The sequence below is a fragment of the Calonectris borealis genome, chromosome 4 (assembly GCF_964195595.1).
Source record: "Calonectris borealis chromosome 4, bCalBor7.hap1.2, whole genome shotgun sequence".
Lineage (NCBI taxonomy): Eukaryota > Metazoa > Chordata > Aves > Procellariiformes > Procellariidae > Calonectris > Calonectris borealis.
Genome location: NC_134315.1, coordinates 35795674 through 36043043, shown reverse-complemented (window position 1 = coordinate 36043043; position 247370 = coordinate 35795674). Strand labels below are relative to the sequence as shown.

The 247370-nt window shown below is 37.7% G+C and overlaps 1 protein-coding gene across 1 annotated transcript; it reads right to left on the bottom strand.

Annotated features, from left to right (window-relative positions):
• Nucleotides 1-40847: 40847 nt before the first annotated feature.
• On the bottom strand, nt 40848-152324 carry FAT1 (FAT atypical cadherin 1). Its single transcript, XM_075149213.1, has 28 exons — nt 152243-152324; nt 140681-143969; nt 114741-115055; nt 94382-94443; nt 89192-89521; nt 88449-88659; nt 84110-84249; nt 75096-75371; nt 74677-74887; nt 68594-72661; nt 67751-67947; nt 66141-66294; nt 64455-64688; nt 62782-63171; nt 61186-61400; nt 60635-60772; nt 60172-60315; nt 57799-57996; nt 52721-53522; nt 51641-51772; nt 51370-51533; nt 50320-50782; nt 49683-49836; nt 49327-49437; nt 48482-49113; nt 48087-48224; nt 43254-43289; nt 40848-42319 (listed from the first exon to the last, which is right to left on the bottom strand). The coding sequence occupies exons 2-28, from the start codon at nt 143946-143948 to the stop codon at nt 41694-41696; spliced, it is 13809 nt and encodes a 4602-aa protein (XP_075005314.1). The 5' UTR covers nt 143949-143969; nt 152243-152324; the 3' UTR covers nt 40848-41693.
• Nucleotides 152325-247370: the final 95046 nt, after the last annotated feature.

Below are 247370 nucleotides of genomic sequence, written 5' to 3'. Positions count from 1 at the left end.
TCTCCCCGTCCCACTGGGAGGGGAGGGGAGCGAGCAAGTGGCTCTGTGGTGTTTGGCTGCCTTCTGGATTAAACCATGGGAGTCACTCTGCTGCCCTGCCTTCTGGGCACCGTTCCAGAGACTGCCTGGTACATACCATTTACTTGCATTAACTGTAGAAGTTGAAATACTCCTGCAATTAAATTAAAGTTCTTCCAAAAGCCAGAACATACCTGCACATTCAGATTGTCAGCTGGTATACTTTTCTTGCAAGGCTGTTGCCTGTTTATGTATGCTGTTACAGTGCTTTGTTATTTAGCAAACTCTGAAGTTCATACTGCTTCCAGGCCACCCATTTCTCAAGTGTTCTCACTGTACTGACCAAATGCGGGCTGTCTACTTAATACTTAAATTTGTTTTTTTCTATACAGGAGTCATAATTCCTATGACAACGAGGGAAATAGCATATTCCTTTAACAGAGCATGCAAAATGATTTCAAATAGAAAGGAAATTCTCTTTCTGGTTGTATTTTTTTTATATTCGCCTTTGAATATTCTCTGTTGTGTGTTTATTTTTTTCCTTCTCGGCAGCAATTTTAACACCTTTCACTAGTCCCTTGTGTTCTCTTCTATGACTGTTTTCTCAGTCTGAGTGAATGTTTTCTTTGGCTTTCCTTTTGTTTAAATATGAGGAAGAGAGGAGACATGTTTTGAATTGAAATCACTGAACTGGAAAGGGACTACAAAAAGAATTGACTGCACTAAAGCTTCGTGTATTAAAATCCAGCCAAGTACAGTTCTTACCAAGTGTAGAAGAGCAGAAAAATACAAACAAGCTCAAAGAATGCGTAAAGAAAGTTAACATGGAAATGGTTGAAATGAATGGGAAAAATTGAGATTGATAGTCTTGGGCATGAAGCTAGATGAGAATGACCCAGGGGTGGGGTAGGGTGCTGAGTGTGGGGGAATGGAAAAGGTTAAAATGCTTACAATGGAAAAACATGTGATTGTTGTGTGTAGTTAATATTCTAGTTTTAGGCTGTTAATACTCTACTGAAATCAGTGGAATATAACTTGACTGAAACAGTGATGGCACAATTCCATGATGTAATGCTCTGGAGGACTTGGCAACGGGCCCTTTAAGAAATGTGGAAATATGTGCAATTAAAATTGATGGAAAAAACACTAAGACTTAATCTGATTTGAAATCATAAGAGACTGTACCAAGTATCGAGTGGTTTTGATAATACAGAACCTCACGAAAAAGGAATCAGTAATGTAGTTGCTTTTAAAGATTATTCAGCAAATATGGGCTGAGCCATTTTCTTCATTTAGAGTATTACCAGTAAAGCAAGGAAGAGATCTTTAAACAGTCTCCTCTGTCTGCAGTGTTTCCAAAAACCTTTTCAGTCCTGAGTCTACAAATAACAACTTCTTGATTTGGGTTTTTTTTGTTTGTTTGATTCTGTTTGCCCCTCCCGCCCCGCCCCCAATAAACTCAGAGTAGGCTCAGATATAGTTTGTAGATGAGAATAAGGCTCATGTAATTGATTTACCTTTCCCCCTTTCTCTATGAAAATGGCAAAACTTCCACTAAATCATCCAGGTGATACGCCACTGTGAGTAGTTTCTAAGGAAATAATGTATATGGAGAAATGGAGGCTAGAAAGACCAAATAAGTAATTTGTTTGAGCTGGCAATTGTGTACTGCTGAATGTTTGCTCAGCTTCTCTTTATATTAATTTTTTCTTACTGCCTTCAACAGCTTATTTCAGATTTTATCTAATTTATTTTTATTTCCTACTCTGTTTCACTAATAAACAAAAAATGGATTTAGTGACAATTTCTGCTGTAACCCGTTAATTCTCTCCTCAGTATGATGCACCAGACTTCATCCTTATTAATACTAGTAACTCCTCAGGTCGTTGAGAGTCATGTGTCAATATAAAACCTAGCCACAAAATAAACCACAATGTCAGCAAAGGTTTCTCAATCTTCTCAGGGATCTCAAAGTCAACAAATGTGGTGTTTTCCTCAAATGACTAAACAAGTAACACATCAGAGGACCTTTAGAAAGGATTCAACACATTTAGTATTGTTCAGTAATCAAAACCCACTTTTTTCAAGCGAATACAGTGCTCTTCAAAGAGACAAGTAACAGCTCTGAGAAATGTTTCCTATACGTGGAAAAGATGCAATACACCCAGGGGATAGAAATGCTGGCTCTATTACTATTGTACCTGAATGTATACTTCAGAGACAATGATGCGTCAGAGGGCAATTCTGCCTTCACAGCAAGAGCTTGACGTCTTTTCTGAAACTGCCAGTTAGGATACCCAGCTTGATGATGGCTATATTGAGGTAGTTAATATTATTCTGGACGTGTAAGAAGAGACTGTCGCATTTCCTGTGTGTGTTCAGAAAAAAGCTGGAGTGGTGATGGGAGGCCATAAGAACTTACTGAAGTCAGTGGTCAGCACTACATGGCTCTGTCACACTTGGCCCAGCCTGTTCCAGGTAACGTGAACTGCATCTTGTGATTCCTCACGCATCCTATTCAGAGTTGACTGTATTCATTGGGTCTGCTGGTTTGTGCATCCTCATGGCAAGATATGTGTGTGGGTGTGTGCTTATCTAACAGGTAACATCTTGCAGCTTTATTTAGTGTTTATGTTATCTCCCTCCACTCATCCCCATCCTCTGGATGAGCAATCCAGTTTGTTTGACCAACATTGCCCCAATCCTCGTGCTTACCCATAGAAGTTCTCTTCAGTTTTGAACCAGTCTCACCCTGCAATGTGATTTCTGCACATGCAGTTTTTCATTTCACTTCCATCCTTAAATCCTCAGCTCTGGGACAATAAAACAGAGGTGTTTATTAACTTGTGATCTCTACTTCTTCAGAGGATGCTGTTTCATGGTAATTACTCCCCTCTTCCCACAAACAACCTCTAAGGTCCGTACAGAAAAGATGAAGAAAAATGAGAAGACAGTAAAACAGAAAAAAATAAATCTGGTGATTAATCAGTCAATAAACAGCACTCGCAGTACACACAGTCACTAAGGGGATACCATTTAAATGTATTGGCTTAGAAATTTGACGTCATTAATCCATTATTAATCCATGAAAAAATATTTCTGGTTTCACTGAAATTGTTTTGCATTCTATAACAAAAAGAAAAAAGTGACAATATGCAAATCAAAACTGCCTGCAAAGACAACGTAGATGGTAATGAAAGACTGTCAAAAGTAATCTGAAAATCTTTCCCCCTTGAGAATTATGATAGTTACCATAAAGTTTACTTATTCTCACTAGTTTATAAAAAAACAAAAGTACCCAGTTAGTCTCTAATCATGAAAATGCTAGAGACCATTCACATGAGTATAATTACTTATATGCACAAGGCTTCCAGGCTAACTGTTATAAACTGTTTTATTTAATATAAGAATTTATAATATTTGTAACTCAACCTATGATACAATACTTAATAATTTGGTGTGGTGGAATGGTTCTTTTTACAGCTGTAAATTTGTTTCAGAGCTCTTGAAAATATGCATGAACCGTTCCTTCACCCTTTGTGGAAAACCTCAAGTCAAAGTTACAAAAAAACTTAAGGAATTACTTAAATTCAGGGGATACACATAAACAAACTGTTAACGGATATTTTCTTAATAATTTTTGGCTTTCAAAGCACATATTAAACCTTTTTTTTTGTTTCAGCAAGATATGAGTTTTTCTCAAATATAGCAGTTACACCCCACTCGTGCAGCTTCTTCTTTGTTGCATACTGTTATGACACAGAAGAAGAAACATCTAGATTAAAATCTCACAGAATCCTTGGGCAATTTACTTTACAACCCACTTCTTTTTTTGTCTCTGTCAAACGTTCAGGATATGTGAATAAAAAGTTTGGGCTTTGAACTAAGATTCTGAAGTTTGCACTACTGTACTCTTGTTACCGGACTCATTACACTTTGCCCTAACATACTTTAAATACAAACTGTTGGGATTTAATTAACTTTAAGGCAATCTTCATTTTCTTTGTAATGCCATTCCATTTTTGTAGGTTTTCCCCTTCATATTTTCTCACATTTGGAAAGATACCTTTTTCTTTCTAAATCTATAGCAAGAGAGAGAAGTTGCAAGTTATTATAACCAGAAAAGAGGAGACAGATCCAGCAAGACATTCTCCCTAATCGCTTATACAACTGGAGGCACTGTAAGAGAACGCTTACTGAACTGAGTGAAGCAGAAATCATTCTGTTTTCTTGAGGTATTTAGTGCCCAAAGGATCAAGTTTTGCACTGATCTGCATTCTATATTGCTAGTGGATTTTTCTAGATTTTTTTGTTTGTTTATTTAGATTAAATGATGTGTGAAACAGCAAATTTGGATTTTCTTCTAAATTCCAAAGTTCCAGTCCCAGGTTGATTGTGTTCCTGCAGAAGCCACTGCCTTCAGAAAAACAGGCCTTCAGAAAAATGGTTAATCTACTACATCCTACACAGTGTGCACATAGTGCCACAAATAGCGGAGAGCAAACGATCTTATCTGCATGTGTAGCATGAAACTTACAGGTCTTTATGCCTTGCATTAGCCAAGGAGATGAAAAGAGCAACAGTAGAAAGTTAAAGTCATTAAGAATGGCAATATGGAAATTCTAGGAATAATTAAACCCAAATTGAGCAATTAATGCCTATTTGTTCAAAACTTGATATTCTTCCTCAAACCTAATACTCTTTCATGACTCAGTATTTGATTAATTGTAGTTTGATTGATTTGTTTAACTTGTAGTAAGCCCATTTTCTGTGGCAGCACTTCTGCTTTTTTTAAATTAAGCTTTGCTAATTTTTGCTTATTTAGGATCCTATTATATGTAATATTCAATTAATGTTTTCAATTAAAATAGCCTTAGTTTCTTGGGGGAAGGAATCTGGGTTTGATGCCATTATGAGAAAGAATGACAACAGACAAGATGCAATATGGATAATGCACAACTGGCATGTGAATTATGCAGTATCACAGTAGATTCTGGCTATGCACTACGTCATTGAGGAAAATAAACAGGCTTCTTATGGGAAGGATTGAGAAATAAAATTAGTTCAAGGTACAGAAATACACTTAGAAACGTCTAAGTATAAGAAGAAAAGCCATGCTACAGTTAGAATTAAAAAAAAAAGTAATAACAGAAGCAAAAGGACAGGATAAATAGAGAACATTTTGCCCAGGCAGATGTGAGACACATGCATTAGATGGAAATTATTTTAGAAGTAGAGGACCACTTGACAGGTATATATAGGAAGTCCCTTGTCATTGCCTGTGAAGTCACAGATGCACCCTTGAGCAAAAACAATACAGTAACAATTCAGAGAAAACAACTCCATCAAAGTTGTGATTTTTTTTCAGCAACTAACCTGTGCATAAAGCACCTAATTTTTGACCAGAAAAGTTCATTTTTCATCATGGAGAAATTATCTGATGTATTCCATTATCCTGTGACAGAGTCAACCAAATTGATTCCCGACTTATTTTCTAACTTATTCTTCCATCCAGGGATGGATGCCTTGTAGTGTCCACAGGACATTGATTACAATGTTCAATCATCCCTTTAGCTGTAAAGATTTTCCTAAGATTTTCTTTGGTTTTGTTTGAATTTAAACACAGACACTATTCAGAGATAGTATTGAAAAATCAAACTATTACATGAGCAGTGAAACTAACTAAGCTTGGTTTTCCACAGATTTGTTTTACTTTCCTGTAAGCTGTTCCCATCTTCCTTCTGTGCCCCATGACACTCCAGGCGGGTAAGAAGCACTGGAGTTGTGGCTGATTGGAAGCTATACGTACAACTGCAGCAAAACCAGGTATATTACAGTGAGTTGTGTGCCTTTACCTTTGCTGATGTCTTTCTAGCTTCTGTGTTGCTTAAAACTCATAGAAAGTGCCATTTTAGTTGAAATTGGTAAATTAGGTAAGGGAGGTAATATCTGGGAGATGTAATGCATAATTGCATAAACCTTATTTCATAAGGAAATAAAGCTAAAAATTACCTGGAAGATCAGCTTTTTAATTACAGCATCATGTTGGGATACAAAAAACCCCTTAGCTCAGGTCTTGTTTTAGCCTAAGACACTCTCCATTGCCCAGGAGGAGTCATTTCGTCTCTGCATAGCTTAGTTCTGTAAAAAGGAGATAATGATACATTCTCTCTCACATTTCTAATCTTACCTATTTTAACTGTCAACTTCTTCGGATAGGCACAATCTCTCATTAAATGTTTGCATTATACTTAAACTGGAATTCTGACTGGATCCTCTAGGCAATACTTAAATATAATCAACTACGAATGTGTATTTGACTATGACACAAACAAGGTCAAATCAGGACAGTTAGATGAGTTTTTGGCCATTCCTTAATCTTATTTAAAAAAATCCAAACCCAAATCAACAACAAATACAATGCCCGCCCTGCCCCCCCCCCAAAAAAACCCCAGACCCCAAAACCACAATGAACCTCTGATTCAGTACAATTTTAGCCTCAGTAATGACTAGTATAAATTTCAGAATTTTACCTGCACTTGGTGAAAAGTAAGATAACTTTGCTGTTGCATCTATATCCCGTGAGGCACTTTTCCCCCTCACTGAGTCCTAACTTGACTTACTCCTTGTAGAGAAAGGCCATGCTTTCTCTGAGGACATGAAGCACAAATTAAAAAAAAAAAATCAAACAAATAAAAACTTAAACAAACCAAAATAAAGACAAAATACATCTACTGTTTAGATGATGATAGAAGTGGTTTTAGCTTACAACAAGAATAGTCATAAGTGGTCACAGCTGGCACTAATGGAAACTCAATTGCCTTGTGTATTTTCCTCTCTGATCTCTGGTCTCAAGAGTCTTTGCATAATTTCTTAACTTTTTTTTTTATACTACACTTAAATACTGTGCACCTGTCTAGCAGTAAAAGGTTACAAACTATTTTAATTTTGGATTACTGATGAAGACTGAGCAAAGGCAAAAGAAGAGAAAAAAGATGCATCTGGAAAATATTAAAGACAGGCTTTAGAATATTGTGCTGAGAATAGCTAATCAACAAATGAAGGTGTGTGTAGGCTTTGTGCAATTAGCATTGCTTATAGCAGTGTAAAGATGTACTAACACGGGCTAAAGCCTGTGCTGGCAGCCAAAACACAAGCTTTGAAGGACCTAAGTTGCTTAGCAGATGCTATAGGCCTTGTTTAGGGCAATTTAACAAAAGGCTGGGCAATAGCTTTCCACATTCACTCTTTTCTTTTGGTCTACACAAATCAGTCCTACCTATCCTACATTGTTGTATTGTTATAAAAAGCTGTTTCTCAAATGGGCTGAGTGACTGTGACTACTAACATTTTATTTTGACAAACTACTGATTCAGTATATCTTGAATTGCTGCTTGGTATGGGTTTGAATTTATCGATATCAAAGAGGCTGCAGGCAGAACAAGGACTATGATGTGACTAAAGATTATAGATTTGATTCTGTTCTCATAAAAGTGGCTAGCTAACCTGCAATTAACTGCTTGATTTATAGTCACATCTGAAATGGAAAAAGTACTGTGAGCCTCTGCAAACTGGACCAAGACAAAAGTGGGTAAAGTGTGGTCTATCTTTCCTCTGTTAGGAGTTGTGAAGCTGTGGCACTGACAGGCTGAGGTATCATATAATGTATTTAGTCAAAAGCTGAGGCAACTCTGCCTCATTCAGTGCCTCAGATAACTTCTTAGCTGTACAGAGAGTGCCCTGTGCCTAGGATGAGTGTCCCGTACATTAAGGGAGAGATATCATCATGCCCAGAAGCTTTTGACAGGACCACCTTCACAAGAAATGTATAGTTAACCTGCATTGCATATGCATCAATTGTGAAATTACGAAATCACAGCACACGTATTTTAGTCAAATGTTTAGCTGAGATGGATAACAAACTGCAAAAAGCTTTTTTTCCTTCTACTTGTAATCTCGTAACAGATGAAGGTACTGACTACCTTATATGTTCTGAGATTAAAAAAATTTTAAAACCCTAAGCATCCAACGGATGTTTGTTCTACTGAGTACTGAATTGTTTAGTAATAATCTTGAAAAACTAACAGCTGTTGCAACCTAGTTTGAATCTAGAATTATGTGGCTGTTTGAGGCTAACAGTAGATGAGCTTTGCATGCTTAAATTTTTTTCATTGGAATGAATGGTTTTAAGAAAACTGGGCTGCACATGGTCATTCTTCTAAATAATTCATTTGTATGTTTGTTAAATAATCAGTGGGCCAATCATAAGCAGCTTTGAAGGATCAAGTCCTTAAGGAGAATATGATTAGAATACTGATGATATCTATTGACATCAGAAGAATCAGATTATGGTATACTTTATGTCTAGTTCCTGATATATGAATTGTATTGGTTTTGAATATTATGAAACCACAGCAGCGTTAGGAAAGTCTGCTAAGCTACACAGTCTGAGAAGATTATCATGATCTCTGGGTTCTTTTATTTCTGAAAGGAATTTGTACTGCTGCCACTTTTTCTAGTGTTTTGATCCTTTTCAGTATTCTTAGAGGGGCAAGCAAAACCAATACATTCAAATTATTTAAGATGATGATGGCAGGAATGAAACCTGTGGTACAGTTATGATATAATCATGTAAAGGGAAAGTCCTGCACTTTGATCTTATGTAAGCAGACATTTGTCAGCAAATTTGTCTGGATTTCTCATACCCAGAAAATGAGTAGATCCCATAGAAGCCAAACTTCTAGAGCAAACTTCTGGTCAAGTCCACTTTGGCAGATGAGTCTTTAACACTCTCTGTTTTCTGCCCTAGAAGAATTTGCTACAGATGTAGAATCTTAGTCAACCCTTAGCAGCTCTAGTCGAAGTAGCAAAAAGGATCTGCAAATAAGTATCTCCTTCTCTAGTGGTCTTCACCTTCCTCAAAAATTTCAGTTTTGTTGGTGCTTTTGATTATACTTTTCTTCCACTGGCACATTTTCTAATGCTTGTTCTACTTCTGGTACCATATGTTGAAAGTGAGTGAATCTGACAAGAGATTTTCCTCACTAATTGATCAGGGTCACTAACATGATAATCCAGCAAGCACTTTGAACTGGTTGATGCCAGATCATCTTAAAGCTTCCCGTCTTCAAAAGCCTGTCATTCTTTCTACCCCATGATGTTAAGATGTTTAAAAACCAGCCTGTTAATTGAAGTTAAGGAGGCCCACCTGGTTTGCTCATTAGGGTAAACCAGTCACAGCTGAGTTTTGCATCTGTATGCAGGTTCCTAACACCAGGTGAAGGTGTCAGATGTATCCTTGTTTCTTGTGTAGTCATAGGGTTTGTTAGCAGTTGCATTAGATTATATTCAATTGTAATGTATCTCTTTTTAGCTGATGAAGCTAATCAAAGGCTTATTGTATTTAATATTTATCATCTTTTCAAGGAAGTTGATGTGACTTAGAGGCTCAAAATTGTTATGGCATTTTATATGGGGAATGTATACTGGATGAAGTGTTTGATCAGCTTTGTATTATCAATTTCATCATATCTAAATTTTTACCTTCTGGGACTTCAGCTATGAAAAATTCTGCAGCAATAACCTAAATAGGAAAACGCAGAGGTTGCGCTCAGAAGTCATCTGTGCTAGTTAAAGTTATATGTTAGCCAGCAGTTTTTAGCACCATTAATTTCAATTATGTTGATTATATCTACAGTTACTTTCTTGACATGACTGATTAATTTCAGCATGTAGCAATTTCAGTGATTTGCTACAAGGTCTGCTGAAGGTACGTTGTTCTCTAAAGTTGAAATTTTCTGTCATTGATAAGATCTCTACAACTTTCCATATAACTTTGATCTCCTTTTTGAAGGGATGTATTGCTTTTAGGCTTATTTTCATAATCTAAAGATAGTAAAACGTCATATAATGTTTAATGATATAGTTTTTATCTGGTTTGGGACATTGAATAAATGCTGTGGCTATGATAGTGTGAGCTACGGGCATGGACTTTATGAAATTTACCTGAAGTTGGTGGTGTGATCACTTTCAGAGGAGCTCTTTTGCTTTAGAATTTCATAGCAGATTTTAGCTGTATTTATATCATTGTGATTTCTTAGGTGCACACATCCTTTGAATTTATTTTTTGAACAAACTTGCAATTTTATTGGTGAAAATGAGTGACCAACATTTTGACTCTGATTCCTGTGATCTGATCCCCTTATTTATTAGAGAAGAGCTGCGTTGTAGCACTACATTCTGAGAGGTAAATATTAGTGATTGGAAATTGTATGTATTATTTGTGTAAGACATGAGGAAACTATGGAGCCATTAACAAGAAAGGAGATTTCTAAAGTTGCATTATGTATTTTTTAATAATATAGGGTCAAACAAAAGGGGTAAATACATGTAACACTTCAGTGGTATTAAACACTGAAGCTTATTCTAAACTCCAGTAGCTGTGACGTCATATAAACATATCATCCCCTGAAAGGACTTATTTTCCTTATGTTTATTCCAGCTAAGTTATTTGATAAGTGTTCACCATTCGGTGTTTCATATGAAATAAACTAGTGCTTTTCATCTAGTTAATGGATCAAAGCAATATTCAAAGAAAAAAAACGCTTTTATTAGCATTTTGTAGCAAATTCAGCTGACACAATAAGAAAGTAATGGAGGTGGAAAATGGCTTGCTCTTTCGTCTTTGAGTGTTTCTTGAGGTTACAGCTAGCATGTGTGTGAGTGGTAGAGTTATTACTATTTTTTAATTGACCTGTAGAGAGATTTTCTTCTATATATCTAGTGACCTAGCAATTTAGTTGTGGACTGAATCCACTTAAAATAATCTTTGGTGAACAACTATCTGACTAATAAAGAAGTCAGACATAATATTACTTAAAATGTTTTAATTGAGACAATTGAATTTGCAGCTATTTCATTATAATTAAAGAACTCTTGTGATTTCATGGGAGAAGAAGTCATCTGAAAGCAAAACCCAAAGTTTTCTACTCTTCAAATGATGTGGAATAATTTGAGTACATTACCTTTTTTTGGCAAAATTTACTTAGTATTGGCTAGTTTTGGTCAATTGGATTACGTTTTTTTATGATGTATTTTGAGATTACCCAAAATACAGAAGGTAAAAAGTTGGTTGCTGAATAAAGCAAAACTAAATAAAATAAATGTTACAAAACTTGCCAGTACAAGGTTTGAGATTTGTGTGTCTTTATTTTGGTGTGGTTTTTTTTCTGACAGTTGGGGAAGGCTATTTTGTTTGTATAACAATTTTAAAGTCTTTCATAATTTTTCCATACGTATTTGTATATAATCTCTATGAACTTCTTTCAGTGCTATTAACCAGCCCTTCTATTTTGTCTGACAGATTTCAGGTGCTGTGGGTTTTTTCTTATATGAGAAAATGGATTGACAGGTTGACCTACCATACAGAAATATACCCGTTGTTGTGCCTGACATACAAATTCATTACTTATGAAGAATCTGCTCTCCTAGCATACAGGATGAGTTATTTTTTTGTATCTCTTGCTTTGATTCTTTTCAGACTTGGTCATTCAGGCCCTGGTCTCAGTGGTATTACTTGGGATCAGCATGCGCTTTATGATGAGTTTTGTTTGGCTGTCACAAAGTATCCTAGATAAGAAAACGAACAAAAAAAAAGTAATCTGTTATAATTACCTGTAACTGTCATTATAGAGAAAAGTAACTGTCAGTAAAGAGAGAAGAACCATAGTAAAAGGATGCTCTTTTTTCTCTTATTGGTTGACCTGCTGAAATAAGTTACCAATTGAAGGTACCCATTTTTCCCTATATATGCTTGCTAAGATACAATAACATTCACTAAGTTAGGGGCTGAGATTTTTCTATTATTTATTAGTATACCTTAATTTGGTATAGCTCTGTGGCGTGCAAATAAAACAAGTGTCACATTTAGTTCACTGTGCATTTGTCTTATGCACTGTTAGTAATCTTTTTGTCAGTGCTACTAATGCCTCAGGAATCACTAAGAAAATTCACTATGTAGCACTGAGCTACCTTAATGTTGGGACTGGCAGATCTTGTGATATTTAGAAATTTTTGAGGAGGAAAACAAAGAAACAGTGGAAATAGAGTTGTAATTTGAATGAGCGACTCATAAAATCCTTGGCACAGTTACGGATATCCTTATTTAGTTGATGCGTGCCTTTTGCGTGATTACGGGTATATTGAGAGTAGCAGAAAATTAAGTGCAGTTGATGTTGCAATGTTTATTCTTATTTCAGTAGTTTTCATCATCTATAACGTGATTTGTTCAAATGAAAATTCCTTTCCAAATTTTGCTGCCACCCTTTCAGTGATTACTAGAATAATTTTCAGACGTGTGTCTCCCATTGTCATGCTTTTACTTACAGACACATAAAACTGTGGACAGTAGCAGAACAAAGGAGAACATTTTTCTTATTTAAATATTCTTGAATCTGGAAGCCTGGAGTAAGTATAATCTCTGTTTCCAATCTAGTGAAGTCTGCACACAAATTACCAATAAGCGTGATGGAATCGATCACTACATCACAGACTGGGGCTAAAACGTGGGTGGTTCTTTAGGGAGAGCGCGGAGACCTTTTTCTCCATCACTTTCTCCCTCATATGGATTTTGCAGCAGTGGCAATCGCCAAATGTAAGGTGCGCAAACAGAAAACTGTTGAGAGAACAGTTGGGGCAAAATTGCTACATCTTCCTCATAGACATACCCATTACTGATGAGTCCAGAGAGTATCTGTGCTTTAGTTTTCTCTGTGTATAGGAGAGGCAACCTAGATTTAGAGGACTGCCTAGGGATGTCATGAGCATATTTTTCCAGTATTGTTAGGCATGTTCTAATGCTTTGTTGATGAAATTCCACACTTGAAAAAAAATGAATTTTTCTCATTGAGTCACCAGCTCTTTAATGTCTCTTCTCTGTGTGACTTTGTTCAAATTAACCTGTATTTGCATGACGATGTCAGGTGTGTATGTGTCATTGCCTTTAATGAGCATGCATTGTGTGCTTTAGTTGCACAATTGGCTTATTTCAGAGACAAGTTGGAGGAAGCAGCCCAGAAAATATGTTGTCACTGAAGCGCAAGGTAAAGTTCAGTGTAGCAGAATCAAAACTTATAATGAAGATGATAATACGTATTTCCAGTCTGTTGAAAAAAAAGTAAGGAATACATAACATACTGCCTGCAATGGGTAATACAGAAGGCCAAGGGGAGGAAGGGATTTTTATTGCCTTGTGTATGTTTTCTCCAAATTCCGCTCTGAATTTAAGCAGAAAGAATACAGCATGCAACTGACGATGCATTGGACGTATATGTAGACTAGCAAGCAGAAGGGAACCCCAGGGTTATGCAGACCAGGGTGTGGAGCCTGGTGTTTGTTGGAGACCTGGGTAAGAGGAGTTATTGTGGGAAAGGAGGTGAGAAGAGGAGAGATTGTGCAGGCTGAGCTTCTTACTCTGTGCACTAGAAATGCATTAAACAATATGGAGACTAGTTTTTCAAAGCAAAGGGTGGCACCTACTGCTATTTTTCCTGTGCTGTCTTTCTTAGAGTACATTTCATCCCACTGCGCACAAGCTATCTTGTTTTCTGCCGCTGACTTCTGAACCTATTTTTCTGCTCTTCTTCCTACTATATGTGCTCTGTTTGATTTCTGGGTTTTTTCCTACTTTTGTTTTCTCCTGTCCTCATCTGCTTCTTGTCATTGATGTTCTTATGGTAATTTAATTTTTGATATATTTTCTCTTCCTTTTTTCTTAAATGTATCCCCTTATTTCAGGATTTACCCATTTCTCCTCTACAGGAGGAGAAACAGGTGAATTTACCCACCTTTTTATTTACTACTATATTGCTTTTTACTTCCAAAACTGGAAACTGTTCACCCTTCTTTGCTTCCCAGCTTCTTGAAAATATTGTTATGGAGACACTTTTCAAGGGCGACTCATGGTTGGTTTTTTTTTCTGTATAATCCTCAAAGGCAGTCATGGCTTCAGAACTGTCCTTTTGGAGATCCAGCAACACAAATGCGCAGTATCTTCTTTGAGTATGACATTGGAGGTAAGAAGTGAATACAGTATTGTCGCGAATGAGTGGTTTAGAGGCCGCTTAAAGAATCACCGTCAAAGAAACTAGCAGAAAGTGATTTTAATAGAGATTTATAAAGGTGCGACCTAATAGGATTCGATGGCAAGGTTCACTCTATTACTTATTACACGGGTGAAATATATATATAAAGGAAAATCATCTAAGGGTTTATATTTCAGGGACAGTCTAGGTTTCATTCACAATTTAGCAACACTTGAGCATTAACTAATCATTAACAAACTTTAGTAACGCCTAATCATTAACTATTCAATATTTGCAAAGTAGGTTAGTAAGTCTACTACAATCACAACTTAATTACAGATTACGCTTACTATTAGTACACACACACAGAGAAACATATATATATATATAAAAATATACAGAAGGTATACCTGTTAAAAATTCCCCTCGATTTCAGGGAAGAAATATTCCTGTCAAATGTCTAGGCATTCCCTCTCAACGGGCGAACGGTTGAGCTTCGAAAGGGACTCACCCAGGACCCAGTGGTCCTCCGAATATCGTAGGCCTGAAAGATCGTAAGCTCTGAGAGGCTCCCACTCAGAGGGAGATGCCGGGTGCAGCCACTGCGGTCCAGGAGAGCTCAAAGGGCCTCACTTAGGACCACCGTTTATAGGTTCACAAGATGGTTGGCTTTAGTCATCCGTAAATTTCCATCCTGGCCACAGTCCCAGGTGGTAATTACTAAAGAATTCTCAAGGTTTCGGTGTTGTTCTACTGGACACCTGGGCCAGGCAGTAGGAGGATGATCCCAGCCTCAGCTATGCTGAGTTTCTGATACAGTCAAGGAGTGCTCAACTGCCAGACTCAATACACCAAGGCGGAGGTTTCATGGAAATTTCTGAGATCAACAAGCGGCCCAGATCAACAAGTGGCCCAGGGAAGAAAAGGGGGGGTATGAATGCACCACCACAATCCACCCCGTGACTAAAGTCAATCCATCTTGATCACAGAGTGGCGGTGTGGTCGCCTCTTGCCTCTGTGCCTATAAACAGATCAATGTCATATTCCAATTGTAATTTGAGGGAAATTTTTGGTTGGTATACTTAATTATTATTAATATTATATACTTAATATACTTAACTATTAAGGTTTTATTAAGTACAATTAAGCAAGGTTATATATGCGAGGAGGTTTTGGTATTAGTGCCATTTGTTTAGTTATTTTCCACACTTTAACACATAGAATAATGTTCAACAATAAGCATAGCAGAATAGAAATTAATAAAATTGTCATGGGATGTAAAACCCAATTCAAAGTTCCTGTTGCTGTTGGTGACCATTTAAATAAAACATCCCACCAGTGATGTTCTCCATCTTTCTTCACCTTTTCTAGGACACGATGTATCTTCTCTGCGTCATGATGGACCGTAATCAGAGTTCTTTGTCCGTTGTTTCGAATCTGGTTTAGCAATTAACTCAGGTCATGTTGTAACCGTTTTCGTACTAATGTAAGATTCATTCCGATGGGGGTAGGTAGTAGATCTTGATAAGAGGTATAGCTTGATTGTAGCAACTGATGGGTTGTAACAGGAGCTGAATAGCTGAAGTCACATCCCATAACCTTAGTAAAATTACAAACACAGATATTTGAGTGGTTAGATGTTTCCACAATTATGTTATCTGTAAATATAGAATCACAAAGAGTTCTCATGCAAACACATCCATTTCCAACATATAAAAGTACAGTTTCAGGGGTTTCATCAGGATGTATTTCAAAATTACAAACATTTTGTTTAGTGTCAAGACAAATGTCTTGAGCTTTGATGGTATTGCTTTCACAAATAAATCCCTGTTGTTCTCGCACAACACATGCATCAACATCAATAGTTTGCCATTTATTCCCATTTTTTTGGGCCCATACTCTATGTTCTAACAGGTAGAGTACCGTTCCATTGTGATTTAATCCCAGTGCAATGATTGGGTATATGATATATACCGACGCATTGCGTATTGTCAAAAAAAAGGCTGTGACTTTGCTGTCAGTGGAGTTGTAAGTAAAATTGACCAGACGCCACCAAGATTGAAATTCTTTTTCAAATTTAGTTGCATTATCCCAAACTACCTTTCGGATTTCAGTGGGCAAGGTGCCCTCATCACCTTCTCTTATAATAGCTGCCACAGTAGACTGTATCCATAATTGGGCCTGGATGCAGCTAAGAGCTAGAGAAATATTATTTTGAATTGCGCCAAATGCGTTTGTGATTAGTTGGTCGTCCTTTTTATTAATTCTTTCCCATGTAGGCAATATATTAGGCTCGTTCCTAATGCTGTCAAAGAAGATTGTAATGGGTGTTCTAATTTATGTAAATCACTTGTTGCCAAATTTATTTCGTTTGCTAAAACTTCAGCATCCATGCTATTCAATATTCCTAGTCCCATTCCCAGGATGCCAGTTACATCTCTCCTCGATCGTTTTGGAGAGGTGAGGGTTCGTCCATGTAGCCACGCTAACCATCCTGTAAAAGATGTATTCAGGAATGGTGAGCAAGCAGGTTTAATTGTAGAGATATCAACTTGCATTGATAGCTCCGCTCGTTTTAGAGACCACGATGGATTAAATAGCACTTGCTGTTGTCCTATGTTCTTGATTATATAGGGACCAATGTTATAAATGTAAGGAGACAGTTTGATAGGAGGCTGAGTTGGTGAATGTGGTTGTGCAGTATCAATCCTGAATTGAAAACCTAAGCTGGAATGAGAGTTAGGGTTTGTCCAAAGACACATTACAAGTACTGAACGGGATATAGTAAAAGTATACCAACATTCTGGTTTAAAAGGACAAGTATGTATGTTCCTTCAATGTTGTTTACAACAATGTGTAAGGTTGTTATCATACATTTAGTATGATTTTCAATTCGGCATCCTATCGAAATGGTGTCTCCTTTGGTTCCCTTTAAGGATGGAATTTGTTGATTTTCATTTTTGTCTTTAATAATCCATTCCTGCCTATGAAAGGTGATGTTATTGTGTAGTGCTATTGCAGATAAATTTAGATTAGATGTAGGTATGTTAAAAGACACATATGCATCAATCCACGGCCACCCTGTCGTACACAAATTCCAAATTTTTCGTTCACTAATCATAAAATCAAACAATAGTTCTACACCACGATTACCCCAAAAGCAAAATGCGAGTACAGGTTGTGTAAAAGTGAAATTGTACCAACAATCTGGTTCTGGTGTCTTATAGCAAGACTTCTCATTGTTTTTAGGTTTAGAGAAATTGGTGTAGTATATTTTAATTTTAGTGGATTTTCTGTGAGTAGATCCATTGGTTACACGGCACCCTATTTTTATTTCTTCCCCTGGTGTGGCTTGAAGTGATAAAATTTGATGAATGTTATTATTATTGTGAGATATCTTAATTTCTTTCTGGTGTAGTGTCTCCCATCTCCATTCGTCTTTTGAATATGTCTCATTCCCATGTATAACTAAAATAGCAAGGTTCAAGTTTGTCTTCTCTGTTGGTAGGGTTCCCATACTTCCAGTGTAATTTAGTAGTGCATGGTCCCAGGGATGTTGTGTCTGAACTAAAAGGATTATACTTATCTCGACTAAAAGGAAAATAAAATTGGGTTGGGGAGATGCTGCTGCTGTTGTTGTTGCCATCGGCATAGGTTCATCTTCTCCTGTTTAAAAAAAAAAAGAAGAGGTTTCGGTGGGGAAGGCCGAACGGGTTACCCCTTTTAGAAAGAAGGAAAAATCCGTCTAATACTGATTCTATGTTTTGCACCACTGCTATCAGTAGCTTCCCAAGCCAGTGGGCCACGAGGTTTAGTTAAAGTCATAGGCACAGTTCCAATTTGTGGTAAATTTACCATAACGGGTTGTCCTGGCTGTAATGTTAGCGGACATTTTCTTTCATCAGTAGGGGGAATATTAGATTTAGTTTTTACAAAGAATGCTCGGCTCACAGGGCTTCCAGTGGGTCCGTATCGATTGTTTAATTGATGGAGTACTTCGGAAAGTCGTGTTTCCCACCGGACTTCGTGTGGCTTAAGGCTCTTTTTTAATAAGCCATTAGCTCGTTCTATTATTCCATTTGATTGGGGGTAGTAGGGGGTGTGAAATACCCATTGAATTTCTTTTTGTTTTGCCCATTCTTGCACTTCCCTATTTGTGAAATGTGTGCCATTATCACTTTGGATAGCATCAGGAGTAGGTAGACTAGAGAACCAAGAAGATAGTCCTCATACTGTGTTTTTCCCATTAGCTTTTCGGCATTTAGTTGCCATAAGCAAGCCGGAGACTACTTCTACCCCCGTGAGGATATATCGATATCCTGCAGAAGATTTTAGTGGCCCAATGTAATCAATTTGCCATGTAGACCACAGAGTCTTTCCCTGACTGATATGTAAGGGGGGTGCTTTAGCAGGGTGATTCGTTTGTAATTTTAATCTACACTGAGGGCATTCTGTAAGAATAATTTCACAGGTTTTCTTGTTTAGGGGCCAACCCCTACTTTGTGCAGCAAAATAAAGTGCTTCTTTATCTGTATGACCTAATTTTTGATGTAGCCATTCTCCCAATCGATACCACTCAGAATTTAAGGAATTTCCTACTTTTATTTTTCTAATTTTTGCCAATTCATCTACTTTTTGATTCCAGTTTGTGGCTGGTTCATTATTTTTGGCAAGAGCTTTCACCCATCCCATCTTGAATGGAGTGTTTCTGGCTATTTTAAGTAATAGTTGCCAATCTTGAGATCTCCAAACTGGAGATCTATTTACTTCCCAGTTCAGGACTTCCCACTGACAAAGCCACTGCGTGGCACCTGCCCATATGGCATAGGAGTCGACATAGATAACTTTTGCTCCGTTTTGTGCTGCTAGAACAACTGCCCTTAATTCTCCTACTTGTGCACTACCTTCACCTTCTTCTATGATTTGTTTGCCAGTGTTGATGTTTAATGCAGCAGCCTTGTATTGCCATCGGCCATTTATTCTTCTTGCTGAGGCATTGGTAAACCAAATATCTTCTGATGGTGTTCCTTCGGTAAAGGGAGGTGCATTTAAAATAGGTGAGGGTTTAAAAGGTTGTTGTAATGCTAATGGGTCTGCATTTATAGGCATCTGTAATTTAGAGAGTTTAGTGTGTCCTTCAATTAATCTCATTTCTTCTGCAATTCCTGTCAAATAAGCATACCATTTCCTAACTGTAGGTTTTTGTGCAATTCCTTCTGGGGGAGCAGTCCCCTTTAGAACTGCTTCTAATAAATTAAATGGACCTCTGGTTTGTACAGGTTGTTCCTGGTGTATTTTCTCAGCTTGTTTTACTGCTCGGACTAAGGACAAAAGTCCCTTTTCCCACTCAGAATATCTCTGTTCTGTCTCTTTAAATGCAGTCGAACTGAACATCAAAGGTCTTTTTGGTCCATCAGGGCCAGTTTGGAACAGGTTACAATAAGTACCGTGTTCAGCAAAACCCCATTCTGCTATAATAGGGTCGTGAGGGTGTACTGGTCCCAATGATTGATATGCTTTTAATTCCTGAATTAGAGTTTTGACTGCTTCTTCATGTTCTGAATTCCATTCCCATGATTTTCTTTTTCATAAAAGTGAATATAGTGGGCGAGCAATGATAGAAAATCCAGGTACATGTTTCCTCCAATATCCTAAAGTACCCATAAGCTGTAGTAATTCTTTCTTAGACTGGGGCATCCGCAATTGTTCTATTCTACTTAGGGTGTCTGGTGGAATTGTTGCACTACCTGCAATCCACCAAGTACCTAAAAATTTTACTTCTTTACTCGGTCCCTGACATTTCTCAGGGGGAATTTCAATTTCTGCGTTATGTAACACTTGCCATACTGCTGTTGCTGCTTCCCCTACCTCTTCAGGGGAATCTCCTCCAATTAGAATATCATCTACATATTGGTACAGTTTCACATTCCGGGGAAGTGAGACAGTTTGTAAAAGCTCAGCAAGTGCAGCATGAGCGATTGTGGGTGAATGTTTATACCCCTGTGGGAGTCTGTTAAAGGTGTATTGCATGCCATCCCAAGTAAAGGCAAATTTCTCTTTATCTTTTTCCTGTAAAGGGACCATAAAGAACATATCCTTTACATCTAGTGCTGCCATCCATGGGTGTGCGGCTGCTTGTAATGTGGCTGTTAAAGTTGCAATATTAGGTACGGCAGCTGTTAGCGGAGCTGTGTTGGCATTTAAGCGCTGATAATCAATTGTTAATCGCCACCTCCCATCTGGTTTTCGCACTGGCCAAACTGGTGAATTATATGGGGAGTGGGTTCTGGAAATAATATGCCGCTTTTCCAGATCTGCTATCACTTCAGAGATTCCAACTCGCGCCGCAGCAGAAATCGGATACCGTGGGACGTTAGTGATTTTTGAATCAGGGAGTGCAGGAGCTGCACGGAGTACGCGCACTATCATTCCCTGATTTTTATCAGGGTTAGGGTCAACATTCGAACCGAAGGACCACACGCTGCCGTCCAGCAGACGCCAGGTTCAACCGTTCAAAACATCGAAGCCTAAAATATTTTCATTGTGATCTTTAATTGCAAAGCGAGCGGATGATATACGCTCCTCACCCGGAAGCCATAAATTAACTTTTGCAGTTTGGCACATAACACTTGCTCCATTCACTCCAGTGATTTTAACTCTTTGCCGTCTAGGTCGTATACCCAGCTTCTCGGCATCTTACTGTGTTAATATTGAAATTTGTGCTCCTGTATCTATTAAAAATTTTACTAATTGTTGCCGAGGACCAACTGGAATTAAAATATATGGGCCATTGTCATTTATCCATTGATAGGATTTTACTTGCCGGACAGGCAGGCCCAATTGCTGTCCTGGCACTATTTGTTTTTTGATTCCGAATTTTGTAGAAAGGGGCTGTCCCTCTGTCTTGGAGCTGGCAATGGCGCCTGAGCATCTAAGATGTACTCTTTTCTTTTGTCCTCATCGTGTTTCAAAATCGCATGAATTAGATTCTGGATGTTGTATGCAGTTTGTCTCTGAACTATGGCTTTTGGAATGCCTAACGCTAATGCTTGATTGTATAGTTCTTTCCACCTCTGAACCGTGGGTTGCCGGACGATAGATTCCGATTTCTGGGGACTATCTTGTAGTTGTTTAATTTGTCTGATATTGCGACCTGACTTTTTGACTTCGCTAGATAGATCGCTCCATCCCATTTCTCGCCCATGATTTATAATATCATGCATCAGCATCGCCCAGGTAGGGATCGCTCTGGGTATCATAATTGGCTCTCCAACAAGTTGGGCATTGAATTCTGCATCTCTCCTAATTTGATCCCGCCTTGTAATGAGGTAAGGTTTGAGCATAGCGGGGGCTCCTTTAATTAGCGGCTTTAGCATTTCATGGTTTACTTCTGCTGATATGGGAATATCGCGAGGGCCACGATCATGCATGGCCTGAATACAGGCAGCTTTGGTGACAGCTGTGGAGATCTCGTTTAAGGATTTAATAGGTATTACTAGGGGCTCTCCTCTTTCTAGTACGTCTATTCCACCAGCCCAGTATGCCACCCTACTTGTTATGGAATGGGGGTTATTTGCGGGCTCAGGGCCAGAGTTTAAAAAGACACCAGGTCCCCAAAATCCATTAGCTTCCTCGCCGTTTAGTAAGATTCTATCTCCTCCGGTCAGACATACCCGCCATAGATACTCAGTTTCAGTTTCGCCTGGTTTACGGCCGTAGCGATCTTGCAAATTAGCCATCTGAAGGGGATCGAATGGGGTCGTTTTTCGGGTGCGATCTACCAAACCACCCCGAGGTCCAGTAGTTTCTTCTGGTTTTATAATGGGTCTAGCTGCATACTCAGGGGGATTTAAGGGAATTAAACAGTCGTTTTCCCCTGTTTCACGATCATTAGAATCGTCCCATATCTTTCCATCCCATTCCTCAGGTGATACAATCAATTTCCTAATCTGTACAATGTCGGGGGGGTTGGGAGCCTGCATTAATATCATCTCAAGCCTTCCTTCCAACCTTTTAATTTTCTCCCTTCTCTCCTGTAACTCTCTTTGCAGCTGTCCAACTTTCAAGAATAGTATCAATTCAGCTTTCTCCTTATCTTCCTGTAATTGTTTTTGCAGCTGCTCGTTTTTCGAGGACAGTTTTAATTCAGCTGCCTTTCTTTGTTCTATTTCTTCTTTTAGATCCTGCTCTCTCTTATTACTATCCTTTCTAAACTGATAAGCAGCTTCCAAACAGGTGCCTAACATTTTGCAAATAATTCCTTTTCCTTTTCCGTCTTTTACACAGCCCCTAGATACTTTTAGTTGTTTTTCCACAGCTTCCCAATCATGCCAATTATCACGAACCCATTCGTCCAAGAATTTAGGGCTTGGATTCACTCCATGTTTTAGTAAGTAATCAGTGATACTACTTGCCATCCTGCCGACTATGCCAATTTGTCGCGAATGAGTGGTTTAGAGGCTGCTTAAAGAATCACCGTCAAAGAAACTAGCAGAAAGTGATTTTAATAGAGATTTATAAAGGTGCGACCTAATAGGATTCGATGGCAAGGTTCACTCTATTACTTATTACACGGGTGAAATATATATATAAAGGAAAATCATCTAAGGGTTTATATTTCAGGGACAGTCTAGGTTTCATTCACAATTTAGCAACACTTGAGCATTAACTAATCATTAACAAACTTTAGTAACGCCTAATCATTAACTATTCAATATTTGCAAAGTAGGTTAGTAAGTCTACAACAATCACAACTTAATTACAGATTACGCTTACTATTAGTACACACACACAGAGAAACATATATATATATATAAAAATATACAGAAGGTATACCTGTTAAAAATTCCCCTCGATTTCAGGGAAGAAATATTCCTGTCAAATGTCTAGGCATTCCCTCTCAACGGGCGAACGGTTGAGCTTCGAAAGGGACTCACCCAGGACCCAGTGGTCCTCCGAATATCGTAGGCCTGAAAGATCGTAAGCTCTGAGAGGCTCCCACTCAGAGGGAGATGCCGGGTGCAGCCACTGCGGTCCAGGAGAGCTCAAAGGGCCTCACTTAGGACCACCGTTTATAGGTTCACAAGATGGTTGGCTTTAGTCATCCGTAAATTTCCATCCTGGCCACAGTCCCAGGTGGTAATTACTAAAGAATTCTCAAGGTTTCGGTGTTGTTCTACTGGACACCTGGGCCAGGCAGTAGGAGGATGATCCCAGCCTCAGCTATGCAGAGTTTCTGATACAGTCAAGGAGTGCTCAACTGCCAGACTCAATACACCAAGGCAGAGGTTTCATGGAAATTTCTGAGATCAACAAGCGGCCCAGATCAACAAGTGGCCCAGGGAAGAAAAGGGGGGGTATGAATGCACCACCACAAGTATACTGAGTGTAATATAGTGTATAGAGAATAGTAAATGAGATTTGAAAACGCATTTTGAATATGAGACTAAATCTCATTATGGGGAAAAAAGGGAACATTGCATATATATGGAGCCAAGAGTTTAATGCTCTCCTGATCAAAATCTTAACAATCTAGTCAAAATACAACAAGGATATTATTAATCCAGTAGTAATAGTGTTACCAGAATAATGGTGAACTCAGACTATGTTAAGTCAGAGAGGTCTCATTAATAAAAACTGTTAGGCTAGAAAACTTACTAATATCAGCCCATCTTCTCTGGTGGTGTGTTCATCCTTTTGATGATCCCCTGTGTCCCACAGTTGATGGTGCCAATAACACTGAAGTAGAGAGCTTGGGGGTGCCAAAGCAAATCATCTTTGTCTCAAGTTCATTGTTTCAAGGAAAAGTTTGACATGGGATGTGGGGAATTACTTCCTTCTGGGTCTTGGAGTCTGCTGGGGCTGTCGGGCCTTTACCGCACAGGGTATTCCTGGTTCTCAGGTCAAAATGGGTCAGGCAACAGCCACTGACCACTGCACAACTGTTAAACCAAGATACAACCAGCTGAGGCCAAGGCACAGACAGTCCTGAGACCCTGCACTGCCAGGTCAGTGTAAAGCCTGGTGCCTTCCCCTGGTAATGGGAAAAACTGTGTTTATGGGGCTGCACAGGGGAGTTGGGGGATGGCATGGGGGCTCTGTGAGACCCTAACTCCACAACCATGTCCTCGCTATGATGGGTGACTCAGAACCCACACTGAAGCAAAATTTAGTGTCCCCATTCTAGGTAAGGACATCTGAGTTCAGTGTCAAGATTTTGTGAGCAGTGCATGTTTTGCTCTTAAGAGACAAGCGAAATCTTGGGTGAAGGCAGAGAACCTGTATTTCCAGAAACTTTGCTTGTGCTTCTGGGGAAGGTCTGTTCCTGTGGAAAACCTAGCTGCCAGAGCCTGACAGTTTTGCTTGAGTCTTCTCATTTTGCTGTATGGAGTTGATGGACAGGAGAAGTAGCCCAAGCGAGGTAAGTTCTTTTTAAGATCCTTTCTGCTTATCTGGAGTCTGTCTGGAGTTGAAGGTTGAAAAACCTGGAAAAGCTTTCTTCTCACGTGTGCCCTGTCTCTTTATCAGGTGTCTTCTGTTTCCATTTGAAATGACTTTGACATACAGTAATTTTCTTTTGAGAGACAAATACTCTTTTCAAATGAGTGTGGAAAAGACAGTGCTCGATAACTTAACAAAAACTTCTTTGTCACTGGATGGACAAGATCCAGCTTTTTCTTCCTTTTTCTCCCTTCTGATGACTGCAGCATCTTCAGACTTGCCAACTGTGGTGTATGTTCCTGCTGTGTTTGAATGAGCTCTCCGTACTTGCATAAAGCTATGCTCAATAAAAGCAAGTACAAAAAACCCCAAAAGTAAGACGATTTAGGTGGCTGGACTTTAAGTTGACTTTTCTGTGGACACTACTGCTGGAAGGACCTACTCTAGAGGGAAAAGAGGCAGGTCTGCTCTCAGAAATGTGCAATTCCTGTCATGCTGCAAGGGGTAGGATCTGCTTGGGTGGAAGAGGTCTTGGAGACCCTGGCACAGCTCCATCAGGAGGTCAATTGTACTGATGTCAATATTGCAAGGGAAGTAGTGCAGTGCAGAAGAGGAGGGATGAGCCCTGGATAGGTGTCATGTCCTCTTTGATCTTTCTGCCTTTTCTGTCATATTATTCCTAACATCTATCCCATTGCTTTTGCTAGTAGCAAAGGAAGTAATGATACAGTTAATAGTTAATCTTCTGTGTAGAGATTCATGGCTTTAATAGCAATAAAACGTTCTTGTTACCAGCATGAAAGCCTTCCTCAGTAGGCCAGTTATGTCCTGGTTTTGACTACAATGAAGAATTTTTCAAATAGAATTTAGATGTACAGCATATGGACACATTGGGAACATGCATCTTGCAATCCTCTCCTCTAAAGCACCTTTTGCACCTTGGGAACTGAAAAACAAAGAGGTAGATAGCTGAGTTGGAAAAGAAAATCCTATGCTGTGTGAGAGACAGTTTAAATACCAGAGACATGTATGCCTCTAACTCTGGACAGCTATTGTATTTAGATATTTCTTAAGTCCTGGGGAAAAAAGAAAGAAAAAAAAAAAGAAAAATAAGTGGATGAATCAAGGAAAAAGACTTAGCTGCTTAAACTCAAGTAAACAGCAAAATCAGGGAGATGAACCTGTTATAAATATATAATTAATCAAAAAGACAGGCATTTACCACCTCTCATTACCCTGTATTTTCCCCCAGGGCTTTGGAGGAAATTTTAAAGTACACCAGATGAACCTTAAGGCTTAGATCAATATGCACAACAGAATGCTTAAGAAAAATCTTTAAACTAAGCCTTAACCTTATTGTGACAGGTACTAGAAGAAACACTGTTTCTATTAGAGAGGTTGTTTGTATGCTTCTCTTAAATTGCTTTTTGTGTAATATGCTGTTATTGGCTACCTGTTAACATGAATACTTTGAGGTCATAGGTGTATTATTAAACGGACTATACCAGTACGCTTTTATTTTCAGTCTGCTTGCAGAGCAAATGCAATCTTAACATTTATGAATGGCAGCTTGTAGTTATAAGAGTCCATAAAGACAAATAACTTGTATCACCTTATTTTTTCAGTCGTGTTATCAAGGAAATCAGGTTTTGTCCTCTGGTGAATACACTTGCCACATAATAATTAGCTCTCAGGAAAAAACATCGTAAATATTTATAAAACATTGTACCATTTAATTTAGCTTGTCAAACACAGAGTTCCTTCTGATACCTTCCAGAATTTGTAGCTCTCTGCAAAGCAGACATAAGCCAATGTGAATTCACAATGGGAGGTGTTAATGTACACACAGCAGAGTGGTAGTGAGACTTAGGGGGGAAAGGTATCCATGTCAGGTGCTTCTCTGTGAGGAGGGTCAAATGCAGCAAATACACACCTGAATCCTGTGGGGTTGACATCGTTATTGTAAGTACTGCCAGGTGGAGGATCTGCATGTCTAAAAAGATGGGCTAAGCAGGCAGCAACAGCAGCAGTAGTGGAAGGAGCTTGGTGAGGAAGGAGAAGGTGTGGATGGACATGCTTGTGTGCTGGAAGGAATGAAGTCTGTGGGAGGCATCCAGGATATTTGTCTAGAGTGCCCTTATGTCTTACTATAGCTAAGTTTCTGCATTAATGGAGTCTCATGTCACAGGACAGGCATCTATTAGCTTGCAGAGAGAGTGTGGGTAAAGTCAGATTTGACTATGGTGAAGCAACTGATGATTTGCATGTTATGTTCAATGAGGAAGCGTATATCTTCTTTGACAGTAGAAGAATGTGACAAAGACCTCTCATTAGTTACAAGTTAGAAGGAGGAAGGAGTGCTTTAAATGAGGTAGATGTGGGGTGGAGAAAAGAATGCACCTTTTCTGACCAGATACCTATGAAAGGTAGGAAAACACTTCCAAAATCTGTGTGAGTTACAAGATGATAGCAATGCCTCACTGGTTTAGAGTGCCACAAAGACAATGATCTTCTTCATAAGGAAAAGGGGAATTCACTTTTTGCTCTCTAAACACCCTTGTTCTTTTACCCTTTCTATGCCTCCACAGGTAAATAGCAAACTGGCTTGGGAAACTGAGTACTTGCTTTTTGTTGGTAAGTTCAGCTGCTGTCTCACATGAACTCCTTGATTTGATTTGTTGCAATGCTGAAGGCTGTACAAGCACAAGGTAGTGGAGAGGTGGGGAGTTGGATTTAGCAGTGGGAGGCGCGGGGAAGGGCAGCAGAGCCAGTTTGTGCTGGCTGGGACTGACTGTGGTACTCTAGCATAGTGCACTGAGTACGTTTGGTGGCAGGAGATCCCACGTGTTCTTGATTGCAGCTTCTGGCAACATCCATAGCTCTATTTGTCTTTTTCTTTTTTTTTTGTCAGTTATGGGATTTTCTTAGTGGCTTTGAGATGTCCTTGAAAATGTAGCATCCATGTATCTTGTGAGACAGTCTCAAGATGCTCTCCTAGCATAGCTCTTTATCCTTTCTTATAGATGAAGGCTGTTGGGCACAATTTAACTGTAAAGAAGTTACATAATAGCAAAAAGTTTAAGAAAGGGATGTTTTTCCCTACTTGATGTAGTTGTCCCTTGCAACTACATGTTATCAAGAGTTGGTCCTCTAGAAACATTGCCCCATTTTTCTGTATTTCTCTATTGATTTAACTTTCTTCTTAGTGGACTGTCTGTTATTACTGTAGCCTTTTCTCCATCTCCATCTTTGTATTTGCTTTTCAAGGTAATTTTTCTCTCTCTAAATATGTATTCTCTCACTCCTTAAGGGTGCCATTACAACACAGTAAACAGATATCCTTTATGATGGTACAGAGTATTAGCAATTACAGCAAAGAGCCAATGAAACCCCAAGATGCCTTTTGTCTCTCACTGAGCAATGCAGCACGTTTAAAAAATGAAATGGACAAAGAAGCTATTACAGACCAAAAAGATGTCATCATACACAAAAATATATACTTATGGGGAGGAAAAAAAACCTGAGAAATATTTCATGTAATATTTCGTCTTCTAAATGAAGCAACCACTTCAGAGCATGTTCTATACAAATATTATGTTGTTTACAACCATTAGATTGCTATTTCAGGAAAACTGTTCTGCATTCGGTGTCATGTGGAACTGTACGACATATCTGGTGTGAAAGAAAATGTGTTGTTAAAACCAATGAACTGTATGTTTTAGAAGCTGAACCAGTCACAAGAGAGTTGATGTTAAGATTTCTGAGGCTTATTTGCAGGCTGACAGAACTGGAAAATGGTGAACTTTCAACCTGATTCTAAAAGTCAGTGTATATGATGAGTAAACAAGGATAAGGGTGAACAATTTAAGAAAAGGAACTCTAAACAAACAAATATGTACATTGAAAAATGTTGTTATTGTTGACCTAAATTCATACGAAGTAAATATAGGAAGAGAATTTCTTTAACAAGCTAGATGAGCTAACAAGGGGATTTACCAGGGGAAAAAGGATGAATCTTCAAGGATAATGTGGTGCTGCTTATTGTTCTGTGAAGACTGCAAATACACAGTGGCAGGAAGGAGGTGTTCAACCCGGAGATTAGCCAGGGTGGGAATTTGAACAGTGGGGTCATGGTTGAAGGAAACACATAGAGGTTTTAGGCAAACTGCAACACATGTGTTCGGAAGGGAATTAATCTGTCCCATTCTGACATCAACTTCTGTCTGTTTAGATGACTAATAAAGCAGAGGACTACACTTTCAGCTTACAGGTGCTGCTTGTGCACAGTCCTAATGGTAAAAGGCCTGTTACTTCTTCCCTTTTAAACCTTTGTAATTGAAGCCACAAAACCCTGAAATCCTGTTTGCTTTCTCCCTGCCCGCCCCCATCCACATTGTCATGTGGACTTTCTTTAGATCCCTGCTGAAAACTTACTTCTATGAAGCTTTGCATTAAACACTGCATGTTGGTATGAAGGGGTTAATAAGAGTGGGTGTCCTCAGTGCCCTGGGCTGCACCTGAGGGTTGGGTAGGATTAAGGCTATGAGACACAGGTGTAGGAGAGATTGGCAGCCTTCATTTGGAAACAGGCAGAGGGGAGAAGGTTTGCTGGGGGTAACTCCTCCAGCAGAGGTGAGCTGCAAAAGGGCTGCTTGTCTTCCTGGAGTTGTGAGGGAAGTGGGAATCCTGCAAAGACCTGAGCTGCTTTGGGGGCTGACTTGAAGAAGGGAGGTGAGCCAGCTGCTACACGGCAGCACGAGAGGCCAGACTGACCAAATCTCTGTATTTTCTAATTCAGTTTTCTTAAAAGGAGGTGGAGATGGAGATGTGTGTAAGCATGATGAAGGAATGGATATCAGTCCAGGTCTCACTGTGACTTGCTTCTGTTGGTCTTATTACTGTCCTGAAGAAGATATGTCATAATGTTTTTTGATATTGTTTAATGAAGCAGAATCTGGACTGGCTACTGTTCCTTCTAATGCCCACCTCCAATCAGTTTGTGCAGCTCTATGTAGTAATTTTATGATAAGCCTTTGCTGATTTGCTTTCCTGTTTAAATCCTTGTTACCTCAGAGGAATAGGGTAGTCACTGCTTCATCCTTAATGATGCCTGATCCTCTAAAATGGGAGGAGGGACCCCTCTCTGCAGCTGCACCAGCATTTTGTTGGTGCACTAAAGTTCAACGAGAACGATGTTCTGTAATTCTAGCTCTTATGAGTAGTGTGTTGGGTATTTCTCCTACCCAAGCAACACTGAGCACAACCAGACATGTAGATCAAAATGCTGAGTGCAGCTCCTTCAGCCTGGGAGGCTGACAACTCAGCTGGGCCAGTTCCTAAGTTGTTAGTAACAACAGAATAGTAGAGACATCTTTGAACTGATACTTTAAGCACAAGGAACCAGTCTGGTATTGTGATCACAAGTTGAAGGAGAAATTGCAGTCGTTTTGAAATCCATTTATATATTAATTCTAGCTAGGAATAAATACTTTTTAGATGCTTCAGAGAATATTTACGAATCGGCTTCAGACTGCAGTTCCCTTACTGTCATGCTGCTTTGGTAATATAAATAATCGTAAAGGTAGTATTGCTCTAGGTGTGTCAGACCAGATATATGCAGTGCTGGGTGATGAGCTCTCAGCTGTGCAGTCTGGTGTCATCCTAAGATCTGAAACACAGTGGTCCCTTGGGTGTCTTTCATCTGTCCAGTGTCATTCAGTGTCAGATCCTGTGTTTTGGCTATGACCGCAGCTCTCACGCACATTACTTTTGTTTTAAGTCTTTATGTGTTTGTTTTCCCCAGGGAAGAGTTTTCTTTGCTAATTTGTATACCAGGCAATCATGACAGTCTTGCTGTATAATATCCAGTTTCACTAATTCAGGCTGACATGCCATCTGCGCTACAAAGGTCAGTTCAAGTGTTACTTGTAATTCTATGGCTTCTTAATAAGTAGCAAAATAGTGGTACACTAATTCTTGTTCCCTGATAACAGTAGCAGTAATCCAAATCCTATACAAAAAAAAAGCATCTCTATCTGTAAGAAACCTATGTCTTATATGCTACAGCATTTCTGAGCACTCAATTTCATTACTCTGATGTCATGAATTTTGCTTGATGTTGATGCATGCAGTGCTTTCCAAACCCTCTTGTCTTCATTGTAACGGTTAACAGCGGCCCCTTGTGATCGCAAGAGCTTTTGGCATCCAGGGTTTCCATATAAGCAGCACTGGTCAAACAGGCTCCCGAGCTGCGGCGGAATGGAAGTATGAATTCTGGGGGATGGCTCTGCTTGCTGCCTGCAGGGTCTACAGCTGCCTCAGGGGCAGCAGCATTAGTCAGAGTGAACAGCAGAAGGAAGGAAAGAAATAACGATAGAGGGAATCTCAGAAATCTGCCTGGCTGCAATGCCAGACCACCGGCTCCTCCCCTGCACACTGAGCTCCTGCTGGGATGTGCTCCGGAAAATAGCCTGCAGGTAGAGTTAGGGAAGTGAAGTACCTAAACGAGAGACAGAACTGGACTTTTAGAGGGGAGAAATGTGAGCAGAGGTATTACCTAGTCTCATAAAGAGAAATGGTTGGGAAGGAAGTGACTGGCCAGCAGCGAGCGCTACGTGGGGGCACTGGCCCCTCCAGGAGCGTGCATGGTATGTGTTGCAGTGAGAACTGAACCCTTAAAATCTCCAAGATTCCTGTTGGGTTTTTTATTGTTGGTTTTACTGGTCCAGTAGTGTACTTTGAAGGAGGGGCACTTTGTAGTGGTGAGGTCTAACTTATCAAAGGAAGATGATGTTGGAGAAATGTTCCATCTTGCCAAAAGTAATTAATATTTCTCCAAACACTGTGAGTGTACCTGTGTGTTTTGAGCTGTATGAGATGCTTCTGAAATGCTCAGGAGGAAGCACAAGCAATAGAGAATGAAAGAACTGGAATCTGAAAAAGTAGGAAGATCTTTAGGCTCGAGTGCCAGCGTTATGGTTGCCAGTGTTTTTCAAACCTGTCAGTTTGTTGCATTGCCCTGTGTTGGTGTTGGCTACTGATCTGGATTTGTCACACCTTTCCTTTGAATGTGGAGCTGAAATATAAAAATATTGGTGGATAAAATCTTGTCAAGTCATAAGTGTATCTAACATAATAGTTATTTATTATTAGTTGACTAGAACGTATGTTTGGCTTCGTAAATCCTAATGAAAAGACACTTTGAGTCTGGATTAATTTCTACTGTATAGTAATCCAAGTGCATAGAAGGAGTATTAGGAAGAAGCAAGCTCCTCCTTTCACCTATGATGTTCCCTGAAAGGGAAAACAACCATAATTCAGTTTTATTTTATGTATTCTTACAGTCTGTATGCTTTGAGATGCTGCATTACTAACTTCAGTCTGTAGAGTTTGATATAATCTTTACTTGTTTTATTGGCCTTTGTAGTGATTTATATTTAAAGTTACCTGAAGGAGGGATAGAAAAAGGGATGACTAGAGCTAATACCTGAAGTAGTAAGAGGTTTTAAATTACAACTAATACTTTGCTGCTCAAGGCCTTTGGTCAGGCCTTGGAACAGGCTGCCCAGGGAAGTGGTTGAGTCACCATCCCTGGAAGTATTTAAAAGATGTGTAGATGAGGCGCTTAGGGACATGGTGTAGTGGGCATGGTGGTGTTGGGTTGATGGTTGGACTCGATGGTCTTAGAGGTCTTTTCCAACCTTTATGATTCTATCACTTTTAAGATTTGAAACTGCAAATTAACGTAATAACAAAACTATGTAAAGAGTGTTCTTGGAGCTGTGATTTCTGCAAAGCTTTGTTTCTAGTGGAGGAAATAACATTTTTTCAGTATTGTGTTGCCTTAGAAAAGTGTAGAAGGAACTTCATTGTAGGACATAGCCAACAGTATTGCCGTATAATAATGGAGATGAAAAGCAATTTCAGAAACAGGGCAGTAAAAATAACTTCTCCCTGGTTCAGACAGCAAACTGAAAACTCATTTAGTACAGCTGCATGGAAGCGCCTGTATCTTGCTGAAATGAACACAAAAAAAATAAAACAACCCACCCCAAACCACCCTTGGGTCAAGTGAACTTTTCTTTCATCTTAAAAGCAAAGCACCTTGTTAACAAAACAGTGAAGGAACAGAACTGAAATAATTCACAAAAACCAGGAGAAGGCACTAGTACAAGTCTCTTCTACACCTTTATTCAGAGCTCCAAACTGCTAGAACAGTTGTCTTTTTGTGGGGAACCTTGGTAAAAACTCTACTTTACATAAAGGACTCTGGTTTTTTTTTCTGTTTTTCCACTTTCAAAGTCAGAGCTGGCTGCTGTATAAATCTTTTTTTTCAGGGAATACTCCTCTGGTTATCTTTGGGTAGTAATTATAATCTAATATTTTTACCTGAACCTGAATTTCTGTCCCTGTACCACGACTATCTGAACAAAAGCAGAAATGTGCAGGTTTTGTCCCCTGATGTTGACTGCACTCCTACCATCACAGTGCCTGTGTGAGATCTGCTTTTACGTTAGATAAGACCCAGCTGTTTGGATGAACGTTTTTGGTAATGGTCATGTTGATGGGTGCTCTTTTGTCTCTTATATGTAAGAACAAAGAAAACATGAAAGGATTGTGCAGAGAATCTGCAAATGCCCAGACTGGTGCTATGTGATTTGATTCAGTTCTCATTTTACAAGCAGTGGACCAGATTGTCCAGTTTGACAATCTCAGTTTACCTGTTTGCTGCTGCTTCTGCAGCATTTGCATTCTTTCTTAAATGCTGCATCCATGGGAACTGGTACTTGGTTCATCTTGCTCGGTGTCCTGTCTGTGTCAGTGGCCAGTCTTGTGGTCCTGAGGCAGTTTTAGTTGGCTGTGCCCCAGATAACATGGGCCTCTGATATTTAGGTGCTTTAAAAGTGTTGAGTCAGTGCCACATTGTCTTGATACTTCTTATTCTCATTATTAATATCCTTCTATTATGTGATCCTTCATGTTAAGACATTGGAAAGCAGTGAAATCTCTCAACCGAAACCACAGTAGACATAGATGCAGTGGGGAAAATATCTGTTAATCTTGAATTCTCCGCGGTTCCTGTTACACCTTGATCTCCCACTGGTTTTATATTTATAGATTCTCCAGCAGAACTTTCTGCTTTTCACGTTTAATTTTTGACGTCTGCAAATTGTTCCTCAAACATTTCCAGATAGTCTTACTCTGCACTGCATTTGCCAGAGTTCGTTTCTTCTTATTTTCCTCACTTTTGTACAACTTCAACCTCCCAGAGTATTTCTTCTAAGTTGTTCATAGCCTTCCTTGCTTTACTGTTGTACCATGCCAGTCTCCTTTTTGTCTTTCAAGTCTTGTTGAGATAAACGGTACAAGCTTGCCAATATGACAACTTTGTAAAATCTCTGCTAAGAATTGCCTTTTATCTGTGTCTGTTAGCCCTCTTTAAAAAGCTTGCTCACTTCTGTGTTGTTTGGATGTTTTTGATCATGGCAATAAGAAGTTTGGGCTTTTGATGCTCCTACAAAGTTTTAAAACTAAGCTTTCTTTTGTTAAAGACTGTCTTCAACAGTATTATTACTCATTGGGTACTGTGTACTGCAAAGGACAAGTTCAAGAGCTGCTTTTATTCCTAGGGGTTTGTGTTTTGTGCTGTGGAGGACTTGCTGACAGGGACAAGGTTGAAAGATGTTGCACATTGTGAGGGTGTTCAAATGGGAACCATGGATAGGATAGGTACCCTACCTACCTTGAGGTAAGGTACTATAGAGTTAACCTTGTGGTAAACGAATGATATGTTGGAAACATGGAGCAGTGAAGATATTAATTGTGAATTACTCTGAAATGCTCAGTTCACCAGAGGATTCCTTCTTGAAGTGGTTAGGGACAGATTTTGTCAAGATGATCTCTGTTCTTCTTCATGCTTCCTCAGTGCCAGAAACCCCACTCACCTCAGTCACCATGAGTCTCATTTTGCCTCTGTTTATACATAAATAGACTTAATTTGATTCAGTAAAGCAAAAGGCTTTTTCTTTCTGATTTAATGGGAAGCAAGACTAACAGAACTGCTCCAAAAGGAGTGAAGCACGATTGTTTTTGTGATCCAAACTGATAGAGGCAAAAATCATGTTAGTCTCCATTGTTTTTAATGGCAAGGGATTAAAACTTTCTCATCATCTTTGAGAATTTGTAGGTTTTTGGCTATTAATGGATGTTAGTGTGTTTAGCTATTCTTAACGGCAAAGCCTACTTAAGCCCAGTACAGAAATGAGGTGTTTTCAACCTTGTACACTAGTCCCTGGACATGGACTGAACTGTTCAATATATCCTCTATACTTATAGCATCCTCTTTTATCTATCTGTAGAGTTTGTAAAACTTGTTTGTTCCAAGCTTTCTTTAAGACTCTAAGCCTGTTGTGAGAGATCAGCCAAGCTGGACTTTTTCGTGTCTTTTTTTTTTTCACTGAAGACCATTCTTCTCTGTATAGGGTCCTAAAATAGATTGTTTTAAACAAGTTTCTGGCAGAGTGGTTAAATGGAATATGAAATCGGAGGAAGATATTTCTGCCTTTTCCCAAAGAAATTGACTAGTTACAGTTAAGGGGAGAAAACCCCCTAGAGATCAGGGCTGTTTAAAATAACATGTTTCACTCCAGATATAGGGAAATAATCTCTGGCATTTAAAGTACAGCATAACTGTACATTTTCCTTGTTTGAGGGGTGACACTGTAACGTCTGAATCCAGGTACAGTCTGAGCTGAATGTCAGCCCCTTAACGCAAGACCTTTTCTCCACTTGTGAATACCATTGCCTTCTGGGAATATAAATTCAGCCCGCCCTCCTGCGTGCTTGTGCTGTGGGGTTAAGAGGGGAGGGACTTTTGCTGATCTGCAAAGTGGCTGAGGACTGTTTAGCAGGGTTTTGGCAACAGGATTTACTAACCTCAAATGGAACTGAGGAAGCGGAGGGGAAATGAACTGCTGTCCCCCCAAGACCAAGGAGGCTTAATCTTGAGTCTGCCTCTCTTCCTCATGATGTTAAAATACTTATTGTGGGATTTTTAGGGTGACCGATAGGAAAGTCGTGGCAGCAATACAGTATGGATTCTAGTAGCTCTGTTAAGAGGAAATTATTTTCCTCCTTAAGGCTATCAAGAGCAAGCCTCTCTGGGCTGCCATCTCCAAAGTAAGATGGGACTTCAACTTGAGGAACACAGCTCTGCATCTAGCGCTCAGAAAAGCTTGCACACGGAGCAAGAATTAGCCCACACTAAATCAGAGGACACCTCTAGGCTACAAATTTAAGTGTCTAAAATACCTAAGACATGGCCTACTAAAGACTTTGAACCTGTTGTTAGAATATACTTTCTTGGACTTAAAGCAAAACCTCTCTCTGCCTCAGCTGCTTTCTACTTTCAGTAGCTGTTTTCCTCTGATTTTTCAAAATTCCTCACACTTTGCTTCTGTGCATATCTGGCTCTGAGCTGATAAGTTTGTTTTGTTGTTGATGTGGGGGGTGTGTGTGTGTGTGTGTGGGGTTGTTTTTTGTTCTGACACTGTTGTTTTGTTGGGACACAAGGTGCATCTTTTGTCTTTATCTTTTCCCATTGCCCAGGCTAGAAGCTTTCTGGCTTCCTCAGCAGGAGCTCTCAAGGCAGGTAATGACTGAAAGATGCGGGTTTAAACACTTTAAGTCTCTAATCTAACTCAGGCAAAGTAAGCTTTGGTCTCCTGCTTTCTAGGTGTTTCTGAACAGCTACACTGAATTTTTGGAGGTGAGTTCTGTGAAATTTCAGTGGGACAGAATAGTGTTTGTCTTTAAAACAAAAAAGTTCAATACACACAATCAAGCTCCAATTACTAGGCTAATTATATTTTTAGCCTTTTTCTCTGTGAGTTGAGGTCTTCCCCTCCCCCCCCCAGTGAAACTCAAAGCAGATGTTTCTATTATCTATATGGCTATCACAAGGTATTCATTGTTTAAATGGGAGGCATTTGAACTCTTATGCTGTAGATTACTGTCAGTGCTTCAAGTTCTCTAGAAAAAGATATGAAATTAGAAAACGGAAACTTTTTGATGCAACAGCACAATCTTTCCTTATGTATTTCTTCAAAGTTAAATGCAAGCTCTGAAAGCAATTAATCCTGCTTAGCATGTTTTCCAATTGGTACCGTGGGGATTATGTGAATGAGTCATACTATCACTAATTGGGCTTCTTAGTGCTTTTCCTCACACCAAAGGCTTCTACTCCAAACATAGAAGAAAATAAGAAACCGAGAAATGATCATCTGCAGCAAAAAGTTTAAAAGGCATATGGCTCAGTTTTGATAACTCTTTAAATGAAACTGCTCTTGTTATAATAGTTAATATACATGTTCGTACTGATAGCCTTGACTCCTGTGTGACTGCTGCAAATGCCTAACTTTTTTGTGTGTGAAGTTTTATTAAATAATTTGTGCTATGATTGGAATGCTTCCATGGATCAGATTTAGCAATGGATTTGGGGCATTGGTGATCAATAAACTTTTGGTTATCAGTAAGTTCAGAAATCTACCTTACATGAGGGGAAATTAATTCTAATAAGCTTTCTCAAACTTTTGTCTCTGAGATCAAAGCAAAGAACTCATTTACCTGCTTTGCAGCTGTACTGGATGTTGCACTGTGCTTCTCTGATTTTTTTTTTTAATTTTTTTTTTTTCCTCCTCCACTCCAGTTGTGGAAGAATGAGTAATGCTACCAAAATTTATGTCTGCTTCAGCGTGCTTGGTTTAATGGGGACTTCATCTTTTTAATATTTTTACGAAGGCTTGTGTGGGCTTGAAAGCCATTTAATGCTAAAAATTGGCAAGAGCTATGAAAAAGAAGCTGAGGCACCCACCTCTTGGCTGCCTGGCTTTTGTGTGTGGAGTGTGCGCAGAGCTTTGCTGTGAAGTGCCTAGGCTCCTTGGCGTGGCAGTTAGCTGTGTTCAGTGTGCAGAGCTGTCATCTGGACAGAGCTTGTGAACACAAAGCCCGGAGTCACCCTAGGCGCTGTGGTGAACTGCATCTGGCCAGCGCTGGTCTCTGTCTGCAGACAGGGGTCAGGCGTCACCCCTGACAGAGCATGGGCTACTCCCTGCGACTGTCTTCAAGGGCTTTAAAGATTCAGGGTAGAGGTGATGCATCTCTTCTTCACTCAATACACCCCCCCACCCCCCAATAAAAGGGTGGGGTATGTGTTCTGCAGTTAGGGACTGATTTAATACCTTCTTTGCCTTGACTGGATTCAAATTTGTATCCCTTGGGCAGTGCAGGAACTCTCCTTAGACTTGGTTGCTTGGGCCAGTACTTGCTTGACAGAGGCAATGGGCAGAGAAGGGAATGGAGGACAATCAATCTAAGGTGTATTTCATGCCAAAATACAACCTGAGGAAATATTCTTGGCGGAGGGGCCAAAGCCTGGTACTCTCTGGCTGTGTTCCTTCTAGTAAGTGTATGCCTCTATCCTGGAGTTCTCAGACTACGTGTGTGTTAAATATTGAGTGAAAGAAGTTTATAGGATTGTCTGTTGTTTCTCCCTCCAACACTATTAATCAGGCAGAATTGCCATTTGTCCTCTGCTCCAAGGCATAATGATGACATTTCATACACTCCAAATAAAATGTAGATTGGACAGAACAGCAATGAGTTTGACTCAAATCTGCTCAATAAAACTTTAAATTCTACTAGCTCATAAGTAATAGAAAAAATAACTTACACATTCTCCTGTACAAGAAAGACAGGGTGTTAACTAGAGTGAGTCCAGCAAGGGGCTGGTATGATGATTAAGGGACTGGAGCCTCTTTTATATGAGGAGAGGGTGAGAGAGCTGGGACTGTTCAGTCTGGGAAAAGAGAAGGCTCAGTGAGGAATTTATTAATGTTTATAAAAATCTGATGTGAAGATGTAAAGAAGACAGAACCAGGCTCTTCTCAGTGGTGCCCTATGGCAGGACAAGGGGCAAGGGGCACAAACTGAAACACAGGAAACTGCATCTGAACATAAAACTCTTGTTGTGAGGGAGGATGAACACTGGAATAGGTTGCCCAGAGAGGTTTTGGTCTCCATCCTTGGAGATAGTTGAGAGATGCCTTCCAAACTCAACTGTTCTGTGATTCAAGCTATTCCTTTAAGACCTTTTAATAAATTGCATATGCCAACTACTCAAAAGCTGAGAGATGAAGTTTGTATTTATTTTTAGCCACTTAAAAATCTGTATAAGGAGTTAGATAAAACACATTAACAGTAACTATGAGGACTTGAATGTATGACCTCACTGAAGTCGCCTATTTTAAAATGTTTGGCTCATAAAATAAATCATCTGGCCAATGCTTTTGAATGTGTTGGACTACTATTGAGTCAAACAGCCATGCTCTGCTGTGTCAGTGTTTTAATTGGGTTAAAAATGTCACCAGCTTGGTCTTGTAGATTGCTGTAGTGCTGTGTGGGAAAACAGGTTTAATCATGCTTACTGGACGTGAATTAGGTGATAATAGCTCCTGGTACTTCTACAAAGGGAGCATTTGTTTAACGTGGTCTTGCTTTACTCACCAACTGCAAAGCTGTTGTGGAGTTGAAACTGCCTGTTACTTCCGTAAGTGACTGCTATGATGTCCTCTTGTCTTCTGCAGTGAAGTATAACCTGGGTGTTGCATGTTGCCTCGCAGCACAGTTCTTGTGAAGGGCGGGGGGGTGGAAGGATATTCTGATCCTTTCAACATAAGGTTTTCTTAAGCTGACTTGGAGTCTCCTTGCAGAGTAATGAGACATTGCTCGTTTTCAGCACGGTGTTCTACATTAGCCTTCAGTTCACCGTACTATGAATAAAAGTATACTTGTGTTGATATTCCTGTCCTTCACATTTCTCAATTTTAAAAATCCGTGTTCAGACCTTTCTGCTGTAAATGAGTAACTTAAGAAAATGTATTTGTAGGGCAGGCTTTCATCTGTACTGGGAGTCTTTTATCAACAGAGAAATGATGCAAGGCTGTGCAGTGTCTTCCTCTCCTACTGAACAGCATGTATTATGAAATCTTGAGCAGAACTGCCACTAAGCTGAACTTTCCTAGCTCAAGATGGACCTTAAGCAGTGATCCTAACTACTATAGAGTGAATGATACCCTTTACTCACAGTTCTCTAAGATTCTTTTAAAGCTATTAAATAAGAAAATGCTAACACTGGGCCCAAATGTATAAAAAAACTCTTCATTATCCAGGCGAACATTGCACCTTACAGCCAGAACATGGTTTTAAACCCATTAATTTTTAGCTTTTTTACATAAATCATGAGATTCTTACCTGCATATGAGCAAGTTAACACTGAGAAATGTCCGTGCCTGGCTCTTGGCTCTGTCCTGTAATCCATCCATTTCCATTATACAGCTGCCAGGCTGGGCATTGTTCCATTTTGTGTGTAAATAGCACTCCAAATACAAATCCAGTACTCTGTTCCCCCAGATAGTAGAAGGCCTAGGCTTAGCTCTTCTGCCTGAGAGAGTCTGATATTGTACCTTTCCAGGCTACAGAATTTTATGAGACAGTAGGAAAAAAACAGAGGCTTCCAGGCTATATTAAAAATTCACTAATGTGCTAGGAAATCTGAACTTAGTGTCCCTCATGCAAGAGGCAGAAGACAGTCATCTTATGCCTTTAGCTTACCCTCAGGGCAAATTTATGCTAGAGAACTTTGTTACAGGCTTTGTTTTTTTTTTTTTAGTCAGAAAAGCAGCTGGATAATATATAGGCCAAACTGTATCTTCTCTTGACTTCTTCAAGGTAAACTTCTACTGTGAACTTAATGCAAGAAACTGCAACTGAAATATAATTGCATAAAAACCCCAATGTATTTATCACAAACTCAGATTTCAGCATGCAAATGCACAATCAAGGGACAAGTATTCATGAAAATAACTAATCAGGTGATTAAGAAAGAAAGAAACTGCTTTAAAGAGCTTGGGGTTTTTTCTGTATATATTTTTGGGACTTCAGAAAAAATACTCAGTAATTTACATAGCTGATATTGTATGTTTAAAGAAAAATGCAAACTACCGAGAAGGCTACTGAAGTTTGACACCCATCAATCTTTATTCATACTGGCCCGATTACTTTTTAAAACACCATTAAGTAGACACACACTGCCATCTAGTGAGCATCTCTAACATAGCTGCAGTTTGAGCTCTCAGGAGAGGAAAATGTGTTGCTTGGAGCAAGTAACTTAATACAGTACAAAACATTTACAGACTTAAAAATGCTGCACTGAATGCTTTGTCAATTATATATAATAGAGATACACAGAGCAAAGCTAAAGTATTTTATTAATAATTTATTGTCAGTAAGAAAGACTGGCTAATGGTAATTTTCAGTAAAAACCTTTACAAGACCATTGGATCACAAATATACAGACACTATAAAAACTGTGTCATGGTGGTTTTGGTTCTAAACTGGTATGTAGAGGGTCCCCAACACACTTTCCAAGAAGGGAAAAAAAAATGTTTGAAGTTCTAAAATACAGCAACCCATTTAAGACATTTCCATGTAGCTGACCCAGAAAAATATCGGACCTAACCTATGTACAACTGGAACTGTGTGAATATGTTGAATTTTTTTATAATGAAATGTCAAACCTTAGTTTTTGGGGGAATACATACAGTGACGCCCTGATTATAATAAGTCAGGGTGCTAGCTTTTAACGGCACACTAACACCACTAGTTTCAGTGGAAAACAAATTCACAAAATATCTACAAAATCTAGTTAAAACTATTAAAATCAAAACTGTACATAAAATTTACAAAAGTAGGAGAAAATTAATTGCATTAGAACTATATAAATATATGCATCATGCTAACATGGAGAAGTGGTATGTGATTTTTTTTTTAACATAGACAATGCAAGTACAAAAAGGATGCTCAGAAATGGCACAGCCAATGGAAATCTTGGAACTGTCCAATTACAGTAGGTCAGGAAATGGAAATAGGCTGATTTAGTGAAATGAACCGCATGATCCAATACTGCCATGCCAGTTTAGCTCACTGAAACAAAAGCATACACTGTGACTGGGAAAAAGAAAAAAAATAAAAAAGCTCTTGAAAGTTGTTCTAGAATTGATAAAGTTTGTTAGAGTCCAGGCACTTTTGTTGAGTGTGTCAGACTTCTGTATGTTGCTGGGAGTCAAGTGGAGGAATTTTCACATCTTCAAAATGACCATCGTCTCCACTCTCATAGTCGCTCATCATGACTTCAGACTCCATTTCACAGCATGCTGACACATCAGAGCATGAAGCTGTGGAAGCATACACAGACATGGACATGTTGTCTACAGCGGGTGCTTCAAAGTCTCTATTGTACCCTAATGTGTAAGGAGCATAAGGTTCTCTGTAACTGCCGTTGACACCACTGGTTGTGGTCTGAGGTTCTGACATGTCTGCAGGATAGTGATGGGGAAGGTACTGATTAAGGTTAAATCTCTGCCTGCTTCTTGTAGAAGAACCCAAGCTACCTATGGCTGGTATGTCTCTGGGTGGCTGTATTGACTCCAACTGGTCGCTGTATTCTGGTGGCAATGGTGGAAGCTCATCAGGTGCAGGGAAGTCATCAGGTGGAGGTGGAAAATCACTTTCTATGTCATAACCGCCAGGGTAATAGTCTGTATCGATGGCATTTGGATCAGTGTAGAGGGGAGCTGACTCCTCAACCACTTCGTAATTTGGATACTCTTGGATACCTGGCAACTGAACACTTGGCATCCAGTCTGATGTATCCCAGTGATAACCTGAAAAGTTAATTTAAAAAAAAAAAAAAGTATTAGTATCTTGTCTTCAAATTAGTCTGAACTGAGAAGTCAACACATGTATTAAGACAATGCAGTCGCTGTGATTAGGACACTACTTGTTAATTAGAGAGCAGTTTGCCCCGGTTCCACAAAGACATTCAACACAACTTTACATTATGCCATGCATTAGATATTGCGTCATTCACACTTTAACTTTTACATTTTCTCAGACATCTCACCTAACATGGGAGGAGCTGTAGGTCACCTATGGAATGTGCTGTCACAATACATAATGGTATGGAATTGTTCACTGGATAGCAAAGAACCAACAGACTCCCTGGTGCAGCTAAATTCTTAATCTATTGTTGTTGAGTAATTACAGTTAGGGTGCTTACAGCTGCCTGTTTTTCTTAAGAATATATTTAGCATATATAAACCATGCTTTTCATATGTAAAAGAAGTAATTTCTAATTGGTAAAGTATCTAGACCATTTAAAACGACTTTACCCCTTAATTGAATTGTTAATTTCACAAAATGCCGATAGCTCCTCAATAACTGCCACACCTCCGATAAAAATCTTTGACTATTAGTAAAGACATTCCACATTCAAATACAAGAACAAAACAGGAAAATCAAGCTTAATCATGCATAAATGACCGAACTTGATCCTCTCTTGCAAACTCCCCTTGAGTAAGTTTGTATTCGTCTGCTGGAAACTAGATGTAAGTCTAATCTCATTAAAAAATAATTGTTTTTCTCATCTGAACACCAAAAAAGGAAAATAATATAGAATTGTAATAAGGTGCAAATCTAGTAAAGAGTAATCACTGCACAGACAAATGCACAGCAAGCAACTGATAGTAAGTCTGTGTTAAAACCAAGGATTAACAGAAATATTTTGGTGAACATCAATGAACTGCATGCAGAAGTCACCTCTTGAATTGCTGAGGTCAGGAACAGCAAAAGATTCTTTAGGTGGCAGAATGAGAAGAAAAAGGAGAAAACATCTGTAGTTAGGAATCAAATAGTAGAACCGATGTGAAGACAAACAATGACTGTCACTATGATGTTCATGCTGCTTTTGTCCAGTTTACTTAGCAGTAGTAAAGTCGGCTTTTTTTTTTTCTCCTGGGCTCCTTCTTTGTTAGACTTGAACTGTAGAATAGCTACTGAGTTAATGTACAGAACACCTGGGACTCGGCTGTGTAGTGGCAAAATCTGCAGTCTGTAGTTTGCTGAAATCCTCATATCAGTAGATTTAGGACTTCTGCTAAAAAGGGTAACAAGTTTTCGTCTGATATTTTTCTTTCCTTGTATCCCCCCTTGTTTTTTGATACAGGCTGCATCTATTAGGACTTACACTTTCAAGTATCTCATGTAAACATGGGAACTCTCTCTCCCTTTAGTATCTAGCTTCCATACACTGTGCACTAGGAGACCTGCCTCCCTTTGTATAGCAATCCCAACAACTCATGCTCAGCGGAGAACTGTCCTGTGTTATCTGACAAATTTTAAACCTTTCTCTCTTCAGGAATCTATATTCCCTATTCAGGTCTGTAAAGATGGGCAACGCCTATCTTAATACCAGAATCTTCTCCTAAGAATTGATACTTTTATCTATTCTTGGAAGACTGGAGGGATGGGGGGCGGGGGGGGTTCCCCCTTTTTTTTTTTAAGCTTGCCTAGCCTAGACAAGAAAAATACTGTCCACACTGAAGGAGATATCAATCCGAGATCTGAGACTCTAAACATCTCTAGCCTCATCTCCAGGAGAAGGTTCTGACCAGTAGTCGTCTTAGAAGACAACATTCTTAATTTTTCTAGGGAAACTGGGTGCAAAACTAAAGCCAATAGGCAGACTGTGGCGTTACGATTTAGAGCACTTTTACCGAGGAATGTGGAGACCTCGGTCCTGTACTCTTCTGAGGCAAAGGCCCTTGTGCCCATCTTTCTAGGTGACAATCTGCTAGACTGGAGCTATATTTCCTCTGGCACTTAGCATTGTTGATTTGCACAGAGCTACAACCTTCCCTGAGGAGCAGTGCAGAGAATGCAGGCCTACAACTGTCCTAGGATGAGACTAGCTACAGTTCGTGCTTCCAGGATACCTGTTGGGCAGAACCACTTGGGGACACTAAAGGAAAAGACCATCTGTCCCAGAACTTGACCTTGCTGAAGGCTTGAGCAAGGATCTCTGCTGCTCGAATTGGCACCCTCCTGAGGGTGCTCAAAAGCGGAACTCTTTACCTAAGATGCTTTGAAAGAAGGAATGCTTATTAAGAGTAGAAACTTCCAAGTGTTAAGAAGTAGCTGAGCAGGACATCTTTAATCTCTCTATGAATATTCTGCAATGCATAAAATATTTGTATTTATCTTGCAGTGGTACTAAACCACCAAGCAATACTCTCAACTTTGACTTGAGAACTACATCCATAATTTTAGTTTCTACCAATTAAAATCTCAGAGGAAATCTGAGTAAGTTATTAAATATTTCCTCTGATAGATTTTTTGCCTCTTCTAGTCTTGTAATTTTCCCTTCCATAAGTACTGTGCATTACAGTTTTTTAGCAGAGGCCCTTAGACAAAAAAAGTCTACTTTTTTTGTGTGTCTGCATACATTAGACAGGATGTACTTCAAATAACAAACCAAAGAGAATCTTCAGCTACTGTAATTAATTTTGTGTTCTTAAAATGGCTTCAAGTAGGACTTAATAAAAAAGTAGGGTTTCCTAGTCCGTGTTAAGAAATAGGAAACATACACTGTGGATGTTCTTTCAGAAGCAACCTTTGCAGGCTCATGGTCATGGAGTGAATTACTTGCATATTACTGGAACTTTAAGGATTTTTAAGTCAATTAAAACAATAACTAGCATTTGTATAGACTCACTGGCACCTTTATTATTACTATTATTTTGTAAAGAGTTTGTGTTTTCCAGAGTGGTCAGTTCTTAAATGTTAGCAGAAAAGAAATAAAATTCCATTGAAAATGCCTACTTCGCCTCTTTCTAATTTCCAAATACATACTACACACACACACAAAAATATATGTGTGTGTACACATATATACACCCATACCTTTTGGACACTGATGTGAGGTTGGGTAGTAAGTAACTACTTAAACTGATAGGGATATGTATGCCTGTATACTTCAACTGCATACTAGAAATCCGTTTTTTCTGCTAACGAGACAGATTGATCTGAAGACCAGGGAAGTGAGTACTGGTATCAGACTACTCCCATTCTGCTCAGCTGGACAAGGTGCCAAGAGATATGGGTGGGAGAAGAAAAGGAAGCAGGGGCTGCTGCTTTTTCATCTACAGTAGTGTATGTAATTGCCTTTGATGCTGTCTCAATTCTGCTGGGAGCTTTAGTGTGAATATTTTCTGAAGAGAGTAAGCATCCAGATCTTTTTATGCCAATAATTTTTTCTTCCAAGAAATCACACTTTGAAACCTGTCCACAGGGTAACTACAGCATACACATGAAAATATGAACAGATATACAATATAAATATATTCTTTGCTAAAACTTATCAGAAAGTCCAAATAAATATTTTATAACTCCCATCTGCTAGGGCTACATTACTAGAAGACAAACGTGCATTATTCTGCCAAAGCAGTAAATAGATATGAAAACATGTATATACCTTCTTTTTCCACCGAGTCAACAACAGCATTGACAAGGTGTATTACAGTCACTATGGAAGCTTGTAAAAGGTATAAAAGGAGCAAATTAAAACAAACCTATAGTTAGTATCACTTTAAACAGCATACAAAAAAGCACTGGAAAATTGCAGTTCATTACTATTTTATAAAGCAAGATTATTGGTGTACATATACATTTACTCTCTATCTAGAAAGCAGTTGCATATAATACATAAAATACATCTCTAAACCTGAATTTTATTCTTGATAAACATGGAAAAGTACTTGTAACTACTCCTGAAGCAAATTCTGCAGGAGCACAAAGCTACTTTAGTTGTGTTAGAATTTCTGAAATGTTGCCTAAACATACCATTTGCATAATACTTCATCTAGAAAGCAATAAACTAGGCTTTTCTAAAGGCTTGTGGTTAGGTGAATTAAGGAGCATTGCATTAGGCTTCCCCCTTTTAGACTGCAAACTACATTCCTCCCCCCTCCCCCCGCAATGGAAGACCAGGGGAAGAAATTTTCACTGAAATGAACTAAAATGCTAGAATATGAAAAATACCTACTGAAAACTTCTGTGGCTGACCTACTTAAGTTGTGTGTGAACAGTGGTATCACAGTAGGAATACCAAATTCAGGTTGAGACATTCTTATTTAAAAACAACCAAAATGAATGTATTTTTTATGTCTTCCCTTTCCCAAGATGTTTTTGGAATGGAGAAGGATTTACTCATATAGGGTAGGATGAGGTAAGCACATGCAATTTGTTTGCATGGCTCAGGGATTAAATTTCAACGCAATAAATCCAGAATCTACCAAAAAGGAAGGAAGGAACAATATCTCTAATGCTACAGCTATTTCTCTTAAAAAGATGTATTAATGAGTAATCGATACAGGACAAGAAATGTGAGTAAGAATATATGAAATATGTGGGATGGAGAGGAGGGGAGAACAACATGTACTGCACAACACTTAATACCACAGGAAAAAAGTTGAAAGTTGGTATCAGGTCTACTGATAAAATGATGAGTACTGTAAGCATACCATTTTACTTTCACCAATCATTAACACAGATGTTTCTTTTCATGCTGTTAAGAACAAATCACTCTACTTCATTGAGAAGCAGAACGTTCTTTATTCCTAAGCTAAAGGAATTTCAAATTCTTTTTACCATACACAGACAAAAGCAGAAATTGGAATAAAGAGTCAAAACACCTTAGCTTAGTGAATTAAGTTATAAGACAACTGTGGCTTTATCCAATCAGTCTGAAATGTTTCTGAATACATAGATGCATTCATATCAACTGTAAAAGCATCTGTCATCACAATGGAAAAGTAAAAGACTTCCAATTAATAATAATAAAACCCACAAATATGTATGCTGATTATATTTTGATGGACTGGAGTTGTGATCAAAATATTTGTATTTTTATTTTTATATTGGCTTTTTTCAATTTATGAATTTTTTTTATGAATTCATTTTAATCATGGTGAAAGCCAAATATACTGTTCTACTATAACAAAATTCCTTTTTGTGCAGCTTCCTTCATTACTAAAGTAATCAAACTTACAAGCAGTCCCTTAAACTCTGCTCTCACTCAGAACTGATCTGATCCATATGGGAGCTGAGGTCGCAGCAAGAAAAAGAGAAGGAAACAAATGAAACTGTAACACCAGAAAGCTTTTTACTGAGAGCTGAATGTCAAAGCGAAAGTTGTATTTGTGCAGAGGCCATTTTTGAAATTCACTGTATTGTTGTATAAGGCGATAACTAATGATTACCTAGAAGAGTTTCTCAAATTTGAACACACTTTTAACACCTTTTAAACACAAGGCTCTGAACACCTTGTGCTGCATTTTTCACTGTTAATATTCTAACAGCAGAATAATTTATATATACTTTTAAGGTAAAGTAATTAACACGAGGTGTAAGGCAAAATACTTTAAAAATTAACATATCTGGGTATTAACTTAAGTAAATACAGATATATATTAAATAAGCTATTATTTAATATATATTCGATATATGTAAGTCCTACTGATACTAAGAGATATAGATGCAAAGACAGAACAAATGAATATAAGCAGCAGTACAGAATGGTTGTATTTTACGTACCGTTGTCATCACATGATTCAGATTGGAAGGAGCTGAGGGACTGGACCTCAGACATGCTTTCTCTAGCACTATAAGGATGGGAGTTCTTTTCATCCAGAGGCTTTTTTGAAAGGCAGGGGTCAAGATCTACTACTTTAGCTGAAAGAAAAAGTTTCAAGTGAGATAAATTCTAGATTAAAGAGTCAATAAAATTTAAGGCCGAGATCTACACATTTTTACAAAACTTAATAGAGCACGAAGCCCTGTCAGACTCAAAACCAAATAAAGTCATAGTGCCTTTTGTAGCCTAACAGGCATAGACAGAGACTTTGCGCTCATATTAAAATTGTACCAGCACTTAACTTAAGTACTTTCTGTACTTAACAGAAAAGTAATAAAATAAGAACATTTCTTACTGTCATAGTCAAAATCCCAGCTGGGTTTCTGTATTGAATCACTGTCTGAAGGAGAGTTGGAGGGAGGTGGAGGTGGCAAATTTGGTGCTACACTGCAAACAGCTACAGCTTTCCGGTGACCATGTACAGAATCTGGGTTAAAAGTGCTAAACTCTGGGTGCTCAGGGATAGCAGATCCCTCAAAAGAATTCCTATCAAGATTGTTTCTGGAGTCGCTTGGAATGCTTGGAGTGTACGAAATGGGACGAACAGGAACCTGTGGTGGGATGTCAGAATAGATGTTCTTATTCAATTTTGCATCAAAATAAGGTCTTTGCAAGAAAGCTGTTGTAGCCCCCAGTTGCTTGTCTTCAGGTTCTGGCTGGTGCTTCTTCTTTCTACTAATCACTTTGCGGCAAACAACAAAAATCACAACTAACAAGAATATTCCTGCGATGAAAACAATAATCCCAATCACTTCAGCTAAGCTAATGTTCCAAGATGTTGAAACATATTTGTTAAGAACAATGTCTGTGCAATGTTTTCCTCCAAATCCACGGCTGCAGTTGCAGTGATATGAACCATAAGTATTCTCACAAAGGGCACCATTCAGACACGGGTTTTCTACGCATTCATCAACATCAGTCAGGCACCTACCAGAAGCAGAGCAGAGAAATGATGGTTAGTTCACATCAGTAGTCTTTGTTGTAGTCTCCTTGTTCTCAACTCTAGATCTATTTAATATACAGTACTGTACACTACCAGGCAATTTGCTATTTTATCAACATTCCAGATTTCAACCACTTTGAACTGTTAACTTTTATGTAATACTGTTAGAAATTCAATATATGTGGAACACTACCTACCTTTCTCCACGAAAGCCTGCTTCACACTCACAAACAGGTCCATCCAAACTGTCGATGCACTTGCCACTGTTTTTACAAGGATTGTCTTTGCAATATGGACCCAGCTGGCACCTGCAAAGGCAAAAAAAATAAGGGGGGGGGGGAAGCATGAATGAACCATTACCTTATTGCAAGTGAGTATATAGTGTGGGATTCAGAGCTGTAACATAGGGGCTGGCATTAATTTCAACTAACTCCAGTGGGTTTCAAAGTCTGAGCCTTAAGTATGAAACAGATAAAAAGAAAACAGAAAAACTGTTACATTTATAGCCTATTCTGTAAGGGGTTCATTGGTACAATAAACCATACAAACATACCTTTGGCCTGTGTATTGTCCTCGGCACTGGCAGATAAAATCATCACTGACCGGGATGCAAGTACCACCATAAAGGCAGGGGTTGGAAGCACACGGGTTGACACTTACATCACAGTGAGTTCCCATAAACAAAGGTGCACACTTGCAGTAGTAACCTGAAATCAAATACGGTCTTTTTGAAAGACATACATGGCTTTACTGGATTTAAGATAAAATCCTCCCTGCCCACCTACCTGTTCAAAGAAATATTTTTATCGAAAGATGAAGGAAAGGCTAACAGTAAGGCTTTTCTTGAATATGATTGAAGGGTAACTTCCTTTTCTCTCACAAAACTCAAGCTTGTCACAATGATTTCAGAATTTTAAAGGAAGACTCTAAAGTAGGCAGTTAAGAGGACAGACCTCAGATGTTGACACTGAAGATTAAATGCCCACTTTGTCCAATGGACTTTGTTTACTTCATACCCCAAGGAGCTGAGTTGAGAACACAGGCAGACACAGCCTTCCTACCTGCTCAACAACCAGCCTTCTACAACTCTCTGGGAAAGCAAGAATTATTCACAAAGTTCTTTTTTCCAGGGCAGGGAAGTGGAAAAGCAGTTTTGAAAACTAATAGCAGAAGAATATAGCACAGCTTACCTCCATTTGACAGTGCATTGCAGATGCCTCCATTCTGACATGGGCTGCTTGAACAACCTTCTGTGGTAGTCAGTAGGCATCCAGGAGTCACATCTACAGATTCTTCCATGTGTGCATAATTTCGTGGCTTACTGTTCAGGGGCAGCTCTTGTCCATTAAGTACAACAGAATCCATACAGCCTCTGAAACCATTGCTAACCTGAGGACTTCTACCATGTCTTGTACCTTGCTGCCGAATATGACCACCAAAAAACACGTGATTATCTAGGTTTAGTGTTCTAAGTGTACCAGGAGCAGTACCAGACGCAGTATGCACCCTATCCAGAACAAGTCGTGCGTAATTTCCGTCCACTTCAAGAGATACTGAATGCCACTGGCCATCGTTAATCTGAATGCTCTGAACGGAGACAATCCCAGGTCCACTGCCACAATCAAATTTATATTGCAGCCTTCCATGGTGAATCTACAGAGGAAAGCCATAACATCAACAAATGGTCTGCACACTTACACAGTATAAAATATTGATGCCTGTAAGAGTTTATGTTTGCTGGAGAGACAGGATGATGGTGGTGTTCATAGAATTTAATAGTTTAATTAAAAGTTTAGTAACATTAATAGCATTTAATAATTATATTCCAAACAGTCGCAGTGACTGTGAGTCATTCTATATGGTTCTTTTAATTAAAATGTATACTTTGTACATTTTTTCCTCTAGTCACCTTGTGCTTTAAGTGACTTTTTCTGTATGGACTTAATGAGTATTATAAGCAAATAAATTTAAAGTTGTTATTTAAAATAGATAATTCAGGTGGTTTTTTGTTTTGTTTTATTTTTAAAACATTAAAGAAAACAAATTCCTTTTACACATTAAAAAAATTCTGTACAAGTTTATCACCTGGATGTGTAACACACTCTACGTTGAAGGCAATTCTCAATTATAACAATTCTACAGAGATGTTATGATTTAATCTTTTAATTTGGCACAAAAAATAGTAAGAAGATGGTAAGAAGAAAAGAGCAGGAGGTATGTGCTAGGAGATTTTAATATACCTCTAAGATACTGTAGTCTGTTCCTCGAGCATACATAACAACTGCATGAGCAGAGTAAGTTCTAAGTCTCATTGTCAGCTTCATTTCCTCTTTGTTCTCATTCTCCATGAGACGGTATTTCACATAGCTGCTCCCAGTAAATGTCACAGCAGAGCCAGCTGACGCTTAGGAATACAGAAAAGCATAAATGTGTTAACACAGGACTAGAATCGAATTTATATTTGGAAGGTAATGTGGTTTTATGCAGAGATTTTTAGAGTTAATTTCTTACCAGGACACTGTCCAGCTTTGCTGTCTTGGCAAACACAGGTGTATTTTCCTTCCTTTGGATCTCCTAAACATTCGGTACCTTCAGGGCATGGGTTTCCTTCACACACACTATTCACCAGGGGGCACTTCCCTTCTGTAAAACAAAACACATTATTTCTCTTCTCTTGGTGGTAATGGTATTTTGTGAAAAGGGACACTTAAGTACAGTAGCTGAAAGCAATCCAAATGATATTCCTAACTATCAGACAAGGAAGTGAAGTAACAGTTTTGGGACATGACTGGCACAAACACAGACTACACAAATAGCATATATAGTGGCTGATGTTCATACTTATCTTGATTACTCAAACAATTCAAGTGGTAAAATTTGGAAACTGGTGTTGTGGTTTAAGGTTTACCATTACTCTCATACACCATAAAAACCATCATGTAGATATTAAACATGGACAGAGTGGGTTGGGAGAGCAGGAGAAGAGTGTGTCTGGATTTGAGACAGAAAAGGAACGGGCTTTAAATATTTACTTAAGATGCGCAATTTCACCCAGCAACGTTAAGTCATGATTTTAAAAAGCAATGTTGTTTTCCTCAGAGCTAAAGACAAATTAATATTCTGTTATAAATCTGTATACTTATATGTATCTTAATGAATATTCATTTCCCAGTTCACCCTGTCATTTGCAGCCAAGTTTGGAAGCTGTGTGGGCTATTCCTCTAAGCAGAAACCAGGAAGTATTCAGGTACTTTGCAGGAACTTACCTTCGTGCATAACGAGACTGAAAATGGCTGGCAATTTAGAACAGGCAACAAAAAAAGGAACTTCTTTCATAAAATGGAAAATAAAGGTGTAACTATAAAAAAAAAATCCCCTCTCATAAGCTTATATTATGTAAACTCTTAAAATGAGGTAATGAGGCAAGAAAGAATTACTCCTTACTCTGAATAAAATTAAGCAAATGTTGCAGTGAGGGTTACAGGACATTCTTAATCTTGTCCTGTAATGTAAATTTTCCCCTGTGGATTATGCTGTTCAAAACCAGAACAATCTTTTCAAGGATATTGTTTTCCTTACTGCTTTTCTTACCTTTACAAAGACAAACTGCTGTTCTGTGATGACGGGGAGTGACAAAACTCAACCTGGCTGTGCTGTGGGTTGACATGATGTTTTCATCCACTGTTACTTTTTCTTCACAAAATTTCAAAGGACAATCTAGGCCTGCGCAAAGCTTATGGAAAACATCAATTATCCGGACACCTAAAATCTCCTCTAGGTCAGGCACAGAAGAGTTTATCTTGTGGAGCAAAATTCTCATTGGGTGCTGAGAGCTACCAGACTTTTCAATATTCAGGAGGACATCAAGATTTGAAGGAGGATCAGAAGGCTGCAAACTAACAATCTGGATGTCATTTCTCCTCACGCCCAAGATGTTTCTTAAAGCTCTCTGGAAATTGCGCCAGTAATCACCGATGAATTCTTCAGGGGCAAGGTTTGCAAAGCGTATTGCAATGCTGTGATTTAATAAATCTTGTGTGATTTGTCTGATGTGTACAGTAATATCAGCTGCAGTTGTAAATTTTCCATCTGTAACAGTGACATTTAGGAGGTACTGTCCTATGTCTAACCTTTTATGTGCTATTAGTTTGCCACCAGTACTGGAAACAGAGAACAAGGATTCCATTTTGGGGTCCAGACTGTATGTCAGAGTATCATAAACATCTTGATCGGTTGCGTGAATTTTTCCAATGACACCACCTGAATATTCTTCCCCAAAGGCTGTGATAAAGATTTCTAGAGGCAGAATTGCTGGAGAATAAATGCTTTCCTCAATAACTCTAATATCAATGTAAGTCAAAGATGACAATGGTGGTTTTCCATTATCTGCCACCTAAAGGAAGATGAGGATAGAGTTAGATTTTTGCTTTATCTCAAATTCTACTGTAGATACTTGTACTGTATACTGTAGAGTTGTATTTTTCTACAAAAAAAAAGTTCCTACAGGAAAATGCTTTATGAAAATTTCATAACACAGGGCCTGACATAAAATTTAATACTGAAAATTTTAAAAGCTTCTATAAGCAGGCACATACAAACATGTTTTCACTTCTTCCAAGATTAAAAGGCTACAGCACTCTTAATACCTGGAAATGCTAGGAAGCTACTAACACTTCTAGAAAATACAGAGGAAATGCACAGTAGCTGATTTCAGACAGCAGATGGTGCTTGAAGCTTTTTTATTTCAAGCATGGAAACACATTACCAACTTGAAATGGTCATGCTCTAGAAATTTACAACATGCTTCACCACAGTTATTGGGAGGTGGTCTTAAAGACAATCTAAATGCAGTATGCCAAACAGTATTTCAAAAGGAAAACAATACGTGTAGAAAGTTACAATTAATTATGTTGTCTTTCATGATTTGTGATCGAGAGGGAAAAAAAAAAAAATCACCTGTAGTGCTATTTGCTTCAGACAATTAAAGTAATTATCTTTAACAGAATCAGCCTAATTCAATTTTAAAGCCTTTTTAAACATCACATCCCGTGTCCTCCACCCTTTTTTGACAAAAGCATATGCTGTCGTTGTATAAAGAGGGGACAAAAAGAAAGTAGAAAAGTGAGAACAGTGCATTCCCTTGGGTTCACTTTCTTTCTTTTTATTTCTCAGTTCTTGTCTCCTGTCTACCTTTTTCCCAGAGCTCTTTCCCGCTTATTGAAAGTGAGACTAAAGAAATGGGCAAAGAAGGTTTGGAGAGATGTGAAGGGAGAGAGAAGATACACAGGGCTCAGAAGGTAGAAGATATCTTGCACTGTTCAGAAGATTTTACAATAATTACTAATAATTTACTACTACAGGTAGTTGGTACACTTTAAAGATCTATGCAGAGAAGCTGCTTTTGATTTTTCATGCAAATTTAAGCAAAAGAGGAAAAACTCCAGGCACAAGATTACCTGTGGATGTGCACATAATCATAGCATTTTTAAAAGGTAATGCATGTCTCATAGAACTACATGTCTTCATCCGTTAACTCCAAAAGACAGGCATGGCTAGAAACTGCCCTCTAGTTACCCAGACATAAATAACGAGAGAGAGAAACAGAGCTCAAGTTGGCAAAGTTTTGCTTTGCCTAGATTTCTGCCTGGAAACAAGACAAGGCAGGCAGTTTAGCTGCAGGAGAAATGCCCAAGGGAAACAAGAAAGGGTTTAAAACAAACAGGCAAGCAAAATTATAACAAATGGACAGCAAGTAGGAAAGAAGAGCCCCAGGAGAAATGATTTTTCAATAGTGTAGATATTTAAAAATCTGCTGTGGTTTTAAACTAAAGACTTCAGAGTGTGGCACAAAGGACTGTATGACTCATAGCTGAAGATTTCACACACTAATGCTGTGAGACATTTGTTAATGGATAATCTATCTCCTTTGGAGAGAGGGAAAGCAAATGTGAGTGGCATGCACATGTAGGTGGCTGTTGGGAAAAAAATCCTTATTTCTATTAAACCCACAAAAGTAAAGTAAAAGAAAGGCTCATGTCAAGTAAAGTTTTTTGGTGGTAGTGGGTGTGTGGGGTGTGTATTGGAGGGATTGTTTGTGGGTTTTTGGTATTTTTGTTTGGTGTTTTTTTTGTCCCCCCCCCCCCCCCCTCCCCCCCCCATTAAAGTATGCCTGTAACATAAGAAGACCTCTGCCTCAGCAATCCATCCATAAGGTGAAAGCTGTCAATACTGAAAAGCATACCTGTGAAGGTCAGTTAAAAACCGAAAACGAGTATCAAGAGATCATACACAGGCATTAACTTGTGAGCCGCAAGATGAAAGTGCAGAAATTAAAGATAGTGTAAACTTGAGAAGATGCCTTCCTACAGCCTTTGAAAAATCTTTCTTTTAAATGAACAGGGGAAGAATATTTTTCCACAAGAGTCATGTATCTATTTTTGTGTGTATCATTGGAACTGAAGTCTTGTGATATGGAAATGCTAGTTTTAGTCTTAGATGCCTTCATACTCATGTATAGTGACTCACTAAGGAGAAGATAATAGCAAATTATAGCACTGTTCTATTTAAAAAAAGTATAAGATGATAAATGGGAATTAAAAGACAGTGACATATTTCCAGGATCCAGGCAGGGAACTTGTAAATCAAGAGATTAGACACGTCCAAAATACCGAGATTGGGTAATACAGCACACAAAAAATGCACATTAGCTTTAATGATTTACAATCTCCAAGAAGCCTTTGTTCTAAATGAGTACATTTGTTTTAAGACACTTCTTTAGCTTCTGGATGCTATTAAAATAGCCCTTATTCATTCCCTAGAAAAAAGGCACTTTTCAAGCCCTGTGCGAAAGAGAAGACAGTTGAAGTACTGACAGGCTGTTTACAAGCATCCTACAGCCTAGGAAGTGGCTTGGAAATGAAAGAATTGCATGATTCCACCCAGAAGAAGGTGTTAGATAGGCGCCTGGTACTTAAGAAAAGGCAGGCATATTAGGAAGGGCCAAAGGTGCAGATAAATCATGAAATGTGACAAAGACAACGTAACAGTCTACACAAAACAGACGCAATTGCCTGTGCATGCATTCATAGGAATATGTTTTAGAAGCAAAATAAATAGAAATTAGTTATTGCTTAGAGAAAATATAAAACAAAACATATGAATCCTGTTTTACACTGATTGCACATACAGAAAAAACATTTCTGGTTCTCCTTCCCTAAACAAAAAGGTGACTTTGGGGAATTGGTATAGAACTTGGACAAGTGTGACAAAGCCCAGCTCTACTGCTGTTTTGGACTCATGCAGCCTAGGAAGGCCAACAGAGCCATCGCTTGGGTACCCTGAAAGCTAATCTGTTCCACCACTAATTAGCAGATCACCATTGAGAAAAAAATGGCTAACAGAGGAATGATATACCACCCTGCACCCTTTTTAATCTCAATTCTTAAACCCTAAATTACATTTAAATGGAACCTCCAGCATGGCTGGTTCTTACACTGATGGCTCCTGATAACGTTTTAGTGACTCAGCCAGCAAACGACAGTACCTGTGGGAATTTTTTTTCCTTCCCCAAAGAAAAGAGATAGACTTTGCATAAACACGGCACAATTATTATCCCAATGTGGACAGAATTCAGTATACACTGACGCAGACACAGTACTGCTCAAACTCTGCAAGTGTATGTTTACTCAGAAATTGTCTGCGATGTTACATATGAGAATAATTTGGAGATTGAAATAAATTCCTCATGTAAAAATAAAGGTAAGAATTTTTCTTAAAACACAAATCCGGAAGTGAAGTTTAAGAATTAAGGCCAGCTATTTTTAGCCTACCAATTTTAAGTCCCCTGTTCACAGCTGCTTAATTTATAACTGAATTAAAAAGGACTGGATAAGATTAAAAAAAAAGGCTTGAACTTTTCTTACATTAGGTTACAAAAAAGTATTTGAGAGAACTTAGCTAAGTTAATGTAACCTGGATTTTTGGACATGGTCTGGTCTTTTTGCACAACAATGGCAAATGTAGGCATACCAAAAGGGTCCTTTTTGAGTTTTATGCCGTGTTTTCCACTGCAAGATTCTCAAATCGCCGAGTACTGCGCTGCAAGTTTCAATGCTACGACAAAGGTCCACTGACCTGGTTTTCCAAACTTAAAAAAAGATATTTTCAATTGCCATTGGAAAAAGAATGTGGCACTATAGAAAAATATTTCAGTACTGCCATGATGTGCAACTTTCAATGTCCCCGTTTCCATCGTATCAGTGTAGTCCAGTTCACAGCTTCAAGGGTCAAAGCGATAGTGGCAAGAGGAAGTCTGCAGGCAAAAGCAGGCGGCTCAAGGGACCCGTCCCCTGCTGGCTTTTCCAGCATCCCACATGAAAGGCAAAGGGCTTATCAAGACCACTCACCCAGTTAACATTTCACTTACACCTTATCCTTACCATGAGTTTAATTCAGCTTACTGTTACACCTGTGTAGGTTTCCATTTAAATCAACAGACATTGTCTCTGAAGACGTTACCACAAGAGACATGCCTCAAATGACTGCTTGGCATGTTAGGATCTTGTAACAGAAAGACAAGGGGTAGGCAGGAGAAAGTGGTGATTGGGCATGAGTGGGAAAAGTTAACTAAATACTTATAACGCAGAACAGCTAGAGGTAGCACATCCTACCTTAACATGAAGTAAATAGTGATCCCTCACTTTGCGATTCAGTGCCGCAGTTGTTGTCAGTACTCCCTGCTGGTTAATCTGAAAAGCATTCTCCTCATTTCCACTCAGGATGGTGAAGAGAAAAGGAGGGCCATTGTGAGAAGAATCCTTGTCGGTCACCACTAGCTGTAGCACACTAAATCCAATAGGCTTATTTTCCTATAAATGCATAATACGATCACATTGGTTTTGTTATAATTGAGCATATAGCCTAACGTTGATTTCTTTTTCACAACAGGAAAAAAAAAATCAAATTACTGTCAAACCAGTTAATTAGTATAACAGAAATCTGAATGACAATATTGTTTAAGGAAAAATACTACCCTCTGAGAATAACGATGAAAACAGTAAAAGGAGAAAGGCAGGAAAAAGGAAAAAACTTTGTTTTTTAAAACTTTGTCTTATATTTTTAAAAGTAGCTCAGCCTTGAAACTTTACGTTTTCCACTTTTGGTCTGCATTAAGATTACTGTAGATTAATTACCAAGTCCTCAAAGACTTCAAATTTAGCTAAAACACCTATTAAGAACAATCCAATGCCTTTGCTGGGAGGACTAGAAAAAACACACTCCTCCATCTGACTCCTTGTGTCCCTAATTAGTGTTCTGACTACAATTGTTGCTGCTACAGCCGCAGTCTGGTTAAAATATTAAATCCAGGTTTTAAAATTCGCATCATAAAATCCCTTCAAGTTTGCATCATGTGGATGCCTGAGTTTCACAGACACTTCACACACTTTGGTTTATCATGTATCTGACACACCCATCCACCCACCCTTATCTAACACTTGTAACACCTCTCCCAGAATATTTGTGCTATACTGTATTGACCAGATTTTTTTTATATATATATATATACACACACATATTTTAAATGCAAAAAAAAGTAGAAGTGTTACTGTGAAGTACAAGAACAAAATGCTATCCTTTCACTGTTGCAAAAACTCCTAATAACAAGCATACTCTTTATTCTTGAGAGAATAAGTCAAGTTAATTATCAGATATTGCAGCCGAAGCTTTTTTCCCCCTTCAGCAAAGCAGACAAGGACCATCATTTTAAAATACAAATATTTACATTTGGACATCTAAAGTAACTTGATTTTCATAATAGCTAAGCACATTTCCAACTGTGTCCAAATATGTCCATCTCCAATATATCAGGAAATGCACACCAGCATTCTTGGGCAACTCCGCCAGCTTTTTCTCTGCTACTCTGATACTGGGACAGGCTGATATGAATGAACTATAAAAGACAAGGTCTTTCTTTTTAATTTAGTACGGGAAACATTACGGATATTGCCTATATAGTCTACAGTTTTAGGGGATACATTAATTAACATTTTTACCTCTGACAGAACAAAAACATACAACTCTGTTGCTTTAGAAAAAAAAAGTAAGATCCAGGACATCTTACTTGCATACTCTGTATATGTTGGGTAGTGATGAATCACTTTGTTCTCTTTCGGAAAGCTACCTTTACAAATCATGTACACGGTCTCAAACAGAAGTGGTATGTTAGGATGGCACATGCACCAGATAACATTGCCTGATCCCCACTTATCTATTGTACAAGGCCAGGCACCAGCAACAGCAGAAGGACCCAAGGGATTGAGCTCACTTACGTTACTAGTATAAAGGTCTTAATGCAATTGCTTTGTTCCCTTCCATTTATTCTCTATTGGATTCAGGAAGACAAGAAGTACAGACGCTCCCTTTGCTATCTTTGCTTTAGCAGAGAGTCTACTGAATCAGGCACGTACACGTCAGCCATTTGAGAATCTGGCGCACTACTACCATCTTAAGGTACAAAATTAGTCAAAGGACTGGTATGTAGCAATATGAAATACTACTCCTGTTCTAACTGCTTCTGATCCCAGAGGCGGCCAATAGGAATTAAGTCTTGAACTACGCGCCGCAGTGCACAACACTTGCTTCACGGTAATAGGTACCTGAAGTATCTTTTTCTAAGCAGTAACTCTAAGATTAAAAAGAAATAGCAAAATTATTATGTATTTTAACCTCTCTGCATGATGCTAAGAATGTTATGAACATAAATGCAATGTATGATATATATATACACATGTACACACACGAAGTACATGAAAAAAGAACACGCTCAACTTGCAACGTAAGTTTCTAAATAGACTGCACAATATGAATTTTGTAACTCTTAACACTTATTCAGGTAAGCAGTCTCACTGACAACCTTATATAATTAAAAATACAGAAAAATAAAATTGAAGCATTAGTTTTATCATATCTTGCGGAATTTTTCAAGTCACAAATTAACATTCCAATAATATTACTGATTTGGCTACTTCACTATCTGTATTTACCTGGATGATAACACTATAGTTTCCTTTTGAGAATACTGGAGGATTGTCATTTACATCAGAAACATCAATATTAACTGTGGTTGTGTTAAGTCTAGGCGGGTTTCCATTATCTGAAGCTTGAACTGTCAAGGTATATCCTGAAATCTAAGAAATAATAAAAAAATTTTCAAACATTCACTAAGGAGCAGAGAGTAACAAACTCAGCTTTCCTTTTAAGGAAGAAATATTTTAGTGCCACCCCCCAGTAAAACTTGCCTTCATATATCTAATCCTTTCTCTTCCCCCCGCATATGCCCCCCACCTCAAAAAGCACGGACATAAACAGATGCTTTCACTTTGTTACAGCTGTATTAACTTTGGAACACCTGAAATGGTAATCTACAAATATAATCCAAGAAATGGTGGTCATCGATTATGTATAGCTAAATTAATCCCAACCGCTCAAAAAGCATCAAAAACCTACCTTTTCTCTGTCTAGAAGTTTAGTCACTTTTATTTCACCCCTGGTAAGGTCAATTGTAAAAGGATTTCCCTGATTACCATCTATAATTGCGTAGTGAATGCGGTTGTTTGAAGGTCCATCAGCATCATCTGCCATAACCTAAGGGACATTACAGTCTCATTTAAAACAGGTCAAAACAGACTCTATCGTCTTTCAGATAAACTCATCCTGAAGATGAGCACAGCTGTTTTGGTCTAACACATTTCACAGTTCTCAGGAGAAATGTCATCCGAATAGAACATACCAACATCACTTAATTTCCTGAATTTCTTCTGAAAATTAAGTCATGTTCTCATGAGGAGAACACAAATATATCACAAAATATCATCTACTTTCCCATAGCATCTCAAGTCCCTTGTTCTGAAACTTTTTCAAAATAAATTTTCAATTCACTCAGTGGCAAACTTATCTATTCAGTTATGTCCATCTTCAAATCAATATTTATTCCTTCAAGACTAAAAGCATGATCATCATGACAGAGTATTTCAAAGGAAAAAAACAACAATACGTACTGTAATGACTGATTGTTCAAGCATAGCATCTTCACTGATTACTGCAGTGTAAGTGTCTTGGCTAAACACTGGAGTATTGTCATTGATATCTGTTACGTTAATATTCACAGTTACAACATCACTTAAGGAAGGTGTGCCTCCATCTGTGGCTTCCACTGTCAAGAAGTACTCATGAGAACTTTCATAATCCAAGCTGTCAATGATAAAAATGGCTCCTAGGGAAGGAAAAAAAAGAAGAAAACCCTCACGCAAACTCTGCTATTGCTGTAGTATTATATATTGCAACTTTTGATTTTAGTCTGACAAATACTCAGCTACTTCAGGGCTTGATTTGTCACTGTAAAGCTGCAGCTACACAGTGAAATGATCAGGCTTTACACCTAAAAGTATAAAGTTGAGAAGTTCCTGCCATTACCACTTTAAAACCACCTGGCTCTCATTCTGTAATGAAAAAAAAATGAAGAAAAATAAAAAATGTGTTTAGAAAATGTCCTATTCTTAATTTTCAATTAAAATTAACCAAAAATGGTTAATGAAATGACCTTTAACTTGACTTTCCTTGCAACCAGCATTAAGGTCAGGCATGGAGTATGCAGAGGTAATAACAGAAGTGTCTGACCATGAATTTTGATTGATAGAAATATCTGAGTTAAAGTGTGAGTTTTTAACCAACTAGTTAAGATAGCGCAGTCTCTAACATACACACTGATTTGCTACTGGGAAGTATTTTCCTGGAACCTTTTTCCCCCTTTCAAATATGTGAAGAAGTTAAACTGGCAAAGAACTTCTATACCATAGTACCAGTGTGCACACTGGAAAAAGCAGCTGGAAGAATTATAATTTCAATTACACTGGTATAATTAAATACTATTAACTTCTGGGTTATTTAAGTTTTATTTAAAAAAAACAAACTTTACCAGAAATTAACTCTAGAAAAAGAACTATATAAGAAAACAAAACTAGAATTGAGGTGTATATTGATTTTTAACAAAAAATTATCATTAATAGCGAAAAATTCTCCACAGAACCTAAATGCTTCCTGAGACTAAATCTGACTAACGTGCAAGCCTAAAATCTCTGCTGTCATGCTGGATATATGATTGAAAAAAATATTCAAACCTCTCTTCAATGCCATATTAAACGCCTCTAGAATTACTGTCTTTGTGGACCAATGACTATTTTTCCCAATCAATTTAATTTCCGATCTTTCTTTTACCAAGTCTGGCCACTCATTCTGATTATATAGCTTTTGTGAAAAGACTATGACGCTTCTATCATTACAGAACTGTGTCTTTCCACCCCTTCTGCCCACAGGGCGGGGAATATTCCAGCTAGGAAACCCTTACTCTTGCCAGCTAAATGAATCTAACCCAAATAACAATAAGTAGCAGCAACAAATAAAGTTCCTATTCTACATTCTACTGCACTCTTCTAGTAAGCACGGTGGCAAAATGGGTGAACAGACAATAGCACTGGCTTTACAGCCAGGATGATGCACATAGATTATACATAACCTATTTGGTTGAATTACTATAGAACACAGCATGGCACAGTGTTTAGTTAGCCTAAAGTATATTCATAGTTGTAATCTGTTACCTGTTGTTGAATCGATGCTGAACTTTCCATGTTCATTCCCACTGACTATTGAGTATGTGATTTCAGCATTGGCTTCAATGTCCCTGCTTGCAGCATAGATCTGGAGAACTTCAGTTCCAACCAAAATGTCCTCTGATACACTCGCACTGTACTCCCTATGCTCAAATACTGGTGGATTATCATTTATATCCAAAACAGAAACTATAAGACTACTTGTTGAAGACAGTCTTCTAGGTAAACCTTCATCTGTAGCCTTCAAAGTTAAGGTGTACACAGCTTGTAATTCCCGATCCAAAGGCTTCTCCAACCGAATGATACCAGAGAATTCATCTATAGAGAACTGGCCCTCTGCAGAGTTCACTAGTGAATAGTGGATTTTATGGTTCGTCCCTGCATTTTGGAAACAATTGCAGAGTATGAAGCAGCTGTTAAAATACACCAACATAATAACAGATCTGATAGCTACAGAAATAAAACATGCATGCTAAATATTATCATTCATGTTAAAGTAAATTTCAGCAAGAGTTAAAGGCTGCCCTGTGAAGGGCAGAATGGTTTCCAAAAAGATGTAATTTGATTCAAAAAATTAAGCTAACACTTCATTGCACCGATTTTCTGCCACAAAAGAAACACAAAGCATGGTTCTGCTTCAGTCACAGTACTGCTAATATGAAACGATTAGTAATATAAATCTAATTATAACTTTAGTACAACAGCATCTGCTTAGCAGGCTTATAAATAACACGGGAGGATATGGGAGAGTTAGGCTGCACCAAATAACTAGACTCAATTCCAGTAAGTTTATTTAAGAACCAAGTCCCAGAATTAACAGGAACATAATTTCTAGCAATATTTCTGTATAAAACAAACAAACAAAAACCCCATAAGTTTTTGGGCCAAGCATTTTGCTCCTCCTGAGCCTCAAACACTAGTGAAGTGTGAAAACATCTGTCTGTTACCTTCCAATTCAGCAACCTAGCTTTATCATAGCCTAAAGCAGGTTGGTTGCTTGATGAGACTGAGGCAACTATTAATTAGTATTATTTGATTAATAAACTGATGGTATATGGAAATCGTATACTTTTAAAAAGACCTTAGGCTGTTGTATTCCTGACAACAAAGCCTAAGAACAAACTCTTTCTAATGTAATTTTATGTTCACTTAAATACTTGTAATTAAACAGTGAAGATAAAGAGGCAGCAAAAATCTTAATAGGGCAGCATATACATAAAGCTACAATTGACCAGGGTTCTCTTTATAGTATGATCGTCAATGGCTAGCCTGAGAAGCACACATTCAAAATCTATGAATGCACATTTACACGAACAGACATGGCTTGATATTCCTTTTACTTACACCAGGAGTAAAAGGATGGATCTAACCCATCATAACATTAACAGCCTATCACACTAAAAATATCCTATATTTCACCTCTTTCCCCTCTTTTCTTTTTTGCAGAGACACAAAAGGGATCTTTTCCAAGCTGCTCACACATGAAAGTCAGGTGTTACACGATTTAGTAGCCCTAAATATATCTTTCAGGAATCTAATCCTGAGAGGTATTGAACATCTGTCAGTTCCACTGAAAGACTTAACATCTCTCAGGATAAGACTATATAAACATTACTGTAACTCTGAGACCATGACAGAAGTATTGGTCAAAGAATGCATACCTGCATCTGCATCTGTTGCCTGCACTCTTGTCAAAAGGGTTTTAGGCTCTGTGTTTTCAAATACTGTAATGGAGTAAGGATCAGCTGTAAACTCTGGGGCATTATCATTCACATCTTCCAGAGTCAGAATAATATTAGCTTGGCAGAATCTTCCTCCTCCATCTGTGGCTTTCACTAGAAGATAATAAACTGCTTGCTGTTCACGATCAAGTGGCATTAATGTTTTCAGTTCACCTATAAAAAGAATAACATACGTAAGTTGATGTGAGTTGTAAGACTTAAATATCCCGAACATGTTTTCCTCTAAAATCTTTGTACTCAGAAAAACTAAACAACAATTTTCTTTTTGATGATATTTCATCAGTGGCTAAGTCAACAGCTATACTGCCCTAATGAGCTCCACTTTGGGCAAAGGATGTCAGTGGCCTGCCTTTTCAGCTTTAAAATATTAAATACTAAAATCCTCTGCCTTTTTTTCAAATGCCCCTGAAACAGAAATCAGCTAAAGTGAGACTACCTGACGATGCAGAAAAAGAGAGAATGCGTATAAATACATGAATCCACACGTTTTTGTGTAAAGAAAATGAAAATATTAGAACTCTGGCTTTAACAAAATGCAGGGTAAAATCCACGTATGGTTTTCCTGGGCTAGTTAGTTGTGTTCCTTCCACAGCTATTGAGCTGACTCTCCTCCTCTAACATTCAATGAATAAACAGAGCTATTCACACTATCAAATATAACTTGCTGCTACAGACAAACCTCTAGAAGTCTAACACATACTTCCTTCCAACGTGACAGAAAACACTATGACAGGCACAATGTGTAGCCACTGTGTCCTTTTAACCAATTCAAAAAAGTATTCTGAAATATTGTTTATGAGTATTCTAGCCCCACCAATTCTGAATTTATGTAACAACACGCTAGTACAGCACACAGGTGACATTCAAAGTCAAAAAAACCTCATGAAGTAAGATCCTTCTCATTTATTTTGCCACTGAAGTATTCTAATCTCCTTCTCCATATTTCCACTATATCTTTGTATTTATCTGATTTAAAATTTTCTATATTGTTTATTACTCCCTTCCTACTGCTTGTCTACTGCAGCCTGCAGAGCACAAGACTTTGGCATTAGCTTTGACCTATATTATAATCCAGAAGACATGAATGCCATGAAAACCAGTCAGGCAAGTTAAAAGTTAATCTCGTTTATATAATGCTGCCAATAAAACTGGAGGCACTTTTGGTGCTTACTATGGAAAGGAAATTTGTTGCTCCATCTAACCTCATCCCATTTAACATGCCAAACCAAATGATGGCAAAGAGAATCTGAATGAAGATATTTTCAGTTTATAAACCATTATTGCTATTACTACAACAAACAAAAAAAGTACAAAATACTTTTATTCCAGTCACTTCAGCATGAAAGTTTCTCGCTTCGGGGCAATTACCCTATTTGCTCTTTAGTTCCTCATATATTAAAATACTTGCCTTTTCCCTGACTTCTATTCAATATATTATTAGTATTTGTGTAGTAGAAACTCACATTTTCGACAGTTATATAATAAACTAACCCTTAATGGAAAGCTTAAAGTACTGACATTTATGTAAGTCTTAATGTAATAGTAAAACATTTCATAAAATGAGGTGGTGACTGGAATTTTGTATAGTGTCTAAAGCATTATTACCTGTGTCTGGAGTGAGTCTGAATTTTTCTGCTCCTGTGCCATGCAGTGTGTAAGTAATTTCTGCATTGGAGCGAATATCTGCGTCTGTAGCAGATACCTGCATTATCAGTTTGCCAGGAAGGGCATCCTCAGGAACAGAATCAGTGTATAAAGCCTGCAAGATGAAAAGTTACATTAAAAGACTAAACATATGAAATAAGTAGAGCTTGGAAAGGGGAGGGGAAGAAGGAATGACAGATGAGATAATATCCTGTTTGAATGTTTGGTAACATATGAAGTGAACCAGAGGATGAAATACCTGAAAACGAAAAGAACTTAGGATTTTCTAATCAATTACCTCACATTTATTAGATTATTTGGAAAGGTAATTAATACTGCAACCATAGGGACTCTTGAGTATCACTGCATAGCTAAGAACTCTAAACACTTGTAACTGATTAACTGATAATTAAATGCATTCCCAAAATAGGAGTTATAAATTTTTGGTAATTTAATTTTTTCCTCTTTTGGTAAATCATCTTTTCTAGGTCTGACTCAATCTAGAAGAAATTGATACCTGCCTTTTTTGAAATGGCATGAAATAAAAGCTTCCAGTTTAAATAAAAACTAAGAAAGAAACACCCAAAATTTAAAGGCACTAAGCACTCTTACAGGTCATCTGTGTCAGGGATGTGCATTAAATTAGAAGGACTGAGCCTTTTAACACCAATATTAACAAAGGAAAAAAGCTAAAAACATTGACTTACCTTACATTGACAGTCTGTATATAACTGCAATCATTTATACAGAAGTAACCAACATAACCATCAACTAAGAAAAAGAATCAAACGCTCACTGTAAACTTGATCCTTCCCAGAACAAGAAAAGATTTTGCCTTTCCACCCAGTAACGTCAAATCTGTGTTCAACAAGACGGCTATGAAAAGTCCAAATGTGCTAAAGTACAAAAAAAAAGCTGACTATGAAAACCCAGGGCTTTCTCATAAGGCAATTATACATCTCGCAGGGCCCACCTTTCTGGTTTTTTTTCCATTCTTTATTTTTCATGGCTATTTTTGCAGACTATCATGTCTATTTTTGCATGTCTATTTTTGCAGACTATCAAATCTGGCTTTGTAACAAGAAAACATTTATGGATTACAGATTTTTGGTGCTGTTGAGTGCAACTGCAGGATAATATTCCAGTCTTTTCAACTCTTTTATCACAGGAAATGCACAAATACATCAACTAAGTGATGGTATGCAGCCTTCTTTGAGACTTTGCTTCCTTCAGAAAATAGAGCATATAAACTATCACGGCTGCTGCTTAAAACAATTCCTTTTGGAGAAGTATGCATTAACACAGGAGAAATGTACTCCAGTTCTCCTCATACTCTTCAAATACCCATCGAGTGTTAAAATTACACCAATGAATTATTTCTGGATTTTTATTTAAGAAACCTGTCCATGAAATAACTTTTCTTTGACAGCATTCTATCTTAATAGTTCAAATTTCTGTTACCAGCATAAAATGAACACCTATTTGTCAGTCTCCTGAGAAGCAATTTCAAAGAAAGTTTACATTTTACATATGGAAGCAGCTAGACACAGAAGATAAAAAATTGTGCCTACCTTTTCACAAACAGGGCTATTATCATTAGCATCAAGGACTTTAACCTCCACCACAGCTTTAGTTGCAAAGGTCCCATCAGTAGCTGTAATATTTAGAAGGTAATTATCCTTTTCTTCCCTGTCCAGAGGCTTTTTGACATAGACCTTCCATTCATTCTGTATACTTTCAACAGCAAACTGTCCCAAGGGATCACCTCCTGAAATACGAAAAAAAACCATTTAATTAAAGACAAGAAAGAGATTGCTACTATTACTCTATCAACATTAAGTTATAACTAAAGAGAAAAAATGTAAATGCAAATAACCAGCCATTCTCTATGCCTTTATAGGGAAATAGCTTCATTTTCCAGGTAGAAATAGTCAGCAGATGCTCATACAACAAATTTAACTGCAGCCAATAGAATCTATAAAAATCAATGTAGAAATTCATGTAGCATTATAGATAACATCATATCAAGACATATGCTAAATAACAAAAACAATAAAATATTCCACTGGAAATTAAGTCTATTATTTTGTGAAATTTCTTTCGTTTGTTCTTTAACTACATCACTAACTTCAGTGTAAGTGTATTTTTTAAATAAAAATTGATATATAAGTAAACAACAAATGTAGGAAAGCATTTTAAGCAAGGCAAACGTGAAACGGAAAGCCAAAGATCTGTTTTCGAAAACTCATTTGTTTTGCCCTGAAGTTTTTAATATTCGTATTAAGACACACACATTCTTTCTTTGCAACTCTATGGTTTCTAATACTTTTCAATAATTTGGAAGATTAAGTTATATCTCACATCATTCCAGGACCACTTAAATGATTACTCTGACATTACTCAAAAAGATTTACCTGTGATGTAATAACAGACTTGTCTATTGGTTTCTTCTGTATCAGCATCAGTTGTACTCAAGATGGCAATTACCCCACCAGGAAGGTCATCCTCACTGACTGTTCCTTTATATATCTCTGCAGTAAAGCGTGGAGGATTGTCATTCACATCAGTAACAGTAACTTCAACCACAGCCATAGAAGACAGCTGAATTTTTTCACCCCGATCAGATGCAACCACTGTGATTCTGTATTTGTCTCGTTTCTCATGATCGAGTTCTTTGAGAGTGGTAATCCAGCCAGTTTCCATGTTTATGGCAAAAGATTCTATTATGTCTAGTTCTTGAGAAGGATCCAAGCTGTAAGTAACCTGCCCATTGAGTCCCGAATCTAAGTCAGTTCCTTTAACCTGGATGACTCTTGTGCCAGCTGGCATGTTTTCTACGATAAATGCTTCATATGGATTGGACTCCAAAACTGGTTTGTTATCATTTGCATCTTTTACTTGAATGCTTACCTCTACTGAGGAAACAACATTATAATCTTCATTTGCATACTGTGCTTGAACTGAGAACTGGTACCATTTAGTTGTTTCATGATCAAGATTCTTCTCAAGTTTCAACTCTCCAGTCTGTCGGTCAATCACAAAAAAATCATCTCTATTGCTTTCAGGAGTGTTCCCTTTAATCAGACTATATACTAAAGTCTGATTATGCTCTGCTTTGATAACATCTATCTCAGTCCCAATTGGAATGTCCTCAGAAACCGTATAAGAAAAAAACGGCTCTGAAAATTTGGGAAGAGGCACTTCTGGTGGGAGTATTCTAGCATAGACAGGAACAACTGACTCTTTTTGGGGGGATCCACCATCGACTGCTCTAACAAAGAAGGTCAGAAACTCATTTTCTAAACCAATTAAGCTTTCTTTTGTAGTAATTATACCAGACAATGAATCAATTTCTAAATTCTCTTTAACATTTTCAGACTCTGCTTCAATAGTATATGTGATGTCTGCATTTGTACCCTCATCAGCATCAGATGCCCAGACTTTAATGACAGAAGTACCCCGTGGAACATCAGATCCAATATTTACTTCATACTCTGTTGCTCGGAATTGAGGAGCGTTATCATTGTCATCTGTAAGTATTACATTAACAGTACAGAAAGCAACTTTTCCTCCTGAATCTTTGGCCATTAAACTAATGGCAATTACTTTTTCTGCTTGTGTTTCACGGTCAAGCTTTTCGGAGGTAAATATCTGCCCTCTCTCATTTGTATAAAATCTGTCTTTGGCAAAGTCATTCACAATGTGGTAAGTGATGTGGCCGTAAGTACCAGAATCTTCATCTGTTGCTTTAACTTCAGTCACCAAAGTATGCAATGGAGCATTTTCAGCTAGTTCCACCTCATATTCATTCTGGCTGAAAACAGGACTGTGCATATTGGCACTGGTTACAGTTACATGGACTTGGGCTGAGCTTCTGAAGACACCATCAGAAACAGACACGTTAAGATAATAATGTGACTTCAGTGTCTGTCTGCGTAGGTTTGAGATGGTGATAATGCCAGTTTTACTATTAATTACAAAATTCTTTTGGTCATTGCCTGTCAGAATGGAGTACTCCAGCTTGTCAACATCCGAACTATCTGCATCTGAGGCTTGCACACATGTCACAAAATGCCCTCGGGGAGCCAGTTCACTGATTTTAGCTTCATAAAGCAATTGGTTAAAAAGAGGGGGGTTATCATTGAGATCAGTTACATCAACAGTTACAACGGTATCACTGCTCAAGGGCAGCATGCCACCATCTATGGCCCTTATTAGTAACTTGTGTTGTTTAATTTGTTCATAGTCCAAAGTTCTTGCTGTAAGAATGAGTCCAGTGCTGCTATCAATGTGGAAGTAGTCATGACTTTCACTGTTACCCTCGATCAAGTGATAGGAAATCCCCCTGTTTGTCCCGGAATCAGCGTCTGTGGCGCTCACTTGTACAACAGATGTTCCAATGACGGATGCCTCAGAAAGGGTTGCAGTGTAAGACTGCTCTGTAAACACAGGAGGATTATCATTGATGTCTTCCACTATTATGTCTACAAACACGTCAGCATGCGCCCCAGTTAGGGAGTCTGTTGCTCGAATACTCAGTTTGTAGGCTGGATGAGACTCAAAGTCAAGAGGGGCAACAACATTTATAACTCCAGTGTTGAAGTTGATAGTGAACTGGTTGAAAGGATCTCCATCTGTGATGCTGTAAAACACCTTAAGTCCTTCTGGACTATTTGCTTGTACATGTACCACAGGACTATGGAGCTGAATGTTTTCTGGTATCTCTGCACTGTAGAAAGGCTTTTCGAAAACTGGCATAGCTTTACTCATAACTGTAATTGGGACTATAACTTCAGCAGAAAAAGCAGGGTCTCCTCCATCTTTTGCCACTACTGTGACCAGATACTCCTTATTTAGTGTGTCTGGTTCAAACTTCTTCTTCAGTGAGATTTCACCAGTGGGATCAATTTGGAAATGTTCATGATGTTCTTTGAGATAGTAATGCACCTCTCCATTTCTGCCTGTATCTTTATCTACTGCAGTGACACGTCGAATAACATGGCCGACTTCAGAGTCTACTTTAACAACAGCATAATATGGAAGATTGACAAAAAACGGAGGATTATCATTTACATCTTCCACTGTGACTTTAACTACAATGTGTGCAACAACTGATGGTTTATATTCCTCTGTCACTTCTATGACCACATCAAAAGATTCTTGCTGTTCACGATCAAATGGTATTCCTGTTGTTGAAAGGACTCCTGAAGTTGGGCTTATTTTAAATCTGCTGTCTGGATTTAGAATATGGTAAAACAAAGGCTCATTTATTTGATTCCCTATAGCAGTAACAACAGCTATTGTTTTTGCCTCTGTGGAATTCTCCTGCACTGTTGCAGAGTAAGAACTCTGTGTGAACTTCAGCTGGCTTGCTTTGCTTTCTTTCACATTAATTTTTACAGATGCAGTGCTTGCAAATCTGCCATCAGATGCTCTCACTGTTAATTCATATCTGCTTCTTAACTGAGTTGTATTTTGTACTGTTATATCTCCAGACTTAGGGTTTATTGAAAATTTTTCTCCAATGTTGCCTTCAATAATGGAATAAATTAATTGTGAAAAAATGCCTGAATCAGCATCAGTGGCATTTACACTGATGACTTTCACGCCTTTATAGGTTGGAACCAAAATGGATGTCTCATACAACTCTCTTGAAAACACAGGAGGGCAATCATTGATGTCAATTACATAAATAGTAACATTAGCTGCATATTCTGCATATAAACGTGGTATCCCCATATCATGTACTTGCACTGAAAAGTGGAAAATATTTGTCTCCTCGTAGTCCAGACTCATTACTGTCCGAATGGCACCAGTGCTAGAATCAATGGCAAAATACTTGCGGACAGATGGTTCAACAATTTGATAAACAAGCAAAGCATTAGATTCTTTATCAGCATCTGTAGCTCGAATTACTAATGGGATATTCTTGTCAGTCAGAACCACACTGTTAATTGAAGCTGATTCACTGATGAGTCCTGTATATTCAGCCTGCATAAAAATTGGTGTATTGTCATTCTCATCCCGAAGATGTACCAAAACTGTTGCATTAGTGGATAAGCCAGCCATGTTTGTTCCTTGCACAGTTAGAGTGTAAATAGGCAAAGTTTCAAAATCAAGTATCTTCTGAGAAACAATGACACCCGAGTTCGGGTTGATAGCAAAGGCGTCACCTACATTACCATCTTTTATTTCATAAACTACGGAAGACTGACTGTATGCTGCAACCATTCCAACAAAACTGCCAATGGTGGCGCTTTCACTGATTTCTGTAGAATATTCTTTGGCTGTGAATTTTGGTGAGGCATTATCAGAAACCGTAACAAATATATGCACAGAGGTCACTTCACTCATTGGAGGATCTCCTTTGTCTGTAGCTTTTACCATCAGGTTGTATTCTTCCTGGTTACTACGATCTAATTCCTTTGCAATTTTAATCATACCCAAAATGGGATCTATAAAGAAGGCATTTCCAATATTCCCTGTGAAGAAAAAGAAAGGTAATTAAGAAAGAGGTATACAGAACTTAAAGGATGATTGCCTATTTAGCTATATACTAGAAGAGATCATGTAGAGAGAGCACAGAGAATATTAAAGTTTCTTAGTTTTGTTTAACAAATATTTGTTAGCCGCTCCGGAATGTTTTCTCTAATCAAGAGTTAGCACTAATTCTAAGTTTACTTGTTGAAACATTGCATAAAACATAGTTAGCAAAGCCATCCAAGCCTTGAAAATAAATGCAAAAAATTTGTTTCATTTTCCATTAAAAAACCTTAAAAAGATAACAACTATTTTGCAAGTTTCAACATTATAAGTTACATATTTTCTTCAAACTATCTTTATCATTGAGTTCATGTTTAAACCAACTTAAATATCTACTGAAGCTGAAGGAAAATCATATTCATAAGTTAACATTAGTGGAATACAAGTTACATTTTATGTTCTAAAATAATTAGACTGCTTTGAAAAAAAAGAAGTGTTTTAATGAATTCACACTTGTGAATCTTAATTGCTTATGCAAGTATAGTTCAAATCACTGCTTCAAAATTATTCTTTCTGAATTGGACCAATAGTTCTCTCTCCCCTAACTTCCCATTAATACATAGGCAAGTTATTCCCTGTGATAGTATTAGAAAAAAAAATACTACCTGCTGAGGATTACCAGCTACCATTTGATAAACACTTGTTTTCTTTATATTTTCAAATGTATAGCTGAACTACACTGCATACAATATTCAGCTCATGTACTAAACATGGTAAGATTTAACATTTTACTTCCTTAAAAAATGACATTACTAAAGCCATGTTCTCAGCATGGAAAAAATTCATTAAGAACTTCTGAATTATGCACACAAGTAGGCAAGAGGGTTTATTTGTGTTTTTTTTTTTTTTTGTTTTTTGTTTTTTTTTAGTGGAGGCTCTAAACACAGTGGCATTCTTAGAATATCCCATTACAAATCTAAGCAGCCATTACAAACATTTAAGGAATGTTCCTTCCAAATGCTTAAAACATCAATTATAATGCTTTAACCCCCCAGTAGATCACAGTCCTGTAAAACAAACCTAAGTAAGTCTTACATTTACTCCTACAAAACGCTAGAAGAAAGGAAGAGAACAGGGTGTAACTTCATTCTAGACAGCATGCACACACATTTTTTTCTTGCCATGCTTTGGCATTCCTAAAACAAGCATTACTGAAATGGGAAAGGCAAGAGAAAAGTTTCATGGACATTAGTGTCCTGCTTAGTAAAAAGGTCGTATTTCTACAAAGAACAGAAAACAAACATATATTTTAAGCAACTTATGAGACACTTAAATACATTCTTCCTTTTTAGAATATCATAATCACAGCTTCTTTTCAATACAGTGTTGAAGTACCTTTTCATATCAAAACAACACTTTGGGGGAAGAAAAGGAAAATATTTACAGTATCTAAAATCAGCCAGAGGGAACCATGTAAAGCAACCCCTTCCTTGCTACATCTATCAGAAAGCTTAACTTAAAAACTGGGACTGTTTAGTGGTTAAGTATATGGATATTTTTAAGTTATTTTTGAGCTCCTTTCTTTCACATTGTGCTAAACACGAAAGCACTTGTCTCAGGCTCTCACTATTTTAATCAAATCCTTGCTTTGCCTATGCCACAAAATATCACTTACATTATCAAAAAATAATGCTTTTTTTTTAGATCTGAATTTAATGCTTTTGTAATTTCTAAAGAACATATCCCTCTTAAGGGTTTAAAGGTAGCTTTTTCTTCTACTACTACTAAAATATTCTAAATGTATCTGAAGGATAATATAAATAGCTAAGGGAGGGAGATGAATATTTGTCATTGTAGTTTTCTTTTAAATGCTCTGAAGCTGTATCTTAAATACATCTCTCAGAATACAACCCATACACCTGTACTCCCCTCTTTTTTATAGCTTTTTTTTTACATGTCTACAGTTGAAAGCATTATTTCAAAATAAACTGAAGATGTAAGAAAGTCAATATACCTGATTCAATAGAGTACACAATTTCTGCATTTTTTCCTTTGTCCTTATCTAATGCTGTAACCTGGAGCACTGCCGATCCAACAGCTGCTGACTCATACACCCGTCCTTTATAGGAAGAGCTGGTGAACCATGGAGCATGATCATTTGTGTCACTAACATTAATGATGATTCTAGCATAGTTGCGCTTTACAGGAACATCTTGATCTCGAACCTGAAACAGTACATTACTAGTAATTAGCACTGTTATTTCAGTAGTTCATCAAATATTAGTAATAATTCAAGGTTCAATCTGTACTAGTCACAAAGACTGCATATAAATTAAACATACAAACAAATGTTTGAATTAAGGGGACAAATTAAAAAGACATTAAAAAGATCTGTTTGTTATTGACTACAGAAGAAATTTTGTGTTTATTTACCATTACTGTGAGAATATGCTGGTTCATGGTCTCATGATCCAGTTTTTCTGAAGTATAAAGAGAGCCAGTTCCAGGGTCCAGACGAAATTTTTTAAGACTGATGGGATCAGTGCTGCCCTGCATAGTATAGATCAGTTTATTCTTCTCATCTCTGTCTGTGGCACTGACTTGCAGAATTTCTGTCTCTGGTATGGTGTCTTCAGGTATAACAACTTCATATTTTGAAGCAGAAAACTGAGGCCTGTGATTATTTGTGTCTATAACTTTGATGTACACCTGAAATGATACAATGGGAAAGAGAAAGCATTGATGATATTTGGGAAACAGAGATGAAAAGAGGACATTTCATTAAAAATCAGACCATAATACTGAAATAATTCCACTGCAAGACACATTTTTTTTTTAGGGAAGGGGAGAGATCTAAGAGGTGTAGGGAAGAAGAATTTCACTAAACTCAAATCTGCCTTGCTTGCCCTGAAATCAAACCAGAAATCTATATGATCAAAAATGCCTTACATAAGATATCTTCAAGGGAATGATTTTTGTCTAAAGCAAGATGAAAAAGAATTCCTTAGTAATTTTGGAATTAAAAAAAAACAAAACATTTTCAATATGGATAAAAATCCTTTTAATTTGTACAAATTTGGAATTATAAGCAACGTTTTCCAAGGCAGCAGATGCACTGTACTCCTCCTTGCCCTCACATGGAAAAAATCCTCTTTCAGCTCCTTACGTTTCCAAGCCTACGCAAGAATGGAAAAAGTGGTGGAATTCCCACAAAAGTATATTATTTCAAAGAACCACAGGTCTTATTTGCTCTTCTTCAACAATGTAGCAGAATCTCAGCAAAGGTCACCAACACAATTTCTCTGAAGTTACAGTTACATTAACTTCGATGCTTCAAACTGCATTTTCCCACCGAAGTTCAGCTGGGTTCACCTATGTGCTATGCAGGCAATGCTCTCTTTGTCTGAATAATAATGTTCACTGGAATCACACAAGATCTCTGCACACCCACTTGCCTTTCACAGCATCGAACTCTTGTATAAAAAGGGTAAGACATTCAGCCACCACCCTGTTCCTTCACCAGTGGTAACATCAGATGAGTAACAGTAATGCAGAGGACTTGGCAGGTGGACAGCAAAGCTCCAAGAACACATGGCTAAATTAAAGTTCTTTATGGGCTGCACATACAGCCATGCTTTTAGCCACCGAAAGGTTAGCTGCTTTGCATAAATTAGTTAAGTGCCATCAACAGGTGTTTAAAATAAGTACTTACGATATCGTAAGTGAGTTAAATTGCTCTTTGAAGATACTTACTTGCTTTCCATTGATACCTGGTGGAGTCTAGAGATAAAATTTAGAGAAGGTACTGAACTGCATGCAGTAGAAACTAGATGAGATGAATCCTGATGGTGGTAAATAATGAGGAAATGCCACACATCTTGCTACAGGAAGAGAAAACTTCCTCAACTTCAACCTTGCAAAACTAGCATCTTATGTTAAAACTCATACCAAGGAAAAACAGGTGTTAAGTGTATCAACAGGAGTCATACCAATTCCTAAAATATTTATTTCAGATGCAGGTATATTATCCCAGGTTGCAAGTTCTACCTAAGCTCCCATACAATGAGTTCTTCCCAATGGCAAATTTTAACACAGGCTGAAAACATTTAAATAACTTCCAGACAGACACAGGCAGTCCTTGGATATACTCTACAAATGCTACCAAGAATTTAGGAGACTGTCAGAAGGACTTTATTCTAAGTAGCAACAGAAAGACTTTTGCATCTACGTAATGAAGTCCTGCACCAACCCTGGAGGCACCACGGGGCAGACTGATTAATGGAAGTGAGAATCTGGGAACACAGAGACCTGGGTGTGGAACTCTTGAGATAACTTTGTATTATAACATAGGAAAGTCCTCCCAAAAACTGCGATATTGCCCACCCTGCTAGCTGAAATAACTGTCACCAGAAAGGCTATTTTCACTGAGAATTTCACTCGGATAATAAAGAAGAACAGAGAAGCATATAAAAGGGAATATAGGAACAGAGTTGATGGCAAATGTGGAATCTCAAGAGTCAGAAGCCAGATACAGAATAAAAACGGTTTTAAGTTTACTTGAAACGGCGAAAGAACCTGCGGGTAAGCAAGATCACCAGGTGCTGCAATAAGCTGCTAAACGGAAACAAATCACCAAGGTAAGATGTGAGCCACCCCCAGGTCCTGCTGAACTGCGGAGCGAGGGGGGAAGATGGCAATCCTCCTAGTGTAACGCATGCTGCCAATAACACTGAGCTCCACCTCCAGACCGCCAGCCAGGGTGGGGAGGGGGGCACGCCTGTCTATGTGTGCACACACCAGTGTCCGCCGCCACACAAGCCTCTAACTTTTTTAGTAGACGTCGTCCTAGGTGTTGCAGGTCAATGCGCCATAATCCAACATATAGTTCATTTAGGGCAATATTCATAAACACAGGTAGTTATTCAGTGTTTGAAACAGTCTGTTAGAAAAAACACAAACTATCACTGCTTTTTATAGGAAAACGCTGCTTCCCACAATTTATTAGATTTCTCAGAAAACAGAAGAAATAGAAAATAAACTAATCATTTGGCACAATGATAAAATCCCTTGCAAGATGTTGCTACGGAAACTAAGGAGTTTGGTTTTGTCATGGATTAGAAACTGATTAAAGGGAGGAAACAAAGAACTGGAATAAATACTGATTTTCAGTGGGAAGAAAAATTAATGGTAGGTGAACCAGGATACATATTAGATCAAGTTTTTGAATATAATTCACTAACAAATTCAACCGGAAAATGAACACCAAGAATGAAAAGAATACAACCTTAAATATGTGATTTTTTTTAGATTGTCATGATTAGAGAGGATGTACTAAAGCAACACATGCACAGTTGTTTGTTTTTTTTTTTAATTCTGTATAAATAAAAAACATTTTAATGCATCTTGGAAGAAGAAATACTGAAGGGTCCTATACAGTCACTTACATAGCATTTTAGTAAAAACACCTGCTCTCGCGAACACTGGTCCTCAGGAAAATGCAACCAAATGAAGATGGCCAACAAATTTTAAAAAATGCAGAAAAACTCAACCCTTAATACAAATCAAACTATATAAATATATTTTGTATCACTAAAAAATTAAAAGACCATATACAATTACAACACTTAATTCATGGATACTATGTTTTCAAAATGAACATTTTTTATTCAATTCCCACCCCCCAACAGATTAAGTTTAGACTCAGAAAAACAGTAAGTGAAAACATAAAGTGTCAAATTTGATGGATTTAAATAAAAACTGCTACTTAAGTTCATCTCTATTTCCCTCCAAATGAGGAAATACAGAAACTTAGGTCAAACCCTCAGGTGGGGGAGGGAATGCAACTCCAGAACAACTGCATTAGATGAATCTTTGGGCGGAAGACATGGCCACCTGTGCTGCTGGCACTACACAAAACGAATCCAGAAAAACAGCATTTCTAGAATGGAACACCGCAAAAAACTGTGCAAAGTATTTATGTTAAATGCCAGGAAGGTAGTGACTGTGAAACCAACATTGGTACCTGCAAGACTAACCACATAGCCAATTAACCCGCTTAACTGAGACGTGATCTGTTGATCATATCATCAGAAGGACTTAGCATCAACTTCCTCTGGTATGAGCTGCTGATGCAGTTCAAATGACCTTACCGCTAAACACATAAGGAGACTTCCTCCAAAAAGGTACTGTTTGGCTAAGCAGATAAGGAGATAGCTCATCAAAATGTACAGCACTATTAAATATGAATTATTAACAAAAATACTGCTAAGGAATAAACATAATGACTCAGTCACTATGAGTGGCTTGCTCAGGTATTCCATTACTTGTCAAATTACTTGCTCAGGCATGCAGTTCTTCTCCACACTGGTAAACACAACTACAAATACACAATTTGATCCATTAGTGCAATCCTTTTAAATTTACCTAAAATCCAAAGTTTATCTTAGACTGAAGTGAAAGGTGTTTTATCTACATTCTTTAGGATTCATTTCTCACTCACTGATCTTGTTACTTTATGCCTCTCCACAGATTCTGGTGGACAAGCATAACGTGAATCGATAGGCACCCTTTTGGTAACTTGGCTAACCGCATGCTGGGCTGCTTTAACAAGCGGAGCAGCAGGTAGGGGGAAAAGAATTATTTGGCACTCACTGGTGGGACTGTAGATCCACTACAGGTTTGGGCCCTGCAGTCCAAGAGAGATGTTTACAAACTGAAAAGAACCCAGTGAAGGGCCATTAAAATCAATGGGGATCTAGAAGCTCTCCATCCACTTTGTAAAGGGAGGGCTGCAGGAAAGAGAGCCAGACTCTTCTCAGAGATGCACCGTGAAAGGACAACAGGCAACACTCACAAGCTCCAATAAGGGAAAATACAATTGGACATAAGAAAAAATTACTTTCAAGGAGGGTTGTTAAACACTAACATAAAAAGGATGTCCAAGGAAGAGGTAGCACCCCTGTCATCCCAGGCACTTAGAACCTGACAAGTCCCTGAACAACTTGATCCAACTTTAGTTTGCTCTGCTTTGAGCAGGGGTTTTAACTAGATGAACCCCAGAGGCTCCTTCCAATCTAAAATATCGAATAAATACTAAGGAAATCCTACTTTCAAGACAGGGATTCTTACCGACGCCAAGTGACAGGTGCTAGATGTGCAATTTCCTTTTAAATGTAAGAGACCAAATTTTCATGTAAACTGTTAAGGCCTTCAAATTAAATGAAAAGCACCTGAAGTAATAATTGTGAGTGCAATTTTAAAGACCCACACAGAAAAATATGGGCTTGTGCACCCAAGAACAAAATATATGAAGAGCTTGTGTTATTCTAAAGTAACATGTATAATACAATAAAAACAGCTACATAAATTCTCAATGAAATTATAAGATTAAATTCTCATGAAATATACTAATATTAACTCTTAAGAAAGAAGCTGCCTATTAAAGAGGCGCACTACAGAAAAGTTTGACATTAATAGACCATAATGCGATCTCTGAAACGAAATGGTCTGGAATTAAAGAAACTTGACTGATTTTCAAGGCTATGCAAGGGCTGTGTTGCACAATTGCTCTCTACTCACAGATCTCAGTGAGAATGATGCAACCTGGTTATACAGAGAACAAAGCAGCCCAAGATTATTTAGGGGAAGGACTTGAAATCTATTATTTCACAGGTGAAACCTAAACTTGCATAGGAATGCATTACTAGTAAGTTATAGAGGAGGTATGTGCCATTGACAAAACATATTCAGTGTGTAATATTTAAACATGATGTTCCTCTGGCTTCTTTTAATCTATTTTTTCATTTGCTGATTCTATGTGGAGTTTAAAATCTCCTCCTCTCTCCATTCATAATTACATTATAGTTACATTGACGTGTTTATAATAATGTTCATAAAAAAAAAAGTTATATTATCCAGAGATAATATAACTGCATTCCAGTTCCAAAATGTCTCTGTGGAGCAGTGTGGCGATAGCAAGCAAAAATGCACATTAAATCAATGAAGAATATTATATCCTTCATTCCCAAAGCATAATATCCATATAAATTTTGCATAAAGCAAGATTAAATATTTTGCAATAGCACAGCAATAGGTAAAATGCTACAATTAGCTTTAAACCATCTTAAGCATTACTTCCAGTGAAAAAAATTGATAGACATAGCAATGACTGGAAGTGGCTATAGCTAGAAACAGGATTTTTTTTTCTTTCTTTTTGTCTTCCCCCAAAAAGCAACTCGATAGTTTATATACTGCTACTTACAGCCTGTGAATAACCTTTTCTACTTCAGGCCAAAACAACATAAAACAAAAACTTAAGTACATTGATTTGTTTTTTTAATTAAATTCCTTGATATATATCCTAGAGATGACACCAGTCATCTCTAACATCATCTGTCAAACACCACTACTGTAGGCCTGGAATTTGTTTGTCCTTGTTTTGCATCATGCATTTGGCATTTAGATGCATGCAAAATTCTAATAGCCTCCACGCCTACTGCTGCTGTATTTTTCAAAAAAGCTATTTAACTGAAGTCCTGAAAGAGTCAAATGCTCTACAGATGTTAATGGCCTGAGGCCAGCAAATGACTTCTAGTTTAAAGTCAGATTCAATACGCTGCTTTTACATAATGAGATTTTCATTTCTTGTCCCCCTCCCCAACGTCTTGAAAATGTCATTTCCTTTTTCAAATTAAACATAAAATTACTTAATCTGCTGTTAATCAAGGTCTGTTAAATTGTTTACTGTATTTCCAATGTTTACAGCAATTACTTTGTAAGCTAAAAGCTATGTATGGCATACTGTTGTTCTTAATGTATGCACTCAGTATTCAGAATTTCTTTTGCCTGTCACTCCATTTTAACTCTTTATCAGCCCTTAGAAGAACCCAACACCACATGAATGCTCAAACTTTAATCATCATTATTTCAGCAGTGAGTAATGGAATTTACACACTGGCAGCCGTAAATCACACCTTCAACTTTGGTTTCATGTCAATATTTTTAATTCCTCTGAAGTTAAGCCTCATCTGAAATGCATCTTCTTAACGATAGTCCTGAGGGCTATCTTAACAGATCAGTCCATTTGGGTGGGCCAGGAGTTATGGGGGAGGTAAGAGAATCAGTTAAAATCAGGGGTCTGTTCATGTACCAACAGTTGCAGAGTTTGAACTAATCCATGCTCCTCAATCTCTCTACCATGTGAGAGTAACATGAGACTCAAACAGCAACAGCATAACTTGTGCTTATCCCACAAGCAGGGGGAAAAAGGAAGACAATGCAAAAGAAGTCTTTGTGCTCTCGTAACAGAAACCACAACCTCTGCTCCTGCCAACTCTAGCTGAGAGAGGAAAGGAAAGACACAAAAGAAAATTATACAAAAAGCAATCACAGAAATGAGAGACGATAAATTTGAGACTGCTACTTCAATTCTTCTGCAGAATACTGCTATGGTAAATGTTTATAATGTTCACTCAGCTTTACAAAATGCTAAAATAACAAATTCATTTAAAGAAATTGGACAAAAGCTACACTGTGCACTTCCGAGAATAACTAAACAAATCGCATAACGCAGAGGAAGAGAAGGGGTAGAGGGTTAAAGCATTTTTGTGACCTTCCAATTCTTGGTTGTTCCAGAAGACAAAGCAGATTATGGTTCAACTGTGACAACTGAGGACGCCTGCATAAATTCAGCTATATTAGCAGCAGCACTGGATAGAATATCTGCAGTCATTGAGACCACATATTCAGCCTTTACTAATCCCCAGGCTACCCCAACACACTCTGCATGGTGGCATTTTTGACTGCTTTCTTGGGGGTGGGGGGAAGTGTGTGTGGAAAACCTCTTGCTGTCTTTCTGACTTTCCTGGCAAAAGGAATTCTCTTTTAGCTGGATTTGGGTTTTCTCCTGTTTTTTCAAACTAATTCATGCCTTCTATCCAGCATTCTGTAATGGGTAGAAATGAATCTGCTCAATATTTTTACTACAACAAGGCAATATATTTACAGCAGGATTCTCCAAACCTTTTATGGTGGTTATCAGCACCAGCAGCAATGGCACCATGGCTATGACAGCATCAAGTTCTGACTGGGGGACACGTTGTTGTGTTTGGAGATTCATGGACTAGAATATCACTATCAATTGTCACCATTAAAGGAAAAGGCAGCTCTCAAAGGAAACTGCTAACTTTGCAATCTTCTACTATCAAATTTAATCTATTTGACCTATCAAGCCTCCAAACATGCACTCAATTCAATAAAGATTCTGTTTTAAACATTGACAAGAAACATCTTTCCCTCCAGCCAAAAGGAGGAAGACAACATATAAGACATTAGAAAAGATGACAGAAAAACATACATACTGCACAGAAGTTGAACAACAAGAAACGGCATTCATAACAGATTTCCATGTACAGAAAAGACAGCAGCAACCCACTTATTGCTCTTTGAGCTCCTGAGTGGTAGGTCACTGACAGGGGTAGACAACACAGACACATCACTATGCCAATCCAACAGTCTAAATCAGTAAACAAATCCTTCCCTTTCTATTTGGAAGAAAAGCAGAGCTCCTCTATGCTCGTGGCTCCATTCACACCAACCTCAGCTAAACCTTACTTCCAAATATATTCAGGTTCTGGGCTGGGGGAAGAAACTAGATGGGAAAACCAGGAGGGATACACATCATAACCTACTTTACTATGAGTTCTTTCCAGTAGTGTCACAAACGGCTTCTGCCTTAAAGTGAACTTACTAGTCCAACTGCAAAGAATTGCCACCACCATGGAGCCTTAGTAGAGTGGTAACTTGAAAAAAATTTGGTCTAAGATTACTGCTTTTTGGAGAGTCTTTGGCAATCGCTACCTCCACTGAAGCTAAAAGAAAGTACTCAGGAAGATACACAGAGATGTTATCATCCAAACCTTGTTTCTATATGCATACCATGCAGAAGTAGCAGCTCAGTTTCATGAAATGGTAACTGGACATTGTACAATTTGACATCCACAGATCTTGGCGGGGTGGGAACCAAAGAACCTTACAATGGTCTTTTAAATTTCAAGCAAAGTAATCATATTATTTGGTGATTTTGGGGGAGCTGGATAAAGAGGGGTAATTCAGATAAGAAGTACTAATCCTTTTCTTGTGAGTAAATCATGCATGGAAGGGCTTAGTTTCTCTTTTCATTTACTCAGCTAATGTAGGAACATGATATAACTTAAAAGCTGCTGATTCAGACTATAGCATAGTAACGCACAATCTTCCACCTGGACCGCCGAACAACATGGCTCTATGAGTATCGGAATCCACTTCTATTTTAGACAGAGTCCCTAATTTATATAAACCATATTCATTGTCCAGGATGAAAAAAACAGTAAGGAGAAAATGCAACACTCTCCCCACTCCCCAGCTATAAATTCCTTCTTCTATAAGTGCTTCATTAGAAAGTCCATTACCTGAGTGCTGATAGATCTGGTTCCATCTGTTGCCTCTACCGTCAAGTTGTAATTTGATTTCTGTTCTGCATCAAGAGGTCTGGCGACAATGATAGTTCCAGTGCCCTTGTCCACATCAAATCGACTGTCATAGTTGCCACCTTGTTCAGGAAATTGGGAGAGGGAGAAGTTCATAAAACACAGCACTGTTGCATTATTTTCATGTATGATCATGTTCTGTCTTCAGATGCTTAAATGAAGGTGGAACTATATACACGTATACTTATAAATACACTTATTTTAAACCCTGTGGTTTTTTCTGGTTACGTGATATGCTGCTACTTACAGATATTTAAAACTGATTAGTTTTGGACAAAGCTGATTTGTCTGGCTCATGGAAAGTTAGCAGGTAGATTCTTAGCAAGATTCTCTACTTTTTTTTTAACCAGAATTCAACAATTCCAAATAGCAGGAAACTGAGAATTACTAGGTGAAATGTGATAGTTTATTCTGTGCAGTCAGGCTAATCAGTGAAAAAAGATACTTTTTATCAAAATAAATCAAAATCCCAAATCAGAAATATTGTCAAATTTGTGTCTTTTGGATCAGAGTACAAATTACTATACCCATATATGACTATAGATAAGGTTGGAAAAGCTACAGTACCTCCAAAGAATTCTCATCTCAATGCTGAGTATCTAAAGAACTCACTAACTCCTACTGAGATAAGCAGGACTCAGATGAGTGCTAAATGATTAAACGCTCGATGTTTAAATATGGCCAAGCTCCTTTTCTGAAGCACATTATCTTAACTTCCCTTGTGAAACTTTCAAATTACCCTTTGAAATATAGTTAAATAACCATGTAGATCAATAGCTACACTTAGTCATTTAAACATTTAATTGATCATCATCATGCCACCCCGAGCAGACTGTCATGAGAATACAATGTCCATTAAGTCGAAATATTGTTAGCAATGATAAACACCTCCATTTAACTACAATTGCTTTAGACCTCCCAATAGACTGCCTAAAATGGAGGAATCAATTTTTATTTTGGTCAAGCCAGTGCTGGATACGGCAAACCAATTTCTCCTAATTATGTGCATGTGTTTTTCTGATTATATTTTACAAGGATAGCATTCAGATATCATGAGTGTTTTTTTTTTTTAATGAGTTTTTACATGCTATGTTTTATAAATCACTGAATGTCTTTTATGAAAAGCCAAGGCTACAAGTGAGAGGGTGAAGTTCCAATGGTTGCAAATTTATCCTTAATCCAAGAAAGAACAGTAAATACTGAAATGGTCCCCCATTCACATGTAAAAAGGATTTCACCTTCAGAAGGTTCCATTGCATGACAGACATATCAGTTTAGGAAAGATGGGCTGGATTCTGCTTCACTGGATTTAAGATATTTGATAATGACAAAGATAATGTAATTCTTCTAGTTTCACTGAAAGCCAATTCCTCTTACTGGCCCAGCAGCAGTTTCTGAATCACATGAATGGATATAAACTGGACAGCATGAGAGGCAGCAGCCTTTTTTTTTTTTTTAAAAACAGGTGTACATGAAATTTTTTTAATGGGCTTTGTGCAAGATGTTAGCTTCAGAAAGTGAGTCTCTAACTTTTCTTTTATAGCTGGCATGCAATACCATTTTCTCAGAGGGCTAGGAGAGGAGAATTTATTGTCTCAATGAAGTCATCTCCATTTTAAGGGAAGAGTAGGGTGAATGGGTATGAATCTGTTCATTCAGTTTCCCCGATAAAAGGACAAGCTCTCTAACCAACTTTTTTTTCTTCCTTATCAAGGAAATCACAAAGGCCTTGCCTAATTTTTGTAGTAGTGGTGATATCTGGTAATCCGCTGAAGCAGAACTCAACCCAAACTCCTGCGTCTGGTACACTGAAAGTGTAACAGCAACAGTTTTGGCCAAAGCCAAAACTGGATGCTCTGAATTGATGCTGTATAAATGTAATGATGACAAAACAAAACAAAAACGAACCTGTCACAAATGCAACTGTGAGCACTTTGATTTCCGAAGGGTTAATAAAATAAATATTTTATAAATGTACGTTTTCATTTCAGATCTCATAATCTGGTAATAAATTATGTGATCTCAGCAGATACCTTCTGCTGTACAGTTCAGGTCACAAGCCATCTGAAAGATGTAAAATACTTCACTAGCAAGCTTGTCTCCTGGCTCAGCCAAAAAGAAAGAAAGCATGGAAAGCAAGCACAGAACACAAAGGAAAGCTGTCAATCAAATTAATTCATGCTATTAGAAACAGTAAAAGAGGGCAGTAAAGTGAGCACCTGTGAGAGTAGCTGATAACTTCACAACATGATCACATATTAAACTTTCCAAAACACTTTTACTAAGAAGACAGTCAAAATAAAATGGTTTTATTTTACACTGTATGGACAAGTTCTGCTCTTTCCCCTTGGAGTTTTCTGTATATGTCTTTCTAAAAATAGCAGGAAAAGATCATCTATTTTCTGCTTTAAACATACAATAAAAATTACGTAAATGGTCAAACTGTGCTGCATGCTTAGAAAGAGCAAATCAAAATACTACTATAATCAGAATTCTATTCAGACGTACACACTGTTCACAGTGCACAGCAGTTGAAGCAAACTAAAAAGAACAATAGAAAAGTGCATCCCCAATCTAATTAACAAATTTTGCCAATTAAAGACCCCAGGAAACGCCATTGCTGTCCTCTCTGGAAACTCTCAAGACCTCTGAAGCCTCTTCTATCTACTCTCTTTCATCTCCATGAACCACTCACCTTTTTCTGACAATATCCTTTTCTTAACCTTTCCTTTAAGGGACTCTTTTTGGTCTACAGATGTTTCTGTTTATTGTTGACTGGATAACCCTGTTTGAATTGGAGCACATGGAACCTTCTCCTCTCTCCTGCTCACTTAAGTTATTTTTGTATTTTCTGGTTTTCTACTCCCATGTCTATGTGTGTGTATGTTTGGGAGAACAGTAAAAGAGCAGCCTCAGTTCTTACGCGGAGAGCTTTGCCCCTATAAGAACACAAGGAGGCATCTTGAACTCTTGTCTCCCTCTACACAGTTGTACAGATCTCTAACCCCTTGGTATGTCTAAATGCAAACACTTGTTATTCAACTATGATCTATTTGGACAAGAACTCATTTTTTTCTCCAGAATACATTAGAAAGAACCATTTAAAAAAATCTATGTAAATATTAAATACATTAGAAATTATTATCAATATCATCACTGGTCGTTCACGCATGAAGCATGCATTTAGGGAAGAGTTGTGTCTGTTCTCATGTGCTTGAAAGTTTTCTGAGAATACTCTCAAGTATTTGGCATTTATGTATTCCTGCTACATGTTTCAGTTTTACAAACTGGTTTTTAACTGTTGCTGTTCTCAGCATCCCTTAGGAACAGACCTTAAAAATAATTAATTTTTTAAGAAATAATTTAAAAAATGCTCTCCCCAACAACTTAACACCACAATCATGGCTAAAATTTTCAGCAGTAACCAAGGTGAAAAGGATCCTTCTCTCTCTTGTGAACGTGGTGGAAAAATCCCAATCTGGTAGGGCTATCTTAAGACCAGAAACAGTTCACTACTAGATACCTCTCCTGAAACAAGGCTGTGCTATTCTCCTTGATTCTGAAGCACGTAACACAGAACAGAACTTGGTTTTAGTAGCAGCTATACAGTGAACACTCTCTGTATTCCTGGTGCTCATAGGTCTAGTGAGTAAGCCTAAAATTAAAAAGTACTATTCATTTTGTTACCACAGCATCAATGTATAGTCGTACTACTGATTAGAATTCCCCTTTCAATGGTAGAGGCTAAGGTATGGTATAGTAGTAAGAATATGTACAGAAAGAAGTTTCCTGGGGTTAGGAACATTGCAAGCTTTCCTTTTAGTACTGAATCAAGGGACAGCAAACTGAAAAGCAGCCCAGAGGACAAGAAACCAATGCGAACAGTATAATCTCTCTGGGCGTACTATCCCGATTTGCAGAAAACTGGCATTTTATTTCTTTCCCTATCCTACAATCCATGAAATTGATTTGATTAGTTTTAATTTCACTGACACAATATTCATAAGTCACTTCCAAACTGCAACACAGTAGGTATTTTGCAATGTTATTTTAACCTTTGATATATAATGGCATTGATAAAAAATTAAGTCATCTTGATTTATAATGAAATAAGGGGAAAAATATGCATCTACAGCTAACGAATGCCAAAACCTTGCATTATTTAGAAGAGCAATTAAGAAACCAAGCTGCAATGAGCCCTCCAGTATCTCAGACGCCATGCATTTGTTTCTAATAATAAAAGCCCTTAAGGCATCCTTACCCGTTATGTCAAACCAAAGTGGTGTTCCAAGAGGTTCAACAGCTATTACGCCAATCATATGAGCAACGGGGTCACTTTCCATCACCGTAAAAGAAAAAAACGCTTCCTCAAAATAAATGGGCTCTGTGGGTGGGACGGGCTTTGGAATCCATTCTATGTGAAGCCGTGTAGTTGATGATTTTTGTGGACGACCATTATCTACAGCTTTAATCTGTGAAACAGACACATCTTTTAGGCTACAAGATCACATAAATCATTATGTCACATAAATGGAAAAGTAGTAATAAGCTCCAAGCATGTTTGCTTGTGTGAGATATATCCAAAAAGGTTAAGTGTCTCTCAAAGTGCCACTTGCCCTTCATTATCTGGGCAGCAAATAGAGAAAAAGCATGCAGCACCTGATAGTTGCACAAACTGTTACCATAAATTCACTTTTATTTTGCTTTCTGCCTGAAAGAGAGTCAAACTGATTGTTTATGTTCCCTCATCATGTTCATTATCTGTCAAGTTCTGGAAAAGAACAGCAGCTTCTTGATTCACTTTCTCAATACAAACATCTGAAATCATCCTTTAAGAAAAACAACCCAAACAAACAAACCCGCAGAACAATACTTCTGGATTTGTTGAAGCTTTCTTCCTTCAGATACTGCAGTCACTCATCTGCCAGCTACTGAATAAGAAGTGATGAGAATACAGAAAAAAGAACACTTAATGTATTCATGATATACAATATTTTGACTCACTGAAAGAATATCATAGTCCCTTGCTGCAGAAAATTTCTTTGATGAAACCACTCCGGTTTTCGGTTCAATAAAGAATTTGCCATGTTCATCACCATCTTCAATGCTGTAAGAGATCTCTGCATTGGGGCCTTCATCTTTATCTGCAGCAATAACTCGATAGATCGGCTCTCTCTTAGCAGTTCTCTCTCGTTCTGGCTTACCACGCTCTGGAAGCCGGATTTTGTAGAACTTTTGCAAGAACTGAGGCTTATTGTCATTCTCATCTAAGACCTTCACAATCACCCGTGCAATTGTGGATTTTGCAGGAATACCGTTGTCTGTTACCGTTACCTGTTTTTATTAAAAAGGATATGGTTAGCGCTCAATTCAAACATGGTCTTTCCAACAACGCTCTTTTAGAATCAGATTTTCCTACAACTGCCTATGACAACTGTAAAGTAATTCCCTAACTTCAGTTACTTAAAGACCACTGTGTAAAGCTATTTGGTGAGTATTTACAAAAGGCATTACAAAAGTTCATTTGGTTACTATCTTAACATTTTGACGCTTGATGTATGGCATGTAGGAGTCGATAGATATATATTAAATCTATTTTACTATTTTGCAGCATTGTGACTGAAATATTGAGTACAGGAACAGCACACGTATAGTATCTCTGATAAAAGCTTCACTGTAGTAGTATCTTAATATACTTTCAGCCTAGTGTTTCCTTGCAACTTTTCAATTTAATAATTTGATTTTACACCTCAAAAGATGCAATTCATAAGAATGTAAGTTTCAGAATTTGACAGGCCTAGGCACTAAACCCCCCCTATAAAATCACTATCTTGTTTGAAAGAAGCTTAAAAAATTGCTTTTTAAAGAAGACATGCAACAATCTGTTCCCATGGACTAAATGAAATCAGAAATTAAACCAAGTCTGCTCTTCCAGCAGTAGTCAAAATTTCTACCAAAAAGCCAGAAAATGAGTACAAAATCTTCTACAATATTAATTCTAGGACTGATCTGATGTTATTGGCATGGGTAGTAAACAAAACTATAATAAAAGTAAGAGTTATGTTAATTTGAAGTCAGAAAACAAAGGAAAAAAAATCCTTATCTACTGGAAAAGGATCAAACTGATGGAAAAACTTAGTTCATTTATAGGAATCTTACCTTATTACCTTAACCCTTACCTATTTAATCCCTTATTGGTTAGTAAGGGGTTAAATATGAGCATATGTAAATTACTTTAGCAGCTATTTCAAAAAAGAAAAAGATAAGGGGTTTATATTCCTGCTTCCTGCAAGAGCTTGCTTAGTAGAAGAGTTACAGAATCAGGCCCATCATTTTCTGGCCGCACCCCGCCATCCACATAAAAGCTAATGGGCTCAGACAGACGCCAGGCATTTTCAAGGGAGAGTTTATCTGCTATTACATAAAGCATTTAAAACAAATACAAATTCTTCACTGATAACAGTATTACCTGACCTCTAGCACTTTGGCTAAATCTCAGTTTCTGAAGGGGATGTTTTCAAAAAAATTGGCATTAAAGGCACAAGAAATAATGATGGATAAAGAAATTTTTTTTCTTTGTCAATCGTTCACGTTCTTTTCCGTACTTTCTCTTTGCTGTTGGGTTGGTTTTGGTTTTAGCTGTACAATTTTAATCCTTGTCTCTCTCATTTCAAGAACAATTTTATGACCCAATGCAGCACTCTTCCTCAGCCTTTCTACTGTCTCCCCTTCACTTTCTTTTTCTCACTCCTTTTTTTTCCCCCTCCTTTAAATCATCTTTTTTGACTTAATTTGCCTTCCTTATTATTACATAGAAACAAACAGGGGATGTCTGAGGGTCACCTATGACAGCTCTGCTGTAATTAGAGGAAATTGATAAACTGAGATATGCTTATCTAATTCTACCAGATACTTGTCAAAGCTGTAGAGGAATGCCAAAAAACAAACCCCCAAATAACTAAACACCCAAGGTTTCTAACAAATTCTATGGGAAATGTATTACACACTGCAGTTTCATTTTGGTTTTGAGTTTGCGAGGAAGATGCAAGTCTTTGCTGAGAGGAAGCTCTGTACAGAAATCAGCCACTACAGTAGCACTGGGAAAACATTATAGGGAAGATATACGGTTGGACTCAATGATCTTACAGGTCTTTTCCAACCTAAATGATTCTCTGATTCTAAGATCAGTGCTGTGGAGGGCGTTAAACAAAAACACCCTCCCGCTTAACACAAATAAAAAATGCTACACACCACTGATAGAGGATATTCCAGTTCCAACAAACCCACCCCAATTTGGGGAGAACAAGTCTTTTTCTTCAAGAATGTGGGTGGTGAATTCCTTTACTGGTTCTTAGGATGCCCTGAGAAATTTGACTATGGAAAAACATAAGGATGCAAGGATAACATGGATATAAAATAATGAAATGAATACTAATGGAAGACTAGAATTGAATCCCTGATGAAAAACTGAATTTACATTGACATGAATGAGGACATGATCAGATATTCTTTTTTTTGCCCTTTCTCATCTATTTTAGGAAAAAAAAATGGAAATACAAATGAAACGTGGTATAACTTGCAAGCATGAAGGAAATGAAAAAATGTGAGTAAAGTGATTAAACACGACAAAACACATGAAATGCAACATGAAACGCAAATATTCGTGCTCATGTCTAACAGATGGTAGGATTTCCACATATATGAGTATCTGTTCCCTTTAGTACTTGTAATGGAACACCACCACGTATCTTTCAGTTCACAAGAAAACAAAACACATCCCAAAAGAGAAAATTCCAAGGGGTATGTTGTCTGTTAACATAAAATTAGCATTGCCCTGAGCCAAGCAGAAAAAAAATGGCAAATTTGAGGAAAATCTAGTTTGACTTGAATGCAACATCAGTTTTGAAGGCATTACTAACATAACAAATAGAATACTAAGATACGAGAGAATAATATGAAGCTAAACTAAAATAACTGCATAAAAAAAGTGCCAATTGGCACTCAGAAAACAGTTACAAATTGGGAATAAAAGAATGGGGCATATTAATTACTATTATGTAAGCAGGAGTGCAATCAAGGATCAAATTTAAAAGCAAACAAGGAATAAACCCACCAACCCATCTGGTCAATATTTCAATGCTCAATTAATTAGCCAGATGCTCAGCACTTGGCTCATAATATTGCCCACCATTCTGTGCATTTCTGGGTTTCTTTCCAACCTATTTTCAAAGGTGTCAACATAAAACTAACAAATGGGAAAACTGCTACTTTGGGCTGTGCTGTCTGTCATTCTTGCTCTGTAGTTAAGAGTTCTTCCGTTGGATACTTCGCAGACTTTTATTTAAAACGTAAACAACCAGCTGGGATTCAAAATGAAGGAAGAATGAAGAAGTATAAATGATACCAGCGGCAATAACCAATATTCCAAACTAAAGAGCAATCAGCTTAATCTACTATCTTTATAGAGAATGATGAAACCAGGAGGATTTATGTACCATTGTGTGATACTGTAACCTTAAAAAAAACTTTCTGAGTTCTGTACATGTTATCTTGTAAAAACTTAGGTTAAATTAGCAGGCATGACTGCTAGAAGACAACTGCCCATAACATCACACTGCTAGTGTCATCTCTCCCAGAACAAGTAGCACACTGCCACACATTGCCTAGCTGCACCCTGAGAATTCACACAATTCAGGCACCATTCTCAACGGGCAACTTGGACAGGCCACCCTGTTCCAGGGATAAGATATAAGCAGTCAAAGCCATACTGTGCCAGATGGCTTCAGGGTCAGAGAACGATCCATAGTTCATTTTATTTACTGTATAAACCTAATACAAAAGCCAGCACAATATGCATAGGAGTAAAAGTCATGAGATAGCAATTTTACAACCAATACACATAGCAGTGGTCAAGAAATAAGATATAACTGACATGAAGTGCTTTTGGAAACTGACACAAGGAGGTAATTTAAAAAGAGAATAATATAGTGACTTTACAATTTACAGGAATAACATGTCTAGTACTGAACCAGATTTGCCAATTAATTAACTTTGCTATTACCACTACTAGAAACATACTGCAGAGGAAATTTCACCCTATTGCTACTTATGTGCAAAGAGTTCTTTCCAAAGCTGACACAGAAATAAAAATAATGATAAAAATTTGGTTCGACAGCTGCATTAATCCAGCTTGCAATGCACCAAAGGGACAGAAAAGGGCTAGGAAGACTGTATGTAAACTGAAGTTCTGCAAAAGGATAGTTTGTGCTATCAAGGAATACCATTCACCTCCAAGTCTATGCAGTCCTTGCATTCCTATTAGAAAACCTTTCTACAGGTTTCACAAGTTTTGAGTAAGTCCAGACTTGCTTCTCTAGCTTTAATGTTAGTTTTGCCAACTCCCGTGCGTCCCTTAGCAATCATCCAGGAGGAGAGGCACAATAAAGGTTCCAGATAAATCTTAGTATTTAAGTATCACTGTGAATATTAAGTCTTCATTGCAGCTGAAGTACAATGCTGTCACACTGCATAACAACATTGTGAAACTGGAAGACTCCCAGTTGTCTACATGTTTTTCTTTCCTGTTGTTTGACAGAGAATGAGAATAGCTATTACATAAATTCCAGGCAATTGATTAAATGTAGCTAAATAAAAGAATTATGTCACTAATTTCATGCTCTTGGACTCTACATCTATAATGCATATTTTGCAAATTATCTACTTATGTGATTGATAAATGTATTATGCAGAAGAAAGGTCTACTCACAATCTGTTTGTATTCTCAATGTTAAAAAAAGATTCTGCATTTCTTTCTCAGAGGTCTATATTCAGCAAAAGGCAGGCTGAAATAGCAATTCCAATAATTACACAGGAAGAAAAAAAAAGAATCGCACTCCTCCTTTTAACAATCACGCCTTTGTACTGTTTGAAAGAAAATCTTGGTTTACAGATACAAAAACAGAAAATTGCCTTCTATCCATATCTTAACTATTTTTTAAAGAAAAAGTCCCAACACGCTGTTATTATAAGATAGGTAGTTTGCATTGCAATATTATGATCATAGAAGCAAATTACTTCTGAAATCCAGTTCTCTAAATTCTTAATATAGTAATCAAGTATGGCAAACTTAACTCTCTGTAAAAGAGCAATGAACTTACAGTCACTGTTTTTCAGAGAACTAAAGAAATTATTTACCTCCAGTATGTGCTCTCCCTGCTGCTCTCGATCTAGTTTTCTAGATGTGGTTGTAATTAGACCTGTAAACGTAAAAAAAAAAATTCATCAGATCCTTCAACAAAATAATCTGAATGAAGGTTAGGTTAAACCAATCTCAATTTCTTCTTAGGTGGCCTCTTCTATTTTTGCAGAAGTTACGCTTTCATTAAGGGAAGGGGTGAAGGGCCGTGAAAATATTCTTTGAAATCTGAAAGCTAAGCTGTTGTAACTCTTAAGACAGACACAGTTCAATTTTGCAACACATCTGTGCATGTCATGCTTCTGACAGGAATAATGTATGTAATTCTCTCACATGAAGTCTTGTATTCAGAGGGTGTTCATATGCCTTATCCAAAGGGTGCTTACACGTGTAATTTGAATAATTACCAATCTCTTCAGAAGAAACATCTGTTTGTATTTTTAGTGATAACAACAGAAAAAGGATGACCTGAAGAGATGTGTTAATGGTGGAAACCAGAGTAATTTGTGTGTGTTGGCTTGATTTAGCAATGACAAGGAGTCAAACAGTTGCTGTTTGCAATAACAGAGAATGAGGACAAGTTTTTGATGCGTGATGTTAGATTTTGTTGCAAGAGTTTGATACACCTCTGATGCGAGATTAGGAAGGCATGATGAGTTTTGCTCTAAATGAAAAAAGTCAAAGAGTAAGAGGTGACAAAAAGACAGTGAAATCTAAATACAAAAGGATCTTATTTGAATTAATTCTCCCTTACAGTAAGTTCAAAATTCTAACTCCTAAGTTTCATGAAAAGTAAGCTCAGTCAATTCTCAGTTACAGCTGAATGGCTTGCTATGGTGTGGGTTAACTGTGCCATGAATGCAGACACAAGAGAGAACTCAGTTTCTTTACTGCGCAGAAGCCATTAACCTGTTTGCAGGTAAAAGTTGGCCCCACAAACACCATCGCTGTGTTCATATGGCACTGAGCCTGTGCTAGTAAGTCTTGCTAGACCCAACTTGGCTTTTTACGGAGCAAACACCAAGATTTGGATCTGCCCAACTCAAGCTACTACTGGCCAAAGCATCCCATATTCTCTGTAGCAGGAATCCAGCATATGCTAGATACAGAAGACGCTGAAATGTCATGAGACCTTTTACCCAACTATCCCAGCTTTTTAGTGACAGGAAAGCATTGCCATCTTGATCTTTAATTGTCAAACTGAAAAACAGGGAAGCAATTACACAATTAAGGACAAAATAGAGATCAAAATACAGGCTGCATGCTTCATGTTCCTTTTTCTAACTACAGCATAAGCTTTTTATTAATAAGGCCTCTTATAAGCAAAATAAAAATCCATTTATAAAGTTTTCAAGGTTCATCTGCTACAATAAAAAAAGCCTTCAATTTTGTCTCACAGCTGATAAAAAATAGAGCTTGTAAGTAAGAAAAGCAATAAAGATTTCAATTTCACTTAAAAGAGAAAGGCCAATAGAAACAGAATTGCATAGCTACTCAATGCTCCTGTCAAAATAGGGTTGTAGTCTACAAATACCAACAAAATAGACAGCCTGTACTAAATAATAAGAACAAAACCTATATAAGGCAGTATTACAGCTGTCAAATGTTCAAACAACTATTCTTCAAAAAATAGGTAGTGCAAATAATGGCTGTTTCAATTATGGTCAAATCTGCCCTTGTTTTTCCAGCAATTTGGTTTGCCATTGTATCAAATCCATTATATACACCTAGTATTCTAGACAAAGATCTATCATCTTCTCCTATTTTATCTTTTTATGCTTTTATAACACATAGAAGATATATGTGTGTTATTGTTAGGATACATCTTAGTGGTATTATGAAGTAATTGCCCTTAATGACAAAGAAAGTGGGAATGAAAATTAAAAAAAAACCAAGAAAAAAGAATTGCATTAGTACTGTCAATTTTAGGGGAGGGCAGCGGGGAAGAGAGAAGGAAAGGATGTGACAACTCTGTATTAACTAACCTCCTTGAGTTAATATCTTCCCATAGAGATTGCAGAGCTGTGAACAATGAAAATATTTACTGTCACATATTCTAAACAAAGCTTTCTCCTAATTTCCTGGCTGAGGTTGGTCAAGCCACACCTTTTCTTTTCACAGGCGCTATGGGGAACAGCACAGAACTGTTAACTGGAAAGGAACAAACGGCAGACCAGATGCCTCATCTGCTTCCCCCAAGCAAAGGGACTTGTAGGTGACTTCAAGAAACACAAGCTTTCCTAAACACCTCTTTCTATCGAGTACCTCTGGAGAAAGCCAGCACAAGCCCTCCCATGAAGCATTAATCCCCTGAGACTCACCACACCTGCAAGGGGAAATTTCAGCAGAGCCACTAAAGGAGTTGGGTGTTGAATAGCTGGGTTGAGAATGGGGAGGATCTCAAAAAGTACAGGAAGAATAAAATAATTCCAGCAGAAATATCTCATTATGCTTACATTTCTCTGAATATTCAGTATTCAGTCTACACCCTCTGACAATATTAGATTCCATCTCTCACAGCAGCAGCAAGTAGAGAATTGCTAACACATCAGAGCCAGAAGATGGCACCTTTCAACAGTTTCCTATCCACTTTTCCCCCAGCAAGAGCCATTAAGACTGGAGCCACCGCTAATAAATGTGAACTAATACTTTCGGGGGAAAAAAAAACAAAATGCTTTTGCTACAGACAGAATTCTATCATGTACCACTACTCTACATACTACAGTTTGTTAAAGAAAGTCTAATTCCAGATATAATTTCTGTTAATGAAGCTGGTCAATACAACTCAAAGGGGTCAGCAGAAAAATATCCAGTAAGAACAAAATAGATATGCTTTCATCTGTTAAAACTTCCAGTCTTTTCAACAAAGCATGCCACACTTCTGTTAAAACACTTCAGACCAATAACAGAAGGGTTTAGTCTTCACCATATATATCCTGTATATTCAGCAGAAACTAATGCCAACAAAGGAAATGTAACACTTCTGGATTTAGAATCACATACACATGCATGACATTCTTTTTATTTAACTCTTTACTGTTAGCTACTTTCCTAAGTGAAAATGTCACTTCAGTGAAGTGTTTCACTGCAGCTTAAGACTGTAAAAGGTTTGATTATGGCCATCCCTAAGTTTTTCCATTTTTTCCAAGTTTTTGTACATTATAAAATGCTTAATGCTACAGTTGTTGAAGAGCTTTTCTGAATTAAGGCCACGATAATAAGGTCGAGTGTTCCTATGCAACGTGGCTTTTGTGACTGCCCATTAATATGTCAGCTCCCTGCAACAAGAGCCACCACTCTGCTTTTTCTACTGAAAACAAAAGTTCCCAAACTTTTCACATTAAGCTCCCTCTCTTTTCTGTAACAGTTTGGCGATCTCCTTGCTGTGCCCCTCCGTCTACACAAATAAATGAATAACCACACCTTTACACACACCAGATCCCCACAGAACTACAAGATGATTTCAATTAATCTCCAAAGAAGTCTGTAACACAGTTTTGAAATCCTAACTGTGAGGTGGGGAGAATCTGTTAACTGCTGAATGAGAGAAATGACAGCATGTGTGAGAAACAGATCACTGTGACAAAGCATCAAAGCATTCATTTTCGAAGTAAAACTGACTCACAGAGCATCATTTTGCAGTCATATTTTTCTGTTTTCCTTTTGTCTCCTCTTATCACGCCCTCCCCCCCCAAAAAAAAAAACCCAAAACAACACAACAGGAACAAATGACTATTATTCCACCTGGAAATCAATGCACACTATGGCAAGACGGGTCAGGCATCCTTGGGAAAACTCAAGTTTCTAACAAACATTTCTAAGATAATGATGAGCAAATGGTATCTCTTGCAAATTGGTGCAATTTTTCTATTCAGTAATGTTTTAAAACTCACCTCATCAGAAGCATTTTCATAACAGCAACTTAATTGTTTAGAGAGACTTTGGATAAACCACAGCTGTTCTGCTTCACTAGCTGGAGAGGTACTATAATAAACTGAAACTAACTGTAAACATCCATAACAAAAACAAAACAAAAAACCCACACCAGGTAACAAATACAACTGTATAGCACAAGGGAGCTGACATTAACAGGGATTTACTTTATCCCATACAAGCTTTCATCTCAGTGCCCAGTTACCTCACCTTACCTCTGTATCTGAAAAATAGCACATCAACAACAACTTCCATTCAAGGCTGAAATGGCAGTCTCTTCAAAAAAATGTAGAACATTAGGTGGACACCGTATTAAGAATGTTAATATTAATTCCATGCTATTAGCTACCTTTATGGCATGGATGATCTCAGTGATGAAAGAAGTAGCATCAGAAAACATGGTCTTTGCAAGGGGAGGAGGAAGGCTCAAAAATTTTTGTCTTGCTGTGTACACATGCATTCCCTACTGCAGGCATACCTACAAATGCATGCATTTGTGCTTTCACAAATATACATGGACTTTCTAACTGCACATTCAGCTTGAGATGATGATGGTTCTGGAGCTGGGTGGGAGTTTGGCTGTTAGCCAGGGCTAACACGATCCAAAAGAATAAAGCAGATGCCAGGTCTACTAAACTGCCTCCAATGAGTTTGAACTGGTAGGCTTGATTTGAATGTAGTAAAACACTATTTGCATTGTGGTGTATGAAAAGAAATACAGTTCCTCTGATCTTTGAATGCATTGGCACTGAAGGTTTAAGGAAATATGGAAAGCAGCTACAACATTTTTTATCACCAACTTCAACAGATACAAGACATTGGAATTAAATATAAGGAAGGTCACATTTTGTTGATGAGATTTTTGTCTTCTGTGTTGAATAGAAACCATAACCAGTCAGCAGAAATGGTTTCTCTGGACTGCATTAGTGCAACTCAATCAGTTTAAAGCTTTAGATCAGTTTACTTATAATGTATTATTATTTAAGCTCTCGTTCCCCCACTTCCCCCTCAAAAATGACAAATTACTAATGAATGTTAAAAACAACTATCTTCTTATTTTCTTTACAAGGTCTTAATATATAAATCAGTGTAAGAATTGAAGGAAGTATGGATTTTAAATTCATGTGTGGCTGTAATGATAATCTAGTTTGACTACTGCAGAACACAACCCTAAAGCACTGGGCAAATTACAGCATACATTCTGTAAGTCGAAGACCAATTATGTCTCTTCAAGTGATAAAGATGCTGTCGCACCTCAAGGCAGGATTTCCCACTAATCATCCTCATTTAAGAAATAGTGTATTATATCCAATTCCAGACAGCTTTCCCTTCTAGACAGAGGAATATATCCTTCTTTTGTCTAAAAGACTAAGTCATCCACTGGAATCAGCAGTTTCCTCCTCATGAAAGTACTCAGTGTGATCATGTCAAGTCTTAGACTTCTCTGACAATACAGTGAGCACCAAGTCTCAGTGTCAGGAATATCTCTCATGACATTGTTTTAAACTGCTTCCAACATCTCAACACTTTCTGAAGTACAGACAAAATGACTGATGAGTACAATAATCCATGATTGTTTCATCACTGCCACAGAAAGACGACTATTTTTTTCAGTCTTATTTCTTTCAACTGATTTCAAGTTAACTATGATTTACACCTAACTTTACAAACAGTGACCATCAGAAAAGGCACATATTTCCTTTCTAAAGACATTCAGATACACTTTTTGGCAAGACTGTCAAATCTTGTCTTTTATGTAAGCCAAGACAAGGCTTCACAACCAAAGTAAAAAAACAGGTTAATAAAAATAGGTCAATGAAAAGTAATAGCAGAGGGATTTAAGAACAAATTTCAGCTTTGCAGCTGACAAAATATAAATTCCATGTCTTACACCAGTCATGCATAGATGATGATTATAAGCTAGACAGTGTGCCATTGTAATATATCACCATGAAGGCACGCTGCTGAGTTAAAAAACAAACAAAATCATAGTCCTAACCAACTATCATACTGGAGAAATCATATCATAAAGGAACGGAGGAGCTTTGGTTTACACAGTCCTAAAGATAGTTCCTTAGCAATTTGACTTGCTTTTCATTCCTAAACTCTTCCTTGTACTAAGCAGCTTAATAGCTCTCAATAAAACCAGCAACAAAATTGTCACCGGTAATTCTCAAGTGCTGAAAATATGATTGTAAACATATAGTCCCAAAAGAAACTAGCAATATAATTTACAAACACATTAAATAGTTGCAAATGCCTCTTCTGCTCAAGTAAAACATTTAAAAGCAATCATTTCCATTCTTTTAATAAGACTGTAAAAATGATACCAGTTTTCAAGAGAAATCGACAGCCCAGATTCCTTTTTCCACTCTCTTAGCTGAGTACTCTATCCATTAGCTACAGAGTCATGTTGTTGCTTGCTTGTTCTCTCTGGCCTCTTGAATCTTACCATTTTTTTGCTATACAGTTGTTTTTGATAGAACAAAGATCACTTCTGCCTAGCACAGCTTACAGCCTGGTGGCTTAGCAGACTTTTCTAGTTTAAATCCACTTTTGGGGCTAAGGGAGTAGTTTTCTATTTCATGTATGAACTTTCTGATTAGGGTATTTTACAAAAATGAGTTGCATTACCCTATAAATAGATAGTTTTAGAAAAATTAAAAGGGAGACCTACTGCAGCACACTGTGCTGAAATCAGTCTTCCCTTTCTGTTAAGTATAGCATAACTGCACTCAACGAGCGCAGTCTTTCACAGCTTTGGTGCCTTTCCCCCTTCATTTTCCATCTGCAGCAGTTCAGGCAAAAGCCAGCAGGACATTCCCACAATATACAGGCACCTAGATAAACTTCAGACTGAAAGGCCTAAAATGCTTTACAGAACTACACACACTCTATTTGCTTCTCAGTTCACCTTTTTTCTTTTTTAGGCACTTCCTTATTCCTGTTTCAGATGCTGATGCATATGCTCTGGATTTCATCCACAAAAAACATTTTTGGCACATTTATCCCAGCTGAATAAATGTCTTGCCCTTCGAATGGTACTCCATGAAAAGTAAAGTAATAATTAAGATCTCAGTCCTACCCAAGTCAGGATTGCATCAAATAAGGGACAACTAGCCTAGTCCATAGGGGCATGCTTGTGTCAGCACATTAGGCATTTACTGAAGTAAGTAGTATCAGTGTTTATGAGTTTGTTACTTGTTGCCAAGACAGACTGTAAGCTTTGTACATAGGGTCAAAAAGTAAGTTACTTAATCCTATGGCTGATATTTCATACCACCAGTCACCATGTTAATCAGTAACCAGGCAATTTAACTACTCAATCCTACTACTACAAAGTATAAGTGCAAGGTGCACATCTGAAGTTAAGCGTCACTTCCCTGAACTATTTTAAGAGTATCCAGATACAAAGGCGTGGATTTTGCTGATCAGAGTACTCATTAATCATTTTAGTGATTCCAAGCAGGGAGCAAAGTCAAGCAACCCACCAAAGATTATTAATGTACGGTATAAGGAGGAAAAAACACTTTACATAGACAACTAAGTTATCCAATCCAATAAACATTGTAGAGCTTCAATTTCAACTAGATTTCAAATGAAGTATAAAATCTGTGTTTAGTGATCAAATAATTATAGAAAACTGCTCAAATGTATTCTACAAAAGTAAACCATATGGAGTACATTATTTTCAGTCTGGATTTACTAAGACAGTGGTATAACTGCTTCTGCAGTAGTTCTTTTGCTAGTAAAACTATTTGGGGAATAAGGAAAAGAAATATATAAATAATCACACACCTCCAAATAGCTATATTAGAAAAATAAACCTAAGTCTAAGATCCTGCATCCTGAATACTCAAAAGCATTTAGGATGTGTCCAGTTTCATTGTCAACCATGTTCTTTTGGTAGTTTGTCTCTGATACATAAGAAGATAAAAAACAGAACTGTAAGTCATAAGCAGTAGAAGATGAAATCACAAAAAAAGGGTACTTAATCAATAATAAAAAAATAGCTAAAATAATTTTGAATGGAAAATAAAACAACAAAACCCAAGTATCATTATTGAAAGGAAACTAGTAAGTGATGATAAATTTCCTGTAGAATGAACTTCGATCTTACTATCAACTGAACACTATACATTTTTGTTATCTCTTTGCTTACTTTGCAAAAATACTCTTGCCTTCAGCACCATCTGGTACACTAAAGCCACACCAATTCAAAGCTCAAATGCCTTCAGTAATTAACTCTTTAAGTAACCTGATCTGCATCACTTGCCTTCATTATCTCATTTTGAGACATACCATCTTTATTAATTAAGTACAGAATTATTGCCGTTAAAATCCCACATCATCTTGAAAGATCTTTTCAAACCTGACATAATCTTACTGCATTCATAGTGCTTGAACAAAGAAAGAAACCCCACACTCTTTTCCAAACTTGGCTTTTTTTTCCCCCTGAACAAAGAAAATGCATTTTTCAGCTTACTGTAACGAGCACTGAGTTGTTAATGTTTTAAAAAAATCATGATCAGTTGAGATAAGTATTTAAGACCAATTATTAAAGGATTGAGGTTAGTTTTGAGGTCACTTCCTCTGCCACAGAAGTTTTACAATTTCACGATTAATCTCCCATAAAACTGTTGCGACACACACATGGATTAGGGAAGACTGACAAATTCACAAAGAAAGAACGGACATAGTCTTTGGAATTTACTCTACTGTAAAAGCTATTTACAGTTGGTAAATATTGTCTCTGAAATGCAAGGATTTGTTCTCAAACTTTGCAAAAAAAAAAAATTCAAGTAGTATTAAACTTTCTACTTTGATTTAATTTAATTTTGAAATTTTTGAACTTTTTGCATTAACTGAAAGTATTCATCAACAAGCATAAACGGCAACAACCATAAAGTCGAAGTCTATGTGCATTGCAACTACACCTTGCTACACAAACAACCTAAACTTTAAAAGAGATTTAAAAAGTTATTACAGTGAGTTAAGAATACACATTTCAAAGAGAAATATCAGAGCAGGTTTCCATGTTGCCTATTGTCTTGATGTCAAAATTGCTCTTATGCAATTCAACTGTTTTTACTAACACTGTTTTTTAGTCACAGAACAGTGTTTTGGTTGCAATTACAGCTTGTAACTAATGACAGCATTGGTTGAGAATGACTGCAAGTAACATGAGAAATTACTGAACTCTTTTTTAGTATTTAATAAAATTCTACAAACAGGAAAATGTATTATGGGGGAAGAGTAGACTTGAATTTTTTTTTTTTTGCAAAGTATGAGAACAGCTATTTAAAACTTTTTCATACGTTACAGTGATATGTTCTAAGTGAAATAATAAATTAAAATGTCTAGTTAAAGTTTCCTAGTATTTAGCATATTATAATAAGGAAGTATCTTTTGGGAACACAGTTTCCAAATAACCCTATAGGATGCCAGAAAACCAAACAGAAGTACTAGTCTTAAATGTGGTCTCTCTTATTATAACAACCCTGGAAACAAAACCGTAAAGGGAGGGTTTTGATCTCGGTTGTCTTAGCACATCTAAGACTCCATCTACACAAAGACAAATGAGACCACCCACTGGACCTAAATGTGTACAGGTCATAAAAATACTGTCGGCACAAAACAGAAGGCTTTCATACTTAGATGTAGCTCATAATTCCATTACAACACCATACTAGTAATTGATGCCACGAAAAAACCCCAAACAAAACAGGGAACAAGTAGCCAAAACAGGGAACAAGTAGCAAAATACAGTTCAATATTAAAAATGTTCATTTTAATCTAGATAAAATTATTAATTCATGAAAGACAAACTCATCTGAGAAAGTCACAATGTTTTAGTTAACTAACATTACATTTTAAAATATTAAAATGTGAAAAATAATATTTAATTAACTAATAATTTAATTTGTAGAGAATGGATATGAAACTAGTAACTGACTGTTATGGACAAAATCCATTCCCTCTAAATTTTGAAGATATGGCTTCCCCCCCCATGGAAGGGGGAAATTCACCTTCCAAATGTTCATCATTGGATTTTTTTTGTGGGTCTATATGTTTTATTTATTTCATTATTTGTTTTTTATTAATTCAAACCATGAGGATTTCCTTAAGAAAGCTCATCAGTTGCAAGAGATGGTTGAGCTTGCTTTGTCAACTTCAGAACTGGCCACCCAATTTGAAAACAGTCTTCTAAAATTGAAAATGTAGACAAGTTCAAGAATGTGTCTCCTTAAAAAGTCAAAAAACAGAACTATATTTCTATTGTTGAAATACAGAAAGTTTTTGAGAGACTTGAAAAAGAAAAATTAAAAATGTGATTTGGCAGAGGCTTTTTCAACATTTATCACAGCACTGACACTGGATGTAAAAGTTTTTATCTTGAAGGAACTGATGCAGGAACTAAGAGTAGCATGCCAGAAAAAACATCATATGATCTAAAACTATGAATAAGAACAATTTTTTTTTTTCTTCTTCTTTAAGAAGAACTGCCTTATTCCAGTGTTCTCTGTATAGGCATAAATGAGATACAGGTTAGCACCTTGAGATGTTTCAAGGTTCTAGGCAGCCTTAAGCCTACAAATAACCTTCTTGAAATTTTTTTCGGCTACTCATTTAAATCTTTCATATGAAAGGAAAGTTGAGGCAACAGTATAACAACTCTGCTAGATATAATTGTCCTTACTATCTTCTCTCCTTTGATGTTAAGAAGGGTTTATGGATGACATATGTATTTACAAAAGTACAGAGCAAGTTGTTCAAATGACACTAAGAATATTAGGATATTTCCAACACCATTACAGGCTTTCAGGCTTTCTTTTGAGGCCCCCTAACTCCGCATACATCTAAACTCTAAAATATTAGTTTCTAAGTGAGAATTTGGAGATTTATACAATGCTGCTGCCTTTTTTTTTCTTTCTTCTTCTTTTTTTCTTTTTTTTTTTTTGTTTTAATTGCATGCTATTTCCTACATTTACGAGACAGAATACTACTAGAACAAGTCTGCAATGCACTGCAGTCTTTTATCTACTGATTTAAAGGGAACTGCTTTTGTAACTGAACCATATGTGAAGACCTCCATGCAACACTCATGACAGAGATGATCACATAAACTGCCACCAAAGGTCTTGTCTCAACTCTCAGAAAAGTTGAAAAACAATTTTATAGCTGACTCCTAGTTAGCCTTTGACTGTGACTCCACTGTGAATTTTTCAGATAGAAAAATCATATTACTTCATGTAGAACTATATTTCTGCTGGTATTGATCTTTTATTTTCATCACTCAAAAATCAAGCCAAGCTAGATGTGAATCAGAGCACTAATTCTGAGTAATCTCCTCTTAATAGGAAATTAATCAATACTAATGTTATAGTGTCATTATATACACAAACTCCATTAAGTTACACTACTCAGAGAGCCTATCAAGGAAAGACTGATATCTCTGAAAGCCATTATACTGTATGAAGGTAGTACTATGCAAGTGGCTCAAAACAGTATCTGATCACTCTCTGGCTAGAATTACAATTCTGCACGTTATATATTCCAGCTCAAAAGAACATACAATATAGAGGGAGTCTCTCTCCATCACCATTTCTGCATCAGAATATGGGAAAATCGAAAGAAAACCTCACTTTCTTTTAAACTCCTGCTTTACAACATAGATCGTGCAGAGTATGACCTGAAGTTTTTATGTAGTTCCAGGGACAGAAAAAGGAGAAGGGAAGGACTGCTGTGCTTCCCGTTAATTTTCCCAGCTCCTACCATTTCTCTTTTTCCGAAGAGATGTAAGAGAATAAATAAAATAAATAAATAAAGCCCCAATGTCACCACCTCAAATTTAAAAGAAGCGATCTCTACATAAATGCTTGCAAATAATTTTTAAAATAGCTGCCTATCGTATAGCAAATTTCCTATCTTTTCAAGTCCTAAATATTGTAGAGTGAGTGGATGTGAAAATGTTATTAGAAATTTCGCAGATATGAACTTGTTTTCCCAGTTCCAAAAAAGACCAGGTTGAAAACCACTAGTCTAATAGCACTTCATGTGCTTTAAACAGTATTTAAAAAGGAAAATAAAAGTAGCTTTTTGCAGAATTAAACTCTCTTTCTAAATATATGTCTATACAAACTTTTGTCTACTCATGTAATCATCTGTGGTTGCAGGAGTTTAACAAACATTTGGGTTAATTCTGGTCACATTTTCAGCAAAGGTAAAGAAAAAAAAATAATCTGTTCTACAGAGTGTAATCAAATACTTTATTTTCTCTGCATGTGACAGGTAAACAGTTGGGCTCATGGAGGCTGCTACATACGCTTCAAGCTGTGTGACATGAATTGAGCCTGGCATTATTTGCCAGCTACAGAAGTAACAAGAACAATTCCAGTGTTTGGATCTTTATTTAACTTTAAATCACATTAGTATGCAATGTAGTAATACTGGTTTTATTCAAGTTCTAAAATATTAGGTCAATTGGGATTAAAACCCACAAGTAGTTAAACAACAAAGATTTCCTTTGTTAAAATGAAGCCAATATTACTGTGCGGTCACTGGCCCTTCATTTCCTCACTAAGCAATTCTCCAGTGTTATCGGAAACCCATGGAAGTTGTTTGCAGCTGCACCCATTTCCTACTTCACCTCCCTCAGTCTCCAAATCGGAGACACACACACACACACACAAAGATACTGCTTTAAAGGTTACAAACACTGTAAAATGATAAAATCATGTAAGGTAAATGGTTTACTCATGAGCTATTAGCATTTTATAACTTTACAAAGCTCTAATGATTACTAGAGACTAACAAACCAACAGTGAAAGCCACAGACTCAGTGTTACCAAAATTTTAATCACGCTGTTTGACAGAACAACCTTTTTATATTAAAATAGCATTTTATTTTGGGATTGCACATATAAAAATGCCTTTAAATCAGCACTTAATTTGAAGGTTGATGTTAACTTTGTAATGCATGTTTTGAGGCATGGTATAATTTATGAAACAAAAACCGCCACAATCCTAAATTGCCACAGGATCAATTTAGTGTAAGTACTTTCAAAAAAGAGCATAGGAAAAAAAGAAAATAAGAGTAAAAGTTATGTCAAATAATATTAAATCCTAGACAAACACTTATCCTCAGATTTAGTCACTCAAACAAGGCAATTCCAGAGTCAAGTCTGCCATATCATCTTGACTTGACTGCCTTGCATGTGTGCATTAAGGTGCACAGACTCAGGCCTCATCAGGAGCACAGGATGTAGTATGTTCTGAAATGGGTAATTACTCAGTGCTTCTGCTGGAATTCGGTATGTAAGAAAGGCCTTATCTAAATGGCCTAACCCCTACACCACAGGATTACTAATTTCCTCAAAGGAATGTCCGTGGCATTCTCATGATAATACCCAAGTGCTTCATAAATATGAGTGAATATATCTTCACAACACTCTCAAGCAATTAGGTCGTGCAATTATTCCTCTCTCATACCTGCAAAACTGAAGTATGGGGAAATTAACACTCAAAATTAATTTTGTCATTCTCCTGTCCAGGTTATGGACCCAGGTCTAGTTTTTGGAAGTATGCATCATTTTTATATCAAGTTGTATTAAAGGTATAGAAAGCTATACTTTTGCACTCAGCATTTCTGCAAATCTGACTCAAAATAGTTATACAGAGCAATGTCAAGTAACCCCCTACCTCATTTGCTATTCTTGTTTTAAATTTCTGAAGTAAGGCGTGGCTTCTGGAGAAAGTGTTATTTGCTACCCAACCCTGATTCCTTCCCCAAGCCAAATCTAGTCAGTACAATACATGTAACAGAAGTTCCGGGGGAGTGGAAATAAGCATACCAACTTGGCAAAAAGATCAGAAATAATTTCTGGCCTGAATACATGGGCAAGGTAATCCAAAAAGGGTACAAGGGTCTTCCCTCACCTTATATGGATACCTGGTTAGGATTCCAGTTTCTTTATCAGTAATACCAAGGAGAACTGGAACTCCTTTCACTATGCAAATGCAGTTTTTGCCATTCTAATGCATATACTGCCACTTACAAGGAAGTCATATAAGCTGCTTTCAGGCACCTTAACTCAGCAATTAATTACACAAGGCCTGTATCATTGAGTAGCAGCCATATTTTAAAATCGTGGCATGGCAAAACTATTCCATCCATATGGAAACAGATACAGAGCCTAGGGGAATTCAGTGAGCTCCTTTTGTTTAGAGTTCAGTGTAATGGCTCTAGTTCTGCAACAATTAAGGATGTTCTCCTTAGCTCTTAAATCTCCATGTTTTACATACGACTTCCTGAGCCATTATTGTTGGTCAGTTAAGGCTGAACACCTTTCTTCTAATTTCACATGAAGTTTGCAATCCCACAATTTAAAGAATAAAAATAGAAGAAAACTACAAAACACAGGAAGCAACGATAGAAAAAGAATTTTGTTCTAGCCCACTACAATGTCACTCTGGGGAACTGTAAGTATACATTTTAAATTGAGGAGCTAGTTTGCATACTACCCTTACAATTCTTACCAGGTGCAACAAAAACCTTGTATTTGATGCGTGTCCCACTCTCCTGTCTCAGACAGAAAGAAATTACATGTTTTGATTGAAAGCTCTTCGTAAAATGAATACAATAACTCTCTCTTGAATTGGCACTAACAGATCCATTTCTAAATGGTTAATCCAATACAGATTAGAAATTATATAATCATAATTCATAAACAGCTCATAAACGTACACTTATATACAATGGTATTATCAACTATTATCAGTAGATGCCGTACTAAGTACTGTTCCACTTTCAGTAAGAACTACTGCAATCCTGCTATCAACTGTCATGCTTCCAACATTCCTCCTCAAAAGCAATAAAGCAAATTAAGATCTTATAACATGAAGGAATCAAAGATGGAAAAAAAATAAATTTGTCCACTCAATATACTGTGTAAAAATAAAAATATTCAGTAATTTAATTAAAACAATATAATATGCAATTGTATTTTGTAAATACAACCATGGAGTTTATATCAGTGAGATGTAAAACTTTTCAGTCCTGCAACTAGGTTGGAGTTGAATCACTGCCTTTTAAGTGAAACAGCTCATTACTCGTTCCTCAAAGCATCCGTTTTTGTTCATTCGCTGCTGTCTCAGACAAAACGTATCCAAACGCATCCAATGAAATACAAAAACTAGCAACTAAGAATATTTTGATAATTAAGTTTCAAAGTCTTTGACCTTGTTACAAGGTAATTACAAAATGTAAAAAGAAAAAAAAACGAACAACTCACAAGCAAATAAACCACACCCATAATAAACAGTGAAAAATTACTGAACTACTTTCTATTATACATACCAGAAAAAACATTGTACGTCGTGAGCTCCAAAGCACAAAACACAGAACTTGTTTACTCTTATATAATCCTTTGCTTTACATGAGTGTTGCTAAAAGCGCAAATCTTTTCTGATCCTCTGTGCAATAGCTCTAGGGTTAAGTGGTGAGATTAACCATAGAGTCCCAGGATCTGTGTTCTGAATAGCTATAAAATTCCGCCAACTCCAACTCCTTCTATCTAAACATCTTAAAATGCCTTGGAACTCCACCATTTTTCTCAATTACTTCTCTATTTAATTACAAGCTATTTTGCAAGAAGTTAAGCAGATATAAATTAGTTACCATAACTTACATATTTGTCTACAATTGTGTTCAGGTTGAGCGTGAAAGTTGTGGAATTAGTCTTTGCTCTAATTTCTTCCTGCAAATAATATTATGACTATTTTTATTCCACCTGGCCAGCTCACATGTACAGCAGCTTTTTTTCATTACATGGAAACTCCAAAACTAAAGAAAATTATATTTGATTGGCTTTAATGAAAGGCCAGGTATGTCTGAAAAGATTACAAAATGTCCTGTGATGTACTTTGTTACATATCCTCCTCCAAAAAGTGAAACAATTTCTGTATGCAAAGAAAAACTTAGAACTATTTCTTTAACTAAATTATTTTATAATTACTTAAAATAAGAAAGATGTTTTTAAGTGTCGAAGAAGATTTACTGAAGGGGATACTCAGCAACTGATCACTGTAAGAAGCCCACAGATTCAGCTAGCAGCATTTTTGAGAAACAGATCAGTCAATCAATAGTTCTTGTCGTGAAAAGAAATCTCTTCTTTCTGTGTAAGGTGAACTATATCCTATGTAGGTCCATGTCAGTCAGTTTCACCATCTAAAAATTCAGCATTATTGCACAAAGACACAGACATCTTAGTGTGGAGCCTATAAAATTCTAGAAATTAATTAGCTACTTACAGAGAACAGAAAGCAGTATTTTACTTGACATAGGTCACATATAGGTCATTGCTATTTATAATCTGTATTACTATTATGTGTGGGAGTTCTAGCCATGGACCACAATACCATAGTGTTAAATTCTATAGAGAGACAGAAAAAGATGGATCCTTGACCTGGAGAAGAGACAATAACACAGTATCAGTTGAAACATATTTTTAGCACGCACCACGTATTTTAGGAATCCCAACACTAGTCTTTTCTTGACTCGGGCTAAATGCCATTACAGTCCGCAATTTGCCTTTGGAGTTGCACACTGGCCCACAGTAACAACGTCACACATGCTTATGTCTCTTACTCTGTCACTTTCAATGTTATAATGGGATACAGCTAAAGACTTGATTCATATTCCAGCCCTTTCTCCCCTTTGGCTGGAAGGGAAACCTGGGGCCCTGTGAAGGTTTCTCTTCCTTTGACAAATACCTTACAGTGCGATAGCCTCACAAGGTCCAACAAGGGTAACATACCTGCATAAGTAAACAAGACAGGATTTGATCTCACTAATTCTAGTCAAATGTACTCTTTAGCTGAGACCTATTTTAATTAATTGAGAAAGATAAAATAAACTGTATTATAACTACAACAATAACTAGTGTCTTGTAAAGGGATTTTTCAACTCCTTAACATCCCAATTCTAGTGAAAGCGCTTTCACCCCAAATAAGATCTATTCAGATTAAACGTATTTGATTTCTAATAGACAGAAGAGAGACTGGGGAAGTTACGATCCTGAAAACCTCAGTCAAAACTCATCACTATGTTAGTGCCTACTGCAGATTGACAGTTTCAAACCAAACACGTACAGGAAAAACAAGACAGCCCGACAGATCGCATGAAATCCAGCGTCCTATATAATAGGAAGACAATATACATGAGCTCGCTATTTAATATTCAATGAACTTATATGACTGCACTCTGGGAACACAACCGAAACCAGCCAAAGAGGTTTCCCTTCTCTTTTCCTCTGCCCACCTCTTCTCTTCCCCTCCTCTCTATTTATTATGTCTATCTAGCATTATAATTTTAACAGTAATAGACATCAATGAATTTACCTATCGCTGTGATTTTGACTATATTAAAAAAAAAAAATTCTCCTGCTGAATGTAAATCAGAGGGAGATTCTGTTCTTCTCAGTGCTTGTGTTCTGGAATATAATCAAATAATTATTTGCATTTGGGGGTTGTTGTTTTTTTTTTTTTTTCCCCTTTAACACAGAGCTGAGAAGGACTCGGCACCGCACTATTTGCTTCAACAGTATGCATGCTACAATAAAGGCAGGTAAGAAACTCTCTTGACAGAAAATCTTTATTAGCTTTCTATTAAGTGTTCCTTATCACTTCATGATCTAGCATGTTGAGTTCCCTCAAGCTCCCTTTCTAACATAAATGATATTGGCAGTAAGCAACGGATGTAGAAAACGACAAACTCTGTCTGAAGACAAGTCACAATCTCCTGCTGTCCTAATTTTTCTATCCATTAAATAGGAATAAAGAAGTTTCTTGATCTCAAAACTTAGGTATGGGAGGCATGCAAGTATCTCTTTTAAAAACAAAGTTTGGAAAATGCTGCATAATGATACAGAAGGCAAAGAGGAGTAGGAAAGGACCGGAAGAAAGAGGAAGAGAAAATGAGCTACAGAAAAAAAAAAAGGAAACAGCAATCAAAAATGGTTGGCCAATTATACAGTAAAGAGTAAATGAAGGTAGGTACAGTTTATGTTCACTTTCAATTTGAGCACTTCAGTCACTCAGTTCTTTCCACCCAACTCACAGGCAATTTTACTCCCAGTTTTATCAATATCACTGATTGAGACGACAAGAAATATCAAAGTAGCAAGCAAACAGTACTTTTCAAAAACAGAAAAGGCAAGAAAGTAGATAAATGAGTGGAAAATTCTTCCTTTTGCATTATGTGTAAGCATAGAAATAAAGCGCACACACACACAGAGTTTCTGCATTCACTTTAGAAGATTTTGGGGTTGAATTTTTCTTGTTTTACTTCTTAGGTTGCCTTTGTTCTAAAAAAAACGCTTCTGTAAATATAGCATTTAGTATTTAGATATAGGCTTTAACTATGCTAAAGATCTTCTGTTGCTATAGCTATTTCATATGTCCCACTTGGCAAGTCTTCACAAGCAGATGCAGCACATGCTCACAAAGAAGTTATTGTCAGAAATAACCCAAATAACATACCTGTGTTTGCACTCAGAGCTTTGCTGACACAGCAATTACAGCTGATACAGCACACAAGTCTTTCACACCCTGAGCTGAAACAACTATGAAACAGAATGAAGGCCATAGTGTCAACCCAGCCTTCAAAACATATTTTTCACCTAATTTTTGCTCCTTTAAATTCCCTCCATGAATGAGCAAGAACCAAATGAATAAGGCTTCTATTGCTCCCTTCTACTTACTAGGTTTGTTACAGGTTAAACTCACTCTCTATACCTCTACAGCACCTCTAGTCTAAAAATCTCTGGATTCTGAGAAGTTTCTGGCTGAGTGAATCAGAAGCATCTCCTGTAATCTGTACTGTGAAATAGCACCTAAATGCAACATATGAAAACCTAAGTTGCGCCCAACCCAGCAAAATATTATTTAATTAAAACCAAACCCTTCTCTACCGTTAGGAAAGGTCTGTGGAAAAAACAGCCAGTATATGTACTATTTTCTCTACATTCATTCAGAAGCAAGGGATGGTAGGCAACCTTTACATTGTTTTCAAAATTGCTGTGTAGCTTCAGTTAAAATGGATTATTTTATTTGTTTCCTGCCTCTCTGCCCTATACACATTTCAGCATTTATAATTCACAGTTACTAAAAGGTCACTTGTTTCTTGTATTCGTACTTTCCTGTTAAAACCTCTGTACGTTTTTTCTGAAGCTTTCCAAACAACCACTGAACTCAGCCTCTTTCTGTTCATTACAAACAACCACACCTACAAATTATCTTCCAGATTTTATCTCTCTTACAACAGCAACAGTTACTTACAAAGATAGTCTCTTCTGACTGTGGGACAAGCGAGTTTGCAGTTAATAAATGGCTTGCATTGCTTAGACTAACACTACCCCGGGGCGGGGGGGGGGGGGGGGGGGGGAAGAAGCCTCACAAAAAATCTATGCGTGAAAATTGGAAGACAGACTACTAAGAACAGTTCGGATGAAAGTAAGTTAAAATATGTATTCCAAGACTGTATTTACAAAAGCAAAGCCATCCAGAGGGACCTGGGCAAGCTCCAGAAGTGGGCCCATGTGAACCTCATGAAGTTCAACAAGGCCAACTGCAAGGTCCTGCACCTGGGTTGGGGCAACTCCCAGGATCAATACAGGCTGGGGAATGAAGGGATTGAGAGCAGCCCTGCCGAGAAGGACTTGGGGGTACTGGTGGATGAAAAGCTGGACATGAGCCAACAATGTGCGCTCGCAGCCCAGAAGGCCAACCGTATCCTGGGCTGCACCAAAAGAAGCGTGGCCAGCAGGTCGAGGGAGGTGATTCTGCCCCTCTACTCTGCTCTGGTGAGACCCCACCTGGAGTACTGCGTCCAGCTCTGGAGTCCTCAGCACAAGAAAGACACGGACATCTCCCGATGCTCCCCGCCATCCCACTGCGGGGCGGGGGGAGTGAGCGAGCAGCTGTGTGACGTTCAGCTGCCTGCCAGGTTAAACCACAACAACGGGGCTCTGAGCAACTGATCTAGTTGAGGATGTCCCTGCCCATGGCAGGCGGGTTGGACTAGATGACCTTTAAAGGTCGCTTCCAACCCAAACTATTCTATGAACTATGAACTAAAAAAGCAAATGGACGTTGACCAGTCTAGAGTGGAGCTACTCTGAAGTAAACTTCCCAAAACGCGCATGATGTGGATGTCAAGTACTTTGAACCAACTGCTTCACTCTCAAATCCTCTTCTACTTGTTTGTACAACTTGCTAACATTGACACAGCCCAAGATACCAGGTTCACTCTAACTATTGTGAAAGCATGGTTACAATGTTTACCAGGATCTTGATTTTGCCTGGTTTATGTATTTATGCAAATACGTTGATTCATTCATATGTAAAATAAAACACTGTACTTACCAGTTTTGGGGTTTATCGAAAAGAATCCCTGTGGATTGCCACTTGTAATCTTATAGGTTAGTTTTTCACTTGAGCTAGAATCTGGATCAAATGCCTCAATCTGAATGACGGATACATCTTTAGGCGAGTTTTCCATGACCTCTGGGTAATAAACTGGTTCTGTGGTCTGAGGAGCATTATCATTAACATCCCCAACTTCTATGTAGATTTCAATGAAAGATGATAAAGGCACAATGCCTTGGTCTGTTGCATAAACAGTTAACCAGTAATGTGAAGTAGTCTCACGATCCAGGCGATCTGCAGTCTCAATAATACCTGTTTAAAAGGAAGAAAGATAAATAAAAAATGCTCAATAAATATGCAAAGTGTGTAAAAACAGAGTAAGCAACAAGCTTAAATAAATGAATAAATAAAAATGAATACAAGTTCAAAATAACTGACATCGATTCTACAAGCTGTGTTAATATACACAAACATATTCAGGATAACCTGAAGCCACAAAAAATAAAATTACTACACCAGTTTTCAGCAATTATGCATTACAGATATTAAAACAATATATTACTTAATTTCCTTTCTGACATCCTTTGAGATTTATCAGATCAATTAGCACTATTCATAAAATCTATTTTGCCTAAAAGATTAAATATAATGAGTAATTCACAGTCTTTTGGGACTTGAATGACCCTTTTTACTCATCACTGATTATAGTGAATTTTATACCATATTAAAGTATCTGATTTAGATGCCAAACTCTTGAACTGTTTACCATTATTCATATTAATGAGCAGCTACTTAAACGTGAAACATTCTTATCTATGTGCCCAAATGAATTATTTAACTGAATTTGCTCAGTGAGATTATTTGGATTCACACAGAAATTTCACAGAAAAGAAAACAAAAGTTATACCTGAAGCTAACCTTTGTAGCATTAGGACCAATCAATTGGCTGCCATTACTCTCGCAATGGAAAGCGGTGCTTAAGTCAATTTTACACACATAAAATGAATTACCATTTAAGGGACAGCTACACAATTCACAAACTTGATAAAAATCTGTCTGCTGAGTCTACAGGAGTTTTTGTGAGCCAGAACTAAACAAGGAATGAGGGACTCAAATTTTTTATCCCCTGTGAAGGAAAAATAGATTTATTTTTATAAGCAGCTTACTCTACAGGTACAGTCATAATATGCACGTGTCAAAAGGGTACATGACGCGGTGTAACCTATTTGATGGGGGATGAATATCAAACAGATTCACGGAGCCATGGCACAATTAAACCTTGCACTTCCCTTTTCCTGATCCAGTGGCTCTTACAGGCTGTCCAATTTGAGATATTTTCTAAATAGACCGGAAAACAAACCTGATACATGTCAGGGTGGGGGACAGAGCAAGCCCTTGCAATCATTTCTGTGGAAATCTTGAAGGGCTTTGTCATGGCTCTTATTGCTTGTTATACTAACACACACCAGGACTAATCGGGATTGGAGCTGAGTTGAGTCAAACTATCACCACGACAGCCGGTTTTGGACTCTGGATACAGCCACATGATGCAACTATGTGTGATGTGGCCCTTGTCCTGAGCTCATTTACTCCACCCAATGTAGGAAAAAAAAAAATTTATATATATATATATACACACATACACATATACAACATCAGTAAAATAGGACCTCGATAAAACTATGCCACTGTGTTTTTACAGGAGTTCTACAGGAAAGGAATTAACTTTAAGTATCATTTCCTTCACACACCCCAGACACTTTTTTAATGACTTCTACTGGCTGAGCACAATGAGATAAATATTGAGGAATTACTCATTTATTCATTACTTTCTTTGCCTTGTGGGAAGCTGCATAAAGGTCTGATGATGATCATTTGAAATTTTAAGATGTCAATAAGATCACTTCAGAAGGGCTGCAGGGGATAGCATCTACTGGTTAGACCTGCAAAATACCCATATATAGCATTTCAAGCCACAAGCATTTCAGAACTACCACCAGATGTCAGTGTGGAAACTGGTTTTACATAGTTACAAAAGGAGGAGCACTGCAATTTGAAAATATACATGCATTACATACAGTCTATAAAAGTTTTCTTGAAAGCAAACTGGTGGCTTTATAATTTCCTTTTTTTTTTTTTTTTTTTTAGAGGAACATAATCAAAAACTAAGCCAAGGTGTTAATTTTAAGGATACTGGCATTTTACATTTCCAGTCTCTTCACCTCAGTATTTATATTTTGTTTGATGGCAGTCTGAGTATTAAAAAAAATAATAATCCTATGTAGTCACTGGATTTGCGCTGGGGTTACCTGCATAGTTTCTGATTGTTAATGTACATAAATTTGCTCTTAAAAATGGACACGCAGCCTTGAACGCCCAGTTACCTGGATTCTGTTTTTGCAACCCACTTAGGCTACACCTTTTGCACCTCTCTACTTCAGCTGGGAGACTTGCTTGGGAGTAAATAAATTTGTTCATTACTGTGGCCTCATTTCTAAACCTAAATGCTGGATGTGGCATGCAAGCACTTCATCTTTAGTCTGGGTAGACTCCATGTATGCCTTGGAAAATTTTGTAAAACCTTCATGTCCTACTAAACACAAGACTAGACTGTATTAATTCCCTTTTAGCAAGGCTTCCAGCAATGCTGCTCTGTTGCTTGCGATCCGTGCAGAACACAGTGGGCAGGCTTACGTGCTGAATTGAGCAACCGTTATCATTTTACACCTGTCCTGCTTTCTTAACAGTAGCTACATCAGAAGTGGCAGACTAATTTTAAGATAGCCTTGCCTGATTTTGAAGAAACATAAAAAGAGACTCTTGTAATGGAGCTCTCCTCCTGCAATCTGCTCACCTGGTATTTACAACTTCTACCACCTTAGGTATCAAAGCCCACCTCAAGAAAAAAGAAGACAACGTATTTTGCTTTTGTGGACTATCAGTTCTCAAATGTCCATTCTCTTAAGTCACTTACTTCACAAGGGGAAAAGGGGGAAAAAGTACCACACCAAAAAAACCAACAATAGTATTTCAAAAAGAAATATGTAAAAAGGTTATAGGCATAGTAGGAATAGTGGCTAACAGTACAATACAGCAAAGATGGGCAACTTTATTTTTTGGTTCATTTTTCATTTCAAATTAGATCTGCATATATGACATTATTTCTGTACGTTTTACACTGACTTCTGCAGAAATAGTCCATGAAAGGCTTGTAATCTGTCTGATCATCTGACCACTGAACACATCATGTAACACAGATGTTTACCCAACAGGGTAGCTCTGGTTTTCAGAATGTCTCCGATTTTCTACAGGGTCATCCACTCTCTAAGCGTGCATTAGCTAAAGTAACATGAAACCTCATACACTAAAATTATTTTTCCATTTTTCTCATATTTCTCACCCAACAGATCCTGAATTGTTGGATGAACATTTTTTCTGTGTGTGCTGTTTATAATTCCAAACTGAAATAGAGAGCATCTAGGAAAATGATTTTATGATCAGTCAGATACGCAAAAATACCTACGTAACTGTTTAACACTAATCAACAGATTAATTCCTGAATAAACATTTCCTAGAGGCATAAAGCTTTCGTGTACCCCACTTGCAGTTCAAAACAGGTGAAATAGACAGGTATGTATGCAAGCTGGAAAACTTACTAGAGATGGGCATCGCACATAAGTGGATTACTTTGACAGTAGTAAAAATGAAGACTCAAAATAACATTCCTCCAGTATAAAAGCCATGCGAAAGAGGACAGGAAGTTAGGGAGCAAAAATTTCCCTTCACCCCTCGCATATTGAGGGCTGGAGGAGAGGCCACCACACCTAGTTCTCCTTCATCACTCAAAGCTGCAAGCACGGAGAGGGAAGGGATGACTGGTCTATTAATATGACTCAGCTTTCTTCCTGCTGTTTCCGCCCAGCAATAAAATGGAACAGATACTGATCCAGTACACATGCCTGGGGGTGGGGGGAAGCTCTGACTACCAAAACCTGAATTTCTTCTGGTTCTGCATCAGCACTTAAGTCACGAAACACAATCAACACTAAATGCACACATCTACACAGAGTACTTGGGTTTTTTTTCCCTTTTAACGGTACTGTACAATCTGACCTTACATTAGTAATTACAAAACACCATCCTTTTCTTATTACTCTAGTTGAAGCTGCTCCTGCAAATTTGACACTAAATCCTTCCTGATTTTGCCTATGAGAACACTAATAGCTTAGTTGTTAATTTCTATGCAACAATAATGAATACAAATGCATGTAAACTTCAGTAGTCTACTACACCTTCTAAAAAACACAAGCCCAAAGAAGAATAATTTAACGAAGACGATTTTTTTTTTTTTAAACAAAGTTAATGATAGTTCTCCTACCAAATCACAGGTCTAGAACCAGTCCTTAAAGTATCATTGGTTGGTGTGCCAACTTTCTGCTTTTGCAAACGTTGACTATGGTGGCCTATTTTACATATTAGGGCAGCATAATAGCGTATGCTATCTGAAAGCCAGCACTCGCAGAGTTCATAAATTCACTGGCTTCTAGTTCTAGTGGTTCTCAAGACAGCAGAGAGAAAAATTATAGCAACTCATATATCAAACAGAAGTAATAAAACAATCTAAGTAAGAGTTAATTTGTTTTAATCTCGCAATCGGCTAGATCCATTAAGCATCAGTAAGATGTTGATCAGTATCATCAGTTTTAACAGCGTATTTGGGCTCCTAGAAAGTATTTTCACTTTTTCTTCACGAGGTGCAAAGCACATTTAGGAAGTACAACTTAAGTGCCTCTATTGTATCTTTGATGGTGTAAAAGCTCCATCTCCGCTCTAACTCTTCTCCCATGCACAAAAAATCTTTAATCAGTGAATTTCCCATCCATTCTCTACTCTAAGGCAATTTGGTAATTTTAACTTTTACAAACCATTTGCTTTTTATGTAGCAAGACAAGTAGAGAAATCTTCCACAGAGCACCGCTAGAGAATCTTTAACATGTATGGTAATCCCAAAGACTTGTAAATATTATTGTTCATAAAAGACGGTGAAGTGAGGATTCCAAAAACATTTTTCACTTGGCTGGATATGCAATCTTAAAGCCTTTCAGGTGGTCAGGATAAAAAGAAATTCATGTTCAGTCACTAACCACCAAAGGGGAGTACAAAAGAGCTCTGATGAAATGTTTCTCAGTCATCTGCATGAGGACATCAGAGTTGATTTTACAATATTCATGTGTCTGAAATTTTAGACTAGATATTATTCCCACTTGATGCAACAGGACTTTTCTACCAATTTCATTAAAAGACGGCAAAAGTCCTAAGTGAATACTACAGAATAGAATTTGGACAGAATTCAAGATGGAAGAACAGGCTGGTTTATGAATACAGCAACTGAGGAAAAATCAGGACGTTAACACCACTCTCGACAAGAACCAACATTACTCCCAATTTAAATCCCACAACCCAAGTCAATACAAAGTCACTCTTAAAACAAAAATAAACATATAAATCCACCTCAAATCTGACAGTCTTACATATGCCAATTCTATCTAATTAACAAATGCTCAAACTATAATACCCCCAATTCCCAGGGATGATCCTCCTTAAGTGTGCTTATCCATGAGAATTCTCATTAACAATATTAATGATTCTGTAATGGAAATCAAAACCTGCAATCATTTCTTAGCAAAGCATGAAAATGCAGTTGAGCAGAATTTGCCCTGGGAGTGACATCTGAAACAAACTAAGAGAAATCCCTGGCCTGGAACATGATGCTTGAAATCTGATTACAAACTTAATTAATCTAAATTCTAATAAGCTGGGCAAATCAAAAAGCTTCTTCAGCTGCTTTAAAAGCCTTATCTGGTGGAAAAAAGGCAGTATTTTACGAATTGCGTGAACAAAGGTTTTGATCAAATGTGACCTTCAACGAACAACCAATCCAAATCAAAGTTTTAAAAGTGAGTGGATTAAGCCTGTTATAAACACAGAGGCATGCTGTCCCTCAGTGGCACTAGTCTGCCAACACACCAACACAGACTGCAACTTTGTCTAGAATTCTAAACAAACAGTAAGTCACTGCAGCATAAACTATCACTAAGGTCTGCAGAGTCTTTTGAATTAAAAATAAAATTGGGGGAAATGCTCACCACATATTGCAGTGTATCACTTGAATCTCTGCCACCTCTAGATAGGCTGCATATATTTTCCAGGAAGTTATTAATATTTATGAAATTAGCTTCTTATGAGGACAAGGGTCCAAAAACCCCAACTCCCAGAAGTTTACAGGTTTTCTGGTCAAATTTCTGCTTTACATTTTGTGGAACTTTGCTTTGTTGTTGTTAAAACAAAGAAAGAATCACATCAGCCTTGTTGATTAGTGGGTTTGGTTGTTTTGTTTTTTAAGTAAAATCTTACTAAATATAATACTATCATACTTTGGCTTCTAATGTTAAGAAATTCAGAACAGAGTTTTCAGGTTGTCACTAAAATCTCCACATCTGCACAACCAGAATAAGCCAGAAAAACAAAAACATTTTACAAAGCTGGTATTTTCCACTTTGATTAACTTTTGATTTCTGCCCAGGTCATATTATTTAAATAGCATCTGTTCTAACCCATACTTTGCCTTTTGTTGCAAGTTAGTGACAGTGCAGTTCTTCAACACTATCCAGATCGAACACAGATGAATGCAGATTACTTCCTTGGCAGACTTTTTGTTCCTACTTGTCTCTTCTTACATGTTCTATTTTTGCCTTTCCTGCAATCCACCTCTCTTTCTTAGATTATTACCTGCCATGACATGATAAGCATTTTCCTGAGCTTACAAACACAGAGGCTATAGCAGAGCTGACAGAATTAAAAAAAAAAACGAAACAGGAAAGAGCATCTGGCATAGGAGAAGACGCAGTGCTTGTCTGCTTCTCAGCAGTCCCCAGAGGCCCCAGAGAGGAACACATCCATACTCTTTCGTCCTACTTTTCCCCTTGAGTAACTCCTAGAGGCACGGGCAAATCAGGACAGTTGGCAAGTGCAATCCTGTGTATTATGCATGGGTTTTGTGTGGTGTTTTGGTTTTTTTTCCCTCCACTTTATGCTCCCTGTCAGACATAGTAAGAGAGAGCAAGGTGACTTGAAAAAAAAGTCAAATTTATTAATAGTCATGGCACCCACCTGCACAAGAGAAAACAGACTACCGCTGACTGGAGTGCACTATTTACAAGTACTACACCCATCTGTAGTACTCAGTATAAATTGTGATTCTATTACTAATTGTGAGCAGCGTCATAGCTCAGATTCTTTCCACTTTTAGAGCAATTAAAAAAAAAATCCTCTAGCCAATTTATCTGTATTTCTGTTAACGTCTTAACTTCTTTTTGGCAACTTCTGGCCACCACTGTAGTCTGATATTGGGAAATGCCTTGAAGCAGCAGCCCAATACAGCCACAACCCTACATGCCATAAAGAGTTCTGTAAAGTGAAGGGTTTGAAACATGTAACCTACTGAATTCCCAAGAAAAAATTCTTACTTTCCTTGAGGCTGCTGTGCTACTGTAACTCAGGCCTCTACCAAGCACCAGTGTGTAAGAGACAACTGAGCCTTAAGCCTACAGTTCTTTCAAAATAGCATCCAACGCTAATGTCAACAAAATTTAATATTATTTGATCAGTCAAGTAATAATCACTTGGTAAAACCAAAACAAACAAAGGCAGCACGGTATCACACCAGTCTTTATTCTACACAAACCAACTATCCTTAAGCACTGAAGATTTCAAGTATGTCCTGCCACAGAGACAAGGAACTATTCAGCACTTAAAATGTCAGTTGAAAAGACCAAAATCTCCATCCTGTGAACTCCTTGAAACAACCTCCTTCTAAAGAAGGAATGGAATGAGATTCCTTTTGCAGAAGTGAAATGTCAGCTCATCCACTCTACAAACAGGGCAGAATGCCAAGAGAGGCACTGCACTCTAACTCTTGAAATACTAAAGACCTGCAACAGGCGGTGTGAACTTTTAAAAAGTATATACAATCTCTCTTAAAAGAGAAGTAATATTTTTCATAAAACTGAGTGGACAAATGCTAGCCTTCCTTATTTGTATCACATACACACTTTGAACAGGAAGCGTTACGTGTTTACGCCTCTATGGAAAAAAAGTGCAACAGCCACCCAAAGAAATATGATTTGCTCTTCAACTCCATAGCAATTTAAAGCTTATCACTGACAATGCAAGCTACTCACATATCAGACTATTGCTTGCCTCTGAATCACACATGAACAAGGTGTTCACTGCCCTTCTCACTCCTCTCTCCAGAAGCATTAATTAGGCACAGCTAGAAAGACTGTAACCTAGCAACGAACCATCGATATTGCGTTTTGCGTAACTTATGAAGAATTCAGATTACTTGTTTTCAAACATGTCCGAGGAATATGAATGTGCATAACTAGTAATTCAATCTAGTTTGAAATAGTTTCATTGTTTCTTTTTGACCACTCAATAGTTCTTCTATTTTGCCTGAGAAAAGCTCAACCTTAAATTAATACATCCTGATTTATTTTTTAAATAATTTGATGGCTTTACTTTTTACATGCACCCTGGTTAACTGTACTTTAATGGTTTTTTAAAAAAAAAAAAAAAAAAACAACACAACAAACCAAAAAACAAACCAAAACCAAACCAAAACCACAAAAAACACAACCTCTCTTGAAAAGTTCTGCAACAAATTACATTTACAGGCTATAGAGTTAGGATTTTCACATGCATCCCAAAAAATCCTTAGATAACATCATCTAACATCTGTCATCAATATAAACATTCCTTCTAATAGTTCCAGCTTGTTTCATATTTAGATTTTACACATTTATTTGTTTAGATATTCAATAAGTTTCTATACAGTGGTCTTAATCCACTTTTTTTTATACATATAAAACATTTCTTCTGCACAAGTACTGAAGAAAGGCAATGAAAAAACTTAAACTTTACAATTTCTGCTTCAGAGAATGCTCAGAAAAATTTCTCTCGGGAGAAGCTAGGAAAAAAATACTGAAAATAAGCTGAAAGTAACATATTGGAATTACAAGTCCTTTGTCAACATTTATAAAGGCAGATTCCCAGAAAATTGAATGAAATTTTAGTTATAGCTCTTTGAAATAGAAAGCTGTATATATTTCAAGTTGTGTCTTGTGTACTACCAGCCGAGAAATCATGCTTAGACAGGATTGTTAAATGGAAAGCAACTCTTGTTACTGTTTCAAGGACAAATAGCTCATTTTCTAACAAATCAGGGCTTAGAAAGATTTGAGTAACTTATCACTAGCACTATCAGCAAGTGAAAGGAACTGTAGTGAATTTGCACAAGTTCTGCAACTGGTAAATGCCATTTCAGTGTGCAGCTGCAAGATCTTCCAACATGTCAAGTCCACCACTGCTTGCTCCCTTTCCAGGGACTACTTACTTCAAGTTCTGGGAGGCAGAAGGGGAAGAATACCACTGCAGAGCACACGTGGTCTCTAGAGCACACAGAACCCTTAACAGAGTATAGGAACCATCATCATCAGAACAGACTTGAGATCTTAACTGAACAAAACCAACCTGAACAAAGTAAAACCTCAATCATAATAAAATGATGACCTGTTTTATATCTCAAATTTAACTTCACTGAACTGTCTAGATGTAATGAAATATACAGCCAAATTCAGTTTTGTACCAATACCTTCAGTAAATGAGTACAAGTTTTCAAAAACTCCCAAATTCAATGAAATAACCTACTGTATTCGAAATTAAACAATTTCTGCATATGACACTAATGGAACAACAGAGACAGTAGTTGGTGAAACAATCAGACACTATCAGTGTCCAGTCAAACCTGGCAGACTCACTTCTGTAAATGCATAGAAATTACCAATGCATTTGTACTGAAACACTTTTTTGGGGCAAAAACTTGGCATCCAAAGAGCCTCAGCATGTGGTCAAATCCAGACCTTGACATAAAACATGGAACAGTTTATGCATCACTTCTGAGCTATGAACAGACATCAGTAATTTGAATTGTGTTCAAGCGGAGGGAGAGAAAGGGTCACTATTGACCTCTGCTACATGCAGCGTATAAATAAGGTAGATACAGAAAGATTTGAAGAAATACAGAATGTTCAACAGTTAAGAGAAGCTATCACTTAAGCATCTAGAGATAGTATGAAGACCTAGAACCAAAGACGCACATAGTTAAAGCTCTGCACCAAACACAGACTATATTTTACAAGATTGAGAAAGCAGGTTTTGCACATCTTAGTTAAATGCACAAAGTAGAACAAAGTATGGAGCAAGAGAAAGAACTGTAAATAATTAGACCCAGCAATATTTTAACTTCCAGTTCCTGCCACATTGCTTTCTGCACATTTGTAGAAAAACGAGTCAAATGAATGAAAACACAGTGTTTAGGCCATTTATAAAAGAAAAAACTTCTGAAAACATGTTCTTAAAATTGTCTACATAAAAGATTATGCCCAGAAATTATGATTCTACTATGTAGTCTGGGCTAAAAGTAATAAATCTGCTAAGGTCCACAAAGATTGTGAACTTGCTTTCAGGAAGTTGGGGGGTGGCAAGGGGGAATTTTCACAATTAGAAGATCCCTGATGGGGTTGCCTTAGAACTCAACTGATTACTTCCAGTTCAGAAAATCTTTTGGGACAATGGCAGACAGCTCCTGTTGTCAGCCTCATTTACGGTTATTTTAATAGCTCCAGCTTATTTCTGTCAACTAGGCTGCTTGTATGTCAGGCTTTCGGACAGGCAATATAATTGCTATACAGAGGAACAGTACCATGTTGCTAAAGCTCGATATGGAGAGACACAAAAACCCCCTGATGAGTACACATTAGGGAAATGAAATGTTAACTCCTATGCCAATAGGAAAAATTATTGTAATACAACCACATACGACCTATGTTTTTTTGAAGAGAGAACAAGCAAAGCAAGCTTTGCTGTTAACATGAGCAGTCATTCATGACTGGAGAGAAACATGCTGAAAAAACACGACCATACTACTACATCAGCGTTACAGCAGGCTTATAAAATATTAGTGAAAACGGAGCAAACTGCCAGCAGATTCTGGGCCAAGCATGTGGGCTCTCAGTACCCACAAAACCAGCTCCTCTTACTGTGTTACATGAGCAAGGTTTGCAGGATCTGATGCAAATCATTGCTCCAATCATCCATCCTCTTATTCAGGACAGATTTTTGCCTTCAGGTAAAGACACAACTGTTTTCTATGTCCCACAATTACACAGTATCATAAAATTAGAATAAGTAACTATGTTTAAGTAAAAACACTTCGGGATAATATTTTTACACTATTCAGTTACCTTTAAATCCTGCTCTCTTACTACAGTTTCGTGACCAACAGAGAACTTCTACAGAAATGTAGGTAATTCAGAAACAAGTGAAGGGTTCTACAGGCCTACTGTTTGTTTACTTATGAACGTTAAAGACAAAGAAGGAAATGTATTTAATCAAATTTTTAGAATGTATGTATACTTGCATGTGCATAAGAAATGCAAAGGATTAATTTCTATGTTCTTTGTTAAAGTTTAGAAGAATTTCTTATATACACACACAAATGAACACATATATGCTCTTTAGAACTTTGGCTTCACGCTGCAAAAATCCTCTAACTTCACCGTCAGTCTTCCTAGAACTGAGGAAGAATTGACAATGTGAGTGGTTATATTACTACTCTAGTAATTTAACTGGGAAACGGGGAGCCTCTGAAGGGGAAATTCCTCTGCAAACGGCCCCAGGAATTTCAAAACTAACTGGAGTTGACAGATTAACCTAGGTCCCCCTTAGGCAGAAGAAGAGGCTACAAGGAAAATAATGAGACGCATGGGAAGCCAATTATGCACAAGAGCAACACATTTAATTGTACAGAAACTGGTTTGTTGATCCAGAAGGATCTAGCTGTTTAGACCTCTGCTAACTATTAAAATACCTGGACAGTCCTGCAACAAGTACACTCACTTCTTGTCTGTAAATCTCAAAGTTTAATGACAATCTTAAATAAGGAAAACTGTTCCATGTATCCCAAGAATCTTTTTCCTGCATACACAGCATTTCTCTCAGACTCCCTTTTCGGTTGCAATTTGAACAATTGTAGCCTACCTCGTATTCCTTCCGCAAAAGTAACTTTGAAGGCCCAGCAAGTTCAACAGAGCAGCCCTGCTCTTTAGGAAGAAGCAGTTACAGCTGTGCTCCACAGCAACACTGGCTCATGACTAACCCACATGTAAAAACCTGTCATTTGGCATGTGCATGTTATTTATACTGATCTGTGTTTTGTTCTGCTGCAATTTTGCTTCAAGCTTTAGGTCTCCAGACTATTTTCAGCTGCAGAAACTGCTGGTTAACAATGACAGTTCCCAGACCAGCTCTGACCAAGACAAGATACTGATACCTATCAAAAGGCAAGTAGCATGTTGAGGAATACTGGAAATCAGGCTATTACTGCTGTTCATGTTACTGCACCAGGTAGCTATATACGCAATGGCACTTAATTACTGTCAACAGAAACGCTGCTCCCAAGCAGATTATGTGTACAAAGAAGAGCTGGTGTACCTGTGGGCATGCGAGTGCTAGGAGAACAAAGTAAATCAACGAAGTCATGAGATTGAAGCATCTGGGATCCAGTGGCATCAAAAGACATTTTCATCCTTGTTCTGACAAAGTCAGGTTTATTAACCTACAAAGTATCCATTTATTTATTCAGACTGTAGTTCTATTCATGTATCCAGAGGGGATTCCATGCTGATCAATAATACTTGTTCTACTAATTTTTTTATCATTTGCCTTTGCATATGAATCAAAATAAACAAAAGGCCATACAAAGAAATGTTTCTGAACTTGTTTGTTCCTGAGTAAAAACTTCAGGACAGGAGAGTCATGAAGGCAAAGAACTTTGGGGTTAAAAAAATATGTTCATTCTCTTTGGTTAAGATTACTGTATCAAGTAAATGACAAGTCCTCCGTTTGTAAGCAAATTCTCACATGCGCACTGAAGAATCAATATTTAACATCTAAAAAGGAGACTTGCAACTAGAAAACTAGAAATGACTTATTAGATGTCAAGCATATTTATTTGTAAGTGCTCTGGATGCTTGTTGGGAGATGGGTTCAGTCTTTTTCACATAAATAATGGATAACTGCCTGCACGGTTTTAATCAACATTTTCCAGAAGAAAAAAATTACCAAAGGTAGCAGAAATTAACGTAAGTTAACAGTTTAAAAAAAAAAACAAACTATAAATTTAATTCACTCTATATTTATTGCTTAATAGTAGAACCTGCAAGCATTTGAATAAACAGACCACAGAGTTACTGTTAGAATTTCTGTCAGAAACCTCTTAATTATTTCCCACAGAAACATTTTTTGCTGCAGATAATGGCACCTTTAGTAACCAAAGAGAATGAGCGATGTGAATAACTCTCCACCAAACAAGGAGTTTAATTGTCATAGAGCCATGATAAAAGTAGATCAACTATGTCTACATTAGTACACTCAGTGTCAATGAAAGAACACTACAATATTGTAGGTAACTAGTAGGCCATTTAGGAACAAAATGCATTTTGCTTCTGAACCACTGAAGATTTTTTCCTTGTTTAAGAAATTCACAGAATCTGCAGTGATTAGAGATGGAGTTGCAACAGGTGGCCTTCTCAAATCTCCGTATCTGTGCATGACTCTTCTCAGCAGTATGTTCTCAAATGCTGGTCATTCTTGTGTTTGATTAGACTGAAGAACTCCACTTCCAAAGGATTTTTTGATCACCCCTAGAATTACAGACATAGCATGGCATATATTTCTTACTCCATTTCCTCCTATCATCACATGCTGGATCAATATTCACTCCAAATTTAATCCACATAATCTGCAGTAATCTTGTTCTCACTGTAATCATCACTCCTTTAACTTCTTATTAAACAATGCACATCGAAACTGATGTGTCACTTGAGTCAATGGCAACTTGACAACTCATCTTTTGCTAACAGTTTTTGAACCTTCTCAAACTCCCCTCCCCTACCTTATCTGTATCTGGAAGCATTCAAGTCAGTCCAAAATTTCACTACAAAATTTCACCATTCAGCATGAACATTGCTAAGCAAGCAAAAAGCTAATTGAAAGGTGCAAGTTGTAAGATTTTTTTTTTTTTTTTTTTTTTTAGTATTTGCAAGCACAGTTCTTGATCTCTGGGCTTCTGCACCTCCTTAACACACAAGTCCCCATCAGAAAGCTGATTAGGAATTGTGTGAAATAGTGGGGACTATATGAACTGCTTAGATTTTTATCACTTTTTTTTTTTTGGAGCCATTTTTTCTCTATATCCATACACAAAGTAATCCACTGTCATCTCTTCTTACACACTTTTTACTTTAAAATGGTCTGGACAAACCTAGGCAACCCAAAATATTACTGTACTAGCTAGTAGCACAGGTATGGAAGCACATACGTATAGCCAGACATCAAAGAGCGGCACAGGTCATTTTTCCATTTCTGATTAATCTGCTAAAATTGGTACTGTAATATTCAAACTACCTTCAAAGTGAACTATGATTCCAGACTTCTTATGCAAAGGCATAGTCATCTTTCCCTCCCTCTCTCCCTGAAGTAATTAACATTCCTTGCACAGGCAGCTGGACATTTGTTAATCATTAACTGTTTGCGTAGTAAAGATAGGGAAAGAAACTGTTAGCCATTCCTCACAATGGTACAACAAAAAAAAATATTCTTTAAGACAGAAGATTTAGTGAATAGTGTAAAATTATTTACAGCAACAAAAAAACTGTTGTATTATCATAGCACATTCAATATTTGCAGACAATATTTGTTTTTGTGAGCAAGAATTTCCATGTTCAAACCTAGGTAATTAACTCAGGAATTTAATCAACAAAAAACCAGCATTTTTAAGTAAAACAGCAAGAAAGAGGTATCTTTTAAAAAGATGAACTATGCTGTTAATCTCTTGGATAGTAAAATAAAACATATGACCAGAATTGCAACACCAAATATAATAGAGCCATAACCAATGCACACATTCCAATCTTATCTAGAATCACTTTGATTCACTCTACCTTGCTTTCATTCCAGGAAGGGCACAGCAAGGGCATTCCTCTCAGATCAAACAGAAAATTCCACAGACAGAAGTTTCCACATGTCTGATTCGTTGCAGATTAAACCCTTATCATTAGACAGCAATCTCTAATTTTCATAGAGACAGGATATACCCTGTCATGGTAAATCTACAGGCAAAGGTTTGGGGGGCAGGGCAGGAGGATTAAAAAAAAAAGGGAAAAAAAAATCTGTAGAATGGAGATGTATTCTCCATGAAAGAGCTATGCATGTCAACCTCACAGCTTTGGAGAAATGGAGGGGACAAGGTACTAGCATTAAAAACCACAAACATATTCCATTCATACATTCCATCATAAGCTTCTTTGTACTGCAAGTCTTTCAAGCTGAACCACCAGACTCCTGTGCATAAATACAACCAGGACTACAGGCAACACATACGAGGAGAAGTCTGTATTCACTTTTAGCACGTTATTCATTCATTCTGTATTCATTTTTAGCACATTATGTCACCAAAAACTTCATTTCTTTACCCAATGACTGGAGCAGTTCTATAATGCTCACGTACATTTACCAGTAACACTAAAATCAGAAGGCTATTCTGTAACTACACTTCTTACATTTTGAAATTTTTAATATAATAATCTTTTAATCCTTAATTCCTGTACAAAATTTGAATAAGCACACTCTGATCAGCAATTTCAAAACCAAAACTCAGGAATTTTCATTTTTTAGTGTATAGACACGGTTTCAGGCTTTTTGCATCAGCAAAATAAAAATGGCCTTTTGTATACGCACCCAAAATGATTTATTTAAGGAACATGCAGATTTTGGAAGCAATCCATGTCAGTGAGGATTATTCTAAGAAGTAAATTCGGCAATAAAACAATGCTGAATTTTCTGTGTGTAACCTTCCCTGTCATATAGGCAAATACTCAGTTCTGGTATCTGCAATGCCACACTGACAAGTCTGCACAGACGCAGAACTCTGAGCCAAAAAGAACTATTAATGATTGCCACTACTAGTAGATCAAGACAATTTATATCCACTAGCTCAGCAGTTTGCTCTTTAACCCTAATGCCTATCAAAATTACGCAACTCTTTATAAGAACCATGAACGTATTGATTTATCCTTGTTCACAAATAATTTAAAATTAAATAGAAGCAGCTATTAGAAGCGTGGATAGAACACAAGGAGTTTGGGGAAACCTCATTTCTGAATAAGGAAATTATATGTTGCAGTCCTGTTGCTAGATTCTTTGGACACTTCTGTTTTCCCAAAAATCACGGAATGCTAGAGATTTTCTTTTGTTGAGCCACAGGGAGACCAATGAATTGAAAATTCATTTTTGGTCACATTCAGATGACCAGTGCAATCAAGTCACAGACACAATAAGAATGATACACAGATTACAAAATGGACCTGCAAACCGTAGTTTCAGCAAGGTCCAAAGTATTTTTAAATTCAAGTTCTAAAGCTGCAACTACTGCATGTTGTAAGTTGTGGAAGTTTGCCAAATACTCATGTAGGTTTGTCCTTTGTTAAATATGTCCAAATGCTGTATGATTAAAGTTTAAAATCTTCAAAGAAAAGAATAAACATTACACAATCATTTCAAGCTCCCCTCCTTTGACCTTAATATGTACTTCAAAAGCTAAGCAGATGCTTAGTAGGAAATAAATCCCCAACTCAACAGATGTACCAACAGTGATATGGCAAGATGCACCTTCCATAGCTTTTGGCAACCCTTCCCTTTTATTATTCCTCTCCTCACAAAGTACTTTTCAAGTCAAAGAGAGGCCTAAGCAAGTTAATAGACCCTTAATATGTACTCTGCTGCCTGAATTGATTGCTGTTTATAAGGTAATCTTTGGGACCACATGTGGCTCAGCCTCAGTTCATCTCCTACAGAGATACAGCCTCCAGGCAGCTCTGTTTTCATCAGACCAAGCTGTAACCCAATCAACACCTTTCACAACAAAACAATCCCTTACTTTCAGCATCCATGCAGAAGAGGAGGGGAGCCCCAGCTTTTGTATGGCATCTCTATTTGGCAGCTAAGGTGATGTTTTACTCAGCAGGATACCTAAGAAAACTCTCAAACTACTTCAGAAGATCCCCCTGCCAACAGCAAAACACAAGATGAATATGTTTGCCTAAAACTAATTCAGCTCCTTCCAAAGGCACATTCTAAAAGCTACATTAACAACCTAATAGCACTTTGTGAGTTACCACCATCACAAATGCAAATTATGTAGTTTCCTTCTAGCCTAAGAAAGAAAGGTAAGCAGCTAGCTCCAGGCTGCTCAGGACCTTGGTCCAAATCCAGGCCTCCTTAACCTCTGCCAAACTGAAACTCAACATTAGCTCTAAATGCCAGGCTTAGCTCTAGCATGTTTGATGCACCTGAAAAGAAACGTGAATGCAACAGCATCATCCCACAGGTTAACCCAGCGGCACCATCTGTTTCAGACCTTAGCCTGAACGTAATCACACCCTGAGTACAGTAGTGTGAAGCTGCAAACTGTAGTCAAGACCAGATGGTCCTTGACAGGTAAGCAGGTAACCTCTTCTGAACTTGAGTACTTACCTGCACATTCAGGTGTCAGACAGCCAGGCTATTGGTACCAGCAATAAAGCAAAATAACACACCCCCAAGAGTTAGTTACCTCCTAGGAAAAAGCTTTCTGGATTGGTTTTTCGGACAGCAGCAAATTTAGGACTTGTCCTCAGTCTAACTGATGGCGGGTCTCTGGCTCTTACCTTTACTCCTTTAAACAAACACAAGTTGTGCTGAACTGGGTCTATACTTCTTCAAAAAAAGTTTTTAAATTTCTCCTAATACTAGAGGGGATCTAAAGATACAACAGTTATTCTTAGTAAGCTGCTGTTACAGCTATTTGTACTGTGTCATAAAAGAGAATCTATGTGCCAAATGCCCCATTTTTAAAACCATAACAAATTGGTGGAAAATATATTTTAGTTGCATGAAATTTTAAGCAAATGTTTTTTAAACTCAAATTATTACTCAATTTAGGCACCGTTATTTTTTTTTTTTAACCATAACTGATTTTTTCTTGCACAATGGCCCGAGTTTGGCTTAATGCCACTGAAGAAAAATGCCGTAAAACCAGAATGAAACAGATCTTCCACTGTATCACCTTCACTCTTATTTTCAACATCATACTGAACACACTCAAACCCACTGGTTATCACTAACTAGAACGCAGAAAATAAGATAATACTTCATCTTAAAAATAGTCTACACAACAAGTTTTTAAAATATCTGTAATCAACAACCATAAATATGCCTCCTCAATTTAAGTGTCCCACACAGTACAATTGTCTCTCCCATCTTGCAGACTAAGCTAGGATTTCAGCTCTGCTCCACGTATTGCATGCTTGACTATCACTGAAAATTCTGGTAGGGAAGAGAAGTCATCAAAACATGGAATAAATGCTTTAAAAAAAACAGGTTATTGTGTTTGAGTGGGCATGGTACTGTAAGAGGCTTCATTATTTATTGTGACAACAAAACCTTTCTTCTAGTAGGCTCTGGAGAAGTTTGATAAGGCCTCTTCTGCAAAGGATTCACAAGACTGCCAGTGGGAGAGTTGAAATGGGTAGATCTTGTCCCCCAGTCACATCAATTCAAGTTGTTCTCATGTTGCTCATCTTTCTCAATTCAATACCTAAGGGAGGGAATACCTAGGCACAGCACAAAATAAATATGCCACTAGAAAAACCACTAAACATATATCAGCATTAAAATATCTTTCCAAAGCAGTTAACTACCAAATTAATCTTCACTTGCCCCCCCCCTCTTTTTTTTAAATACTGTATTATTTTTACTAAACTCTTCTCACAGAGAAAGCTAAGGGAACGACTGCTTCTGCATCTCTGACCTAATCTACTTCCTGTTTCCAGAATAAGAATGTATTTTTTTATTATTATTATTATTATTTAGCAGAGATAAACTAGTATTCCTTGAACAGATATGTTCCCAACATTTCTCAAAAAAAAAAAAACAACACACCAAACCCAACATACACTTTTATCCTGATACACACAAAAAAAATGCCTCTCAAACTCAGAAAGTGTTACTTGAATTCCTTTAAGAGCTTTAATTATACACTATTCAAACAAATAGAAGATGTTTGCCCTTGTATTATTTTCCAAAGAAATAATGAGTTCAACAATTTGTGCTTGAATTCCAGGTTTTGACCTGGAATTCTGTTCCAGATGTCAGTGTGGCAACTGACCAGCCAATTCCAGAATCCAAGAATAATCTATAGAACTCCCTCAATTAAGAAAAAACTCCTCTCCGTTGACTAGAATTTCATTCAAATGTCCAGCATACGTATAAGAATCAGGTTTTAGTGCTCTCAACTGCTAACTGAAGTGCTGATGCAGCCCCTCATTTAAAAGATTAACCTTCCAAATTAACATTCACAGCCTTAAGAACTCAACTCTAACTTGGAGTTTATAGAACCTAGTAATCGCTCTACGAGGGAGTTTTTAGTTTGAGGGTTTTTTTGGAGGTTTGTTTTGTTTTGTTTTTGTTTTTTTTACAAACCACATCAGAATAACCTTAGAAATTCTTACTCTAGCACATTTATACCTCAGCCACTGAAGAAAGTTAGCTGCTATAGCTATATGGGCAAATCATTAACTTTAGTACAATGTAATGTGTTAGTACAGAATTCAGTGTAGGGTGGAAAAAACTTGCCTGAAAAGCTAGTTAGATACGTGGGAGATTAGTCTGTGCTCTGAGCTTCACTCATGTCTGTACCTGAACTAGCTAGGGTAAAAAATTATTGCACAAAAAGCTGCAACCACTTAGTATTCTACAGAAACAGAGCATCTCCTAATCCAGCTCTCTCTTCAAAAACAGTGGGAAGAATTACTGCGCTTTGCAAAAAGAAAACACTATGAGAAGACCCTCATTTCCCATTTCTTCCCATTTACTCCTCATTTTTAACTGGTCAAAATACTCACATAAGGAATTTTAATGCCAAGACCTATGTGCCAGTAAGACTGCATCTGTGGACAGAAGCTAAGCAGGAAATGTCATTGTCACAACTTGACTAAATCTTAGAGCATCTCCTCCTCATGGCCTATCATATCAAACCCATCAGGAATATTCTTTCCTGACTATCAACATCACCTAATCTATTACAATTTTTAGTTTGATGCTTAACAGCTTTCTTACAAAAAGATTTGTTCAACGTTTTTTCTGTTAACAGTTTTCAGTGACCTATAACCTGTCTGACAAATCTGAAAGGACTCAGAATAAACACAGCACACGGTCACCATATGGCTTTGACAGCAGCATGTTTGGAATATGTATAGTAGAAAAATGGAAATTATTAGGAACTTTTTGGTTTCTTGGTGTGGGTTTTTTTTTTTTTTTTTAATTTAAACTGAGGGAAACTAAGTTCTTGTATATCCTGGTGCTTATATTCATGACTTATACAAAAGGGGTAACAAACTAAAGTATATGGAAAATGCAGCTTCAAACATGAAGCATTCACTGAAAGAGTGTGTACCTTACCATAGCTGTAAGGCTGCTTAAACTACGATTAAGTTAAAACCAAATCATACTAGTCTCGGTTTTGACTAAAAATGTCTCCCCCACCTTCAAGTGGTTTATGGCTGTAACAGTACAACAAACAGACAGAAAACATTCCCAGGCATTGGAACTTGATTCTCTACGTTGTTAAATTGCTTTTGGCCTGTGCCAGCTACCACTCTCCCAAAGCGCACCAAGGCACAGTTTGGAGTCGAAATACAGCAGATAGCATTCCCAACAGACAATCTGGGGGCAGCCACCCTGCCTAAACGTACAAGAGTTGTTAGGATAGATGCAGGCCAGTTGGCTTCTGTTCTAGACAACGCTGCTGGTTTAATAGCTATCCAAAGGTACTTAAGTGTTCTGCTCCACTGATGATCATAGTATTTAAACTTTGCTAATGCCGGTCCTCATATTAAAACTCAACAACAGTGAGTGGTGGAATGATTTGAAAAGCTTAAAAGCCAAAGATCACTGAAGAAACAGAACCTGAGGCTACCCCTTACGTATAAATGTAAATCATATCCTGCATTTTAATTAAAGCAATTACGAGAACACTACAAAGAAATGTTAACACGCTTATTATGTGTTAGCAATGCTCTGTACCTTTTAAGAGTATAATTCAGTACTTTGCTTTACGTAGTTAAAATCCTATTCATTCTCCTTAATGAATTACTGTCTTCCCAGCTGGAAATGGTTCTGGTAATATTAAAAATAGTGTCTCATAGCTGTTAAGCTTTATTGATGGTATTTTACACACACACAGATAGTGCAATAAAATTAATTTTCTTCCACGTGCCCCCATTAATATTTTTTTTACTTGCTCCTTTAACATTCTTTACCAAAACAAATCATCCTTCCTTATCACGGTAGCAAGGTTAAACTTAAAAATTACATGGTTCCAAGGGAAGACTACACAAGAAAGATAAATCCGCTAAAGGTTACAAACCACATCTGACTCAAAAACTCCCCAAATAGAAAATAACCAGAGACTGGGAAAGTATTGGAAGCAAGTATCATGTGTCTGCCCTGCTATTATTCTTCCTTACGCGCCTGGAGACAGCATATCAGGCTAGACAGACCTTTGTTCTAATAAAACGCAGTCACACATGTCTTTTTAAGTCAGCAAATTAGTTTAATCACCTTAAACTTTGTTGTTATAGTTAGAAGAGAATTACTGTTACTCTGTAACACTCATGGCCTAATAACTTAAACTCAGGTTCCTAAAAGAACAGTAAGGTTCCTGGAAACAAATAACTATATTGCTGGATTAAACATGAGTAATAAGGTTATCATGCATGAAGTTCAGACTGCCACATCACCCTCAACACCATTCTGGAACTAGGTTATGTGCTGGGAAATATCCTCAATTGCAGAAGTTTAGAAAATGCCTGCTGGTAGCCTGGCGAGTTGAACTAGCTGGGAAGTTTCTGATAACAACGTGTTTGTAAAATTCACCATGGTTTATTGAAATAGTTCAAATGAACTGTCATCGGGAAACCTTACTGCGTAGGGCCTACACGTAACATCCTGCATCTGGGTGTACAAGGGTTGCAAATCCAACCGCTCCAGTGCACAACTGGTTAGACACAACCAGACACCAGGGAATTCGTGACTCTTGAAACTTCCTTTGTTTCTGAACAGCAGCTTCCAGGATGGGTTCCCATCTTCTATCAAGACTGCAATGAGACCTTTCTTAGGCTAAATGACCCAGGGCATCCACACTCCCAAAGTGTGCTGGCTCCCTCAGCTATCTAAATTTTGAGCACTAGAAAGAAAACCAAAACCAAAAGACGACAACCTTGAAACAAGATAAAAACCAGCTCTCAGTAATAAGCTGGAAGCCCTGGTATCTCAAGGAAAGGAGCAGTCTGCTTGGCAAAAAATCATTGGAGAAGGACAAATACTGAGCAAAACTAGTAACAGTTCTCATTTTTACAACTGAAAATCAGTGTGGAAACTTGCTCACCATGTGCTGGTGCTCCCATGACAGTGTCACGTCCAGCCCAGTGGGCGACACTGAATGGCCTTGTTCACCTATACAACTAGAAGTAGTATTGGGCGTTCTTTCTAATATCATTTTTACATACTAGAGCTTCCACCTTTCATTTCACCTTTGAGGAGTGTAAATACTTAATGGAAATGCTCTATTCTTACATTTTATGACCAAAAAGTAAACAGGAAGACATTCTCCTTTTTCCTGCTTGCCTGCAGGGATGGGAACTGGGACAAGGGAGAAAGATTTCAGTATTGCCTCAGTCCCACATAGCTTCTGCTTTAGGTTCTCCTTCAGCAATTGCTCCTATCATTCCTTAGAGCTTTTCTAAATGGCAGTAGCAGCATGGTATTGACATGATTTATCTCACTTTTATTGCTCAGTGCTAATGGGATTTAGATGGTGCATGTGTTTTTTTGTGGCACACTGGGATCTGTATCAACACAATGCATTCTATTATTAAAACATCCCAATCTGCTCAACTCCTTATCAAATTCTTTGGGAAAATACTTCACAGCTGCTTTAGTAGGCAATTTATATAGCCAGCTGATCATCTCCATTTGTAGACTTCAGTCTAGCTCACACATAAAAAGCTATCTTAAATTCCAACTTCTGAACACACATACCTAAAGGATAAACAAATTGCTTTGTTGTATAAATTCACTGCACAGAAATCTTGTTTTAACACTTCTTCCGCTCATACTGTTATAATACACCCAGAGTCTCCATTTATTATGTAATTTTAATTTTATCTCGGAACAGTAACAGTCACAATGCACTGTTACACTTCTGAACCATTATATATTGAGTGATGATCTCTGATCTCCTTCCCTTACCCACTTGGCTTCCAGTTAACAATTTATGAGCTGGAGATAGCATGAGGCCAAACCTCAAAATAATCTCATTTATTTTCTTTAGTCATACTTTCAATCTCTATAACTTCCTGGGGAAATGAGTTTTCATGACTTTATTACACTTCATGTGAAAAATACTTCCTTTTAGGTTGGTTACCTGTTAACTGTGTGTGCCCTATTTCTTGCATTGCAAAACCAGAAAGTGGTACGAGGAAGGTGATACAGAAACTATTGCAATTTTATAGACTTCTATCATCTTGCTCTCCTCCTTTCCTGGCCATTATTGCCTTTTCAGGCTAAAGAATACTTACATGAAAGCTAAAAAATGACTGAATACCAAATTCTTCCCTAATGTACTTTTTTCTGTGTCTTCAGAGCAATTAGGCAACAAAGTAATCAAAGCAACTCCAGAGTTTCGGCATATGGGTGCATTAGGGCTCCCTGTTAAGAGATTTACTTCTAAGGGTTTGGAGGACTGTAGAAAACAGAACCTATGAAAACCAGCTGATGCAAAATAAAGGTAAGTCTTAGAAAAAAGTACTCAAAAGTTAGTGGCAAAGTTATATTAAATTCTCTTGTGAAAATTCCAGAAACAAATATCAAACACTAATACAATTTCCTACCTTTTGAAATGTAAAATTAAAAAACCCATTAACATGGAAAAGATAATCTGAAAGCCAACAAAAATTCCATGCATGGAACTAGCTATTTGATCCTTCTGTCATCATCAATCATCTAGTCTTTCTGCAAATGTGATTGTTGTCCTTGATTCCTACCCTTGACTCATAAGAAACAAGGCACAAAAGGATTCCTCTTAGCCACCGAATAGTTAAGCATTGACTCTAAATAGCTTCCTAAATCCAGTTTATCCATCTTTCAACTGGAAGTATGATGCTTTCAAAGACAGCAGGAAGACACATGTAGCTCAAGGGTAAAGTCAGGAGCCCTTTAGCAAGCTGAAAAAGTTACCAAGTTGCTTGCCAGATCTCCTCTTTCACAAATTTTTTAACGTGCTTTCTTGGCTAATTATCAGTCTGCTCCCTGTATCAAGGCCAGTCCATTTTGAAAAACACGACAAATATTCAGGCAGTGCAGTATAAAGAGTGCCTTCTGTAACAATTCTGATGAAAAAAAAAAAAAAAAGTCAGGACAAAATTTAAGCTACATTGTCAAGCTTGTAGATAGTCCGTGTTCTTTGCTCAGTTCCTTTATATCAACATTTGAAAGAAAAACACACCCACCAAACACAAATACACACATTCTTCCTCATGCCAGTGTCTTAAGGGGAATTTGTTCACTAAGACTAAAAACAAGTAACCCCTCTTCACCCCCCCTCCAAATGCCTCTACTTTCATCCCTGAAGAACTGCAAACACTAGATACCAGATATGAATATAGACAATGCCTCTCCCCGGCCTTAAAAATACAGAGCCCCGGTCCTGGACAAGATATTAAACAGAAGCTGCTTTTGCCACAAGTTCTGCCAAGTTTACAAAGTTTAAAAGGAACTTACTTAAACTCACATCAATTCTTCAGTAAAGCAAACTAGCCTCATGCCAAAAGAATAAAGAGGCAACACATGCAGACAACTAATTCTGCCACAGTAGTAGTGTCACAAAAATACACGTACCTGTCCACATACACTTAAATACGTACACATGTACATCTTGGTGTCAAAATAAAAATATTTCTTCACTCTTTCATTCTCATTACTGTTATCTATCACTTGGACAATAAATTGGCAAACTCATTCTGTAGGACAACTAGATACTTATTCTAAGATACTATAATGCACAGTAAACTTGAATGTACTTATGTCAAAAGAAAGGCATAATGATACACAAATGAATAGTCTGCACCAAAAACCTAAAAGTGAAACTACTAACTTCCATGAAGAAGGCACTGCTTACTAACTTATAGATGGGCACCTGTAACAACTCTAAAAGATAACTACCAAAACCAGCATGTATGGCAATATCACACCCATGCAGACCTCCAGTAAATGAAGCAACAGAGATGTCACTTAAGATTAAAAAGCATGAAAATCCCTGCAGAGAGCAGTTTGCTGCCTTAGCTTCACAACCCCACTATCCACAACACAACAGTGTTCACATGAGGCAGACCTTCATTTTATATCAATAGTATTCTTATTTTTGCCAGGTGGCAGAGATTTTAAGATCTAAAAGGGGCTTTAGGTAGGCTGGATAGAAATGAGAACAGGGGAAAATTACTTATCAAATGTATACATATAATTTCAGTAAAGGGGTACATAGAACTATACACATCTTTTTGTCCTAAGAACATCTATGTCAATTGTGACACCACAGCTTCTCTTACCTCTTTGCTGGCATATGATTTTATTTAGAATACAAAAATAACAGAAAGCCACCTTACCTTTTTCTTCATCTATTCGAAAAACTCCTATACCAGATCCATCTCTGATGGAATATCTAATCTCCCCATCTCGTCCTGCATCTTCATCATAAGCAGATACTGTCATTACTGAGGAGCCAACAGGGGCATCTTCTTTTATAAAGCCTTTATCTGCAAATATAGAGAACCGTGGAGGGTGCAAGTTTTCATTCACATCAACTACCTCAACCTCAACGTAACATGTAGAGGATAATGAAATGGGTTTTCCTTTGTCCTTGGCCCGCACAGTCAAGTTATAAAGTTGTTTCTTTTCATAATCCAGTCTTTGTACAATACGTATTGCTCCACTCAGTTTGTCAACATCAAAGGTGCCATCTCCACTGTCCAAAAGACTGTATCGTACTTGACTTGACTGGCCTAAATCGGGATCATAGGCTTCTAGCCATGTAATAATCGTTCCCTCGGGAAGATCTTCTCGAATTTTCACATGATAATTTGAAGGAATAAACTTAGGAGGATTGTCATTAATATCTTCTACAGACACTTTCAAAATAACTGTTGAAAATAATTGAAGTTCTTCAGTAGGTTGGTCCCTAGCCTCTATTTTCAAGAAATACACATGCTGTTCTTCACGATCAAGAACTTCTGCAACTTTCACAATTCCTGTCACAGCATTAATGGTAAACTTGTCTGTATCTGTAAGAAGAGAGTATCTCACTTCTCCATTAGCCCCCAAATCTTTATCAGTAGCTTGAATTTGAATTATTTCACTGTTTGGCTCTTTGTTTTCACTCACTTCAACAAAATAGCTGTCTTGCAGGAACTCCGGTGGGTTGTCATTAGCATCCAAAATTTTTATATCTAAGAGGTGCCAGGCAGACTTCTGTGGTATTCCAAGATCATAGACAGTAATATTCAGAGTATACATATCTTTTACTTCTCGGTCAAGGGGAGATAAAATTTTCAGCATTCCTCTTTCCATATCAACAATGAAACTACTATCTTCATTACCTCCAGAGATAACATACACCAGCTTTCCATTGAAGCCAGTATCAAGATCAGTAGCATTCATAAGTATTATGCTGGAGCCCACAGGTTGGTCTTCTCTTATCTCAATGCTACTGGGGAGAGTACTTCTAAATTGAGGTGCGTGCAGATTCACAGAGTGAGTGTCAAAGAAAACATCCTCAACTTCTCCACGACTGTGCAATTTATTTGCTTGTAAGAGTTTCTCTGCGAGCATTTTGGCAACACCAGTTTCTTCACATTGCAAATTGACCGGTTTGCGACTAGTAGCTACAGTTATGTTGATATACAACGGTTTTGCAAAGTTTTCTCCATCTGTAGCTGTAATTTTCAAACTGTGAAAAGACATTTTAGCACCTAGGCCATCTATTAGTGACTGTTTGAGTGAAAGTACTCCAGAATTTGGATTTAGGCTAAATAAATCCAGTTCATTTCCAGATTCAATCTGGTATCTCACCAACTGGAGCTCATCAGCATCAATAGCAGATACTGTTGTTATTTGTTCTCCAACACCAAGATCCCTGGGGATTGTTCCCTCACAATTTATTTTCTCAAACAGAGGTATATTGTCATTGAGGTTATTTAAAATAATAGTAACAGGAACTTCAACTTCTCGACGATATGGTATACCCCAATCAGAAGCTCGAATCCTTAAATTGTAAACCCTCGGCATCAATTCATAATCCAAGTCTTCTGAGGTACTAATAATACCACTGAAATGGTTAATCACAAATGGCAAAGGATTTAGGTTTGCAATGCTATAGGTCACATAACCATTCTCCCCTTCATCAGGGTCTTTTGCACTAACTCTCATGACATTCGTACCTATTGGCACGTTCTCATCGAAGGAGGCTTTATAGGATGTCTGAGTAAATTCAGGAGGATTGCTATTCATGCCTAGTACTTTAATTAGTACTTTTGCAGAAGCTCTTCTGTCACTTGTCACAACTTCAAGTTCAAAATGCGATGCATGTTGTGCTTTTATGGGTTCTAAAGTGGTAATAAGACCAGTGTGAGTGTTTAAATTGAATTTTACTTTGCCGGCTGTATTTTTAAATACATATTTTAAATGTGGGTAACTAGGCAGAGCTTTCACCATTATCACAGGTGTGTTTGGAGGGGCAAATTCACTTATTTCAGCTCTGTATATCTCTTTTTCAAATCTGACAGGACCAGACTTAAATTGTGGTGATGTCACATGAACAACTTTTACAGAAGAAAACTGTGGGGGATCTCCTTTATCTTTCGCTTGAAGGGTAAGGTTGTATCCAAAAGGGTGGCTCTCCCAATCGATGTGACCAATGGCTTTTATTCTGTATTCTTTACCTCCTGGAACAGACCTCACTGTTTTGAACTGTTGAAGCGGATCACCCGCAACAATATTTAATGATGCTACTTCCCCATTTGAACCCTGATCATTGTCCTCTACAGTTACAATTGCATAAGTTGGATCTTTGTCCAATTCTGATGGAGTCAATGTAACAGCTGTAATAACAGGGGCATATTCGTTTGCTTGCTCTACGTGAACAGTTAGTTTTGCCATACTGCTTATGCCACTGCTACCATACAGCTTCAGTCCACGGTCCACTGCAAGAATTTCCATCTCATAACGCTTAGTGTCCGAGTAGTCAAGTCTACCAGTTAGAACTATCACTCCACTAGTTGGATGTATAGCAAACACATCCGTTCTTTCTTTAAAGCTATAGTAGAACTCTCCATTTGTTCCTATATCTGCATCTGTTGCACTGACTCTTGCGATGCTGGTCCTTATTGCTGTGTTTTCAGGCAAAGAAACACTGTAAGATGTTGGAGAAAACAAAGGCCGCAAGTCATTTGTATCCAGTACCTGTATCCTGACCTTCGTGCGTGTTTCAGCATTTGAATTTTTTTCAACTGCCTTAACAGTCAGCATATAATGGTCTTTTACCTCTCTGTTAAGGATAGCTGTGTTTCCTCCCTTGGTCCGTATCCTCAAAAAGCAAAAGTTTCCAAGAACATATTCTTCAGCTTTGAACAAGTTCTCATTGTCACCAGAAATAATCTTGTATCTTAGGTCCCATAATGGATTTGTAAGGTAAATACCCATTTTCACTGGATGCCCAACATAAGTCTTGGCTGCAGAATTCTCATACACAGTGGCATTATACTGTACTTGTGTAAATTGCATTGGTGGAGCATGATGTGGCCTTGGATTTCCTTCACAGTTTCCGAAATGCTGCACCAGCAGCATCAGCAGCAACATCATAGTCAAGTATCTTCCCATGGCAGCAATTACAAAGAAACCCTGAAACAAGAGAGATGTGTTAAAACTCATGACTGTTCAAATACTATTCAAATCACCTTGATGTTTAGTTTAGAATTCATGCTTGAAAGAACACTGTAAGTTAGACACCTAGGTTATATCCTTTTTTGCAGAAAGTTTCATTATTTACAGTAACAGAAAAGCAGATAAATTAGAACTCCTAAAAAATGCCAAGAATCCAAAAGTCTAGAAATTACTACCATGACACAAGGCGAACACACAGAGTTAACTTCAGATGAACAACTCCATGAAACAACACGTTAGAAGAAATATGCCAGTGCTGTCTCCTATAAGTGAGCAAACTAGATCTGAATTAATCTGAAGTAGTGAACATTCATTCCATTCCTCTACTTCATATGTGACACTGTCTTCTGATAGAAAGTTCTTCTTCCTCATTTCACTTAGATTGTAAAATGGTTGACATCTGATGATATGGAAGTAAACTGCAAGAGTTGGCTTGAAATTACCATGAATTCTTCAAAGTATCCTAAAAGTACCTGTTCCAAGAATTATAAAAATTACAAACAGAGAATACTTCTGTACATATTGTAGTCTCTCCAGCTCTGAGTACCCTTACAAGAGTAGTGGATAGCAGTGCATATCATAAAAAACATTTTTATCAAGCATCACTAAGTTGTAAAACCAATGAAGAATGAGACATATTCCTTTATTCTCCTCTCAGAGCAGATCTGAAACAAATTAGTACCAAGAGGTATGAGAACAAGAATCTATCAAAATTACTGGAGAAACTATTAAGACACGTTTCTCAAACACACTCCAGAAATGACAGGGAAAAAGCCTGGAACAGCAAGACAGACATGGAGACACACCCTCACTGGCCTTCCCTTTTGAAGAAGTCAGTGTATCATTTCCAATGCCTAAATCCAGGCAAGACTGCAGTAGGAAGAAAGGCAGAAACCTCAGGAACAAGACCTTTGGGACCACTCTCTTCACCTGGGTTTATAGCAACAGTCTTTACTCCCTAAAGTCTCGCAAGATAACAAATCAAAGCTTCAGAAAGCTTCCTCAACAAGCCCAAGCTTTCAACAAAATCTTGGGGGAAAAGTTTCTTTCCAGCAAGTAGAAAGCAATCTAGCTTTGACTTGATTACTTTGAGTAAGTAGTACACATTCTTTTCTTTCACCTTTCCCTATACATCCCAAGTATTTTTCCCTTACCTCTCCTTCAGCATCTTCTTCCCTGGCCAGCCTGTTATACAACTCATACTCATTCCTAACCGTACTAATTCCTAACTGTACTCTTCCTTCATTCTCCCTGACCTTCTCTCCCACCTTTTAGCCCTAGTTTGGCCCCACTCTATCTTTGGCTGTCAGCCTGTCAGCCTCTCCTCAGTGCCTATCCTCACACTAGTTCTGTTCGTCTCACCTCAGAATGTATCACATTATGTTGTGATATGTGTCTTTCCTCCACTCACATTTTCTCTTACTGTTATTTCTCTCTCCCCTAATTCCTATCTGCTCAGATAGATACACGAAAGATCACATTGGCTGAGATTCCATGGACTGCCTCTGCCCACTAGAAAGCATTAGAGCAAATTAATCTACTTGTGTCAACAGTTCACTCCAAAACCTCAGAAGAAGCTAATGCAGTCACAGCCATTAGTAAGTCAATGATTTTGAGAAGAGAAGAATTTAAGACTCAGATCCACACAGACTATAGGAAATATTAGAGAGGAGTAATGAAAACTTAGCTAGTACCTTTTCGGAAGAAGGGGGGAAAAAAAAAAGTGCATCTGTCTTCCAAATCTAGCAATTAAGTTACACGATTAAAGCTATAACCATAGCAAACAATAAAAAGTGAATGAGCAAACAATAAAAAGTAAATGAGCTTTTAAAAGTATGTCACTAGCTGAAACCACTAGTTACAAGGTCTTAAAGCTAGATGAAGGAAAGGCAAATGAGCATGAGGTTGGAACAGCCACCATTTCAATGGGTTAACAATATTATTCCTCCCCTATCTGCTCTTCTTCCCAAGCTATGATTTGTCCTGGGAATAAACAGACACTTGGGTCTCCAGGGCTTCATCCCCCTAACATACTGCCAAGTAAATGAACATTTTCATCAAAAAAAGAAAACCCACCCCAAACAAAAACCCAAAAACCAACCAAAACCCTGCAATAAATAACTGATATCAATACTTCCAAAACTCCAAGCAGTTTAAGATGCCATTAGACTGTCCTAAAGGAGGTGTTAAGAAATTGTTACATCATTTTAAAGTAATCAACAGAAACAGGTTCTTTTACTCCATCTTGCTGGAATTTTGGAAGCTGTCTATTATCAAAAACTACTTAATGAGCAGATCTTATGCTGATCTGATCAGGTCTTTCCCTCTTTTCTTCCTCAGTTACACTAGGGTTTGTTGTGGGGTTTTCTTTTTTTTTTTAAATTTACGCTGAAGTCCAAAATCCAGCTTGACCTCCGCTATGGCATCCCGTAACTCACTGCCTACACTTATGTTTGGCAACAAGCTGTCTGAAGTGGTGTATTTATTATGTAAAACATTGTACCTGTCTGTATCTTTTACCATTTGCTCCTCACATCTCAGGCACATTAGATAGATACATGATGCATTAGACTGCATTAAGATACCCAAACTCCTCATTAAAATTTGAAGTCGAACACATGTGTGCTTTACCATTACCATAAATATTTTTCTGTGCCATAATACCTTAAGCACTTTTTGCTGCTTTTCTGTAATAATTTCAAGTGGAGTCCGCTCAGAACTGGCAACAGGCAGCCTATTACACACGATGACGCAACTACCAGTAAGTAATCCATTCCTCAGCAGCAACTTCTAACGTTTGCTGAGTCACAATCGAGAGCTTAAGAGCATCTCTCAACTGAACAGTTAACCATGTGAGATAAAAACAAGTTAGTCATTTCTGTTACATGACACTTCTTCCATCTTGTCATAATTTACAGAGCTACTGGAAACTAAAAAATGTTGATCCAGGATTATCCAAAAATCAACATAATATAATCTTGATAAACATCTAAGTGTTAAACAATGCCAGTTGTAAAGACAGTTAACTACTAGGGGAAAGTATGAAAGTGTTAAGATAAAGTGATAATGTGTTAGATATAAACTCAGATGGCTCATTACAGTGAGCCAGAATGACTGAATTTCAGAAACATTTTAGCTAAAGGCTACACTTTGAACTCCTAAATTTTTTATTATCTTTGGAATATGACCAGTTTAGGATTTTCTGCATCCGTTTTCAACACATAAGGCAACCGTTTGCTTAACAAGACATCATAGCCCTAGTTTTATAGGAAGTGCACACCGTATTTATTCTGAAAAGCTACTTGCAAACAAACTTTGATTTCCTATTTGCAAATTTTTATTTATATGCATATTCAGATCATTTTTATTTATATGCATATTCAGCACTGGGATACATAAGATAGTTTTACTACTTAGTTACAATGTTCACAAAATTATTAACACATCAACACCATTAACATAATTTGTATATGGGAAAAAATACTAATAGAAATATGAACTATCTTCACATTAAACGTATAAGAAGCAAAATTTTGGGGCTAGCAGACTTCAAATTGATAACTTAAAATTGAAGATGATTTGGATAAGATAGCAGTCACATAAAAGACTTTCTCTTAGCAGTATGTTTACAGTATATAGATTTCAAAGTTTATAGTTCGAGATTTCAAAGTTTTAAGCATAAAATACAGAATTTAGTAAATGGCAATCTCAATGCCAAGCAAGCCAAGAAAAAAACAGACAAAACAAGCCTATCTTCTACATAATGTATCAATAGGGAGCATACATTGAGACATTTACTCTCCCAGCAATCAAATAAGTCGTAGGTAGAAAAAGAACCTAAATCAGGCCACCTAGCCCAAGCCGCAAAGAGTCTTAGTCCCATTGCTATCCCTTTTCCACACACAAGATCTGCCAGTTCAGTCCAGAAGGACCTACTGTAAGACTAAGCTACATCGTTTACATTAGCAGAACGAGACTCTGTGAGCATGGCCTGTTATACTGCTCTAGGGAAACATCAGAGAGCATTCTGAAGACTAAAAGAGGTTCTCTAGTGCTGTTTCTACAATGCTTGTCTACTGAAATCTTTCACTAACTTTTAACAATTGTAGTGGGGATTCCCCCGACATGTGCATCAGCCTCTTTGATTTGTAATGTTAAGTTATTAACACTAAAATGTCTCTATCAATCAAAACATCACCTATTTCAAGGTCAGTTTTGATCAGCATATGCAACTGATGCTGTTTGACACAAATGCACTGTGAAAAGTTATTACTGCAGTAACTAAACTGTCATGAGAGGGTTCCTATTGTAGAAGTCTATGAGAGATCGTGTGGCTTTGTGGGCTGTAGCATCTGTAGTTACATCTGCTCTTTCAATTGTTTAAAAGCAATTATTTATGTAGTCTGATTGGAAAAAAAAAAAAATCCGGTTTAGCTGTTTCAACACGCTTACGTTTCCAATCAAAAAACTTAACAGTGTCTTTTGCTTTTCTGGGAGGGAAGGTGTCCGGCTGTTTTGGTATCCAGAAAATTAAACACACGATGAAAGCATATGGCAATGTTACTTTAGTAAAGCTGGTAAGTTATTCAAAAAATGTACATTGTTGCAGAGATTAACATAACAGTTTTAACTTGTGCCTAAACTCCAGTAAGTTTTATGCTTGTATTCTCCACATCATGAGTTAATCTCATGAGATACTGTGATTTATGCATTCGAGATCTTTGCCGTTAAAAGGAAAATGCAGCAGCTGTATTCAAACAGCACGCAAAGATTCCGAACCAGGAGTGAAATAAAGTTTCACGCAGAGAATTTTGACTATTTACCTGTATGGCAGTTACTTACTAGTGTATCTAATGCTGAACTCACCAGTTGTGCAAGAAAAAGCAACCTCCAATCTCTGTGAATGAAAGAGTTTGATCGAAATTTAACATGGCACCTTAAAGTTTGTGATGATAAAAATAGTTTTACTGAGCTTGAACTCAGTTTTAAACTTAAAAAAATTAAAAGACATAAATCTTTGGGGGTATAAAGGGATTTTATGTTTGCTTACTTGCACTGATAGCAGTGATAACTTAGCCATATAAAGTTCTTTTGCATGCCAAGTTATAAAACCCAGGAGACTATACTACTGGTACGACTACTAAAGCTCGCCTTCCAGTCTCCTAAAAGTGAGATTTCAGGATTTCACAGAGAACAAAAAAAACTTTAAAGTGAAATAGTTTTCAGCGTTAAAGGTATTTTACTCACTAAATAGCTGAAAATTTCCGCATGGTTAGACAGGTAAATAGAAAATACACATCTATTCTTTTCTTTTGCAGAAAAACAGCAGAGGTGGTGAAAGAATACAGGTAATATTTCCCATGGAACTGCCTAGGAACAACTTGCACGCAAGTAGTTTAAACCGCAGGAAAACCTGCTGTTAGAAGGCAGCATTTTTTAATTTGTTAATGCGTTTCCAAAAAAAAGTTTATCAACGGGGGGATACTATCAGCGGTAAGACACACTGTCACTTGCTGACACCAAGAGATTAAAAAGTGTACCCTTCAAACAAAGCTTTGTTTTGTTTCAACTGCCGTAAAGAGGAAGAAAAAAAGCAGCAGAAGCCGGCTGATGCGTTCAGCCGGGATCTCCGAGAGAGCCGCTGCTGAACGCCGCGTCCCTGCGGACCCTGCCCTTTATCTTCCGGAGGAATCCGGCGAGTAACGCGACGAGGGACACGGTGTCGAAGCGCAAACAAAGGAAGAAAGTCACCCCAAGGTACTTGCTGTCCGCGAACCGCCCCTGCCGGCTTACCAGGGAACTAAGTTTGCGGCGGCCCATCAGAGGCATCCGAAGACACCTTGCCTCCAGGGGGAAGTACCGCCGCCACTCCTCTTCCTCGACCCAACTTACGAGCAACCTGCCGCCTAAACCCCTGCCGCCTCCCCGTGGAGCGCGCCCGCGGCTCCGGCTCCGCCGGCCGCCGCCAGCCGCGGGGTGGGGGTGGGGGGGGCAGCGGGGCGCCAGGGCCCATGACGCCCGGCGGCCAGCCCGGCCCGGCGCCGCGGGCGGGCCGGGGATAGGGGGGAGGGGGCCGGCGCCACCCCGCAGTCCCTTCCCGCGGGCCCCCGCAGCACGAGGCGACCGCTCGCCCAGCGCCTCCGGGCGGCCTCGCCGCGCTCCCGGCTTCGCCTCAGCGCCGCAACTTCCCGAGGGGGCCCTCGCCGCCCGACCGCCCCCTCCCCGCGCCGCCGCTGCCCGCCCTCCCCCGCCACCAAAACTTCTCCCAACTCGCCCGGCCCGGCCCGGCCGCCCCTCACCTCACCTCTCCGTGGCTCACTGCCTGCGGGGCGGGGGCGCGGGCCGGGGCCAGCCCCGCACGGTGCCCGCCGCGCCGCTCCCCCTTTCTTCCCCGGCCTCCCGCGCGCCTCTCCGCTGCCCCTCCGCTCCCTCGCACCGAGGCGCCCCCCGCCGCCGTATTCCTCCGCGGCGCTGGACGGCCGCCCCTCCGGAACTCGTTTCTGGGGCGCTCCGCGGGCGCGGGCGCGGCGGCAGCCCCCGCACCCCGGCCCGCCTCCCCGCCCAGGGCCCGGCCCCACCGGGGAAGGACGAAACGCGGAGAGGGGGAGCGGGGGGAGGGCGAACCACAGCACAAGCTGTTCCTCCCGGTGGCCCGGCGCTCACGGGGACGCCAGGGGGGCCGGGGTGGGGGTACCCGCCAAATTCCGCCGCGCTCGCCCCGCTCCAGCCCGGCCAGGGCGGCAGGGAGGGGGGTGCCGACCCGGGGACGCGGGCGGCATCGCCTGTGTCGAAGTCCTCCCTGGGGGAGGCCAGTCAGAAACTTCAGAAAGCTGCTGTCGGGGAGTCTCTTACAGGGATGGCGAGGGAGACCGTCGGACCCCACGGGAACAGGCGGTCCCCGCTGGCGGGGCTCTGCCGTCCGAGCAGCAGCGGGTACCCGGGGCAAGCCCCGCGGTCCCCACTCGCGCCGGTGGCAGCGAGGACCGCCCTGCCAGACCGCAGCGCCTCGGCCGCCGCTCCCTCTTCCCCCGTGCGGCGGGCGGGGGGCCGGCCGGGCCGCCGCCCCCGGGCTGCGCCGGCGGCTTTGGCCTCGCGCCGCCCAGCCTTGGGCCCTTGGCTGGGCTGGGCGAGCCGCCGCTTACCGGCCGTGCGGAGGGAGGTCTCCCAGCAGAGGCCAAGACCGACTGGCGGCTACCGCGGCTCCCCGTCACCGTTTTAAGGAGTAGCGCCGTGCCCCGGCGCCGGGAAAAGCTGCGGGACCGGAGACAGCCGGGGGAGCGCCGCGGCCCGGGGAGGGGGTACGGGCTACCTCAAGCGGGGAAGCGCCCTGCAGGAGTCCTGCTGAAGGGATGTCTGTCAGCCAGCCCAACCTTAAAGGTTAATACTCCGAAATAGTCCTGGGAGGATTCCCCGCTCATTAATAAGCGATCACGCTTAATAACGATCAAACGTTTGCCTGGGGAATCCCGACCCAGCGGGCGCACGGCGAAGCCGGGCTGCGGGCGGGAGAAGCCGGCGGGGGCGCGTTTACTGCGCATTAGCCCCGCCACGTCTTTTATTAGCCACACAAATAAATAAAGCCAGCTGCGCAGGGGGCCCCTCTATAGCCAAAGCCTCGCGCGCCCGGGGCTGCAGATCAGAAGAAACCGACCCCTTCAGAAAGCGCCGGCTCTCGGGTTCACCAGCCCGCCGCCGGCAGGCTCCGCCGTGCAGCGCCCGCGCCACCTCCCGGGGCCGCCCGGGTAGCCCCCGGTCCGGGCACCGGCCGCCCCGCGGCGGCGGCGGCGGCGGCGGGGGCGCAGTTCCGCGGCGGCCGGGCAGGGGGCGCCGCGCCACAGCGCACGGGCGGCCGGGCACGGCGCCGGCGGCCGGCCCGGCCGGGATCGGCCCAGCAGAGCGGAGCCGGTAGCCCGCGGTGCCGAGCCCGGCTCCGGCCGCAGGGGGTTGGGTGGGGAAACCTGCGTGCCGCTCTCTCCGTGAAGGTGGCGGTACAGCTGGGGGTGCCCTCAGCCCGCGGCACGCATAGCTGTGGACAAAGTCGGTGTGCATACATATATAGATAGATACTGATATATACAGAAACATACATGTACTACACAGTTATAAACTACGGGTTGAAGGGAAAACCTGAGTATTTTCAGTAACGCAACGAACTAGAGCACCAAAACTCCTATGGAAATCATCTTTCTAAGCACCCTGCTGATAACTAACTCATTAAACAAAGAACTCACCAGACCAGCTGGACTCGGCGCTCTTCTCCCAAAGTCCGCTCCAGCTCAGTTCATCCCCGCACGGTTCCTCCCCCCCTTTCTTTTTTCTCCTTTTGAGAAGAGGCGAGCAATGCCCCGGTGCCCACACACCTCTAGAGCGTGAACTCCGCCGCCGCCCCGGCGCTCAGCGCGGCCCCGGCGCGAAGCAAGCGCGGCGCCCGTCCCCATCGCCACAGCGCGGCATGTCGGCTCCGACCCATCCGCTGCTTTAAACTTGAACGAGGGTGGGAAGGAAAAATAGACGGGAAGAGGGGGAGAAGGAAAAAAAAAAAAGAAAAAAGAAAAAAAAAAAGAAGACGGAAAGGAGGGACAGATCCAACTTTTTAAGACATGTCCAGGCAAAGAACGAGCAGAGTTGAGGAGTTGCAGCAGCGGAGAGAGTGAGAGTGGGGAAGCTGCGCCGGATCGCCGATTCCCTCCCTCCCTCCCTCCCTCCCTTCTTCCCCCGCCTCCCTCCCTCCTTCTCTCCCTCCCTCTCCCTCTGTCTTCTTTCGCACTCCGTCCGTCCCCCACGGGCCCTGCTCCCGGCAGCACCACCCCCTCCCTCTCCTCACTGCTGCAGCGGAGCGCGGCGGCGGCAGCAGCAGCAGCGCGCACTCTCCGCGCCGCCACGGCTCCGCGCGGGGCCGCTGCCGCGCACCTGGGCCGCGGCCGCTCGCCCGCAGGTGAGGCGAGTGGCCCTGCGCCCCCCCGCCGCCCCGGCCCCCTTCCGCCGCGACCTTCCGCGGCCGCCGCCGGTTAGGGGCCGCGCTGGCTCCGCCGCCGCAGCGCCGCTCCGCTCGGCGGGACGCCGCTTCCCCCGCCGCACGGCTGCGGGCGCCCCGCGGCAGCGCCGCACCGCTCCTCCTCGGCGGGGCACAGCCCCTAAAATAACCGGGTGACTCCAAGTGGGCTGAGCTCTCCTCTCCTCTCCTCTCCTCTCCTCTCCTCTCCTCTCCTCTCCTCTCCTCTCCTCTCCTCTCCTCTCTCCTCCTTTTTCTCTGTTTCTTGTTTTCTTTTTCTTTTTTCTTCTTTTTTCTTTTTTCTTTTTTTCTTATTTCCTTTTTTCCTTTTTTCTTTTTCTTTTTTTTCTTTTTTCTTTTCTCTTTTCTCTTTTCTTTTTTCTTTCTTTTTTCTTTCTTTTTTCTTTCTTTTTTCTTTCTTCTTCTTTCTTTCTTTTTTCTTTTTTTCCTTTCTTTTTTCTTTCTTTTTTCTTTCTTTCTTCTTTCTTTCTTCTTTCTTTCTTTTCTTTCTTTTTTCTTATTTTCTTTTTCCTTTTTTTTCTTTTTTCTTTTTCTTCTTCTTCCTCTTCTTCTTCTTTTTCTTTTTTCTTCCTTTCCTTTTTCTTTTCTTCAGGGGAGCTGTATTTTTCAAGGCACAGCAAAGGGTTTCCACCCCCCTCCCCCCCAAAAAGCAAAATGGCAGCTCCTTCTCAGAAATAATAAAGCATAACCAAGCAAGGCATATTTATACTGTGGTTCTCCCTCATTCAAAGCAACCCCCAACAAAGTCCAGGAGAGGTGGCACTGCTAAGAGGCAGGAATCAGCTGAAAGCAGGGGCCTCAGTAGTTCCTGAATAGTGGGTTTTATAAAATTTTGGGAAAACTACAGAAACTGCTTTAAAAGTTATTTACCTGAGAGAGACAATGTAACAGTAAATTTGCAAAGCACTCTGAGATTCTCAGAAGATAAAATATTCTTTTATGACGCCATTTATCCCTAAGGACCTTAAAGTCGTAGCCTTCTTCCAAAAAACAAATTGACTTCTGAAGACATTGGTTCATTATTTCCTATGAGATACACCGCTAAAATCTCTCAGCCAGGTGAGTGTGCAGCACATTCTGTGTTAGGAAGAGCAGATACAAACTGCAGTATATAAATACTAAGTACATTTCCAAATAGTGCATACAAGCCAATTCAGCCTGGGAATGATCACTTTGAATGAACCTGTCTGGAAAGTTTAATGTCAAAAGTCTCTGGCCTTGTAGTTTCCACAACAGACACAGCTGATTGATTTACTTAGCATCTCAGAGTTACTTTCTGAAGTCCCGAAATGGAATTCTATTAAGTCCTTATGCAAGTGCCACTGGGCCAAATGATCTTTCCTTCTGTGAAAACTGCTTCAAAGTGATCTTCATAAAGTAAACTGCATTGAAAATAGCATTCCAGAAAAGAGCTAAAAGGGGAACACATTAAAGAAATTATAGTTAAGGGCTAGAAACAAATGTAAACCACACTTCTACTCAGTACAGTTGCAAATATTTCATAATTTTGGAGTACAAAATTTGCTACCTTTCAGATTCATGGCCATATTGCGGTTGATTGCTGAATTAAGTAATGAAAGGCCAGAGCAGCAGATTGTTTAAACTTTTGTCTAAACTTTAATTCTCAATGCCTGGAGAAGTGCAGTGGTGGTGAATTGCACTAACCTCCTGTAAATGGGAGAGGAGCATCTCTCAAAAGTAGCTGGTAAAGATAACCAAAAACTAGGGGCTTCTGATTTGGATTTCCTGCTGTACACATGCTATGCTGACAGTAAGTACTTTAGATGAAGAATAAAGGGATATGCCGTCACTCTCCAACGGTGGGTAATGGTGCTTAGCACTTCAGATAAAGTGTTGGAGCCAAGATGTCCAGGCAAGTGTATTCATAACTCTTCTTGATATATATCATTTTACCTTCTAAAACAGGTTTCTAACATCGTGAATAATATTGACAAAGTCATTCTGATAGTTACTGGATATTCCATTTTCATTTCATGTTTTCTCTGCCCTTTGATTTTTGTTCTTGGAAATGTCAATAAAGCCGTTATAATCACTGTTGACTGTCACATTTAAAGATTAATCTTCCCAGGGAATATTTTTGATATGTTATCCTAAAGAAAATTAATATATTCTGTTACATTTTGCTAACCTATAGGAAAGGTACAAAAGAGAATACCTGAAATCACACTTCAGTGCCCAGGGCACCATGCACTGCTCTGAAAAACTTCCAGTCTTATAACCATTGTAGCAAAATATATTCAGTGCTCCTTGTCATCTATTAGCATATCCTTGTTCTTATGAAACTAGCTAAGCTGAAACAAGTTTTAGCTCAACTGTCAGTAAAAAAATATTTCTCTGGATTAGACAGTTTTCATTTAAAAGAAACATGGATCCTTCAACTTTGGAATTATTTCCCCAAAACTAAAATAGATATCTGGTATCAGACTGCCAGCAAGCAATTCTGTTAGAGAACTCTTGTCATAAAATAATAAGACAATCAGAAATTGTATTCCCACATAATCACCTTCATCATCATCTCCCTGTAAGGCATTATGGCACTAACACTTTTCTCACCAACCTACCTCAAAACCTAGCCTCATAGATCTCAACACTTGTTTGCTATATATTTAACAAACAGGAGCTGATAGATCAACTGGGCAAGTCAATAGAGCGGAGGTAAATACTGAAGTCAAGTGTCCTCCAGAGAAATTTTCCTGCTACCAGCCCCAGGTAGGCACATGGGAAATGATATCTCAAGTACTTTGGACTGATCTCTCAGCTCCCATTTTGGAAAAGGGAAGTTAATTTCAAATTGTAGGGACTTCAGCTGCATAAAGCTTTAAAGATCGAAATCAGCACTTTGAACTGCACCAGCTCAAAGATGGCAAAGGCGAAGATAATTATGGCTTGGTCTCTGTGAGGGCGAAACAGTTGCAATTGCTACACCAAGTGCAGCTTCAAAAAAAGCACTTCTGAACACAATAGCAGCCTGTGACTCAGGGGCAATTAAGGGCTCATAAACATTGAGCCTCTGTGGCAGAGGGCAAATACATCTTCTCAGTAATGGAGCCAGGCGCAGTTTCAAGCAAGTTCTCTGTCAGTTAAATATGAACAGATCTGACATTGGTTTTACAGTAAGAATAAAATTCTCTACAGAACAAAAAGCTAGAACAAAACCTGTACCCTATTGCATTTACACAGAGAGAAGAAGGCTGATTAGTAGAAGCTCTGCTCTGGCCATTCTTCTTTTCCTCCTCTGGCCCCAATGTCTTATGCCAGCACTTCAGGGAGAACTCCCCAGCATTTCAAATAGTTAGAAAGCAAAACAAAGCAGATCAATTGGCAAAAACTTGCCAATCATCCTCTCCCTGCCTGCAATCAAGGATGTATACTCCTTTACCATCCTATTTTGTTTCCTCTCTTGTAAATGCAGATCTGGGAAATAAAAAACATTTCAGCCTTTCTGGCTGTTCTTGCCTACTCTCTGCAAACTTGGGTTGAACCACAATTGTCCACCTTTTTTTCCTCTTGTATAGAGAGGAAAAGGGGGTAGTTTGTATGAGATACACATTTGAGAGAGTGCTGGCATTTTTCTACCTAAACCAAACTCTTGCAAAACCCCTGAAAATCTTTAGGATTGCCTTTGCATGCATCTCTTTATTTGACAGAATTTGAGCAAGAATATTTAACTTTTCATAGTTTAATTATTTTTATTGACTTTCTTTTACCCTAGAGAATTCTTACCGTGTAAAATATCACTGACTATTTGATTAGATACCCTTTCACAGTTCTTTTCAAGACTTTTGAGGCAGCAATGTCAAAATAATAGTCATATATCAGCGTCGGCATAATGAAACGCTGAACAATCTCAGCTACTTGACAATCCATTGTGTGCCCTGTGAACCTAAAGAGGAGTTTACTGAGGCAACTTAATCATTAGACCTACAAGCTACAGCTATTTGTGGATATGCATTAAATACACACATATGCAATAGTAAAGAAAACCTGGGGCAATTCCATAGAGGGAAAAAAAGAAAAAAGACCTAAAAGATTATTTTAGGTTTCTAGGTACAACTAGTTCTTCAGGTACTAATGGGGGAAGGACACAAATATTTGAATAGTTATTTTCTGAGCCTTTAAACTGGCAGAGACAGCTGATCTCGAAAAGAGTGATCTTTTTTTTTCGAGCAGCAGGAATGAGAAATACATTCTCTAAACAGGAGTGAGCTAGGCAGCCTCATATTTACCACATTTTGATCTTACAGATTACCTCTGTGTATGTCAACTTTTGAGAAGCATTTTAGCTTCACTTCAGAAACAGACATTTTCCACACTTTTCTTCACCAATCTGTCTTGGGCTGAGGGCTAGTCAAATAGATTAAAGTCCGCATAATAAATAATAAAAAAACATCACATAAGGTAAGTTTGATTTTATGGCATTTACCCTACTCTATGCTATACTGGCAAACTGGAACAGAACCAGCTGCACCGTTATGGACAGTACTGGTATTTTGATTAAAGGCTTGGATTGAAATTAGGGTAATGGTTTGTGCTCATGCATCCCAAACAAAAGTGAAACATCCCACCTATCTTCAATATTCCCTAGGGTGGATGATGGTATGGAGATCTGAAGGGATTTTTGTTTTGTCTGGCTCAGCAAGGTAGGATAAGTCTGCTCCTCCATTAGGTGTTGTTATCTACCTACTACTGAGCGGTGCTCAGACTGCATTATCGAGTTCAAATCCACTGAGCTGAAGGCAGAAAGGCATTAGTTCACAGTCTCATGTCTATAACATGAGGAACTCTTGAATTTAGATTTGTATAATTAAAAGACAATTAAAATGTTCAAAAAGATCAGAAAAGCACTAGGCTATAATGGTGATAAAATTTTTTAAAAATTTTTTTAAGCTGTGTAGGCTGGTATTTTGGTTTTGTGAAGCACAGGTTTAACACTGGAGTTAGGAACAGGATTTCAAGGCTCACCAGTCCAGAGCCACCATGACTTTGGCACTCTGTAGGACAAAAAGAGGTGAAAGAAATCTGCTTGCCACTGGGTCTTAAACGTCCTGTTTTCTTGAGCTGGTTCTTCAGCTGTAAATTTATCAATTTGAAGCTTAGGTCTTTCAAAACTAAAAAAATTGGAGTCCAGATGATGTTAATATATCATAGTGCTAAAAGATGGTGATAAATTGGGAACTAAACTTCCTTGGTTTTGAGTAGTTGGAATTAGTTGTCTAGGTTCCATTAATCCTGGAGCTGGTGCGAGTTCAAAAAATTAAAGTTTTAAGAGCTCAGGTGACATCAGTATTATGTAGGGCTGAATGAAGTAAAAGAAGGGCTGGTGTTAAAGTACTATGTTCTGTTTTGTAGTAAGGTACTGGTCCTTCTGGTTCTAAAACTGGTCCTAAAGCTAGAATTAGGGTTTGAAGAACTGTAGAGAAAAGTAGAGAGCCCTAGTGACTGTGGTACTCATAAACATCAGGAATAATGTGTAAGCCATGGATTTGCCCAGTGTTCATGGATTGGTAGCCCAGTTTTAATTCAGTCTAGGATGAATAATGTTGGAATTTAATACACTGAATGTCTTCAAAATTCTTCAGGTCATAAAGAAGAAGGAAAAGCATAAGTTTCCACTGGGACTAAGTCATTATGCCCCTTTTATTGTGGTCGTAAGAGCTTTATAAAAGGTCATCCTTTTATAAAGACTAGGTTTAGACTTACAGCTTATAAATCTATAGCATTAAAATATATATAGCATATAAGTCTTGAACCCAATTGACTTCAGTGTCCTGTGGGGCTCAAAGAGATTTTAATTGAGCTGGCATCTACAGTATCATAAGCTTCATGTTTTTTTAAGAGGTATCACTTATTCTTCCAGCTTAATTAATCTTAGGTTATGGTTTGGTTTAGGATTTGCAAATACAAATAGTTAAAAGCCTAGATGACTTCAGAATTTTGAAAACGAATCTGTTTTCCATCATCACTAAGGCTCAATGTTTTTTTCCATAGTATGGAATACTATACCTAGTCCTTCTGCTGCAATTGATCTACTAAAAGAATCTAGACTCACAGCTAAGTTTAGGGTTTTCAAAAACAAAGAATTGAGAACCCAGTGCTTGTCTGTATGCTGTAGAGCATACATAAAGGTTTAGTCTCCTGTGTGTGTAAAGTATTACATTCTGTTTTACTGTTAGCTCGGAGCCTTTAGATTTCATCAACATGAAGATTCCTGGTCTTTACTGATGGTTTTATCCCATTTTAATAATATTAGGATTAATTTCTGATTAAGCTTTATGTACATGTATCCAGCTTCTGGAGTTCAGTATATTCGGGAATATTATTTCATCCAATGGAAGACAGGACTCTCGTGACTAGACAATCCCATCCCACATGACATCTTACCTGCTGTAAACTGAGTTTCCTGATCCAGAAGGAGTACATATGTGAAAAAGCCCTTTCTTCATTTGCTTACACAGTGTTCTTCTCTATATTATTAATCAAAATCCAACTTAAAACAATGAAAAGAATCTGAGCTCAATGAGTGCCTATTGGATCTTGCAAGTGCCTGAATACCTGAGTAACAAACAGAAGGTGCTCAGCATGGCAAGAAGTCCCCTTTCCTTTTAGCTGTCTAGTTCAAGTGTCATAGCAAGGAAATGCGAGTCTCTGCTTTAAGGAGAGTTTGCTGGAAGGAACAGAGAGCTGATACGCAGCTATCTGCCAGGGATGACGGAAAGAAAACTGGCTTCATGAGTAGTAGGGGCCGGTTCTTTACTTCTCAAAACGTTACTCATCTAGCTGAAATTAATCCAGCATGTGAAACAAGAACCTCTCCTGCAAGGGCACAGTGGGCAGGGAAAGAATCGTTTATGAAGACTTTTTATTTGTTTTCTGTCTCACGTAGTCACTGTGATTTTTTTCCCAATTAGGAAGTCAAGTCTTCTACTTTAAAAGTTAATAAAATCTACTTTTCCTGTATTTGAAAGTAATTTACAATCCTTTTTTGACGCTCGGTGTAAGAGAAAGGTCTTGGTCTATCTACTCTACCTAATCTGGATTTCCATCGCAATCTTTCTCATAGAACTGTGCCATTTCTTTTCTGGTATATGCAAAGGAATTGTGTTACCAAAACAAAATTTCTGAATAAAAGGATTAATATATATGTTCAGCACAAAACTTATCTACTTGTTCTCATTCTCCCATGTGTTCTGTATTACTGAATAGGATTTGACAACCTGTTTTTTCTCTTGCTCTTTCAGCACTAATAACACTTCTGTTTCTCTTTCATTATAAACAGAAAGAACATGGTTTGCTGCCTTCTTTACTCCCTTTTTTGCAAAGTTCTGTATTTTAAATAACTAAGTCATTAAAAACCTCACAGAACATCCAAGATCAATATAACACACCATCCTCCATAACAAAGCTATGTCATATTTAAGCTCTAGTCTCCATACTATCTGTAGTACTCTATACCATCTTTAGTACTATTATGGCACATCAGATAGGGTTATTATTATGTAAATTAGCCAAATAATGAACACTGTGGAAGTGTTCATTCAGACCAATATTGTATCACTCTGAATGTATGGAGAAATTCCCTCATATAAATGGGATCACATAAAGGTCAATGTCTGTAAAATAAAAGCATATATCAAAAAAGGATCTAAGTAAGAATCAATATCAATATATCCCATTTTCACATCATAAGCATATATAAATGTGTCAGTCACAAGAAATATATTGTGTCGTTTTCTGTTTGTAATTGCAACATCATTGCTTACCTACAGTAAGTTATAGAGCATGCCTTCAGGCATGAATTGCCCTTAAAATAAAATTCTACTGTATTATTTTATATTGACAATCTTTATGAAGCTGGTGTCTCAGAAGCTGAAGCTGTATAATAAAACGTGTATGCCACCTAGGCTCAACTCCTAACCAGTTTCTTTAACTTCAGAAAAACTTACCCTTGCTCTAGTTCAAACTAAATAGACACACATACCTGCCAAGAAGGTCTTACAGAAAGAAGAAAGAGAAAGTAGATTGGTGAGGTAGACTGGGTAGAGTTCAACAGATGATGCATGAGAGAGAGAAGGAAATATTTTCACTTGCAAAAAAGGTACTATGCGAGCTACAGAGATGACATTCAGTTAAGATGTTCAAACTTACCATTGTACCAGGCAATTTTTGCATGTTTCATGCAGATTTTTCAACTAGCCAATGTAGTTAGATCTATTTGTACTTTGAAAGCAGAACTAGCCAGTAATAAATGCTTGTGGTGATTCATCTATATACATCTTACACCGATGGAATTTTTCAGATCTGTGGATGGAACTTTAGATACATTGTTCAAGGCTGTTGAGTCAAAGACCTTACCAGGCCCATTCCAATATTCTGAATAAATCACAGTGCTGCCCAAAAACTGGAATAAAGGGTACTTCAACATGTATTTTATCCAACACAAACTGATTAATTAATACCCACAGGAAAATGTATTTCAGTTAAGAGCAGTCTAGTAAAAGAGAACAATGAGGAAAAAAATTGCTTTAAATTTGACATTTGGCATTTCCAAGGCATTGTATCAAATGAAATAATTTTGAAGAAAAATCATACCTAATCCTGCTTTTCCTTGGTTGGCATTTTATTTGTATTTTCTCTCTTCCCTTCCCCTCCCCTCTTTCCCTTTTTAACAGGTTTTAAGGATATTTCTGTAAATGCTGTCTGTCTCACAACTTTTCTGTGTACTTACCATCCCATGACTGTAATAAGAGTCATGATCTGAGTACCCAACGGAAGGATGGCTTTGATGATAACTCCTTCTCTGCTCTCAAGTTATTGACTTTTCTCTCTGTTCAGTGTTCTATCCTATTACTGTTACCACGATAAGTGTTCAGGAATGGGGCACTCCACTGAACCTTCATTTGAACTTTTGCTGAAAATCTACCCAAGATCACCAGAATATTTTATCTAGTGTTTCCTCAATATAAATAAGAGGCCTTTCTGTTTCAGGAGGTCTTGGTTTTGAAACTTTCTTCCCACAAATGCAGTGAATCCAGATTTTTTTTTAACCATTTTTCTGCTGTAAAGCACATCACTCCCTTTTTTATGTTTGATATTATCAAGACACTATTCAAATGAAACAATTCTAAGGAAAGGATGTGTTGAGCTAGAAACATTTTTACACTAGCTTTTTTAATTTATGACCCAAAGAAAACCAGATAAAATAAATGCAAGAATTTATCATCTGTACTTTCCTGTCAGGATCAAAGTACGTCAGGGAATCAAAAGCAATTGAATGATTGTGTCTCATGAAGTCACTACCATAACTCTCTCATAATCCTTTGCAAAATGAAAGTAAAATGCAGACTGAAAAAGACTCACTACTTTCACAGCAATGGAATACGTTTCTATTCAGAAACTTATAAGTTCAGTAAGTAACTATGATTGAGCTGGCAAGAAGTAAGTTTTTTACTCAACTACTTGAAATATTCTGGTTATGTCCTTATTTCATTACTGGGGGCAGCAGGCAGAAACTATAATATGAAACTGTGTATTGCTGTATACAAGTCTTCTCATCTTCCCTGATTTAAACAGTCAAATATATTGTTAAAATAAGTGCTTAGTCTGTATGGTGACAAGGACTGTGCAACTATCTAGTTGTGTAAATAAAAGTAGGTATTAAAATGATTTTGTTTAGTTCTGGCCTTCTTTCTGATGAAAATGGGTGTTTTCGATCAGGTAGGCTCATCAAAAAAAGATTCTACATAATTAAATTGCAGTGGCTATAACGGAGCACTACTTGATTGTATTATGTTAACTGTATTTGTAAAATGTGTTATGGAGATTTTGTCCTTTTTGTAATATTTGGCAACACTGACTGCTGCCTTCAGTTCTGATTAAAATAATTTTCCAGAATATCTTCACACACAGTGGACTGTATTTCTTCTCTTGTATTTTCTCCAGTTGTGTTCTAATTGCAAAGATCAGTGCACAGAAGAATAAAAGCTCTGACCATGAAAAAGTTTTCTGCATTTTGATGAAATATCAAATATAAAAGTTAAATTGCCTGTATCTTACCAAGCATCACAGGGTACTTTAGAGTTTAGTGGAAATAAATAATTACGGAGTAAAAAGGCTATCTAAGATGATGGATGCTCAGGGGAGTGAGAATGGATTTTTCACTGCCAGGTCACTGGCTTGAAGCTGACCCATTTCAGTGGAGACTGAATGTAGCTACCTTCTGATACCTCATCGCTGGCTGTAAGAAATTTGTTTGTGAATTAATCTAGTTCTGTGTAGATGTGTGTTTAGGATGCAGAAAAAGACATTATACAAACTTAAAGTTTCAGAAGATAAAAAGATCTTGAAATATTTATTCAAGCTGCTCTGTGTAATATGGCCTATTCTAAGTGAGACCTCCATAGTTTATTTATGTATGCATTTCATTCTGCTATTAAATAAACATTTTGTTTAACTTCTTAATACCAAGATGACCCTTTCACTAGTTAGTATATATTCCAAAACAGGCACAATAATAGAAAGACACACACAAGTATTCTCCCCCTTACAATGGAAGTGTCAGGAATGCTTCCCCCCCAAAAAAAAAACCCCACCAAACCGTGCTTTCTTTGATTCTTTTTTTTTTTCCACAAAAACTACAGAAAATTAAAAATTTGCTTTCTTCACCTTTTATTTAAATGCACTTGATTTCTTGGTCAAATTCACAACATATGTTAGTATTGCCTCTTCTGTTCAATAACATTTCATGAATTCCCCTCAACAAAGACACATAAATCTTTAAAGTATATTATTGTTGCTATTATCAAGTATTGCTATATAGAGAGCCTAGATTCTCTGCTAATGCTTTCAGGGACAATTGTTCTTGGATTCTGCACATGTAATAAAAAATTCCTGCTCCAAAGATTTCATAATGTGTGTATAAGCAAAATAGACAGATACAAAGCGTTGACAAGAAGTACTCAGAAGCAGTAAGACTGTGCCGGTCAGCTGGAGAGGACAAAGTATCACTGCCAGTAACTTAACTGTTGTCAGGATTACTGTAAAGGAGACTTTTGAAGTTGGTTCAGAAGGATTTTAACTAGTTATTTTGAAAACATTTACAGGAGAGGCTGACATTGTGGGCCAGTGAGTCCAAATAAATCAAGGTGCTTACTAGATATTTTAATAATTGAACCATTTATGTCCTTAGGCAACTTACTTGAAGAATGTCGAGGGATGGCTGTCCTTGAAATAATTTTCAATGTCTTGTGCTGCATTGTGTGTTTCCAGATGCCAATATATTTGTAAAAATAACAACATGTTAAACAGCATTTGCAAATGATTGTCTACCTTAAAGTGCTAAAAAAGTATCCCTCCATGATTTCCTCCATGTCTCTGTCATCAAGGTGTAGAGATGTCTTACGAGAGATGAATTGAGAGGAAGAAAACACCAGAGTGCCAGTGAGGAAAGCTTTGTGACTGATTTCAGAACACAAAAGTTTTTGTTAATGCTAGGGGACATGCAGGAAACAAGGACAAGGATTCATTGCCATCACTGTGACTCTCAGTGGCCCCATAAGAAAAGTAGTTATTGGTAAGGATTAACTGGTCAGCCTGGGTACATCTATCGGCTTATGGAGTTAATATTTTCCTCTTTGTAAGCAGTTTTCATTTGGTTCTTTTAATCACATCTGGATTGATATATTCTATCTGTTTTGACAAAATTTTTTTTTGGATGTGGCATGTATGAACAAGAAGACTCTTAATTTATTGAGAGGCCCAGTTCCAGCTGGTTTATTTCATTCTCTCTCATGGCGTTGTTCTTTCTAGATCCATGGCCATGAAACGCACTTCTTCATTGCTCTCAGAATCCAGATGAATGGACTCTCTGAGCATGTTACAAGACTCCTGAATATTTTTCAGAAAACATGTAGGATATGTAGGGAAAGAGAAGCTCACATTTTGGGTATTTCCTTTATCTGACTGTACATAGCAAGCTTTAAGAACCGAACTTTTAAATTCATTGGCTAATTAGATAAAAGAAATGCATTTCAGTAGCATACCATTGGACACCATTGGCATTTGAGCTTCATTTCTTTTGCAGAAGAAAAATAAAAAGTGTAGCAAAGCTTCTAGTATAAGATAAGTCATTTTAGTGTGGAACTGTCATATGAATCATATCATTCATCTATCTCAATATCCAGTGCTAAAAGTCTATGTAACTACCATCTTACATTGTCATATAACCATTGTTTATTTTACAACTTCAGTGTGTTTCTTTTTATAGTAACTCTTTGTGGTTAGAAGGTTTTAGTATATTCATTTCATACCTGAGGAAGAGAAACACAAAGGAGAACTTTTATTAACATTTCCAAGTCCCATTTTTAAATTACTTTGATGCCAAAATCTCACTGAGTACTATTGATATTCAAGCACCTAAGGGCCATATTTTAAATTATTGTGAAATATTGAGGCATCAAAAATATGTCAATAAAGTCAGAGCAACAGTAATTAACATTTTATATGAGACAACATCAGAACCAACTGCATGTTGCTACACTTTCTTTAGCTGTTACTGCTGGTGCTGTACCTGATCCTGAACAGTAGAAACTGTCGTGACTGCATCTACTCTTAAAGTTGCTATGTAAGAATGAACCTGGTGAATGGCTTCAAATAAAGTTTTTTACTCTCAAGCCTTGGAAAAGCATACGACCATCATTTAGGAAGGTAAAGTGCTATTGCAATGTAATAACTTACTGACAGTTTATGGTTCAGGGGCTGAAGACTTAAAGGGTAACATCATTCAAAAAAACCAAAGACTGGAGACCAAAGAGCAACTCTCATCAGCTGTCTGAGGACCCGTATCTCAAGATATAGCTAGTCAAAACTTATTCTATATTAATCCCTATGGCGTTTTTTATATTCCATGATAATTTTCTTGAAATCATAGAATCATAGAATCATTAAGGTTGGAAAAGACCTCTAAGATCATCGAGTCCAACCGTCAACCCAACACCACCATACCCACTACACCATGTCCCTAAGCACCTCATCTACACGTCTTTTAAATACTTCCAGGGATGGTGACTCCACCACTTCCCTGGGCAGCCTGTTCCAAGGCCTGACCACTCTTTCAGTAAAGAAATTTCTCCTAATGTCCAATCTAAACCTCCCTTGGCGCAACTTGAGGCCATTTCCTCTCGTCCTATCGCTGTTACTTGGGAGAAGAGACCAACACCCACCTCGCTACAACCTCCTTTCAGGTAGTTGTAGAGCGCGATGAGGTCTCCCCTCAGCCTCCTCTTCTCCAGGCTAAACAACCCCAATTCCCTCAGCCACTCCTCATAAGCCTTGTGCTCCAGGCCCTTCACCAGCTTCGTTGCCCTCCTCTGGACACCCTCCAGCACCTCCATGTCCTTCTTGTAGTGAGGGGCCCAAAACTGAACACAGGATTCGAGGTGCAGCCTCACCAGTGCTGAGTATTCGGGCACGATCACCTCCCTACTCCTGCTGGCCACACTATTTCTGATACAGGCCAGGATGCCATTGGCCTTCTTGGCCACCTAGGCACACTGCCGGCTCATGTTCAGCCGGCTGTCAACCAGCACCCCCAGGTCCTTTTCCTCTGGGCAGCTTTCCAGCTACTCTTGCCCAAGCCTATTTCTTCAAAATAAGAACTTTTGCATGAAAAAGAGTTGCAAGCTTGCAGGTTGATGAAGTTTAACTGTACTATAAAAGACCCTGAAGAGATTTAGTAGATTAAGTGCTATTGACACAAATTTAGGGCAATATCAAGTACCACTTATGATGTAACTTAAAAAGGAAATACGCAAAGGTAGCAACTAAACTGGACTACCTCAGCAAGAAGCACAATTTCCTACGTGTTACCTTCTAGCATGCTGTTATGTAAGATATTAGGAATTCGTGTCCAAAGGTAATTTGTGTGACAGAAAATGCAGTTAAATGTTTATAGGTGTTTTCAGAAGTATCATAGTAAGTTAAGCACTTACCTCATTCAAAAAGTTAATGCAAATGGTGAGTTGCCACTGAACTCATCTCTCCATATCTGTAAATGATATTAGGCCCTAAACACATTTACAGATTGCAGGGATAATATTCAAAATATTAGTCTGAAATAATTCAGTGGTCCCTGTGAGTCTGCAGACAGGCTGAAATTAGTGCATCTCCAGAGTGTTAACTGTTCAATCACTGGCTGAATGGTAGAAGAGAAAAAGAAGAGAGAGAATCATTTTATGGGAAACTGAAATTTATGACTGTTCTGTTAAATACCAAAACACCACTTCTGGCTGAAAGAAATTCCCAAGACAAAGTCTTAGATGAGTGTTCAGGAGAAATATCTCTATGTGCTTACCTTATATTAACATTCTTCTCTAGGCATTCCTGTTGTCACAGAATCACACAGAGTCACTGAGCGGTTGAAGGGAGATCATCTAGTCTAACCCCCCTGTTCAGGCAGGATCAGCTAGAGCTGGTTGCCTAGGACTGTGTCCATTTGTGTTTTGAATACCTACAAGGATGGAGACTCCATGACCTCTCTGGCAAACCTGTGCCAGTGTTTGATGATCCTCACAGTAAAAAAGTGTTTCTTATGTTCAGTGGGAATTTCAGGTGGTTTAATTTGTGCCCATTGCCTTTTGTCCTGTGACTCAGCACCACTGAGAGGAGTCAGGCTCCCTCATCTTCTTTCCCCCTCATATGATATTTATACACATAGATAAGGTCCCCCTCAACCTTCTCCTCTCCAGGCAGAACAGTCCGAGCTCTCAGCCTCTCCTCACCTGAGGAGTGTCCAGGTCATTAATGAATGTGTTAAACAACATTGGCCCCAGTATCAACCTCTGGGGTATACACTGACTTGCCTCCAGCTGGATTTTGAGCCACTGATCACAACACCCTGGGCCCAGCCGTTTGGCTGTTACCTGATATTAATATTCTTCTCATGGCATTTCTGTTGTCCACGGTTAGAACACAGGATACTGAGCTAGATAGACCTGTTACAACCATTCTTATATTCTTCTTTTAGTAACTAAGGTGGAAATAGATTGTTCTTAAATCAGATAGTCCCAGGACCGTCTGCCCTCCCAAACATACCCCCAGGCCCACAAAGCAAGAACTGCCATGAGGGATTTTCTATAATCGTATTCCAAGCGTATAATGAAAACCACTTGGACCAATGTGCCCTTTCCTTGATATTAAAAAGATGGGATAGCAATAAAGCTGTGATGTTTTAAGTTCCCTGGCAAAAAAAAAAAAAATCCAGAGATTATACGAATATCCAATTGTTTATTTAATTTTTATGCTGAGCGCCCTTGTCCTTTAAATGGCCTTGACAATCCTAACCCAGGAACTAAGTCTGTAGAAATAAATGTATGTCCTTCTGAATGGTCGTCTTTACCATAGTTTTCTGTAAATTGCATAAGGAATAAATTAGCGCAAAATTTCTTGTTTAGCTTCAACCTCTGCATGTGTTGTATTAACTCAGTGTGAACATCTATGTTCACATGTCACATGTCATTCTATTATTCTTTGCTGGCATAAAAAGAAAAGACAGAACATTTAAAAATATATTATAAAAATAATACATCAAAAGGAACAAGTAGCTTTGATCTTCACATCTAATTAATTGCACATTGGCTAGATTTAGCTCATACAAATCCAGGATAGCTACTTCACTCTAAATGATTAATAGCAATGTATGAACTGTTGTTTGTTTTTTCTTCATTCCTTCCACATGCAAAAACACAGACACCTACAGTTCAAGCATCAGGAAAGAGGTTAAAGCATGCTATGTCTGACCCCTTCATAGTTATTTATGCTATGTAGGGTCTGAGAAGCACTCCTCTTCCAAGAGCTTTTCAGTAATTCAGCTCATAAGCAGGTAGAACATGTATGCACTTCCCTGAGCATCATTTGTAAGTCAATACAGATGCTTTCATACCAATCAGTAAAACATGAGGAGCTATAATTTATAATAGCTAGTACACCAAGATCCATTTATTATACTTTACACCTATACAGCAATTGATGTATATTGCAAATTCCCTTGGGATATGTGAAGACCTTGGGGACAGACATAATATTATTTAGAATCATGAGGCGCATCACAAGCTTCTTTGATCTAGGTATAAAAGGAAGCGTAAAATAAACCTACTTTTCTAATGAAAATTTTCATGTAATCACCAAATGCTTCCACTTCTTTCACTGTGCCCAAAATGCTGTGGTTCAAAACTAAAATTTTAAAGATATCTTTCACATTACAGTCTGTGATGTTTACAGTACCATTCATGCATAATACACAATCATTTTTTTCAATTACTCTCTGACAAAATCCTGCCAAACACAATAGATATGAATCGTACATGATGAGTGAAATTTACCTTCGGTTACACAGCAGTAACTCATTGATTTGGCAGAGTATGATTTCACAGTGAATGAATCACTGGAAGTGTCTGCTGATTTATGCTCTCAGTAGGTTTGAGTGTGCTTGTGTGTATGTACATATAGATCACACAATTCTTTTGTAGCTCTGGATACTCTGCAATTTCTCTGGGATGGCAGACATCAAGAAAGTGAAAGGTGCGTATTTTCCCAGCAGGGATCAAAGCAGAAAAATAGTACAAGTTAGATAACCTTTCTGCCAGGCTCCCTCCACGGTGGAATTCCCATTTAAACATCTTTCCCAGAGCTGCATCTCCTCCCTCTCTGTGCTTTCTACACCAATGACTATAAGTAGGAGGTGCAGTGAAAGGTGAAACCAAAATGTTTTGATGCTGGGGGCTTTGATCCTTCCTGCTCTTTTAGGATCCCTTGTATCTGAAGCCCTCAATCAAGTTCTGAGAAACTTCTGGGAGGAAGGATCGTCTTAAAGAGTTTTTCATTCCTTTTTTTGTTTCTGCAGTTTTTCCCACAGAAGGGCGTATTCAGATTCCTAAAGAAGGCTTTGAAAGGGATCCAAAGAGGCAATCACATGCATGTGCAACTATTTTTTCACCAGGCAAGAATATATGGAATGTGAATGGAGTTTCAGCATAGCTCTGCGAATGTGAGTATCAATTGAAACTGGGTAGGCAAATTCCATTAAGTTCTAGGTAAATTAATGTGCATATAGCCATTGAATTACTAACTTCGTATAATTGAAAACAGGAAAACCTGTCTGCATTCAGTTGTTAATATAAAGCTTAATTACAAGGAAGATCTTTAAGGGTGAAGAGTGTCACTGAGCAGCACAGACTTCACAGTGTCTTGAGAACGTGATTCTACCAAGTATAGGATTTCTGAAGGGAAAAACGAGTGTTACTCATGCTTCTCTTGTACAAATAGTAACATCTGTAGACTTTCTATCTATAGGTTAATCCTAAGTAGGAATAAATATATTCCAAAGACTAGACAATACATTCTTCCTCCTCAGGTAAAAAGGTGTAATTGAAATCCATGTAACTTATTAAGTCTTCGAAATGTAAATTAGTTCAAACATATCTGATTTTCACATTCAAAATAGCTAATAGATATAACAGCATTTGCTCTTAATTATTGCCTGTCATTTTTTATTATCCTCCTACTTAAAAAAATTCAAGTCATCCAGCAAGACAACAAAAAAAGCACCGTGTGACCCAAGTGACTACTGCGAATAGTATGAGGAGACTGACCAAGCAGACTTGCAAACAGCGTACTGCTTATGTCGATGGTTTTCAGGCTACAGATCCATACACTGTACCTATGAATAAGGGATACAACTGCAGCAGTTAGGATTGGTTATTGGATAACATAGAAGCAAAACCATGATACGTTCATCAGATACATAATTTCCTGTGAAAAAAACAACCGTTTGTAGCAATTGTTTACTGCTTGCACAGTTGTTTTAAGATAAGAAGTCCCTGAAGTTACCTTCTGTTATTTTTAATTTTTAAATTTTATTTCCATCTTTGCTTTCTAGGAGTGCCTGTATTTGAGGACCTATGTGGAATGGCACAATCTTTATAGAAATTTGACTAATTACTCCTCCTTTATTGAATTTTAATTTTGATACTGACCTTCCAAACTGTATAGAAACAATATAGATGATAGACAGAAAAGAAAAAAATAGCTCAAGAGCAAAAGCATGCCCTCTGTTTTTATGCCTCTGTCTAAATAAAGTACATACACTGAGTATTTAGAAAAGTAGATTAAAGTTAATTGTTTTTTGAAGGATGTTTACTGGATGTAGTTTGTAGGACTGTAAGTGAAGCATGACCCATTCATGTTTGTTTGACTTTTCTCAGTTTACTGTGACCCAGCATCATTGGGTTTGTTGTATCTTTATTTAAACTTTGTTCCTCTGTGAGGAGCTGTGGCTTCTGTATTTCTCAGCATTACTGTACCCCATGGATGACATTTCCCTCTGATCCTTAAAATGCTGTATTTCAGATGTTATATCACACCTCTGAAGAGTAGCTTGCTAGGGAAAATATAGCTGTATTTTCCTGAAGGAAATGAAGCTACATCAGGTTGAATTTCACCCTGTAGGTTATTTAAGCACAGTATGATGTTATACAAACTGAAAACAGAGGGCAAGTTCCTATCTGCTGCTGAAGAGATGTCATTGAGGGGGAAAAAAAAAGCAAATAACTCCCACTCCCTTCCACTGATGTTTTAAAGGCAAAGTTTTAATTGTGCTGTCCTGGTGAATAAAATTAATTTCCAAGAGGAATAACATACCAATAATTTGGCCCTTGCTTTATAGCTCAGGTATATAAAATGAACAGTTTATGGTATCTTGGTCTGATCTGGTTTACAGAAGGTTGGATGAGGGAATTTTTTTTTTTTCTTTTTTTCCCCCTAGTTTCAGCTGATTTTAGATGTCCTTTCTCTACTTTTTCATTAGGTCCAGATGTCTGAACTCTGTGGGACAATCTACCTTTACATTAGGGATTTTTTTTTTTTTAAATGGAAATTTTGTGAAGTCTGTGTATCATCTGGATCTCTCTTCCATTCTTTTTATCTGCACTCTTTCCAGTGCTCAAGATCCCCGACATCTGCCATGGTGGTCTATATCAAATTCCAGTGAGTAAGCAAGGGATCAGTGTGTGATAGCTGCACTTCACAGACAGTGTCTCTCTGCAGTGTGTCTGGATGGGAACCTGCTTCCCCATGTCCAAAAATGGCTGGGGAGATCAGAAGAGAAAAAACACAGAACTGTAAGAAAATTGAAGAAGCACATCTTAATCCTGTTTTGTGTTCTTCAGCATCTGAGTTGCTTAAAAAGCCATAGAGATCCTGAAAGGGCACATTTTCCAACACTGAGACCTGTGGGAAGCTGTGTGGGTCAGGTCCTTCAAAACTTAGATGAATGCTCATTCACTTGCCCTTGATCTTTGTCCCTCTTTGAAACACCTGGTTCAATCTATAGTCTTTGTTTCCAGCAGAGTTCCACCGTTTCTCTGCTACAACCAAACCATGCTATTCCTCAGTATGAGAAGTACAGTGAGTGACCTGCTCTGTTGCATTTAGTTGTATCTCCTCTTCTTCTAGTGGATATTTGATTGCCAGAAATGCTTTATGCGTAACTTTTACTGTATAAATATACACCCATGTATATGTGTATTTAAGTGAAGAGATATAGAGATATAGAGATATAGATATACAAAACTTTGTATATTTCTTTATTTTCAGAAAGTGAACACTAGTGAAATCCCTTACAGTAAATAACATATATCATGATGGAAAGGTATAAGGCATGTTCTTTTTATTTCCACAGAGAAAGTTCTCTAAAAATTGAATACAAATATAGTTAAATAAGAGAAGCAATCCAAGAATTTGAGTCTATGCTTTGTAGCAACATTGATTACAGAAGAAGTTAGCAAAAAGTGGGAAATCCAGGACTTCCTGTAAGTCTGATTAACTTGTAAGTACGGGTGTACGGACTAAGAACTAGTTAATTGCTAGTCAGGTGTAAAATGACAGATATCTCCTTTTTCATCTGCTGCTTTCTCTGGGGCAGAACATAGAAAAATTATTTTCTTCATCCTTTTCTTAGCTAATTTTTAAGTTTTCAAATTCATTACTATAGTTCTGTTCCCCTTTCTAAGAGGGTAAGTTGTGTGAGTACGCACCCTCGCTGCATCTTACTCTTTTAAAAGCTTCTCTTTTCCACTACAAAGCACTGTGATATACTGAAGAAAAAGGCATTACAAATTTTTCTTTCTTGTTTTTGTAGGTATCTTTGGCCATCAAAATGCAATCTTCCATTTGTCCCTGTCAAGAACTGTGCCCTGAGCATGTATTACCGCAGAATGAATGAATGTCCTAACAAATGCTTTTAGACATTACTCTGGATCATTGTTTCACAGTAGCTTTTTAATACAGTTATAAAGTTGATCTTCCAGTTAGCAAGAAAAGACATGATTTGTTTGATGGTGATAATACTGTTAAAAGCCTTTTAGAAACTGCAGAAAGGGTTTGAAACCTTTCGAGCAGCAACACCATGTAATGCAGTGCTGAATTTGTAGCTGATGAATGTTTTGTACTGGGCTTGTCCTTCCCATCTCTCAGCATTTTCCTATTTAATGTGAGGAGGAATTGATACAATACAGTGATTTTACCTGTTTAGAATATGAATAATAAGTGTCGTATGCAAAGTTTTCAGACATCTCTTTCTGTCTCAACAAACTTCAATCCCTTCCCTTTTCCTTCTCTTTTCACGATGGTGTTCATCCATTTAGCTTATGTGTACAGTTTATATTTGAATACAGCAATGAAAGTGAGTTCATTCTTGGTTCATATCTTCACTTCCCCCACCAAGCTTTCATATAGTTGTAAGTCTCTCATTAAGTCTTTTCTTCAATCTAACATATTTTGCTCTTGCTGATTTTAGATGAGGCCTGAACAAAGTCTTGCAAAACAGGATCATTACCTTTCAAGGTTTGAATTTTAAGTTAATTCAGAACCTGCAACAACATGTAGTGCCCAAAAGTAGGTGAATAGATAAAGAGAGGGTTGGGCAGACGGAGAGACTAAAGATATTAAAAACATAGATTATGGGAAAAGGAATAGGAAAGACCCTCCCTCCCCCAAAAAACCCCAAACCCCCAAACCAAACACACTGCAAGTGTAAATCAAGGCAGCTCCAAGTTAATGCTGCTCCACTGATATCCACTTATAACAGCTGAGGATCTGGGCTGAGGATCAACCCTATGCATAAAGATATCTCGTAACACTACCTGTATTGAAACCCATTGCATATTTAGTGAGTTTAGCTTACAGTGATCCTTGACAGTGAAAAGCCATATGTGCAACATGATCCAGAACACCAGCAGTGACATCCCCAGCAGCTGGCCACTTCCCCTTCTGCTGATTTACAGCAGGATATTTCTACACCACATCATGCAGTGCTGTATCAAAGATGTCTCAGTTAATTTCATGCAAATAACTCCACACATAGCCAGGGACTTGGAGATGTGTAGCTTTGCTCCAGGTTATCAGAAAGGGAGCTTGACAGAATGCAGCATCATGTTTTCTCCTGTTTACAGGGCTAAGTATGTAAGGTGTAGCATCACGCCAATGGAGTTACACCACTTCCAGTTTTGGAGTTACTGTAGCTGGCACTAACTAGGTATCTCAGGGCAACGTGGTATAGATAAGTGAAGATGCGATCTACAGTTGTAGACCTTTCCTCAGAGGTTTAAAGTTGTTAAAAACTGGTTCAATGCTAGCTGGATGCTTTGTTTCAAAGGTTCTTTGGTTTTCAGTCCAAATTTATTTTAGTCATTCAGTTCATAGTGTCTGTCCACAAATTATTGTATTATCATAAGTGAAGGAAGAGTGATTGGTGGTGCGGGTTTGTGAATGTCTAACTTCAAAAAATGTACTTTCTACAGAACTGAATTCACTGGTTTCCTGAATGTTCCAAATAACCTTATTTTTACTAAAACAGTTGAACTTCTGTATTGCCCAATTTGATATTCACAGAGTGAAATGGCAGCTGAGGTGGTGTTTACTGCCCAAAGGACAAGGCATAAACACAGACCTCTGAGAATCAGATGCAAGACTATTCCCCAAACTGATTAGGAGGAAAATTTTAATCCCACAAATGATCTATATTATAACGTCACAGTTGCAATTCCTCTCTCCCCCTCTGTCACAATGGAGAATTTAATTTTTTTTTTTTTTGCCTGGTGAAACAGCTTCAAAAGGATAAAAAGATTTTTCCCCCTTTCTCTTTATATAGCTTGCGTTTGAGCACGCTTCCAGAACAGCTAGGGTTTCATCTTTGGGGAGAAAGGCCTTGACTGAGGAACTCCAAGCTATTAGATAAGTACTTTGACTCATGTGCCAGCAAAACCAGTGTTATTTAAGGGGGGAAAAAGGTTTTCTATGAATCCTGATTTCATATACATGTGATAGGACGTGTGGAGTATGCCAAATAGACTGAGCAGCTGAAGATATAAGGTGCCTAGAAGACGGACCCTTGTTGGGTTTAATGTCTATTAAGTGGGGAGCTGCGAAGCATCAGGAACGGAGCTCTTCTGTATACCAAGAAACAGAACTTCAGGTGTTTGGCAAATATTAATGTTCAAACTTCTGTGCCTGTGGAGCTTAAATACTTTTGGCCTAGGCAGACCTGAGCAGGAATCACACTGTATTTCTGGAGATATTTAGTCTTTTTTTGGCGAGCTGCCATGCATTTCATGGGAAACTTATCCACCTAGCCCAGAGCTCTGGATTCCAATAGACAGGCAAGCACCTAAGAATGAAAAATTGCCATGAAAAATTGCCTAAATAAGATTGACACTTTTGTACGGAGTCAGCACTGATTGCTATTGATTTCAATGAGAATGGAACAATTAACTTAGGAACTTTCCGAAATGTAACTTACTTAATGAAAATCCTAAAACTTTAGATGAGTCTTCAGAGATATTCTAGTAATTTTAAAGAGCAGAATCACAGTTTTGCCTTAGAAATGTGCTTTTTAGAAATTCTGTTCATGCATGATTTCTGCCTTTGTGCAATATCAAATGCAATTAAAACTGGGCAACTTCTTTGTTCCTACAAGATACTTGGGTTTGTGCATGCACTGTTTATATATATCGCTATTAGTCATAATTTGCAAAATTGCATTTATTTGTATACCTGATCATTTTGTTTGCAAAAATGACTGTTTCTGCCACATCACACTTTGTTACATGTCTTTTTAAAATGTCTTTTTGAAATTTCGCCCTGATTGTCCTTCTTAAGACATAAGAAGAGATTAAACTTCATATATCAGCTTCTTTCTCTTTAAAGCTTATTAACATCTAATCAAGATTAGATATGTGGTCAGACTTCTGGGGGAGGTGTGTCAGCATGTAATAACATGTAGAATACAGAGCAAAGTTTTTCATATTTTTCATCCTAATTAAAGTGGCAGAAAGGCTATATGACTGCTGGAAAGTAAAATCTTAATGAAAACCCCAAAGGGGGTTCTTTCCATGATCCTGTCATTCATCCAGTGTTTCTCTTTTTTTTTTTCTTCAGTAAGTGGATCCATAAAATAAAGAAGGAGAACAGTTTTCTCTGAAATATTATGATTTACTTGAGACAGTAGTGATTATTATTCTACAGTTCTAAATAACTATATATTTCTAATTTAGCTTCTATCAGAGAATAATTTATTAAGCTGTTGATACAAAGTAAGCCCCAGCAGAATTGTAACAGCCAAACGTCTGATATTTACCAAAATATCTTTCTGACCTAGAGAAGTTCTTAACTTCCTGCTATAGAAATACGCTGTGAGTTGTGTATAAAATTAGAAAATAGTCGTTACCTTTAGCACAAAATTTCCTGACCTAGATTTTTCTCCATTAAATCAGAGGGGCTTATTTCATCTACTGATTTCAGGAGGAGCAAGAACAAATTGTTGGACTTGATGATCTTAGAGGTCTTTTCCAACCTTAATGATTCTATGATTCTATGATTCTAAATCCTCACTTCACTGTTACTCTCCTCAAACATCTTTTTTCATAACCATGTAGGCAGTACTCTAAAAATAAAACTTTCCTACAAATTGTGGTAGTATATAATTCTCTTTGCTACCAGAATCCATACATTCCCATTGACAGGGGTTTACCACAAAACTTCTCTTAAATGACTATCATCTGTAAGGAATGTGCACATAAACATTGCATTCTTCTCTGGGAGCTTTCTTTATAAACTATAACATCCTTAACCAAAAATAACAGCTGTCCGGCCTTCTTTTCTCTCTCTCTCTCTTTTTTTTTTTTTTAATTCTTTCATTGCTTTAGGAATTATGTGTATTGACAGGATTGAAATGTTGGCTTTAAAAGGAAAGCATGAAGTTCTGTAAATCTGCGATTGTATCTAGCAGGGAGAAAAAAAATTGTCATGCCTGCTTTTTATCTCCTAACATGCTAGGCCCGCATTAAAATAAAGGAAACAGGGGGTTTGAGGTTGATTTTTTTTTTGTTTGTTTGTTTTTTTAAAATATGTTTCCCATTTTTCAAGACAGCTACTTCTGTCATCAGGAGAAATCTTAAATACAAAATCTTATGTTATTATTGACCCAAGCCTCTTCTTAAAATTACCTTTAACATAGTGAAGATAATAGCTAAAATTATTTCTTGTTTCCTTTTCTATACACACTGTATCGCTCTAGGTGTTACAGTGTTATACCTGCACCTGTAAAAATAATTGGAGGAAGATCAAAATCTGTTACATTCACTTGCGCTTTTTGTGCAAAACACAAACTGTGGTAGTTCCTCAGAGTGTTATCATTTTTAGCTATCATTACACTGTTACCAAGGGTGAGTCACATAATTTATGTGAAAGAGATGACATAGTTGTCTACTACCAATCTATATTTTATCAGATACAAATCTTGAATGAACAGTTCACCTGGACAGATGAATACACCACATAAAGAGTAACTACAGATGACTTGTTGAGTAAACCCTCATGCAACATGGATTCCTGTTATTACATATGAATATAACATAGACTAAATTATATTAAAATTATGCAAAAATAAATAAAAACTAGACTAATCTCAGCAATTATTTTCTGTGAGCCATACTGCTTATGGATTTTCCTAACTGCCTGTGAGAAATCTTGTCATGAACTTAGTTTGAGAAGAATATTTATTCCAATTTGATTTGTATAACCTGTGTTGAAAATGGAGTAAAATAATTCTCCTATCACCTCCTCTCCACGTAAACATACACATCATCTGATATTTCTTGAAATAGTAGGGTAGTATTCTGTGTAATTTAGGAAATTAAATTGGGTTTTAAGGCATGAATTTTACTTAACTCTCTGAGTCCTATTAATTTCTTTAACATTGGCAGAAAACAAGTTTAGTGCAGGTAAAAACATTTCGAGACAGAAAATACAGACATAGTTGTGTTTGAACTGTATCAGAACTTAGAACATCTGCGCATTTGATGCATTTTGATTTTCTCCTCACTTTGAGGTCCTCTAGCTGAAGGTGCCCGTGCGGAGTTAAACCTGGTTTGAAAGAGATTCCAATAAAACTTAGAAAAGATATGAGTCTAAATAGGTGCATAGAACAGTGGAATAAAGTGCATGCTTTAAATCAAGTAATTTAATAACAATTTATTCTATAATTTCTCTCTGAATAGCAGAAATGTGTTAAGTAAAATTAGATCTGTTGCTGTAATCTTGTAAGTGCTTTATTTGAAAATAATGAACACCATTATTAAAGAAGCATTGGAACGCACCTATAAAGATAAGGATTTGATTTCCACCAGTGTCTCCAAATGAATGTGGTGGAATAAAAGCAAAACCAGGCCCAATAGTAAAATCCATACGCTGGATAATAAGTTATCCAGATGCTGTATATTAGCTCGGGCAGTCAGATTCCAGGACTATTAACAAACAGTGGAGTTAACCTTGTAATGAAAAAAGTTTTTATTCTCAGCATCATTTTGCATATGTTCATCTTAATGTCAGGTAACACCAACATGGCATTTGCCGGTAACTCTGATTTAGACTCAGCCTTAGAGTTTTATAATTTATCATCAGCTCCTTTGAAATTTTTCCGGATTATAGGAGGAAAGAGAGCAAAACTCAGCTGGACTCTGGGTCAGCAATTGTGGCATAAAAATGTCTTAGTTTTAAAAAGATGCTCTATAAAAAATTTCCCATATGCTTATTTATAACTCATGACCATACACCATGGCAATTTAGCTTCTACCAAAAAAGAATAAAAGACAATTTTACCTGAAATACCCAGAATCTGACATATAATATAGTACCTCTCTCTCTAGTCTTCAGTATAATATAGTGCCTCTTTCTCTCTCCTTCAACCCTCATCTGTAAAAAATCCTGAGAAAGAGGGCTCTTTTGAAATGAAGCAATGATCAGATATTGATTACAGAAATAGATATGCCATTTTAAGACATTACCAGTGTTGCTGCTCTTTCTTATTGCCAGCCTGCTGGAAAGCTGAAAAGCTCACATAGTCATCTCACGTCATCTTCCATGCAAAGACAGCTGAGTTAGTTTAAATACTGTTCCCCATGTAGGGTAAACTAACTGTACTGACTTTGAAAAGAAATAGAAGAACAAATAAAATTGTTACAGCTTGAGCATTTCTGATGTCTTTTTATTCTTCTATTCAAGTTGTTCTATTATTTAAGGAATTCCAGCCACTCTTCAACCTAAATAACAGACACATGGATATTATTTAATGAAATTGTAGATAATAATTTCATTAATTGAAATAGCATGAGCAGTGTTTTACTGGACCAAAATATAACTTACAAGAACTCAGTACTGTAACTATCAAGCAATTTCTTTCATAATATTTGCAGTTTTATTGATCTAATTAATACTCTGTTCTGTTCAGTTTCACCGTTAAGATCCAGTGAGCACCAGAATATTAATTAAATTATCCACATTCTTTCTTACGGAACTGCAATGCTTTAAATGGCAGAAATGAATATTCCTTTCTGAAAATTGTGGACAACTGAAGTAAGAAACAATAGCAAGCACCTAGCACAATGCCAAATCAAATCATTACAAGAAAACAATCCTCAAAGCATATGTTTTTTTTTCACACATACTTTTTGTCAACCAGAGAGACTATTTCAGCCACTCTCAGAAATTAACTTGAGTCCATTTTATATGACATTTACAAATATATGGTAGCTGGATTATTTGGAACAAAAGCAGTAAGCCTCAAATCAAAGGTTTACAAATGCAATATCAAAATCATATACTATATCGCTCCTTTTTGTTTTACTTAAAAACTACAATATATGCATTTAGTGGGCTCTCTGTTTTTCTAGGAAGCATTTATTGATGATGGAAATGTCTTAGCAGTGGTGGGCTGTAATTTATAAGATTGACTGCTTACGTACATCCTAAAATATCCAGTATTAAATATTTCCTATATTGTCATCTGTCTCTGATTTACTATCATTTTAAATCTGTACTTTCTCCATAATTTTCCCAATGAACCAGAGAAATACAATACAGTTTTTAAATTCAACTGCCCTAATCAATAATAGTTTGAAGAAGTGAACATTTAGTTTAATAAAATCCTGGAATAGAAATGACTAGCAATTAAATTCACTTTCAGGAATCTTGATTAAAATTTCTTAAGAAACGTACATGGAAGCTGAACAGCTTCCATTGAACAATTATTTTGCTTTGGTTGTTGGTTTTGGTTGTGGGTTTTTTTTTTTTGAAGGGGGATTATAAATATAGGACCAGACTATGGTGCTTTTTCTACAGGTGCCATTTACTACAGGACCACTGAAAATGTTCAGTATTCTTCATGAATATGAGGATCCCAGTGAATATGAAATATAAGCAAGAATGTACATATACACAGTAAGCATGATCTGCAAGCTTTCATCATGGGAACAAATAAAGCCCACAAGACTGCCTACACGTACAATCTGCAGCCTCAAAAAGGTGAAAATGAGTTAACCACACACTTTCACTCATTTGTTTAACCTACTACCTGGGCATTTGTTCACTAATTTTAGAAAATAGGGTAAGGTGTCTAGTTATTACTAGCTAAACAACTGAATGAATTTTTAGCTATCAAAGCAGTCTCTATCATAACCTCCTTTGCCCTGTGATATTTAACAATGCGAGATATGATTGCATCCCTTTATCACAGATGTATTTCTAACTTTTATGTATATTGCATTTACATTTTATCTTTAAACTCTATAAAGTGAAAAATCGTTCAAGCAGATTTGTTGAATGTTTATGGTTTTTTAGCAGATAATAGTAGATAATAAGAGGATGTCACTTTGAAGAGGTTAACAGTAAAAATGAATATATTTTGCTTTTTTCTTTCACATGCATGCAAATAATTCTTAATGACCCTATTGCATACACTCGTACTTTATCAGAATTATACCCCATGTATCAGTAAGTAATGTGACACAGGAACTTCTTTATACCTGATATAAATCAATGATTGCTGCCTTAATTTAAAAGCTGAGTGATGATAAGATGCTGTGACTCAATAGATTTGAGCTTCTAATATCGTGCAGAAGAACATAAAACCTGTTTGTGCATTATAATGTAGCAATAATGTATCCCTTCCTAAACACTGGCATACCTATCTTTTCTAGCTTGCCTATAGCATGCATAATAAAAAGTTTGCAAAATATGGAGAAATTCTAATTTCATATACCTGCATTATGAATCCCTGTAGCTATTACAAAAAATACTAAAATCCTTAAACTATGAGGATAAAATACAATTTACAGAGTACATTTTCTTATTATTGCCTTTGAAGATAGCATCAGTTGCCTACACAGACCTATAAAATGTTTTAAGGGTTGAAAGATACACCTTAATGTACTTATCTTTCCTTTCTTAATACAAGATAAAACAACAACAACTCTCTGAATGATAAACAAACAAAAGCAAGCAATAACTTACTGCTTGCCTAAGTTGACCTCAGGTTTAAGAATCAAGGATTGCTTTTTGCTGGCTCTGGCATTAGCTGGACTAAATCCTAAAGCGTATTCTCAGATGGTGTGAAGTTGGCCCAATTGTATTCAAGTGGAGTGAAACTGATTTGCACGAGCTGCAGATCAGGGCCCTTACAGGACTAACCACCTGCCCATGTTTCAGAATTAACTGGGGATAAGAGTGATTGCTTTGTAACTGTTTAGTAGAGGATTGGCTACCGATTAGTTCTTTTTGACCTTGTCTCTTTAACCTTGTGCAGATATCTAGATATCGCAGTAGGAGAAGAAAAGGGAATGGAAAAGGTGGAACGGGATGATAAGGAAGCTGTGATACTTTCTAGTGCAATAAATTAATCATTTAATATGCATTCAATGTGAACTTTGTGATTTGTGGGAGATGTATGGGTGTTTCTTTTAGCTTTTCAGAAATACAGTCCCCTCAAGCTTATAGATCAGCTGGAAAAAGAAGAGAAGCTACGGATTATTGTAATGTATCTAAAACAACAGTGAGAGGGAGGGGGGTATTTTTTCCTATATTGGAATCACTTCACAAAGAATATTTTTGAGAAGTTTCTTCAATATAAATCATGCCATTCTAGTTCAAAGCAACAAATTCAAAGAAACTTGCAAAATATACAAACTAGTAAGTTCAGGATACTAATCTAGATATGGTTGTTTACATTCTCACCCCATTTTGCTAAGTGTGAAATGTTGAAAGCAATTGTAAGAGACCACAAGCATTTTGGTCCTGGCTTTAAGTAAAAGAAACAGTGAAAAAAGGGAGTTATTGCTTAACTTAACAAAAGCTTTTGCAATACTCACATTTTCTTTTGAACAGAAGTTTCATACACTTAAAAACATTGTTCACTGGTGGAATATGTTAACAAAATCTTTTTTTTTTTTTTTTTTTTTAGCAATAGAAGGGAATAGAAGACCTCATAAATATGTTTACAGCTACTGTTTACAAAATCTGCTAATGATCTCACTAATGGAAGCTAGATTACGGAATGTATTTTGCATCAGGTTTATGCTCAGAGCAGCCATTTTAAAAGGAGTCCCTGACAGATGTTAATTTTTACTTTTGGATCTGCAGTTCTTCAATTAGAAGAACATATATTATGCTGGGGAATGAATCTTTCAGTGGGTGCATTTACATGTACTGTTTTTTGTTGTTGTTCTTTTTTTTTTAAAAAAAATTCTGTGAATCTTCTTTACACGTGTACATTCCAATTATCAAAAAAAATTTTCTGAAGATTTCAAGCTTAAGTACATAAAACTCTTAAAAGAAACCATGATACCTTAAAAGAAACCATGATAATTTCCATTGGTGTGTGATCCTAAAAATGTCAAGTGTATTTGTATGATGACATACTCTTCCACCTTTAAACTCTGTTTGTGACCTAAAGCAAGTCAAGTTTTAGATTGACGGCATAGATAAATAATCCCCCTTTTTTAGTGCAGTAGCAGAGCTGAACAAAATGACTCAGGTGAAATGTTCAGATCTGATATTTGTATGATCCCACTAGTGGAAAAGAGATTATAGAAAGTATTTTACAGCAGGTTTATTTAAAGACTGCAGGTCTGGTACTGTTCAAGACAATGACAAATTTCCAATTAATTACAGTTAAGAGAAGATCAGGTACAGAACAGGTAACCTCTATTAGATTTTATTGCTCACCTCTTGGGCTGTTGAAGATACACACTAACTTTCCATTTTCCCCTGCCCTCCAGGGTAAGTATTTGCAGTATTCACCCTTGATGAATAGTACATGCAACCAAGGATTATAACCCATGAACCTCCCCCACTGTGGTTTTGCTGTGAAAGGTCTGCACCTTTGCACTCTGGGTTACAAGGCTGTCATTTTGAGGACGTCAGCAGCACCAATGCTGGAGAAACCAAGTTCCCCAGCAGAGAGAAAGATGCCTTGTGCTCTGACTCTGTAATAATAACAATAACAGTAACAATAACAATAATAATATAATCTCAATATTATCCTTCAGTTTAATGGGAACACAAATAAATCTTAAGGACCTTATTCTGATTTCATATAATTGAAGACCAAACTCTGGAGCTCAATTTAAGAAAAGTCTTTGACATTTTGTGTTGCAGAGACTTAACCTCATTAGAAAGAGGGAGATGGCTAGATATTAATGTCTAATATTAATTATACTAACTATAAAACAAAATTTATTAATTAAAATATAAAAACTTTAATATTAGACTGTTAGCTTGGAAGGGAGTCACAGCCTGAAATCTAATGTAAAGATAGAAACAGCAGATTTTCAAGCTTCCCTCCATTATCCCAAGAATCCTGATCATTTAAATTTTGATGTTTTTATGTTACTGCCAAAAAAATGGCATCTCTGATACACGCAAACCCATAAAATAACTAAACCCATTAATTCACTTTGCACGACTGACAAGCTAGCCATCTCTTGGAAAAGTTTTGGGTTTTGAAAATTTAGACAAAATTAAATAAGTAGTCTAAAGATTAGACTACTTAATTCTGAATCTCTTCCTTTGCCTATCCATTGATTTTCATCCATGAAAGTAAATAAATAGTAGCCATTAGATTTTTTTTACAGTTACTCATTATACATTCCTCATATACTTTTTCCTAATTATAAAGTAAATATATCTTTTTAGAACAGATTTCCCATTCACCAGGTTATCATTCTTCAGATACTAGAATTTTTAGAACCATACCATATTCAAAAGCAAATATTTATTTTAATCTTGTGTGCTTCTTTATTTCTCAAAATATTGTGACAAGCCTTGGAGAATAAGGTGGTTTTTGAAAAGGAAATATGAATGTGAGAAGTATGCATACAGAATGAGATAAGTTTAAACTTTATCTTTAAAAAAAGAAGACAAAGGTAATGGAATTAGGAAGAATTCAGCTGGGATGCAAAAATCATTTACATTGATAAGTGGGAAGGAAATAACTTTTAACTGGATTTTTGAGATACATTTCCTATGTTAACTTTCAGAGAATATTTGGGGACGGAGTGTTACGAATATGGCTAGCAGGGTCCAAGGAAGCTAATATATATTGTATTCATCTTCACCTATTTGCTTTAGTTTTCTCTCTTCCTATATCCTGCTCACATGGCAGTTTTTTTCCTATATTAATTCAAAATTTGAGCCAACCATGGAGACAGTTTGCTTGTCTCCCTCACTGCTGAGAGCCCACAGCCAGTTTGTGTGGAAAGTCAAAGAAGGAACATTAGAGAAACAGCTAACAGAAGTGATGTCTAATTGTTGATTTTACCAGCTATCCAGAGGGGATCATGGGAGAATTCATGTGATGTTTGTTTTTTATTGAAGAAGAATAGCAAAATGCCACAAAACTTACGTTTTAAAATTTCTGTTAACTCCTGTGTACTTTCCTTGGAGACTGGACCCAAACCAACCTGTTGGTATGGGCAAGCATATGTATGTTCCTAACAAACACCTTACACGAGAAAACAAAATGCTAGATAATGCACATTAAAAGGATGAAGAAGATTGGAAGTGAAATGAAAATCTGCAAATTCCAACTGTAAATATGTGCTGGGGAGTTTACACACTTTTGTAGTGTATCTATATATTCTTCATCCTGACTTCATTAGACACTTATAGATCTCCATGTACAATGAAAACTCATAAAAACAAACCTACATTTATGTTCAGTGTTAAACTTTGTTTTCTTAAAATAATCCCAAACATTCTCTGCAGGATTCCTTTGCCAGAGAAAATCTACCAATGCATATTTTTACAGGATGATTCATTGATTTATCTTCCTGTATTTCATTTTATTTCTTGTGTGGAATCTGCACAGCAATTAGCTGCTGAGGTTTCTGACTGTTTTCTCTTTCAAGTTTTCCTTTTGAGGATTCCCTTCAGCCTTAGTTCGATTTAATGTATTTCTTTGTGGAGCTCTTAAGCTGCAGATACGAAGGGAAGACTTCACATTATCATAGTATGTCCTGTCTGCCTTCTTTCAATAAGTCCAATCCAAGCATGTATGGGAAAATAAACTCTTAGGGTCATGAGTGATATAACAGACTGTTTCGGACTTATGTGTATTTTTTAAAGCTTAAGAATTCAAATGTCCAGATATACTTATGCATACCTACATGCACATCCACAGTCAACAATTAGAGGTCAGACTGCTGAAATCACTGCAAGATATTTTTAGTAATTTCAACGTGTATTACAGTGGAGATGTCGTTAAAAGTTAAGTCACATTTTTTCTAAAGGTATTCACTTAAAAAACTTGTAAAGTTTTTCAAATCTACTGAATGTTCACAGTTCTGATTGATTTCAGTCTGTATGTTCCTTTAGAAAATCATGCCAAATATTCATCCATGCTGAGGTGATGATTCTTAGGCTTCTTTAAAATATTTAGTAGAAAAACATTACAGTGGAACCTTTTTACTCTTGATGAGGTTGGATTGACCACGTATCCCCCAATACAAGTGTGCCCTTTTTGATGAAAAGAGGTGAGGCAGCATGGGAATTCATAATAATAGTGTGTTATAGCAAATGGGAACATGGCCTAGGGAATGGCTATCCGAGGCAACCAAACTGCTGTTCCCAGATCCACCTCAACAGCACATCCAATTAAATGTTTTGGAAGACTGCAAATATTTCAAGTTGTTGCACTGTATTTTTATGAGAAATTGAAATTTTTACATCAAATCAGATTTTTATATGGAAGTATAAAACATATAAAACTATGTAAAAATGACAAAACCTATTTCCATTGCTTATTTCTGAGGGGTTTTGGGGGTGGGGAGAGGTGTTTGGGTTTTTTTCACTGCAGTACTGGAGTTTGATGCATACAGGAAAAAGTAGAGCTCTTAAACTAACAAACTTATATGTTCAAAGTCATCTTTTATATGACAAATTGTATAGCATAGGCAGATGAAGGGATAACTCCATGCATAAAGTCCTCAATATGAAACAGAGGTCTTCAGGAACCTTGGTGAAGTCAGCTCTCAGGTAAATATGGTTGGAGCTATGAAGAAGCAAGCAGAATGCACCAGATGGAAAAGCAGCTGGTTTATGTGTAGTAGGAGAAAGGTGTTTTGTTTTTCTGCTTGTTTTAAACCCTCTATATAATTTTTTAGTGGGTGTAACTAAATATTTAACAACGTGCACTGAATAATAAATGTTTCAGAAGACACACATCTTAGTAAAAGACCCTTTGTTTTGCTGGTAGACAACAGGAATCGGTTTCAATTGTCTACATGGCCTTAAGTGCTTCCTGTGAATCTGTGCCCAACACATACCTTTATTATTTCTGATACGTCCTAGTGTTCAAACAGTACTAGAAATAGAAAATATTTACAAGGACGGATGTATTTGGCAGCCATTTTTGGGTCAGAGGATATAATCAGATAGAAATATGCATTTCCTCCCTGATTAGGGACTCTATTGTTAATTTATACACTCTGTCCCTTCATTGCTTCTTTGAAAAAACAGAGGACATCATCATTATGATATACTAAAAGTCACAACTCATATGGATCACAGCAATGTAGATATCCATAGGTTTGAACATATGAACCTATATACTAAAACAGATAGAATGTGTCTCAGCCATTTTCCAGTGTCATGAAACGTCAGGAAAATGTAACAATCTCTGCTGAGTCAATGCAATATCTGCAGCAGGAAGAAAACAGAGGGAGAATGGTTAATAACAAAGTGGTAAAGACTGAAGATGTGCTTTACTCTTTACATAAATGTAATTGTCATGATCTAATTCTAAGAGGTTTGCAAGACAAAATATTTTAGAATTGCTGCAATAAATGCCCTGAAACTTACAGCTTCATCTGCATAACATACATCATTAGTGTGAGCGGGTACCACTATGTAACTATTAAAGAAATGTGCCAGAAAAGTAGGCATCTGGGTCTGATATTGCCAGGGAAAGACTGCCTGCGTAGCTATACTATACTTAACGTTGCAAGACAAAGTTGTTCATGATCTTGCAGATTGGAGGCCATCTGGAAAAGGCCTGTGAGTGAACAGATAATTAATCAAGTTGAGAAATATTTCCACTTTATGGAAGCCGTTGCCCTTTGTAATGAAATCTAGTTCCATCACAGGTGGGAACAAATATAAATGTACACTGAAATGTGAAGGTGGAAATGTGGAGCCAAGCACATTTGCTGTGGAATAGAGAACTGAAATCCTGGCAACTGAGCTATCAGCTTCAGCAGACCTGGGCTGCACAGGGAGGCATCATTTGTCATGAAATTATAAACAGCACTGAGTTTATAAGGGGACTGAGCCCTATGGTTGGAAGCAAACAGCTGCTTTATTTTAAGAAATTAATGTTTTCTATCTGTCTACCTGCCCCTCAGTGACACATTCCCACTTCCTAAGCAGAGGGAGTAGAAATGAACACTGAGCCAACTCTAAAAACAAGGTATGTGGTTTCCTGTGAAGGCAGAGGGCTGGCAGCAACAAAATGACTGTGGTCTACAGCAGTGTCCTGGAAAGCCTGTCTGGCTGCTGATGCTGCTCCTGAGGCAGGCGATGGTGTGGCATGGCGCCCTGCTTTGGGCAGTTAGGAGACAATGGCAGAAACCATTGCTTCTGGAAGGAATCATCAACATCAGCTGCTGCAGTGAGTATCTGGGCTCTTCTACTATTTTTTACTAGTTTCTTCTCTCAGCTGCTTCTTCTCCCTTTTCATCTTGCAACACAGAAGCAACTCAAAGGTAGCCAAGCCCTTGCCACTGTGACAGAAAAATTCAGCTTTGTCCTTCCTGTTTAGAAATCTTTGCACCATTGCTGAGTGAGTTAATAAGTGCCTTGCAGTGATTAGCACTTAGGTGTTTTAGTGCAATACCTCCTTCAGTTACACTTTCAACTAAGATTTGAGGTGGAGAAATGGGCTGAGCTGTGGTATTGTAACCCATTTTATTTTGCAAGAAAGCAGCTGGGGGACTGAAATATCTTAAAGGCCACAGCACCTTTGTTGAATATGTTAGATCACATAAGCTGGACCAAAAAAAGTCCGAATAAATTACATATTTGACAACCCTAAGGCACTTGATGTAAACATCACCTTTTCTTATACACTAAGATATTTACAAACTAAGTTTTGGCATTTTTAAATTTTTATATTTGGAATTTTCATTTGAGTAGTTTTTCTGTTAATTAAATTAATTTTTAATCTAAACCCATACTTAAATATCAAAACAAGCAATCCTTTGCTTGTGCAATAGAAATTTTTTGACTTTTCAATTTAAAATGTTGACATTCTGCATTTGTTCTGGGCCAGTGTTATTTTTTTAATTTCGGAATAGCTAATAAACTAGAAAATCAACCTGCTACCCTAATAGAGGACACTGTGAGGAACACTGAAAGAATAAAGAGAAAGAGGGCATCTGTTGGCTTTTTAAAATGTCTTCTAGCTTGAACTAGAATGCTCTCACAACTGGCACAGAAGTCATGGGTGCGTTGATTTTCACGCTTCTTTCAGCTTTTACTGTGATTGTACACAAGCGAATGCGAGAGCAATAAAACGCACAAACTTCATTGAAAGTTTCCTATTTAAGTCTGGTGTTTCAAGGGAAGTTAAAAAAGTTGTCAGTAAAGGGGAATAACGTGAAGGACCTCATGTCTAGTACATCAAACCTTTAAGGAATCATCCCTTTTTTAAAATGTCAGGTTTTAGTTAAATATAAAGAAAATGTGCTCTGGGATCTGCCCTGTTTCACACTGAGTGCACTGAGTGCAGTAATGGAACACGTGCTTATTTATTATAAGCAGGAAACCCAACAGATTATTTCAGACACAGAAAAATGCCTGTAGGTTTTTTTTGGCATTTTCTGTACCATGCTTCGATGTTTACAATCTTTTCCTGAGGGAATATTTATCTTAGAAACCACCACAGAAAATCACAGGCCTCAAAAATCAAAGGAAAGGACATGGATATGAAAAACTCAAGGCACAGTGGTATATAAAAAAAGCAACTAAATGTAAGTGAAGTAAAAAGAGCATTTCATTGCTAATTAAAAATCTTCCACATTTAAAGGCCAAGTAATGGAATCTCTACTGATGAGGAAATGTGTATGTATGAACAGATGCAAAGAAAGTAATTATATGTCTTGTTATATTTCATCTAATTAGGAATCATGATGACTTTAAGGTATGCGTTTAGGAAGAAATATGGCTAAAAAAAACCCTGAAGTATGTACTCTGACCAATGCATTTGATTCAGGACAAATGGAAGCTTTTCTGTGGCCCTTGTGTAAATTAGCTCGCAAATACAGAACAGACCTGAACACTGTTCTTCCTTTGTGCAAGAATAATTTACGAAAAGAAAGCTACTGAAATACATATTAACACAGAACAAACAAGATACAGTATAATGTTTCAATAAAGGAGAAACTATGTTGTAAAAGAGATTATCTCCTGTTATAAAAAAAAATCATGATGTCATTCACTGATCTATACAGAAAGATACATAAGTAAATATGAGTGTTGGCATTTTTAATCACCTTCTTTTATAATGATAACATTTTTTACTTCATTAATTAAATCAATATCTGTGGTGTAGTGCTAACAGAGAAAGCGGGAGGAAAAGGGTAATAATTGGGTGGCTGATGGCTATCTCACGCTCACTGTACCTTCTCTGCAGGTAGGGAACACGCTGGCCATCTGAGTTTAGTCATGTTGCAGAACGAGGGCAAAATGCATGCAGCTTAGGAGATAATCAAGATTAGTGACTAACAATGTACAAGTGCAAGTTTTTTGTGGGTGTTTTGTTTGTTTGCTTGGTACTTTTTCTCCCCATTGCATTTTTAATTGATTTACAAATTATTTTATCGGGGTTAGCCAAACATTCTCAAAGGACAAAATTAAAATCCAGTGTGCTTAGAAAGTCCTCCATCTTGGACTGGAGAAAGAGATGACCCTTAAGAGATCCTTCCTCTTACTCATTTATGTTTTCATCATCTTTCTAACAATGCTATTTTATTAGAGATAATATTGCCTCTGACATCTGCTACATAAATGCAGAGCACCCTTTCCTAAGAAGCGGCCAACCAGTTGTGAAGTGCGCTATTGAAAGGTCAGAGCAGAATTAAAGTTCTGGTATTTTGCCATTAGCTTGGCACAGAGCCAAAATACTTTGGAAAACTACCTCTTTCCACTGAAACTGGATGTGGTCCCTGTAGGAGAGGTCTCAATAGGCCTGATCTTCCCAGCAACCCATCCTTTCCATAACCTCTCCAGAGAGCAGTAGCCATTATGGTAAAGGACAGATGTGTTTGTGGGACAGATGCGTTGTGCTCTGGGGGCTCAGGGGCCTGGTTTGTGTCCCGGTGCTAACAAAAGTGGCAAGTTTTGTAGCACATCATAGTCCCTTCATGCCTTAACATCCCTCTCTGGGATGTTAAGGTGCATGAAAGCACACCTTGCTTCCAACCAACACTGGGAATTTACCTTTAGCATTAGTGATAATTGTGGGGTGACCTGGCAATGGCACCACAGAGTTTAGATATGAGCACACGTGCATGGGTGTGGGTGTGTGCGTGTGTGTCTGCACGTGTGTGTGAATGTACAGATGCAAGGAACTTTCACAGCCTTAGGAACAAGGACAGCATAAAGTAAAGTACCAGAGTCCTCTTTCATTCACTAACTACCTTTGGATTCTGTTTGTGTGTGTGTTTACTGCCATGCAACACTAGGTAGGTGGTCTTTGTTTCTCTGATAGGGTCAAAGTGATTTTTTATTACGAAAAATAAAACATTAAAGAAAAGGTAAACATAAACAGACGAGCTTACTTTTGCACAACCAATAAGAAATTACTTTCTTTTGCTAAGGAATATAATATCTTGACAGTGGAAAATGGGAGAATATTTAGGGCCTGCTTAATGAAAAAATTAATTGCCTGATAATATTTTTGCACAGTTGCAGTGGAAGAATACAAAATGTACCATTTCTATATTTATCAAAATGCCTTCTGGCCTGCATTTAATAAAACTTGACCACAGTTATGAATACAAAAATAAATAAAAAAGTATGTGAGTTAATTTATAGATAAACCCCAATATGTTTCTGATAACTTTTTACTAAATCCAGAATGCTTTCCTCTAAGTGTAGGTTTTTTAGTTAATAGTGGAGTTATGTGACAGCATAGGTTATACCTGTCAGTTATGTGCTGCACTGTATGATGCGTTTGACATATGCCATGAAGATGAAATGCAGTATTCTTTCTAAAAGAATTCAATACAACAGTATTATGTGTTATATTGGAGTTATAGTATAGCTATGGTGTATAACACTGTGTTAAGAGAGCAATAGGAAAAGTAAAGTTCCTATTACAAACAGCCCTTACTGAGTGAGTTCTGTATCGCCAGCATGCTGGCTAGTAACACATGTCAGCAAGAGCAATGTATCTCAATAAAAAGCACAATATGGCCACCATTTCAGCATGAAGTAAAATGCAGTTTGGCTGTTTATAAAGCCTTAGGAAATACTAGATATTAATAAAAAACTGCATCTGAACTTGACAACCAGTGAAGGTCCTCCGTGACCCATCTCAGCTAAATCCATTTCTTTACCATATGTAACTCTGAGGAAAATTTTGCTTATAGGGATTCCCTACATGCTTACAAAATCAGAGTAGGTAAAAGCATTAGATGCTGGGAATGAATGCTTCTTTTGGATTTTTTAGTATTTTGACATCCAACTTGAAAACATGAACAAATGCATTTTGTAGGGGCAGTTGCCCCTATGGGAACAGTTAAATTAGAGATAGGGTGGTTAAGAAAACAACAAAGGCATTTTTAGTCATGCCACAGCACTGGCTAGATGCTCATAAGGTCCATAAGTCCTAGATGCACATGGGTCCACCCATGTGCTATTGAGGCTCTCTTGAGCAGGCAGTAACTCTCAGGACATAAGCTCCCTGTCTGCAACATTTCACTTCTCATGTGATTCCCAAGACAACTGATGATAACTGGGCACTGCAATAGTTCGCGAGTGTTTAGGTGTACTGGATTTACAATGCATTCTCCAAGGCTTCTATTAGTTGAGAGAAGACATCCAGATTTTCTAAGAGACTTTAACCACAATTACCTTTTACTTTAAATAGCACAGAAAATAGTTCTAGCCGAAAAAATAAACATATCATTCTGTATGGTTTTATCTGTCAGGAAATTGGTCAGCTTTTACAAAGTGAGTCAAAGTCCTCTAGGAGTCTTTTGTGGCTGGTACACCTAAATCATAGAACCAGAGATTCTCAACTATGCACTGATTACCCCTTTATTTTTCTGTCCAAACACCCACAGGGTAAAAGACACTTTATTTTATAACTCTTACATATACCTTTATCTTACATTCCTCTAGTCAGCCTGTTCAGGTAATTAAGTTCCTTCCTCACATGCTGGCTACCAGACCATAAGGCAGAATAAGATTGATTTAGCTGCAGAACTGCACAGTTAAATCTATTCAAATGTCATTAAGCCCAGATAGTTCACCTTTCCAACCTAGACCTGCTAGTGTGCCGCACATTAGTCCATTGACTGCCTTTTCCTCAGTCTCAGAGAGTATCTCTGAACAGAAGTTAATCCCTTGAAGTCAGTTAAGCAACCAAGATCACACAGTTACACTAAGTGACACTTAATATTTCATAAAAATTCTGCCAAAAAAATCCCCTATGGTCTCCAACAGCTGACATTTGTTGGAATAATTTATACCTAAGCTTCTACAGGTGCTCAGTGGGGAGAGGTCTGCCCACACGAGATTTTAAACATATTTTGTCTAATTCAGACATCTTTACAATTCCTCAAAGGTTCCTGATTTGCCTGTGAGCCCATTATTTCTGCAGGATTTGGGAGTGCAGTGGTAAATAACGAGTTGTTATAGTAAGAAGTGAGAAGTAACACCAGTGAGAAGTTACACCAGTGAGAAGTGCAGTCTTAGGCTTATTCTTTTCATCACACTTCTACTAGCTGTGTTGTAAAGAACTGTGAACTAATTTACATTTCCAGCTCTTTCTGGGGTTGTGTTTTCTATGAAGTTCCACTTGGCTTTTGAGTCTTAGCATTCTTTCTCTCCCCCCACATCCCTTTCCCCAGTGCTCATTTTATCTCTTGATGAGACAGATCAGGCAGCCAGCTTGCTGTGATAGTAAATGTTAAGGGCCTCTCTCAAAACAACATGCAGGCTCTGAGAAGAGTAGCCTGGTGACTTGTAGGTTTGTAAGGACTTGGGTGACCATATGAACCCTCTGTCTTCATCAGCCTCTCTGCAGAAAGGTGTGATGAGTGTAGAAAGAGTAAACTGTGTGACATAATATGGGTGACTTAAAATTACAAATACTCAGGACATCAGATGTATGTTCCCATTATAGGCATTGTCCCATAATGTGGAATTTTGCTTCAGAGATTATTCAAAATGCTGAATAGGACCTCTGGAATGACTAGATCCATTGTTGTAGCACCTGAACATTATGAGGTGCCTGTTTGAATGTATCCACACCCCAATTTTATTTGGTTTGAAATTTTGGGAAGTAGTAGCAATATGTAGTTCTGGAGTATATTTTGAGATTCATGAAAATGAAAACACATAGCCAATGTTTTAATCCTTGGAAGAAACCCCGGCTTCATTAAAATTAATAATAACATTTCTGTTGGCATTAATGGTGCCAGATTTCACTCTTTCTTGTCTTTCACTTTTCAGCAGAAGATGTGGCATTTAGATGTATTTAAGATCTTGTTGCATAATATCCTGCCTGCATAGAAAAGGTTCCATTTTTAATTTTAAAACCACTCTGTCTGTAAAGACATCAAAAGTACACATGGACCAAAGTGAGAGCTATTTATCTGGACCTTTTTCTCCTCTGTTGACTTTGGGCACACTGTGGAAAGCAGAAGGGATAAATAAAAAGAGAGCTTGACTTAAGCTACAACTGACTTTGATTTTGTAATATCTAAATGTGAGGCACCAAATGTTTGCAGTTAAAACCAGCCTTGTTCAATACTGGGAGCAAAATTACAGTAAAAAAATGTTCAATAATTGTGGCTATTTGTATGAAGAAAGTTAAAAACTGCTGAATAATAGGAGAAATGTTTTATTATTTTCAAGGTTTTATTTAATGAAGGACTTACAGCAGAGAAGAAATATTGAATTGGGAACATCTACTATCTTGGGCTACTGAACCAAAGGAGAAGATCAGTGGCAAAGTTTAGCTCTAGTTTTTCTGATGCAATCATACCTGAAAATTCAAATTTTTCTGTTTTCCTCTAACCCACTTTCTTCCTCTCACAGTGGTCAGGCTGTTTTATCTTGTCTTCTGTAGATCTTGGAAAGAAACTAGGGCCACCCACAGGTTGTTCCAAATTCAAGAGAAGAACAACTTATTTTCCTCCCAAAGAAACAACATTTTCTAAAACTGAAATTTATTGCTTCATTATTTAGGAATCAAGAACTCTAAATGGGAAATTCTGAAAAGATAAAGCAAAGACAGGAAGGAGTGTGTTGCCACTAATTAATTTGATTTCAAAAAGGGAAAATAGAAACAGACAATGTTTAGGAGAATTGTCTAGGACTCCCAGCCCTAGCAGGGTTTATAGCAGGGAGAAATGTAACCAATTCTACATGAATTTGAAAGAAGAGGAGGAAGAAACTCATATTTTAACCCCTCTACACAGGGCTCCAAGAGGGTAAATTATTTTGAAACTTGTGAGAAAAAAAGAGGCACCATATAGCTACGATTCATCAGCTTGAAGAATATCCTCGATGAATTAGCAAGTGGCAGTTTTTGTCCTCACCCATTAAATAAAGAAACAAAGGAGTGGATAGTATTGAAGATAAAATAGGTAGAAGTAAGGTAAGAAGCAAAAAAATCCCATATGATTTTCTGACATATCAAGCAACAGTACTGGCATATTGTCAAGTAGTAGGATTACATGGAATATAAACATGAATATGCTAAAAATATACAGGTTTTTTTTTCTTGTTGCTAATTCTTGTTGCTTTTAGTTCAAACTGGAACTTAAAAGCATGAACACTCCATACCTCAATGTAAGTAGCAGTTTCCTGCAAAACAGTGAGCTTATCATGCAGTACACTGATGTTGGTCTAGCTCGGTGTCTTGCTTGGCTGGTTCACAAATCAGCTAATATGAACCAAAAGGGTGTGGCAGCTAGTATAATTTATAGAGAATACTTTTCTTTCAAGAAAAATAGAGGCAGAAGTGATATGCAGTGCACACTGCCTAGCTACTGTGCAAAACTTGTCGTTAGCGGACATAAGTTTGAGTACACGAGTTGTATAATCACCTACACATAATGTAATCACCTGCCTGATCTCCTCTCAAGACTTGGCATTTATTCAGGAATGGTGAGGGAAATGCGTTGGAACAAAAGATAATCTCACCCTGGAGCCCTAGCAGCACGCAACACCATTGCCCAAGTACGGATCACTTGCTGCTGTGGGCAGGCCTCTTTGTGGGAGTTTTTTGATGTTTACCCTTAAACCTTCAAGCTTCACCTCTCACTTTTTCTTGCATTTGAGACAGCTTCTAACATTGTTGGTGCACTGAATATAGAACCAGGGGCTTTTCACGGGCTGGGAAGGTCCCAGCAGGTCGAACAAATAGCTGGATCTACTCACATTCATTCTGTGATTTGAGCAACAAACTCACATATATTACATACACTGTCAGGTTACACACCTGCCCTTGGCAGGGAGGATTTATTGCTAACATCTGAGAATGAGGTTCACTGTTTGGCAGCAAGGTGAATGTGGCTGATCCTTCTCTCAGGGGTTGGCTTATGTCTGAGGCAAGGCTAAGAGCTCAACCTGGGCCCGCCTGAGCTGACTGTGGGGGCATGATGCCACATGAGACAGACTGGGCACAGCATACAGGACACAAATGCTGAGAACCAACTTTTCTATTTACAGAGGACCAGGCCATCAGGTGATGCAAGTCAATGTTGCTCCATTAGCTTCAACGGAGCTCTGCGGATTTATGAGTTGGGAGTTCAGTTTTAAATCCTGCTGTATCCTGAAGAGTAAAACAGGGTATGGAAAGAGGTCCAATAGGTAGGTCATCGGGCCTCAGACTAAACTTCCAAGGGTTTACCCTACCCAACTTCAACTTGACTATGAAAGATAGTCAAAGGAATCTTATGGTAACAAGCCCAGAAAAAGAGAATCCTCTTGCTCAGAGACAGCCAGAAGACAGCTGATTTAGAGAAAACGCTGTACCTGACTTGAGTTCAAATCTTTGTGTTTAATTCAAATCTTTCAATTGAAAGCTGAGCCAGGCTAACAGAAAGGTGTGAGGTACAAGCTAACAAGGAAGTTATGATGTTAGATTCATTTTAATCCACATAATACATCTGCTAGATGAATAATGCTTCAGATACTTTAAGTAAATTTGATTAATTAAGCTGCCTAATGACATTCTACTGTTTCTTACAAATCTAATTTTGTTTCAGAACTAATAGGAGAAGAGTAGAGAACTGAGACACCGTCTCTCATCTTGGCTATATTACAAATCAGTTACAAGTGCAACACGCAACTCAAACCCATGCAGCTGATTTACAATTATGCAAGCAAGCACTTCAGCTAATTGTATAACGATACCTATATTACTGAGGTACAGTGACATTCACTTGTTATGCTCAAGGATACAAGTAGCAAAAAAAAAAGTCAAAATGTATAATTTTAGTGTACAACTGGACACAGAGCTGAAAGAGAGATAATAAGTCCTTAATTAGTATAAAACTGAGCTGAGTTATCTCTTCTGGCCATTACAAATTGAACACTCGCAAGCACTTCTCAGTCATTACTTTTCTTTTTGCACACTTCAAAGCCTGTAGCCTACAGAGATGCTTTAAATGTAATTATTATTACTTAGTGGAACTCAAACACCTACTACTCTTTTTTTTTTTTTTTAACCAAAAGTAATGTTTCATCTTGCCTTCTGCTTGTGTGCATGTTTCTGTTTATGCTTTCAAACAATCGTTTCTCAACTAGCAGCATTCTACATTTCCTCTGTGCTATTGGTCTCCCCCCATTACAACAGCAACAGTCCCTGTACAAACAACATACAGCTTTAGGAAAATGATGATAATGCCCCAAACACTGTGCATTTTTTTGTCACATGTAGTTTTTCTTAACTAAAATGATAGTACTTTTTTTCCTATAATTTTGTTGTAAGGAAAAAATAACAGTTTCTCATTGAGAAATCTTGGGGGTTCAAAGGCCATGGATCTGTAGGCAAATTTGGCTATGGTTATAGAAGAAGATCAGAAAAAAAAGAAGAAAGAAGTATATTACCATTACAACAAACCATGTATTTTGGAAAATAAATGCTGGGAATGGAAAGTGCTAGAAGAATAATATAAAACTGAAGTATTTTGACTACTGTGAAACCTCCTGTGGCAGAAATCCTGCATGTTGTCTTTTAAGTTTTTTACATTAACGTTTTCCTTCTGATCTGTGAACAAACCTAAATTTTTCAATATTCTCTTGCAGATCACCCCACTAGGGAAGGTCCTGCGTCCTGACTGGGAGGAAAGAATTGTTAACTGCACGGAACAAAACAACTCTTCCATTGCAACTGTTATAATTAGAAGTGATAAGGTAATGAATTAGATGCAGAAACAAGCAAGCTGTGGAGAATTCAAATGAGCTGTTTTCTCAACTGGATTCAAAGTCATCAACAGCTGAATGAAAATGTGTTATTCCAAACCAGGTGCATAAGGCATGGAGCCCTCAGCATATAAAAAATGTACGAGGGGTAGTTGCTTAGTGGTTCAAGGCATCTGTGTCCTCTCCTGAGCCAGAAGGCCTGCAGTCACCAGCATAGGTGGATGGTGCTGGCCTAGTGGCTATGAATCTATGGAGGGAGGGAAGGAGGGACAGACAGACACACGAACGGATGGACGGACAGGCAGACAGACAGAGGAGAAGAAATAAAGGGGTATATTGATTAAGAATATGTTATCTTCATCCATTTCTGCCAGGTCTCCTATAAATCCCAGGCAGATGGTGAAGCTTGCCTTGCCAGTGTATAATTTAAGAGCATCTAGCAATATAAACAGGATTTGTCCTACCATAGGAGTAAACTATGTCCCACCTTCCCTCAGGATTCAATAGCACTTAACTGGTGCCAAGTGACACTGTTTGTACCTAACGGGGTGTTTGATGGCTAAGGAGAAAGAACAGATAAAGAGAATGTAACAGATCATTTTCCTATGGTGTGTCACTGTCACGCATAGGCTGGTTGTTCTTTAGTAAAAACAAGGTGCTTGTATCAGTGGAATCACTCAAAGAACAAGTTGCTTTGAGAAAGGGATCAGCATCTGGCTCTGTGCTAACTAACATAACCCACAAAGAACTGGCTGTCATGAAATGAACAGATGTGCTTAGAAAACTGAAGCCAAATTTTCGTCAGACCTATGCAACTCTATTAACTTCAGCAGAGCTATATGGGAATACATGAGTGAAAATTAACTTTGGGTCTTTCCTGCAAACAGTTCAGATACTTGGGTGGAATTCTCGATAAGTTTAGCTCTGGCTTAAATAGTATACAATTCCGCTATGTAAAGCAGAAAAGTGTTTAGCCATTTGTTAGGAAATAGCTGCACATGAACACCCGTCTGTTACTACCGAACTCTAAACACAACTGTTTTGTTGATGTTTTAATTCATGTGTACTGCTGTAATGTGTAACAGCAATCTCCTCCAAATTGTTACTATAATTAATGAGAAGACTGCTATGGTTTTAGGTTTGAATCAGGAAGCTGCTATTTTAATGATAGTACCAACTGATTTGGAGGCAGTAATATCGTCTGATACTGTGCATGAGGAACATGTCCAGCTGGAGAAGTTTTGAAGCAGTCTGAGTAGGAGAGTGAAGTTCTGCAGTATAATTAGTCTGGAGAATAAAGACAGTCTGAGTCAAAGATGCTATCACACTTAATAATTTCTGTTGTATTTTTATCATGTATCATTGAAATCTAGAGGAAAAGCAAAGACAAGTATTCCCTGAGGGATAGATGCTGCTGCCATTCTTGATACAAAGCCTCTATAGATTTATATAGGCATTTCCAGTTAAAAGAGATGACAAGATAAGGAATGGCTCTATCCGTGATCTGTGCATGGTGATAGGCAACAGAAGAGTTAACACCAGAAACCTCTTACAGTGGAGATAATGCTGATTCAGGCACATCACTTCTGGATTATCAATAAACAACTTAACGGTGTTGAAATCACACATGATGTTTTGCTCTTGCCTCTGCCACAAAGCAGTAGGGACCACCCAACTCAGCATTTCAGTTGTGTTGAATGCATGCGTATTTGAAAGAAGTCATGAAACAATTTAACACGCAATGCATTTCAGAACATATGTTTCTATGATAATGACACTTGGGAACTGTGTAATGGGATGAGCTGTAGATGGTATGAGTGAGTGGGAAGCCGCTTTCAGCAACATACACTGTTAAGAAGAGGTAAGTCTGAAATGTTGGCCTATGAAATCCAGAAAATAACCAAAACTTTTAGGGCCATATACTGAAAGACGCTGGGGTGAATAGAAGCTGATAAAGATGATAGGGAGCGAGGAGATCACAGCAAGAGAAGATGAAGTGAAAAGCACAACTTCTTTGCAAAAAACACTTCACTGTATTAAAAGCAATGATAAATAGTACACGGTTAATAAATGAACAGTCAAAACAAAGGCATAAATTACACTTTCCAGTTACCATATAATTCATGTGTACATTTTAAGTGTCTCTCACTAATAAACGCCAATATTCTTCAGTGTTAGAAACCAGAAGAAAAATAATAATAAAAGAGAATGGAATGTGAAATTACAGAAGGAGCACACTGTATGAGAAACAGTAACTAATCAAAGCACCACTAGACAATTCAGAAGTGGTAAAAGCATTGGGCATTTAGGGCTTTTTTTTGGACTGCAAATGTGAAAGTGAGAATAGGACTACAGAAAAAAATATATAACAGTTCAGTCTGTAAATTCATCAGAAAAAGATCGTGTCATAGAATCATAGAATAGTTTGGGTTGCAAGGGACACCTTCCGCTAGACCAGGTTGCTCTAAGCCCCATCCAACCTGGCCTTCAACACTTCCAGGGGTGGGGCATCCACAGCTTCTCTGGGCAACCTGTTCCAGTGCCTCACCACCCTCATACTGTGGAATTTCTTCCTTATATCTAATCTAAAACTACCCTCTTTCAGTTTAAAGCCATTACCCCTTGTCCTATCACTACATGCCTTGTAAAAAGTCCCTCTGCATCTTTCGTGTAGGCCCTCTTCAGATACTGGAAGGCTGCTATAAGGTCTCCCCAGAGCATTCTCTTCTCCAGGCTGAATAACCCCAACTCTCTCAGCCTGTCTTCATAGGAGAGGTGCTCCAGCCCTCTGATCATCTTTGTGGCCCTCCTCTGGATGCACTCCAACAGGTCCATGTCCTTCTTATGTTGGGGGCCCCAGAGCTGAATGCAGTACTCCAGCTGGGGTCTCATGAGAGAGGAGTAGAGAGGGAGAATCACCTCCCTCGACCTGCTGGTGATGCTTCTTTTGATGCAGCCCAGGATATGGTTGGCTTTCTGGGCTATCTACAACCTTTGAAAATCTTATAGAAAAGGTAGGGAGACGTTTTCCTTAAGGTGACTCAGAACTACGGTAGGAAGCTGCCCTTGTCATTTAGAAAGACTACCGCTAGTGTAGTGATGAGATGAGCTACTATTGGAATTTGCCTTGGACAATATTAAGAATCACGCATCATTCTGTGCTAAAGGATTGAATGAGATTCTCACATGAAAGGAGGATCTTATTTATATCAGCAATGTCATAATAGTGGAGTTGTAGCTGCTACAGGCTGAGGCTATAAGTTAGCCTACCAGCTTGTCTCCCTCTGCTACAGCTATATCAGATTTGTCTAAGAAATGTACTACTTTTCCTGACAAAATTTGCATGCTCTAGATCAGCTGTGCAGTGATTTCCTCATATTTGCCAACACTAGTATTTAATCACACAAGAAAGACTAATTCCCTGCTACTCTGGGATAGTTATATACATCTCAACTTTTGCGATGAATTATGTGCTTACTGTAACATTTTTTCATATCCTCTTTCTGAATCAGTTTGTACTTTAATGGCCACACAGACTGCTCTTTATGTACATCTTCCTTCTCAAGGAGTCTGTGGGGAGGCTTTGTAGTTCCACATCTGTTTTTACACATTCTTCTCATTCTGTTTCTCTTTCATACTAAAAGAACATATGCACCAAAAAAAAAAAAAGAGGGAAAAAAAGAAAAGAAATCCCTTTATGTCCCTTTCTCCCTTTCTCTTATACTGCCTGCCACCCCCCCACCCCCCCATTAAGATTCACAATTGTTACCATCCAGATGATCCAACCGTGTCAATAGTGGCACTCTGGCAGTTTTATATACATACATCTCATGGATTCAGTCCCTCAACTTGCTCAGATTTTGTAAATAGACCAAATGCTTTTTTCTGCAGGAAATGGTGATGCTGTGAAATGAGGATGCATTTATCTATGCTGTGTAGAATAGGATTTACCTGAGAGGTAGTGGACTTCTGCCCTACGAACCCACCTCTGACTATAAGCCCGAGTTCAGGACAGTAAGCATTCAGGCAATGTGACAGCGTGTTGTTATTTCATAACTGAATTTTCCTTAGTGACATTATAGATGCACCCAACCCTATCTGTAGTGTCTGATATAACTTCTAACTGAGATGTCAATGACATTTTGGCTTGCATTACAGAGGTTTTTTGTTGGTTCCATAGCCTCAAAATAAATAGGTATTTTTGTACTTAAAAATTATTCTTTTCTGATAAGACAATCCCAATCATATTTATTTGTGGGTGTCAGCATGCAGTGGTAGTTTATGAGACTGACTTCAAATCCATTAAAACCAATGGGGATTGCAGAGCATTTTTAGTGCACAGGCTCCAACTTCGCCAGTAGTATTGCATGTGAGAGAGATGTGCCTCTCCAGATCTGACTATATACATGAAAGGGGGAAGGTTTTCACCCAATCTTTTTCTTCAACACTTTCTACAAGCAGTTATGGGTGGCTCCCCAGATCAACATACTCATATCTGTGGATCTCATTCTTTGGTGGATCATGCTGCTCTGTTCATGGACACACACATAATTCTCCATTAAGCAGAATATGTCTAAAAGCCAAGCATTGCCATGCTTGGTTGCCTAGGATTTAGCTAGAAACAACTTAATATCATGATACAAATCAAGGCAATGTTGGAAAAAAACCCAGCAGAAGCCCTGATAGCCTTTTTTTGTCATTTCTGCTCTATTACAATGTGCTTTCCATAACCATAGTCTTTCAGTTTTATGCTAAGTATTTATTAATAAGACCATTTTTCCTGCTTCTTCACGGGGCATTTAATCATGTGTCTGTTTATCCATATAGTAATTAGGAATTTTCCTTGATGATGAAAAGTTCTTGAATTGGTAAAGCAAAGACAAAAACGGTGAATCTTGACTGACAAGCAGTTGTGGGAAATATGCTAATATAAGTCATTTTACTGTTGGATAATGGAGAGAAAAGTGATTAGAAAAGAAGGAAACAAAGATCTTTTTTCCATATTGATTTGAAAAGGTAAATGAATAGGTGAATATAAACTGTATATTACCCCCCATCTTTACTTGACATGATAATTTAGTCAAAATAGAGTTGTTGTTTATGTAATTTCAGTAGTGGAATCTGAAAGAATGAAAGTGAAGAACTGAAATGCAATTGAAAGAAACTGTGTGCATCTTTCTCCACAGTACTCTTACATTAATAGACTTCCACTGACTTAAACAGCTTTCCTGAGAAATTGTGTGCCAAGTAGAAAAGAGAACAACCAGAATTACTATTTTTTAGGGACACCTTTTCCTGTTCTTTTTTATAGGAATGGTGTTAAAATAATTTTGTCACTTTCATTAAAGAACAAGAAGTGGTAACAATTTTTTATTAATATTAAATTATGCAGCTCTCAAAATCATGATCCCCATTTTACATGACCCCTTCAATAAGAACGATATAAATTGCCTTTTTGCTATCAAGCTCACTTATGCTCTGTGAATCTAGATTTTAACAGCATGTTGAAAAATCAGTAAAAAGGTGTGAATATTTTGCTCCATAGTTACTTTTCTAACAGTAAGATTTGGGGCCAACTATTTTTCTTTTTTAAGTGATATTGGCACAACTTACCTTTTTTATCAAAACATTACTATCTAGCATTTCTGTGAGCAAACTGTTATTGTTCTGATCTAACAGCCAGATTTAAAGTCATACGGGTACTTAAGTGGCTAGTTTGAAAACAAAAGGACCATTTGGGTCTCCCAAAAAACACTTGAAGGAGGAAGGCTTGTGAATGGAGCACATGCTACTTGCAGGATGTCCAGGTATGGTAGTATAGCTATGGCTTACATTACGGTAACATAACTATGGCTTGTTGGCTAGTGCAGATTTGAACTACCTCCACTTGCAGCCCCCAAACTTCACCTAACTTAATTTAGGGAAATCCAAGGCCTACACAAGCAGAAGCAGGACAGGGTAAGAAGTCAACTATTTCCGGAGAAAATTGGTATTTTATGTAAATTTATTAGTTACATTTAAAAACATTTCTCCTTCTACAGTATCCCACTCTCCCTACACTGCCTGTAGAAGTGGTTCAAGTCCATTAGAAGAAAAGGCAGAGTTAATCCAATGGTCAAGAGTGGTTTCTCCACCGAGCTCTGACAGTTTTGTTTCAGTCCCTAGATTTGATCTGGCAGCAGTTTGTAAGAGTTTCTTAAGGCTATCTGCCATGCATATATACAGGTCTGAAAATAGAGAAGATGTGATTAGAATATTGCGTACAGGGGTTTATGTTTGTGGGGAGAAAGTGAAGAAAGAATTTTTGATTTTAGGCAGTAACTTTTAATGTATTGATTATGTAACCTAGGACATGTAGAAGATTTCTCTTGGGGTTCGTATACCCTTGCACTCAAAGTGTTTACAAATACTGGCACCTTTTTATTTAAAAACATCTGTGAACAAGTAATTATTGATTTTATTTTAAAAAAGGTACACGTTAAGACCAATAACTGAAAGTGCAATGTAGGAACTAGAAAGGGGTGATGATCTGGAAAGAATCAAGAGAAAAGTAAAGTCTTGGGGAAAAAAAAAAGATAGATTACATACGGAGAAGAAGAGAAAATGGCTCTCTAGCATCATTGGGAATGAATGCTACACAGGACGGAGCACAGTAGTATGTCACAGACAATCCACAGCTCCCACAGCCCGTTTAGATGGCTTACAAGCAGCAGGGCAGCAGGGCTGGTGGCTGTGCCTGTGATAAGTCTGATCCTGGATAGATACAAGATCTGAGGTATGAGATAATATGGCCTAAGTGTCATAGAAGTCACACACTGAACTTGTTTCCACAAATTAACATACTATTGTGCATGCCATGAGTCATGATAACTTACCCTCCATATATTCATAGCTTACAGCAAGTTTGAGTTCAATAAATATCCTAGCTTAGATCTTAACTGATATTAAGTACCTGTTTTCCCATGGAAAATTGTCTGTATATCCAAATATCTTCTTTTGTTAAAGCCAAAACTAAAAATTCTGTTCTTCAATGAAATCATATTCATGTTCGTATTCATTAGGTACAGCACTAAGGGATCTAGAAGAATAAATACGAAAGGGGTGAATCTCATGTACTTATGGTGTTAACTCTATTTCTTACACTCAGAAAATGTGTTTCTCTTTGCTTAAGCGAAGTACTGCAATCACAGGTTCTGATTTACTTGCAAAAGAATATTTATCCATTCCCAATCTTGGTATACCATTTCCTCAAAAGCCTGAAAAACCTTTTCCATTGGGAAATTACATATTGTGACTGGGCTGGAAAATAGACATGAGAAAAGGGATTTTGCCAGGGGAGGTCACAACACCTTACCAAACTCAAGCAGCCAGCAGGTCTTTTTGCAGGAGATATAATGTCTAGCTGTCCAAATAACAGTCAAGAGTCAATTCTACATAGAACAGTTCATAAAAGGTAACCTGTAATGAAGTTTGTACTTTGTCCTCTTAAGTTAAACTAATTGAACTTTGAAGTGTAATTCAGGATATGGCCAGCTGATATCAGTAAGACCATAATGTCTGGTATCAGTATACTCACTCACAGTCTAAAATCTATTCTTCATGTTGGTTTGCCACGCAATCAAAAGAGACAGAATCCAGAAAAAGTAGCCAGCAGTTATGACTGAGAAATGCCAAATGATTTTTTACACTGGAAATGCCAATGCCTTAAGTATGATGTTGACATAGCTATTCAAAATAAATTCCAAATACAAATCTCCTTTTGGATTAGAAAAGGGGGAGCATTATTGTATAGGTCTGTAAGCATCTAATTTAATTTTGCTTTATTTTGGAAATAAAAAGAAACTTTTTTGATAGTGAGCAAAACTGGAACTCAGCTTCTTGCTCTAAGTTTCCACTAAAGATACTCCCTGAAGAGAGTTTATAAATTAACCTATAATTGGGACAACTTTATTTCCATCATTCTCACTGCAGTATTCCTGAAGACACCCTGGATCAATCACTTAAAAACCACATTAGGATAAACAATGCTAATTTAATATTATAAGCTACTAATTAATAGACATCTGTTCAAAAGAAGTTTAACAAATGAGCCTAACAAGTTCACTAATATTCCCACCGAATCTGTTGATCTGTGAACTTCAGAGGTGAGGTTGGCAGGTAGCCAGTTGCCTCACCAGGCTGAAAACATTAAGAGGACAAAAGCTTGGCTGAAGTGAAGAACTTGGCAAAACAGAAGCTGCACTCAAGTTTTTACAAATATGCAAGTGGAAGGCAGTGGAAAATCAGGCCTTCCATCTTAACATGTATAAATATTGTCTCATCCGGTGCTCCCAGGAATTTGGGAGGTTCATTTGAACTGGTTAAACAAATACGCTGTACTTCAGTCTTTAGCAGACAAGCATTTATGGCTTTCATTGAAGTCAATAGCAGTTTTACATTGACTTCCAGCGTAAAACCCAGAAAGAGTGTTGGGCTGTAAACAGCCTGCAGTGCTTGTTCCACAATATCATGACATAATGTTTGTCACAACCTTCCCTTTAAACTGGCATTGCTCTTCCCAGAGCTTTGTGATTTCCCAAGCAACCTGCAAGACAATGCAAAGAGGAGCATTCCTGTAAGGCACTTATAGCTGGCATTTTATTCTTAAGACTTATGAATGAAGGTATCACTGAAACCAGCTGTGCCATGAAGAAATTTAAGCTAGATATTACTGCCTGTGGTGTTTGTCCTCAAAACACTTTGAACACTGAAATTTGTAGAGGTAAAAAATGCAGGTTACATTTGGTCTAGTAGCACTTTAATTCAGTTTATCACTTGCTCAGTATTTTCTACAGTACCACCATTATTCTTAGCCGTGCATTCATTTATTTCTTAACCATAATCTATTTATGAGAAATTATCAATGTATATTTTTTTTCCATATATAATGTGTCCTGAAAATTTTACACTGAATTTAAAGAGAATAATAGGAATAATAATATGTTTCCAGGACACTAATAATGATTTCTTTTCTTATCGTCTTTTTTATCCCAGAAAAAAAAATGAACTGTCCTACTTAAAACAGACTTTGAGAAATACAAACCAAAAGCAGCAGAGTAAAAACCATTTACAAAACTTGAAATGGCTGATGATGTAAATCACAGGCGTCAGTGTAATTGCATCTGTATCTTCTATCTGTAACATTAGTGGAAATATGGAAAAATTAACTCTGAGGTCAACAGTTGTTCAGTTTCACAGGAACCAAAAATCCTCTGGTATACTATTCAGCTGCTTACACCATATCTATTTTCAATACAGCGGTGCATGAGCTATGCGAGTAGTATGAAATAAGAAAGGAATACTTCCCCCCCCCCCCCCTTTCCATAAATCATGTTTTTACAGTTCAGGAAGGATTCTGAATAAACAAAGTAGGAAAGATATGGTGGCAAATTTTTCTGCAGATTGCACATTGTATGAGAATGAACGAGAAGTAAATAGGGTTTTAATGCAGAGACTGAGACTTTAAAGGATGTTTGCATTCATTTTTTTCCCTTCAACTCTGTTAGATTGCTCAGCACCAGCAGCTTGTTCAGTTGTGTCTAGGAGAAAAGAAAAAGTCCTTTTAAAAGCATTGTCCTTCACACCTCATGAATGAACAGAACCATTGCCCAATGGATTTTGTCCTCCTACTTTCTGATTATTGTTTGACAGAAACATCTGGTTGGAAGCCCTTTCTTGAGCACAGAAGCTCCCAGACTGCACAAAATGGGGGCTCAGTCTGTCCTCATCTCTGAAAAGGATGCCTGAAGTGCCTGCAGGGGAGGACTGGGAATGGACCACTTGAGGTTTGCTCAGGGATCCTGCTGCTAAACACAACTTAGAAATGAGTATGCTGGTATAAAGTACAATTAGCATTTTATGCACTATGTAGTGAAAGTGGGTTTTTTTGCCAAGGTTCAGTCTTCCATTCTTTGTATAAATTGCAGTCCTCTTTACCTGAGTGGTAGATTGGAGTGGCCAGGAAAATGGACCTATTGTAAATCATTAAGACAATATGCGAAAACATTACCAAGGCAATTATGACTACAATATTTAAATGGTTATATAGGGATTAATGATGCAATAGCTTGCAATATTCAGTTTTATTACTAGCAGAACTTAGCTGTACTTTCTAAAGGAAAAGGCTTTTTTAATAAAAGAAATATTTATTTTTACTAAATTACATTTATATTTAGCTTATTTAAAGGAAAAAAAATCAGTAACAACATTCTATTAATCTGTTGCCTGTAACAGTTTCCATATAGGAATATTATTATTTGTTTCCACACTTTCTCAAAATATACTGAAGAGATGTTATTCACACTTACCTTTGACATAGTCTTTTTCTGGTTAAATGTCTTTGAGGTTTTACCTTCAGTGATTCACATATATAATACTCAGTGACTAAATTCTGCTCAGTGCTTTGCTAATCACTGTCATACAGTCTGTTTACTTTATCGGTTTCAATTTGCTAAAAAATCTAATTGGAGATGGTGTGATAGTATTACGTTCCTGAGATGGTAATGTTAATTAAGAAGCTTCTTTTCTAAAGCTTTATTCCACTGAGCAGTTCTCATTCCTGACAAGGAGTATTATATGAGAACACCTTTTACTTCTGGAAGTAAATTTGAATCCTGTTATACCTGTTGAGCAATGAGAAGATAATTTAGTCCTTTAAAAGATGTTTTGAGAAAGCACCTCTTGATAGAGGCAGTATGCCTTGCAAAATGGCACATAGCAAAGCCAGAGGAACTTGGCTTCCTATATGTCTTCCATATCTGTAGTATATGATGTAGACAGAAACAAATCCAGAAATATTACTTATTGTGATGATAACTGGACTGGTTCTTTCAAAATTTAGAAAGAAACTGTGAAAAGAAGCTGAAAAGGAATCCAAGTCAGAGAAGAGAGAAATAATTTATTTACTAGTAAGTGAAATGCTAATAAAGAAAAACTAAAGGAAAATAATTTCCTTTTAATTTACATTCTGTTCCTATCATATGATTTGTGCTTATTTCACATAAGAAGTGTGAAATGAGCAATAGGGAGCCACACTCTATAATAACAGGAGAAAGAGATTTTTACTTGTAATGACCTCAGGAACGTCATCCGATGCATTCAAAATGTTTTTACTCAGCAATTCAGGCAATAATAAAAGCAGAAATAATGTTATAGTTACACAGTACAATAATTTGGTGATTCTGTCTGAAAATTCCACATTGTGATTGGTTCAATTGCATTGTTCCTTCTTTGCATTTTAGGGTAGAAATTGAGCCAATTTTTGCTACCGGTGCTTTTTTTTTTGCTGCATGTTTTATGTGTATCCCAGAGCAGGGACAACTGGGAATCATTAATGTGACTCATTCGCATGGGAATACATTGAAGAATGGATTGGCTTCAGTTTAAGAGGAAAGGATTGGAGTCATATATATTCTTAGCAGAAAAAACAACTGTGTAGCTTGCAACAGATTCTCCCTTGCTGAGCTGGAGAATTAAGGTCTGAGGCAGGGGACCATAGGTCCCTGCAGAACCTGGAATCACTCAGAGTGATCAAGACTGTGGCGGGGATCTTCCCACGCACTGGAGAATTTCAAATGGATCTGGGTGGAGCTTTTTAAAACTGTGAAACATGTAGACCTTTAATTCCTACAAAATGTTCACATGAAGCTCACAGAAAAGTTTCTAGGATACGAATTTTCAGCAGAATTGAGAATGGGAGAGATACACATTGGATACAACCACATCTTTCATAATTTTTTATTGTATTGGCTTACAACTTGGCTTTGATGTAGACTGACTTCCACTTCAGCTGCAGCCCTGTGGAACAAATGATACTTAAATCTCCTATACAAAAGCAGCTCCAGTTGCTCCAGTCCCTTTCTTTAGGCATTTCAACTCCTCTCCCTTTCCCTAAACTGTTTGAAGCACATTTTTTTTGGAGGACACCTTTGATTTGTTACCTTTTCCTTCAGAAGTGAATGAGACTGAAGGTTGCAGAAACATTGCAATGAAAAATGTTGGGAAACTTGTAACAGTTATTCTGTACAGGATGATATGGAAGATGGGAACTACAGTACAGTCAGCCTGACCTCGGTGCCAGGGAAGATTATGGAGCGGTTCGTCTTGAGGGCGCTCACAAGCCATGTGCAGGACAACCAGGGAATCAGGCCCAGCCAGCACAGCTTCATGGAAGGCAGGTCCTGCTTGACCAACCTGATCTCCTTCTATGACCAGGTGACCCACCTAGTGGATGAGGGAAAGGCTGTGGATGTGTTCTACCTGGACTTCAGTAAAGCCTATGACACTGTCTCCCACGGCATTCTCCTAGAGAAACTGGTGGCTCACGGCTTAGACAGGTACACGCTTCGCTGGGTAAAAAACTGGCTGGACGGCCGAGCCCAGAGAGTTGTGGTGAACGGAGTTAAATCCAGTTGGCGGCCGGTCACGAGCGGTGTTCCTCAGGGCTCAGTACTGGGGCCAGTCCTGTTCAATATCTTTATCAACGATCTGGATGAGGGGATCGAGTGCTCCCTCAGTAAGTTTGCAGACGACACCAAGTTGGGCGGGAGTGTTGATCTGCTCGAGGGTAGGAAGACTCTGCAGAGGGACCTGGACAGGCTGGATCGATGGGCTGAGGCCAACTGTATGAAGTTCAACAAGGCCAAGTGCCGGGTCCTGCACTTCGGCCATAACAACCCCAGGCAACGCTACAGGCTTGGGCAAGAGTGGCTGGAAAGCTGCCCAGAGGAAAAGGACCTGGGGGTGCTGGTTGACAGCCGGCTGAACATGAGTCGGCAGTGTGCCCAGGTGGCCAAGAAGGCCAATGGCATCCTGGCCTGTATCAGAAATAGTGTGGCCAGCAGGAGCAGGGAGGTGATCGTGCCCCTGTACTCGGCACTGGTGAGGCTGCACCTCAAATACTGTGTTCAGTTTTGGGCCCCTCACTACAAGAAAGACATGGAGGTGCTGGAGCGTGTCCAGAGAAAGGCAACGAAGCTGGTGAAGGGCCTGGAGCACAAGCCTTATGAGGAGCGGCTGAGGGAACTGGGGTTGTTTAGTCTGGAGAAGAGGAGGCTGAGGGGAGACCTCATCATGCTCTACAGCTACCTGAAAGGAGATTGTAGTGAGATGGGTGTTGGTCTCTTCTCCCAAGTAACTAGCGATAGGACGAGAGGAAATGGCCTCAAGTTGCGTCAAGGGAGGTTTAGATTGGACATTAGGAGAAATTTCTTTACTGAAAGAGTGGTCAGGCCTTGGAACAGGCTGCCCAGGGAAGTGGTTGAGTCACCATCCCTGGAAGTATTTAAAAGATGTGTAGATGAGGCGCTTAGGGACATGGTTTAGTTGGCATGGTAGTGTTGGGATGACAGTTGGACTCAATGATCTTAGAGGTCTTTTCCAACCTTAACGATTCTATGATTCTATGGAATACAGTCTAGTTCTCACCAGCGGGAAAGGCTGACGAGAGTAACAAAATACCCTTTAGCCATAAAGTAAACAAACATTGCATGGGCAATTCTAGAGGCACAATTCTCCCACTGCTATTGTTGTAATGCCACTAAGTCAATAAGTTTTCAAGGTTTCACTTATAGCAAAGGATGTCTCAGTAACTTGAACAATAGGAAACAGAAATAATGAAAAATATCTAATTAGGTGGTGTTTGGATTACTGTGATAGGCCTAATAAGAAATAGGTGTAAAGAAGCTTTTGCATAGGAAAACTCTTCTATTCTGCTTCAAGCGTGATAAAAAATATTACTATAAACAAAATAATCATTATTATGATCATAAATATTATTATTATATCTGGTTGTACATGGAAGTATATGGAGTTAAGAAACTCCAGAACAGTGAGGAAAAGGCGATTCACAACAAAGCTGGGGTCCTCATGCTGGAGTGAATAGATTTTGCAGGCTCTTGATTGTGATACCCCCTTCGTGGTGATAACACAACAGAGGCCTGAAAGATCTTAAGCCACTGAATTTGTTACCACTGTATCCATTTCAGTTGCCAGCTGTAGTAGGTGCAGGTAGTTTATACCTAGAGTGGGTTTTTTTCCCAATTTTGCATTGGAGAATTGTATTTGCAGAATTACCAACATAGCACATATCCACTTCCACAAGTCACATAAATTATATTCAAATGAACAATGAATATGCCAGTTTCCAGATGAAGACTGTAGGTAAGACAGCTTCTTTCTTTCCAGGGCGACCACTGGGACAGTATAGAACCTCTTTTAAGAAAGAAATTCCTTGGTAAGGTTATAATAATGCTGAAAATACTTGTATACGTTGTGGATGACCCATACAATCTTCTACTGCTGCAGGAAGTCAGACATGTAAATTTCTCAGAACAGCACCAAGAAAACTAATTAGATACTAAGAAAATAACACTAAATTAATACTAACAAAGAAAGTGAATTGCAAATTATTTTGCAAACAATGGAAGAGCAAAGTCATGAATATTAAAAGACCAATTCAAATAAATGCACTTTTTGGTGCTATTACTTTTATGGCCTTCTTCCCAGGCAAGAATTCTGTATTAGACACCTAAGTTCCCAGGCAATTCATGGGTAAAGTAAGATTGACATTTAGAATAACATGCTCCATGTGTAGCTGCTGAGTGTTAAACAACTGGGTGGGTGACTGAGTTATTAATCCTGTCCCCGAGTCAAGCTACCTGACGCCTCTCCTGAAGACAAGTGCCTGAGTCTTAAAGAAATACAGTTGTATGAAGAACCTCAGTTTTATGGTCAGAGCATTTGGCCTAGAAATACAGAAATCTTGGTTTAATATTTCGTTATTGCCTCAAAGAATTCAAACCCACACCACTTATTCAAAAATTTTCCGAACATTATGGTCTCAGAAGGAACATGATGCTGCAACCTAGTAGTCTGGACACTAGACTAAGAAAGTGAATGATCTGGAGGCAGCAAAGAGTGACTGTTTAAAGGACTGGAAAATTTCTAAAACCTTCTCAGGGAGGAAGGCCTCTTCAGAAACTATCCTAGGCACTAAATTACTCCAGTTTAGGTGTTTTTTCCATCATTTCCTATTCCTTTTCTAGTCATATTCATATAAAGAAAAAGAAAAAAAAAAACCCCACACTTTTGAAACTGGCTAAGGAAGGAACTCTATTAGAATTTCACAGCTCTTCATGATGAAGAGAGGTCATGTTTTAAAAGATTGTAGTTACTTGCAGCTGCATTTGAGATGAACTTGAAAGCTGAATGTGTATTAGATATGCTCTGACAATGTCTCTCAAGTCGAGTTCCTTGGAGAACATATGTAGGAAATGACACAACTTTATATCCTAATCTAGCAGTATAAGCAAGGTATGAGCCAAGCATTGTGAACTACTCAGCTATGTCAATTGTAGGCATCTCTGGAATTTAGTTTTAAAATGTGAGTCAGCGTGGTAGTTTAGATGGTTGCGCAGTAAGGATTTTTCTGAGTGCTGTTTGGACTTGATTTGCAAACTATGTTGCAGTCTAGGTGGCTCATTCTTTTGCTGCTTTTGACCCCTTGCCCGTTTGTTTTCAGAGAGATTACTGCACAGGACAGGGAGTTGGTTTATGTTGTAGAATAAGAATAAACATAGAAGTGGATTTGGTTGTGTATAAATCCACTTTACGTGGCAAGTGTTCTCTTTGCTTTTAAGGTACCTAGGTATCAGGAAATTTTTTCTTCTAGTTCAGATTAAAAGTTTATTGTGCTTTTGTATACACAGCAGGAAGATATTGTAGGCAGCACAAAAAGGGCATTGTTCCTAGGCTATTTTTCATTGTTTTGTTAGAGCATGCCTCAAGATAATTTTCTTCCTTCCAATTAGGAATCTGGCGTGTTTCAGAGATATGGAATGTACAATAATTATAATGATCAAGTAGTTGAGTGTTTGAATGTGTGCCTACAATGTATGGGTAATTGGTATAAAATGTGCAAATATTTGACTAAGTGCCCTGAGACACTCTTCTTCACATCTTAAAGACAATATTATGGTATCAAGACTTCATGCAAATAACACCTTGTGTGATATCTTTGTTCATATCTATTACATACTGTTACATTTACATAATTCATGGACTGAGTTTCCTCAAAGTAACTGCTTTCCATGCTTTAGGAATATAAACTAACATAGGATCCTGAATTTGTACTGCACATGTCAACCTATTGCTCAATTTATTTATGCAGATTATCTATATTGTGCTCTTACTTGGAACTGGAAGCAATACATCCATGTTTGTGAGGTGCTTATCAAGTGAACCATCTGGACCTAGCTGACCTTTATTTTCTCCCTTAGTCGCCATATGTTCTTTTAGCTTAATTTTTACCTACTTTGCAATATCCATGTTTTGAGATTATTCAGCTTATCACATCTAACAATATCCCATTTCAGAGTTATTTGACCACTCTGAATAACATTGTTGTCCTGGTCCTGCCATTGTAGGCTGCCCTTTGTCAGATGCCACCTTGCCTTAGAAAGATTCTTTTTCCCTTTCCATTTACAGACTGTACCAGAATGAACACAGGGAAATGAGAAAAAATGTATAGTGCTTTGAAGAAGAAAAGTAGGTTGTAACTAATACACCTGAAAGACTCATGGAACCAAATGAATGAGATTGAGGAAGAGAAGACCGATTAAAAGAATTCCCTAAAACCAGAGGGAAGGGTACTTTACCGGTTAAAAACTTCAGGTGTATAATTTTCTGATTCTGAATCTTTCCAAGGAGACATCTCTAGAATTACTTATTTCATTACTTTCCAAACCTTTTAAGTGACATCAGGATGGTTGGATAATTCCTGCCAAATAACTCTGAAAAGTTCTCTTTGCTTTATGTAAATATCATTTTAAATGTGTTTCCGCCAAAAATGAAGACTCCTGAGGGAGAATTTCACTGAGGAACACTATGATAAGTGCATAGAAAATGCCTTGTGTTTTCTGAAGGTGTGCATAAGTTTTATGTGAAATTATGAGTCACTTTTTTTTTTTTAAATTACCCTTATTTCTAATCCTAGAACTGTAAAAATGAAATCACATTTTCCCCAAATGATAACTAACCAAGAAATACTAACTTTTTCTTTGTTACTTTATGCTCAGTGGATTTTTTGTATGGGACAGATGGCCAGTTCTCTATTTCCCCATTCTTTCCTGACCATACTAACGGTACATAGCTCACTGCCTATGCTTGCTTTTTTTCTCCATGGCATTCTGAGGTTTGTAAGTGAGAAGGAGAAAGGTTTTGTGATAGTGTGCACATAGCATGACTATTCAGGAGGCTGTAGCGCAGTCTCATTTTGAACTTGCTATCTCGCAGCACAATTCTATCAGGTTAAATGAGGTCATCTGTGACCTATCAAAGTGTACATGACATCAGATTCAGCCTGCTCTGAAAACTCCTTCTCGGAAGGTCTTTATATTGAATCTTTTGTGACAGTGTAGTGACAAGAACAAGTTACTATTCTGCCATGAAGCTAGCTATCCCCATGAGATGATAGAAAAACCTGTGAATAAAAAACAAAGAATAAATGTCAATATATTGGTTATAAGATAAGTATCACATCTCAAACAAACACTGGAAATGGTAGGTATGATTACTGATTATTGTTTGCCTTGAGATCTTTTTCAATCCACAGAAAATAAGAAGCATATAGTAAAAGTGAAGAGGAAAACAGAAAAGGTTCAATATCCTTGTAAAAGGAGAGAATGGAGTAAAGGAACAGATATATAAAAGTTAAGTGGTCAGATTGCATTCAGTGGGGGATAAAAGGCTTTTAGGATAGGATCAGCTAAGTGCCAGAAATAAAAAGGTTACAGTGGTTATAGCCAGACAGTGGGAGGTTCAGGGCTGGACTGGTAACAGACAGTAGCAGAGTCAGGAAGGTGATAAAATTGAATGGATGAAATAGGATAAAGAGAGACATAAATAAATTAAATCAACTGGAAACTTGCTTTGCTTCTGCCATGTAATTATATACAGTTATTTTACTGATCATGAAGCTCAGAAAATTGCAACCATTTTCAACAAGTCGTGTCTCTCTCAAAAAAAAACCAAACCGAAATGTGCCAAGCAAACAACATACACATGCACAGAAGGAATAGTTTTTTTGCAGTTTTCTTGACCTGTCTTGAAATATTTTCTTCTCTATTATAAACCTCCCTGTGTCAACTAGAGGAAGCAGTCATTCTGGGAAAGACATCACATAGGGCTGCTCAAATAAATTTTATAACAAGAACATTCCCTGGAGAAAGCTGACTTAATCAAGGAGGTCTTTTTGCTGGCTTACCGCAGGGCTTTTTTTTTTCACAAATCAGCTATGGGGAATCTATCCATCAAGTGGGTAAGATTTTTATATATATCCTATATTTGTGATCTAGTAGCTATAGTAGAATCTAGTAGTGGATACTAGTGAGATTCATCTCAAATATTTTTATTTGGTTGAATAAACATGTAGTCAAACTCAGTGTCATTTTTTTAGTCATTGGAGAGAGACTGGTGCCTCCAAAGTGCAGTTCATCTACTCATTTCTGAAAGGAAGGAATCTACACAGCTAATTGTTAAATGCCTGAAGTTAGGTGAGAGGAATCATTTGGATATCTACTGTTACCAGTGGAATTATTTATCAACACAGACTCTTGGTGGTTTAACTTCAGGATAACAGACCCACGTTTGTATTTGTGGCCTCTCTTCTTTAGGTGTTACAAATTTTCTGTGGAAGGTACTGGAGAATCTAAATGCTATCCTAGCTGCATGAAAATAGGTGTGGTTAGGAGAAGCAGAGATAAAATTAGTAATAAACTCTGTCTGTATGTCTGTTTTTTACTAATAACAGGTGTGAATTGCTGCAACTGTGAGAGAAAATGTTTACCTGATGGTCAGCCCTGGAGTCATCTATAGCCTGGGAAAGGTGGCCTCAGGAGCTGCCTGCTGAACACTAGAAGCACTTGCTCTGATTTGTGCTATCAAACATCTTTACAGAAGACTGTGACCAATAAATTCACTTTCTTATCATATTTTTATGAGTCAGACACCATTAAGGGCATGGAGTGGCATGCACTGGCCCATCACGTGGGGGGTGGTGGGTCGTAGAGAGGCACAGTAGTAGGGATTTCAGTAAGTTATCACACATTTTCCAAAGCCATCCTCAAGTGGCCTTTGCTACTACCTCTTCTTATCTCATACTTCCTAAAAGTTTTATTTTTCCACACTCATTTGCAGTACACACTTAACCAGGAAATACCATGAATAAACATGATAGGCAAGATGTTAAGTTATAGTAGTCTTAAAAAAAAAAAAATTACATAAATAATAGATCATTTGATATCTTTTTAAAGTATAACGATGTTCTGATCTGAAGCTCAAATAAATTATTAGGATGTCACTAAGCTTTAAAGAAGGCCTTAACTTTCTAGTGCCTTGATAACACGTTTAGTTTTCCCCTGAAACTTGGGGATAGAGTCATAGAATCATAGAATCGTTAAGGTTGGAAAAGACCTCTAAGGTCATCGAGTCTAACTGTCATCCCAACACCACCATGCCCACTAAAACATGTCTCTAAGCACCACATTTACACATCTTTTAAATACCTTCAGGGATGGTGACTCAACCACTTCCCTGGGCAGCCTGTTCCAAGGCCTGACCACTCTTTCAGTAAAGAAATTTCTCCTAATGTCCAGTCTAAAACTCCCTTGGCGCAACTTGAGGCCATTTCCTCTCGTCTTATCGCTAGTTACTTGGGAGAAGAGACCAACATCCACCTCACTACAACCTCCTTTCAGATAGTTGCAGAGCGCGATGATGTCTCCCCTCAGCCTCCTCTTCTCCAGACTAAACAACCCCAATTCCCTCAGCCGCTCCTCATAAGACTTGTGCTCCAGACCCTTCACCAGCTTCGTTGCCTTTCTCTGGACATGCTCCAGCACCTCCACGTCTTTTTTGTAGTGAGGGGCCCAAAACTGAACACAGGATTCGAGGTGCGACCTCACCAGTGCCGAGTACAGGGGCACGAGCACCTCCCTACTCCTGCTGGCCACACTATTTCTGATACAGGCCAGGATGCCATTGGCCTTCTTGGCCACCTGGGCACACTGCCGGCTCATGTTCAGCCGGCTGTCAACCAGCACCCCCAGGTCCTTTTCCTCTGGGCAGCTTTCCAGCCACTCTTGCCCAAGCCTGTAGCGTTGCCTGGGGTTGTTATGGCCGAAGTGCAGGACCTGGCACTTGGCCTTGTTGAACCTCATACAGTTGGCCTCGGCCCATCGATCCAGCCTGTCCAGGTCCCTCTGCAGAGCCTTCCTACCCTCCAGCAGATCAACACTCCCGCCCAACTTGGTGTCGTCTGCAAACTTACTGAGGGAGCACTCGATCCCCTCATCCAGATCGTTGATAAAGATATTGAACAGGACTGGCCCCAGTACTGAGCCCTGGGGAACACCGCTCGTGACCAGCCGCCAACTGGATTTAACTCCGTTCACCACAACTCTCTGGGCTCGGCCGTCCAGCCAGTTTTTTACCCAGCGAAGCGTGTACCTGTCTAAGCCGTGAGCCACCAGTTTCTCTAGGAGAATGCCGTGGGAGACAGTGTCATAGGCTTTACTGAAGTCCAGGTAGACCACATCCACAACCTTTCCCTCATCCACTAGGCGGGTCACCTGGTCATAGAAGGAGATCAGGTTGGTCAAGCAGGACCTGCCTTCCATGAAGCTGTGCTGGCTGGGCCTGATTCCCTGGTTGTCCTGCACATGGCTTGTGAGCGCCCTCAAGACGAACCGCTCCACAATCTTCCCCGGCACCGAGGTCAGGCTGACAGGCCCTGTAGTTCCCTGGATCCTCCTTCTGGTGCCACATTGGCAAACCTCCAGTCATCTGGGATAGCTGCAAATTTTCTATTGGATCAGTTAGGGTCATTGCTTTAGAATTTAAATCCAGCTTGCCATTGAATATATGGGATTTGATGTGCTTATTACAGAAAAAGATAGTTAAACCATCCAAAGAAAAGCCTGGATTGCTCTTCCAATCCATGTTACATCCTCCTAATATAGCAACTTCAGCATTTTAGTTGTTTGACTGTAAGGAAAAAAAGCCTACAAAGCAAAGATTTTAAGTCTGGGTTAAGGAGACTGATATTACATAGGAACATGGATTTGTTATGAGTAGATAGTAAAAGATTACATTCTAAACTCATATTTTGTGAATTAAGAGGGCAAAATATAACAGATATTGATCTCTACACATAGGTAAACAGCAGTTGCAAATACAAATTGCTATTTCACAACACCATTCATGCAACGTGTCCCAAGGAGCTTTACTTGCTATCAATAAAAAACCAACAAAACTGCTACTGAACTAGATAAGCCTTAGAAAACAGATGTCTTTTAAGTAGTATTAAAGTCAGAAAGCCAGCTGCTTGGGCCCAGCCAAAGGCTGATGCAGGATTTGAGAACGGGAAGAGCATCTGTCTTTCAGTCACAGTCTTATCTGGGATTGGCAAAGGCCAGGTAACGGCTTGCTGCCAGTAAATCTACTCTGCTGATATGGGGAATGGGACAGACGGAAAAAATCTCTCAGACTCTCCCATACTTCTCCAGATTGCTACCAAGGGCAACATCTTTTTGTGTTACCTAAACAGCTAGAGTCATTAGGACAGGGGTCTAAGAGTCCAACCCTAAACCAAAAGTGGGATGAAACAGAAGCACCGATTCCAGGCCCAAGGGTGGAGCGAAACACAGATCCCTTGAGAGGCTATCCGAGGTCCCAAAACTGTGCTACATCCCCTTGGCATTGCTTGACAAGATGTTGCTTGTGCTAGAGAAGAGTTTTAACACCCCTGCTCCCAGGCTGCTGCTGTTTAAGTATTCTGTAACCAGCTAGTATGGGTTTTGTGTAACCTATCAAGCCAAGAAGGAAAGTGCATATGTACATAAAGGATTTTGTTTGACTGAATGGAGGATTTCCTTCATCAAGTGAAATAGTACTAGGCCTATGTGAAAATGTGTCAGATCACGGAGAATCGGTATTGGCTGGTCTTTTTGTTATTTTGACTGGTCACAGAGTGACTGGTAATTTGTCCTACTCCGCTCCCCTCCTTACACCTGTCACTTCTCTCTTTGCCTTCTCTGTCCTCTTCTCTTTGCTCACATTTCTTTCTACTCAGGTTATTTTCTCTTAAATAAACCTCAGTTCTTACAAAATAATGCATATATACATATGAACCAAGATGAAATTAATAGTGTATTGGCTGGTCTATCTATATGTCATACTTACTTCCTTCTTTCATGTTTACCTTACCAGTCAGATGAAAGCTATTGAAACAGGGACTATCTGTGATGATGTTTTTACACTTCTGTGAGCGCCACTTTTCAGCTGGTCTGTGGAACTATATATTACATTTATTATAGTGTCTAATGGTGTGTCCTATAATTAATATAATTAATAATTCTGAGCTTAGAGAAGTACCAATGTTGCATCAAAAATGCAAAGTGTGAAAAAGATAAGAAAGATATAAGGCTATAGTATTTAAAAATAATAAGCCAACAAAGAACTGTCAGGCATATAGTAAAATGAATGATTGTCAGGAAGGAATACATTTTCAGGCAGTCACAGCAAATTATGTATTTGGCAAAGTACATATTTTAGTAAAATATATGTTTATAAAATATTGCATAGAAACCAAGCCTTTTCGAAATACTGTTTTATGAAGAAAAGCAGCTAAACAGTAGTCAAATGCCACTGATACTAGGATTATTTACCTATTATTAAGGATGCTTCAGGAAAACAAAAATCCAATTGAATGTCATTTTTACCAAAAATATGTATCTCACACACAAACTTTCCTAAATGCCATGGAGAGCTATGATATTTACAAAGCACTGCAGTATGTGAGAACATCACATAGCTTAATGTCTTCATTCATTGAATTCTCACATGAAATAGAAACATCATTTTTTCTGTATACCTTTCAGATATAAAATGAAAGACACTGCAACCTGTCCAGACATGTGAGGTGACTGAGTTTGGGCAGTCATATGAATCTCAGTTTCCTAACTTTCTGATTAGTGCCTTGTCAGTTTAAGTGCTGTACAAATAACCCATCATTTACTCTGCAGGTCTAAATATCATTTGCAGTCTTACTTATCCAAAGGAAACATTTATTGATGAATGGTGCATATTTGTCTTTCATAACACGCAGAAGCTTTCTGAGGGTAGTTCACTTACGAGGGACCCAATACCCCTGTGCAGGCACCATTGCCTTTTCCTGAACAGCAGACAGTTTGGCATATGAAGGTGATGTGCCTGCAACATAATACAGACTATACCAAATTGTAACCTCCCACTTGTTTTGTGAATAAGTGTTTTATCATTATCTCTTTGCTAATTCCTTTAGCTGGGAAAACCCAGTTTAGAAGTAGATCTCTGGGTAGGGGTGTAAAACAATAACTTCTTGAGATTGACAGTACAAACTAGTAGGATGCAGGGCAGCCCTGGACAGCTAAGTGATTGAAGCCTTCCTTACTGAACAGCCATTCTTCTGCAAAAGAATATCCTGTATTCGCTACCCCCAGGGTTACTGCTTTGAATGCCTGCTTTTGAGAGGAACTAGCTTGGAGAGGGGGAGGGTAGAAACTGGTTGTCTAAACACTTGGCTAGGAAAAAAAAAATCAGTTTTTTCTGTTTGATTAGCTAACCCCAGATGACAAGGACAACTTCACTGGATTTTGCGACTAGTTATAGTTAAGTGATTAATTATTTGATTATTTAATATTTATCTATATTATTCAAATGTTTGGTCAAAACCCTAGGAAATCTTCGGAGGAACAACTAAGACTTATGAGACACATCTTAAGGATGATCAAAAAGATCATTACTTTCTTTGAAAGTGTCTCAATCTTAGTGTAACAGAGGTGATGCTGAAGGGAGAATTGGTGTTATATCTTAGCCAGCTAAAGGTAGCTGGTAAGAGGGATGTGGTGAAGAGGAAGGGGAAAAGAGGGAAGTTGAAAACTGGAGCAGACAAAAAAAGAATAATTTGAACACAAATAAAATGTGTTTTGCAAATTGAAAAAAAAAAAAGAGAAAGAAAGGGAGTAAGAGCAGAAGTGGGACAGGTGAAACAGGAGGAAAGAAAACCTTTGAGGCTAGTACACTATTTTGCAGTACACTAGTATTGCAAAATAATCTGTTTGAAACTATCATTGGTTTTGATAGAATCAAAAGTCAAGCTTCCAAAACAGATTGGTAACATCTGCTTTTTATGTAGCACTCAACAACTGCATGTTACATGTTGTGGAGATTCATACATATTTCTAAGACCATGGTCACTTCCCACGTGCCAGAGATTCTGAATCAGCTATCCTGAGTATAAAACAAAAGGAGATAAAAGTGGTGTGAGAAAAAAGTCTACTATCATAATAATTGAACTACTCTGTGAAATTACATCACAGAGAGAGAAATTTTCTGCCACCTTGTCTGTTCTTAAGTTTAGCTAATGCCATTCCCTATGAATCTTGACCTCTTGAATGATTGATAACATTCAAAAGTAATACAAGTGAAAATTGCTTTTTCTTAAAGGGAAATTTCACACCCATGATGTTGTCCCTGTGAATCAACTTAAAGATAAATGCAAATACTACGTTTTTGGCTGAGCTGTGTTTTTGGATACAGAATATCAAAGCCTCCAAGACTTTGGGATAAAAGAGTTATTGAAAAGATCAGCAGTAAATCTATTTGGACATGTTGCTTGTCCAGCTTCCCAAGTGGGTGTGTGGCAGAAGCAAGAACTAAGACATGTGTGAGCAGGACTGGAGTCAGGTTTGGAAGCAGTGCGGAGAGGAAGGCCAAGCCATAGGCAGAAAAGAGGGGTCTGGAAACCTGTCAGTGATTTGTAGCAGGTTGCCTTGGACAGCTAATGGCCGTGCAGCCTTAAGGATGTTAGGTACTCCATAGCTTCCACAATAGGAGTTTTGATAACCATTTCTAGGAGCTATGCCTGTGCATTGTTTCCGCTGAGTTGTGATGAATCATCACACAGCGATGTGTGCCAAATGTCACCACCAGTTTATTTCATTGTAAATTTGTAATAGGTTAGTGGAGGTAGGAAGTAAAAGACAACCAAATAGAAAATTAGTGTCAGCATTTCTTTGTCTGATGTTGGCTGATAAATCAGCATAGCCTAACTACTTAACCTAATGAGAACTGCACCTAATGTTTATGTTGATTTTGCATCTTTTTGAAGAAAATGATTCTATATTAAAGTTTCCTGACAAATATTGACCTGGGAGATACATTTTAAGCCTTGATATTTTCCAGTTGTAGATGATGATTTAGTTTAAGTTTTATGAATAGGAATCTGAGGAGAGAAGCAGCTATCACAAATCTTGAATTCCAAGGCTATTCTATCCTTTTTTAACAAAAAAGAAATCTGTCCTTTTGGAAAACCGGTAGTATGATTTTATTTTTGGACTAAAAAAAAATCAAGATTTGTACATAAAATTAAGTTATATGTGACTTTAAATGAAATTAAATGAAGAAAGTATTCAAAAAATCACCTGCTACCTTGTGTACAACGTACGCGATTCTCTCATTACTGCTACAGATACAAATTTCTTTGCCAGAAGGCAGAAGAGTTTTTGACAAGACATGTTTAGGCACTGAGTCTTTGCTTTTAAGGGATCTTCTGAGATCTTAAGAAGCAGTTTTACATTAGCTGTGGTATTAACTTTGCTCTTTGCTGTGAAATGCAGTAATAATGCAGTTTTAATTGGCCTTTGAAAACAGTAGTTTTCAAATAGTAATCTACAAGGAGGCTTAAAATCCTAAAAAAAATGAAGGCTGCTGTTTTAATTATAATGGCATCTTGCTGGAAGAATTAATACAAGTTAAGTGTTTGTCTAACTAATGTGATTAAGCAATCACAAAATGGCCCCTCTTACACTTTGCATTTTGTGTGGGAACTATGCGTATTTTAAGAGCCACTGAAAGTGACTACATAGAATTGAACAACAAGAAAAATCTCTCTTTTCATTGCTCATTTCTATAACCCCTTTCTATGATATGAAGAACTTCAACGATAGCCAACAAATAGAAACCTTTCCTCATAACTGCTTCTACTTCCAGGATGAACTTGTGTGAAACCAAGTTCTGCATGATGCAAAGGGGACAAGGTTTTTTAGAAGTCTGGACAAGATAAACCGCAGGAAGTGCGATATCTTTTTTTTTTCCTCAATGAAAATAGAGAATTCTCACAAATGTTTCATAAATGTGTGAAACAAACACAATTTAGAAAAATAAGTCACTCCTCAGGTGTACAATATTACTGAGTTGCAATAATCTAATTGTCCAAAACTGAAAAACGTTGTTTTGGTGGGATAAATGAGTGTTGAATGAAAACTTGCATATTTTTCACAGCTGAAGAAGACTCATGGTCTCATATTGCAGCTGACAGAAATGAAAATAGAAAAAAACCATGCTCAGTGAAGCTCCAACACAGCACAGTTTTCACCACACTGATAGCTTTAGCACCTGTGAACAGATAAGAGAACACTCTTTCTGAGTGCAAGAAACAAAAACTATTACATCTGTAAATAAATGGCAGATTTTAGAAATTAAATGTCAATTTTATTTAATTCAAATAGCTGTTAGAAGACTTCACCCATATGTATAATAGCACAATCTCGCCACAACTAAAACCTCTTGACAGATATTATTAGGTAGAATTCAGTTCGAAAGGGCTTCTCTTAAATACAAAGTAGGTTGATAATATATACAAAAATCCCTCTACAAACACAAATGTAGTGGTTATCAGACAAGACAGGAGTTTTCTTAAAAGCATTGCCATCTGTAGTATTTAGCAAGGATAACAGCACAAGAAAAAACTTGGTTTAGAAATTCTGTCCTTTTTTGTGCCTTATTTTTTGCGTATTTTTGGTATTTTTAGCCTTTCAAGTGGCAAACCTTAACCCAAGCTTATACCTCTTTTTAAGTTATAAATATGAACTTACTTGTTTTAGTTGCATGCTATTCATTTTCTGTGGAAGTTGGCAATTTTAAAGTTATTGATTTATATAGTAGTGTTTAAAGGCAGTGCAATTTGCAAACATTTCCAGTAGCTAAGTTAGGACTTGGAAAGAATGTTGCAAGCTATAATGAAAATTCCAGTTTCTCTCACTTTTTATCATTGTGTCCCATTCTGCATTCTTGAGGCAGACTGAAAATCGTTATGCAGCCTTTATCATACTGCTACTATTTTGCCAGGAAGTATAGTGCCATCATTTTAACAGCAGAGCTTTTATACTGTACTATATTCATTTTTTTCAGCAAGGATTTACAAACATTCCTACCTGCTTATTAGGCCAAGGTATAACCCTAACACATAGTTTCCAAACAAAAACAGAATAAAAGACAGGCTGAGCAACAGCTAAAAGTACCTGTCTCACGCAAAGAGAAAAAAATAGTCAACATTTGCATCTTGGAAGGTGCTGATGCACCTCATTTTCTGCTTTGTTTAGTTCAGTGGTAGTCAATGGCATGCAGAACTGAAACCTGAGAAAGAAGTCCGTTTTAGGCTAATGCTTATTCCTATTTGATGCAAGAAAGAAAAGCAAATGAGGACCAAAGCTCATTCAGGTGTCCTCACAGTAGAAATTCTTTACAGACCACTAATTTCGTGATAAGTGAACCCTTGCAAAAGCAGATAGTCCCATTAATACTCGAAAAACGTGTAATCCATATTATCTGGCAAATAACACAAAACCGAAAACAAACAGTCTTTCCTCTTTCTGTGTGGTCATTTTTCATTGCTATGCATTTGCCCAAGCTGGGTATTTTAAAACTAATGCACCAGACCTGCTGACTTCCTTGTTACTCGTGATTTAAGAAAAATATTTGTAGGCATATCTTTGCTGCAGAATCAACCAGGAGGCTCAGCACATGGATTAGCGCCATGGAAGAAAGGAAATACTGGAAGCTACACTTGATTTACCCTCTCCTGACATGAGTGACCCTGGCCCTGTAGGTGGCTGCGACTTCTGGAGTCATATCTTTTGTTCCATATCTTTGAGGTCATATCTTTTGTTCTGTATCTTTGGGATCATATCTTTTGTTTTGCTGTGTACAGCACAGCAAGTCTGAACCTTACTGGGAGAATGTGACTTACCTTTGAGGGCACAGAGGAGGGAGTTTTGGGAAGGCAGTGAAGGACAGTGGACATAGGAGTATTTTACTCACTGTACTGCTTCTAAAGAAGCCAATGACAGTGAAAACGCAGCCCATGCTCTCAGCCAGGCTAGCTAACCTGCATTCAAAGGAGCCTTCCATTTGAGTGCCTAGACTAGTGCTTCAGACAGGAGAAGCAAGCAAAGAAACCCCACAAACAAATAAACCCGACTAACTGAAACAAAAAAAAATTCCTTAAATCCCAAAGGAAATAGTGGATTTTGGTCTGAATCCGGAAACTATAGCCTGCTGTATCTGTGATTGTTACTATTGGTTCCGTTTGGCTGAGGGTGACAGTGATTCCTGTAAGGGAACGTGCACTCCTATAAATTCAGAAGCGGATCCTGTTACATATGTGTCTTTTGAACATGGGCTGCAGAGTCTTGATATCCAAATCAGCTTCAAAATGTGAACAAATGTTAAGAAACTGTGAATGTTTGCTGCCAGTGAATTAACTCATTAAGAAGTACGATTTGTTAAATTGGGTTCAGTGTAAAGAAAAAAACTAATTTGCTTAAATCATTGTCAGAGAAAAATACCTCATATTGATTAAGTATTTGAACAAATGTAGGCACTGTTTGGAATACACAGTTCATAAGACGGTGAAGATAGGTGAATACTGGAAAACTACTGCAAACTGTTCACATGTTAATGTTTTGTTTTGACTTTCTTTATACTCCTTTTGTAGCACTTTTGACAAATCCGTTGCTGAATCCAATTACTATTAAAATACTGCTTTGGGCCAAGTTTTTTTTTAAGCAAACATTGCAAAACACTTGTGGAAAATTAACGGTGAATTATATATGCAAATATTCACACTTAAAGATTTCTATTCAGCGGTATGTTCATCTGTCACAGAATAGAAACAAAGCTTCTGCAGATGTGCAGAAAAATATTCAGCAAATATTTAAAGAAAATAAATTATTTTAGGTAAACAGTAACTCCTTTAACAGAAAATTCAGTTAGAAAAAACACCTAACATTATTTTTCACAAACAAATCAACCAGTTTGAGTGCATATATCTAAACCAATGCAGGTGCTGGTTTCACTGGCTGATTGGCTGACACTCATTTCTCATAGTCCTACTTAAGTAGATACTTAAAACTTGTTGTACAACCACTAGTGGCTGCTAAGCCCAAGATGAGCTGTCTTTCATATCAGACCTTCATGCATCTTGCTGAATCACAAGAGCGTTTTGTTTTTGAGCTGATCCTTGGTGAAAGGTTAAGGGGAAAGCAAGCTCAAGGTCAGACATAATATTAAGTCTACTTAAGTTAGCTTCCTAAGTAGTTATACAAGGAATGTCTGTCTCTGTCAGGGTGGTTCTGGAATTCTTTCCTTCTGGAGTCTCAGTATACATACAACAGTGTTTGTCAATAACGCAGATCAGTTTTGTTAGCTAGGCAAAAAGAAAGTACATGTAATGACTGGTAAGTCCCATACTGGTCACAACATACAGTGAAAAGCGCCATGTATTTGCACCCTGATCTAAAAGTTACATGGGTTCCTGTCTTGTGCCTGAATGAAATGGGTCATGCAAAATTCTTTGAAATGCTAATTGACAAATGGCTGACTATATCTGACAGATCCTTTATCCAAACACCAGATAGCATCATGGTGTTTGGAGACTAGTACTGTAGCCTGGCACCAGCAGTGTGTTTGGGAGAGAAGTAGGATTATTGTTTCATATAGAGCAAAACAACACTTTTTTTTCAATACACCTGATGAGGGGAAAAAACACCCCAAAAAGAATGACTAAAGTTATTATTACTTTAATTACTCTGCCCCTACTAGACAGAGAAGAAATTAAAAGTGACCCATTAATGCTTTCTATGAAAACTGAAACAGATGATGTAGATACCCTATCAGGTAATTCCTCAGCAAAGGAATTCCTCAGTATAGCAATTCCTCAGATAGAGGAACCTGTGAATCACAGAAAATGGATAGCAACACTTCTGTTCATATATGACAGAAAAGGATTTCAAGAAAGGGGATGGGAAACCTTAGCAGCTGGACTGGAGGACTGTGACGTCCTGCAGCTCAAGGTTTAGTTGAGCCTAAAACCAATTACTGGTTGACAATATACATACAAAACACCACTCTTGTGTGACTAGGAGTCATTCTTCAGTGTGAAGACTGACCCTACTTCATACATTTAGTGTCCCTCATCAGGTCTTTCCTGCCCAGGACATTCATTGTAACTTTTGAAAACATAATAATTAATTTTTCAACGAGATTTTTTTTGTTTCTTTAACCAATAATTAAAACCAAAAGCCTGCGTGAAAACAACTATAGATCCTGGGGAAACCAGTTAGTCTTGCTTCTTCACCTAAAATACAGAGACATGCTTTTAAATTTGGTTAATAAAACCATGCCTTTTGCTTTCTGTGCACACACACTGTTTACTTAAGGGACAAAGCAAAGGTAATCTTTGGTTGGATCATAAGGTCTGTCTTCACTGAAAGACTGCTTGCAATGTGTCATGCAGCTTTCCTCTCCTTGGCAGAGTAACTCAATCCATGTTGGCTATGCCACTGCTGGATAAACTCCCCCCATCGACCCCTCTGCTCACCAGCCTCCACCCCCTGATCTGTAAACTAACCGTATCTGTACGGAATGGCTGATCCAAGCCCTCACAGCAGGGGTTGGAATATGGTTACCAACTCTTGAAAGCAGATCATCAACACGGTTTTACTGTAGGGACAAAATTGTTGAATATTTATGGAGCATAACTTCAGCCGATTATTCAGAAGCTCCAATATACAAGCCTCTAGAAGACTGTAAAAGGAAAATGGCCACCTCAAATGGAGAAACAAAATCTTTAGCTGTTTTCTTCTATAAAAAAGGCAACTATGCTCCAGTTCCTACAACTGTAAACAACATCAGAAATACTTCAGGCAGACCACTGTATAGAATGAAATCATAGGCCACAAAAATTTCTTATGTTTTATATCCTGAGGGTAACAGCATAAACACACTAATGCTTTGCAATTATGCAATGCCTTTGAGCTGAGGAGCCCAAAATGTTTTACAAAGGTGGGTAAGAACTACGCTTTTGAAAGACTTACAAACAGCAGTGGGGAGTCTTCCATGTAGAGCTATGTGAAAAACTGATTATTTTCTCTGTGATTCTCTGGCCAAAATGAAAAAACAGAACCAAAAAGTCTGTTTGGGTCAATAGAAGGCTAATTTTTTACTTTCTTGGTGAAGATGGGGGTCACACAAATTCATTTTTTTCATCTAAACAAAAATATTTTCTTTTATTTTGCAAGTTGAACCCCTTTTCTAATATAACCTTTATTCAAAATAAGTTTTTAAAAAAATCAATAATGTCCTATTTTTAGAAATACTGACATGATTGACTTCCAGTTTTGCCCATTTTTATCTCAGTTTGACGTCTCTTTTGAATTTGATATAAATTCATTAAATATTTCTGTTCTTCTCCTTTCTAATTTATGCAGCTCTGTTCCGCTCTCCTCCCATTTATGTCATTAATACATCTACATCCTGATTTTGCACCAGCAACTGGCCCCACTGTGTAATTATTGATGTAACAATTCAATCTGAAAGCAGTGTCATGATGCCTGAAATACTTAATTGCACTGCAAGCCAAGCCAAGCTTGCAGGGGATGGATGGAGTTTCAAGGCAAGCAGTAACTAGTTATTAAGAAGCTGTGAGTGATGCTGATAGTAAAGGCTATCCATATTGGGAATCACTCTTAATGTAAAATGAAGTATCTGACATAATCCTTGTTAATCTTCTTAAAGTCTGAGACAATTAAATTAAACAGGATATGAGAGAAAAAAGCCATGAAAAATTTGACTGAATTGTGTGTCATTAACATTCTGAAATTTCCAGGTTTTTTTGCACTAGCTTTTGAGTAGATGGAAAACTGGAAAAAAAAAAAAGAAAAAGAAAAAGGGAAAATAAACTCTTTGGTTCTCCAGCTTACAGGAAAGCATTGCTGTTGGCCTAGAAAAGCCTCAAGCACGTAAATGTGACCATTATTCTTCTATTGTACTCTGGGAGTACGGTATGTGCCCAGCTGTAGCTGTAGCTCTCTCCAGTTACAGAAACTTTAAGGACAGAGGCTCTGGAAACTAGTATAGCATCTAACATTTGTGAGCTAAAGTTCTTAATTTTAGCTAAGTCTCTCCTAATTCTAAATAAACTGACATCCACTAGGATATTGTGTCTGATGGCTTATGCTCAAGTACGGTATTTGACCATATAGTGTCGTCCTCGAGTTATCCCCTCCAGACTTGAGCTTTGGAACAATTAAAGACATTACTGTTAGGGAATCAATCACAGCTTTTACATGAGACCTAGTGCCAGCCATAAGACATGGGGAGTTTATTCTGGACAGAAATTATAGCTAAGGACTTGGAAGTAGTGAGTGTTAAATACAGGAAAGAGCACGAAGGACGAAGAAAGGAAAGACCCTTCACGAAGGAGTCATCTAAAACAGGAAAAGCTTTCTACTTTGCCTGTCAGTAATATGTGGACTAACACACATGCAAATGTAACTATACACACAGGTACACACTGTATTTGTACCGTGATAGGATTTTCAGATGTGTACAGACATCTCCTCAAAAAACTTTGTCCAAACTGAGCACCTTTTAGTGCACAAGGAGGAAGCAGCAAAAAATAAAGTCCAATGATATAAGGGATCAACTTCTCAGACATTCTTGCAAACAGCTTTCTTGTCATCTGAATGTCATGAAGTCAAGGCACGTCTAACGACTACGAACAGACACAGTCACTGAATGCTATCAGCTATTCTTATTTCTTCAGAGTCTGATAATGTGAAGACAAAAGCTTTTCCATAGTATTTCTGACTTACCTTGTCTACTCACATCAAAAAATTATGTTATTTTTAACTCTAAGAATCCCTGTAAGATTTGGATTTGGGTCAAAAGTACTGCAAGGTTGTTTTCATTGTGCAGATTTTTTTTCTCGTTATAAAGTTTTGATAGAAAAACTATCTGATTTCTCTTTTTTCTCAGGCTGGTTGGTAAGTCTCTTTTCTATGAAATCATCTCTGTGAACCATACTGGAGAATTTATTGTTTGTGACTACATATATAAATATGAAAGATCAGAATATGTTTCATTATTAATATTCATGTTTCAAAGAGCAGATCCATTCAAGATGCACTGCTTCACTATTCTCTTTTGTCGGAAAGTATAATGTGTTTGTGGTTAAATATCCTCAGAAGATTCCTCCTCCTCTTCTTTTTTTATAGCTTTGTTTCATATTTCCCACAGCCAGGAAAGACCACACAAATAAAATATTCCTGTAAAAATGAATAGCACAGTTCACAGAAATCATCTTAGTTAATTTGAGCACAGAACATTTGTCAAACATTGTATTCATTTTTAATGTGAAATATTTATTGTCTCGTTTTCTCTTGATTTCAAGAAGAAAAGGAGATGATGTTTTATTTTAAAAATTAAAGAGGAAATGCCAGTAACAGTTTGTATTGCTCTGTACAGAACCAAAGTTCTTCTGTAATCCAGGAGTAAAAATGTAGTTATTTACCTAAGAAATAAAGAGTCTTTCCACCAAACTAATACTACTCAGTGAATTATAGAGCAAGATAAATACTGTAAAAAATCCCAAGTATATTCATACATTTTTAAAAAGTACTATAGCCGTGATCACATTCTTTTTATATCCTGTTTCCAAAAATACTCTAGCAACAGTGTTTTCTGGCAGGAACATGTATAAAAATAGCCAAATGTTAGCATGACTATTACAGAATGTGTGTGGAAATAAAATTTTAATTTCATTTTGCAAGCTTTTGTATTTAAAATATATTTCCTGGACTCAGTTAAGTACTTAGGCAGATGCTTAATTCTCATTATTTTCAAAATGTATGCTAAAATATTCTCTTCTGGAGTTAAGAAAGAACTTGAAAGTATGACATTACTCTAAAGTTTCATTCACTTATTAGAAAGATGAATTCCATATCTGTAGACAAAACCAGAACACAGACCGTACTGTAGTGGAAGGGATAAAACACGGAAACTAGGTATCACATGAAGATTTTGTCTTCCATTCAAAATTAATGTAATTCTGAAAGTCTAAGTCTCGTAATGGACTTGTAAACAAGCCATAAACTATGATTTTTTGAAATAGAAATTACTCAGCAGTTAAGTTTAAAAACCACAAATTTGGATATGTTTAGAATTTGTGAGTAGGCAAAAAAAATCATATCATTACTTATGACAATTCTTTTCATCTGATAATTAGCAAATTATCCACTTATAAGAACAGAGGATTTTAATCCATTAATAACTATTGGTAATTTTTTCTGTATTGTGTTTTTCAAGTAAAACATATACTACTGTTGTTTTTAAAAGGTGTGTGGAATTAACTCCAAGGTTTTCTTCTTTGGTAGTGATGACTCAAATTTCTGTTTAAGGGCAACTGCTGTCTTGTTTAAATTCCTGATTAACCACGTTCAGATTTTTTATATTTCTGGCATTTTTATTATTGTGGTTTTTTTCTGCTTTAAACAAAATTACTCTGATTGCTAACAGATTCATTCTGGTGATAGCCAGTGGTCAACTCAGGCCAAGGCTACAAGTACATAACATAACTTGTTTGGGGTCTTGTCAGTACCTGCTCAAGTCATTAGTTCAGCCAATAGCTGTTGAAGTCAACAGAAAATCTTCAAATAGATTTTGGCTATATCCCTGAGAAAGGAGAATCTGTATTTTTCCGGGAATCATGACTGCATCGAGAACTGAAATAGTTGGTGGGCAAGATATCTGCGAGTTCCTTGTTCTCTGAAGTCACCACATTCTTTAACTGAGACTCACTTCCCTGATAAGATCATTACTTTTCTTGGTAGATCATTCCATTTTTATCACAAACAAACAGTATTTAAAAATATTTTCTAAAAGTTATAGAAGTGGCTAAACTATCTATTCATTAATGTTCTGTTGCACAGTCTGTGTTTGTGTCAGACTTACTTCAATTCTTACATTCTGGGAAAACAAACCATTAACTACTACAGTGTGACAGAAATTATCACCCTCTCAGGGGTACTAAGTTCGGTAATCCCCATGCTTTCTTGTTATACCACACAGACTTCTCTCGTTGCTGGATTTTCTTTCTTTTTCTTTTTCTTTTTCTTTTTCTTTTTCTTTTTCTTTTTCTTTTTCTTTTTCTTTTTCTTTTTCTTTTTCTTTTTCTTTTTCTTTTTCTTTTTCTTTTTCTTTTTCTTTTTCTTTTTCTTTTTCTTTTTCTTTTTCTTTTTCTCTTTTTCTTTTTCTCTTTTTCTTTTTCTTTTTCTTTTTCTTCTTTTTCATTCTCTTTTTCTTTTTCTTTTTCTTTTTCTTTTTCTTTTTCTTTTTCTTTTTCTTTTTCATTCTCTTTCTCTTTCTCTTTCTCTTTCTCTTTCGTTCCTTCCTTCCTTCCTTCTATCCTTCCTTCTCTCTTTCTCTCTTCTTTATTTAAGAAGAAAAAGTGTAGACAATTTTTTCTTAAATTTTTTGTGCAAAAGTAACAATTATTGCTTGATATCATTCTCTTTTTTTTTTGGTACTGATTGATGTGATATTGCTCCTGTGAAAGCAATTGGTTCTGCAGATCTCAAAAACTGAAGGACTTTTAAAATCACCAACGATAAATCTCTAGTGTTTAGTTAACCATCAAAGTAAGGAAAACCCAGGGCAGGCTTTTTAAAACAAAGTAAGTACACAAACCATGGCCTTTGGGATATTTTCCCATGATTTGCTCGTACTGGAATTTTCAAGTTGAAATTCAAAAGCTGAGAATATATTTTCTTATTTCCTGCTACTCAGAGTAGAATAAAAGCTTCCCATGTAAGCTTTCTCAGTAAGCAAAAATATCTGTAATTCTGTATAGTTGTTACCACACTCTAGAGTTCTACAGCGTTATGTTTTTTCAGACCTCATTTTTATGTTTTAGATTCTGAACAGTCCTAAATGGTTTCAGACATCATATAATTTAACACTGAGTCATTCTACATTCCTACAAGAAACCTTCTTTTATGCATGATTATATATTGTGAAAATGGATAGGCTAATTTTGCAACATGAATTTTCTATGGTAGCTGTTCTGCTACTATTTCAGTCTGTTTTTAATGATATACTCACTGCAACAGCCCTTTTATATACAATTACAATTTTGAAAAGTGACTAACTTTGGTTACAATTATATACATCAACCCAGACTCTCTCCTGTGGAAGACTGTGCACTGATATTTTTGTGTGTTTCTAGACCTAAACAAAGACCTTTGAAAGAATGTGCCACACTACAGGTATTACCATTAAATAGGATGAAAATGAGAAGGCTCTGACAGTCTCTCAACAGCCAAATGTTTCTTTCACCTTTGCTCACTTGTTTCAGTTTCTAAGCCAATGTGCAGCCAGAGCAGAATGGAGCTGCTTTGGATTTATATAAGACAAGTTGTGGTCCAGGAGGTCCGTTTGCCCCACAGTAGCCAAGAGTCTGCTTTTATCTCTGCACACATGAAGAAAAAGTAGATTTTGCTGTTGCTGTCAAATTTAACAAACTTAAGAATAAAATTCAACTTAAACCTCTGCCCTGTTTTTGCTTTGTATCTCTCAAACCTGAGTAGAGAGAGAATTGACATTTGGTAGCCATCTTTTGCTTGCTCAGCAAAATGGAAGGTTAAATTAACAGAGAGCGAGAAGTGCTGAAACAGTCATTTAAGCTGAAAGAGAAAAGATGTATTAATGGGGCTAGAAGATGGTGTACAATACCCCACTTAAAAATGCAGTGAGAAGGATAAAAGTTCTTAAAGAACAGAGTTCCTTATTCTCAAATTTGCCAATAGGTCAACACAAAAGCTGCTACATGTTGAGGAGCAGTAACTGAAAGAAAGAGAAGAGGTTAGGCAGACAAGAGAAGCACAAAAAGCTTCTGCGCTGGAACTTCTTTTCTTTCTACAAAGGAACAGCTTTGGATCGTCCCCATGTGGAGGATGATAGAGATAAGAAGCTCTCTGGTGGTAAGCATCTGGGATGGGGGGGAAGATCATAGGATATTGTGGGATTCTCTTTGTTTCTTTCTTTAACTGTGTATGTCTCTGCCAGTTTTTTGAAGCTTTTCCAAACCCCAAGGCTTCTGAGGTTCTTGCATCACTCATTTTAAATTATTTTTTTTATATAACAATGTCAGAGCAATGTGTATGTATGTTAACACAGGAGAATATCAGTGTTGGGCCCCTAATTAGATTCATATTCATATTGAAATTTTAAAAAGTCCCCAGCACAAATGAGTTACCATAATGATTACTTCCCTCCTGATAGGAAAAGGTAGCAGTTGTTGCTCTATGTACTAGTCCTGAGCAAAGAATATTTATAGATTCAAGTTTGATTGAAGCTCAAATAGATTGTGACATAATGAACTTGATTCATCAGTGCTGCCTTGAACAAACCAAGGCTCCTCCACTAAGTTTCAGATTGTGTCTTGGGAGATCCTTGGAAACTTACTGTATGTGTGGTGGTGGTGTCTGAAACCAAGTTATAGTCTTCAAATCAAAGTCTTTAGTACCAGAAGACGTTGTTCATTACTGGAGAATGACCAAGTAAATATTGGAGTGCTGCCATGTAAGTCAAGAGAGACAGAAACGTGTTAATGGAGACAATTTGCTTCAGGGAACTACTTGGGAATAGTTTAGGGGGTGGGAGGAAAGAGTTTAGGGCACAAGGGAACAAACCCAAACATGCCTTATATTTATTCAGCACTCTGTAGGCCATTCTCCAGTGGCCTTACCTTTAATGTTGAACATTTAATTTTTTTGTAGACAAAGAAGAGCTCAGTAAATGTTCTATTTTCAAGGTCTCTGCTCATCCCACTCAACATGTATTCTTTGATCAGTGGGAAACTGAAGTAAAGGCGATGCTTTAGGGCCTGATCCAGAAAGCTAGATAATTTTATTTACATGAATAGAAATAGACAAATGTACGCTAATGGGTAGGGGCTGTACATGGACATATTTAAAAAATAACTTAGGAAGTGTTAACTTGTCTGTATGTGAAGGCTGTTCAGACAACTCCTTTTGCTAGCAAGGAGATAAAAGAAACCAGTAAAATACTAAACTAATTATCAGCATGGATGGAAAAGAAATCATACATTTGACATCTGATTTATAGGCAATTGATACAGCAATTTGTTGAAAACTGTGTTGAAGAATATTATTATTTTTAGTATCTTTAATGCTTTTAGTGATTTCTATCCAGAGCACAGGATTTGAAATCAGAATTCAAAATCCAGTGATTTTTTATACTTGCTTCCATAAGAAATCAGGTCTTTCTCACCCATTTGGTCTGACTTGCTGTTTATTAAAATGACAGTTACTGAAAAATGTGGGGTTTTACCCACTGGGACTTAAAAAGGGCTATAATTTCTCAAAAAGACTAATTAAGTGTGAAATTTCAAAATATGTTAGAGTATTCCTCCAACTTAATTTTGTATTGAGATGTGCATGTGTAATATAATATATCTTCATAAATTTTAAGCAAAGGTTGATAGATTAAATACAAAAGTACTTTAGAATGTCTCATCAATCATGAAAAAAACATGGCAAAATCTTGCTAGTTTAGTTTATTAAACCCAAGTTTTGTACAAGACTTCACTTGTATAGACAATTATGTTCATAAAAGCTGCTTTTACTTGGATTGTGATGAGCAAAATGTTCACAAGATTAAGGCACTTCAGTGGTCATTGCTGAAGCCAAATGTTTGAGTTCAGCTTAGGAACACATTTCTATGGCCTGTGCTTTATAAAGTATCAAATCAGCGGAACATTGTTAGACCTCAGCTGTTCTCCATCTCCATTTTCTACCAGCTTACCTGCATTTTCAATGACCCTACCATATACCAGGAGGTGCTTTACTACCTGTAGAAGTTGGTTTCACTCTCTAAAGACTATAATTGCTTTGTTTATGTCTGGAGTAGCGTAGGTAAGATCCAGTGCTGCAAGTTCTTCAGGGTACAGCTTATGGTTTTTTCAGTATCAGTAACTGCAAGTTATTCTAAGTTATAACTTGCACAATTTTTCACACTTATCAGTACCTATTACATCCCCACTGAGTATAGCTGTAATCACTGGTCATTTGTCACATACAGTGACATGACTGACTAAATATCAAAGTGATCTTTCAAGTTTTAAGGCTATATGCAATGAAACTATAAACTGTATAAATTCAAGGGAATTATGCCTGCCTACAAATGAATATGCTTTACAACTGCATGAGTCATAAGGGGTGATAGGAAATATCAAAAGATTAATAAAAAGTTATAAATGAAATGCAAGATAAAATATAGAAGGTCTGATATTTCCCATGCCTGCTTGTTGTTTTTCTATTTTTTTCAATCCTCTCTGTCAATTCTATTAATTTTTATGTTATAATTTTACATCCTTACTTGTAATTTGGCTGAATTTGGCAGCAGATGCAAAACATAGATGGGCCCTACCTTGACATTTTGGTTTGGAAATACTGAATCTCAGCAAAAACTGTAGTTATTTGCTTTTTCACTTTTATCATTATAGTAAATCCATTTCTGTATGGCTCACTGAAATGTTTTAAACACTTTTTTTTTCTCTGATAGGAAGCACTTTTCCAAATATAATTTGGAAGAAAAACTTGGTATATTGAACAGTGACATTTCACCATTTTTAGAATATTTTGTGATTTTTTTTTTCATCAATAGCGCTATTGACCTTCTTTTGCCAAAAAGTGACCAGCGTCCCTTGGGTCAGGACCTTTACTAAAATCACAGTGGAGACTAGAATGAGGAATATTTTGACAACTGGATATAAATAAATTTCAGGATTCCAAAGACGTATTTTATCTTGGCAGCTACCCTGATTGGTTTCATTGGAAAATGTTTTCAGTTGTGTGAGTGAGGAAGAAGAATGTGACTCTGGACGATACAAGGGTTTTGGATTTGTGGTTGGTGTGTTTTGTTTTTTTTTTTTTTCCATGCTGTTAGGTTTGGGACTTCTTAGGGCACTTACACAAACTACTTTTGTAAAATGCCTTGATATTTCTGGATTTTTAGGAGGAGTATACATAAACAGAGGAAGGTGGATTCAGCTACCAAAAGAAACTTTTTGTTCTAATAAATACTTTGATTTGCTCAATCTGTAACCTACAGGGGAATACCATTCAGTGGGTTGTCAAAGTTCACATGATTCTGTATGTAATTACCTTGGTATTATAATTGCCCTCTGTAACTGCCTATGCTGGAAATGATGTAAGTTTCTGACCAGGGGGGATGTTTTTATATTATTGCATTATTCATGTTTAAAGCAAGTTCGTAAGGAGTATAATTGGAAAGAGAGAAAACAAGGAATTTAGATTAAAGCCCTTTATAGTAAAAGAATTTGCATTTGGAAGATTTTTTTTTTTGTATGGCAGAATTGTTGTGAGACAGATAAACACATTCCCTAACTTATAGAATCATTATTTCTGTCAAAAAATATTAAAATTTAATAACTGGGAGGATTTAGGAAAAAGTCTTGACCTTATGAACACTTCCTGAGAATGTCATTGTGAGAGCCTCCACACTTATGTACTACATTGCAAAATAGCAGCAATTTAGGGAATGAGATTATAACACTAATCAGCATGCCATGTAGTTAAATGTGGTTTCAATATGCTTGTGGACTGGTTTCTGCTGCTTTTCTGGAGGAGGGGAATCAGCTTCTTCAAATTTCAGAGGAAAGGTCGTAAAATCTGTAAGATTAGAAATCTAGCAAGTTCTACACATCTGCACTAGCAGAACTCCCTGTTTTAATTACTTTCAAGTAACCATATAATTTAAATTAACAGTTATTCTGACTTTTCATCACCTTTTCTATTAAAGTTCACATAGTGAATCAAAAAAGGACTCCTAAATGATCAACAAATGTTTTAATAGGCAATAATTTGCTGTTGTACAACAAATTAATATGTTGATTCCCATCTGAAACATTACCATCTTGTATTTTCTTCTGTTGTGCCCTAAATTATTTGTACCACATACAGTTTTTGTCAGCTACACAATTCTAAAATCCATCATTAAAATTCTGAAATAAATCAACAATTTACAGGAATTTTAAAACACTTAAACACTGAATCCTGAGACTTTAAGTGTTTTATTAATTCTGATTTACCACCTTCCAGGTGTTTCACCTTTCTATATAAGCAGAAACAGCTATCCATTCTCTCAATTATTTTAAAGTTAAATGCTGATGACTGTAAAAAAATGGATACGGTACTTTAACCACAATAAGTCACAAATATATTTAATGTTAATTAAAGGTAGAACACATTTTTGAAGTTTATGTCTTTGTGAAGGATATATCCCATTACATGCTTTAGCTGTTATAGCAAAAAAATCAAGAATTGAGGGAAAAAGGGAGGATGTGTTTCCTTACAAATTAATGGTCATATTTTAAGCCCTATATAATCTTTTGTAAGAATGATGATATTCCTCTCATTTATACATCAAATATTTATACTAAAATAAAACTGCTCATATGATTTCCCCTGCATGTCCACAAAGAGGTCTCAATTATCTTTACTAACATAATTTATTCTTACAAAAGTTTCTTTTATGACTTCACTATGAACAGCTGCTAGGAGTATCTTATACTGAGTACTTGATCTGTGTGAAGTAATTAGGATTGGTCAGAATTATGCTTTGGACATGTAGAAAATAATCACAAACTCTTGAATCTCTCAAGAAGAGGTAGTAGTTTAGTTGAAAAAAATATTGTGGAATTTTATAATAGTTTTAATGCTTTGTGACTTGGCTACACTGGCTTAGCCCACAGCATCATTCCTGAATATATTAAGCTACTGAAAGATTTAATGACTGAGTGAAGATTTTAGATTAAACTGTATTTTATCACATTAATGTGTGTAGTTGTGTGAGCATGCACAGCCTCTGTTGCAAAGAAGAGCTGAAAACCATGGCTGAGTCATCAAATGCCTTTGTATCAGGACTCTGGCAAGGGGTTTTGAAAAGAGCAGCGTCCTATTCTACACAAGGTTATCACATGCATTGTTTTTTATTTCTCTCATTCTCCCCAATTTGTATGGCCTCTTGCATTTTCTAAAGTCATTAGCAATGCTGTCCCAAATTGATCATGAATCAGAAAACTCTTCTAATTCAAAATGGGAAAATACTTTCTTTCTAAATAAGAATAAGAAAGTTCAACAGCTTTTTTTGAAGAGGACTAGCTTTAACTTGTGCAGCAGCCTTTGTAAACTGGTTCCATACCTGAATATCCCAGACTGAGAACAGTGTCCACCACCTGCACTAACTGTTGACATAAAACAACAACATGCTTCTGCTTGGTCTGAGCTGCAAAATGTATGCTCACATACTTGCCTGGCTTATTAAGTTACTTCCATAGATACGATCTTTGGAGGAAAACTTGTCTTTGGTTTTACCTGTGAACATGTACTACCACTAATGTGAATATTTGAAACATGAACTTAAGCCCAACTTCTTTTTGGACCAAAGGGGTGGAGCTCTTGCAATCCAATGGCAAGTCTCTGCTTCTTGTGAATGATTGCATTCACCCAAAGTAAATATGAATAGTCTCTGAGCCACTCGAATTTATGAGTGATAGACTCAGTTTGCGGTAGATAATAAACCACTAAAGAATTCCAGGAGAAGAGCACCCACTGGATGTCTTTTTTCCCAGCCTGTGATGCATTGCCTATGGCAGTGTGGTTTTGTAGAGGCATTGGAAGGAATTGCACTTGGTCTACTGCTGCTATTTTCTGTCCTTTGTACGCTGCTTAGGAGGTGTAAAAGGGCAAAAAATAGATGAGAATCTGGCCTTGTCTGTCTTTTTTTTTTTTTTCCTGGTAATAGTTCTTGTGAAAAAAATTCACTTATGAACACCTGAATGTTCATCAAGTGAATGGGGAATAAATACAAAAGTAGGCTGAGCATGACTGAAAGCAGGTTGAAACAGCCAAAGATATAGTTTTGGTGTTACTCTCCTAATTCAACACTTGTTCATATGCTTATTGAAAAAGTGATGAAGATGGAACATTCTCCGCTAGTTTCTCTGCAGAGATTCCAGCATTCACTTTAGGACTTCAGCAATACTCCTTAAAAAAGAAAAACAAGCAAATGAGCTTGTGATTGTTTTTCATCATTCATAAAAAGAAAAACTAATCATGATAATATTTATCTGATGTTTTATTCATGAGCTAAATATTATCAATTGGTTGCTATAATAATATAGTTATATACCTTTCTGTATGGTTCCAAAAGTTTCTTCTACTTATAGTTATGAAAGATAAAATATAACAATGCAAACAGGGATGAGTGATTAGCATAATGGATGTACTGATCAAACTTCAGAAATTTCCTCTCTCTACTTTCAATAACTATAATTATTTTTTATTCAAAGTAAATTGCAGCAGCAAAAAGTACATCCCTTTGGTGGCTTTTGCATTTTGTTTCAAGTGAAATGCCTGGCAATAAATGTTGCTCCCCTTTGTTCTTCCTTATTAAATACAAGTGAGTTTTCACACTTGTAATATTTTATGGCCATTCAAATTATAATCTTTAAGTAGTTTAGAAAAATAAAGCTTTTGACTAAAATTTTATTTTCACGTATAATACAAAACTTTATTTTCATAATGAAATCTTATGATTAATAGATAACAAAGCTTTTTCTTTAGCCTGAAGCATTTTTAGTTTTTGAGAATGGATTAAAAAAATAATGAGATTATCAAAATTGAAAGATAGTTAAAAAGTAATTTTTTTCAAAATTAACTTAAGAAACAAAACCAGTGTACAGTTACCAACTTTTTTTTCCCAAATTGAGTTCCGTCTATTCACTTACATGGTCAGGATTCACTGTCTGCCCTAAAGTGATGGAATCTGAATCCATTCCTATTCATAAACAAAATGAGGAAATAAGGATGAACCTAATATTCCTCCTAAACCATCCTTTAACCCTGACAACTGACAAAATATAATTCAAGAAAAAAAAAAAAGCCTGAAAAAATAGTTTGTTATTGCAGATTTAATTTCCTAATTCTTGCATAGGGCCACCTCACTGCCTGATTTGTTACATTCAAAATAATGCTCATGGCATTCAAAAATGAGAGTACAAGAGAGTAAGTGACTTATTATTTCCACTGCGGCTGAATTAAGAGGAAAGATTTTTGATTTCTACAGTTTGCTTTTAATAACCCCTTTGTTGGTACCGTACTGAAAATAAGTTGCATGTAATTTTTCCCTGTATCAGTCATAAATAAGCTAACCAAAAAAATGTGGTGAACATGAGGTAGGGAATCATAACAGTATATAAAAAGGAGGATGAAGTCCTTTTTGAGGCAGACTTCCTTATCTTATAAAATTAATTCAAGCGGGTTCCAGATCCTGCAGAATCAGATCTATAGGCCCTTAATGTGGGCCCAATATTAATAACTTTATACTTTATAAGTTGTGCCTTACATTATATGAACTTCTTTTAAGTGAATGGAATTGCGTTCATGTGAACATACAATTTGCCAAAAGCAGGAGTTTCAATATCAGGTTTTAAAATCTGGCAGTTTATTCTTTTACCCTAGGCCTTATGGGTTGGAACAAACTAGCATCTGGTCCTTGCAAGTCAATCTATGAAGCAGATTACAAAATTTTGAATATAACATTTCTGCAAAAGAATTCTTCATTTTTCTTTTTGTTTTTCAAAGATAAAGTGTTCATGATCATCTTTTAGTGTCTGAATCTCAGATGAAGACAAATCCTCTTGGATGAGTTGGTTGGCAACAAACTTCTTCACGACATAGTTTCTCTTTTGTCCTCCATTTTTGTAATTTAATCTGGCTTAAGTTCAAGTATCTTCTCCATTTAGCTACCTTGAGTATCCTGTCTTTGCAAGTTAGGAAAGTGGTTTGTGTTCTTCTGCCAAACAGTATGAACAATCAGAGTGAGTAGGAATGTTGCCATCCTTCTAATGCTTATATTCCAAAAGAGTAGGAAGACTTCCCAGGATATTAATTGCTCCTAGCTGAATTGTGAATGAAATTCATAACCAGTTAAGCCCTTCAGTTTTCAGAAAACTTTTTTAATTCTACTGTAATTTTTATTGAAATGCATAGTGTAGTAGTATTGACTGGAGTTCCATATGACTTCCTTTTTGCTAAAGATTCTTCTTATCCAACAAGAATCTCCATTTAAACAGATAATTTTAAAATGCTTATGTGATTAAGCGGTGCCTACAATATAGTCCAACAGCTAAGGTAGAGAGACGCAGAAGACTTAGATGTTTTTCTTAACTTAGGCTCGGGCTCACAGTGTGTCTTTCGGCTATTTACTTTTCCTCTCTGAGTCAGCTTTCTCACCTACTGGAATTTATGAAGTGTCCTTCTTCTGTGAAATCGTTACTAATCTACAAGGGAAAGGTATTATGTAAGTGACAATTATCTAGTTACAATATTATTCAGTGGTTTAATGTTACAGAACCACATTTCAGACTTCATATTTGTAGTCCAGCTCCTATCAAACTACCATTCATTTTCCAATCGCACGTGCAAGATAGGTGCGATAAGTGATCTGGAGGTATTTCTCATAAACCACAAACACATCTGATGAAATATGCTGCGGTATTTCTCACATTAGCTGCATTTTGAAATGGCATTTCCCAACGGAGACCACACAAAATCATGGTGAGTGAAAAAGGAGAAAGGGGAAAAATACTCTCATGAATCAAAATCTGTATGGATTCTCCTTCATGGTGGAAAGTCTCCAGAACTTCTCCATGTTTTCTTGGCTACTAATTGAGGGAAAACTTAGTTGCTTTAATGGTGTCTTTATTTTCTTAGTTAAAACTAAGAAATCTGTAATTATATTTGTATATAAATACACACACACACACACACACGTATCTTGATGACATATTGATGCTGAGGAATTTAATTTTTGTAGGCATTTCCTTAATATCAGAATTATCTTTCAGATAGTAAGCACAAAAAACGTTGAGTTTTTCCTTCAGAAGAGTAGAGTCCAAACTCCTAAGGTGGAATTCAATCAGCAGGTTGTGGTTCTTAAAACTCTGGGCAGTGCTGCCTCTCTGCTTATTCAATGAGTCACACATACCTTTTTTGTTTCCTGTTTTTTTGGGGGAGAGGGGAGGCTGGGCTTTTTTTTTTTTCTTTTTTTTGCAGGGAGGGGAGGAGCTTCTTGTATCTCTTGGCATCTTTCAGTGGTCAAAGTGCCCTTAGCTCTCTGATTCTGTTAGAGAAATGTGGAGGATCTTCACACTACTTACTTACATGCTGAACACTGAACACTGCTTACAGCACTGCCAATAAAAAGACACACCCTTTTGAATTATACATTGGAGACTTAGCACAGGCATGTAGAAGTCTGCTCATCAGTTCTGCCTGGAATGGTATGTGAAAGGAGGTTGCATTTGTTTGGTTGCCTTTTAAACAGGCTAATAAGCTATTATTAGCTTTTCTTCTGAGAGGTCATAATGAGGAAAAAAGAAGGGGGGTTATTAAATGCTTTGGCACCGATTTCAATGCAGTGAGAATTACAGGTGGTTAGATCATAATATTGCTGGAAGGGAATTCAAGAGGTTATCCGGTCAGTGTCCATCCACCTAGAGGGTAGGTAGAGTCTGAGAGACATCTGTGCAGCTTTAGTCTTAAACACCTCCAGCAGTAGTAATGCCATAGCTTTCCCAAAAGGCTTTACCTTACTGCCCTACTATTAATACAGTTTTGTTAATATCTTGTTCATTATAATTTAAGCCTATTGCTGTTTTTCATATTCACATGAATATGATATTAGGTTAATTCCTTCCCCTTTCCTAAGTGTTTATTTAGGTGAATACTTATTTTTTTTCTTCTCCCCTTGTATCTCAGTTTCTCTACTTCAGATTAAACTCATCCATCTCTTCATTCAATATTCTGTAATAAATAGTGCTTTAAAAACCTCTCATATTTGTGCCTCTCCTCCAGACTCCCTTCCTGTCACCTTTCTTGGAATATATTGCCTCAAGCTGTACTTCCACTTTGTCCTTACCAGTGCTGTCTGAATCGAAAGATCATTGCATTTGTCTTTTGTTTACATGTGACAATCCAAGGTTTAGTTGGATGATTGCAAAAACATGACTCCATTGACCTATGTTCTGCTGCTTATTAAGATAACTACTATATCCATCTCTCAGAGTGATTTCCTACCCAATTATTTCAGACCATGTATTTATGTAGATGACTCTCCTTTAGTAAGTTCCACTTCTCTTTGTTAAATAACATCCAATTATTTTTCAGGACGTATCTCTAATCTGTTAAATTCAATTCTGTCTTTCAACACATTTGTAATCCTAATTTCATGAGTTCACTACAAGGCTCTTAATGAAAATATGGAATAGGTATGAGGACAGAGATGCATGAGGAATAGATCTCTGCAGAAATCCATTTGCCATCTACTTTAGAGGGAACCATTAAGAACCATTCCTGGAACATTGTTTTCCTCAGTTCTACACCTACAATATTCATCCAGATCATGATTTTACAGTTTGCTTATGAGAATTTTACACGTAAAACCCACAAAATATATGACATCTGCTGATTTTTATCTCTCCACAGTGCCAGTTTTTCTGTTGTAAAGTAAAATCCTGTGGTTTTGACCTGATTTATTCTTGATAAATTCCTGTTCACTGTTCATTTATTCCTTTTTCCCCTGTATGTGCTAAACATCCTTTGTTTGCTTTTTCCCCAGATTATTTTCTGCAATTTGAAGTTAAGTTAATAACTCAATAATTCCCCACTTCTTGCTTTCTTTCTCTTTTAAAGTATAGGATTTAAAATTTTTTTGCCATCCTTCTCAATTTCTCAAAGATCTGCAGTTTCATCAGTCAATTCCTTAAGTTACCAAGTGCATTAGGCTAAGATGATTTGGAATAATGAAAATTATCTAAGCACTCTCTTATTTATTCCTTCCTCACCCAAGGACAAGATTTTGCTCTTTTGTCCCTGGTATTATTTATTATAGTCACTTTATCAAACCTGATATTTTCAGTAAAAAACACCAAAAAAAAGTTCTCCTTTTCTGCTCAAACCAACCCTTTCCATATGCTACCTCATGCTTCTAATGTTCTTACAAAAGAATTTATTTTGATTCTTCACATCTGTAGTTAGTTACATCTCTTGCGTGCTTTTACTTTTCTGATTTTGTCCATACCTACTTTTGTCTTCACCCTTAATGATCTGACCTAGCCTCCACTTTCTGCTAACTTCCTTCTTGTGTCTGAGGTCCAAAAAGAGCTAATTGTTTAGCTCATTTCCTAATATGCTTGTCTTTCCTCCACAGTGGGACGGCTTATAGTTGTTTTCCAAATGATGTTTTGCTAAAGAACTGCCTGCTCTTTATCCCACACCTCCCCAAGCTGGACTCCAAATATTTTTGTTTGTCAAAATCTGCCTGCCTAAGTCACTGGTTATTATTTTGCTGCTATTCTTCTCTCCTCTCTTAAGGAGCTATTATTCTCTCCTGTCTTAAGGAGTTATTTTTTATGCCACTGT

Coding starts and splice junctions, on each gene's coding strand:
- FAT1 (XM_075149213.1), bottom strand. CDS start 143,948: ATGGGAAGATACTTGACTATGATGTTGCTGCTGATGCTGCTGGTGCAG. Junction 53,523..57,798: donor ACTATTTACTTCATGTTAAG/GTAGGATGTGCT, acceptor ATCTTCCTTTAG/GTGGCAGATAATGGAAAACC. Junction 51,773..52,720: donor AGCAGTTTGTCTTTGTAAAG/GTAAGAAAAGCA, acceptor TTTGTTTTACAG/AAGGGAAGTGCCCCCTGGTG.